The sequence below is a fragment of the Monodelphis domestica genome, chromosome 2 (genome assembly GCF_027887165.1).
Source record: "Monodelphis domestica isolate mMonDom1 chromosome 2, mMonDom1.pri, whole genome shotgun sequence".
Taxonomy (NCBI): domain Eukaryota; kingdom Metazoa; phylum Chordata; class Mammalia; order Didelphimorphia; family Didelphidae; genus Monodelphis; species Monodelphis domestica.
In genome coordinates, this window is record NC_077228.1 from 311,663,123 (window position 1) to 311,951,480 (window position 288,358).

Sequence of the window (288,358 nt, forward strand, 5' to 3'; positions counted from 1 at the left end):
ACAAAGGTTTAATTACTCAAATTTATAAAGAGCTAAATCAATTGTACAAAAAATCAAGCCATTCCCCAATTGATAAATGGGCAAGGGATATGGATAGGCAGTTTTCAGATAAAGAAATCAAAACTATTAATAAGCACATGAAGAAGTGCTCTACATCTCTTATAATCAGAGAGATGCAAATCAAAACAACTCTGAGGTATCACCTCACACCTAGCAGATTGGCTAACATGACAGCAAAGGAAAGTAATGAATGCTGGAGGGGATGTGGCAAAGGTGGGACATTAATTCATTGCTGGTGGAGTTGTGAACTGATCCAACCATTTTGGAGGGCAATTTGGAACTATGCACAAAGGGCGATAAAAGAATGTCTACCCTTTGATCCAGCCATAGCACTGCTGGGTCTGTACCCCAAAGAGATAATGGACAAAAAGACTTGTACAAAAATATTCATAGCTGCGCTCTTTGTGGTGGCCAAAAATTGGAAAACGAGGGGATGCCCATCAATTGGGGAATGGCTGAGCAAATTGTGGTATATGTTGGTGATGGAATACTATTGTGCTAAAAGGAATAATAAAGTGGAGGAGTTCCATGGAGACTGGAACAACCTCCAGGAAGTGATGCAGAGCGAGAGGAGCAGAACCAGGAGAACATTGTACACAGAGACAACCACACTGTGGTATAATCATACGTAATGGACTTCTCCATTAATGGCGGTGTAATGTCCCTGAACAATCTGCAGGGATCAAGGAGAAAAAACACTATCCATAAGCAGAGGACAAACTGAGGGAGTAGAAACACCGAGGAAAAGCAACTGCCTGACTACAATGGCTGAGGGGACATGACAGAGGAGAGACTCTAAACGAACACTCTAATGCAAATACTAACAACATGGCAATGGGTTCGAATCAAGAACACATGTGATACCCAGTGGAATCACGCGTCGGCTACGGGGGGTGGGAGGGAGGAAAAGAAAATGATCTTTGTCTTTACTGAATAATGCATGGAAATGATCAAATAAAATACTATAAAATTAAAAAAATAATAATAAAATAAAATAAAATAAAGTTTTTGAAAGATCAGAGTCAGTATTCTTTCAGCTCTTCACTACACAATATGATGATTGATAGAGCATAATATCACTAACATCTTACAAATAATATGATGAGTTAGTGATCATGTACTATTAATTTGATGGCAATTGTTAATCTAACCCTTCTTTGGATGAGATAGTTCTTAATTTAACTTATATTTATAATGATACATTAATTATTTAAATCTATTTCAAAAGAGGGACATAGTTTATGAACTGCTAACAATTTAGGTAAAGCATTCAGAATTTTAAACCTGATAATGCAAAACATATTAAAAATACTAAGAATCAAAAGTCAATTGCTCAGAACATAGAAAGGATTCTACTAATAATGATATTTAAAGATTAATATTCTCAAACTGCAGTGTAATATATATTATATCCTGACTCTTTTCTCTGGATTGTTCAACAGGTTCAGGGGCTCTATGGCTGAAATTCTCTCTCTGCTTACTTCTTCCTCTTTACCTTTTACATTGTATCCTTCATGCAAGTTCCCTCTCCTTCAACAAGTCTCCTGATTTTCTTAGGAGTTAGCCACACTACAAAAAATCTGGGTGTATTTATTTTATATATGCATTTACTCATCTGTGAACATATTGCCTCCCCCTGGTAAAATCTAAGTTGCTTTATGACAGAGATGACCACTTTTGTATTTGTATCTCAAGCACCTAGCACAGTATCTGTGACAACTATAGAGCTAGCTCCTGATACCTTCTTATTGATTGTGCACTAATAATACAAATATAATGTAAGGGGGGAAAGAGGTTATTTTTTTTAACAGGTTGGCCTAGAATATTTAAGAGTGGTCACCAGGAATTTAATTAATTCTAAAGAGATTTGTTTACAAAATATAGACAGAATGAAGAAGAAAATCAGAGAGAGGATAGGGTAAGATATCTGGCCAAGGCACTAAGTAATTTACTCCTGGCCCCTCCAGGCAGGGAGAATTAGTTTTAGCAAGCCTTGTCAAAGCTGAGGACCCAGGAAGTATCTCTCAAGAGGATAGGTCTTTCCTGAGGCCAGTCTCTTCAAAAAAAATATCCAGGAAGAGTCAGCTTTTTTCACTCACCATGTGCTAGTCCAATCAGCATATCATTCTGCCCCTCTTCACCAGCCTCAACTCAAAAGCATGAATAATTGCCTCCAGCAGAAGTAGAATCCAAGTTGAACTCTGTTCCAAGAATCCCCAAACTCTGTGTAGCACTCTCTCTTTTAAAGTCATTTTCTCTTGCATCACTTTCCCTAATTCCACGTCTACCAATCAGAGCTGACACTATGCTCTAGGACTGCCTAGAAGGCAGTTAGTCAATTCTGACTCATTACCCACTATAGCACACATGGGTCACAGACCTCACACTTCATGATTAAGTGGGATATTTGCACTTTTTGTGATTAGATCTAAATGGGCAGATCTTCATACTTAACTTTTAAGTAGGGTATTTACACTTACGGGGATTAAAATCTAAAAATAGACATGAGTTACAATTTAAATCTTCACAATCAGGGAATAGCTAAGTAACTTCATTGTTACAATCAGGGGAAAGCCAAATCCAGTCTTCACAATAAAGATATAATCCTTGCCCTCATAAGGCTTAAATTTTATGATGTATACAAATAACTGTAATGCAAAGTTGGGTATGTTATGCTAGACTGAGATACAAAGAGCTTAAAAAAATTTAGGGGGGAAGAAAAATTATAGAAGGAGGCTCATAGAAGATGTAGCAGTGAATGCAGGGAAAAGAAGGTTTTTGTCAGGCTTAAATTGAAAAGGGAGTGCATCCCAGGCTTGGGGAGGAGACCGACTACACATGTGAATGCACAGAGGCAAGAGATAGAAGATGGACTTTGGAGAAAAACTCTCCTATCTGGCTGGAACAGAATTGTATAAATCTAGTTATGCAAACAAAATGTAGTAGTAGCAATATATACTTTGAATAAAGTATAGATTGAAATAACTCCACCAAAGAAACCAAATCAAAAGCAGTAAAAATTATGTGAGGCAGTGTGGCATATTGGAAAAGTGACTTGAGAGTCTGGAAAGTTTTGGTTTCAAGTCCTGCCTTTTGACACAAACAGCCTACGTGACCCTGGGCAAGTCAAAACCTTTTAGTGCTCCTCTAGATAATCTTAGGTCTATAAATTGCTGAGGTGATGCAGGCCTGTATCAATAAAAAAGATTTCTTCACCTTGGAGTTCCCAATACAAATGAACTCATTAATGGAGTCAGTCCTTATCTTAAAAGTGATTACTCTGATTAACTTAAAAATGTTTACTGTTTTATGACCTATTGTTGATGTCTTATGTATCTTTCAAATAAGCAGCCAAAAAAAATCATGTGCCTCACTAGCTATATAAATCATATCAAATGAATAAACAAATTCTAAGATAATTATTATTTATATGTCTTCCTTGTCTGCCAAGACATACACAGGGTTGGTTGATTTATTATTATATTATTAATATAAATATTTAATAGTAATATTATTTATTATTTTTAAATAATGAAGCAAACAATCACATTCATGTAAAACATTTTAGTGATAGCATAAAGGCTCTGTATATTAATAAAATAATGTATTTTTAAGTCATTTCATCTTTTTCTTCTTTGTAAAACCTCTTACTTATGGGATTCATTATCAAAATAATATGGAGGACACTGAGAGTTTCAGTGACTTGGCCATGGTCACAAAGTGAGCATGGGTCAGGGGCCTGTCTACCCTAAGCCAAGCTGCCTCTCAAAAGCTCCTTATGTTGACCAGCAATCTGCCACTGTGCAGCTTATAGTCTATTTCTAGCCCTACCTTTTGAAGCAACAGAGAATGAAACAGTATGTTTCCAAATTCAAATTTACTATTTTTAAGTTTCAAAGATAGTAGGGTTATATAACTGGCCTGAGAGTCCCAAAGCAACTGGGGTTCACATTTTAATAATTTTTTGGTGCCTATGATGATTGGGATCTTCTAAAAGCTGGTGCACTCTAAGGTTTTGGGGTCCCTACCCTACCTGACCAAATCTAAGGATGGTATTAATTTTCCTTAATAGCTGTGAGAATTAAAATTAATATATAATAACTTCAAGTATTATATTTATAAGATTTATTAAAATAAAAACTAGAGTTAAAAGGAACTAACTTAACTCAAGCCACGACCTTGATGAGGAAGAGGGAGAGGGAGGAGCCACAGAGAATTATAAACAATAGTGTAACAACAATCATGAGGATGCAGGGAAAGGGATGCTGGGAGGTGAAAAGGAATTCTAGGGAATGTAGTTCAAAGGTAGAAATTTTCCACTTATACATTGCTCATTTATGGCTGCTATGATGACATAATATTTGCAAGGGTATGTTGGCTTTTTAGGATGCTTATAAAATGAAAGTACCATTCTTTCCTTTGTGAAAGTAGATAAATTTTTATTGTGAATATGGATGTATACATTGGGGTTTTTTTCCGATTTCACACATTTTATTGATTTTTTTTTTTAGAGCACTTTTAGGAACGTTAGGACATGGGTTGGTGATTTGCAATCACAGCAATATATTGAACATTGATGAACTAATTTCAAATTTAAATTTATTTGGTTATTAGGTTCCTAATGCCAATGTCAGGTATTCAAGAGACTATCATTTATACAGATTTCATCTTTGCTTCCTTTTTTCTCTTTTCTGCTGCTCACATTTCGATTGTTTGATTGGGTGCTAAAAAGGATGACAGTTGGAGCAGAAAGAAAAAATTTAAACTCAATTATGCAACTTTGTAGTAGTTTGGAGTTATATGCTCAGAATATGAGTAAGACCTTAAGCCTAGCACTTTCATTTTATAGAGGAGGAAATTCAGAACCTAAGAGATGGTTTGTCCAAAGCTATAATTAGATGTGTTTATTCCTAGTCCAGGATTCTCTGTACTTCATTTTGATTATAGTAGTTTCTGTTTGAGATTTGAGCAGACAAGTTTTGTTTTTTTTAATTTTAATTCTCTATTATCTTATAATCCAGAACTAGTATAATGCAGACCCATTATATATACTTTTTGGCAACCATTTGTATTTGCTTATGGATACATCACATAGATGTGAAATGCTACATGAATTATTGAATAAAAATCTCTGCTCAGTACTTTTATGGAATGCTTTAGGCTGTGAAAATTGGCAGAGGAAAAGAAAAATCAGAAATTCAGGCCATAAATAAACAAGGTTACCTTTGTTCTTTGATTTTTTTCCCTGAGACCCATTATGCTCCAGTTGTGTTGGGGATGAGTTCTTGGAAATTTAACATAAATGTTTCACTAAGTTGAGCCAAGGACATCAGGATAGGCCCAATAAATTTACAAAAGCAGATATCTAGTGATAGCTTCTCTCTTTCCACCAGCTTTTCTCCTTCATTCATCTCTTGCAATGGAAAAAAAAAATCCCAGGATCTAGGAGAAGAGATAAGAGATTCCTTATTTCTTATTGACCCAGAACCACTAGGAATAGAGAAAAACTAATTGAAAATAACTTTCATATGTTAGGTGGAACAGTTTCTGTAAAAAATTAGGAAGACATAGTTGATGCTGCTACCAATTCTTGCTCCTCACCCTCCATGAATTAATTTGATTCAGACTTTATAGCAAATATTGCCCATGTGAAATATTATATATAATGCATATATGTGTGTGTATTGTATAAGTGGAAATTTTGTATCCTTCGGACTTCATCTCCTGGAATTCTTCCCTCATCGCAAGAATCCTTTTCCCTTTCTGTTTATGTGAGTTCTTTACGTTATGGTTTTCAAGCTGTGGGTAATTCCTCCCTTGTTCTCTTTTTCACATGTGAGGCTGGTGAGTTTTCTCTGTTTCTCTAGCCTTTTATTTTCCTTTGCTTCAAGTTTTATTATTAATAAATCTTATAAATATAATGCTTAGAGTATTGGATATTAATTTTTTTAATTTACATTATACTATGTGCATACTGTGAGTCTTCTGCTGTATATCAGATGAGTAGCATGTTTCATCATTAGTCCTCTAGAATCATGGCTGCTCGTTATGCTAATCATAGTTCCTAATTCTTTAAAAATTGTCTTTAGCATAGAAATTGGTCTAGTAGTTTTGCTTGCTTTTCTCTGTGTAAGTTCATAAAAGTCTTCCCAGGTTTCTCTGAAAGTATGCCCCTTATCATTTCATATATTTCTATCACTTTTGTAATTTGTTCAACCAAATCCCAATTTATGGGTACTTCCCATTCTTTGACAACTCAAACAGTGCTATTAAAAATATTCATATATCCTTAGTGTTTGTTGTGTTGAGAACTAAGTTCTCTCTCAATCTACTTTCTCTTTCCTTTCGTCCCTCATTTCCTGTTGAGTGAAATGTATTTCTCTTCCTAACTCTGTGTGTGTGTGTGTGTATATATATATATGTATATATATATATAGAGAGAGAGAGAGAGAGAGAGAGAGAGAGAGAGAGAGAGAGAGAGATCTTCCCTCCTTTGACCAATTAAAATGAGAATGATGTTCAAGTGTTAGTCATTCTTTTCCACTCCCCTCAATCTTATTGATATATATACTTGTAAACCCTGGAAATGTGAGGTGATTTCCCCTAAATCTTCTTTTCCCTTTCCTGATTGGGTATTCCTTTTTCTTTCCTTTTTTATCCTTCTTTTAAGACCATCAGGACACAACAGAACATTCCCAGGCCTTCTGCCTAATTAGATTTCTTCTATGCCCTTTAGTGTTAACAAGGTTCAAAGAGGGATACAAGCAATTTAGTCTCTTGCTCATTATGCTTCTCTTTGTGTTTGCATTTCAAAGTTTCTTACAGATCTGGGCTTTTATAAGGAGTGTTTGAAAGTTTTCTTTAATGAGATACATTTTTTTTTCTTCTCTGCACTATACTCAATTTGTCAGAGTTAAGTAATTCTTGGTTGTAAGTGTATACACTATGCCTTCTGGAATATGGCATCTTATGCTCTCCTTTATGATAGTGGCTGCTAAATCACATGTGATCCTGAATGTGGTACCTTGGCTCTTAAGTTCCCTCTTTCGGGATGCCTGCAAAAATTTTTTTTTTAACATGGAAACTTCAGATTTGGGCTATAACATTTCTAGGAGTTTTCATTTTGAGGTTTCTTTCAGGAGGTGACTAGTAGATTCCTTCTTTTCTCCTTTACCCTCTAGTTCTAAAAGTTCTGGACCTTTTTCTTTTTCTATTTCTTGAAATATGATGTCTAGTATCTTGTTTTGACATGATACTCAGAGAGTCCAATGGTTTTTTAATTTTTTTTCTCCTTGATCTGTTTACTAGGTCTTCCCCCCCCTCCCCCTCGGTTTTTACTATGAGACACCTTACATTTTTCTCATTTTTTCAGGTTTTTTTTTACTTTGTTTTAACATTTCTTTTTATCTCATGGAATCATTGATTCCTATTTTGTCCATTATAATTATCAGGGAGTTTTGTTGTTCAGACAAGCACCAAATTATTAATTTGCTTTTTGTTATCTTTCTTCCACGGTTCTCATTTCATTTCCATTTTTTAATTCTTGCACTCTCATTTCATAGACAAACAATATTTTAACTTTTTTCCAACTCTTGCTTCATCTCTTCTAGGAATTCTAGTTGAATTTGAACCCAAGCTGTGTTTTTTGTTGAGATTATGTTTGTAAATGTTTTGGAGTCATTCTCTTCTATATTTCTGTTTTGAATGTCACTGTTAACAAAATAACATTAATGGTGGGATTCTTTTTCCTTATTTGCTCATTTTCCTAGTCTTGCTTTCTCTATGTTAGATCTGACATCAGGGATAGGCTTTGCATACTTCTGGAGGGAAAGTCTGGATTGGTTTATTGTTGCTTTCTTGGGTTATTGAATGTTATATTGTTCCAAGACCTCAGAAACAACTTAGGTTCTGGACCTACAACTCTTCAGTACTCCCAAAGTGTTCTTCTGATGGAGGGAAAAGTTTGATTGCTGTCCCCCTGGTATGAGTTACCTAAGCTTCTGATCTACATTTGGATCTGAGCACCAGCAGACCACTGCTGGACTCAGTCACTGAGCTAGCTGGGAAGCTTTGCTGGTACATAGTTACAGAACTGTGGATTCCTCTTTAGTTTGGTATTACTGACATTTATTTCTCTACAGGTTTCAGAAGGGGCTGGAGGCTGAAAATGAGATTGTGCTTGACTTCTGCAATCTTTACCATACTCCTACTGTTTGTTTCTAAACTTGTTCTTTTTTTTTTTCTAAATTTTATTTTATTTTTATTTTTTTTAAACAATATTTTATTTGGTCATTTCAAAACATTATTCATTGGAGACAAAGATCATTTTCTTCCCCCTCCCCTCATAGCCGACGCGTGATTCCACTGGGTTTCACATGTGTTCTTGATTCAAACCCATTTCCATGTTGTTGGTATTTGCATTAGAGTGTTCATTTAGAGTCTCTCCTCAGTCATATCCCCTCAACCCCTGTAGTCAAGCAGTTGCCTTTCTTTGGTGTTTTTGTTCCCACAGTTTGTCCTCTGCTTGTGGATATGTTTTTTTCTCCTAGATCACTGCAGATTGTTCAGAGACATTGCATTGTCCCTAATGGAGAAGTCCATTACATTCGATTGTACCACAGTGTGTCAGTCTCTCTGTACCATGTTCTCCTGGTTCTGCTCCTTTCGCTCTGCATCACTTCCTGGAGGTTGTTCCAGTCCCCATGGAATTCCTCCACTTTATTATTCCTTTGAGTGCAATAGTATTCCACCACCAACATATACCACAATTTGTTCAGCCATTCCCCAACTGAAGGGCATCCCCTCATTTTCCAATTTTTGGCCACCACAAAGAGCGCAGCTATGAATACTCTTCGATAATTCAGCTGGTAGAGTGGAGGACTGTAGTGGGAAGTACTTGTTATTCTTTTAATACACAGGAACATCACCTAGAGTTGAGACTGCTAGAGAATTGGGTGGCAGAAGGCAGGTCTGAGATGGATCTGTATCCTGGAGCAGGGTAGTAGGCAAAAAAGTGGCTACCTTAAATATGTCCCCATCATAGTGTCTCAATATGAGTCTGAAAATGGCCTAGTAAGGGTTTGAGCCTGCCTTCTGCCCTATACAATGCACCAGACACTTTCTCCCTGTGTCTGCAGTACACCTCTCTATCTTCCTATGCTAACGAGGGTGGGACAAATGACTCACTGTGACTTTCTCTTGGATTTCACTATCAGGATTTAGTTTGGTACATTTTCTAGATCTATTTGGAGGAGATTTGGGGTAATGCAGATTCTCTGTGTATTGCTTCCTGATACTCAGCCATATTTGACTCTATCTCTCAAGTTTCAATTTGATTCACATTTGAAATTTTACATTATACAACTGCTTATTTTGCTGTAAAGACCATCCTTCAATAAATCTCATTTGAATATAATTCTGTATGCCAGTCTATTTTTCCTTTCTTAGTGTGAATTCTAATTTAACATGTCATTTGCTTAAAGGGACATTTACAGAGGATAGGAAATCATATGTATCAGAGTTATTGATTGCCTCCCCTTTCTATTTAAAAAACTATCATAGGGATCTAGAAGACAGCACTAATTTAATCATTTCAAACAATGACACTAACTACCTTTGCCAGGATGAGATTCATAAAATTTTAAATAGGAAAGTTTTTATTGAAAGATTTTTTAAAAAACCAATAGTCTAAAATACAACCCTTAGAAATCAGAGAAGTATCCTTCAATGAAAAAAACTTTCATGAAACTCTATATAGATTCTTAGTTACTTAATTACAGTCCTAAATAAATGAGCAAGTTCTTTCCATGCTGCTCCCAGAAGGTGTTACCAAGGCATAGCTCCCAGTGGGCACCACTAAGCATTGTTGTTGTGAAGGTTAAAACACTCTACTAGGAAAGTTTCTTTGTTGGGCACACCAGAGAGGGGCAGCTCTCTGGATATTGTTTTTTTTTTCTTTTTGAGAGGAGATAATCTCACTCAGTTAATGTGGTGAACTGGGGACTTCTTATTTGAGGATTTCCTCTTTTGCCAGTATTCTAACCTCGCAAAAACTTGTCCAGAAAATAGTTGCTACCCAAGGGACTGTCTTAGAGGAGGCAGCAAAATGATAGTGAGAAGAACCAGGATTCTAGAGTCAGAGGACTTGGGTTCATATCCCACCTCTGAAATTAACTATATGATTATAAGCAAATCATTTAACCTTCAGTTTCTTCATCTATAAGGTGAGAAGTTTGGGCTACATGGTCTCTGAGGTCCTTTCTAGTTCTAAATCTGATCTCTAGGAGAGGATTCTCCTTCATTGACAATCTTCTAACAAAGGCTAGATGACCCTTTAATGGGTATGTCATAATGGATATTTTATGAATATGGATTGGATCAGATGACTTCTGAGGGTGTTTCTAATGCTAAAACTCTATTATTTTGCAAATAAGCATATGAAACAAGGATAGTCCCAATTAACTGTTTTCTGATATAGGGAGCATAGATCCAACAACTCTGTACCTCAGTTTCTTTGGTTGTAAAATATAGCTATTAATTCCAAGGTTGGTATGATGCTTAAATTAGTAGGTAAAATGTTTTTTTAAACCTTAATGTGTTAAATAAATGTTACCTATTACTAAAGAGCTTTGTTAGTACTTATAGTAAAATTATTTTAAAAGTTGTCTTTCCCTGTTTAGCAATATATGATCTTTGAAAATTTATTCTACCATATTTTAAAGAGATTTATTTATTTATATATATAATTTAGAACATATTTATAAAAGATATTATATTATTATAACCTTTATGTTATAAAAATACAACAAAATAATAGTAGGGTAGATGGAGTACTCAGAAGTCAGAAAGACCTGGATTTAAATGCTGATTGTGAGCTTTACGAACAGTGTGACTCTAAGTAAGTCATTTTCTATGTATCTCCAGTAACTCCTAGGATTAATCTCATAGCAATATACAGGCAGAGGGAATTCTACAGTGGAATTCCTTTATGCTAAAGAATTCGCAGATCCTTTTTGCATTAGTGAATATATATTATTTAAGTTAAATCTGCATTTAGACTTTTGGGACACCCTATAAATATATATAGCTGTGTGAACACCAACAAATAAAATATAATATTTATATTATATAAGATGATAGGATTACAAATTTTGAGCAGAAAGAGCCCATTAGAGGTCAATGTAATGCTCTTATTTTACCAATAAGGAACCAGAGGTCCAAAGGTATGAAATAACTTGTCCAAAGGCACAAAGGAATAAGTGGCAGAGGCAGGGTTCAATCTCAGGCTTTCTGACTTCCAAATAGAACCAAAAAAGGTCTGGCATAGTCTATTTCATCTGCCTGGTTGCCTTATAGTAGAAAACTGAACTATAGTAGTGGTAGTGAAGTAAAGCACTTTCTCCCACTAGGTGGCACAGTGGATAGAGCACCAGGAATCAGGAAGATCTAGGGTCAAATCTGGCCTCAGACACTATTAGTTGTGTGACCCTGGGCAAATTACTTAATTTTCTGTTTTCCTCAGTTTCCTTATCTGTAAAATAGGATGATATTAACACCTACCTCCTAAAATGGTTATAAGAATCAAATGAGATAATATTTGGAAAGTACCTATGTATTTATAAAGCTTACTATATAAATGTTGGCTATTATTATTGTTACTATTAAGATGATGGAAGAATTTATAATTTATTCTTTAGTACAAAGTATGGCAACTTGCTTTTCATCCCTATAGATTATTGCAAAAACCTAAAAAAGAATCACCAGCCAAGTCCTATGCTTATCCATCTATTACTTTAGTTTTGGCATGGTCATATTTGAGAACTTCCTCCTAAAAAAAAGTACCCCTTGACAAAAAATTGGAAAATAAGGGGGTGCCCCTTGATTGGGGAATGGCTGAACAAATTGTGGTATATGATGGTGATGGAATACTATCGTGCTATAAGAAATGATGAACTATTTGATTTCTATATGAACTAGAAAAACCTCCATGAATTGATGCAGAGTGAAATGAGCAGAACCAGAACATTGTACACTGAGACTGAAACATTGTGGGATGATCAAATGTAATAGACTCTGCTACTAATAGCAATACAATGATCAAGAACAGACCCTTAGAACTTATGAAAAAGAATGCTATCCACATCTAGAGCAATAACTATGGGAGGAGAAATACAGAAAAAAAAACTATATGATTTATCACTTGTTTATATGGGTATATGATTTGGGGTTGTGGTTTTTAAGATTATTATAAATATGAATATTATGGAAATAGGTTTTGAGTAATAAGACATATGTAAACCAGTGGAATTGCTTGTCAGGTCCAGAAGGAGGGAAAAAAGAGGGGAGGGAAATAACATGAATCATGTCACCATGGAAAAATATTCTAAAAAATTTAAAAATAAAAAAGTACCCCATTATTTGAACCATTATTGAGGTTTCAGAAGATAGTTACATATATAAAAAATTATCACTACCCAGGGCAGTCTCATCCTTTTATAATTATACAATGGCACTCATCATAGTTTCAAGATCATAACTTGAATAGCATCTCAACAGGATTTTAAATATAATAACAACAATAATAATGGTGGTGATGATGATGATGATAGCTAACATTCATATAGCACTTACTATGTGCCAGGCACTTTACAAATATAAACTTGATGACACCTAGCACAAAACCTACAATGAATTCCATGTAGAATTATAGGAATATAGATTTGGAATTTAAAGTAATCTTTATGGCTATTTAATTTAATCCTCATTTGAGAGATGTGGACAAGTAAAGTAAATGTCTGAGGAAAAGAGTGACTGGTTCATGGTCATACAATAATAAGTAGGAGAGCTGAGATTAGAACTCCCAATTCATTACTTTTTCTAGTACATATCTGTTAAATCAATAGTGCAAGCACTTCTCAATTTACGAATAGATTTTGTTTTAAGTTTGTCAATTGATAGTTTGAAATTCAGAATGAATTTCCTCACTGAAATAATGTTCTAAAGTGTAATTAGGTGTCTAGACCACCCCCACAAAATTTATTTAACTCACATTATACCTGAAAAACTTATAGAATCTGTCATTTTGCATAACAATGTTTCTTGGGGTAAAACTTCAGAATTCCAAAACGGAATACCAAAAACGTATTTCCCTTCACTAACAACCTGTTAGTTGGAATGGGTTTATCTTGCCTATTAGCCTCGCACTAGTCCTTTCTATACCACCCAGTTATAAGCCACTAGTGGAGGCTGGATTGGCTGGGGTTTTAGGGAGCCTTATCAAGTTAGGAGGGATAGGAAATAAAGGATAAACAAAGGATGGGGACATGAGCCTGGAAAGAGTTGGAGGAGAGGGTATCAGGCCTCTTGTGGAATAAGGGGTCAAGAAAATGGAGAAGCATAAGTAGGATAGTGAAAGGGAGGTTTTAAGGGAGGTAAGAAGCAGGAACAAGAATTCTGACAAGATGAGAAGGTAAAAAGGGATTGGGTTCTGGAGTTAGGATTTAAATTGGGAGTTCCACCCAAAAGGGCGCTAAAAGACTGTCTGCCTTTTGACCCAGCCATAGCAGTGCTGGGCTTGTACCCCAAAGAGATAATAAGGAAAAATACATGTACAAGAATATTCATAGCTGTGCTCTTTGTGGTGGCCAAAAATTGGAAAATGAGGGGATGCCCTTCAATTGGAGAATGGCTGAACAAATTGTGGTATATGTTGGTGATGAGATACTATTGTGCTAAAAGGAATAATAAAGTGGAGGAATTTCATGGAGACTGGAACAACCTCCAGGAAGTGATGCAGAGTAAAAGGAGTAGAACCAGGAAAACATTGTACACATAGACTGATACACTGTGGTACAATCGAATGTAATGGACTTCTCCATTAGTGGCAATGCAGTGATCCTGAACAACTTGTAGGGATCTACAAGAAAGAACACTATCCACATTCAGAGGAAAAACTGTGGGAGTAGAAACACCAAAGAAAAACAACTCCTTAATGACATGGGTCGAAGGGGATATGATTGGGTATGTAGACTCTAAATGAACATCCTAGTGCAATGCAAATGGGTTCTAATTAAGGACACATGCAATACCCAGTGAAATTGGGCTATGGGAGGGGTGGAGGGAGGGAAGGGAGGAATAGAAAATTATTTCTGTAACCAAGGAATAATGTTTGAAATTGACCAAATAAAAAAATAATGTAAAAAAAATTTAAATAAATAAATTAATTTTTAAAAAATTGGGAGCTCCAAGGTTAAGAAGAAAGATGAAGGACTGTGGTGAGGGTGAGAACTAGGTTTAATAGATGGAGGGAAGGGGATCAGGGATAGCTTTTTTGAGCATGGGAATTAGTTTGGGAGCTAGTTCCTAGAAAGTGGTCTTGGAAGATTGGCTTTGTCACGGGATTGAGTTGGTGACTTTGGCAGTGCAACAAAGTTGGTCGTCGTATACTCTTAGCAAAATAGAATAGTCAAGGAAATACAGGCAGCAAATCCCCAGTGGGAGCAGCAGCACCAGAGAGAGAAAGGGAATTAATTGAGCAATTGGGCTTATGTGACTTGCTCAGGGTCACACAACTAGGAAGTGCCTGAGGAAGGATTTGAACCCATGTCTTCTTGACTCTAAGCCTCCTTCCAGTTCTAAATCTATAATTCTTAAAAATCTGGAACTAATGACCCATTACCTCGTATCTGTATGGATTTTTATAATTTTTAAAATGCTTTAATTGACATTACACCATTTAATTTTTATATCAACTCTGCAAAGTCACAGGATAACTAATTTAGAGCTAAAGGTGATTTGAGATATAATTTAGTCCAACAAATGAGGAAACTGAGTTCCAGAGGGGTTAAATGATTTGCTCAAGGTCACACAGGTAGAACTTGGGCCCTCTGACTTCAAAGTTGGCCAAGGACATGCTGGTAAATGTTTAACAAGGGCTTTCTGGGGAAGAAAATTACAGAACACACTTTTAAGTTTAATCTGTATTATTAACATTTTTTATCATTTCTTAAATCCAGAGAATTAACAAAATAACAAATCAAGCCTTGACTTGTAGCTTTTGCTTATTTTTAAGGTGTAACTGCTTGCACTGAAAATCTAACAATGAGCTCTTGGGAACTATTTTGAACTGATTGGAGCACATCCCTAAATCTAACACTCTTTGAAATATAATTGTTACACTCATTCCTAGGTCAGACATTGATTATTGTAACCAATTTATGGCTGGCATCCTCTTGCAGCACTTCTCAAACTGTTCCGTGGAAGCCTGGGGTCCTATATTTCTTTTTAAGATATTTTATTTTCCCAATTACATATAACAAGAATCATACATTTTCTGAAATTATAAAACCCAAATTATATCTCTTTCTGTCTTCCTTTCCCCCACCTGGAGATGGTAAGCAATTTGATCTGCTTTATACATGTGTGATCATGCAAAACATGCTTCCATGTTGGTCATTGTTATAAAAAAATGCTCATATAAAAACACACCCTTCAAATAAAAAACATAAATAAACTAAGGTAAAAAAAGTTCTTTCTCTGGAGGTAGATAGCATTCTTTTTCATAAGTCCTTCAGAATTATCCTTGTGTTGCTGAGAGTGGCTAAGTCTTTCCCAGTTAATCATTAATACATTAATAATTGTTACTGTGTACAATATTCTACAGATTCTGCTTATTTTAATCTGCATCAGTTCATGTAGGTCTTTCTAATTTTTTTCTGAAATCATCTTACTTATCATTTCTTGTAGTGCTATAGTATTTCATCACGATCATATACTACAATTTGCTCAGCCATTCTCCAATGGACATCACTTTAATTTCCAATTCTTTGCCACCACAAAATGAGCAGCTATAAATAATTTTGGACAAGTAGGTCCTTTCTCCTTTTTTTAATAATCTTTTTGAGATACAGACCTTGTAGAAGTATTATAGGATCAAAGGGTATGCACAGTTTTATAGTTCCAAATTGCATTTCAGAATGGTTGGATCAGTTAAAAACTTCACAAACAATGCATTAGTGTCCCAATTTTGCCATATCCATTCCAACATTTATCACTTTCCTTTCTTGTCATATCAGCCAATCTGATAGGCATGAGGTGATATCTGACAGTTATTTTAATTTGCATTTCTCTAATCAAGAGTGATCTAGAACATTTTTATATAATAATTAATCATTTTGATTTCTTCATCTTAAAACTCCTTGTTCATGTCTTTTTATCATTTGTTAATTGGAGAATTACTTGTATTCTTATAAATTTGACTTAGTTCTCAACAAACTTGAGAAATTAGACCTTTATTAGAGAAATTTGCTATAAAAACTTTTCCCCAATTTGTTGTTTCCCTTTTAATCTTGGTTATTTTGGTTTTGTATGTACAAAAACCTTTTTAATATAATCAAAATTATTCATTTCACATCTTGTAAAGTTCTATTCTATGTTCCCCTAATATATTTATGGTATTACCCTTTGTATTTCAATCATATATCCATTTTGATCTTATCTTAGCATAGGGTGTGAGATATTATTAGTCTATACCCAATTTCTGACATACCATTTTCCAGTTTTCCCAGTAGTGAGTCCCCCCCCCCCACACTATTTTGTCAAATAGTGAGTTCTTATCCCCAAAGCTGGGGTCTTTCTGTTTATCAAACACTAGTTTCATAAGGTCATTTACCTCTGTATATTGTATATCTAATCTATTCCATTGATCCATCATTCTATTTTTTAGGCAATACCAGATTGTTTTGATGATTACTGCTTTATATTACGGTTTGAGATCTGGTACTGCTAGACCACCTTCATGCCCTTTTTTTCCCCCTTGATATTCTTGACTTTTTGTTCTTCCATTCTAGTTCTATAAAATAATTTTTTGGTAGTTTGATTGCTATGGCACTGAATAAGTAAATTAGTTTAGGTGGAATTATTATTTTAGCTTGGCTTACCCATGAGCAATTAATATTTTTCCGGTTATTTAGATCTGACTTTGTGTGAAAAATATTTGATAATTGTGTTCATATAATTCCTGGGTTTGTCTTAGCAAGTAGATTTCCAAGTACTTTATATTGTCTAGTTATTTTAAATGGAATTTCTCTATCTCTTGCTGCTGAACTTTGTTGATCATATATAGAAATGCTAATGATTTATGTGGGTTTCTTTTGTATACTGTGACTTTGCTAAAGTTATTATTTCAACTAATTTTTTAGTTGATTTTCTAAGATTTAAGTATGCCATCATATCATCTGCAAAGAGTGCTAATTTAGTTTCCCCGTTGCCTCCTTCAATTCCATTTCTTTTTTTCTTTTTTCTTTTATCTTATTGCTAAACCTAGCATTTCTAATACAATATTAAAAGTGGTGATAATAGGCATCCTTGCTTTAATCCTGATCTTATTGGGAAGGCTTCTAACATTCTCATTGTAGAAGATCCTTGCTGATGGTTTTAGGTAAATAACTAATTTTAAGGATTGGCTCATTTGTGTTGAGCGAAAAGAATTAATTTGTTCTTCTCAGTGTGGGATTCCATTAGAGAAGGAAAATCTGCTGAGGGTTAAAAAACAACAACTTCTCAAGGGCATTGTTATTGCTATAGGCCCAGTGAATGGAGAGATCTCTTATCTTGAAGCGAGAAAACCATTAGGCTTCCTACTTCCTTCTCTCCTCTGACCTTTAGAAGTCAGAAGAGCCACTCCTAAGGACATAGCTACCTCTTCATAACCTCCCCCTACCCACCAGCCTAATGAAACTTGTGATGAAGTCCATGCCGTGATGGGGCTCCTGCTGTGTGACATGCTATTTTCTAATTAGCTAGACTTTCATGCCTAGATTATAAATTCAGTCCCCAGATCATGGGGTATCAAACAGAGAGGGGAGAGGGCCTTGCATCAGGAATTTATAAAATGCTTGTATCTGCATTCATGGGGGAGGGGGAGAAGCAATTGTCATTAGGGCATGTCCTCTTCTCATGAGAAAGATTAAAACCAGCCTCTGCTTACCTTTAATTGTCTCATACACCACAAATTCCTTTGCCTTCTAGTGTTTTTTAATAGGAATTAGGGTTGTATTTTGTCAAAGGCCTTTTCTGCCTCTATTGAGATAATCATGTGATTTCTGTTAGCTTTCTTATTGATTTGGTCAGTTATGCAGATAGATTTACTAATATTAAACCAGCTTTGCATTCCTGGTATAAATCCCACCTAGTCATAGTGAATGATTTTTGGTATATAGTGCTGGAGTCTCCTTGTTAGTATTTTATTTAAGATTTTTGTCTTTATATTCATTAATGAAACTGGCTTATAATTACATTTCCTATTTTTGCTCTTCCTGGCTTGGGTATTAGCACCATATTTGTGCCATCAAAAGAATTTTGTAGGACTCCTTTGCCTAGTTTTCCAAATAGTTTATATAATGTTAGGATGAACTATTCTTTAAATGTTTGATAGAATTCCCTATATTTCAAGAGTTTCAAGAGGTGGTAATGGTGTGCAAGAATACAGAGGAAATCCATTCAGATTGTCATGTGTCAGTTATATACTAGTATGGTTAATTGATGAGAACTACCACAGGGAGGCTGATAGGGATCAAATGTTTGAATGTTGTTTTTTAATTTGTCTTTAATCCATTAACAGTAGTCTCCTCTAATAGAAGTTATGCTAGATTGGGAGGATTATCAGAGACCTCTCTCAGGTAGCCCAACCCATGGCTGGAATCATCCTTTTATATCCATTGTAGAGCATTAGCCTCTCCCTGATAACACCTAGCCCTGGATTCTTCATTCCCTTGTGTCCATTGTAAAGCAAATCAATCAATACTTCCCGGTCCTTTATTTCCCCAAAAGGGAATAAGACCCCCAAGTTCTATTAATATTTGGAAAATCATCTTTGGTGGTATGTTTTCCCAGAGACACTGTTCCCAGAGTCCTAGAGTTTTGGATCTGTGTGGTATGAAGCGCTTGACTCTGAGTCAAATCTTGAGTCTAGTCTCGTCCTGATTAACGATTTTTTCATTCAGACTAGTTTTTCAAGGTTGACCCTTTGTACCTCCCTTATACTGTTATGCAGTTTGATTATTTATATCTTGGTAGATTGATAATTGATGCCCACTGATTCAATTTTTATTTTTACTATAAATATTCATTGTACAGATGTGAACAGAGTACTGAACTTGGATGTAAAAAGACTTGTATTTAAATCTACTCCTGACACAAGCTGTGTGACCATTGTAAAAATAATAGCGAGAATTGTAAAGCTAATAAAAGGCAGACTGTAAAAATAATAAAGCAATGAATTGATTATGGATTATAAACTGATTCTGATAATCTGCTAGCTGGGTTTACAAAGTATCTTCAGTTTATATCAGTGAAGTGTTCTTATCAGGGCTAGGTCACTAGGATGCTAAAGTGACTCCAACTACTTTTCAGATGAGGAAACTAGGCAAACAGGGCTAAGTGAATTGCCTAGGGTCACAGAACTATTAAGTGTCTGAGGCTGGATTTGAATTTAGGAAGATTAGTCTTCCTGACTCCAGGTCCAGCCCACTAACCAGCTGACCACTTAGCTACCCTTTCAACTGCAATACTAAGATGTTAGCCACACAGTCATATAGCCAGTATGTACTGGGGCTGACTTGAATCCAATCTTCCTGATTATGCTCCCAGTTCTATCCACTACACCATCTCTATATATGGCAAGAATAATCTACAATTGGGGTTTGTTCCTGACTCCCAGTGGGTTGTATTAATGTGTCCAAAATTTTCAAAAAGTATTTCATGGTTCTGGCAAAATTAAAAAGACTTTAAAAAACATACTTTAGATTTTAGAAAATAATGTGACCTGATCTAATCCCTCCAAACAGGATATTTAAGGGTAGTACCCTTTCTGGGGCCACCTTTCCAACTCATACTCTTACAGATAGGTTGGGTCCTCATGTGTGGAGTGGGAAATTAGTGTGTTATTCTCAAGTTATTAAGAGTTACTAATATCTAAAAGCTGGTTCCCCACCCACATTCTTTTCCCGGTTCATTTGTCTAGGAACTTGACTGGGGCAGGTGTCCTAGATTGATCTGATCAAATCCTAAGTACCCCCTTCATCTTAGAAGTCTCTCTTCTTGCTTCCAAGGCTTCTTCCAGGAGGTCAAGCCCAGTGACGGGAGTGATCTTCACATCAGCCCCTCCCAGATAATCCAGTCCGGAACTCCTCTCTTTGTATAATATTCTTTTTTTTTTTTTTGGGGGGGGGGTGTTGTTCAACTCCTTTTAATTTATTTTTAAAAATTCAATTCATTAAGAATATTTTTCCATGGTTACATGATTCATATTCTTTCCTTCTCTCCCTCCCCCTTCCAGAACCCATGAGCAATTCCACTGGGTTTTACATATATTGTTCAAAACTTATTTCCATATTAATTGCCCTTTGGGTCCTTCCCTAATCCCTCACTTACCCAAAAGATGCTCAGAAGACCAAGGTTTAGGAGGCAAAATCTCTGGCTTCAAACTCTTCAACCCCTTTTGCTTTTCCCTAAGAAATTTTTTAAATTTAGTTTCCTATTTCTTCCAGGATTTGTAGGCCTGGTAATAGGTATCTCATTCAATTCAACAAGCATTGGTTAAGCTTCTAAGTACAGGATACCACTAGATACTTGGGAATATGAATACAAAGGTGAATAATAATAAATTTGCTTTTATATCTCATTTTGTTCTCACAACAACCAGGGAAATAGAAGCTATAATTTACCCATTTTACAGATGAGTGTAGATACTTGTAAGAAGGAAGGACAGATGAAATTATTAAAAGTTTTCTAATGATCCCTTATTGTACTAATTTATAGATTACTAAATACAAAGTAATACAAAACAATGTCGGGAGGGAGAATACTGGAGGTGAAGAGGATGAGGAGGGGAGGGAGCAGTGGAATCAAGGAAGGCCTGGTACTTGAGCTATGTATTTTGAGGAGGTTTGGGAACACAGTCTCAAGGCAATTTAAAGTGGCTCGATTTTATTTTCTAATCCACAGCCCTCCTCTAACCTTACCCCAATTAAGTTTGTAGAAATAGGGAAAACCAAGATGGCTATTAGAATGATAATCACAGTCACAAAACTAGAACTGGAAAGGAATTTCCACCTAGCTCCCTCATTTTAGAGAGGAGAACCCTGAAACCCAGTGAGGTTAAGTAACTTTTTCAAGGTTGGGCAGGTGGTTGTTCAGACTGAATTCTAATATAGGTCCCCTGCCTCTAAATCCAGGGCTATTTCCACTATATCCTGTTGCCAAATCACAAGATTTTTTTTCAACACTTACTTCTGTCTTAGAATCAATACTAAGTATTGGTTCCAAGTCAGAAGAGAAGAAAGGGCTAGGCAATGGGGGTTAAAGAACTTGGCCCCTCCAGCCTCCAGGTCTGGCTCTCAATCTCTCTTTCTCTAACTAGTTGGGGAGGAGTTACTTTTGGGGAGGAGTAAGGACCGCATGCTTTAGTGGAACTGGTAGGAGATCCGATCTCTTAGAAGAAACCTGCGTTCAAAACCTGTGTTTGACTCTTATTCTTCCTCTCTGGGTTGCTGTTACCTCATTTGCAAAAGGCTACAAGATCCTCCAGTACTAAATATGATTCTACAATTTAAATGACCCTAGTAATGGATCACCGGGTGAATAACCTATGAAACTTGCTTGGAGGTTGGAGCTAGGGCCAGATGTGGGCCAGATCCAGGATGGAGAGGAGTACATGGAATCAGGAAGTCCTCCGTTAAAATCCTACTTCAAACACTAGCTGTGTGTTCCTGGACAAGTCATGTAACTTTTCATCCCCAATTTCCTTATTTGTAAAAAGGGGGCATTACTTCTATCTTAGGTGGTTGAGAAGATAAAATGAGGTATTATTTGTAAACCACTTGGCAAACCTTAAAGTGTTATATAAAAAAGCTAGCTTCAATTGTCATTATTTTTAGTCCAGCACCTTTTATTGAGTCTAAAATGTTAAATACTTGTTAGAGTAGCTGAATTAATTTTTTTCTTTAAATTATCTCGGTTAGGGGAAGAAAGGGAAGAGGTCGAAGAGAGGTAGCCATTTTATAAAGGGAAAAAGAAGGAAGAAGACTTAGAGAAAAAGCCCAGTGCTGAAAAAAAAAAATTTTTTTTTGAGGTGGGGGCAGTGGCGTTACTGGCGTTGGTGGTAGTGGTGGTGGTATCAGCTCCTTAGCGCGCAGGCGCAGCCGCCCAGGCCGCTTGCCCACGGAACGGTAAACAGTGGGGTCACGTGAGGCGGCCCTACTCCCAGCCCTCGCGCCGCTTCTCGCAGATGGCTGCGGGGTCTCGCGCAGCGGCGGAGACAGCACGAGGCAAGCGACCCCTGGGCCCCGGGCCGGCGGACGGAGACGAAGACGACGACGACTAGGAGGACGTGGTCGAGGACTACCACGACCGCGGTGGGGTTGGTAGCAGCCGCATCAGCAGTTCAAGCTTCTAGAGGAAAGGAGGCAGCGCCTGCGGTAGCAGCGACGACGACGTCCTGCGCGTACCCCCTCTCGGCGGCACCCACCATTCCCTCCTCCTCCGCGGCGGCGGTGGCGGCAGCAGCGGCGGCGGCGGCGGCAGCGGCAGCAGCAGCAACAGCAGCAATAGCAACAACAACAGCAACAGTAGCAGCAGCGGCAGCGGCAGTGGCCACCATCTTCCTCCTGCTGCCAGTGGTAGCGCTCGTCGGGCGGAGCTGGGTGAGTTGCGGCCCCGGCCGCGTCCTGGGAGACAGGCTCCCGTCCCCCTCCCCCACCCTTCTCCCAAACACACCTCCTCCCGCTCTTGTTTCTCCAACCCCGCACCCTGGGCCGTGGGAGCGGCGAACGCCTCACTCTTCACTCCCAGCGTTGGCGACAGCGCCGCCCCGGCCTCCTGCGCAACGTCCTCTCGCTTGGGCCCAGCGAGACCGTTTGTAAGGCAGCGGGCTCGGTGAGGGGGGGCCTCGGCCCCCCGGGATCCCCGCTCTCTCTGCTGCCCCCTTTCTTTTCCTTCTCGGGAGGCGCGTCTGGCCCTTACTTCTTCCCCAGCCCGCGGGCCTCTTATGTGCGTGGGGCCGGAGGGGAAGGTAGGCTGGCGGGGGCTTTCCTCCTTCCCCCGGCAGCCGGGCCGATAGGGACAGCTCAGGCCTAAGCATGGCTCAGGCACAGACCTGGCAGAAAGGGCGTGGGAGCGGTCGGGCGCCTGGGATTGGTGTCGGCCTACACGGCCGCGTACTGGCGCGCCTGCAGCCGGAGGAGTTAGCAGCGTTTCATCTTCCTGCCACCTCGCGTGTGCGTGTGTCTGCCTGACACTGGCCTCTCCTTCGGCTCAGGCTGAGGCGGAAAGCCTACACATCTTGTCTGCTGAGACACCAAGTAATTTAACGAGCCACTCGTGGTTGGTAACTGATCCGCTGACCCCAGAGGGAGAGGGCCTGGGGAAGAAAATGTTGGAATACATAACCTAGACCTTCACTGGCTTTAAAATTGTGTATTACCCCAGAGAAACTAGGTATTTTATTAATATATTTAGGAAGGGCACTCGGGATTATAGGTACGTACTCCCATTTTATAAAATATTGTAGTTAGTATTAATGGCATAACAATTATAGTTTAATAGAATCGTTAATAGATTATTTAATATGGAGGGAAAAGAATGCATTTGTTGGTGAAACACGTATAACCTCACATGAAACTTTCGGCAACAAATTAAATAAACAATTCTAGTTTATGAGGACATAACAGCAAAATACTTATACATTTAATTTTCAGTTGTGTTTTAATTTAGTAAGTATTAAGTCCGCCCTCCTCCAGTTACTGTGGTAGGTACTGGGGATAAGTTAACACACCTCATTTTCCAACCTGGTATCAAAATAAATTCTTGAAAAGGTGTGAAAAAATGATACTATTCTTTGCATAATTCACCATAATTGCTTTTTAGTAATATTTATGTAGTTTTTTGAGGTTTACAAAACGTTTTTACATGATATCACAATTTGATTCGTAAGTGACATCTGACATTGACAGAATGAGGTTTAGAGTGTCGAGTGGTAGTGGAAAGGATACAAATCAAGAAATGGAAAAGTCGAATACATAATCTTCAAGTTGACATTGTTTTTCTACTACACAAAAGCTATCATAAATAGCTTACCGACTTTTCATTCTAAAAGTGTTTAGTAATTACATTTATTTAGATTTTTTTCTTTCTATGTGAGACAATGTGATGCGGTGGGAAAAGTACTCAAGAGCTGGAGAAGGATGACCTGGTTTGGAACACTGGCTTTCTTATTCATTTGACTTTGTGACAAGTCCCTGGACCACTGTAAAACAAGGGGGTTGAGAAGACCTCTTTGGTCTATTCTAGTTTTGAAAGTGGGATGCAGTAATAGTCTTTCCTCTCTTGGATTTTTTCTCACTTCTCTAATAGTTTACCCATTTTCCTCCAGTTTTATTTTGCCTATCTTCCATTCTTATTCTGATTTTTGCCTTTTTTACAATCGATTAACCCCATGATTCTCTTTTCCCCTATCATAGGACAGAACATCTTGATCTTACAAAATTTCAAATTTTTATACAAATGAGCTTTTATTCTAAATCATAACTACCAGAATTAATTACTTAAACAGCTTTTAGAATTGAATCTAGCACCCAAACCTGGAACTTCCTAAGGATAAAGAGTTATATTTTCATTCTTGGAAGATATGGTCTAGGTGCTTAAAATTTTTTTTCTTAAATAGGGATATTTTACAGATGAATAACATCTGTATAGGCTGGTGAATTGTAACTTGCACACGGTCTTAACAGCAAAATAGTGATGGAAATAAGACTGCACTCAGATCTTAAGTTTTTCAGTGTATACTTTCTACTTTGTAGGTTTGATAGAATTTTTGGAACTGGAATTTTTTTTTTGTTGAGATTTGTATTTCCTTGGTTTAGGGACATCTTTTGAGAAAACCCATCCTACTAATGAATTTTGGCAGCTGTTTTGAAATTTAGAACCATCAAGAATTGCCAGGGCACTGTGAGGTTAAATGACTTGCTCAGTCAGAGGCTTTGGCAAGGCTTGAACTCTTGTCTTCTTGACTGATAATGAAGTTAGCACTCTATCCTTTATGCTAAACTTTGCTAGAATTACAATGTTACCTATTTTTAACGTTTGCCCCCTGGAGAGAGATTAGAAAACTTTCTCTATAGGCTGTTTTAGACTGAACCCTTCTGACTCCTCATTCTTATTGGCAGGGCACTTTGCTACAGCCTGGCAGTTTGGATACTGAATTAGTAATATTTTCCAAATTGTTAGGATAAATCTCAAGGACAACTTTTCCAGATGCGTACTGGTAGTGCTTATCATTAATTTCTAAAGAGAACTTAGAATTAGGTTGGGTTTGAATCCAACCTCAGATACTTATTATTTTAATAAGGATAAGCTACTTAACTTCTTAGTCTCAGTATCTTCATTCATAAAATGAAGGTTATAGTGGTTGTATGATTCACCTTCCAAATTGTTGTAAGGAAAAAACTTAAAAACCCTATGCAGATGAGTTACTGTTCAAATAATCTGTTGACCACGTTCAGCAAAGTAGAAATTTATTGAAAGAGTTACTGGATTATAAAATGCCACGTATAGATCAACAGTTTAAAAGAATGGTATTTGTGAAATAGGAATATGCCATATTCAAGATTTTAAAAAAATTTGTGGGAAATAAAGCACATTCACTTGGTGAGACAGTATATACAAAATTGGACCTAGAATTGTACACAAAAACTGGAAAATAGTGTAATCAGCTAATTTTTCTAGCAAAGATTGATATCTTTAGGAACATTTTGTTAAAATAAATAGAACATTAGTAAGCTTCTTTTGTCTTACTTTGGGGATTAAGTATTGGAGAAAATTTGGGGAAAAATAGACTAATCGATAGTATGAGATTATAAAGTTATAGGGAGATAATCAGAATGCACCAGTAAATAGTGAATCCAAATTATGTATAAATTAAAATATTCAAATTCGGTACTAAAACAGATCAGGATTATCCATCTTGACATAGTAATAGGATATACTCCTTTTTGATGGCATTGCCTTATATTTATGTTATTTTGCCCTAAGGATGGATATATTTAGACTTAAAAAATAGCTATAGACATCCCCATTTTATTTACAAATAAGGAAGTTTATGCTAATTGAAAACTAATAATTTATCCCCTTACAAGTGAACCTTCACTTTCAGCTATAGTTAATATGTTTAGACCTTTGATTATCAAAGTGTTCCACACAACCAGATTTCATAGAAACTTCAATCAACAAACTAATTGATTGGTAAACATTTATTAAGCATCTACTGTCTGCCTGGCACTGTACTCCCTGGGGATACAAAGAAAGGTACAAGACAGTCTCTAATTTCAAGGATCTCACAGTTTAATAGAGGAGACAACATGCAAACAAGGTAAAAACAAAGCTATTTATAGGATAAATGGGAAATAACAGAGGAAAGGTACTAGAATTAAGAGGGATTAGTAATGGATTCTTGGAAAAGGTGGGATTTTGTATAGAAGGAATTGTATAAAAGGAATATTGAAGGAAGCCTCGAGATGAGGGAGATCATTCTTTGCATGGAGAATTGTCACAGAAAATGCAGTCAAGACATGGAATGTCTTGTTCAGGGAACGGCAAGGAGGCCAGTGTTTCTGGATCAGAAAGTATATGGCTGGTTTAAGGTGTAAAAAGCCAGCCTGGAGGAGAGTGTAAAGGGATGTTATGAAAAGTGTTGAAATAGAGCATTTCATATTTTAACATAAAGGTGATAAGGAAGAGAGAGATATGACCTGATCAGAACTAACACTTCAGGAAAATCACTTTAAAAGCTGAGTGGAAGATCCACTGCAGTGGAGAGGGAGGGGTAGATTTATGGTAGGTAGAGAGGCTATTGCAGGAGTCCAGATGTGAGGTGTGATAGGAGCCTACACCAGGGGGATAGTGTCAGAGGAGATAAGAGATGTTACAAAGGTAATACTGACTACAGTCTTTGGTGACAGATGGATGTACAGAAAAGTGTGCTATTAAAACTTACAGTACTGTAACTAAAATCTATGATTTCAGTCATAATTTGCACCTGTGCAGATTGTGCTCCCTCTATCTTTTTTTGACTAGTGTCTTTTGGCAAGCTGCCAGGTGGTTCTACCCAACATACTATGGGTGGCCTTTAGGATCTTCCAGATCTGGAAAAGGACAGTAGAGATAATCCAGTCCAGTCTTCCTTTTTGTTTCTTTTTCTTGCTACTAGACTAGCCAAGTTTTTTCCCTCAGTCATAACCGAGGATATGTGTTTACATTAGACACATAACTATAACAACAAAGTAAAAGATTAGTAATACATGCCAATAGTTAAAAGAGTTAGTCCTAATTCTTAGATCTTACTTATCTACAGTGAGCTGAGAATTGGTTTCTACGCGTATAATTGAGTAGTACTTTTTGGATTTGGGATAGAAGCCCTGCCATTGATAAAACTTCCCTGAGCCTCTAAAAGAGGCAGGAACCTTGTTGCACCTGAAACTCTATTGCCACTGCCTCTGGGTACTTTTTACTGTCAGTTTCTTTTACAGTTATTTCCCTTCTCAATATACTCAACATCCCAAGTTACTTTTTCTAGCTTTTTTTTAACGAGAGAAATTTTTTTTTTTTACAAATTCAGATAATTAGAAGTATATAAAAGAAATCTGCCTGATTCCAAAGTTGTCCTATAATAAGTTCCCAATGATCTAACCTGACTATCTTTATTTATCCCCAGGCCTCTTAAGAATGACTGTCATCTTATCTGGGCAAACTGAAGTCTAATTTTACCCCACCTGGTCTTTGTACCCACATGGTCTAATACTTAAACAAGTTTTGTTTGTTGGCTCATCCTTCTAATATTCTGAGCAAGTCAGGAAGCCTCTACTATACCTAGTCATCTCTAGGTACTTTGTAAACAACCACGCCAAAATACAAACAAGGAATTATGAACCAGGTGAAAATAAACTTGTTCTTGTCACCTTAAATCAGAATTTTAAATCAGATGCCCAATTACTAAAACTCATAAAAGACACTCCTTTCTTTAAGGACATAAAGTATATTATTCAGGATTCAGAGTAGGAAAAATAATCTAATTGGGTGGTGGTAATTGGTTAACAGTTGAAGAAATGTCATTTGGGCTGAGTTTTGAAAGATGTGTAGGGTTTCAACAAGTAGAAATAAAACCAAGTTTAGCAAGTAGGTCTATTTTACCTATTGTATGTTCAAGTCTGAGGAATGAATGTAAGAAAATGGGATGGTCCATATTCTTGAGGTATTTTGGATGTTATTTGATGAGCTATGGAAAGTAGCAGAACTAGAAGGTGGGAAGCCAGTTAGGCTGTTTTAATAGTACACAAAGTAATAAGAGTCTATTAAGGTGGCAGCAGTGGGTAACATAAAGGAGTCTGATGGCAAGGAGCTTATGGAGGTAGAATTGGTGACTTGGCACCTGGAAATGAATGGTGAGGGAAACAAAAAGAGCTTAAGGTAACACTTAAGTGACTGGGCAACCAGAGCCTTGAATATTTTCTTCTCTCTTCCTTTGATTTAAAGCATTAATCAGCCATAGAACACTTTGCATTCTTGGTATTTGTTCTTACCTTTTGAGAAATTATGAAGAATAATGCTTGGTAAATGGAAATGTGTAATTGAATTTTTATTAGGTGCTTCTGAGGACAAAAAATAAAACATATATGCACTTTCACTTAAACTTGTTTTCATGATGTTTTTTTGCATCATCTATATTTCCTATTGTATTTCCCCTCCCAGATAGCCATTCGAAAAAAGTTTAGCAAAATTAACCAATATGTTGAAAAAAATATCTACTGTTATACAATTTCTTTACCTATGGTCTTTCACCTGCAAATAATGTAGATGTGTTTTCCCATCTCTTCTTTGGAACACAGCTAGGTAATTATAATTTCACAGTTTTGATTGTTTTGTTGTTTCTATTTACATTGTAGCAATTTACATTGTATACTTTATTTTCCTGGTTCTGTTTGCTTTTAAAAATGAATACTTCTTCCAATTATTTTCTCTTTCTGTACCCCCCTTTCCTCCAATTGGAGAGATAAAAGACACAAAACTTGTAACATATTTATAATTTAAAAAATTCTCATTTTAGTTATGTTCAAAAATATGGCCTATTTTGTACCCTAAATTTATTACCTTTCTTTCAGGAGGGTAGGTAGAATGCTTCCTCATCTTTGTTCATTCTTCTTCATCTATCATCAGTTCATATAAATCTTTATATTTCTTAATCATATAGTCCAGTCATATTTTATTAAATTAATGTACCATAATTTGTTTAGCTATTTCTACTTTGTTTCCAGTTCTTTGGTATCATAAAAAGTTCAGCTAAAAATATTTTGACATGTATAGGGCTTTTCTTTTTATCATTGACTTGCATTTTATTTTTTCTTAAAATCCTTACCTTCTGTCTTAGAATCAGTAAGTATTGATTCTAAAGCAGAAGAGTGGTAAAAGTTAGATAGTTGGGATAAAGTGACTTGCCAAGAGTCAAACAGCTAGGAAAAGCCTGAGGCCATATTTAAACCCAGTACCACCTATCTCTAGGGTTGGCTCTTTATACACTTAGCCACCTAGCTATACCCTATCCTTGTATTTTTATTAAAGTAGAAGAGAATTGAGAGCAAATCAAATTAAGAGCTATAAAGTAAATAAGATTTTAGACTAGTTGAGGGATGTAAAGAAGTAAGAGTGATCTTTGGTCTATTATTATTATACATGTTGTTGACAGGGCAAGATATTGGAAGTTTAATTGTAGAAGAGTGAAATAATTCAAGCCTGGAAATGCCAAATGAATTAATTGGGTTATAAACATGGATTCTCAGATTTTTTTAGCCTTAGGTCATCTTAATTTTCTTAAAAATTGAGAGCTCCTAAAAGCTTTTGTTAGTTTGAATGATATTTATTAATATTTACTGCATCAGAAATGAAAATGTCTTAATCATTTTAATCCTATTTTGAAAATAGTTTTGACTTTGAGAACCCTCTGAAAGGGACCCATACTATCTATATGTGTGTATATGTAGTGTATAGACAAAAGTGTTACATGAGTTGTCTACCTCCAAATTCTGAAGGTCATAAACATAAACATATATAGTATAGTAAAATTATGCTTTTACAAAACTGAAGTTGAATGGTTAAAAATAGTGCAATAAAAATTTAAAAGCAATAGAAAATTTGTCAGACTTCCCTTAAAACTACTTTAGATAAAGCTTTGGCTATGAGTACATTTTTCAGAGATTATTGTGCAAGATAGTATTAGTTTTAAAAACCCAATAAGGCTTTATTGATGTTTTTTACATCATTCTCATTTCTCAGTGACTTCCTCCACCAAGAAAACCTTCATGTAACAACTTAAGTTTTGTAGTAGAATTCAACACATTGGCTATGACAATATAGGCCTTATTACATATTTATAATCTATCTCATCTGCCGGGAGTAGAGAGACATGCTTCAGTATCAGTCCCTCAAATCAGTACTGGTCACTGCATTGACTTGTGTAAATTGTTTTCTTGATTCTGCTTATTTAGTTTTGCACCACTTCTTAAAACATTCTCTTATTTCTTTATACTTATCAGTTTGGATTACACAGTAATTCTATTGCATTCATATACATAGTTTAAATTATTTCTGAATCAACAGGTATCCACTTTTTTTTGCTACCACAAAAAGTGATACTACATAATTTTTGCACATGAGACTTTTCACTCTTTCACCTTCCTGAGATATATACCTTGTTCACTTTTTCCAATTTTAGTGACTTTTCTATCTTTAGTGATTTTTCTTTCACAATTCCATTGTTTTTCAGAATCTTTGGGAGCTATTCATAGCTCCACCAATTATGTATTTATGTTTTTCTGCTCACCTTTTTCTCTTTGTATTCAAGGAAAACTCAAGATTAATTTTAATTCATATCTTTAATCAGCAACTTAGAGCATTCTTTAGTTAGGTTAGGTGGTTGTCAATTCGTATATCTTGAAAACTGCTTATTCGTATTCTTTAACCACTTTTCTGTTGCAAAATGGCTCATGTTTATATAAGAACTTGGAGATTTTTATGATCAACAACTTATCTTTAGGCTGTATTGATTTTGTTTGTGCAGAAGTTTTAAACTTTTAGATAATCAAAATTTTTTAAATCTTTCATGATCATTTTTATCTCTTCGATAAGACCTCTCTCCACCTAGACATAGCTGTTCTAGCTCTCTCCTTTTCTTATTTGATTTAAAGAAAAAAATAATATGACCATTTATATTTAAGTCACCTATCTATTGATGCTTATTTTATATGGTGTAAGATTTTGGTCCAATACTGTTTTAATAGTTTCATCCAGTTATAATTTCTTTGTGCATCTTGTGAAAAGTAGAAACAGCAGTGGGAGATTTTGTACATGGTAACTTGTGTATGTGCATGCATTTTTTGCATATGTTTCACTTTCGGAGGAAGTAATTTTATTTTGCATATAACTGCTTAAATACCTTTTTTGGGAAGGGCTTAAGTGAAAACAGGTATTATCTTGAATATTAAAAGATGGATGGCATGTATCTGTAAAACAAATAAGTAAATTTTCTATTGCCCCTAGTATTTAATGTAACTTTGGTATTTTCCTTTTTGATAGGCAAGTATAATTGTTGAACTTTTTAGTCAGTACTTTCAGCTTTTAAATAGTGTGATCCATCTTACTGTTATTTTTCAACACACTTGCTTTTACTTCACTATTTTTTTTCTCATTTAATTCTGATGCAGAGGAATCAGATAATAAAAAAAGGACTCCGGGTTGGGAGAAGACCCAGATTCTAGACTCTAGCTTTGCCTCTTACTGTGTTACATTAGTCAATTCACTTAATATCTCTTGGTTTCAGTTTCTCTATCAGTAAAATGTGAAGATTAAATTATATTTCTAAAGGTCTTTTCTGTTTTAAAAATTGACAAATTTTGAAGGATATAGCGCACCCAGGACTCATCCTCATTGTATAATAAGAAGAGCTCACATTTTTAAATATCATTTGGTAAGCTTTATATACATTATCTCATTTGTTTCTTACAACATCCCTGAAGATAGATGCTATGATTACTTCCATTTTACAGATGAGGAAACTCAAACTGAGAGATTTAAGTGACTTGCTCAGGGGAGGGAATACAGTAAGTATCTGTGTTTGGATTTGAAAAGAGGTCTTTCTGATTTTCAAGCTAGAGTTCTGTCCAAAGTAACACAGTGTGTAGTAACTAATGATAACTAGCTAGTTCTTTGATACCTTGCCATGGATACTTTATCTTTTTTGTAAATAACAATCATCATTTCTCTGCCTCTGTTGGACTGAATGCTTTGTGTTGAATACCACTTTAGAGTCAAACTGTAATGTGAAGGTGTTACTGTTAAAAAGTAAATCAGAATATAACATCAAGATGTGTTTAAAGGCCCTTTTGTCTTCACTGATTAGGTAGGACACTTACTATATAAACTGCTTTGTAGACTGAAATCTTATATCCTACCTTAAGTGTTAAACTGCTAAAAGATTTACTATGCTACATATCTGAATAAATTTGCAAATGCTTTGATTACTGTTAGAGTAATGGGATTCAGATTTCAATTCTCTGCCTATTTAAAAATTTCCCTTATGCTATTCCCTTCGGTGTCTGTAATTTGGATACTGGTGGCCTTGGATAAATCTCTCCAGTATATAACTTGGATTAGTATATGTGTTCCAAGGTTTATAGTTCTTCTATTATAATTGGTTTGAGGTTTTTTGTAGAAAAAATTGAATGAAGTTAACCACAAATTTTGGTATGTAACATTAGGTTTTTGATCCTGTCTTGAAAAATAACTTTGTAAAATAGTTGTAGTATAGTTGGTTATAGATCTCAGTTCTTTTTTTGCCTCTGCAGAGGAGAGTAGATGAGAGAAAATTTTCTTGATTAACTTGATTAATTAATTAGATTGGAAGTAATTTCATTAAATCTCTTTTTGTACTTAAACTTGCAAAATAACTTCAACCATCTGATATCAAGGATATATTTCACTAAAGACAATGTACCTACCATTAATTAGTCTTTTCTTAATAGTCTTTTCCCCACTTTCAATTCTTTTTTGCTTCTCCATGCTGCAGAAACCTTCACATATTTGAGAGCATGACATAGAGCTATTCTGTGATTGATTCTTAGGTATGTTTAGTTGAAAGTTATTTAAAAGAATTATTTTACTATTTAAATATATTAGCAATATTTTCTAAAGCATTTCAAGAAATTACTGATACCACCTTCCTGTTTATCTATCTGATTCTATTCTTACTGATTTGGAAATTGCGTCAGTCTCCAAATATTATATAGACCACATAGTCTATTTAAATCAGCAGTAAAAGTTGTAGTTTGAAATGATTTTTATGCAGGTATAGAACCATCTTCTTAGTTTTTTTTTTAGTATTTGGGTTCATAAGAGATTTTTATCATGTAGTTTTTTTTAAACCCTTACCTTCCATCTTGGAGTCAATACTGTGTATTGCTTCCAAGGCAGAAGAGTGGTAAGGGCTAGGCAATGGGGGTCAAGTGACTTGCTCAGGGTCACACAACTGGTATGTGGTTTTTGCAATTTATGTTGAATACTTTTTTTGGAATTGAATGCTTTTAAATAGATGTTCTACAATTTATAGACAGAACTGTCTATTGAGGAATTGACATAAAAAATCATTGAAAAGGAATTGAGAATGAAGTACATATTATTTGTCTCATGACTCTTTAATTGTCTAATGCCAGAATGATGGAGTGTGAAGTTAAAAAGAATATTCAGTGTCCAGTCTTAAGTAAGTAGGATCACTATCACTTTTATGATGAACTGAGACTTTAACATTTTTAGAGAAGGCAAGAACATTATTCTGATTTTAAGTTTGATTTTTATCCGCTTGAATTTAGAAGTAGAATCTACTTGCGCTATGAATAAAGATTTAAATCTTAATGACAAAAATATTGCATTTTAAAAAATAGTGAAGGCCAATACTTTTGGGGGTTTTCAGAAAATACAGTGAAGATAATTTAAATAAATATTAGACATTTTAAATGTATGTAGTAACTTAGAAAAGTAGGAATTTGAGTTTTTCTTTTAGCATGTTTCATTTAAGGTCAGCTTAAATTTAAAGTATTAAGAAAAATGTTCTAATACAAAATAGTTTTACTTTTGAAATGTTTTAAATATATCAACATTGGGAAGCAATCTTTTAAAATTGTGTTTGATGGAATTTGGTTGTTACTTAAACTTAAAAGAGTGCCTCTTTGTATGTTCAAATAATAAATACAGTTGTATATGCCAACATTTATTAGTTATGTCATCATAAAGCCTCTATTAACTTATCATTTCTGTATAGTGGGAAGTGTGATCAATTTAAAGCTTTAAGTTTAGCATAGTTTAAATAGTAAGGACACTGATGTAGAAATTGGGAGACTTGAGTACTAGTTTTGAGCCCACTGACTAATTCTGTGCACTTTGGAGAGTTCCTTAACCTCTCTAATACATCAGCATGTCCTCTAAAAAGTGAGTTGTATGGACTGAATGATCCCTAAGTTTTCTTTTTGACCTTTTTTTGAATAGCTTAGAAGTTCCTCCTGAAAAAATGACTTGTACTCAGCTTAGTTTTGATATTATAAGTACATTTTACTCTGGTTTTTTAATAAGTCAGAGAACCATGATTATTAGAAAGTTATGTTAACCCAAATATTCCATTTTCATACACTCAGTTCCTTCTCCTTTGTTTCATAGTTATTTATATGTATCATTAAAAACATGGTGTTATTTCTTACTCTCCTTACTATTCCACTTTATTTTTTTGATTATGAAGAGAGTGCCTTCACAAAGCACATTCAGGATCTATATTGGGATAGATAGTATTAGAAGTGACTTTGAGAGAGTAGTGTGGAATATTGGAAAAGTAGCAGTTAGTGCCACATTTATCTCTTTCCTCAATGCTAATCAGCTGGTAGGCAATTTGAGAGCAAGACCTCTGTATTTGTCTTTGTTTTTATATTACCTAACCAAGCCCTTCAAACTCAATAAATATTTAAAATGCGATTGTTGAATTAGTTATATTGGATTAGTGGACCATGCCAGAAAACTTAGTAAAGATTATACATTTGGATATAAAAGATCTTTTAGCTCTAAAGTTGAAAAGTAATTTTAAGATTATATATATTTGTGTGTCACTGGTGTTCACTTAATTTGTGCATGTGATGAAACTTAATATCATTAATATTAGTATTCCTTCTACCATCCTCCTTAGTTGGTCTTCATAAGTTTCTGTGGTATTCCCTACTCCCTCCCCCAAATGTTACTTGTTGACTAACCTGATAGTAAACCTAAATTGCTCAGTTAGGTATTGAATGACATACAGTCATTGGATCAATGCTTAGACCTAGAGATTGTGAAAATCATCTCTGTATAAGAGTAAGACATTGAAGTAGGATTTTAGTGAAATAAGACAAGTATTGAAACCATTTTAAATGTACACAGGAAATATTTTTGAAAAGTAGATCATAGAATTGGAGCTGGAAGAAACCCTTGCTGTTCACTCAGTTCAACTACTTCATTTTACAGTTGAGGAAATTGAGGACCAGGGAGATTGTGACAAGTTAGTCATGCAGATAGGAAACATCTAGTGTGAATATACTTCTTTTCAGATTTAATAAACATTTGTTAAGCACCTACCAGATCCACACTGTTCAGAGGGGGATGAAAGTAGCTAGTGTCTGAGGTCAGATTTGAACTCAGGAAAATAGGTCTTCCTGATTTCAGGCCCAGTACTCTTATTTACTGCCCTAACATAGCTCTTCTTGGGTGAAGTCTTAGGAAGGACCTAAATAAAATTTGTACAGTAAGATTCAGGAGTTCCTTTTAGATTAGTAGACCCTGCATTTCCAAAAAATAGAAAAAAAAAACCCCAACTTTGTAGTAGTTTGAGGTAGTTGAGACCAGCATTGTGTTTTTTCCACTGAATTAAATCTGGTCATATTTGTCCAATATTCACAAACATTATGTTTTAGACTGCTTTCAGTTGAATGGATTTTTAAAAAATGGCTCATTCTCTTCAATGAAATAACTGGTCTACTGAAGTAGGATGTGGAGCTCCCTTCACTGGTACAGATTATATCCTTTTAATGGGTTTTTATAGTGTTAAGAGTTGTGATCGGGGGCAGCTGGGTAGCTCAGTGTATTGAGAACCAGGCCTAGAGATGGGAGGTCCTAGGTTCAAATTTGGCCTCAGACAATTCCCAGCTGTGTGACCCTGGGCAAGTCACTTGACCCCCATTGCCTATCCCTTACCATTCTTCTGCCTTGGAGACTCCAAGACAGAAGGTAAGGGTTTAAAAAAAAAAAAAGTTGTGATAAACTTTCTAATTGTTTCTCATTTTACAAATGAAGAAAGATTCAGAGGTTGAATTCTTTTAAAATTCAATTTTATCTTCAGTTCCATATTCTCTGCCCCTTTTTTGCCCTTTGAGAAGGCAAGAAAAACAAAACTCATTACAAATATGCATATAATTATGCAAAATGTCCTTATTAACTATGATGATAAAAGAAATAGAAGAAAATATGCTAATATATATAATCTAAGCCTATCAGGCTGGATAGCATGTTTTATAAAGATAGCATATTTCATTGTAGGTCCTTTGGAATTGTTAGTTGTTCATTGTATTGAAGAGTTTGTAAGCCTTTCAAAGTTGATTATTTTTACAATATTGCTGTTTCTGTAGAAGATGTTCCATTACTGCTCACTTCACTTTGCACATCAGTTCCTACAAATTTTCCAAGCATAATAGTATTATAGCACAATAATATTCCATTGCCTTCCTACATCCTTAACTTGTTCAGCCATTCCCCAATTGAGGCATGCCTCTGTGCATGCCCCTCAGGTTCCAATTCTTTGCCCATAAAAAGAATTGCTACAAATATTTTTGTGCATTTGAGTTCTTTTCCTATTACTTTCATCTCTTTAGGGTATGGGAACAGTATATCTGATATACCTAAGGCAGTGATATCATTGTGTCAAATGGTAGACCCAGTTTAATAGCTTTTTGGGTATAGTTCCAAATTGTTCTCCACAATGGTTTGACTGAATTCAGTGTCACTGGCAGTACATTAGTTTATGTATTTCTCCACATTTCTAGTATTTGTCATTTCCGTTTTTGTTGTCTTAACCAATCTGATGGATGTGAGGTGATAGCTCAGAGTTGTTTTAATATGTCTTTCTCTATTAGTGATTTAGGTCATTTTTCCATATGGGCATTGATAACTTTTCTTTTTCAGAGAAATTGAGTTATTAAAGATCACAAGGAGGGGGCAGCTGGGTAGCTCAGTGGATTGAGAACCAGTCCTAGAGACGGGAGGTCCTAGGTTCAAATCGGGCTTCAGCCACTTCCCAGCTGTGTGACCCTGGGCAAGTCACTTGACCTCCATTGCCTAGCCCTTACCACTCTTCTGCCTTGGAGCCAATACACAGTATTGACTCCAAGATGGAAGGTAAGGGTTTAAAAAAAAAAAAGATCACAAGGAGAGAGAGGTTTTGAATGCAAGTCTTCTGAATTTAGATCTAGTGCTTTTCCTAGTATTTCTCACTGTCTTCTCATGATGAACTTTTCTGTCCATGTCTTTCTTATAGCATCTTTCCAATACCCTGGAGGCCTTAAAAAAATATGAACTATTCCTCTTCTATTCATTATTCTTGCTACATGATTTATTCAATTTTTGTACTTGGGATTGTATTCAACTTCTAGTGTGTAAATATCAGTGATATTGTTAATTATACATCCCTCCCACCCCCAAGTTTATCTTCCTGTTTGTCACCTGGAGCAGATTCTTGTGAAGTGGTGATCTTTGAAGAATTATAGTCATTTAGTACCACTGAACTGCTTTGCATAATTGACAGTTGTGATCCTGCCTTGTCCAGAATTCATTCTCTCTCTCTCTGTTGTACGCCTAATTCAGAAAACTTCATATCCAACTATATCTCTTAATTTGGATAAATATGTATACTTTTTTCCCCCAGTAGGCCAAACTCTTGAATGATTATGGGTATTTTTGAAAAGCCCTTTGAGAACTTTTACATCAGCAAAGAGTTCTTATTTTCTATTTGGACTTTACCCAGGAAGACCTTCTTGGTGAATGAATTAGATCTCACTTTTTTTTTTACATTGCCCATGATGAGGGCATTGATGAGAGCTTTGAGAATCATCAAAATAAAAATTTTTTTATTGTCGTATCTGCAATTGAGCTTCTTTGTGAGATTTTAGTATTCTCTTGGGAAACTATTTAAGGTTCTGTTGTTATAGTGAATCAATTGCTTTTAAAAATAATTCACAGGGGCAGCTGGGTGGCTTAGTGGATTGAGAGCTAGGCCCAGAGAAGGGAGGTTCTGGGTTCAAATATGGACCCAGACACTTCCTAGCTGTGTGACCCTGGGCAAGTCAATTAACCCCAATTGCCTAGCTCTTACCACTCTTCTGCCTTGGAATCAATACATAGTATTGATTCTAAGATGGAAGGTAAGGATTTAAAAAAATACTAGATACAACTGGATCTTAAACTTCCTATACCTTTTTGTCATCTAGGTGCTTTGACCTTATCAACTATAGAAAATAGTCAATGAAAATCTGCTCATTTTTATTGTGGAATAGATGAACAATCACTGGAATTGAATGGGGGTTTTCCTTATATAAAATTAGGGATTTTGTCTTTTAAGATCTCTTCCACTTCTGAGTAACATACTGTATTTTTATTAAAAATGCCCTGCATGCATATAACTTCTCTAGAGATTTTGTAGATTTTATAGAAATGATAAAAGTAGCTGTTCTATCAGAATTGATAAAATTGCCTTGAATTGCTAATTTTGGATAAAAGTACTACTATACTATCTATGATCTTTTCTATTCTATTCTTTTGAGATCCTGAAAATATTACTGAGTGTCTTTAAAATTATATTGCTACCAGTATAAGATTGTTCAGGTTTAGGAAGTCTTCTCAACTTCCCTTTTCAAGCATTATTGCTTTTTTACTTATGAAGTCAAGCCTGTATCGTGAGTTGTTAAAATCAGAGAATTACAAAATATAATACTACAATGAGAGAGTCCAGAAAGGATGCTTTCCCTAAGTTAACTGATGCAGATATATTTTGTTTCCCATTTATTTTTTTCCCCAGTTTTATCTTCAAGTACATTTTCCAAATTTTTAGATATTTACAAAAAAATTATGTTGTAAATTCTCTCCTACCCTTTGTTCTCTGGTTCCTCTTTGAGAAAGCAAACATTTTATATTGGTTTGTGTGTATGTGTGTGTATGCATATATATGTAGGCATACAAAACATGTTTCCACATTATTTATATTGTGAAAAAAAAAACAGACAAAAAATCCTAGGAAAAATAAAGTTAAAAAAATTCTTAATCTGTATTCAGACACCCATCAGTTCTTTCTCTGGAGGGTGGATAGTTTTTTTCATCATTTTTCATCATGAGTCCTTCTGAATGATCTTAGGTCATTGTTTTGTTGAGAATGTATGTCATTCACAGTTGATTATGATGCAATAAATAATGTGATTACTGTGTTCTCATAGTTCTTGATCATGTCTCTTTTCTACAAGCATTTTTTTGATGATTTGGAGGTAGTGGACTCTTCCCTTACTGGAGGCTACATCAGTATTATTTGTCAGGAATTTTGTATAGGGAAAGATTCTTATTCAGAGGGTGATTGGGTGACCTTAGAAATTCCTTCTAAGTAGGATTTATAACTCTTTGTTTCTGGCCTAGCTAGTGCATAGATTTGTTTTCCTCTCTACAGCTTTTAAAAAAAAGTTTATTTTTTTAAATTAACAAGTTTTTATTTATTCTACTCATTGAAAAAATAAAAATCCAAGCTCTTGTAGCAAATATGTTCAGTGAAGCAAAACAAATACTACATGGACTATGTCCCAAAATTTATATATCATTCTGCATCTTGGGCCCATCACCTTTTAGAAACATGCTTTCTCCTCATACTTCAGGAATCATGGTTGGTTATTGCATTGCTCAGAGTTTTAAATTGTTTCAAAGTTGTTACTGTATAAGTTACTCATCTGGTTCTGTTCATTTCTGAGCATCGATTCATACCAAGTCTTCCTAGGATTTTTTGAAATCATTTCTTTCATCATTCTTAGGGCAAATAATATTCCATAATTTCAACTGCTTTTCTTATTTCACCTTCCTTGTTGTCACTGTGTTCTATTGTTTACATTTTTCTAAGGAATGGTGAGAATCTATATCTTAGTCTTTTTTTTTTCTCCTTTTTTTCCCCCAAGGGTTGGGGAATTCAGCTTATTTAAACAGGTAGGTTGGGAACTGCTATAAGTTCAGGCAGTGTTTTGTTTTATCATCTCTTGTAAATTTGGTATTGGCTTTATTAACTTTAAAGTTGTTCGTTCTAAATTTCCAATTAATGCTAAATTGATAAATCTAATGGCATTTTTAATACTCGTCTTCCTTGATCTCTGCAGCATTTGATGTTTTTGACCATTTTCTCCTCTTTGTTCTCTTCTTCCCTGTGTGGTAGAGATATGACAGAGAGAAGATCTCTTCTCTGTCATATCTCTACCACACCTGTATTCATATACCACTTAATTGTCCTTTGGATTATCATCCATGACTTCTCATTTAATCTTCCATGCCCCAGGCAGCTCTCTGCTGAGACCTCTTCTATACCCTTTCTCTTCAATTTTCAATGAACACTTATTCAGCCTGTCTAAATTATAGAAAGTTCTAAGATGGAAAGATTTTTTAAAAGCCCAATATTTTTTTAAAAAAAAAAGGCCTGGTTTTGTTGTCAGAATCAAAAAAAAAATTAGATATTTTATTTTCCCAATTACATGTAATAACAATTTTCAACATACATCTTCCAAAATTATAAGATCCAAATTGTCTTCTTCCTTCACTTCCCTCCACTCTCACAAGATGGTAAGCAATATGATCTAAGTTTTTGTTCTTCTTGGGGAGAATTTAAATACCAATAAATAGAATTTAAACACCAATAAATAGTTTTATAATAAGGAAATATATAAGTATAATCGAATGGAGAGCAAGAATGCTAAACATTGGGGAAATATGGAATGCCCTCAAATCATCAGGAGGAGGCACTCGACCAGAGTTCCACTGAGTCTTACAGGGAGTGTGAGATTTTAAGAGATGCAAAAGAGGAGGATGACTGGAACCTGTAGTCCAGTTTGCCTAGAAAATAGTATTTGTAAAGGGGACTTGTGAAATAATCAGGCTGTAAACTTTGTCTTGCACAGTATTGTAAAACAATTTAGTGACAAACAGATTTGTTTAGTTTGATTTTTATTTTCTTGAGGGTTTCATACACTCCCATAAATTCCCATAAGTAGATATATAGATCTGGGAGTAATCTGCACATCTACCCTTAATCTCTTTCCTAGATCTCCAACTGGATGTTCTGTTGGTGTCTCAAAAAACATCTTGAAACTTCATTGTCTCTTTTTCCATTCATATTCTCAATCTCATATTCATCCTTGATTCTTCTTTCTCATTCCTTATCTAATAAGTGGCCAAATTTTGTTAATTTTACTTCTATAGTATCTCTTGCATTTTGTTTTTTTTATTTCCACAAAGCCATCTACTCTAGACCTTCATCACTTGTTGCTTAGATTATTGAGATAGTCTCTTAATTTGTGTTCATGACTTTTATTTTTACTTCCTGTAGTAATATAGTTACCAAAATAATCTTCTTAAAGTAGAAGTCTAAATGAAGTCTGAACTCTTCTGTTCAAGAACCTCTGGGATTAAATAGATGTAGATGTAGATATAGATGTAGATATAGATGTAGATATAGATGTAGATATAGATGTAGATATAGATGTAGATATAGATGTAGATATAGATGTAGATATAGATATAGATATAGATATAGATATAGATATAGATATAGATATATCTCAGCTTGGCTTTTAAAGTCTTTCCAGTCTGACTCTAACCTACAGTGTACTTTCTGTTCTTGACCTGTATTCCTTTATCTAGCCTTTGCAGAGACTGCCTAGAATATACCCCCTCTTTCACCTGTGGGTCTCAGAATCCCTGGCTTTCTGCAAAAATTTGTGTTACCTCTGCTGGGAAGCTTTTCTGGACCTTACTTGTCCACTCCTTTATCTCTAAATAATCAAGGATATATATGATCAAGGATATACATTGTTTGTGGTACTGTAGCCCTCCTACTAGAAAGCAAACTCCTTGAGGACAAAGATTGTTTTTCATGTTATCTTTTTACCTCATATATTTCTTTATTGCCTACTATATTTCAAGAAAAGTGCCATGGGCTGTCAAAAGTGAGATGATTCTTTTACTTATAGATTCCCACAGTATATTTTTCTAATGTTTTTATTTTCTTGATAAACCTCATCTCCACATTGAAGTCACTAAATATTAATATCTTGACTTAATTTGGGAGGATTTTGTTAAATTTTTCATAGAATTTCTCTGGTTCTTAATTTTCCCCAATGGTTTTTAAGATGCAAATCCCAACTACTTGGCATAGTGATGTTTTCTTTAAGTCTATTGTAAAGTAAGCTAGCCAAATGCCACATGAAATATATTTATTACTTTTAGGTACATTACATCCCCAAACACCATCCCTGAGCCACTCTTCCATTTAGCTTCCATTTCTTTTGTCTTTTGGTTATATTTTTGTTTGCTTTGCATGGGAAAAAATGTTCTGTTTTAAACCACCTATTTTTTGCAAGTCTTATCACAAAGAGACCAGACTCATATCAGTAAAACTCAAAAGGAAGAGAAATGAAGATTGAATTTCTGCTTTGTTAACTTACTGGGATATTTACTAAATTATAGTTTTACTTGAGAAAGGAAACCTATTTTATAGAATAATTATTGATTATTTCAGGTATTTCTCCTTTTTGAGTTATTTCTACTGTTTGATCTAGATATTTCATTCTTATGGAAAAAGTAATTTATATTTTTCCTTCCAGGAATTGCTGATGTAGGGACAGCAAAATTAATTAAAAAAAAAAACCAACCCTTACCTTCTGCCTTAGAATTGATGTTTTGATTGTGTTTCAAGACAGAAGAATAGTAAGGGCTAGTTAATTGGGGTTAAGTGACTTGTCCAGGGTCACACAGGTAGGAAGGTGTCTGAGGTCAGATTTGAATCTAGGATATCCCATCTCCAGCATTATTTTTTTTTCAATACTTGTCACTAGTATTATAGATGATTTGGAATATAATGGCTAATAATTATAGCCAATCTGTTTATGGCTTAGCATTTACATTAGAAACTTCTTTGAAATGCCTGGAGATTAGGTCTTCTGATTAATGAAATATTTTTGTTCAAGTGAACATTAATCAGAAATTACCTTCTTTTTGCATTGTTGAAAAATTTTCGAAAGTGTATTAATCTGATATGTGATACATTTAACTTGTTTTGAAGTAACTATTAACCTAAATTAAAAGGGCATTAATCAGAAATTTCCTTTTGTTCTGTTGAAAAATGTTCTAAATGGTATTAGTTCACTTTTATGCCCTTAGTAAGCTTGCTGAAATCAATGAATATTTGATGATTGATCTGTAAGTACTTGAGGGTCTTCATTCTGAACTTCATTTATGATTGGTATAGATGTAGAGAGTAGGAGATTGAGAGGAACTTATACCAATTTTTGGATATGTGTTTGTGTATGTGTATGTGTGTTTATAAACATACGTGTATATACATATTTATGAGGTAATTAAAAATAACATTGTTGCTTCAGTTGCTTCTTTTTCTTGAAATTAAATGCAGAGGAAATTGAATTTTTATTCTATGTGCTAAAAATCTTAGTGCAGTTTTAAGCTTTTACTTTCTTGAACACCTTGCATATGTTTTTAAAGTTCAGAGTGCATTACAGATAAAATGAGACTGTTGTATAATTTTCACAGTAATGTCATAAAATGCTTTTAAGAGTATAATTAACTTTTAAAATTTACTCTGCATATTTTAGGTTTTATTGTAGAAGATAGTATAAAACTTAATTTCTCAAACAGATTTTAAAATGGGTTACTGTATTTAGTTATGCAATTCTTTGAGATTTGACCATTTTTTCTTTCAAATATATTTAATAGCCTGTAAACAAGTAATATGCCATTCTACATGCATGATGAATCAATATTATTTAATACAAATCGGTTTTCAATTTCCAAATGCAAAGTTTATGGCAGTGAGAATTTTTGAGAAAAAAAAAAGAGAGAAACATTTCAGAAATACCTTAAGGTGTTCTTTTAGACTCAAAACAGGAAAAAGAAAATAATTTGGTTTTAGGTGATTTTACATTTGATAGCTTTATTTCTTATGATATTTTTTTTGTCTTTCTATAGGGCTGAAAGACACACAGAAGTCTTCATGGATATAGTTGATACATTTAATCATTTAATTCCTACTGAACACTTAGATGATGCCCTATTTCTAGGATCCAACCTGGAGAATGAAGTCTGTGAGGATTTTAGTACAAGTCAGAATGTCTTAGAGGACTCGCTGAAGAACATGCTCAGCGATAAGGATCCTATGCTAGGATCTGCGAGTAACCAGTTCTGTTTGCCTGTTTTGGATAGCAATGATCCCAATTTCCAGATGCCTTGTTCAACAGGTAATTCTTATAATCTTTTTTTTTTTTAAGTCTGCAATTAAAATAAAGTAATTTTTAGCAGCATCCTTTTTGATGATGAAGAAAGTGAATTTAGGACTCTACCCGTTGTAGCTTAGAGCTCAGGCATCAGAATAAGAACTTAAAATGAGCCTTCCTAGGCTATGCTCTATGGAAAGTTGTTGAATTTTTCTTCTGGGATGCTTTAAATTTTAGTTTTCTGGAGCTACAGGGGAAGGACTAAAGAAATGCTCACTGTTATTTCCAGTCCTCTTACTATCTATCCCATTTCAGAGCCAACTTGATGATGTGCTTTGTGCAGGCACTCTCCTCACAGCTAGAAAAAATGAATCAATCTGTAACATTGAAAAACCAGCATGTACTTTTGTCATACTATCTCATACCCTTGTGGTGGTCAAAGTGTTTTAAATGATAGGTTTTCTATGGTAGTAGAATGGCTACTAGTATATTCTTTCAAAGATAGAATTCTAAGTAAGAGTACTTTAATTTAGATGACAGTGTGTTTTTGGAATAGAAAAGGCAGTGTGGTATATGATCAAAGTAAAATATTTTTAAAATTATTTTAAAAATTAAAATGACCTAGCTAGTTGGACTGGTGGTAATTTGAAGGACCATTTTTTTTGTATAAATATTCTTAAAAATATTAAAGTATTTTTATGTTTGGGGGAAATCACAGGCTTTCTTTAAGAAAAGGAATAATAATTTAAAGCTGAAAGTACAAAGTTCCTGGTAATTATATGTCAATCAATTTAATAAAAGTAGAAAGAAAAAAAATCTTAATAACTTTGAAAAGTTGTATTGAAAAAAAGTTCTGTTTTTTATTTTTATCCTTTCCCTAATAGCAGTTTCTTAAATATATGTTGGACTGGTTTTCAATGACTTCTTTTTTTGCAGGACTTTTCAATGAGAGCAAAATTTTTCTGTTTAGCTCATTTTCTTTTAAATGTATAATAAATAGTAACTTAGGTGTAGATGGCTCAACCCTTCCTCTATCAAGTTGTTTAACACTTGATTGTTTAGAGCAATGTTATAGTTTGACAGTCTAGTAAATAGGATCTGTATGCAGATTTTATAGCTCTCTATAAAAGACTTTTTGATGTAACTTAATTTTACATTTAAATATTTTCATTGTTTTCTAAATGTCTTGAAGTGGTTTTTATAGTTTTAAAAAAGTTTGTTTTTTAAGATTTTTATTTTGGTACTTAATGTTAATACAATGTTTCTTAAATTTGTGCCTTGTGCTTATTATATGTACTTGTGTAACTTAATTGGACTCAGAGTAATTGGCACTTGATGTGTACCCATTTTTCTTCACTTGCAAAATTCCAAACCTCTCATTATTTTCTATTATTTTCCCTTTTTGGTGATTGTTTTGGTGAAAAATGTATGACTTGGGATTTAAAAAAATTTGTTGAAAATTTTGTTAACATCTTCAGTAAAAGTTTTAGGACAGTTGTTCATTTGCTTTGTAACTCTACCCTCTTCTTTCCCCTCAAAAAATCCTACTACTAAAATTTATGACGATATTGCTTACTGCTTGAAACTTATTTTTTAAAAATTTTATATTTTGAGTTCAGCGAATGAAGTTATATTTAGAATTTTTTTATATTAAAGTCATTTTGGGGCATATACTGTTTTAGTTCTCTGATCAACAATATAGTAATATTTTTGTACAGATTAGTTTTTCAAATGTGTAGCAGAAATTTTTATAGATATTTCAAAGTAATGATTCTTTAATTCCTATATTTCTTAGTGTAGCATGAAGATAGGGAGGAAGAGGTTATTGAATTAGGTGACCTTTCAAAGTCCTTTAAGCTTTTTGGTTATTTATATTTTCAGATGATATTGGGGAACTTTAGTTACTTGAAAAGCATCTGGAGAAGTTTCCTTGTGATTGAAAACTTGGTGTTGACCAATGTTTTAAAGTTTTAAGTGGTTCACAAGCTATTTAAATTTCTGAGTTAGAATAAAAGATAGAACTTTAAAAAGTATTTTATCTTCCTGGGCCTATCATCTCATTTCATTTGAAGTAGATGAAGATGAGACAAATGATATAAAATGATATATTTGTATACTTGATCCAATTTATTTTTTAACACTATTAGAGGGATATAACTGGTAATTCTGCTTCTCAGTTGTGCTGAACTAGGCAAGTTTGCAGTGGTTGTAAATTCTTAGGCTTTCATTGGTTTTGCTAAGGTGATTAACAACCCTTAATATATTTTTTTTTCAGTTACAGAGATTTCAATATTATAATTATAAAGCATGGGGAGGGCACTTAAAAAACCCAAGTATTATTTTTTCATTGATGTGGGTTGTAGATTGCTTTATTTCTTTTTTTAATACAGCAGATGGGGCTTTGTTCATATTTGTGAAAATAGTTTAATAGTATCTGAAAGAATGTGTGTAGTGTGGAGTTTTATATCTGTTATTTAGAATCTGAATTAGTTTTGTATTGTTAGTGAGTTGTAATTCCGTATAAAATAGACATCCTGCTGACAATTAATTTAAAAAATATCTTTACTTTGGTCTTATTTTCTTAATTTTACCATGGTTTATTTTTTAACTTGGATTAAGAATATGTTTGATTTCATTTTTGTTTTTATGCAGAATGTTTTCTTTAAATTTTTTTTAAAATTTAGGATATTTTTCCATAGTTAATTCATAATCCTACCGCTTTCTACCCCCCCACTCCCCAAAGCTGACAAGCAGTTCCACAGGGTTATACATATATCATTGTTCAAAATCTATTTCCATGTTATTCATATTTGCAATAGAGTGATCTTTTAACATCAAAACCCTAATCATATCCTTATCAAACTACGTGATTGATCATGTTTTTCTTCTATGTAGAATATTTTCTCACTGTCCTTTTGTTGCTGTAAATTCAGTACTGTAGTTGATAAATAATTTTTGGTATAATGCCACTCCATTTAAAGTAATACTAGTGCTTATTCGTTTATGTGTGAAGATTTTCTACATTTTATAAGTTTTATGATAATATATTTAAGATCATTTAATAGTAGAACAGCATAAATGAAAGTTTGGATTTTTGCTTCTTGAATATTTTTATTTAGTATTAATTGAACTTAATTTTTAATCTTTTAATTGTATTTACTGTTCTTTTGGCATATTTTTGGCAAATTAGAAAGCAAGCTCACACATTCATTAGCTATTGTTTTGTCTACTATACACAAAGATAATTAAGGCCTATTGTTTTGCCCTGGGAAATTCTGTGGTGCTTTCAGTAGTCCTAGGCTATGAATCATGGAACCACCACCATTTTCTAAGAATCTGCTTTATACTTGTTTCCTAAGGAAAATGGAAAAATAGATTGTCAGTATAGGGAAAATGTGTAGCATGATTACCAACAATTTGTTGAATTCCATAAAGATACCATCAGGGACATTATGACTGGACGAGGTGAACCTTTTCATGCTTTTGAGAGTGAAGAATGAAGATATATGAACTAGGGAAACTTCAGAATGTTCTATGGAATCATCCATGAAAGATTTTCTTGAAAGAAGTGATACATCTATTGACGGTCTAAGGAAGGAATGTTATTTTCTCCTACAAAAAAAAGCAGGATGAGTGGGGAGTAGGGACTTCTTTTATACTTGTATATAATATGATATTACCTAACATTTCTGAAAGACCCAATTTAAGTGTTCATAAATTGGATTTTAGTTACTTAAGAACCTTCTACAATAACTAACCCCATCCCAATAGAAAAAAATCACCTTGTATCATAATTTCAACTGTTATGTTTTTGTGGTACCTTTTAAGGAAGTTAAGTGGTTTATGCTTATATTAGAAAAATTGATTCTTTTCATTTGAATTAAAGAAATTTAAAACAGGTTCCAAAATCACTTATACAATATTTTTAATATATGATTACAGCACAAAGGGTATCTCCAACTGTGAAGGTCATGGCCCATTTACAACTCTCCTTTTTACTACTCTTGTCCATGTCTTCCTTTAAATCATCTGCAGTCTTTCCACTATAAGTCTTCCACTGTGAGCTTCCTTTAATTTTTGACATTGCAGTACTAGTGGAGCATGTGAGATTTCCATAGATTAGCCTTCTCTTTATATGACTGCACAACCTTTTCTTGGCACACATTTTTTCCTAATAATTCTGTCCTTTTTTATGATGCTTCTGTGGTAAAATCTGGACATTTTCGTCATCTTTTCTATAGTGCCATCTCATCTAGGATTATGATGTTAGAACATTTATTAAGTGCTTACTATGTGCCAGGTGCCCAATTAAGTTCCAAATAAGGTGGTTTCCTTCCTTCCTTCCTCCCTCCCTCCCTCCCTCCCAATCAATACTATGTATTGATTAAGGCAGAAGAGTGGTAAGGGCTTAGCAGTGGGGGTTAAGTAACTTGCCAGGGTCACACAGCTAGGAAGTGTTTGAGGTCATTTGAACCTAGGACTTTCCATCTCTAGGCCTGGCTCTCAATCCACAAAACTACCCAGCTTCCCCCTCCATTCTCTTTGGTAGAGAAAATTGTTATGATTTTTGCAAATCATCTCCATTTTTCTTTCATTTGTAGCCCTTTGATTTTGATAACTTTTAAAATACCTTTCGAGATGACTGCATGGTTGGATATTTTGCCAAACTTTATTTAAACTGGGTTTACCCTCTATTTCTTCCTTCTTTATGATCAAGCATTTATCATTCTTTGTAAGGATTTATAATAAAGTTTATACTCTAAACTGATATTGCTCCTTGGTAGCTTCTTTTTGTTTGGTAAATAATGAGTCAGATACATTTGCTGACTAAGATATTTTTTGAGCTCGTGTAGTTTAAATGATGTGACACAAAAAGGTACAAAACTAATGCACTTTCTGGCTTGGTTAAATTTCTGGATAAAACTATTACAATTAGTATTGATGTCATTTCTATTTTTCCCATTATTGATTTTCAATTTTTTTTTCTATTTCAGAGTTGCTTATGTTATATATTGTTTCTTTATTTTTATTTTTAAAAATCTGATATTCTAAGTGATAGATTCACAGAGTATGCAGCTAACTTGTACATTAATTTAATTTACATTACGTAATTTTTTTACATAATGTAATTTACATAATGTAATGTACATAATGTACATTAATTTAATATACATTAATTTTAAAAAATTTCAGTTAAAATAATCTTTTTTAGTTCTTAGTGCTGTTATTTGGTGCTTACCATGTTTAGCACCTGATTCTTTTTAAGAAAAATGTTCATGCTTTGGAGGCATGAAGATTCTTCTGTATAACCTAGGAATCTTTGACTTCTTTAGTAGCTTATCTGATAGGTAGGATCTAAGTCCTAAATTTCTTTGTCATTCTCTTCTAATTTGATAATAATTTGATCCCTGCTTAATCAAGTCAGTGTTGTGACTGTATATAGATACGTGATTTTAGAATTGACTGCCATTTTGTTAATCAGTTGTTTTCTCCCTGTTAAAATATGCAAAATTTTATTTTTTGTGAAGTTGTTCACTATGATCAGTGCCTTCTAACTTCTTGAAGAATTCTTGTTCTATAATTAGGTTTAGGTTCTATGAAGGTGAGAGATTATAATTTCTCTAAATGTAATTTTTTTACCTATCAGGTACTTAATAATAATGTTTATCATTAAAAGTCTTACATAACCTTTCTTTTTTCTTAACCCTGAATCATGTTTTCGAACACATTTTCACTGTTGTCATTCCTCATCTTTGCATTGAATTCATCACTCAGCATTAAATGTATTGTGCTTTAATTTGGAAAGTTTAATAAAATTATTCTACTTCCTCATTTTTTGCAACAGATATTGATAAATAACATAATTATTTTCATTAGCATCTTTTTTTGAAAGTGTTTTTGAGGAAAGCTTCTCATGACAAGCACTATAAGAGTTGACTAGGTATCCCTTGAAAATAGTGTTTCTTGGTTTTGGATATATAATAAAAACCAAGCTTGCCAATTCTTTTATTTGCCTGTTCATGAAATAACCATGAGTTTCCTTTTATATAGTTGCAACTTCCTTCTGACTTCTGGGTTAATTTATAAATAGAATGTCAAGGTTTATATAAATTTAGTTTCTTCGGTGAACGAGTGAATATATGTACTTAGTCACTTGAAAAAGATCTCATATTTAGAAGAATATGTTGTAGTGAAAATTTCACCTTTTAAGATTGTTATAATATTGAACTATGGCCGCCAAGGAATTTACTTATGAAATTCCTAAAATGAAACACTCAAGTCAGAATGGAGTTTATGGAGGTTTAATCACAATGGGAGTAGGGAAAAGGAGAGGGAGAGAAGGAGAGAGGAGAAAAGGGAAAGGGGTTACTCAACCTCTGACCAAGGCAGAGGGAGATTAGGCCCAAAGGGCCAAGGTGGAAAGGAATCAGTCCTTGACTCACGAGACCGATCTGAAGGGAAGCTGTCTGTGGGCCTCCTCCCTGTTCAAGCTCCTAACACAAACTGGCGTCTAGCCCTGTCCACAGGAAGTGAGCGAATTCCAGAGGCTGCTTTCTCCGTCACTTCCTGTGCCTCACAAGTGCCAATGGTGGCTCTAGCTTGGCTTAGGACAGCCCTGGTGGGCAGTTAGTTATTTCTGATTTGTCATTGACTAGCACATGCCCGTGTAGTGTGGGTGTGCACAATTTTTGGGTGCTAGACCAAGATGGAGATTTTTAAAATTCACAAATAATATATAAATTAATGTCTATAAACAGTCTAAAATTATGTGATTATTTGTAACCTCTCCCCATTTTTCTGACAGTCTATCATTGTTATGTAGAAGTAGAAGAGCGCTTTACAACATTGAGGACCATATTATATTTTCTTTGATTCATGGTTTGTTATAATCAAGGAATTAATCTTGAAGTGACTGACCTGTTGAAGATTAAACTTTCCTTTAAGCTTGTTATGGGAAAGTAGACAAAAAGTCTTGTTATAACAATAACAACTTAAAGCCTTTTCAAGAACTAGTAGTCCTGATGGTCTACTTAAAAAATCCTAGAGAATCAACTAAAAAGCTAGTGGAAATAATCAACAACTTTAGCAAAATAGCAGGATACAAAATAAACCCACATAAGTCATCAGCATTTCTATATATCTCCAACACATCACAGCAGCAGGAAATAGAAAGAGAAATCCCATTCAAAATCACCTTAGATAATATAAAATACTTAAGAAGCTATCTGCCGAGACAAACACAGGAACTATATGAACACAACTACAAAACACTCTTCACACAACTAAAACTAGATCTGAGCAATTGGAAAAACATTAACTGCTCATGGGTGGGATGAGCTAACATAATAAAAATGACCATCCTACCCAAACTTATCTATTTATTTAGTTCCATACCCATCGGACTTCCAAAAAACTTCTTTATGGAATTAGAAAAACCCATAACAAAGTTCATTTGGAAGAACAAAAGATCAAGGTTATCCAGGGAAATAATGAAAAAAAAATGCGAAGGAAGGCGGCCTTGCAATCCCAGATCTCAAAACTATACTATAAAGCAGTGGTCATCAAAACAATTTGGTACTGGCTAAGAGACGAAAGGAGGATCAGTGGAATAGACTTGGGATAAGGGACCTCAGCAAAACAGTCTGTGACAAATCTAAAGACCCCAGCTTTTGGAACAAAAATCCACTATTTGATAAAAATTGCAGGGAAAATTAGAAGATAGTTTGGGAGAGATTAGGCTTTGACCAACACCTCACACCAAGATAAACTTAGAATGGGTAAATGACCTGAATATAAAGAAGGAAACTATAAGTAAATTAGGTGAACACAGAATAGTATATATGTTAGACTTTTGGGAAGGGAATAATTTTAAAACCAAGCAAGACTTAGAAAGAGTCACAAAATGTAAAATAAATAATTTTGACATCAAATTAAAAAGTTTCTGTACAAGCAAAACCAACGTAACCAAAATCAGAAGGGAAATAAACTGGGAAACTATCTTCATAACAAAAAACTCCAACAAAGGTCTAATTACTTAAATTTATAAAGAGCTAAACCAGTTGTACAGAAAATCAAGCCATTCTCCAATTGATAAATGGGCAAGAGAAATGAATAGGTAATTTTCAGTTAAAGAAATCAAAACTATTAATAAGCACATGAAAAAGTGTTCTAAATCTCTTATAATCAGAGAGATGCGTATCACCTCACACCTAGCAGATTGGCTAACATGCCAGCTATGGAAAGTAATGAATGGTGGAGGGGATGTGGCAAAGTAGAGACATTAATTAATTGCTGGTGAAGTTGTGAATTGATCCAACCATTCTGAAGGGCATTCTGGAACTATGCCCAAAGGTTGATAAAAGACTGCCTGCCCTTTGATCCAGCCATAGCACTGCTGGGTCTGTACCCCAAAGAGATAATAAGGAAAAAGACTTGTACAAGATTCATAGCTGTGCTCTTTGTGGTGGCCAAAAATTGGAAAATGAGGGGATGCCCTTCAATTGGGGAATGGCTGAATAAATTGTGGTATATATTGGTGATGGAATACTATTGTGCTGAAATGAATAATAAAGTGGAGGAATTCCATGGGGACTGGAACAACCTCCAGGAAGTGATGCAGAGTAAGAGGAGCAGAACCATGAGAACATTGTACACAGGGAGAGACTGATACATTGTGGTACAATCGAAGGTAATGGATGACTCCTCCATTGGTTGTAATGCAATGACCCTGAACAACCTAGAGGGATACAGGATAAAAAATACTGTCCACATCCAGAGGAAAAACTGGGAGTAAAAACATTAAAGAAAAACTATTGCTTAATGACATAGATCAAAGGGGATATGAATGGGGAAATAGACTCCAAATGAACATCCTATTGCAAATACCAACAACATGGAAAGAGGCTCTGTTTAAGAACACAGGCAATACCCAGGCAAACTGCGCATTGGGTATGGGAGGGGTGGGGGAGGGGAGGGAGGGAAATAAAATGATTTTTGTAACCAAGGAATAACATTTGAAATTAAAAATAAAAAAAAAAGAACTAGTAGTCCCATCATAACACTAGTCACATCCATGACATAGAACATTAGAGTATCTTATCTTTGAAACAGATTTTCTTGCTTTTGAGGTATTGAAGCCTATTAATTTGAATAAAACTATATTAAAGTAGTAGCTTATATTTAACTTTTACTTATTTTGCTTCTCAAATAGAGGCTATACTAGATTTATTTTTGTCTGTGAGAAAGCTGGGGATAATTAACCAAAAAATAAGACAATTGTGAGGGGGTAATTTAGTGCAGTGTAATAATAATGCACAAGATTGACTTTAGAATGAGAGGATCTGGGTTCTATTCCTGTCCCAGTCACTTTTTCCCTCTGGAAAATTGACCAAGTCCCTTGAGGTTGAGATCCAGAGATACTGTATAAAATAAGATGTGGATTAGTTAACTCATAATTCCTTCCAGGTCGTTATCTTTGCTCTTATTATTTTATAGCTGTAAGGTACATTAGTGATCTTCATTTCAAGGAAACTTTGACCAGGAGACGTTAGCATTTGTTTCAAGTCACAGTAAATTATAGATTTGAGGTTGAGAACTCTGGCTTCAAGCTGAATTTAGTTGTCTATTTGATAATTTTTTTCTTAAAAAAGTATTTGATGTGTTGTTTTGAGGAAGAAGACATAGTTTTTTTTTTTTAAACCCTTACCTTCCGTCTTGGAGTCAATACTGTGTATTGGCTCCAAAGCAGAAGAGTGGTAAGGGCTAGGCAATGGGGGTCAAGTGACTTGCCCAGGGTCACACAGCTAGGAATTGGCTGAGGCCAGATTTGAACCTAGGACCTCCCATCTCTAGGCCTGGCTCTCAATCCACTGAGCTACCCAGCTGCCCCCCAAGAAGACATAGTTTTACTTTTGTATTATTTAAGAGGACAGAATTCACCAATGCATAGAAACTATAGGAATACATTTCAGCCTTTGTTAAGAATTTTTAATATTCAGATTTGTCTAGTCCATTTTGATTGTCATAATTTTTCAGTAATTAGCATTTTCTCCATTCTAATTCTTTTAGACATAGTTGCAATGTTTTAAATTTCTAGATAAATACACACAGATGTAAATAGTGTATATTAAGTTAAATACAGTGTGTGTGTACATTTATACATATACATATGTACACACAAAACGTGTTGATAACATTTTATTTGAACACAATGGACACTTTCCAACATCCCAGATAATACATCTTCTCTCTAAGTTAGTTGCCTGGAAACATTTAAGCAAAACTCTGATTGTGATGCCACTTTTCACTTTTGGAGTTTATTAATTCTTAACAGAAAAGATAATGCTCTTAATTTGATAGTGTAGTACCAACATTGACCATTTTATCTGATGTGATTTTGTATCCCCCTGTTATCTTTTTTTCCTCCAAACATTTTTAGTCATTTGTATTGTTTTTGACTGCTTTCTTCAATTTGCATGTTGATCTTTGTTTTAATTCTTTGCCTCTTACAGCTTTAGGGGTAGAATAAGGGAAAGAGTATGAAGGAGTCCCTTGCAAAATCCCTGAAACTTTAGATAGCTTGTGGGTAAGATTTGCCAAGTAAAGTTCATATTTGTTGACAGTTAAGGCATTCTACAATTTACTGCCACTCTCTACTTCAGCCAAATTAAATTATTCACTTTTCTCTTTAAGTGCTTCACACATTTCTACTTTTTTTTGTCTTTGCTTATGCAAAGCACTTTTCAGTGCTTGGAATAACCTCACCTAGTTGCCCAAAGTACCCCCCATCCTTTATCTGCTGAGGTGTTGCCTCCTCTAGAAAGTTTGCCCTGATGGCCACCCCTATCTGCCCCTAGTTAATAGTGACCCTTTATTCTTTGTACCTCACATAACATTTGGACCTCTTTTATGTTCTTTATTATTTTATATAATTTATTGCAATTTATGGTGTTTGTGCATGATTGTAATCTTATGATTACAGGAGAGTCACAGTCTATAGCTTACCTAAAAGTCAGATGCTTAATAATAAGGCTGATTGAGTAAACAGCAAATTCCTAGAATAACTCCTAATTTGACCCCCTTAAGAGACTTTCTATCCTTATAATTGTAATAAACTAAATCCCAGATGTACATCTTGAAGTATTGTTCTGCCCATACCATGATTTTGTTGTAATGAATCATTATTGTCTATTCATAGAATATATTAGCAATAACTTTGGAAACTTGGAAGTACTTTAGACATTGAAGGTGGGTTTTAGAGGTACTGTGACATCACTTATAGTCTTACTGCTGGTGTATCTAGAGTTTTGTCTTTTAAAGATATTATCTTGAATGGTTTGCTAGTTGAAGATGCTTTGTAGAGTCTATAGAAGTAATAAAAGCGTAACAATTTAAATAATTTATTGGAAAATTTATTTACTAGAAGCTCTCTTTTTCTCTTTCCCCTTCATCCTCTACTGCTCTCCCTGCTTCTCCTTTCTTTTTTTATGTTTTCACTTTCTTTCTGGTTTCTTGCACTTTTCAGAACATAATGCCTTTCCTGCAACTTGCTACTCAATTTAGTTGCTTTTTTTTCTCTTCATCTTTCTAATTGCCATTCCTTTCCATTTATTTTGCTCTTACATTCTTATTTGTACAATTTCATGGGAAGCCTCCTCACTAAATCCCACCTTTTTGGTGCTTGTCCTCCTTGACCTTGCATATGACTGTAGGGGTGATTTCCTCCTTGAAATTTTGTCCTCTTTTGTCTTTTATGATCATATCATTTCATCTCCCCTTCTTCTCTGTATCTTTGCTAGTTCTGCTTCTTGCTACTTGAGTTTTTGCCAAGGTTCTTTTCTTTGTTCCTCATTGTTTCCATTAATATTATTCTTTGCTACATTTCAATATTACCATTATGCAAACCACTACCAAATCTGTAGCTTTTACTTATTTTTACTCAATTTTGGTTTGCATTGTAGAATCATATGTAAAATCAAATTCAGAATGTGTAAAACCCATGCCATTATCTCTGCCCAGGTTTCATGGCTGACCTATTCATGACTCAAAAAACTCAGCTTTATACTTTTGTTGTTCATTTGTTTCAGTTGTGTCCATCTCTTCAGTGACCCCATTTGGGGTTCTCTTGGCAAAGGTACTACAGTAGTTTATTTTCTTCTCAAATTCACTTTACAAATGAAGAAACTGAGGCACACAGGGTTAAGGGACTTGGTCAGGGCCACAGAGTGAGCTAGTGAGGCTAGATTTGATCTCAAGTCTTCCAACTTTAGGCCTGGAGCTCTATACATGGCACACCTAAACACTTTTTCCCTTTACTCTTCCTATCTCTCCTACCTCACATTGAGATGGTTCTTAATTCCTGCCTTTCATATCCTGTTAGTCCAGGACCATAGTATATTTTCTTTCTTTTTAAAAAATCCTTACCTTTCATCTTAGAATCAATACTGTGTTTTGGTTCTAAGGCAGAAGAGTGGAAAGGGCAAAGCAATGGGGGTTAAGTGACTTGCCCAGGGTCACACAGCTAGAAAGTGTCTCAGGCCAGATTCGAACGTAGGAACTCCGGTCTGTAGGCCTGGCTCTCAATCCACTGAGCCACCTAGCTGCCCCCTATATTTTCTTTTTAAAAATATTGTTTATCAAATTTATTTTTTTTTCCCTGATGGCCTTTCTAACTTATTTTATAGCCTTCCTTCTGAGTCATGCTGCAGATCAGTTATATTAGGATTCCTAAAGTTTAAGTTTAGTATTACTCTCACTTTTTTTCTTATGATTCATTGCCTATAGGATAAAATACACACTCCTTTAATTTGACTTTCAAGAGTGAATAAGAGATATTTTTTTCATAGGGTAGAAAAGTAAATGTTCATTAGTTTCTTTTAAATTTACAACCAAAAAGAGTTAAGACCTTCTTATTTTTATGATTGGCCTATTTTGTGGAAAACAAAAATATCTAGAGACAAATGATGACCATATTTAAGGAGATTGGCCATAGGAAGTGGGGTCATTGTAATGTTTTGGTAAATTTTAGGGACTTTCTCCCCCCTCCTTTTTTTTTTTTTGGACAGTTTGTCTGGAGAAGAAATTTATTTTAGTGTTAGCCCTAGTAGTAGATTTTTTAGCTCGCTTTTTTTTTTGTTTCTCATGACAACTAATTATGTTTTAATTTAAACATCCATTCTGCAATACGGAGAAGAACTTTGAGTAACATTTTTATGAATGGTTCCCTTTTTAAAAAATTTAAATAACTCATGAATGAATTTCAAGGGAATAGTTTTAGGGTACAGTTTATATTTCGGAAAAAACAACGAATTTGTCAAGAGGTGTTCTCCTTTTCTTCATTGCATAAATTCCATGCTTTCATTTGTTATTACTGAAGGAATCAATTTAAGTTTAATATGTCTCCTACCTGTTAGAGTGAGAAATTGTTTTGTACCTTTTAAGTATTGTTATAATTTGAAGAATTATAACCTGCCTTTTTTCTTTCCAAAGGATTAAGATAGGCAGTCTAATAGGTGTATGTGGCTTTTCATCCTAATGTTTAAAGATAATGGCATCTTTGCAGATGTAGCATTAACTTTTCAGACAAGAGGCTGCTATTTGGGAAAGGTTTAATTATTAATTTAAATTGTCTGAATTGGTTTACTTTGTAGTAGCTTTAAGAAACCATTCACTTCAGGGTACAAAACCTCAACCTAATTTCTAATGTGATGTGATTTAATGTGATTTGGCAGTTCTTCATTTTCTTTACTAACTATGAGAATAGTTTGATCCAGATGGGTAAAAAGGAAGTAAGAAATTATAAATCTTTCTGAGGTAGCTGTGGGCTCAGAAGGCAGCAAAACTATTTTCCTTTCTGGAAGATGTTAGACTGATTTTTACTTTCTTGGTAAAAATTTGTTTTCCAGGAAACTCTTGGGATAAATAAAAGTACTATGTATATAGTTGATACTATACAAAGGTTTTGGGACCTAGTTAGGGAGTTTCCACATGTCTGACTTAAAAAATATTCATTTATAAAAATTTACAGATTTTCTAAAAGTATATCTGGGTGATGGTAGTGATGGGTAAGAAGAGAGAATGGGAAAAGTAATAGAGTGTGTGTGTATGATAATACTGACTGTGATCTAGATAATCCAAGAATTATTATCCCCATCTTATAGATGAAGATACTTGTTTTTAGAGAGTAAAATAATTTTGCTGGGGCAATATAACACATTAACTGCCAGTGCTAGGATGTGAACTTAGGTTTTATTTAATGCCCAATTTTGTTGCTTTTTCTAATATTGTGCTGCCTTTTAGTCCTTGAACAATTAATGGAAAATTTAAATCCATTTAAAACTTTTTGGGACAGTTATTTCTGATTTAAGATAATTCAAGCTTTCTAGAAATTTTCCATGAATTTTTATTTTATTTTTTACAAGTGGAGATGAGTATTTATTTGTGTCCTAGTTAAAGTGTATTTAATATTTTTATGAGTTTGGCTAGGACCTTTATAATCAAATTTATCCAGAGAACTGATACCAAAACTAGGAATTTTCAGATTCATGTTCTGTCTCTACTACAACTGGCTCTGTAATACTGGACAAGTCACTTTCTCTCTTTTTGCTTTTGGAAATTCTCTTAAGACTATAAGTTACAGAGAAGATGCCAACCTGCAATGGTAGAGGGGATTTTCTTACCTGGGATTTATCTATACAAATGAAATTACAGGTCTAGTTCCTATTTCTATATATGCAATACAGACAAATATATGTAGAAAAATAAAAGATAACTAGGCAGTGTATTGATTAGAGTACTAGATTTGGAGTCAGGTAGAACTAAACTAAAAATTACCAGATTCTTACTAGCTGAGAAATCTCGTGCAAGTCATTTAGCCTCTCTTAGCCTGGTTTTCCTCATCTATAAAAGAGAGATAATAAGAGTACCTCCTTCACTGGGTGGTCATAATGATCAGACAATATATAAAAACATTTTCTAAAAGGCTATATAAATGTGGCTGTAATTTTTTTCCCCAAATTTATTTGCAGTATATATTGTCTTGCATTTGCCAGTTCCTATTGCATTGAAAGCCTACAGCATTATTTAGCACTTTGAAATATCCATCTAGAAAGTTAAAAACTCAGAATTTTAGAGTTGGAAGTACTCTCAAAGGTGATTAAGTCTTCTTAAATTTGCCTGAATAAGAGTTTCCTCTTGAGGCAGATTATTCTGTTTTTGAAAGTTTTTCATTGTAACTAAAAATTTTCCTAACATCTAGTTTAAATGAGTCATTACAACTTACAGCTCTCATGTATTGTTACTACTAATTCTTTTATTCAAGACTGAATGGAAAATGTCTAATTACTCTTCCACATGATAGCCCTTTTGACCCTTAAAGGTAATTATTCCCTTCCCTTCTCATTCTTTTAACATCCTGTCCTTTTCAACATTTTCCAATTTATACATGACCACCTTAAATTATGGTACCCAGTGCTAAATACAGTATTTGGAGTATGGACTGACAAGGGTAGAGCACAGGAACACTGTAAACTCCTTTGTCCTAGACAGTATTTATCTAAATGAAAATCTTAAGATTCAGTTTAATTTTTTTGGCAGCTATAATCACACTATGAATTCATTGAGTTTGTAGCCCATTAATGTGCCCAAATCTTTTTTTTATGCGAACTGCTGTTTAACTCCTCTATTTTGAACTTTAAAAATTTAACCCACTGTATTACATTATAATTAAATTTTATTTTATTATATTTAACCAACATTCCAAATCATATGAGATCTTTTTAGATTCTAATTGTTAATTATGTTGGTTATCTATTCTAGTTTTGTATTAACTTGATTTGGTAAGCACGCTATCTTTGCCTTCAAGTTATTGGTAAAAAGGAGGATAGCAATACTTTTAAGACCTCGATGTTCACTACCCTTCCTTTAATAATATGTTCTTTACATTTATTGTTATAATTCAGGATTTGCCTATAAATTGAAGACTTAATCTTTTTTTGAAAATTTGTAGCCATATTTAAGTTACATGAATACTAGAAGTCTAAAGATGATTGAGAAAAGGCATACTCAATAGGTGACTTTTATTAATTTAATACCAATTACTTTTTCATACTGAGCATATAGTTTCAGAAGTACAGGTTTTTTTTTCTTTTTTTTTAAACCCATACCTTCCTCCTTGGAACCATACTGTGTATTGGAACAATACTGTGTATTGGTTCCAAGGCAGAAGAGTGGTAAGGGATAGGCAGTGGGAGTTAAGTGATTTGCCCAGGGTCACACAGCTAGGAAGTGTCTGAGGCTATATTTGAACCTAGGACCTCCGATCTCTAGGCTTGGCTCCCAGTTTACTGAACTACCAGCTGTCTCCAGTACAGGCATTTCTGTATGGTTTAACATTGTATAACCTGTCTTTGCTCTTTTGGCTATAATTCTATTAAGTATAATATTTAGGAAGTTGAAATGAAGGAGTCTTTCAAATGTTGATTCTAGTATTGCATGCAGAAGACATAGAAATTACTTTCTATGAGTTCTAAAACAGAATTTTAATAGAAGTTACCATTGACAGAATGCCTGTTGAAGTTAATACTAGAATTATTAAATACAATTTTTACCATGCCTTGGAACCAAAGTATTTCAAAGTTTAGAAATCAGTTTGTCATTCCATTAATTTTTTCTAGATGAAATTTTGTAGAGATTTGTCATGTAGAGGCCAGTTTATGAACAAACTATAGGTATGTTTTGTTAAACTTTATTATAACTCACTTCTCCTAATGTGTTAATTTGTATTAATCACTTTTGCTAGTAAATACCTAATTGAATTTGACTTTGAATATAGATAATTGAATGAAATAGAGAAAAATGGTTTGGGTCTAGATAGGAATTATAATTCTATTATACTACTATTCATACTGGAAGACTATAGTGGTTAACATTAGTGAATTTTCCATATGGCCTTTGGCCTATCATGTGCTCAAAACAGTTTTAGTTTACATTATAGCTTAATACCTGTGTGACTACAGGCAAGCAATTTCATCTGTCTTTGTCTCCGTTTCCCCATCAATTAAGTGAGATTGTTAGGCTAGATCATCTGTCTATGTTCTTTCTGATTATCAATATATGGGCTTATTTTAACAAACCTTTTTTTGGTAGATACTATTTGAAATATGTGTTATCAAGTCAACAAGCCATGAAAACAAGCATTTATTAAGCTACATGTCAGTCAGTATATTAAGTATTAGGGGTACAAAGAAAAGGTAAAAGACCATTCCCACTTTCAAGAAACAATCTGAATGTGGGAAGCAACATGCAAACAACTTTAATAAACAGGTTATATACAGTATAATTTCAGAGGGAAGCTGGATAAGGGAAAATGACTGGAAAAGGCTTCTTTTTTTTTTTTAAACTTTTACCTTCTGTCTTAGAACCAAACAATACTCTGTAGTGGTTCTAAGGCAGAAGAGAGGTAAGGGCCAGGAAATGAAGATTAAGTGCCTTTCCCAGGGTTACACAGCTAGGAAGTGTCTGAGGTCAGATTTGAACATAGGACCTCCTGTCTTTAGGCTTGGCTCTCAATCCATTGAACCATCCAGCTGCTCCCTCCCCTCAAAGGCTTATTTTTGAAGGTAGGATAGAGCTTGGAAGTCAGGTAGTAGAAATAATGATGAAAAGAATTCCAGGTATGAAAGACAGCTAGTGAAAACACATAGTTAGAACATCTTATCTCCTAGTAGCAGTGAGGAGACCACTGGATTAGAGAGTTTTTGAATGTATGTGGGAGTGTTAGAAGACTAGAAAGGTGTGTATATGTAGGGGAGGAGGGGCAAGAGACAGGTTGTGAGCACGAGAGGATTTTATATTTGATTGTGAAGGTGATAGGGAGCTCTTGGAGTTTATTACATTTGGAAACATTTAGGGTGACTTTTGTCCTTTAGGAAGATCACTTTGATAGGTGAGTAGAGGAAGAATTGAAGTAGAAAGAGCCTTGTGGCAGACAGACCAACCAATAGAGTATTGCAATAGAGTCTAGGCTTGAGGTAATGGGGCCCTGAACTAGGATTGTGGTAGTGTCATAGATGTCACAAAGTAGAAGCAACAGGGCTTGGCAGGTTAATGAATTTGACTGGTGTGTGAAAAGAGTATGGTTTCAAAGATGAGATCATAAGATAATAAAAAAAATCTTCTGTTGTAAAGTAGTATTTGGAAAGTTGGGGTGTCTTTGACAGTAAGGTTGAGGAAAGATAATGAGTTCAGTTTTGTGGCATATTGAGTTTAAGGTTTATACGGAACATCTAATTTTATATGTCTAGTCTTTTCATTCAATTTTGACATTTCCCTCTTTCACAATAGGCAGTTTGGAGATGTCAGCCTGAAGGTGAAATGAGAGGATAGAGCTGTAAAAATAAGTCTAAGGATTATCAGCTTAGAAGAAAAGAGGGCTCTTTGGATACCCATGGTTAGTTGTTTTTCTTCCTTTGTTTCAAAGAGAACCAATGACATCACAGGGTGATGTCTTGATTGGAGCATGAATTGGAAATAAGGGAGGCAGAGTTGCACAAAGTCATCAGCCTCACACTCTTCCAGATTTATTGAAGTTCAATAGCAAGAAAAAAACAGGATGACTGATAATAGCCTGAGACAGAATGGATGACTTTGGCATTTCTGAGGTTAGACCAAGTACTAAGCACTCCCCAGTGTCTATTTCAGCTGCTTTCAAGGCTATTGGAATAAATTGTTCTCATCCACTCATTCCACTGTGGCAAATAATGCCTTTTAGTTACCTTCAACCTGGTTTAGTCCTTCTGAGATGATTTTACTGAGCTGTGGCCATGGTGCATACTATAGCTTCTTAGAGCCACAAATGAGAGTTGGATGAAAGGCAAATACCAAAGGGAGACAAGTAGCCTTGAAGGGGCTCAGCAAGCCCTCACACCAGAAGTGCCAGTTCTCCCTAAACACCTCATGTCTATGGTTATTGGATATATTACCTGAATGAAGATTTAGTCAAGGAGACTAAGAAGGAATGGCCAGACCAGACAAGCAGGAAGTAATACCCTGAAAACATATATATATAAAAAAGAGTATCAAGAAGAGGGTGATTGACTGGTCAAAGGCTGAAGAGAGGTAAAGGTGTAGGACAATTGAAAAAAGGCCTATGGATTTGGCAATTGAGAGATCATTGATAATTTTAATGAGAGCATTTTCAGTTGAATGATGTGGGAAAGTCAGACTGTAGAAAGTTAAAAGAATTAGAAGAAAGGACATGGAGGCCCTGATGTAGAAAGATAGCTTCCTCAAGGATTTTAGCTAGGGAAGGAAAGAGTTAGAGGGATGGAGATGTGAGTATGTAGGCAATAGGGAAGTATTTGGTGAAACAAAAATTGAAGATAAGTAAGAAAGTGGAGACAACAGAAGAGAGTAGAATCGTTGGAGGAAGATAGAATGGCATGTGATCACTTGTGCATGTAGAAGATTTTGCCTTCCAAGGACCAAGGCTGTCTTTTCCTATGCGATGTGGGTGATGGAGATAGTGATGGAAGGCATCTTAGCCAAGAGAGAGGAGGCTGAAAAGGGAGCTCTTGAGAATAACCTCAGTTTATTTCAGTGAAATAAAACGTTAGGTTCTTAGCTAAGGGGTTGAGGGAGAGAGAGCCATGAGAATTGGGGAGACTTGAAAAGGTTTGGAAAAGCTGCAGTGGTGAGAGTAGATTTATTAGACAGCTATAAAAAGAATATCTTGCCTCAATGAGGGATTTAGTTGGGACTATGTAAGGTAAATTTGTAGTGGACCCAGTCTGAAATTTGGTGATTTTTCTCTAGCTTTTTTTTTTCAGTGCTTAAACAGAAGTAAAAAGTACTCAATGTTGGGAAGAATCTAAAGTGGAGTCTTGGCAGGACAAGATCTTGAATAAGATAATGGTGTTAAGGACTTGAGGGAAGAGAATAAAATAGAGTTGAACTGTTAACTAAGGGGTCAGGATGTAGAAGGGAGGGAGGAGAGTATTGACTGTGCAGGGGGTGATAGACTGAGAAAGAATTTAGGAGTGAGAGGAATTGAAGGTCATCATGAGGATGAAGAACAGGGTTAGATAGTATCATGTCTTGAATTACATGTTAAAAATATAACTTAATTTATATCAATTTATATTGTGTTATGCCTTCAGGATTATTGTGATATGCTTGTTCCTATAAATAATCCTAGATGGCTATTCTAATGCAATTATTATGTATACATTTTGTAGTCTTTTCCCTGTCAGCTAGATGGTTCAATGGTCTTACGACACTCAGTTATGTGACTCTGGGAAAACTAGTTAACCCATTTGCCTCAGTTTCCTCTTTTGTAAAATGAGTATAATAATAATAGCACCTATCTCTAATTGTTGTATCAAATGTTTAGCATAATGTCCATAATGTCTGGTATGTAGTAGGTGCTTATTCTTTTGTTACTGTTACTCCTCCCCTTCCCCTTTCCCCCCAGTAGAATGGAAACTCTTTGAATATAGAAACTAATTTGTCTGCTTAATTTACTAATCTGCTTCTGGCAAGTGCCTGCTGCTCTCTTTTTAAATTGTCTGTTTCTAATCTCTTGTGAATTGTGAAATTAAACAACTGAACCTGTTAGTAATAATCAAAATAGCTAGCTTTTATGTAGTACCACACAAATATCTCATTTGATCTTCAGAACAACCTTGGGGGGTTATTCCCATTTTACATGTGAGGAAACTGAGTCAAGCAGGTTAAATGACTTGTCAACCAAGGTCACAGAGCTAGTAAGTGTTTAAGGCCAAATTTAAAACTCATTTTTCTGATTCTAGGTTCAGGGCTAGCTCTACTTTTGATGTCTAGCTGCACTTCGGTTTTAGATCCGGAATGACTAACTGAATTAGGATTATGCTATGAATTCTCTTCTAAATAATTTCTTAACTGAATGGAGATTGAAGCTTTGAGATAGTAAATGGTTTGCCCATTGTCATGCAATTTGAATTGAACTCAAAAATCTCTTGATGCCAAAGAACAGGATACACATTATATGTGAACATTATCCTAATTGATATAGTCCCTTGTTTATGTACCCACTAGGTTGGCATTGGCAACCTGTAGTTTGGTGGAAAAGGTCTAGGAAATTATTTTCTTTTTTTCTTTTTCTTTTAATTTATTCTTTTCTTTTTTTTTGGAAAATTTTATTTAGTTAATTTAGAATATTTTCCCATGGTTACAAGATTCATGTTCTTTCCCTCCCCTCCTCCCATCCCCCTCCTATAGGTGATGTGCAATTCCACTCATTTATCAAGACCTATTTCCATATTATTGATATTTGCACTAGGGTGATTTAGAGTCTATATCCCCAATCATATCCCCATCCACCCATGTGATCAAGCAGTTGTTTTTCTTCTGTGTTTTTATTCCCATAGTTCTTCCTCTGAATGTGGATGGCATTCTCTCTCATAAGTCCCTCAGAATTGTCCTGGATTTTTGCTGCTAGTAGAGAAGTCCATTACATTCGATTGTTTCACAGTGTATCAATCTAATCTCTGTATGATGTTCTCCTGGTTCTGCACCTTTCATTGTGCATCAATTCCTGGAGGTTGTTCTAGTTCATTATTCCTTTGAGCACAGTAGTATTCCATCACCAACAGATAACACAATTTGTTCAGCCATTCCCCAATCAGAGGGCATCCCCTCATTTTCCAATTTTTTGCCGCCACAAAGAGTGCAACTATGAATATTCTTGTACAAGTCTTTAGGAAATTATTTTCTTTTTAGACCCTTAGGTAAAACTTTTTCTCACTTTCCTTTTTGTACCTTCTATAGTCCACCCAGTAAATCTCTACCCTTCTTTCTATTTGTTCAAAACCTTCATTTTCACATCCAATTCAGGCTTGCCTTCCCTGAAACGATTTTATTTCCACATTGCTCTTATTTGCTCTACCCTATAATCAAAACTCCACTTAAATCTTATCAAGTTATTAGATAATTGCTTATTATAGCAACATAACAATAAATTGTCCTCTTAAAATTTATTTGAATTTTGAAGCAGAACCTGTTCCCAGATGAATCAATTGTGAAATGTCACAGAACTCTCAGACCACTTCTTTCTTAGCAATTTCATTTGCCCTCTACAGGTTAGAGAAGTATGTTAGAATTAAGCTTTCTCTTTTTTATTTTTTATGATTTTTTTTCTATTACTAAAAACCTTTATTGACTCCTACCCCTTAGTACAGGGGTCCCCAAACTTTTTACACAGGGGGCCAGTTCACTGTCCCTCAGACTGTTGGAGGGCTGGACTATAAAAACCTAACCCTAACGGGGCAGCAGTATACACAGTGCGGAATCCCCTTCCCCAGATTGCTGCTCTCCATACTGATGCCTTCCATTGTGCAGCCACATAATCCTTTGTTCAGCACCTCGTTCTAAGGCACCACGCAAAGGATATGTCACTGGAAGTTGTACTGTACATGAGCGACGCTGCGCTTTGCAGTGCTGCCTCATACAATGCTCCTCTCACTGATCACCAGTGAAAGAGTTTCCCCTTCTGGAAATGTGGTGGGGGCTGGATAAATGGCCTCAGGGGGCCGCATGTGGCCAGTGGGTGTAGTTTGGGGACCCCTGCCGTAGTACTATGGACTAGACCTGTGATTTTATTGATGTAAAGGAACTTTTGAATAGTAAGCTACCTCTACTAGTACAGTGCTTCTTTACAGTTCGTAGCCTTAGAAAGTTGCTTAGAGCACTGAAAGCTTTGCTAACTTGCCCAGTGTCATATGGTCATCATATATCAGAGGTCAGTATTCTACAGCATGCTGTTTTCTCATTGCTTAGCATTAAAAGTCTTATTTCAGCCTAACTCAGACTAATATAAAGATCTTCTATGTTCAAAGCATTGTGCTAGACAAAAACAAAAACAAAAAAGCAAATCTAATACCATGTTTATTGCCCTCAAGGAGCTTACATTTCCATGGTATAATATAAACATTAATATTTTGAGAAGAGAATGAGCACTAACAAGAGAATCAGGAAAAGTGTCCCATAGAAGGACTGTACAGCCTTGAATGAAGCTAGCTAAGAGACAGTGAGGATGATAATGTTAGCAAGTATTCATATAATGCTTTAATTTTTGCTAAGTACTTTAGAAATACCCCATTTTATCTTCTCAGCAGCCTTGGAAGGTGAACCTGCAACAGACAGTTTAAATAATTTGCCCAGGATCACACAGTTGTCTTAGGTGATGGTATATGTAAAACTGTATGCCTATGCAAAGCCATAGGGGTAGGAGATAAGAGACCAGAGTTGGGAAAGTGGAATTTAAGGTAGTTTGGTTGAATTTTGGAGTAACCAGGGTCTTATGACTTCCTGGTCAACTATGTTCCAACCAAACAGGTTTACTGGCCCTAATCTTCTCTACTTTCTCATTCTGTTCATGGTATCCTTCTTCCTGGGAATAGAGAATATAGCTTTTTCTGTACTGTCCTTTCCCTTCAACTCTATTGCATTCACTTTCTTCAATGCTCAATTACAGTGGGAGGAAGGAAGAAGAGAGGAATATGTAGTAGTGAGGGGGTGCAGAGAAAAAGAGTGTGTTAAAATTGGGGTAGAACAGGGCCAGTGTAGTTTGTTGGCCAGTGCTAGTGGAGATTGGGATATAAAACTTTTCAGGCATAGTTGGCAGCTTGTGCAAAGGCAGAGAATGAAGCTAGAACTTCATATTTGTAGAACAATACAAGTTTGCTGAAATGTTGAGTTGAAAAGAAAGGAAATTGATAATTTGGGTAAAATTTCCAAACTCTGTGTAATTCTCTTGCTTCTTGGTGCCTCTCAAAATAATAGTCTTCTTGGTGGGGAAAATAAAATATCTTAGCAAAATTTTAGATTTTATTCTTGTAGTATTTTAATATTCTTTTTACAAAATAGTCACACTTTTGTGTTTTGTAAGATACTTACCTCATCATAGTATTTTCATTCTGTAGTTGAGCTACTAATTAAATGTTTAGTAGCAGGTATTTGCATAAATGTAGTGTCTCTAGTTAAAATTTTTAAGTTAATCCCATGAACTTAGATTTCATGTATATTCATTTCTATTAACTAAACAGCTTTAAGTTGGAATGCTTCTTGGGATAGAAAAAACAATTTACTTCCCTTCATTTTATTGTAATTTATTTCTTAAGCAAACATTCATTAAGCTCTTATTGTGCTCAGAGCACTGTTTAAAGTTAAAGTAAAGCATAATCCTAATAGACCCAGTGGAGCTAAAAACAGTCTAATATAGCAGTTCCAGAGATTATATTAGGAAGAAAGGTCTAGAATGGTGGAGGAAGAGATCCACTGTGGTATACTTCAAATAGCTAGGACATTTTTTCCAGTAAGTTTAGATATCGGTTAAGATAGATTTGCTGAGGAACCTGGTGTTTTTCTTGTAGCATGGTATTTAGATTTTTAGGTTTGTCATGTTTACTGAGAAAGTTAAAAGTTATATTTAACCTCTATTCATCTGAGTCAGGATTTTGGTCTTGAATAGAATTTATACTTTCAGATTGTTGACTTTTCCTTCTCTTCTACCAAATTTTCTTTAACTTATAATTTTTGGCCCAAAGTTTATTCATAATCAATCAATCAATCTCTCTCTCTCTCTCTCTCTCTCTCTCTCTCTCTCTCTCTCTCTCTCTCTCTCTCTCTCTCTCTCTCTCTCTCCCCCCTCCCCCCAAACTTCTACTCCAATTTCTATACTTTGTTGTTTATCTTAAAAAAATTTTATTACCTTGTTTCTGCCAAACTCTCCCAGCAATTTTTACCAAGGAATGATTGCTTCTCCCCAAAACTTGGATCTATGATTTTGTCAAATACAAGATTACTATAATCTTTTACTACTGTTTGTCTGTTCTCTTTCACAGATCTACCTTTCTATTCTTAGCCAGTACCAGATAGTATTGAGAATTACTGCTTTATAATACAACTTAAAATCTAATACTGCTAGACCCCCTTCTTTTATTTTTAGTTCCTTTGATATTCTTGATCTTTTATTTCTCCAAATTAATTTTATTATTATATTTTCTACCTCAATAGAATAATTTTTGCTCATTTTATTGGGATGGTATTTAATACATATATTAGTTTAGATAGGATTGTCATTTTAATTACATTACCTCTGCTCATCCACTAACAATGAAAATTTCTCCAGTTATTTAGATCTGACTTTTGTTTGTATAAAAAGTGTTTTGTAATTAGTTTAAATAATTATTCTGGGTTTTGTTTTGGGCAGATACTTTCAGGTATTTTATTCTGTCTGGGGTTATTTTGAATGGAGTATCTCTTCTTGCAGGACTTTGTCAGTAATTACAAATGAATTTCAAAAAATTATTGAACACCTGTTTTTGTGGTTTTAAAAAACTAACATATATTAATGTGTTAAAGTTAAAAAATACTGTTTGTCCCTGGAGATCAGTCAGTCAACAAAATATTAAATGTCTACTGTGTGGCAGGCACTATACTCCTGGGGATACAAGGATAGACAAAAAGTTAGGCCCTATTCAAGGAGTTTATATTCTAGTGAGGGAAGATAACACATAAAAGAGATGCTAGAAGTTGTGGGAGAGGGCTGGGATATGGAAAAGGGTACTCACATTGGATCTGGATGAAATACAACTACCTAGTGAGAAATAATGAGTTGACTCCTCTATGGCCTTTCCTTAAATAGAGGATCTGGAATGATCTCTTTACTGTCTACATTCACATTCTCTAATCAGAAGGAAGGAGGATCCAGAGGGTGGAGGGTACTGTGACAGTGGAGATGTCTTACTGGAGCAATCAGATGGGGAAATTAAAGGGTTGAAATGAAAATGTAGAGAATTATTGCCGAAAAGCTTACAGTGCTAAGAAAAAGTCTAGAAAAACAAGTTAATGATTATATAGATTTCTCACTTTAAAATGCATATTATTCTAAAATTTTATAAATGGTTTGAAACCTAGAATATGTACTTTAAATTAAATGTTAGAGCCCATTTATCTTATAAGGTGGTTTAAATAAGACATAAAAGTTTCCCTGAATTGAGTCCCAGAGAGGTTAAATGATTTAAACAAAGTCACAAAAGTAAGTGATAGAAATGGGCTTTTTACTCTGACTTCGAATCCAATATCCTTTTAGATGTGTAGGTGGAAAAAGTCTCAACATAAAATGATTTTGAAAAATTCTTAAATGTTTTGTCATTTTTTCCAATTATTTCGTTAGAAATCAGGATTTTCTATATCTAAATAACTTGAATTCGATATATTCTGAGTTACATAACTGCTCTTGACTTTTGTATACTATAAATAATATAACTTTTAGGTTTGTCTTTTTTACCTTTTTAGTGTATTAGAATTAGTAACTAATTCTCCTTAATTGTGAGTTACTCCTGCTATAGCAATATTTTGCTTCAGTTTTGTACTTCAGAACCTAATGTAGTTTGTATACAGAAGTATACTTAATACTTAATATATTCTTTTTGTTGAATCAAGTAATCCAAATATTTTAGGAGTAGGGGCATTAAATATGCTAAGTGATTTAGCTGAGTTAACATTGTTTAATAAGGGAAGAGCAACATCTATATACTTCTTTCTTTACTATTACCCCAAATGAAAAGGATAATTTGTTATTACATTCTTATATTGGGGAATTTTTCTACACCTTGTAAGACAAGTTCTGTTTTGCAGACTAAAAAAAGAGGACCAAAATGTAGATTTTTTTTCTTCTCAGTCCTTGAAATTCCTTTTTAGTCTAATATTATTTTAACCCAAGGGGATTGCTCATAGAGAGAAAGAATTTCAATATTGCGCAATGAAAGTATCACTTATTTCAGTAATGTAACAGGAAAGGAAAGATTTTTTCATTTATACATTTGGAAACTCAAACCTCATTTGAACCAAGAGCCATAGCAGAGATTGGAAACCTTGAAGATAAGATATATGATGACAAATTCCTGAATTGAACAGTGTTCTCTGTTTTGAAGAGGTTGTGGCAGTGGCCTGTTCTTGAAATATGATTCCTCTTTTGCCCTGTAGACTTCTTAATTAGTGATTCATAATTATTTGTCCCAGATTGTTTTCTTCTTTATTTTCTGATATTTTCATGATATTTTAGAGGAAACAAATCACCAAAAAAAGTTTGAGCATATTTAATTTGGAATATCTGTGGTAAAAGAAAGGCAGCATGATAGGAACTTATATGGACATCTCCAGTGGAGAGTGGATATGAGACTGGAGTCAAGAGAAATTATAAGATATTATACATATAAAACAAAACAGCTCTCTTGTAATAAGTCCTTTAAGTAAGTTGTCTTCTTTTTTATATATAACTCCCAGCTCTGAGAGATATATATGTATAAAGCATAATTAGACAATTAGCCTATATTAAGCACTGTTTACTATATATCCTGACCACTGTGCTAGGAATACAAAAAAATACTGTACTATATATCGGGGTTACAAAAACAAAAGTGAAACACACCCTGTCCTCAAGGAGCTTACATTTTGTTGTTGAAGACAATATGATTACATTAAGTAAATACGAAACATATACAGCACATAAAAACAAAATTAAGTTTTTGGGAGGGGCACTAATTGAGGATTCAAATAAGGCCTTATGTGAGAAATGTCATTTGAGTGTATTTTAATTTATTTTTTATTTTATTTTATTTTTGAAAATTTTATTTAGTCAACTTAGAACATTATTCCTTGGTTACAAGAACTGAGTGTAGTTTTAAAAGGAACTAAGAATACTAAGAAACAGGGTTTAGGAGAAATGAATTCCAAGAATAGGGGCGGAGTTAGCTATGAAACTTATAGGAGATGGAGTTTCTTGTGTAAGAAACAAGATGGACTGCAAGGTGGCTAAGCATATTGAGAGCCAAACCTAGAGATGGGAGGTTCTTAGTTCAAGTCTAGCCTCCAAATACTAGTTGTATAACCTTGGGCAAGTCACTTAACCCCCATTGCCTAACCCTTACTGCTTTTCTTCCTTGGAACTAATATGTAGCATTGATTATAAAATGGAAGGAAAGGATTTTTGTTTTGTTTTGTTTATTTATTTTGTTTATTTTTATTTTTTTTGGCTACTTTGTACTTGATAAAAACAATGGAATAAGATTTTTCGTGTGTATATATATGTGTATATTACATATATAACATACTCACATGAGAATTACATGTGAAATGAGTTTTCTTTGTGTGTTGTCTTCATTTAAAAAGCAAGAATAAAATAAATTAAATATTTTGGTTTCAAAGATGGCCTACTTGTCTCCCGAATTTCCTTTTCTGTACATTTTACATAAGGCTAAAATGAACCTCTTCTTTTTTAAGACATCCCTACTTTTAGCATCCATTTTAAAGTAAAGTACTCCCCCACCCCCAACTAGGTTGTTATGCCTAACAGGCAACATAGAAAGTGAAAATATATCAATTTGTTCTCAAATCTAGCAATTCTCTGACAACTGTTGGGTAATTATGTTTTATCCTCACTGGTCGCCTGGAGTAGTGGTTTGTTATTACATTGATGGGAGTTCTTAAGTCCTTCAGAGTCAATCATTGCAAATTGTACATTGTAAATGTACAAATGAAAGCCCTAAGGCCTGGAAATTATGACTTGCTTAGGTCACAGGATTAGAGTAGTATGACTTTTGTCAGTTTTAGTCAGTTTAGTATGTTAGCAGTCACCTACTGCTTTTTTAAATGTCAGAGTCAGTGCACAGTGAGATCTTGACTGAGCAGAAAGATGAAGTTTAATAAGGGTAAATATAATTTTATACTAGGTTAAAAATTGACTCACATGGCTAACTAATTGATTAAAATTAGCTGATTTTTTAAACAGCGATCAGCAGTATGACATGGTAATCAAAATAGTTAAGGGCATTGAGAGGTAAAATGTTTAGGACTACAGAGGGGAAAATATTCTGTATTCCACCCTTGCCAGACCACATCTGGACCCATCATGTTCAGTTTTGAGTTTTAGGAAGAGATTGTTAATTAGTAAGTATGAAATTAATGACTGGGGTGATTAAAGGCCTTGATATCTTACAAGATTTTGGTTGAAGAAACTGCATATATGTTTTTAGCCTGGAGAAGATAAATCTTAGGAATCCTATTATAAGTATTTTAAGATCTGTTACGTGGAAGATGGATTAGATGGGTTCTGTAAGATGTCTCCCTATTTTAGTCTTCACTAAACATTTATAAGATGTTTGTTGAATATATCTGTAATTATATATTTATGGGTCTATTTTATGATTTTGACATATGCACAGGAGACTTTGAGGGAAAACTTCAAGGTTGTATTTTGCTCTTCTGAATCATGTGCCTTTTGAAATAAACAATAAGCATAGTAAAGTTCTTGGTTTCTCTGAAACTTTCAGTGAATTGTATGATCTGCTATAGAATATGGTTTATGAAAGACTTCTTGTTTACATTTCTCGTATCTTTATCAAGAGTTTTTTCAGTCAGTGTATTTGCATATTACAATTTGTAAAAATTTGAGAATAGGCATTTAAATTGCTATTTTCTTAGTTCCTCTTTTGGGGGAGGGAAGGAAGTAGAAAGGAAACAGTCGTTTATATAGTATTTGTATGCCAGGGAGTGTGCAAAATGCTTTACAAATAATATCTTATTTGACTTTTAGAACAACACTGAAGTAAGTAGGTGCTGTTTTTATTTTCCATTTTTAAATTGAGGAAACTGAGGCAAACAAAAGACTGTGACTTGCCCAGAATCACACAGCTATTAAGTGTTAGAGGTCAAATTTGAACTCAGGTCTTCCTGACTCTAGACCCAGCACTATATCGACTCAATCTCAATAGTATGTATTTTTGGTAATGAGGTTTATTAATTTTTCATACTTAAGATGATCTGGTTATCTTAGCAGGTTTTCTGTAAACTTGTTTCTGTTCATTACTTTTTTCTTGTAGAATTTTTGAGTAAAATTTCATTTATTCCAGCCCATGCCTGACCAAGAATATTTTGACTACAACAGCACAAGCTGTCATACATTCTCATTAGTCCTTAGAGCCCAGGTATTTTTGAGTTGACCACGTAAAGAGACTGCCTGGACTCATATCTTCTTTTCTATATATATCTAACCCATGTCTCTTCTGAGTTCAAGCTCTGAATCACTAACAAAGGAATATTTCTCACTCTATGTTCCATAGGTATCTTTAATTCAACATGTCCAAAGCATAAATGGCATCTTTTCCCCTAAACTTATCTCTTTTTAATATCTCATTATTATTGGTGAAGTAAGAAAGAACCAACGGCCCAGTCTCAGGTCTACAAACTTGGTGTCATCCTTGACTTCTTAGTTTCACTCCACATACTTTGCCTTTGTCAAATTTTGTCAGTTTCTATCTCTACAATATGTCTTGAGTATATCAAATTCTTTCTTCTCACATAGCTACTATCCTAGTTTACTCCCTTATTCCCCTCTCCATGAATTTTGTGGTCTAGCTATAAGTGGCATACATGCATTTCCTTATACATAATATTTGGTCTTCTAGCATGCCTTTAAAGGCACTGGCAGTCCTTCCTCCCCTTTGGGAGTCAGTTTTTCTTCAGAACTCTGCTCATACACAACTTTTTAAATGAAGCCTTTCTTGATTCCTTTCTTTCCTTGTCCTCCGTTGCTACCTTTTTCTTTTCCAAAGCTAACTTAAAAAAAAAAAAAAGTAGTTTGCATATACTTTTTATTGTTAATTATTCTCTCCCCCCACCCCATCTTTTTTTTTTTTTAAGAATGTAAGCTATTTGAGAGCAGGAACTTTTTTTGTATTTCTGGCATTGACCAGGGTTAGCACAGTACCTAGAACATAGTAAGTTGGTGCTTAATAATTGATTGATACTCTGTTAGCTTTACCCCCTAACAAGGGTTCAAGGATAACAAGTAAGGGTAAAGGGGATAAGTATGCCACAAAGCTATTTTTAACTAACTTTAACATATGGACTCGTTCTACCAACTTTTATATATGAACTCTAGGACTGAATGAGATATTTGCTTAAAATTGCATCCAAATCTATCACCCCCCCCCAAAAAAAAAAACCCCACATTACCCAAAAAAATTATTTAGAATATTTTTTTTCCTGGTTACATGATTTGTGACCCCCCCCCCCCTTCCCATTCCCCTCCTGGAGCTGATAAGCAATTCCATTAGGTTATACATGTGTCATTGTTCAAAACCTAGTTCCATGTTATTCATATTTGCAACAGAGTGATTAACTTCAAAATTCCACTCATATCCCCATTGAACCATGTGATCAATTGCATGTTTTTCTTCTGTTAAAAAAACAGTACTTTTAATTTAAAACACCAAAACATAAGTTTGCTAATTTTCTATTCACCTCCACTTCAATTTGACTCTGCAATTCCACCTATTATTTCTAGTTTTGCCTCCTCTGGAATCAAGATGGAGTTTCTTACATATATTGGGCTTTTATTGACATATTTTAGTTTTATATCAACTGATAAATCGGCAAGTATTTATTAAGCACCTACTATGTCCCAGATACTGCTGAAAGCTGGGGATACAAATTCAAAGAATTCTAATGAGATGCCACACATAGAAATAAGTAGAAAATGCATATGAAGAAGTTTTAAAAAGTAATTTAGGAGGGGGAGGAAAAAGGAAAGACTATTTAGAAAGTGGTGCTTGAATTCTGTTTTGAAGGAATGGAAGAAACATTTGTTTTCAAATATCCTTTTCTTTCTCCCCTACCAGAGAGCCATCTTTTGTAGCAAAGTATTGAAAAAAAGGGGTATGTGTGGTTCAGCTAAAACAACTAATATGTCAACCAAATTTGACAATATAATTGTAATACTCCATGACCATAATCTCTTTAAAGAAGAAAGATAAAAGGGACAGCTTTTCATTTCTTCTACTGATCCAAGCTTCTTGCTCATGATAATTACAAGATGCAGCTACACTGTTGTCATTGTGTAATTGTTTTCTTTGTTCGGTTTTAATTCATTCTCAGTTCATGTAATCTGTGACCATGCATGTTACTTTTGTAACAAAGATTGATAGAAGAGCAAAACAAATTATGCATTGGCCATATCCAAAAAATTTGTCAAATATAGTTCTGAGCCTGAACTGACTCATCTTCTGAAGTTCAAGTCTTGACTCAGATAATTACTAGCTGCAGGACCCTTGGGCAAGTTACTTAAACCTTTTAGCCTGAGTTCTTCATCTCTAAAATAAGTTGGAGAAGGAAATGGTAAACACTTAAGCATCTTTGCCAAGAAAACCCATGCTGGCCATGACTTAACAACAACCAGGAAAAGGGCTCATTTTGTACCCTGAAGCCATAACCTTTCTTTAGGGAGATGGAATGTTTAGTCTAGTACAAAGAGCTCTGGACTTGGAGTCAAGAAAGACTTAGATTGTAATTCCACCTCCAATACTTATTAAGCACCCAGATGTTGGTTAGAGTGATGGACCTGGAGTTAGGAAGCCTGAATTTAGTTGACATCCAAGACACTTAGACTAGCTATGTGACCCTAGGCAAGTCACTTAACTTGTTTCCCTCAATTTCCTCAACTGTAAAATGAGGATAGTGATAGCACATGCTTTACAGCATTGTTGTGAGGATCAAATAGGATAATATTTTCAAAAAGTGCTTAGTATAGTAGCCAACACATACATAGTAGGTACTTAATCAATGCTGATTCCCCTTCCCTAGCTGTGTGACTGGGCAGGTCACTTAATATTTTTGGCCCATATTTATCTCATCTGCAAAATGGGAATTAATAACTGTAAAATTACCTCATAATATTATTGTCAGAGTTAAATAAGATAATCTATATAAAGGCCTTCATTTATTTTAAAACTTTTTTTTTAAACCCTTCAGTCTTGGAATCAATACTGGGTATTGGTTCCAAGGCAGAAGAGTGGTAAGGACTAGGCAGTGGGGGTTAAATGACTTGCCCAGCGTCGTACAGCTGGGAAGTGTCTGAGGCCAGATTTGAACCTAGGATGTCCTGTCTCTAGGCCTGGCTCTCAATCCACTGAGATTGAGAGCTCTCAACCCAGCTGCCCCCTTAAAACTGTATTAATGTCAATTGATCATTATGAGAAAACTTGTGCAAAAGATGATATAAATTGTCCATCAGACTAACTTATTGGAGGGTTGAAAATGCAAATATACTGATGTACAAAAATACTTTATTGAATTAAGATTAAGATAAGATTATGTGCTTTTTATTTTGTGGTTGATGCTTAATTTAGGAAATTCATTTCTGAAATTATAAAAGAAAAGTTGGTAAAATAGGATTCATCATATATTTACTTATAGCTGTTAAGTAGCAAATCTTATTGATTAAATGGGAAATCAAGTAGTATTGCATAATGAGTTTAAAGAGATCTCCATATCTTTAAAAAATTTACTAACTTAACTATCAACTGCTTTGCCTATTATTTTTGTGTGCCAAGGTCAACACTGAATGTCTGTTGAGGCCCCCTTCTAACCTTAGGATGTATACATTTTAAAAACAAATTAAGTTGCATCCCTTAAGTACTGGCCAGTTTTCAAAAAGGTGGTTTTTAAAAAAAAATTACTTGATATTGATATCTCACTCATCCAGCAAGCTCCTTTTTCCCAATATTTTTTCCTTTTTCTCCTCTTTTCCATTTAACAGCTTTTCTGCTACTACCCACATCTTGTAGAATAGTTGGTGATGAAAATTTAAACAAAATTTTAAGTCTTCCACATTCTTTGCTTTATCAGGCAGAACCAGTTGTGTTTTTTTCAGTTAGATCCTATGAAACACCAGCTAATTCATATTTGACTCGTTCCTGGAGATGATCCTGTTTCTGTTATTTTTAATTCAGTTTATCTGATCTAATCAAATTATTGCTTGATATCCATGCCCTACAGTACTTTTAGTTCCTTATTGTATTCTATTCCTGATCATTCTTGCCTTTTTGAAAGAATGCTTTTCTCTGATTTCTATACCAATTCTCTTTCCTCTTGCTCAAATATGACACAATTCTAGCATTTTATGCTATATTTAATCACAAAGCCAAATGATATATAATCATTAACAGTTCAATGTTACTAGTTAAAACTGATCTCAGTCTAAGCAAGTTTTATTCTGAGTCCCATCAGAAATTTGGGTCTAGGTTCTATGATGCAGTATTACTAACCTTGACCATCCTGCTGTATCTCTCATCAAAGGGTCTTTGACACTATTTGTTGTCCTGGGAAGAAACAAACTCCTACCTTTCCCATCAATTTTTCCTACATGTAAAATTCTCCCAGGAGTGGTTTTAGATGTGATATTACTTGCCCAAGGATCTTGTGGAGGTCTAGGTTCCATGTGTATCTTTTCAGAGGCAGACACTTGATCCCACTCCTTTAACAAATTTGACTTACTGACTTGCCTGGAGCATCTCTGGGGTTTCTAGTAGACTATAGATGAACTTCCTCAATCCACCAATACTTAAATTTGTGCCCTTGGATCTAATAATTCTGGCTTTCAGAAGATTAGCTAGTTGGTGACGATTGATTAACCAGAATATCTCTGCCTTAATTTTTAAAATTCCATTTATCCTTTAATATAGGAAGGAATAGAGTTCCTTGGAACTCTCAGGGAAATGCTGTTTTGAAATAAATTTTGGGAATGGATTTAGACTTTTTCATGAAGTGATGTTTTTAATTTAAACTTTCTCACATGCCTTTTCAGTACAATTTTGATTCCTTATTTCTTTTTAGGGAATCCTTTTAGATTTATTTTATTTGCATGTTGAGATCTTTTGTTTTGTTTTGTTTTTGTTTTTTCAGTTGTTGGTCTTGATGATATTATGGATGAAGGAGTTGTTAAAGAAAGTGGTAATGATACCATTGATGAAGAAGAACTTATTTTGCCTAACAGAAATTTGAGGGACAAAGTGGAAGAAACTTCAGTCAGATCACCAAGAAAATCGCCTCGTTTAATGGCACAAGGTAATTTTCAGAGAGAGAGAGAGTGAGAGAGAGTATGCATGTGCTAGAGAGAGCGAAACTCTGACTTAGTGAATGGGTATTATTTTTAAGAGAGAAGTTTGTTAGCTTGTAAACTTTGAGGATCTCTTTACCCAATGTCTTGTAATCCACAATTAATAAGTTATTTTAATAATATGCTTTGTTTTATGATTTTAATTTCACTTAGTAATATTTATAATTTTTAGTGATAAATTTGCTTATAGTTGTATTAGCAGGAAAACATGCTCTTTTTATTGCTATATGTGATTTTGAGAAAAGAATGAAATAATTTCACAGTTATAATGTTCTTTAATCTAGGTTTGTAATGTTATACAAAATATATTTAGAGTTTAAAATAGTTGTACTATTCACCCTTCCTTAATAGATGATCAGCATAAACAGTGAAAATAATTTTTATTTAATCTCTATAAATAATTTAGTGTGATAAATAACTTACTATAATACTAATACTTTAGTTATTTCATTTATGGTTAAATTTGTAAAATCAGGTCTACTAAATATTAGAAATTTATTTTCATATTAGTGAAAATCTATAGTATGTGTAATAACTAGATTATGTATTTTTCTGAGTTTTAGTTAAAAATCTTTAGAAATTTACTTTTTATTGAAATACAAGTATTTTATTGAAGTTGAAATCAAATATTGATAGATATATTAATTGAAATTCTGAAATTTGGGGCATAATTTACTAGGTAAAAGATAAAGAAAGCAAGAGTTTCATAGTTTCTATTTTGATTCATGTAAGTAAAGTATTAGTTATTACGGAAGTTAAATATTTGGTTTGAGAATTACCTCTTTCAAGCTTTTCTATTTCTGATTCTTGGATCTTTTTCATCACCTGTTTAGATCTACTAGTGGGACAGTACAAATGTGGAGTAAGAGGAAAATATGGTTTTCTTCTTTCTAGTCATTCTGATATAGGAAGAATATTGAAACTTACAGCTAAAATTGGGTTTGGGGATCATCTTTGAATCATTTAGTGTATTTTCCCCAATTCTAATTATAGCTCATGAAGCACTGACATAATTCTTTTGACTAAATTAATTCCCCCATCTTATGGTCCCTGGAGGTTCCAACCTAGTTATTGATATATTCCTTTCTAAACTTCTGGTATATACTTTTGAGAGAAATGGCATGTGTTAATGTAATAATTAACATTAAAAAGCATTAACTAACTTATTTGAGATTCAGTAAGGATGGGTTGTAGAGATTGGCTCAGTCCTTTTGTAATGGGTTATTTTAATTTTAAAAAACATACACTGAAGTGATGTTTAAAAAAAACCATGTTTTAAAATATCGCTGATTTTTTTTATTCATGTCAAGTAATGGGCAAATAGTATAGAGTATCCATTTTATTTTTCATCATACCTCTTAAAGAGTTAGAAGGCTGAAAAAAGCATTCTTTGTAATCATTTTCAGTTGTCCAAACTAGATTTTTGTACAATTGTGAATCAGAGAACTTTGAAAATAGAATGTTTCTTATAGTACAGGCATGCCACAATCACAAAAAAATTTTCTATAAAAGTATAATTTGTTTTGAAAATTAGTAAATGATTACATATTCACATATTTAGAAATGTTTTACCACATATAGTGCAGGTTTGTGTTGAAATTATATTAAACTTTAAAATAGCTAAGTTATTCTTATTTTGTTTTTTCCTGTGATAGAACAAGTACGAAGTTTGCGACAAAGCACTATAGCCAAGCGTTCAAATACAACACCTTTAACTAATTCAAAGAAAGCAGCAGTCAAGAATGCATCTGTACAAAAAACAGTCAGACAACTGGACAGGTGTCAAAATAAGGAAGAAAGTATTTGTACACCACCTAAACCAGAAGTTAGAAGGAGTAGTCGACATACTGGGGTAACAGAAGAGATACCTGAAGTGTCAACAGTTTCTTCAAGTCATTCAGCAGCATCACCTTGTCATGAACTTAAGGATGAAGCCAAATTAGATATTAAAAACAAATGTCACAATCATGGAGAAACAGCTGTGCCATCTCATCCATTAACTACTCCTCAGATATCAGAGACTTGTGGTAGTACTGAAGAAAAGGAAAATGAAGCTCTGAGAGAAAGTAAAATCAAGAGTGACAGTCAAGTATTTTTTAAGCTTGTAGATAAAGAAGAACATGAACATAATGATCCTATTACCAATAAAACAGGTGAAATTAATCTTGAAGAAAGGGATTCTAAAGGAAGTATTGACCATAGATCAAAGGAATCCTTAAAATTTTCTAGAGAGGTTGACCAAATAGAGGTAGCAGAGGCTGTTGCTACCTCATCTGATGTTGCTGCTTATTCAAATCCAAATAGTACGGAAAAGAACAATGTGGTTCTATCCAATTCTGTGGATAAGATTGCTGAATGTAATACAGAATTGCAAGATGTGGTAGAATCTGCTGTTAAAACTGTATCCTCACTACAAGAAGCTACAAGCCTTTTGGGTAATCTTAAAGGAACAGATACTAAAATGTCTGATGAACACTCTGATACCACAGAATTTAATGAAACTGATTTAAAGAATATAGATACTACTACTAATGAATCAGAAAGCAATGTTTTAGAAAAAAGTGTCTGTGGTCCTCTTGACCAAAGTCCACAAAAGCAGGTTGAAAATGTTAACATGGAATCTCATGAAATAGCAGAAATTCAGCATGACAGAAACAACCAAAACAGTAATATTTCTTCATTAGATTGTAAGAATGTCAAATCCAAGAACACTAAATCTCTGATTCAGTCTAAACAAAACATAGCTCCTGGTACTCAGAAAAAAGTTGTTTCAGCAAAACAAGAAATTCATAGTAAAACTAGAGTTGGAGTTAAAAGTATGAAAAGGAATGCTGATGAATCTCAGCATAATTTTCATAAACCAGTTAAAGTAAGAAAAAAACAAGTTGATAAAAATGTGAAGTCACAAAATAGTGGTCCAGGGATCAAATCTGTAAAAAATCAAACCCATTCAACATTGAAAAAAGGGTCACAGGCTCAAAATTTATTACAAACCCCTAAATTACTGACTCACTCTTTGAGTGACAAAATGCAGGGTCACCCAGGTTGCTCTAAAGAATCTTACCCTACAGCTTCAACCCATACTAGACATTCGCAACATTCCAACCAGAAACATATCCATAAGCAACAGCAGGTGTCAACGACAATGAAAACCAATAGTAATGTAACGGAAGATACAGAATATTTAGGTTTAGAACATATCAAGGAGGAGGATAAACTGAAAGTGAAAAAGGCTGAGAAGAACCTTCAACCCCGCCAAAGAAGAAGTAGCAAAAGTTTTTCTCTGGATGAACCTCCATTATTCATTCCAGATAACATAGCTACTGTAAAACGAGAAGGTTCAGAACCCATCTCTTCATCTGAAAACAAATATATGTGGGCTCCCAGCAAGCAGTGTGGTTTTTGCAAAAAACCGCATGGCAACAGGTGTGTGTGTGTGTATGTGTGGTGTGTGCATTTAAGAAAAAAAATGTTTTGGGTTGGGAATTGTGTGATAATTTATTCCTTTATGTACAAAGGAATGCTTTTGAAGTTTTTGGCAAATCAAAGAATTTAATTTGAGTATGTTAATAAAAAGACTGAGTTATGGATTGTATAAGTTCCACATAGTTTTTCCACTTGGAGAATTTTCTGAAAAGGTAATATAAACCAATTTATGTGTAAAAGTTTTGTTATAAAATAGGAAATGTATCTTTTAATGCTGAGGTATCTGCAAATTTAAAATTAAGACGCATCAGTATGAATGCTATACAGTGTTTGGCATCTAACATACATTTTTGTTTTGTTTGGCTCAAAAATCACTAGTCAAGAAAGTATGTAATGGAAATTCTAAATATTATGTATTGTTTAAAAAAAGTCTGTGTAAAGGGAAATATAATCATTCCCTAAGACAACAATCACTTTTGATAAATACCAAACTTGAATTTTGTAATAAAATTTGTTAACACCATGGCAGCTTAAAAACTGTTTTTGATAACCTTTACATTCTCAGCTTAATTTTCTTTGTAACATGGAGTAGGGTGAATGTGTACTTTTTATTGAATAATATATTTTAAGTGTTTTTAAGAATTCTCTGATCGTTTAAAAGAATGTTGATACTGCTTTATCCTTAGTAGTTTTATAGAATTTGTACCTTTAATAATGGTAACAGTACTATTAATATTTTTTAAAATGAAAAAAAGAGATGAGATGAAGTTAATATAAGTATTCATATGCATCATTTCAGATTGCTATCTGAACATCTATCAACAACAGTAATAGCACATTATACAAAAATTCTATGTATTTGGCTACTTGACTTGGAAACTACTTGACAAGCTGGTCTTTTATATTTTTTTGTTCTTTGAAATTAAACTGATGTAGTTAGATTTTCCATTATTCAAAAATGACATTTTGTAAATCTTTTTGACAGTAAAGATTCAGTGATATACTTATTAACACCATAATATTTTTACTTTTCACTATACATGAAATGCCATGTTAAAGAGACCCTTCTTTTGTGATTCAGTAATGTTGGAAATATATTCACTTTTCCCAAGCCATTTTGGTCATTTTTTTTATTGTCAGGCTTGCTTTTGAACAGTAGATGACATCCAACATATTTTATTCACCCAGAAACTTAGTACAAAATGAAACCCTTGTTAGAATATGGCAAACTTGATTCCTATAAAGATTAAATATGCATCTAATTTATTGTTTCCATGTTAAAATTTTATTATGTAAACAAGTTAAAATGAGCTCCAGTGTTTCAGTTTATCATTATAGAACTTTAGATTTGGAAAAGTCTTTATAGAAATCATCCTATTCAGTATCTCATATGATGGAAAGAAAAAAACTTGTTCATAATACTCCTCAAAAGTGCTGAGGGAGAATGGAATGTTAGGAATGTTACACTATTTGAGATTCCTAAATAAAACCTTACTACAGGATTGGTAGGTATAAGCATTTGTGCATTTCTTTTATAGGTCCTCATTTCCATTACCTTAGCTTTATTTATATTCCTCTTGGAATTTTGTGTTTAAGCTTTATTATAATTTTTACTTCTGAAAGGCCTGTGATCATGACATCTAAAATGAACTTCTCTATCCTTTAGCTGTGTTGCTGAGCTGATGCAAACTGAATACCATTTATGGGGTGACCAAAATCCCATTTTATCCATGTTAAATTGATTTAAAGTAGGTGAAAAAACCCTTAACTTCTGTCTTAGAATTAATCCTCAGTATTGATTCTAAGGTAAAGGAGTAGTAAGTGCTAGGGAGTTGGGATTAAGTGACTTGCCTAGGCTCACACAGCTAGGAAGTATCTGAGGACATATTTGAATCCAGGAACACTCGACTTCAAACCTGACCTTGAATACCCCTATGTAACAGATGTATATAGAAATTTAAGAATCTGCTTATTTTGGAAGCACATTTCAAACATTTAGTTTTTATTAAAAGTAAATGATTAAATTTTTGTGGTTACATAAGAAATCAGCTCTCCTGGTGTATTCCTTTGGCTTGTAATCAATTTACCTATCAAAATGCAGTTGTAGTACAACATAAAGATTGCCCTCTAGATATTGATATTTAAAAAGCCATTGAACTCATTTGGGCAAATCTAGAATTAATTTTTGTCTGTCTTTTCTAATGCATTTTTCTCTTCCTTTATTACCATTCCTTTTTGCATTGAATGGTTCATATTAAACATTTACATTAAGTGCAAGTGGACAACTACTTTCCAAAGATAAATTTTATCTAATTATACTTAATGGGATTGTGATAGAAATTTGTGTGAATTCAAAAGGGCTAACTAATGTTTTTTGAAAATACTGTAAAGCAGAGATTCTTTTTAAAATTAGATTCAAAACATTTTTATGAGTTTTCAGGTATGAGTAGCTTGTCTGTCATTTATGTTAATAATTTGACATAGTAAAATATGTCATAATTTATACACCATGATATAGATGGCTGTTTTGAAATTTTTTTTGTTGACCTTTTCTAGCTTTTTTATATGAACTCATTTTTCATCATATAAAATTAGATAATTTTGTAATCAAACTTGTTCAGAGTAATCCATGAATCCATAAAACAAATTTGTGCCTATTTGGGAAGGAAAAAAAAACTCATTGCATTCAATTTTCCTATTCTTCCTTTTATTTCTCAGGAAGAGTTTTGTATCTATTGCCTGCCTCCAGTTTTTAGGCCCTTATGTAGAAGATAAACATAGATAAAATCCAGAAAATGCTTTTCTAGAAAGTAAATTTGTAATATAATTAGTAGGAAAACCAATTCTTCAAATTGAGACCCATTGATGCCTAAGGACAAACTCTCAGTATTAGTTGGTTCTGGTTTCTTCCAGGATTCATTTTTAGAGTAATAATTATAATTTTTATTTACAGAATTGTTCTTATTAAATAACTTTACAAAAACAATGAAGTTGTCTTTCTATAAACTGAAGCATACATTAAAAGTTTGTATATTATAAATATGAATTCAAATGGTTCAGAATATATTGACTACACTGAAATATAAAATTTGGCATAAAAGTCCCAACTTGATATATGTCATTAGAAGCACCAAATATATGTAATGTCATAAAATACTGTACCATTATTAGAATGACAAAGCTAGGTGCTTTTCTTTACCTCCTTAGTACCCTTCCCACAAAAAACAATTGGAACATGAAAGAACTAATACTCAAACACAACAAGGGTTATTTTACCTCTCAAATCCAAGACTTTGAAGAAACTTGAATACTCTTCTATTTTTGATTCTTTGCAATATAGGAAGCTATACATCTTAAAAACGCAAAACACAGATTCCAGATCTTAATTTGATTTGAAATGGCCTCATGTGCTGCTATTGCTCTGTCTTCTGTATGCACATTTAATTAGTGAAAAGTGGTGACATGTTTAAACCAGACCTCTAAAATAACTTGGAGATAAAATCTCACTTTGTAGTATAATTATTAAGAATAACTTCTACATTGTGGATTTTGTTCTCTTTTACTGTCTCCTTGCTCTCTTTTCAAACAATTTAATTGCTTCATGGTAAGGGTAAATATGAGGAATGATTAAAACTTTTTGGGATAAGATAAGGCAGGGTTGGAAGTGAGGGAAGGAGGGCCCTTACCTAAGTTCATAATAGAAAGAAACATGAAAACAACTGAAGAAATTTAGGATGTAAGGTACTTTTCCCCCCCTGCCAGTCCATTCTTTATCTCAATTATAGAATTTGTATTAAATTTTAATTGTTAGTTTGTACCTGCATCCATCCTTAATTTGGAGTCCAGTTTGCCATCATTTTAGTTATAGGGTTAGTAAATAATGCATTTCATTTCTAACTCACTGGTCTTAGTATTACACAATCTGAAGTGTTCAAAGTTAACTAGGTACACCCATAGATGGCACTAGATCCTTGTTTCATTTAAATAGAAGTTTATAGTGTTTTAAAAATAAACTAGAACCTAAGTGACATGGAAGATAATTTTATAAATTACCTAGTCATGAAGGCTTTCTCCAGTCCTTTTCATGGTATGGGGATCACTGGCTTCTCAAAGGGTATGGCAGCAGAGAATAACCTGTGGTAGATCTTGAGGAGGAGGAAAGGCTTTTTTAAGTACAGGCCCAATGATGGATGTGGTTATTCAAAGTTCTCCTTAGCCAACACAGTCTTGACCAAGAAGCAAAGATTTTCATCCATAACTGTTAAGGCAACTGTTCACTAACTGGAAGAGTTGTGACCTGAATAACAGAGGATACAATGAAGTCATGGGATTCTTGATGAAGAGAATCATAAGATTTTTAGTTTAAAAGGACCAGAGGTAGTCTAGTTTACACCTTTCATGATACAGATATAGAAATAAGGTACTAGAAAGTAAAGTTATTTGCTTAAAATAACAGGTAGTTACATGAAGATCTACCAAGACCTTTTCTGAAACAATGTTCATTTAGATTTCATTTCCATAATCTGCATTGGACACAATTTTGAAAACAAACTTGATGAATTAGAACTATAACGTCATTTGGAAAATAAAATCATCTTTGTGTACCCATCTCAATTTGTTTTTTTAAGTAATTTTAAGAAGTTAATCTAAAAGATGGTACTTTTCGCACTGTGAATCAAAAGGAAAACCTAAAATAACTCCCAAACTGCATTAGTTGGCTTTTTGTTTTCATAGGACCAGCCAAAAAGTCCTTGACAATGATTAGAATAACAATTCATGCCTTGGGTGTTTTTTTTTTTTTTTGAGAAGCCAGGGCTTTGGATTATATACCCTGAAATTTATAGGGGATATTTTTAGTTCCTAATTTATTTTTATTTGATATGCATCCCAAACATTCTCAAGTTACATATTCATTTCACAACATGCTTTGTTTAAAAATAATTTTTTTTGAGAATACAAGGCTCAAATATTGTGACAAATTATAAGACAAGTCCTTAATATATGAAAATCATTTGACATGAGAATTCAGCTATTCACTTTTTTTTTCTAAGATACTGCTGAATTTTAAAATTAAAATTTATGTGGTTACCTTGTCTTTTTAGTATTGGGGATGATGCTGGTAACACAAGTGGGGCTTGCAGAGAATTTATAGCAGAAAAAAGGGAATTATCAACTGAGTACATATTGAATTCAGCCCAAATATTTTAAAAAGTAAACTAAGGCTGAGGAGTCTACTGTGGTTTACTAGAGGCAGGAGGAGGGCTGTAGGACCTCATGCATCACTTTTATATATGTGTGTGTATGTGTGTGTGTTTAAAATGCCATAATAGTTCTTGGAAACAGTACAAGTTTACTCTTATGTTTTAAAAGAAATATTGATGGAGTAAGCAGTGATACAGTAACTTCCCTAGCCGAAGTAGTCCATGGTGAAAATTAAGATGATATCTTCCCTTGTTAACCAATATTAATCCTGGGAGAAAAATTATTTTTATAAATTTCCTACATTGCTTAAAAAATGGAACCCAAATCATTAGTAATTTGTGTTTATATCCCAATTTGTCTCCATTGCATTCTCATTATTAAATAATCCTTTAGTTTCTTTAGTTAATGGGATTTAGGATTATTTCTGAGATAGAATTCATTAAGTGCATAAACTGATTGTAGTTTCATTGAGTGACTAAACTTTTGAAAGTAGGTCTTGATAAAGGTGACGATTTCTTGTTTTCAAAAATGGGAGAAAAAGGACAGTTTTAAAAAACTAAGATTTCTGTTACAAAGAATTAACGATAAATAACATTAGAAACTAGTAGAAACTAGTGACCACTTTGAAAACATTTAAAAGTGATTAAGTTGAAACAATACTTTCCATCACTTGTTAAGTTTCTCCCAAATTCCCTATATTTAAAGTGTTTTGGGTACAATAATTGTGAATCAATTAAGTTCAGGTCCATATGATTTTGTGAACAAATCATATTGTGAACCAGAATTTTTGGATGTGTTTACATGAGTTCATGTCAACAAATGCCAATTGCCATCAACATAGGGACAGGGTTAATGTCTTAACAATGTTGCAAATTCAGTTTTAAAGTTTTATGTTTCTATAAAATGAGTCAGAAAAGAATTCTGTGTGTAGTTACTCCAATAATAAAACATGATAGAAATTGAGAACTTAGCTTTAATTTTGCATGTAAGGAGTTTTGGGATATTATGTAAAATGCAGTGGAAGCAATTATTTTGAGTAACATTATTTTGAACTCGTAAGTAAATAAAAAAAACCTTATTAATTGAAAGGTTTTTCTTTTCAGGTTTATGGTTGGCTGTGGGAGATGTGATGACTGGTTTCATGGAGATTGTGTAGGTTTAAGCCTTTCTCAAGCACAACAAATGGGAGAAGAGGACAAAGAATATGTATGTGTGAAATGTTGTGCTGAAGAAGATAAAAAGAGTGAAACTTTGGATTCAGAAATTTTGGAAAACCAAGCTAAAATTGAAGTTCACAGAGAAGATAAAACAATGGATTGTGAAAAACTTGGTTTATCAAAGCAAGCACCTACAAATGAAAAAAACAAGTCTGTAGATGAATCGACAAAGCACAAGGTCAAAATTTTAAGACGGGTGAGATTTTTTAAAGTATTATTCTTTTAAAAAAACAGCAAATATTTTTCTCTCCTGTTTCTCCCATCCCATACTCCTATCCCCATTGCCTGTTAATAAAAGAAAATAATAAAACTCTTGTATCAAATGTTAAACAATCAGTCCGTGACAGGTGGAAACTGAACCCAGGTCTTCTTCCTTAGTCAGCTTTTTAAGTTACTCCTGGCATTCTTTGATGTATAATTTTGATTCCTTGGAATTACAAAAGACTTTTGTCATTTTCAAAACATACAATTATTACTTTTCAAATTCTTTATTGTTTTTGGATATTTTAATTAAAAAAATTTTTTTCTGCATGAATTGCTAGATATTTAATTGCAATAGCTTGGTGTGTAAACTATGTTTGCTAATAATGTTAAGAAAGAATATGTAGTTTTATAACCATTTAGGCATAGTTTCAATTACATTAGCTTTCCAATTTTCCCATATCCCCTCCAACATTTGTCATCTTCCTTTTCTATCATATGGGCCAGTCTGATAGGTTTGCAATGGTACTTCAGACTTATTTTAATTATAATTTCTTTAATCAATTTTCATTTAGAGCATTTTTATATGACTATAGATAGCTTTGATTTCTTCAACTGAAAACTGCCTATTCATATCCTCCAATCATTTTATCAATTGGGGAATGACTCAATTCTTAAAAATTTGACACAGTTCTCTATTTGAGAAATGAGACCTTTATTAGAGAGATTTATTAGAGAAATTTGCTATAGAAAGTTTCTGCAAAATTTCTGCTTTTTAAAAAACTCTTGATTATATTGGTTTTGTTTGTGGAAACCTTTTTAAATTTAATTTATTAATGAATAAATAAATAAATAAAATAAATAAATAAAGTTTAATCAGAATTATCAATTTTTTATCCTGTAATGATTTCATGTCTCCTTTTTCATACATTCTTCTCTTATCCATTGATCTGACAGGTAAACTACTCCATGGGGTCATTCTTTATGTCTAAATCATGCATCCATTTTTACCTTATTTTGATGTATGGTGTGACATGTTGGTCTATACCTAGTTTCAACCAAACTGCTCTCTGGTTGTGACATGTTGTTGTTTTTTTTTGTCAGATAGTGATTTCTTATTCTAAAATTTGGAATCTTTGGGTTTATTTCATTCCATATTTCTGTGGTTATTACCTACTATGTATTGCGTACCTTATCTAGTCTCCTGATTTACCACTCTTATCTTTTAATCAATACCAGAGTGTTTTGATGATTGCTGGTCTGTAATTCAATTTGAGATATATAGTATGTCCAGGCCACTTAACTTCAATTTTTTTTTCATAATTTCTTTGTTCTTTCAAGTGAATTAAAAAAATTTTTTTTCTAGTATTGTAAAATATTTTTGGTAGCTTATTGTTGTTTGAAACTAAATAAGGTAATTTAGGGAGAATTGTTCCTTTTTAATAAATGTTGGCTTGGCCTACTCATAGAAATTAAAATTTTTCTACTTGAGATTGGAGTTTGTGTGAAAAGGGATTTGAAATTGTGTTCATGTAGTTCCTGTGTTGTTTTGGCAGGTAGACTCTCAAGTATTTTATGTTGTCTAAGGTCATTTTAAATGGAATTTCTCTATCTTCTTGTTGGACATTATTGGCATCATATAGAAATGCTAATGATTTATTTATTTATTTATTTTTATGCTGCAATTTTGCTAAGGTTAATCATTTCAAATAGTTTTTTAGTTGACTCTAGGATTCTCTAAGTATATGATGATTTGGTTTCCTCATTGTCTATTCTAATTCCTTCAATTTATTTTTCTTCTTTAATTGCTATATAGCTAGTATTTTTAGTACAATGTTGAATAATAATAGTGATAATGAACATCTTTGCTTCATCCTTGTTTTTATTAGGAAGGATTCTAGCTTATCCTCATAGATAATGCTTGCTAATGGTTTTGAATAAATACTACTTAAAATTTTAAGGAAGCTGTTTTATTCCTATGCTTCCTAATTTTTTTTCTAAACCCTTACCTTCCTTTTTAGAATCAATACTGTCTTGCTTCCAAGGCAGAAGAGTGGTAAGGGCTAGGTAGTGGCAGTTAAGTATCTTGTCCAGGATTACACAGCTGGGAAGTGTCTGAGGGCATATTTGAACCTGGGACCTCTAGTCTCTGGGCCTGGCTCTCAATCCACTGAGCCAACTAGCTGGCCTTTTCTCATGTTTTTAATAGGAATGAGTATTGTATTTTTTTCAAAAGCTTTTTTGTTATTTATTGAGATAATTATATAGCTTCTGTTGGTTTTATTATTGATATGGACAATATCCTGATAGTTTTCCTAGTATTAAACTAGCCCTACATTCCTAGTATAAATTCCACTTGGTCATAATATGTGATCTTTGTGATATATTGCTGCAATCTGCTCGCTAATATTTTATTTTAAAAATTTTTGTTAGGGAAATTAAATTAATCTAGTTTTCTTTCTCTGTTTTCATTCTTCCAGGTTTAGGTATCTGGACCATATCTGTGTTGTGAAAGAATTTGGGAAGAACTTCTCCTTTGTCTTTATATTGTGTTGGAACTTATTGTTGTTTAAACATTTGGTAGAATTTACTTGTAAATCCATTTGGTCCTGGAAATTTTTTCTTAGGGAACTCAATGTTCAATTTCTTTTTTTTTTAAAGATAGGGTTGTTTTAAGTATTCTATTCTGTTAGTCTGGGCAATGTGTATTTTGTAAATATTAATCTATTTCACTTAGATTATTAGATTTATTGACATAAAATTGGGCAAAAACCCTCCAAATAATTGCTTTAATTTCCTCTTTATTGGTGGTAGATCCACCCTTTTCATTTTTGATACTGGTGCTTTGGTTTTCTTTTTTTTTTTTTTAAATAACATTAACCAGTGGTTTATCTTTTGAGGTTTTTTTCCCCTACCATAAGACCAGCACCAAGTTTTGTTTATTAGTTCATTAGTTTTCCAACTTTAAATTTTGTTATTTCTCTGACTTTGAAGATTTCCAATTTGATGTTCAATTGGGGATTTTTAATTTGTACTTTTCCTAGTGTTTTTAGTTATATGCCCAGTTCATTCATCTCTTCTTTCTATATTTTATTGATGTAATCATTTAGAGCAGTGGTTCTCAACCTCTCAATTTGTAGCAATGAGAATACATAATGCATATCAGGTATTTACATTCAGAATCATAACTGTAGCAAAATTACAGTTTTGAAGTAGCCACCAAAATAATTTCTTGGTTTGGGGTCACTGCAACATGAGGAACTATATTGCAGGGTCATGGCATTAGAAAGATTGAGAACCATTGATTTAGAGGGACAATTTTTCCAAAGCTAAATACTGCTTTGACTGCATCCGATAAATTTTGTTTTGTTGTCATTGCCATGATTCTCTTCTTTCTTTTTAAATCTTAAAATAATCGTGCTGTTTTAACATTTACTTTCTAAAATTCGAGTTCCTAATTCCTGCTACCCTAACTTCCCCCAATTATTGAGAAAACAAGCAATATGGTATCAATTATACATGTGAATTCATGCAAAACATTTCTGTATTAGCCGTCTTGTGAAAAAATAATTAAGTGAAAAAATGTACTTCTTTCTCTTCTTAGTGTTCATCAGTTCATTCACTGGAGGTGGATAGCATTTTTATTTTCTATCTTTTTTTAATTTTTTGTTTAGAATATTTTCCCATGGTTACATGATTTATGATTTTTCCTACCCCTTTTCCCTCGCCCTTCTGGAGTTGACAAGCAATTTCACAGGGTTATACATGTATCATTGTTCAAAACCTAGTTTCATGTTATTCATATTTGCAGTAGAGTGATCTTTTAATGCCAAACCCCCAATCACATCCCCGATCCATGTGATTGCTCATATTTTTTTCTTCTGCATTTCTGTTCCCACAGTTCTTTCTTTGGATGTGGATAGTATTCTTTCTCATAAGTTCCTCTGGATTGTCCTGAGTCATTGCATTGCTACGGTAGAAAAGTATATATATTACATTCAATTGTGCCGTAATGTATCACTCTGTGTACAATGTTCTTTTGGTTCTGCTTCTTTCACTGTACATCAGTTCCTTCCAGTTCACATAGAAATCCTCCAGTTCATCATTCCTTTCAGCACAATAGTATTCCATCACCATCAGATCCCACAGTTTGTTCAACCATTCCATGGACAACCCCCCCTCACTTTCCAATTTTTTGCCACCACAAAGAGCATAGCTATGAATATTTTTGTGCCAAGTCTTTTTCCTTATTATCTTTTTGGGGTACAAACCCAGCAATGGTATGGCTGGGCATGACCTTTTTTCTTCTAGATAAATATGTTGTTATTTTTTCTAGTTCCAGGAAATAATTTTTGGTTAGTTTGGTTGATATGATTCTAGGTTGGCTTGGCCTGTGTAAAAATTAAAATTAATCTCGATAATGTAGAATGTTATATTTTAGGAGATTTATTAATGATTTATTTATTTTATTTATTAAGAAATAAAAGGGATACAAAATAAAAAAAACCAACCATGTACCCATTGTTAATCAGTCTATTCAAAATTCCCGTGCTTACCACCATCTTCCTTGTCAGGAAGCCAAACAGGCCAGAGCCCAAACACCCACTGAATTTGTCCCCTGTCTATAGGAAGTACATAATGACAGGAAGACAGTGGGCTCCTGGGAAATGTAGCAATTAATATTTTTCCAATTTTTAAAATTTGATTTTATATGATTATCATTTTCTTTAACCAAATTGTTGATTGTTTCTATGATTTGTCCTTTGACCCAATCATTATTTTTGATTATTTTGTTTCCAATTAATTTGTAATCTGTTTCTACACCATTTTGTTAATTGTAATTTTTATTGCATTATCATCTGAAAAGGATGCATTTGGTATTTTTGATTTTCTGCATTTGTGTGATTTTTATGCCCTAATATGTTGTCAATTTTTGTAAGTGCCATATACTGCTGAGAAAAAGGCATATTCCTTTTTTTCTCTTTCAGCTTTCTCTAAAAGCCATCATATCTAAATTTTCTGAAATTCTTTTTATCTCTTTAACTTCTTATTGTTTATTTTTTATTTTTTTGTTAGATTTATCTAGTTTTGAGAAGGGAATGTTAAATTCCTTCTCCAGTGTTATTTTATCATTTCCTCCTGTAACTCATTTAATTTTTCCTTTAAAAATTTAGCTGCAATGCCATTTGGTACACATATGTTTAGAACTGATAATTTCATTGTTTCTGGTACCTTTTAGTAAGATATAGTCCCCCTGCTTGTCTCTTAATTAGGTCTATTTTTGGTTTTGCTTTGAGATCATTATTTCTAACTCTGCTTTTTTTTTTTAATACTTCTGCTGAAGCACAGTAGATTTTGCTTCAACACCTAACCATTTCTCTGTATGTACTTTTACACTCTGCTTTGAGTATTTTCTTGAAAACAACATATTGTAGGATTTGGGTTTTTAATCCACTCAGTCATCTGCTTTTATTAGTTCTTCCCATTCACATCCACAGTTATAATTATTATTGGTGTATTTCCCTCCATCTTACCCCTTCCCCCTAATTTATCCTTCTCTGTCTCCTTCTTAAAACTATTTTGCCTCTTACCTTCCCCAATCTTCCCTTTCTTTTTTGCCAGTCCCCCTTCCTTTCTCTTTTCCTCTCATCTCTTGGGTAAGATTGATTTCTATACCCAACTGAGTGTGTTTATTATTCCCTCTTTCAGCCTGTTCCAGTGAGAGGAAGAACCAAGTATTGTTCACCTCCATACCCATCTTCTTGTCTATAAAAGTTCTTTTATATGAAATAATTCAGTCCATTCTGCCTTTCTTTTCTACCTTATCCCAGTGTATTCTTCTTTTCTTAACCTTGATTTTCTTTTTTCTGGATGTCATTTCATTATAGTCAACTTCCATGCATATTCTTTATCTATGACTAAGAGTTTCTGTAGTCTCCTTAGTCTTTTATAATTGCCCTAATATTGATAAAATTCTTAGGAATTACAGTTATTTTATCAGGTAAGATTGCACAGAGTTTAACCTCATTGAATCCTTTATGATTGGTTTTTCTCTGCCCGTTCATACTTCTCTTGAGTCTTGTATTTGAAAAATAGATTTTTCCAATCAGATCTGGTTTTTTCATCAGGAATTCTTGAATGTCCTCTATTTCAATTCATTTTCCCATTTTTTTCCCCTGAAGGATTATACCCAGTTTTGCTGGGTAGGTGATTCTTGGTAGTAATCCTAGCTCCTTATCTTCCTTAATATCATTCTTAGCCCTTTGATCCTTTAATGTAAGTTGCTAAATCTTGTGCTTTTCTGACTATGGTTCAGCATTGTTTGAATTGTTTCTTTCTTGCTTCTTTCAGTATTTCCTCTTTGAGTTGGGAGTTCTGAAATTTGGCTGTAATATTCCTGCTAGTTTTAATTTCATTTTGGGATCTCTGCCAGGAAATGACCAAGGGTCCATTGTATTTTACCTTCAGGTTCTAGAATATCAGGGCAATTTTCTTTAATACTTTTTTTGAAATATGATATCTATGCTCTTTTTTTGGATTATGGTTTTCTAGTAGTCCAAGAATTCTGAAATAATCACTCCCTAATCTGTTTTTCAAGTCAGTTGTTTTTTCCAATATTTCATATTTTCTTGTTCTTTTTTTCCTTTTGATTTTGTTTATGGCTTCTTGATGTCTCATGGAGTCATTAGCTTCTATTTATCCAATTCTAATTTTTAAGGGATTATTTTAATCAGTGAGCTTTGGTACTTCCTCTTTCATTTAGCTAAACCTATTTTTAAAGACTTATTTTCCGTTAATTTTTGTACCTTCATTTTTTTTGTGTTTCCTACCTGTTGACTCTTTTTTTTTAATGATTCTCTTGCATCCTTCCTGTTTCTTTTTCTAATTTTTTCTCTAACAAAAATCTCTTAATCTCTTTTAAGAATTCTTTTTGGGTCTGACAGCAATTCATATTTTTCTCTGAGACTTTATGTGTGGCCATTTTGACAATGTTACCATGATCTAATTTGTGTTTTAATCTTCCTGTTACCAATTTTTTTTTTTGGCAGACTTTTTCTTGTCTTTTAACTTCATTTTAAAGTTGGATTCTGTTTCTGGGGGAGAAAGAGCACTGCCTAAAGAGTCAGATTTTTTTATGTGCTGTTTTTGGAGCTAATACTGGGGGCCTGGAGGTTTTCAGTTCTTTCAAGGCGGCATGATCTTAGGAGAGTGGTGGTCACTACATTCCTGGCCTGTTAGCCACCAGAAATATTCTTTTCTGCTCTGAAACTGTGCCCAACATCCCTGCTCTGCTGTGATAGTTAGGTCTAGCATGCTAATGCCCCTCCTATCCATGGCCTGATCTCAGCATCCCCTTAGAGGCAGTTCAACAGAGTTCTATGTTCTGTGCCTACAAAGAATCTTAAGAAATCTCCATCTAACCAATCATCCCTCATCTCTGATATGAGAGCTTAGGAAGCAGCTCATTAATTGCCACCAAGGCATGTGTTGGACTATACTGTTATGTGGTTTTTTTCATTGACCTTTTAAGACCTTGGACTAGCCAATTGTTTCACTTTGTCCTTTTATTGCTTCTGTTACTCCAGAATTAATTTTGAAAGCATTATTTTAAAGTTTACAGTGAAGATTTTGGGAGAGCTTGAGCATTACTCTTGTCACCTTTTCCCTCCTCTTTACCAAGATTATTCTTAAGACTGTTTTTTCTCTTTCACATCTACCCTGCTGGGAATTTATCTTTTATGATTATTTTCCCTTCAAAATTTCCTTTGATGTTCAATTTTCTCAATAATTCATTGATTTCTTTTGTCCTTAAATCATAGTTATTTTTGAAATATTCCCCTCAGCTCCAAAACTTTTAATTGAGAAAATTAATTAAACAAAAATGAAGAAAAATGACACTAGTGATAACATGCACAACATTTTGGCCTAATCATTCAGTCAGTAAGCATTTAAGTGCTTACTGTGTACCATGTACTATACTAGTAGTTTCTTGCTTGTCTTCCCGAAAAAAAGAACCTGCTTTTTAATATTCTTTTGAACCATTATTAGTTTTTCAGTTAAGAGCTTAGCTTCCTTCTAGTTTTCTCTTAATTTATATTTTTGTAGTCATTGCATCTCTCTCTCTCTCTCTCTCTCTCTCTCTCTCTATATATATATATATATATATATATATATTATATATATATATTAAACCCTTACCTAATTATATCTTAAATATTGGACTTTTTGATGGTAGCATTGGAAAGAAAAATTTCTGCAGTCTGTATTTTCTTAGTCTAGCTTCATTTGTTTGATTCATGCATAAGTTTTATAATTGGTATTGCCTTTATCCTCTGTTCTTTGATCAATTTTCCTTCTGTCCATAGTTATATACATTTTCTAATTTAAAAAAATCTTGTTGGGTATAATTTTGAGCTTATTGTCTTTTATTGTTTAGGATCACAAAAAATAGGTGTAGTTTTTGTGAAAGGAACTTCAGAATAGCCGTTCTAATTTAGAATTTTCCTAGAAAAAGGCTTCTCTCTGAAGCCATCCCTTTCATCATTTCTTATCGCTCAAGAATATTCTATTACATTCTTATATATAAAAGGAACAACCATTCCCCACTTTATGGGCATTTTATTTCTTGTTCCTTGCCACTACAAACAATTGTTTTGTTGTTATTGAGTTGTTTTTCAGTGCCGTCTCATTGTTTTATTTGGGATTTTCTTGGCAAAGATACTGCCATTTCCTTCTCTGGCTCATATTACAGATGAGGAAACTGAGGCAAACAAGGTTAAATGACTTGCATATGCTCATATAAACTTTCTCCTCTCTCCTCTCCTCTCTCCTCTCTCCTCTCTCCCTCTCATAGAGATCTAGTTAGCAGTATTGCTGATTGAAAGTTTATGCACAGTTTGAGTTTGATTTTTGGAGACCTAGTCTCAAATTGCTTTTCAGGATTGCTGGCCTAATTCACAGTTCTCTGCATTGTTGTTATTATTCCTTTAATTAAAATCTGATAGCTGATTTTGGGTGAGGTGGACAAGAAGTGAGGTGTTGCAAAATCTTTCTTATGGACCAAAGAAAGTTGACTAAGTTATATGAACTTTTATTTTTTAATAGAAAACTTGATACCTTATAATAGTGTATTGTACTTTTAATTTTTTTTTTTCACAATTTTTAAACCGTTTTTACCATGCTCAACTTTGGGGTGTTTATTTTTTATTTTTTTACTGAATCTGTGATTTTATCTGTATAGGAACTCTTGTTAAGGAAAATTCCTCTTAACAGTGAAGATCTTCCTCCTCTACATGCTTTATATATATATATAGAGAGAGAGTCTTACTTGTTTAAGGTTATAGTCTAAAAATGTCAGAGGCTGGACTTAAACCCAAGATTTCCTGATTCTTATACCTTTTTTTCATTCCATTATGCTCTGAAGCCCTCAGTTTGTTTTTTATCACATGGAATTAATCAATTTATATATTTTTTTTCAGGAATCTGGTGATGGTAAAAATTCATCAGAATTTAGAGATTCTGAGATAAAAAAATGGCAACTGGCTCCTCTTCGAAAGATGGGACAAGCAATTTTACCCCGGAGATCCTCAGAAGAGAAAAATGAAAAAATTACAAAAGAATCCACAACTGTTTTTTGCACAGGTGAAAAGACCACAAAATCAGGTATGGCATATGACACAAATTATTTCACTGTTGTATTTATATTTCATGGCATGTGCTACTGCCTAGAACATTGGGAGAAGTTCTAGAATTTTTAAAATGTCTAATAAGTTTAAATATATTTCGATTGCAAGAAATTTCTATAGCAATTAGAGTAGAAATCTTTTTATATAAGATATTCTGAAACTAACTTATGGTTTCCTTATCTTTATTAATTTAATATAGTGAAATAATGGGCACAGTTTAGGAAATTTGATACTCCTTTAAGTGCTTTATTTCAAGGTTTGTTCTGCTCCAGTCAATCAACAAGCAGTTATAAATTACTTCCTCTGTGCTAGGTGCTTGGATACATAGGTGAAAATAAGTCATTCCCTGAAAAGAGTCTATATTTTATTAGGCTACACATATATATGTTAGAGGAATTTTTAACCTTTTTCCTGTCACAGACTTTTTTGACAAGTCTAGTAAAATGTTCTTTGCCTAGACCCTTTCTCAAAATAATGCTTTTTCATACTTAAAACACATAAGATTGCAAAAGAAACTAATTGTAGTGAAATATAATTACCAAAATATTAAAAAGGAAGTAGATTATGGTCTTCAAGTTCAGAACTCCTGATATAGGGAGGTAGATACAGAGTGATGTGGATAGGGTGTTTGATTATGGGATTGAATGGGGCAAGGAGAGGAAAGCTTCAGTGTAGAAGAGAAGTCTTGAATTCTGTTGGGGGAGGTATAAGAGGGAAATGAATTCTAGGAACAATGAGATAGTCAAGAGCAAAGGGACAGAGATGGGAATTGTAATGCTACTGTTGAAAACTAGAAAGAATATCAGATTTATTAAAACATAGAATTCCTAGAAAGGTATGTTGTGAAGAATTTTTAAAATGCCATACAGTTTATACTTATATTTATAAAATGCCATACAGAGATAATAGGGAGCCATTGGAATTTATTGAGTGGAGGAATGACATGGTCAGATCTCTGCTTTAGGAAAGCAGCTATCTTAAGGAGAGATTGGAGTTGGGTGAGACTTTAAGCAGAAACACCAATTAGATAGCTATTGTAATAGTTTAGTCAAGAAGTAATGGTGACTTGGACTGTAGTACTTGATTTGTGATTGGGTAGAAGGGAATAGATATAATAGATGTGGTAGAAATAGAAATGACAAGTATTTCCAGTGGGTAATTAAAGAGACATTAAGACTCAATACTTAGGTTTGGAGGTTATTTGTGATGATGTTTAAACTTACTGCCAACCCTAAGAAAGAGATTGGAGATAGATGTTGTGAAAGTGATATGGATGATAATCCAGCAAAGGAGACTCAAATTTCGCTCAGACAGGAGAACCAAGAAGACAAGTGTTGTAAAGATGTAGAGAAGAGGGTAGTTACCAGTGTTAAGTATTGTTTTAAGAAGATGAAAGATTTAGTGAAAAAAATGCAAGTGTTTATTTCCTGTTTTGGATTTATATTGTGATCTAGAATTTATATAAAACTTTTTAGCACAAAATGGAATTATTTCTTTAATATAGTGAAAATATTCTCATTTTGGTTTGCTGCATTTAATAATTCTCAAAGTAGAAAACATCATTTGATAGCAATTTATTATTTATGTCATGAAGCTAGTTAGTGTCAGAGTCAGTTCAAGAGCAAAGCTGCTCCTTTTTTTTTTTAAGTTGTCTTTCTACCTGATTAAACTATTGTTTGTGGGACACAAGAAAATTTAGCAAATTCATCATGGCTTCTACTTATATTTGTATATAAGGGCATGATGTTAGACCATAATGACAGCTCCTAAGGTTTTCTAAGGGATGCCTCAGTCTAGGAAACTTTTGTGAAATACAAACATACTGTTAGAAATATTTATGGTATTTTATCAATATAAATATTTTTCAGTCAAATTATAACATCCTGCTTAAATTATTGAATCCTAATAATAGATGAGTAAACAATAAATAAAAGCCTGATCAAACAATTTGCTAGTTATCTTTCCCCTTGGGGTCTTTATTTTCTATTGTGTATATTCTTCATTAGTATTCCTTCCAGTGATCTTCTTGTCATAATGACAATTTTCTTTTTTGTCGTCTTGTAAGTCTTTCTGTAGGGGGAGGTAGTTAAGTGTTCTACCCTTTATGTTGGAGGCTTTATTATAGATCTCTTGACATTGAGTGGATACTTATCAATGGAACACATGAACTCTCATATCATTATGTTTCATTTATTGTGCATGATTGGCCTCTCTTTTTTATTGGTATCTCTGATACCAATTATCTTTTGAGGTCTTTGTTGCTAATGTTTTGCAGCCTATCCAGAAATGTCATATGCCTCTCCATTGTCCTTTGATCAGCTGTCAGTTTTAATTCTCTGGGGACTACTATTCCATGATTCTTAGCTCTACCACAATCTAATGATGTTAAGAATGTGGCCCTTTAGGGGGCAGCTGGGTAGCTCAGTGGATTGAGAGTCAGGCCTAGAGATGGGAGGTCCTAGGTTCAAATCTGACTTCAGACACTTCTCAACTCTGTGACCCCGGGCAAGTCACTTGACCCCCATTGCCTAGCCCTTACCACTCTTCTGCCTTGGAGCCAATACACAGTATTGACTCCAAGACAGAAGGTAAGGGTTTTTAAAAGAAAAAAAATGTGGCCCTTTGTTTTTCAGGGAGAGGCTTGGGATATTTAACAATACTTGACCATTTCCCCAAAAGCAGTTCAGCATGCTTTCCTTTCTGTTCAGTTCTGTTTACTGGGGATATGTAATATATATGCTGATGGATTAACTCTTTACATTGACTGCTTAATTGTTTACCATAATCTGGACAATAGCATTTTTGATCCACTTGCCATTATTTTGTGGATAGTTAGAATGGATTCTCTGTACTCTCCCTATGCCTGGAATGCTTTTTTTTTTTTTCTGTACCTATACCTCCTGGATTCTCTAGTTTACTTCAAGCCTCATCTCTCACCCCACCTAGTAGAGGAGTGGTTCTCCTAGATGCTTTATTGGTACTGTTTAATTCTTATCTTTATGTTACCCCTTACTTAGTACAGTGATTAGCATATAAAATGTTTATTAGATGATTGATTTTGAGTGATTGTGAGTCCTCTGTAGAAGACTTTGCAATTTTGAAGATAGGTGTATTTAAGCACAATGAATGTTGTATAAATAGGTGCTTCTGGAAGACCTCACCATATACAGGGAAGCCTTCCATTTTATATACGTATTGGTGTGTATACACATATACACATTTGTTTATTGGTAATTGGAGATGAAGTTAATTCTCTTATATTTGTAAAGATTTGATAATTGAACCTATGGGAGCTGATGAGTCACCAAATAAAATATATAGTATAGATCAAAAAGAGGAGGTGATCCAGGAGAGCCTCAGAGCCTTGGTGGACACTCATTGTCAGTGGATATGACGTGGGTGGAAAACTAGCAAGGAAGACTTAGAAAGAGATAGTAGACAAATAGCAGGAGAATACAGTATCACAAAAACCCAGAGAGAATATAGTATCCAGAAGGAGGTATATCTCAGGTAGTAAGCCTTTATTAAATGCCTATCATGTGCCAAGCTAAACAGTTTAAAGGGGGAGACATTAGAACAACTATGTACAATGAACCAAGCTTTATTCAAGATAAATCAAAACTAATCAACAGAGGGAAAGCACTAGAATTAGAAAGTCTTTGGAAAGGCTTCCTGTAGAAGGTGAGATTTGAGTTGAAAGTTGAAGAAAGCCAGGAAATGGCAATGAGATAAAGAATTCCATGCAATAGAGATAGCTTCAGTGTCTTGTTTGAGGATGGGACAAGATCTAAGACTGAAAAGGTGTGTGTGTGTGTGTGTGTGTGTGTGTGTGTGTGTGTGTGTGTGTGTGTGTGTGTGGTGTGTGTATTTATAATGAAGTTTGCATGCCAGAGGATTTTATATTTAATTGTCTTGGGGTGATGTGGAGGGAGTGGGGTAGCTTGGTCAAACCTTGTACTATAAAGAGGATCACTATGACAATTGACTGGAATATGGGAGAAATATGTGGCAGGAAGACCAAATGAGTAAGCCATTGCCTTACTGTAGTTATGTGGTGATAAGGGCCTATATCAAGGTGATACTTGTGTCAGAGGAGGGAAAAGGGCCTATTTGAGAGATGTTATGAAGGTAAAGTCATTAGGCCTTGGCAACAAATTGTATTCAGGGCAAAGGGGAGAGAGCAGTAGGGAGAAGGGGAAAAAAGGAATATCAAGGATCACACCTAGTAATAGAGTTTGTGTGCCTGGGGAGATAGTGATTGAGGATAGGAGAATTTTAGTACATACTATGGGCTTTTTTAAGCAATTCGGCACAAACAAATGGCTGCTGTGCTTCCCAAAAACTTATATATCTATATCTGGAATTCCTTTTTTAGAATCAAGGGGAGGAAAACTCCTTTGATTTCTTTACTTAAACATAGTAGAAACAACCTGTAAACAGAAAAGAGAATTCTTTACTGCCAATTGCTAGAGATAGTGAATTTTTATAAGCAAAATTTTCATCCAGATAAGAGAATTCTAGCAAGTAACATTGCATATCAACTCAGTTCTCTCAGTAAAGTAAGAGGCAAGGTCCTCAGATGATAGGGTAGAGAAGGTGTAGGAGGCTAAGAGAGGAGTAGCTTCTGTTGGGTAGTAAAAGTCTTTTTGGGAAGGAATTGCAGCTGCGATGGCCAGGGGAGATCAGATAAGAAATTGTAGGGTATAGATAACTTGCTTGTGTACTTTGATATGAGGGGTTACATAAGGATGAAGGTGGCACGTTGTTAGAGTTGTCCAGGGGTGTTATTTGACAAGAGGTGAGCAGTGTTAGCTTAAGAAGGCAAAGGATGTGAAAGAAGAGAAAGATGAATGAAGTTGAATTAGTTAAGTTTAGGAAGATTAGAATGGGAAGAACATTAATAACAAAGGTAATGATCTGAGAAAGCACTGAAGATGAGGAATTTGAGGTTTTAATAGATTTAGGAGAGGTAAAGTATTGGGAGAAATGTATTATATATTATCTTATATCCTTGGTTTTTCCCCTCATTTACATTAAAAAAGAATTTTTAACCTTTTTTAAAAAACATTTGAGTCAAATTCTCATCTTCCCTCCCTTCTATCTGTCCCAGAGATAGCAAGCAATCTGATAGAGATTTTACATGCGTAATAGTGTAAAAACATCTTTATATATTAGTCATTTAGTGAAAGATAACTTGAACAAACAAAAGAAAAGTGAAGAAATAAAATGAAATATAGTATCTTGGTCTGCATTCAGATTCTATCAGTTCTTTTTTGGAAGTGGATAGCATTTTTCTCCATGAGTCCTTGAGGATTGTCTTGGATCACTGTAGAGCTAAGAATAGCTAAATTATTCATAATGTTCATTATTTAATATTGTTGTTCCTGTGTACAATGTTCTCCTGGTCCTTCTTACTTCACTTTGCATCAGTTCATGTAGGTTTATCCAGGTTTTTTCTTAGGCTATCCTAATCGTTTCTTATAGCATACTATTATTTCATTACAATCATTTACCACAACTTGTTCAGCCATTACTCAGTTGATGGACATGCCGTCAGTTTCCAATTCTTTTCTACCATAAAAAGAACTGGTATAAATATTTTTGTATGAACAGGTTTTTTTCCCTTTTTAAGAATCTCTTTGGGATACAGACCTAGTAGAGGTATTGCTGAATCAAAGGCTAGTAGTTCCAAATAGCTCTCTTTTCCCACATCTCCTCCAGCATTTATTATTTTCCTTTTCTGTTATAATAGCCAATCTGGTAGCTGAGAGGTGGTACTTCAGATTTGTTTTCATTTGCACTTCTCTAGTCAAGAGCAATTTAGATAATTTTTTCATCTGATTATATATAGCCTTGATGTCTTCATCTGAAAACTGACCATTCATATCCTTTGACCATTTCTCAATTAGGAGATGATTTGTATACTTGTAAATTTGCCTTAGTTGTCTATATATTTGAGAAATAAGGACTTTATTAGAGATGCTTGCTCTATGTGCCCCCCCCCCAGCTTTTTCCTTTTCTGTTTTAGTTTTAGTTTAGTCTAATCACTTATCATTTTGCAATCTTTAAGTGCTTGCTTTCTCTTGTTTGATCATGATAATTGGCTAATAATGGAAGTACTCTTAATGTGTAAAATCATGTATCCATTTATACCTTAAGTTGTAAATTATAATAATAATTGTTATTATTATAGCTACGATCTATATATCATTTTGCAATATAATTTCATTTTATCTTCACAATATTCCTGAGAGGTAAGTGCTATTATTAGGCCCATTTTATAGATGAGGAAAACAAGGTAGCCAGCAGATAAGTGAACTTGCTCAGGCCCACACAGGCCCAGTGCTTCATCACTGTACTGTCTAGCTGCCAAATTATTCTTGGATGGAGATTCACAAGAGAGTTTCCCCCAGATGATTTTTTTTTTTAATGAAATACTTTAAGTCATTAGCATTATGTTTAATGACATTGTAGCTTATTCGCCAAGCCTTTTTAGATTGTTATACTGAATATAGGTTATTGCTTTTTATTTCTAACCTTGAATATAGTACATTTTTGTTAAATTGATATTAGATAGTTCATTCATAAATATCTATAAAAATGATTTTTCAGGGAAAACAAATGCCTCTTAAGTGGCAGCTGGTGGCATATAAGTCAGAGCTTTGGACCTAGTCAGCTGTCCCCTGACACTTAATAGCCCCAAGCAAATCATTAACCTGCTGTTTGCCTCAGTTTCCTTAATTCTAAAATTGGGATATTAGCACCTACTTTGCAGGTTGTGAGGATTAAATGAACTAATATTTCTAAAAAAGCACATAGCACAGTGGCTGATATGTAGTAGATGCTGTATAATAATTGCTCATTTCCTAACAGGGTTGAAAGCATAGCATAGTTTTAAATTTTGAAGGAAGTTACAATCTGTAATGATTTTGCTTTGATTTATCATGATATATGTGATTGTTCGTATATTCATTCATTTATTCATTTAATAGTCACTTGTGGGCAAGGAGGAATGAGGGAGAATGGGCAATTTGTGAATCTCATCTGAACTGGTTAAAAGAGAGAAGAGTACACATAAACACAGTTGGGTACAGCAACATATCTTATCCAATAGGGAGAAAAGGATTAAGGAAAAGAATGTGGTTGGAAGAAGAAGGTGAGCTGATAAGGGAGGCATTTGGTAAAATGGGGTGGGAAGAAAAGAAGAGGACAATAGAATGGAGTACAAAGTGGAATCCATCCAGTGCTATTTACAAGAAACATACTACAAAGAGAAAGCTACACAGTTAAAATAAAGGGCTCAGGAATGATTTATTATGCATTAACTGAAGTAAGAAAAGTCAGAGGTAGGAATTGTGATCTTAGACAAAACAGAAATAGAACTAATTAAAAGAAATAAACAGGGGAACTACATTTTACCTAAAGATAACATAGACGATAAAGTGATATCAAAATAAGCACAAAATGGAATGGTATCTATCTAAATTCTTTTTTTTAAAAGAGACTTATATACAGCTGAACAAAGAATATTCTAACAAGAAAGAAGCTGAATAAAATTTTAGAAAAGTTAGATATGATAAACTTGAAAAAGGTTGAATGGGAGTTTAGGATGCAATATAGCTAATCCTCAGCTCTGAATGACATCATAAAAACTGTCCATTATTAAAGGGGAGGGGAAGCTTTACAAATAAACATAGAAAAGTAGAAATATCAAATACTTATTACTCATAAATATTACATTCATAAAAGGTTTTTGAAGAAAAGATTAAAAATTAATTAGAATCCTTGATGAATGGGTACATTAAAGAACAATTTAGGAAAACAATCAGTTTCTTTACAGATAATGACAGGCAACACAACAAAGTTTGTGGGATACAACTAAAGTGATAAGGAGAATTTTATGCCTTTGTAACCCTTTCATCTTTAAAAGTGAGAGTAGGTCAACAAATTGAGTGTGGAACTAAAATTATCTAGAAAACCAACAAATTAAGAGCCAAAATGGAAACCCTGAAAGTCAAAAGAGAGATTAACAAAATTGAAAGTTTTTTTTAAATTAACAAAATTAGGAGCTTTTTTTTTTTAAAAGAAAACCAACAATAAAATAGATGAACCATTAACTAATCTGATTAAAAGAAAGAAACCATTTTTTCAGTATCAAAACTGAAAAAAGTAGATTCAGAACAAATGAAGATATAAAATCCATTATTATGCTAGTTCACCCAACTAGGCTTAAATAAAACTGATCATCTAGGTGAAACGTTATATATTTACTAATATATGAATTTCCCAAATTGATAGGAAATAGAATACTTGAGTAGTCTTATCTTAGTAAAAAAACAAAAAACAAAAAACTGAACAAGCCATAAATGAACTCCTGTAAAAGGGAAGAAACCAGGATTTTCAGACAAGTTCTGCTGAACATTTAAAGAGTTAATAAGCTAAAGAAGAGATACTATTAAAATTTCTTCCTTATAATGTAAATAGTTTTGATCCTGAAAGTAAGCAGAATCAAAACAGAAAATTTAGATCAGTTTTCCTAATTTCCTATTGATGCAAAATTAAAAAAAAATTAATGAAAATTATGACTATAGTATTATATCAAAAAGTTTATGTTCTATGACCAGACTGGATTTATATCAGGAATTAAAAAATAGCTCAGTAATATATATTTGACTATATTAATAATAAAAATCAAACGATTATTTCAATATATGAAGAAAAAAACTTGACAATATACAACACTGGAAAAGTTTTTATTTTCTTGTCTTCTTAGTGGATGGAAAGGGGGAGAAGGGTGGAAGAAAATTCAAAAATAGAATTTTTAAAAAAATCCCCTGTTAATGCCTACTGGATATTCATTTGGAATTAACCCTCAGGAAAAGCTTGGCTCTCAGCTAGCACTAATCATTTTTATTACTGTAAACAACTACTCAAGTTCTAGGCTTCAGTTTACTCATTTGTAAAATCAGGTTATACTTGGCTTTTTCTAGTTTCTCTTTGAGTTCTATTGTGACATTAATAATATCAACATAAATAATTTCGACTACATCAAATTAAAAAGCTTTTGTACAAACAAAACCAGTGTAACTAAAATCAGAAGGGAAACAACAAATTGGGAAAAAATCTTCATAGAAACCTCTGACAAAGGTTAAACTCAAATTTACAAAGAGCTACATCAATTGTACAAAAAATCAAGCCATTCTCCAATTGATAAATGGGCAAGGAACATGGATAGGCAGTTTTCGGATAAAGAAATCAAAACTATTAACAAGCACATGAAGAAGTGTTCTAAATCTCTTATAATCAGAGAGATGTAAATCAAAACAACTCTGAGATATCACCTCACACCTAGCAGATTGGCTAACATGACAACAAAGGAAAGTAATGAATGCTGGAGGGGATGTGGCAAAGTAGGGACATTAATTTATTGCTGGTGGAGTTGTGAACTGATCCAACCATTCTGGAGGGCAATTTGGAACTATGCCCAAAGGGCGCTAAAAGATTGTCTACCCTTTGATCCAGCCATAGCACTGCTGGGTCTGTACCCCAAAGAGATAATTACAAAAAGACTTGTACAAGAATATTCATAGCTGCCCTCTTTGTGGTGGCCAAAAATTGGATAACGAGGGGATGCCCTTCAATTGGGGAATGGCTGAACAAATTGTGGTATATGTTGGTGATGGAATACTATTGTGCTCAAAGGAATAATAAAGTGGAGGAATTCCATGGAGGCTGCAACGACCTCCAGGAAGTGATGCAGAGCGAGAGGAGCAGAACCAGGAGAACATTGTACACAGAGACTAATACACTGTGGTATAATCGAATGTAATGGACTTCTCCATTAGTGGCAGTGTAATGTCCCTGAACAATCTGCAGGGATCCAGGAGAAAAACACTATCCATAAGCAGAGGACAAACTGTGGGAGTAGAAACACCGAGGAAGAACAACTGCTTGACTACAGCGGTTGAGGGGACATGACAGAGGAGAGACTCTAAACGAACACTCTAATGCAAATACTAACAACATGGCAATGGGTTTGAATCAAGAACACATGTGATACCCAGTGGAATCACACGTCGGCTATGGGGGGTGGGGGGGAGAGGAAAAGAAAATGATCTTTGTCTTTAATGAATAATGCTTGGAAATGATCAAATAAAATATTATTTTAAAATATGGTAAAAAAATAATATCAATAGTTGAAAAATAAGTAACTTTTTCACTATTAGATCTTTTATTATTCTGGTCCAGCAGATAAAGATAAATGGAAAAGCTTTTAAAACCAGTTCTTTGTTTACCCTGTCTTCAAGAATACATTTTCTATATAACTTCTATTTGATTCATTTATATTTATGAAGTTTTGAAAATGATTATCTGAAAGGGAGAATAAATGTACAAAGTTTTTGGATGTATAGAGATGACTTCACATTTTTTATTTTAAATAGTTTAATAGTTTTTTAAAAAATGAGCACATGGACAGTTAATTTTCTTTAAGCAAGTTTTCATGGACTTTATTTTTAAGTAAAATTTTCACTTTATTTTAATTAAGGTATACATGAAAAGCAAGAGTTAAAAAAGAAGAAAATGGAGAAAGCAGGATTGCCTAATGTGCACACACACCCTGCTCCTACTTCTAAACCTTCTGCAGACCAGATCAGGCAAAGTGTCAAACACTCTCTCAAAGACATTCTCATGAAAAGGTAACATAGTCATAGTGGCATTGTAAAAAGATAGACTTATCTGTGGTTAATTTAAAAAATTATTGTTGTTTTAAGACTTACAGATTCAAATTTGAAGATTCCAGAGGAACGGGCAGCCAAAGTTGCAACAAAAATTGAAAAAGAACTTTTTTCCTTTTTTCGGGATACTGATGCCAAATATAAGAACAAATATAGAAGTTTGATGTTCAATTTGAAAGATCCTAAAAACAATGTAAGTAAGTTCAATTAACTTAATTCAAAAGTGAACTTTTTGCCAATTCAGAATCTATAATGTGTTTCAAGTTGAAATTTTAAAAAGTAGGAATTTCTTTGTAATATTGTATCATCCATGTTGTGGAATGTTATAAAATCCGTTCACCTTTTAATGAAGTCTTCATTAGTTCGAAGTCTAAGGACAGACCTATCATATATGAATTTTCCATTGTTGCATAGATATGACTGAAATTTATTTCTTTTTCTTATTCTCTTTAAAAAAATTAAAAACCCTTGAAAATATGAACTTTTAAATCATCTTTAAACAAATACTAATTTTTTAGACAAATTCTTTTTCTAAAGATATTTTATTTTCCCAGTTACTTGTAATAACAATTTTCTACATATGATTTCTTAAATTATAAGATCCAAGTTGTATCCTTCTCTTTCTTCCTTCTCCCTCCCTTGGACATGGTAAGCAATTTGATCCACTTACTATTTTATTAAGTTTCAAATATTCTTTGAATTTGAATTGAATTACAAAGTGAAAATGCTAGGATCTGGCCATAGAAAATATTAATTTTCCACCTACAAAGCACTGAGTTTTGCATATTATTTATATGGTTTTTTTTGGACAAGCATTATTTCCTTTAGCAGGTGATTACTTAATTACCCTTAACATTATAATCCTACATTCAGATTGAGATAGTTTTGTTTAAAATTTTTATCTCAAAAAAATATAATAACCCATACCTTCTGTCTTAGAATCAGTTCTAAGTATTGGTTCCAATACAGAAAAGTGGTAACACCAGGCAATTGGGGTTAAATGACTTGCTCAGGGTCACGTAGCTAGGAAGTATCAGGTCAGATTTTAACCCAGGACCTCCTGTCTCCAGGCCTGGCTCTCTATCCCCTCTATTGTTACATGTTATCATGTTCATTCTGAGCTTTAAAAAATGTTCAAGTTTGAATATTTATTAGACATATATTTTAAAAGATATTCTCTGTTTTTAAGCATCTACCTCTTATCTTTTCCTTTGTCTGAATGATGTTTTGTATAGAGGAAGAAGCATTACATTAGAAAGCTTAAAATCCAAATCCCGCTTGTGTGTCCTTTGACAAGGGTAAGGACATAGTGACATAGTGTTAAGGACATAGTTACCTTAAATGCAGAAGTTGGGAGAACTTTAATAACTACATTTATGCCTAAGTTGACACAAGAATCTTTTTGCTTATTCAGTTTGATAAATATTATATACCTTCTGTGTGCAAAGAATTGAAATATAAAGATAGATTAGGCATAGGTACTGCTTTTTGAGGAAATTAAAGTAGAAAGTTGAAAGGAAGGTTGGTATTTGTACCTTTAAGGGAAGGGAGAGGCACAAGTCTATTGGCTAGGGACCTCATACCAGAAACTCATCAAGGAAGACCAGATCCTGGGATGGTGATATCTCAAGATGAGCTGGGAGTATAAATCAAAATACTACCTTTTGTAGTGATTGATTTTCCTCGCCCCCCTATGAATCTATGAGGAATGTGATAGTTTTATCCCCTAAAACTAACTTTATAATAAACATTTGCAATATGTGCTTCTGTAATAGTTCTTCAAGTCCCCTTAGGACAAAACTTGTTTTCTTTGCAGTGCCAAGCATATTGAACTATTTGTTACAAATTTCTTCTTGGAGTTGCTATTTCTTTTTGAATTATTTTCCTCTATTCTTAATACTTCTAGATTTTATTTAAAAAAGTACTGAAAGGGGAGGTAACACCTGATCATCTTATAAGAATGAGTCCTGAAGAACTAGCTTCTAAAGAATTAGCTGCCTGGAGACGAAGAGAAAACAGACATGTAAGATTATGTGTATAGACGTATATGCGTGCACGTACCCATACTTTTAAACTATTACAAACATGTACAAAATTTTTTCATCCTTGAAATGGTAATAAAGGTTACCATTATAGACCTTTTGATATATTTAAGATCATAAATCAGTCTCACACTCAAAAGTAGGCAGAGAATAATTTCCATGTAAAGATAGCTTTCACTTCCCTTATAGCTTAACTGGGTGCTTCTTACCAATTTTTGCTTTTAGTTGAATATGTTATACTTGTTAAAGTAAAATGCATTAAATAACACAAGAAGGAAACAGGTCTTGTTTGATCCTTGGCTACTTAACATTAATGTAGTCAAAGGGAAGAGAGGGCAAAGTTAACATTCACTTTTCTACTTTATCTTCTAATATCTTTAATATCTTGGCGAAGGCAGGAGTAGTTAGGATAGGGGGTACTCAGTGAGCTCCCTCTCCTTTCTAAGCTTTTATCTTCTCACCTCTCATCAACAAATTTTGACCTGTAGTTAATTTTAACTTATACTTAGTAGTCTTATGTAGGGCAAAATGCATAGTAGCTATTTTGGATTTTTGAGAATTTGATGAGTTGCTAACTCTGCTGGGAGACACTGAAACAATTAGCTGAAATTGTATCAGCTTTGTCTTTTAACTTTATATTTGAAACTTGAAAACATTTTAAATATAAACACTTTTGGATGAATTCTCAATTTGAATATAATTTTATAGTATGCCTTATTCCATGTCAATTCACAACTCACATTTGAGTTTCTTCTTTGTTCTAAGAATTATGAATGATGGGTAACAATTAGGAAAAATTACTTGGGGAAAGAAATCATTTCCATGACTTGTCCTCTTTCCTCTAATTATTTAGTCGAAATTGATAAAATTCAATATTTTTATATATAAAAACATAATGCTTATGTTTTTGATTTTACAATTGTAGTATTGACATAGAAAAAATATTTAATTTCAGACCATTGAGATGATTGAAAAAGAACAGAGGGAAGTTGAAAGACGTCCTATCACAAAAATTACTCACAAAGGAGAAATAGAAATTGAAAGTGATGCTCCAATGAAAGAACAAGAAGAAACCATGGAAATGCAGGTAATAACGAAAAACTCATGCTTTCTAACATCCAAGACATAGTAGTTAACTTTGGAATAGACAGAATGTGATTATATTTTGAATAGAAAGAAAACTTCTTACACTCCAGAAATGTGTGCCATTTTGAGTAGCCTTAAGTATTTAAAATTTTATTTTTGTTACGTAGAGGCTTTTTTATTTCCTTTGTCACGTTTAGTTGTGGAGAAGTTTAAATTTGTACTATTTTGCTGGATCTGTTTTACTCTGAAAACTAACCTTTCTATAGTTAAGAAAATTCTTATAATGGCATCTCTATTTCTATAAATTTTTAGGCAGCATGGACAAGGCTAGAGGAAAATTTCATCTAGGAAAAAATCCTCAGTTAAAAGAAAATGATCTTTGTTTCCAGTGAATAATGTTTGGAAATGACCAAATAAAATAATGTTAAAAAAAAAAAGAAATTCTGCACAATTTCAGTTCCTAGACACATCTGTAATAAAGCTGGTTTTACTGTCCTTTTTCTTAGGAATCTACTACCACTAAGTCTGTGGAGAAAGTAGAAGATTTAGAAAAAGAAGAGACTGATTCTTTGTCTAAAGATACCACAAGCCAACATAAAAATCATCTTTTTGATCTTAACTGCAAGATATGCATAGGTAACTTAAAAAATATAAAATACTCTCTGTGTATGCAGTTTATGATAATGAATCACCATTAATAGAATAATATTAGAATGTTTGCTGTACTGATATTGCATTGCTCTAAGCCATACAAAATAATGTTAACAGCTAATATCTATATACAATTTACAATGTGCTTTATATTCATTTTCTTTTGAAACTTACAACTTAATGTCTTCCTCTTCCTTCAAAACACAACTCAAGTACCACAGTCTATATAAAACCTTTCTCGGGACCTTAATGGCTAATTTCACTGCTTTGCATTAATTTATGTTTACACTTTTTCTTTTTATTCCATGTATACTTAGGAATGCACTTGTTTTTCCACTATAGAATGGAAGCTTTTTGCTAGCAGGAATTTCATTCTTTTTGTCCCCAGTACTTAGCATAGTGTCTGGCTTAATAGATACTTAATAAATGCCTGTGGATTAATACTAAGCAGCATTATTCCTCATTTTACAAATGAGGAAATGGAGCCTTACAGAAGTTGAATGACTTTTTCATAGTCAAATATATAGTAAGTGGCAGATTCTGAATTCAGACTCAAATATTTTACTATGTATCCATTATTTTTCCATTTTGGGGCCAATAGAAAATGCTTATGTCCCTGGACTTTTTCTTTCTGCAGCTATTTATTCAAATGAGAATTGATGGTAAGACCTTGGTTTTGGTGTCATACACTGAGAGAACTAATAGTAATAGGCAATATGAATAGCAAATCATGACTGAATAGAGGGTTAGAATGAGATACTTGGTTCCATTTCTTTATTATTCCTATGTTTGGTACCTCAGACAAGTTGGAAATTGTGATTTGTCTGCTAGCCTTATCTATGCTAAATTTATTTGTTGTTAGTTATTTTGTATTTTTTTTTTTAGGGAATGCATAAAAATGATTATAGGTTGATAACTCCATTAGAGAGTATACACAATTAAAAAGGAAACCCATCTTTTTGTTAGTGCTTCAGCAGTGAGTAGACTATAAGAGAGTCATAAGGGAGAAGGGCTTGGCTAGGATTTTGTATGTTTAGAAAGATTCTTAAACTACAATATTTATATCCAATATGGTTAATATAGTATTCTAAAGTGCTTTGTTTATAATCACATAGGAGGAATATAGTTTTGCTTTGGGAAAATATTGGAAAAAAATTTAGTGCTATTTTAGAATGTTCTTGGTATTTCAGGAAGGTAAATGGGAGTAGATAAGATAAGGAAATATATATATCAATTATGACCGCTGAAATATGTTTTCTACTGTGTCTTGGTTTTATATAAATATAAGATGGTCGCCAGGGAATATATTCCCAATTTATGAATATGCCCAAGCCAACTGGGTTTTATAGAGGAATTTAATTTATAATACACTGATTAATCAATAGAAAAAGAGAGAAAGTAAGAAAGGAATAAGAATGAATAAATCAGTCAGTTGGTTTTATCACTCACCCAAGATCTCTCTAGGTAAGGCTTCTCATGCCAACCTCAGGCTCCACCGTCAAGAGAGCCTCCTTTCAAGAAATGTTTCCAGAGAATTCTCCTCCTTCAGAGCCAGCCTTCTCTCCTGGTCCTCCCACAGAGCAACCTCCTCAGTCCTCCTTCAGAGCCACACCGCCTCCTCTCAGAGCAAAAAAAAACTCCTCCTCTCCTCAGACCCCGCTATCTTTAAGGAAACCATCTAAGTCCCCTCCCCTCAGTTCTCACATCTACCAATCACTGTCGATGTCTCCCCTGTGCCAATGGTGGCTCTAGTTTAACCCAGGACCGCCCAGAGGTCTGTGGCTTTGCACATGTCTGTTGAAGGTCATATTCTCAAATAATTAAATTTTGATCTTTGCTGTAGCCCTTCCTAAATCCTGTTACTCTAAGTAGGGTGGAGATTGTATTTTCCAAGACCTGGTTCTGTCATTTCAAGTATCTCTATTGTATCAATTCTAAAATCAATCATGACTCAAAGAACTTCCTGTTCTCTGCTTAAGCATAGGTCAAAGCCCTTTCCATTGTTTAGCAAAAGGTTTCTGTCCTAAAGTAGTCTTAAGTAGGGAGGAGAAGGACCCTCCCATGCCAAGGGTTTTCACATTCCAATAAAGTTCTTACTATCAGTAGGAAATTTTTTCCAGTATGAAATTTCCCAATGGTGAAATTTCCAACATTCATAAGTCTAAAAAATTTTAAGGTTTACAATACTAAAATGATCAAATGGCTCTTATTTTCAAGTTTGACTTTAACATTTAATAGCTTAGCAATGAAGCATAAATTAATATAATTTTCATAGCTTTTTGAATTTTGAGGGGGTATCTTTGAACAGACTGGTTCAATAGAAATGGAAAGGTTTTAATGGAATGGATTTGGAGTCAGAGGGTATAAGTTGAATCCTAACTCAACTACCTACTACTTTTTTTTTTTTTTGACAAATCTCTAAACCTCCCTGGGGCTCAGTTTCCTCATGTAAAATAAAGGAATTGGATTAGGTGATCTTTAAGACCTCTCATAGCTCTGAACATTTCATTCATCTTAAACACATTCCTCCTAAGTTGTAATTAGAATGAATGTGTATTCATAATAAATTGCAGCTCTTTGTGATCCTAGGAATAAAATGGATTTATTTTAATGAGGCCTTAAAATTTCTTATCAAGATCCTATTTTGTTAAACAGTTCTATAGTTCCAGCATGAGTAAAATTCATTGTTTAATGTCTTTTAATTTTCTGCATCTATAAAATATGATATGAAAATGGTTATTATTGTGAAGGTATTCTATAATAGAGCCAGTTCACTAATGTGCAATATAATGAGGCCACAGGATCTTTGATTTCTTTCTTAAAAGTTTTCAGTATAGCCTTCACAAAACAGCTGTAGTGAGGAACTCTGTAGTTCATAGTCCATATTCTAGTACTTGAGGCTTTCTCACAGCTATCTCACTGCCCACCCCATTGAGGAAGCTGATGTTAAACCTTTATTATCTGTTTTTTTCCCAGAATTATTAGGGTAAAAAATATGGCAGTTGAGGATTGTCACAAGTACTGTGACTAAAACTAGACCCAAATGAGAATAAATTATAAAAGTTGTTTCTGAAATAAATTTTATTTCCTTTTATGGTTCTCTAGGTCGAATGGCACCACCTGCTGATGACCTTTCTCCCAAAAAAGTGAAGGTGGCTGTTGGTGTAGCTCGGAAACATTCAGACAATGAAGCAGAAAATATAGCTGATGCATTGTCTTCAACATCAAACATTTTATCTTCAGAATTCTTTGAAGAAGAGAAGCAAGAATCTCCAAAGTCAACATTTTCTCCTGCCCCTCGGTAAATTTCCCCTTTGGAATAGTAGATCATGAAATTTAACTCATTTTGAAGAAAAGAAAACTAAGAATGAAATTTTTTTTCCTGCAAGTCACACTAATGACCAACAACAAAAAATCAACCTTAATATAAAAAAAAAGATTTCTTCCATCAACTTACCTTTGGGATCTTTACAAATTTCTTAAGATCATTAAATTGAAACACACACAAAAAAAATGCAAAATTTTTTCTTTCTGTCATCATCTAATTATGTATTTGATAGTTATAGATTCAAAGGTTATAAATATGATTGGAAGAAAATACTCTTTGGGAGGGTAGTTGAGTATATGAGTGAACTGAACCACAAATGTTAAAAAATGACTAAATGTGACGGTTCAAAAATGATAGGTCACAAAAAAAAAGGTGCTTGCTATATGGGATCTTATTAAAAGGAAAGTAACTGAAGTATTATCAATATGAGTTAGTAAAATGAATACTTATTGCTATGTTCAAATGATAACTACAGATGAACAAATAGAGACTTTAATATTACAATATCTAAATCCTGTTCTTTGATTTTTTTTTTCCTAGTCCTGAAATGCCTGGTGCTGTTGAAGTTGAATCTACATTCCTAGCTCGATTGAACTTCATTTGGAAAGGTTTTATCAATATGCCTTCTGTAGCAAAGTTTGTTATCAAAGCTTATCCTGTGTCTGGATCACCTGAATATTTAACAGAGGTATAGTAAATTTCTGGTTATATTATTGTTCAGAGTCCATTTTTTAAGAGAAGCAAAATTAACTTAAAAAATTTTATTATAGTACAAAATTGAAATGAGGCTGTCCTAATATTACTTAAAAAATGAAGAATTACAATAAATATTTTAAATGTCATATATATCAATCATTGTGAAGTACATTTTCCCATTTCAGTTATCCAAAGAAGAATCACTTAAACTTGAACAAACTGGTTCTTACTTTTAGTTCCTTTTATAATGTATCTCATTAAAGGGATTTTAGAGATCATCTAGGTTAATCTCCTTATTTTACATATGAGGAAACTATATATAACATACCTTCAAATATATTTGGGTGTGTATTAAGTCATCATTATTGTTGTTTTAGATTTGAGGCCCACAAAGTGTATATTAGTAGTGAATATTAAAAAAAAAAAATATATATATATATATATATATATATATATATTTCCCGTTACTGGTAGAACAAATTCATTTCAAAAAGCATTATATAAGACTTCAAGGAGATAAAGAAGGAAGAATCATACAGATCTGGCCCTCAAGGAACTTACTGTCTGATAGAATATAAATGAAATATATAATGTAATTAAAAATGAAGAAGTTTAGATATAGTGATATAAGAACATTGAGGAAGGGGAAAGATCTATTTCAGTCCAGGTGCAGAGGTAGGGGAAAGCTTCTGGAAGGAGATAGCATCTTAGTTGGATTTTGAAAGAAGAAAAGAATTTCAGCAGGTGGCAATATGGAGATGAGAAATGGTGTGAAATAAGACTTGGAAATATATCTTGTTAACAAAATTGGGAAAAAAACCTTAAACCCTAGGCTAGTGATTGCAAACTTTTTAGAGATAGAGGGCCAGGTGAGCCCCTCTCCTATCCCAACCCCCCCCCCCCCCAGAGACCTCATGCAGTATGGCTGGGGCCCCCCACCCCACACGGGGAGAGAGAAAACCCTCCCATTGGGTTGTTGGGCAGAGGGATGGGTAAAGTGAGGAATGTCCTCAGTGCAGATGAAGAGGGAGAGGGGAATGGCCCCAGGGCTCTGCCCCCCTCCAGCTTTGCTGCCTGTGAGCCACCCAGCCATGTGTTCCCATAGGGCTGCTGGGCGGAGGGGTGGGGGGGATGTGAAAATACGTCATCTGGAGAGGAGGAGGGGAGCAGTTCTGCCCAAATCCCTCTGTCTCTAGTAATGAACTTGGGGCGTGTGTGTGTGTGTGTGTGTGTGTGTGTGTGTGTGTGTGACACCTAGTGCCCATAGATGGCTCTGTGTGCCATCTTTGGCACCATGCCATAGGTTCACCATCACTGCCCTAGGCTATCAAAACTTTATTTTATCCTATATACAATAGTAACCAGAAAAATTTAATTAATAGAATAACATGGTCAGACCTATGTATTTATTTTAACAACGTTAAGGAATGATTGGAAAGAGATACTTACAGACTATGAAATGTTGGTGAGAGTGAGTCAAGATAAATAAATTTGTTAGTCATTTGGCCAGAGATGATAATCAAATCTGGGAAGTAAGAGAGTCGAAACAGAAGCCAGATTTCAAGAGGTTGTGAGGAAGTGAAATGGATCAATTATATGTAACTCTTGATAAAGGTTTAGTAGTGAAGTGAGGAGAAGATATAAAACAATAGTTGAAAGAGTTATCAGCAGGGCAAAGGTACTTTTTTTTTTTTTTAAGGCTATGGGAAGACTTGAGCTTAGATGTAGGAAGAAGACAATGCCAGTGTAGGGAAAAGGTAAGATATAAGTTGAGTGCTTTGGATTTTGGAAGTAGAAAAAATTCCCCAGCTCTTAAAAGAATGGTACCACAAAAGTTTTAAAGGCATTTAGATTTTGTTTCGGAACGTGTTGGAACCTTGCTGTAAGGTGCTTTTCTGTAGCATAGATTTAGGAAAAAAAAAAAGAATTGGCATCATATCTCCAACTTAAAAATTCTTCCAATTTAAATAAAAATTGTGTGCCAACAAGCCACAGTTTTCCTTGCTCCTCAAATGCCATAAGTGTCAGATGGATTTTTATGTATCTATAGAGTTCGGGGGGGCTGGCTTTCATAGATTTAGATGATAATGAGCAGGAGCAAAGTGGGACATGAAAAGAATTCTAGTTAAAAAGATATGCACAAAACTTTTAAGGTGTATTTAAAATTGTGAAAGGACTTTAAATCAAGATTTGGTAGAATTGACCAAAATGGGAGAAGAGTTGGAAGCTCTCCTTTTCAAATAATAAAAAGAGAGTAAGAATATGTGAGAGAGAAAGTGACTACATTCAGTAGGTTCACAGAAAGAACATGTAGTGTCATTTAAAAGATACCGAATTGAAAGTGGGATTTGTCAGATTTCATTTTCATCTTTATTATGAAGTTTTATGAGATTATATTACTACTTAATTCCTCAAATCTACAGTTTACCCATATTTTTAAAAATTCAATTAATTAGCCTAGTTATGCATTAATCTAGAGTATTCTTAAGTTTATGCCTGCTGGTGTGGGCTATGTTTACCCTACTTAACAAGGCGAGAACTTGGAGTTGAAGGTATGCAGTCTAAGGGTAGTCACACAATACACAATGTAAACAAAACACAGTTGCTATGGCAGTTAGCTTAATATTTGTTATTGCCTTCATTCCCATGGTTTCTTCTTGTTGGCTTAATAAATGAAGGAGGTAACAGGGCACTACACACACACGCACATACACACACATATATTAGGTTATGGGAAGACTTGAGCTTAGATCAAGGAAATGATTAGGAAGGAATGTTACATAGTGTGAAAAATGTATGGTTTTAGACTTTCTGTGAGTAAAGGGAAATAAAGATTGAGAGAGTAAATGTATAAATAAGGCTAAATGTACTAATATTTTTATAACGATTCCATGCATTAATACCAGGAAAATTGTTCGTAAAAAGTTAACCTTTGATAAAGAGCCTATTAAATAGGTCTCCTTTCCAGATCAATTTGTGAGATTCCTTTGATTTTGGATAGATTTACTTCTTTTTTTTTTCTGTTCCTTGAGATATTATTTCCATGAAGTTGCTTTAAATTACTCCACTTTTCAACCTAAGTGTACACTTTATTTTACTTAAGTCTTCAGAAAAACCAATTCATTAACTAGATTTATCAGTACACTAACCACAAAAATTAATGTATAATTTATTGTACATGTAACCACTTGTTTCATAAATTATTTTGTTTATATTAGCCTCATTGAAAGAAGATTTGCTCATTACTATTATCTGGTTCCTTACCAATAGGATCTACCAGATAGTATTCAAGTAGGTGGCAGGATATCACCTCAGACTGTATGGGATTATGTTGAGAAAATAAAAGCTTCAGGAACTAAGGTAAGGTACATTTTAAAGTTGTAAACCATGGAAATAAAATTTGAAATTGTACCTCACATCTATGTGAGTATGTGTTTAAATTCCCTATGGGAAAGACACTAACAAAAAAAGTAAACTCTGCATTTGTGCAGCAGAAAGATGGATGCTAGCAATTGCACTCTTTTTTTAGGGCCAAATTATTCCATTCTGATGAAAAGCTGAGTAAGGAATGCCAGTGTAAAGATACCATCAGACTTAGTCTATTTCAGGAGTTAAATTGGGGTGTGGAACCAGACTAGATTTCATCCTAAACTTGTGATTGTACAGTATAGAATAAAAATAGTAAGCAACCAGTCCTTCCTACCAATGTATCTTATATGTGCTCAATATAATATTCTGTTTCTCTCTACATAATAAAAGCATAAGTTTATGATCTTTTTTATTTGGTAAAATGTTTTTTCTGGCTTGTGTGAGTTGACCCAGGAAGCTCAGAGAAACAGAATTATAAGGGACCTTATAGTGACCATCTAGTCTAACCCATATCTCAAACTATACTTAGTGGTAACCCCGTGCTTTTTTTGCTACATGATCTATTTCAGGAAAATGGACTGGTCACATAGTGAGACTGAGGGATAACTTGATGAATAGGTCATGTATTCCATTGGTACTCTGATTTCAATGTCAAGAGAATTCAAGGAAGCCTTTCAGCATGTGAACTTACAGTAGAATACGAGTGAGAGTCTCAGATGCAGGTGGGAATGGATGGATTACACTCTGCATTGTTAGAGGAGATAACCCTACCTATGAGGTCACAGATCCATTGGAGTAAAATCTGCTACTCTGCTCTAAAACAAACAAAACCATTGCCTGCCCCTCTCTTTCTCTCCCTCTTTCCCCCTCTCTCCCTCTCTCTGTTTCCATTTTAGAATCTGCCTTGGTTAAAAAGAAGAAAAGTGGTAAGGGCTAGGCAATGGGAATTAAGTGATTTGCTCTGGGCTATTAAGTGATTTGCCAGGGCCTAGCCCATGTCTAGAAAGTGCTCGAGGTCAGATTTAAACCAGACACTCATTTCTAGGCCTGGCTCTCAATCCACTGACTCACTTAGCTACCCCCTATATTTTCAAAATGTTAACTGTATAAAGAATATCTAACATTGTTCAATATACAGATAAAGGTATTTGATAGATGTCATATAGATATATGGTACATAGAATTCTTATAAAAAAATGGCATCAACTACACTGCTAATTAGGGACTTGTGAACAAATAAGTCATACACAGTTTCTGGTTCCAAAGAATTGTGTCTCTCAGCAAAGCACAGGATGCTTTCTGGAAAGACATAGAAATAGTAAGATGATGATTAATGATTAAATTAATGATTGAAGAGTAATGATATTGTAAAAGTTATTTTGCTTTTTCTACATTATAAAACATGAAAACATTAACGAAATAGATTTATAAGATCATGTTGTCTTTAAACATTAACTTAGCTGTTTGTAATCTAATGATGGAATGTATCCATTGAGTTTACATACTACTGGAATAGCAAAATAACATAAATCTTGACATTTTTATTGTAAATGACAAAACAGAAGGAACTAAAGAGTTCTGAGATTAGCTTTGTTGTTCTGTCAAAAGACATTTCATTAGACACTTGGTTGGTTGCCTTAGAGTGAATGAAAAGCATTTGCAAAGACTACTATGAAGTGATTGTTGATCATATGCCAACATTTTGTACTGAGATATATGACAGAGTTAGGAAGCAGAAAAATTCTGTGAAGAACTGGTTAATACCCTCTAGATTTAGTCAAGTTTTTTTTTTAAATATTCTGTGACTAATGAATAGGGAAGGATATATTTTGGAAAGCATGATTCCAGGAAGAATAAAAGGAATTAAGACTGTACAGATACCTTACAGCTATCAATCATAAATATTTATTCCAAGATAAGAATAAGGAAAGCTTAGACATTTTGAGCCCCAAATAGCTTGTTAATACCTTCTTTCTGTTACACACAAATACACACACACACACACACACACACACACACACACTCACACTCACACTCACACTCACACTCACACTCACACATATACATAAAGAAAGAGGGTCAAAACCAAATTAAAAGAAAGAACAATTGTGAGAAGGTATGGAGCTCAGTTGACTTGTTTAAAAGAAGCTGTCGACATCAAAAAATTGGAAGGGAATTGTCACCATTTCCTAGAAAAAGATTAATTGGTAATATATCAATTATCACAATGAGGAGACTAAAAGCAGCTAAAAATCACAGCAAACATGCTGTCTCCTTGCCAGGTGAAAAGATAAGGCAGTCAACACACCTCAAATTTAAAATATAAATTTGCTTGTAGAGTCTTAACAGAAAAGGGCAGTGGAAAATTATGAGCAGAATGCTTCATAAAACAGTGATTAAGCTGTAAAAGGAAAAACAAATTTACTGAATCTGGCAAGATACTCATTGAAACCAAATTATTTTTTGGGTATTTACAGACAAATTCAGGAGAGATCTGTCACAACACCTGTAGTAAATTCTTCATCATTTCATTAAGTGATAAATACCTTTAGGTCCTTAATATCACACTCCATTGGGTGGCTACATTAAGAAATATAAATAGAACTAATGAAAACTAGGCAAGAGAATATTTTAAAAAAACATTTGATTTAATAAATCAAAATGGTTCCTTAAAAACTTAATCATCAAGGTTATTTTTTTCCATGCATATGTCAGAAAATCATCTGTGGTTCTAGAAAAGTCAGCAATATCTTTGACTCTTAGGTTGCAAGGACATAAAAAATGGGAATTATATGTTTACCAAATGTGTGTTCACCAATGTCATGGAGAATTTTTAGCATAGAATCCCAAATCAGAGAGATCTTAGGGGATCTTTGAATTGAATTTTTATTAACCTCAGTGAAATTTAGTATCCTTCAATTATGAATATAAATAACCCTCAACTGTATTCTGTGGAGGTCATAGAGACCAAACTGCCAAAAAGGTCCCTGAAATACAAAAAAAATGTAAGAACTTTTGCTATAAATGGAAGAACATTTACTTATAGATATTGAGGACTTCCAAATATTCCTGATAGTATGTGATATGCTTATTTATCACAAAATGCCAGCCTGTTAATTGAGATTCATAATTATTCAAAGGCGTGTAGTCTCACTGTATACTCAGGAAAATCCACATGAATGAAGAATACTATCTGGATTATATTTAGTTGAATGATAAAACTGTGAATTCATAAAGTTGAACAAATACTGCAAATGGGTAAAGAGCTGGGCCCAGAGTTGACTAGGAGAAATAGAACGAGGATGGATTGCTTTGAGGATTTTTTTTTATTTTTACAAACTATCAAAAAATCTTCAAGCAACAGACTTGTATTTTTGAGCTTTCGTAGTCTTCCAAAAATGGCTGCAATGCCTAAAATGCCATTGTCTCTAAAGACATAAAACTGTGGGCTTAAGGTAAAAGCATGAATAAGTTTCAAAATATTGCTGAGAAGCAGAGTTGTTTTCTAGTTTTGTGCTCCGTCCCTAGCTAGATAGGAATGCCATTATCTCTTGGTGGGTTTGCCCATATATATAAACAGTCGACCTAGATGATGGATATGGTCTCTTTCAATGTATAATTCCTTGGTGAGATAGAGGAAACTTGTCTGTGACTTGAGACCAGTCAGTCCAATGAAGTCTAATGCTTAGTACTTCTGTGCCCTTCAGCACCTCACTTACTCTCTCTGGGCCTCAGTTACTCATCTGTAAAGTGAGAGTGTTGTATTGGAACTCAAAGTCCCTTTTATTTCTATGATTCTGGAACTGGATGATGATCTAAAAAAAGTACCTTCTATCATTGAATCGGTGATTTATGGTGATGGCTTCGAGTCTTCAAGAATAGGTAAAGTTAATGCTTCCCTGGTGGGTCGAAGGGATCTGTGATTTAGTAGGTGTTTGGGGACTGGTAAGGCAGCTTCCTCTACCTACATAGAAGCTCACATGTGGCAGAGGTAGAACTCACATCATAGATTCAGAGCTGGAAAGGCCTCAACAAGCCATCGAAACCAACTCACCTTTTACAGATGAGGAAACTGAGACCCAGAGAGGTGAAGTGACTTGCCCAATGTTTTTCTGATTCTGAAGCCAGCATTCTCTCCACTATATCATATAAAAAGTTAGGAAATATATATATATTTTTTATATTTATTTATTTTAGCAGTCTCTACCCAAGATAGTTAAAGATAGTTAAAATGTTTTAAAGCTTTCTAAGTATTTGAGGTACATAACTTTAAATTACCTAGAAAATTTATTTTTATGTAACATCTAATTCTTTGACTGTGTTTGATAAATTAGGTGTTAATATAATTTTTTAAAAATCCATTCTTTATGCCTTAGAATCAACACTGTATGTTGGTTCCAAGGCAGAAGAGTACTAAGGGCTAGGCAATGGGGATTAAGTGACTTGCCCAGGGTCATACAGCTAGAAAGTATCTGGCTCTCCATCCACTGAGCCACCTAATTATCCCCATATAATTCTTAAATATTACATCTCCACGGGAATAAAGAAAGAAATATGTTTTAGTTAAAATGTATGTTTAAAGGATAAATCAGATGTACAAAAATTTTTATGAAATGGAATTGTTTGAAGTACTGTTTTTATTTAGACTAAACATGTTATTTTTTTTACCAGGAAATTTGTGTGGTTCGTTTTACACCAGTGACTGAAGAAGATCAAATTTCTTATACTTTATTGTTTGCATACTTCAGTAGCAGAAAGCGCTATGGTGTAGCTGCTAATAACATGAAGCAGGTTAAAGATATGTACCTTATTCCTTTGGGTGCCTCTGATAAAATTCCACACCCTCTTGTGCCTTTTGATGGACCGGGTAGGTATACAGATTGATAAGTAGTTATGATTAAAATTAAGGTTATCCTTTGGCCGGTCTCCTCTTCTTTGTAGTACCTTTTCCTTCTGTAAAACTTTCTAAAGCTAACTTAGATACCTTTCGTAAAGGATTAAATTGCAAAGACAAAAAAGGTAAAGATGGGTTTTTTAAAATCTGAAATGAATTAGTTAAAAAGTGTTTATGTTAATTTGTGTTTTAATTTTTTACAGGGCTTGAACTCCATAGACCTAATCTGTTGTTGGGCTTGATTATCCGTCAGAAAATGAAGAGGCAATTTACAGCTAGTAGTAGCACTAGTCACGTAGATGAGACTCCAGAAAATATCCCAATGACCTTGCCCCCTGATAAAAAACTTAAAATAGAGGTTTCTAATGAGGAAGAGCCAGAGGAAGAAAATGATTTTTTTAATTCTTTTACAACTGTATTGCATAAACAGAGAAACAAGCCTCAGCAAGCTTCTCAGGAAGATATTCCAGCTGTAATGGAACCTATAGTAGAGTTACTCAAACAAGAGCCTCCCAAACCACTAAGGTTTCTTCCTGGTGTGTTGATAGGCTGGGAAAATCAACCTTCCACTCTTGACTTAGCAAATAAACCACTGCCAGTAGATGACATACTTCAAAGCCTCTTAGGTACCACTGGTCAGGTACATGAACAGACTAAGCTAGCGGTGGAGCAGAGTGCTACTGAAGAGATACCTTTAATAAATGAACAGATGAGTTCGAAAGAAGAAAAAATAGATGGTTTGGATATGGCTGTTAGTGAAGCAGATGATATGAAGATAAAAGTGAATGACCAACCCAAATCTGCAGAAAATTCAGAAGTGGTAGAAGATCTACCAGTGGTGGGACCTTCCTTGCAGTTACCAGGAACGTTGCCGGGTCTTACTCTGAAAGGAAAACCACCAGATGTTTCTACTGAAGCATTTTTAACTAATTTGTCTATTCAGTCACAAAATGAAGAAACTGAAGAGAGTAAAGAGCGTGTATCAAAACGACTAGATCAAGAAAATGTTTCACAAGAAAACAAGACTTTAAATACTAGTTCTCCTACGACATCTAATGGAGGAAAAGGCAATGGAGATAACATTGGCACAAATCCTGAAAACATGACTGCCAATACGTCAAGGTCCCCAAAGTTCATTAATCTTAAGAGGGATCCACGGCAGGCAGCGGGACGAAATCAGATGAATTTGGATAGCAAAGAGGGGGATAATGGCCGAAGTGAAGAAAAGAAAAATATACTGAGTCAATCACAGGATAAAGAACACACTGGAATGCTATTAATCCAGACCCCAGAATTAGAGGATAAACAGACTTCTGTAGAAAAAGACCCACATTTTCAGCAGAATGATTCCAAGTGTGAGGATCAGCAAATAGCAACTTCAATAGAAAATGCACACACCTCTCAGGTAGAGGAGACAAAACATTTACAGGATGAGTCCTCGATGCAAAATATTGAAACCGTACACACATTTCGAAGGGGACTAGCAGCAACAACATCATCTCATTTTGAAGCAGGAAACACATCTCAACCTGAATTTAATTCTAAAACCACCAACTTCACTTCAAAAAGCACGAGTCCTGGATCAGGTGGAAACTTTTCACCTGTTAGGCTACAGCAGCACAACTTTCAGCATCCTAAATCTAGTTCCCCTGGCTTTCCATTTCCAGGGCCCCCTGGCTTCCCCCCACAAAGCATGTTTGGATATCCACCACATTTACCACCTCCATTACTTCCTCCTCCAGGCTTTGGTTTTGCTCAGAATCCTATGATGCCTTGGCCCCCTGTTGTTCATTTACCAGGTCAACCTCAGCATTTCATGGGCCCTCATGCACAAGCATCAAGATTTTCAGGTCCACAAAACTTTTACCCTGCTAAAGATAATCGGAGGCCAGAGAGGCGTCATAGTGACCCCTGGGGCAGACAAGATCAACAGCAGTTGGATAGATCGTTTAGCAGGGGAAAAGGTGACCGGCAGAGATTTTACAGTGACTCACACCACCTAAAGAGAGAGAGACATGAAAAAGAATGGGAGCAAGAATCTGAAAGGCACAGACGTAGAGACAGAAATCAAGAAAAAGAAAGAGACAGGAAAAGTAGGGAAGAAGGGCACAAAGACCAAGAGAGGCCACGGTTATCACACAGTGATCGAGGATCAGATGGAAAGTCAAATAGAGATAATAGGAATGTAGAGAAGAAACCAGATAAACCTAAAAATGAAGACCATGAAAAGGACAAAGAACGGGAGAAAAGTAGGCATAATGAAAAGGACAGGGACAGACACCACAAAGATAGGGACCACACTGACAGAGCTAAAAGCAAAAGGTAGAAGATGCAGGCTATTTCAAAATTGCATTTAAATAACTGGTATATGTTTCATCATACATTTTGTAAGAATGCCTGCTAGGATTGTGCCATCTTTTTAAAATTCAGTGTTGCTGTTTTGCTGAAATGTCCGTGTTCTGGTACAAAGCTCTACGTACCAACGCTTGTCATCCTTTACATCATACCAACTATTCCTAGGTGTAGGAGTTTAATATTTTTCAAAAGTTTTACATTGCTGTATATTCAAAGATTTCTTTTATTAATATGCAATAAAGGCTTAGAAATTTTAGTTTTCTTCCTTAATTGGTAAATTTGGTTAAATATGGAATATACTGCCTCATTATAAATGTCCTTCAAGATGATTAATTCTTCAGGGCAAAGTTCACTGTAAGTTTGTTTTAAAATTGCACTGTTTTTAAAGGAAGATTGTAGAGGAGTTTAAAAATCCAAACGGAATTTTATTAATCAGATACTAATAATTTAGCTTGAGCATTTTTTGTCAAGCCTTTGGAAGCCCAAGCAGTACATTTATTGCTTTAAACTGCACTTGTTTAATAAGACTTTTTAATGCCATAAACTACAGCTTTGTAGTAGACCATTATTTTCCCTTTTGGCTCTTCAGAAACTTGAATACTTAAGCTTGTACATGATCTTGTGTTTTGCTATCCTTTTTACTGTAAAATGTAAATATTTTAAGGGATATTTTGATTCTTAATCTGATAAAATTTTCTCACCTATCTTGTGTGTTTGATTTCAAAACAGTAAAAGGATGCTTTTCTAGGTTTTAATTACACTTAAAACATACTTGTAACAGATAACATAGAGCTGATTAGCCATCACCCATTGGTTGAGGAGGAAAATCAGGAATAGTTTTTTTTTCCCTTCTTTCATACCCAGCTGACATTTTAAAAAGCAGCATTTCTCTGAATGAATGTCAGAGTTGTATATTACCAGAGTGTACAGATAAACTCCACTTTTACATAATACTTGTATTCCTGAAAAGTTGTGTGTAAATCAAATTTGTGTAAATTAAATAATTTTAAATCACAACAGTAGCTTTCTCTTTAAAGGAATCATTGTGACTCCTTTCAGTGAATAATTGCCCCTAATTCATCTTTAGCATAAATCTGAATTTTAATATGTAATGACTTAATTAGGTGCACAGAAATACTATATTAACTGTGACACTATTCAATATTGTTGATATAAATAGAGACTCTAAAATATGGTCGGAGTTCTATAGTTTCTTCCTGATACAAAGTAATGCAGAATTTCAAGCCAAGAGAACTCATTTTTCATGATAATAATATAAATTAAAAATGCTTTACATAGAGGAGCATAGATCTGGAGACATCTTCATTTTACAGTTGAGGAAATAAGAATTAAGAAGATAAAGCTTATCTGTCAACGTTACTGTTCATTTCCACTAGTAATGATTGCCCGGTGAAAGCAGAAACTTTTTGAATTTCATTGTTTCCTCTTTTTGGTGGGTGGTGGTTGCTTGCCTATTCCACATGAACCTCTACAACACTGTTTACTCTTAGAAAATTACATGAAATAAAACAGTTCTCATTCACTTGTCAAACCTCGTTTAACTTAACTTTACCTTTTTTCTTTGAAAAATATCAATTAAAAATTAATCTTCAAAAAGTCATTTAAATTGCATATTTTAACTAAGAGGATTGATTTGTCACATCCTTTATCATTATGAAAAAACTGGTTCCCAGTTAAGAGCAAGTAGTTCTGTTTAAAAAAAAACAACCTTTAGCAACATTACCATTTCAAATGGAGTCTTAAAAAGTCATAAAAAATTTGACAGCCTGGTTCTGACAATGCAGGCAATAGATACATTATTTGCAGACAAGATTTCTTGTTTACTTGGCCTTTACAGATACAGGTAAATAAAAGCAAATGACGTAATGGAGGATAGCCAGATTGCTAACCATTTCTTAAATGGGGAAGGTGGCTTATAATTGGAAGGAGTGAAAGTGGCAACTTCTTGACGGGTCCCAAAACCCATAGAAGCAGGAGACATAAGTAGTATGGCTTTTTAAAAATCTATCTCCTGAAACATAAGGAATAAGTTATAAATAAACTCTTTACTCTTAGAGCTGTTACGTGCTCTGAAACCTGTTCTCAGCGATTCCATTCTTCCACCAACCTCTTCTAATTTTGAAACTTCCTTTCTTCTTCAGCTGCTTTCAACTCCAACCCTCTATGCCAGGGATCCTCCAAGGACTGTCTCCTCCCCATTGGCGCTCCATGTGACTCCTTTCCCACAGCCAAAATTACCCAATATGCACAGTCCTAGCATCATTTTGTTCAGCAAAGTGCTAGAATATTATTGGTGGGTAAGCTCTGCCAAATTTATTTTGTCTTGCAGATTTAAAAATGTTTTTAAATGTAGATTAAAAAGAACAATGAAAGAAGAAAGTACAAAGTACCAGGAAAAAAATGGTATTAGTTTCACTTAATGTTTTACACTGTTTATTTGGGCATGAGTACTTAAGGAGGTCATTTATTCTAGGACTTGGTCAATAAGAGTATTGCTAGTAAATACAAGTTCACTAGGAGAGTTTGCCCTTTAAAGGAATCCTATAGTAAGTCTTAAAAAAAAAAAAGTGACTATTTGGCTCCCAATTTTTGTAATTTTCTTATGCTGCTAAATTGAATTCTTATGCTTTATATGTTGAAGTGTAAGTATTTAAGTAAAATAATAGAATATCGTACATTTAAGGGCGCTGAACTTGGAGGTAGAGGACAAACTTTTGGGTCCCAACTTCACTACTTAATAGTATGTACTTTTTATTGGACAAGTCACAGTATATACTACATTGTGTACTTGTTGTCCTCTAACCCCTACTAAGAGGAAGGAAGTGTGCTTTATCTTCTTGTGTCTTTGTAGTTCTTCATACTTCTCATCTACAAAATGAAATGATTGTATCAGATGATTTCTAAGGTCCCTTCCAAGTATATATTTGAAAGGCATTTTACAAATAATTTAAGGTTTGAAGAACACTTTACAAATACCTCACTTTTGTCCTCACAACTCTGTGAGGTAGGTGCTAATAAGGAAACTGAGGCAAAAAAGTGACTTTTTAGAGTCATCATTACTGTCTGAGTGAATTTGAACTCAGGTCTTCACGACTCTAGGTCCAGTGCTTTCACCCACTTTTCTCCCAACCCTGTGAGATAGGGAATGAATATGTTATTCTCACTTATGCATTTGAGAAAGAGGAAACTCAGGATTCAAGTTACCTACAATGATAGAACTGCAAATGTGACCCGTTTTTTCCTGCACTGTGACTTAAATCTTCCTTTCTCCAGAGGACTATTTCCTTCCTTTTTGGCCCCTTGTCATTTCCTGTTATAATGAGTAATTGCCAGTACACCATATGCCACTTTTCTTATTGGCACTTGACAAACATTTCATGAGTGAAGAAACATCTTTCCAGAAGATGACAACAAAGCCCTGTTAAGATAGCTGAGTAAAGCATATTTGGTGTTTTTCTATAGGGGTGGTGGTCACCGATCTCCCTTCTCCACCCCCAAATTCTCCCCAGCCTTCCCTGTAGCCTTAATCCATGCTAATGAGATGGATCAGGTGTGTCTTCGTAGGCTGTGAAACATCAATGATCAATTGATGACCAAACATTATTTGTGGACCTACTGGGCATCGACACTTGGGCAAAACAAAAGGATATTACAGGATAGTAGATTTAGGGGTTTTAGAGGCTCCTAAGAATACAATTTACACATAAAACAGGTTCATGCAAGTGAATTTAGTTGGTCAAGATCATTGATTAATCATCAGTGGTGAAATTTGTACCCAGGTCCTCCAGAGCCCTTGAGCTTTTCACTGCACCCCAGGCACTGCAGAGGCAAGTGAACCCCGTAAGTCCATATGTTTAGAGCTAAAGGGGGAACATAAAGACCATTTAACTGGTCCTCTCATGTTACAGGCTTGTAAAAAGATAGGTGAAGTAACTTGCTCAAGGTAACAAGTGGTAGAAGCCACATTTGAACTCTGGTCTTCAGAGTAACATCTGAATACTGTGGTAGCTAACAGCAGAACTGAAGAGCACTAGGGATTGGGGATGGGGCAGACCAATCTTTAGTGTCATCCTACTTTTGCTTCCCTGACTCTTGGCAATTTCTTGCCTATTCCATATGCAAAGCCTTTGTGGCTCTCCGAAGCTCCAAAACCTCAACACAAAGTTCTCCATCTACCTTTCCCACAAAACAAAACTACCCACATTGCAGGGTAGTGCTGGGGAGAGAGGGTCGGACTAGGAGACCTTGTGTTGAATCCCACCTTTGTCATCTAACTCCTTGTGTAGGCTTGGGCCGATCACCTGTCTGAGTCTCTGTTTTCTTATTTTTAGGAAGACTAGACTTGAAGGTCACTTAGATCTTTTCTGGTTCTGAAGTCTATGAGTGTTTCCTTTTTATGATCATTATAATTTAAAAGGGCTTTCAAAAGCCCATTTTCAAAGTAGTGCAGAGGGATGAGGGAAGAGATATTTCTGAGTACGTGGTTCACTTTTCAGTAATTGTACACCCTAACTTTTCTTGTATATGTTCTAGACCCCTTTTTAGAATAAGTTTTTTTAATTGATAATTTAAGAAAATGCTGTTTCAGTAAATTTTCTACACATTCATGGACCCACATATATATTCTCACACATACACACACACACATACAAGTCCCTAGTTAATACCTCCTGTAATTGTAATTTCCCAACATCCTCTTCTTCCTTGTAAGAAACACAAACAAAACTAACCAGTTCAACAGTTCAGTATCTAGAACTTGGATCTAGAGCCAGAAGTCACCTCAACTGCAATTTGAATAATGCTCTTATTTAAAGGCGAGTATAACTGAACCAAATAGACTTACATTTGCACAGGGGTCAGTCATATAGGCAGCAAACGTCAGAGGCAGAATTTGACACTGCCCCTCTTGACAAAAGGGAGTGCTTTCCCTACTGCCCTCATCTGAAAGCATACTCGAGTTAAAATGCATTCATCCCTCATCTCTATTAAGGAAGCTGAATTTCATCATCTGTCTTCCTACTTGCATTTCATTTTGTACTTAAAATGATTAAATATAACCTTAAGTCAGTTTTCATATGGCTGAAAATAGACACTTAAGCATACTCGTGTATAAAGGCACAGTCTTGGGGAGGTAAGTGGGTTAGGAATTAGATTTACGGTGGCATGGCTTCATAGGAGAGGCTTTGGTACTTTGTATCCCAAATTTTAAGATCTGAATGGGGCAAAAATGTATTTCTACCAAAAAGTCACCTTTTCCTTACCATTCCTGAAATTTTTGCTTTCATTACTGGCTACAACCTTTTCAAAATAGTTGCTTGGAAATTCTTCTAATGCCTATGTCTTTACAGTTAGATCTTTCTAAATAGATATGGTTATAGGTGAAGGAAGCAGCCACTAAAGTCAACTTTGGGATCGTCAAGTGTATTAAAATGATTTAAACCACTTTAATAGACAATCAGAACTTCAAATGGAGTTTATATCATAGTGGGGACAAGGCCATGTGCGCCATGGAAAAGATTTTTAAATTGTTTATTAACTGGGAATCTGAGCTTTCACTGTAATAATACTTGCATGTATAGTTTTACGATTTGCAAATTGCTTTCTACATTTTATTACAGAAATAGAAACTTTCTCATTTTTTAAAATAGATAAATAGCACTAGAGAACCGCATTAACTTGCCCATAATAATACTGCTATCGTGTCATAATTGGCATTCAGATTCCTGTCTCCTGAAGCGAAATCCAGTTTTATCAGCTATATTAGCAGACCCTTTGTAATGTACATGTTACATACATGAATATTCAAGTAGAGCTGTGTTCTCATTGATTCGAGAGGCCCTTCCAGTGATGCAGGTTGCAAGCCATCTGCTTGCCCATGCCATCCGTGTTACACATGTAACATAATTAAAAAAATTGCAGCCCAGCATGGAGAACAAAATGTACATTATAGATGTGGTTTCTAAGGCCCCCTCCCCACCCTGTGTCAAATCCTAGGTGTGCTTACAGAAAATGGCCTTTGTAGCCCTTCCCCTGGATCTACTTACCTTAATGTGTCTGTCCAATGGTCATTTGCCAAGCGTTATTAGCGATACTTGCAAACAAGCTTTCACTTACTTGGAATTCAATCCTGCTGTATTTTTGAAGAGCCAATATAAAAAAGTCTTGCCCTTTTGCTTAAATAACTACCCAACCGTGGCTTTCCAAATCGGCTTCTTAGTGTTAACAAAGGCACGGGAGGCATCTATACATTCGCCATCATAAGGCAATAGAAAAATTGAAAGCATTTTGACCAAGGTTCAGTCTCTTGTTTCCTGAATGGGGCAAAGAAACCACCCAAGTTATCTGAAAAATATGGGGGGAAATGGCCAAAATCTGAGAAAAGGAAATGTTCCCTGAACTTATGGAGAGGTAATTCCTAGTTTTTAGGTCAACATGTGACATCCCGTTTTTGATAGTATAACCTCTATATTGGTTCATGTTAAAGCTCCCCAGACTAATGTTTTACTTGGACTGTTAATAGTTTTGAGTGATGTCTTTTTTTCAATGAACATTGTGAAATAGCCAAAAGGCTAAGGAGACAGTGGGAAGGAAGCGAAGGGGCACAGAAAATAGGAAGCAGTCGTTTTATACTAAGTGAGCTGGAAAACATTTTTGTCAGCAAGCAAATTAATTCCACACAATTATGGTAAACATCTCAAAAACATTGATGTGGTGATTTAGCTAGTGGGCCTTAGTCTTAAAAATTACTTGATGATCAAAATCTGTTTCCACATTTTCCTTTTCAGATTTTGGGGTCTCAATTTCATATTGATACCTTTCTCAATGGCAAAAGGAACAACTCATGATGGCTGTGAAAATAATAAGCAAGCTGGTTTAAAAATGAAGTTAATACTCATACTCCTGATTTTACAGTCAAAACACAGAAATGAATTCAGTTAAGCCAACTTCAATAAATATTTATTAAGTGCCTAAGCTAAGTACTGTATGAATCTGGGAACATAAAGGCAAAACAATAAGAAAAAAATTCTGACTTCAGAGAACTCACATTCTAAAATGTAATACAACTTCACGGTACAATAGCATAGCTGGGTGTTTTGGTAAAATCAATATTTAGAAAATCAAGATCTGAAAATCAACATCTTTTGCGCCAATACTACCGTTAAGCCTTACGTTTGAAGAACAATGTTAAAAGTTAATTTTTTAAGGTAAAGTGACTTCTGATAGTAAAGAAGGTAGCTTAACAAATTAATTGAATTTACTTAGCAAACGACAGCATAAATACTGACATTGAATTCTAAATAGAGTAAAACATTTAAGACAATATTGCCTCTAAATTTTAAATGCAGTAATGATTTTAAATAGTTCTCAATATTTTCCCAAGAAAGTATTGCTAAAATAAAATTAAACTATTTCATAGCCACTATAATTTAAGTAGCTTAGGCAACATGAAGATAACTAACGATTCTAATCTTTAGGTCTATTTTGCCTATCAAAGCATCCTTGGTTAACAATTACTTTTATTCATCTCCATTATAAATATTATATCCTTCTGATTTAATTAGCTCGATTTTTTTTTGATCTTGAAAAAATACCACATCTTTAATTTTGCCAATAAAATCTCGGTTAAAAAGTCCTTGAGTAACCATGTTTACTCCCCGACCAAATTCAAAACCACCTAAATAGCTAACACCACCGTAATTCAAAGCAATGTAGTTTTTGGTTGGATCAATATCTTCAAAGAGAATTAGATCACCATCCAGGTAGACTTTGAAATAAGTCTGGTTTTGCACTACCTTTACATGATGCCATTGTTTGTAATATAAGAAAGCACTACTATTCAGCAAGGGCACGGATATTCTTTCTCCCAAGTTAACCATCACTTTTAGGGTTCGGTTATGGACCCCAATGGCCAGAAAGTCATTTTCTTCATGTTCAGCTTTTCCCATCCATAAAATTAATCCTTCGGTGATAGTTGTGCTGAAATTTAAAGATACAGCGGTGAACCGAAGGTCCCTCTTTTCGTAATTTGGATCAGTGTACTTAATATAAGAGTTACCAACAAATTTTGCTGTAATAAATGAGGTTTTGTTCTCACAGTATCTACCCACCCAACCCAGTGGACACAAACAAATGTAAGCAGCAGGCTGAACAGGTATACAACGAGAATGGTGTAGACACAAATTATTCCGACAGTTTGCTGACTCTTCGCACCTCTTTCCTATCCAGGGTTGTAAGCATTTACAAGAGAACTTTGAACCTTGTGCTCTACACTGTCCTTTATTCTCACACACCTTATACCCACAGGGAGTTCCATCACAGTCACCTACGTTGGAACCACGTTTAGCTCCTGCTTCGGTTAATTTTAATTCCCTACCATTTATGAGAATTTCTCGAACACAACCATTAAATCCAACAGGTTCATTCTCTATGGCCATAGGGTTAACAAGGCTTAAGGACGACACTCCTCCAATGTAAAAGTCCGTACTTGTGTCCAGGGCTCTCATGCCAGCAGTGGCTCCTTTAGTGACATTGATGCCATCCAGCTCCAGGTAGCCTTCATTGCCAACTCTTCCTGCCTTAATCGTGTGCCAGAAACCCCTGCCAGTGTGGATTTTTTGTAAGGATTGTAAAATGACTGTTCTGTCCCCAAGGTTGTAGCGCAGCTGAACAGAACCTCTAGTTAGTGATAGACATAAAAAATCACCTGTCGAGAAAAAGAGAATATTTATTGCCATAATTTAGTGGAATTACAATGATTAAAAATAATTGGACTGCATCATTTCCCTCTGTTTTATGCTTTGTTTTAGATGAGAAATTGGAAGAGGCAAGAGTAGTGAAGGGGAAAAAACCCACTGTGGTTATTATGTATACATAATATGTATATTATTATGTATACATGACCTGAAGCAAGCCACTTAAAATCATAAGGCCATGGATTTAAAGCTGAAAGAGACTTTCTAATTTATATCGGATGAAACAGAAGCCCCATAGCATTGAGGAGACTTACCCAAGGTCACAGAAGTATTAAGTATGGGATATGATTTGAACCATAGTTCCTTTGGCTCTAAATCCAAAACTATTTATAAAAAAACCATTACATTATTATAGAATGTCTGTTTTTTATTTAAAAAAACATTTTAAAACACTTACCTTTCGTCTTGGAGTCAATACTGTGTATTGGCTCCAAGGTAGTTTTGCCCTTCAATTCACCTCTTTCCCTCCTCTCGCCTCCATTGCTATTTGACTTGCTTGTACTAAGAACCCTTGGGTGTTGGCACCAGCTTGAGAGCTCATATGTTGTCACTTCTAACTAGAATTTAGCTTCATAATAGTAGGGGATTGTCTCTTTTATTTCTATCCTACATGAAGAGCTTTTCATTCGTTTAGTGAGGGGAAAGGGGAAATGGGGGGTCAAGTGACTTGCCCAGGGTCACACAGCTGGGAAGTGTCTGAGGCCAGATTTGAACCCAGGACCTCCCGTCTCTAGACCTGACTCAATCCACTGAGCCATCTAGCTGCCTCCATTATAGAATATTTTTTAGACTATTAATTCTAATGCAGAAGATCAGTAACAGCTAGGCCAATTGCGGTTAAGTAACTTGCCCAGGGCCACACAAGTAGTGTCTGAAGTGAGACTAATGCCTTAAAATAAAAAAAAATAATAATTTTTTTTTACTGCATTATAGGGCTGTCCTTAAACTGGTCCTTAGTGTTCTTATCTTTAAAATAAAGGGGACATATGGACTAGATGATTTCTGAGGTTCATTTGAATATGTGATAGCTCTTACTAGGTTTAATTACATGAGGGAGCTAGGAGCAATTTGTTCTCCTTTTTTTGTGAATCAGTCTCCTGAGCCTACCATGTTGTGTAATTAAAATTTTTTCCTACTAAATATATTTAACTACCCATAGAACCTTGATTCTTAGGTGATTAACTCAATGTTTTTCCTTAACTAAGCAAGGATTGAGGTGGAGAAAAAAAATGGTAGTCCTCAACTCATCCAGCTGGCCCACACAGTGGGTTCCCTCACTCAGCCAGCTTGCTCATCAGCCCCAGATCCTATCTTCTGGACTCAGCAAAAGCAGGAATGGGGAACCCTTCCAAACAGCCCTCTCGTACACTCTTCTGCCAGAGTGCTGCTGTCTACTTTCCCCTTTCTGCCTCTTGGCTGAAGGATGACCACTATCTACATTCCTACTTCTGCAGGAGGGAACCCATAGTTTTCACTCTACTCCAACCTATTCTACCTCTTTCCAACTTCAGAGGGCCAGAATCATCCCCCCTCCCCCCTGCCCTGGAAGACATGATGGGTAGCATTTCTTGGATGAGTAATCAACTGCAGTCTTTCCAGTCAGATGAAGGACCACCTTTAGCCACCAAGACTTTGCCCTGCAGTTTTGCCCTTCAATTCACCTCTTTCCCTCCTCTCGCCTCCATTGCTATTTGACTTGCTAGTACATACTAAGAACCCTTGGATGTTGGCACCAGCTTGAGAGCTCATATGTTGTCACTTCTAACTAGAATTTAGCTTCTTAATAGTAGGGGATTGTCTCTTCTATTTCTATCCCATATGGAGGGCTTTTCATTCATTTAGTGAGGGGAAAGGGTAAATAAAATGCTCCAGTAGAGAATTCTGGGCTTGGAATCAAGACCATGGTTCAAATCCCAGCTCTCTTTCAAGTTACTTATCATTCTGAGCTTTAGTTTCCCCATCTGTTTGATAAGGAGCTGATTTAAATGACTTCTGAGGGACTATCCAGCTCTAAATCTATGATCCCAGAAAGATATTAGAAAGACTAAATAGAATGGCGGTAAGTCCTTGTGCAACTGTTTACAAATGAGGGATCAAAGCTTCTGGAAAGCAAAATGCCCATGTTCCCCCTGTTTTATATATTGTTGGTGACAAAGAGTCTTAAATTCTTTTTTACTGTTGTTAGAATATGAAAATTCCATATATATGTATATATATATTTAGCATTTCTTGGATAGCAAGTCATTCTGATCATATCCAAGACATCTGAATTTGGGGTAAAATGGTGGCTGTATATAGAGAAAGAACATTTTTATTTAGCCAACTTAATTTCTAACAAAAAGAGTCATCTCAAGGATTAAAAAAAAAAGATAAATGGAAGTTTTGAGGCTCTATAATGACAATACAAGGTGTAGCTTGGATCATGTTAAATTAAATTATATCAGTAAGGAATCACAGTCTCGTAAGAAATAGGAGCCCTGAAGATCTGAGGGTACTGATTGAGGAGAGCATGGTGTATAGACAGCATGGGGTAGTGGCAAGAATGTTGGATGTGGAGCTGAGACCAAAGGTTGAATCCTAATTCAAATTCCTTTGTGTGATCTTGGGCAAAATACTTAAGAGCCTCAGTTTCCTCATTTGTTATATGAGAAGGGATAGAACTGGTTGATATCAAGGTCTATGCTGGTCTTTGATTATAATCTTAAATTCATAAACATTTGGCATCACTCAAAAGCAATCTTTGGAGAGCACAATAAAACAAACCAGGGATATTACAAAGAACTCTGCATTCACTTTTCTTCTTATGAAAGGTCTTCAGTTGTTGCACCCTTTTAATGGCTGTCCTGGAATTAAGAAATTTCTTTCTTTTTTTGTTTTTTAAAACCGTTACCTTCCATCTTGGAATCAATACCGTGTATTGGTTCCAAGGCAGAAGAGTGTTAAGGGCTAGACAATGGGGGTTAAGTGACTTGCCCAGGGTCACACAGCTGGGAAGTGTCTGAGGTCAGATTTGAACCTAGGATCTCCCGTCTCTAGGCCTGGCTCTCAATCCATTGAGCTACCCAGCTGCCCCTGAGTAAGAATTTTCTATGGGAGAATGGGATTAGAGTAAAAGATAATATCTAATGAATTGGGAAATAAAGGTATAATGTATACTAGAGCCAGTTCAACTCTGAATTTGACATCAGAAGCCAGGATACATATTATCAGCAGGGAAATATGACAAATTGAAAAGAGTCAATAGAGTAATTATTTATACAATAGAGAAAAATATATGTATATATCAGCAAGCCCAGGGTGGAACCCAAGAGAAATAACCCTTGCTTGCTACTTCCAGCTACCCCAGAGGAGGAGTACATGCAACAGCAGGTCATGACAAGAATCATCTTAGTACCATCTAAACCGTCTTGATTCAACTACTCCCTTCTACCCATATGACTTCTTTTGTTTCTGTATCATTGTACTAATTTCCAGCCATATTAGTAATTCATCCCTACCTAAAAAGAGGTAGGGATTGGGCTGCCTCTTGTTCTTTCATCCCCATCCTCCTAAACCCTGCTTCATCCATGTCACAGTCCAATATCCATCCTCCTCAATCCTATCATGCTCTATTCCAAACTTGCTTATTCTTTTCCCCAAGCCCCCTGGAATTTTCAACTCAAAATTAGCAATATTTTCTTTATCCTAGACCTCTGCCCCACATTAATAAATCTAACTGAGATCTGGCTCTCCACTTATGACATTGCATCCCTGTCTATCCTTTCTGGTCTTGCTTATTCCCTGGTCTTGGAAGGGAATTGGGATACTCCTTGCTTCCTAATGCTGCTTCTAGACTTTCCCTTTACTTCCGTTACTTAGCAACCTCTCCTTTGAAGTCTAATCAATTTAAATTTCCTTCCCAGTCCAAATCATGGTGGCTTTTTATAAAAAAAAAAATCTCATTTTAAAGTCTTGATTGTTGAGAGCATATCAAATTTGTGCTAGAAACGATTAGAGTTTCTTCAAGTAATTTCAAAAGGAATTCAGGTAGATTTGATTCATTTGTGTTTCAAAAAATATTGTTTTCCAAATGATCATTTGCAATTCAATAACCTGCATTTAGGAAGTATGTTATTTCTTTCTTGTTAAAATAAGGAGTCAAGTTTAGTCAGTTCTGTAGAGTCTCTTTTTAGGGTAAGAACTTGTGTTACCAGCTTGAAATTTTCCAAACTTCCATTTTACCCCAAATTTCAGATGTCTTGGATGTGAACAGAATGACTTGCTATCCAAGAAATGCTAAAATAACACCTTATTCAAAACACTTAAAAATATGAAATTTAAATGAATATACAAGAAAATCCTAAATGAGGTCATAATATATATATATATATATATATATAGCTAATTAGATTCTAATTTTTATTTGCTTTCTTATATTACATACACCCAAGAAAGTCTATTGCCTTTTGAGAAATCCTATATGGTATATTTATTACATATATTTAGTGTTTTTTTAAATTTATTATTCACCTTAGTAAAACACAAAATATGAAGGCATGTTAGCCAATGTTCTAAAAGGATTCACTGAGTAATGAATAGACTAAATCTTATAAAAAGAACAAGACTCATATACACTGTAAGAAAAACTATCCCTTAATTTATCAACAATAACTGTTGTTAGATTTATTTTGCTTTCTATGCAAGTATTTTAAAGCTTTCATTATTCCCTTTTAGGTCCTTAGAAATTTCAAATACATCATAAATCATAGTGTAAACGTTATATATCATTACTACCCTATGTAGGTTGTACCTTGTGACAAAGAGAAACCATGCTATGAACTAAATTACTCGCCTGTGCATAGAGTATTCAGCAACATGTTTGAGTATATATGCATGCACTTGGTGTTTATGTCTAACATGAGCACTGAGGGCAAAACTAGAATTACAATAATATTAACTTGTCACAGTCCTGGTTGTCTCTGTTCTGCTTCTGATCCAAGAAAGGTTGCAACGTGGTGTAAGATCTTTTTCTTTCTATGGTTCAGGTGAGATTTTCACAGATGTCTTTTGATGCAGAACAAGAAATGAAAAACTATTTAGCATCATTTATGAGGCTTAAACTAGTCATGAATTCAAAGCCAAATATCCAGTCTCGATGAATGGTTCTTTTCTGAAGGGATGTGTGTTAAATTCAGTCAGGATGGTACATAGGAAAGGAAGCTGGATTTGGAATCAAAGACTCTGACTCCGCTATGTAAAATGAATTAGACATTGGGCAAGTCATCTGTTAAGTGAGAGAATGGATTAGATAACTTGGTTCCTTCCGACTAAAAATTTGTGATGTTTTTTTGACTTTGGGTAATTTCCTTTAGCAAGACAACCTTTCATCGGTATCATCTTATATTCTCAACAGTCTCATTTCTCACATTATGCATTCTCTCTAAGGAATATGGACATTGAGATTACAGATATTTGCTGAACCATGCAGCTTTCATTGAGTTTGGGACAATATGCTTATCTAAAATGAATAGAACTTCAATGAACACCTGATGGAATTTTTTTTTCTGGTACCAAAATTCCATTTCTTTTTGAGGATTGGATCACTGCGAATGAGTGAAAAATAGAACATTTTAGAATTCTTTGTGGTGTATAAACTATACACTAATAGCACACATTGATAAGACATAAAAGTGTAATATTTGGCAAACCTGGAGAAAAGAGATGTGCAAATGAAAATAAAGATAAATTTGATTCACACTAAACCACAAAAAGTTGAAATTTGTCATTTAAATATTTTAATTTGATTATATTTTAAGATATATAAGGGACTTATGTATATATATGCATATCTACAAATATATGCATATAAGTGTGGGTGTGTGCACAGGTGTGCTTGTGGTGTGTGTGTGTGTGTGTGTGATCTCTAGAATTGTGTTACAGCCTACAATGGTATTGGGAACTCCCTGTCGGAAAACTCTTCTGAATCACATCAAGTTATGGCAAGTTAACAGTCATTTATTAATAATCACTTGAATAAGATGTAATATGTATGCAAAGTGCTGGGATACAAAAAAAGGTCCAAAGAGGGGGCAGCTGGGTGGCTCAGTGAATTGCAAGCCAAGCCCAGAGATGGCAGGTCCTGGGTTCAAATCTGGCCTCAGATTCTTCCTAGCTGTATAACCCTGGGCAAGTCACTTGACCCCAATTGCCTAGCCCTTACCTCTCTTCTGCCTTGGAGCCAATACACAGTTTTGACTCCAAGACGGAAGGTAAGGGTTTAAAAAAAAAGGCCCAAAGAACCAAAGCAACAGTCCCTCCTCTGAAGGAGTTCCTTAGACCATTCTGATTTGTAATTTTTGTTTTTAGAGAGTTGCCTGGGGGAAGGGAGTCCTGAGAGTTCAAGTATTTGCTTGATGACCCTTAGCTCCTTCATGGTCATGGGCAGGACCAGAACTCAGGTCTTCCTGACTCCGAGATGAGCTGTCTGTGCTGCCTTTCTACCAGGTTTACATACTCATTTACACAGCTTCCTCATTACTCAAAGACTTTAAAAACTACAGATAATATGAAAGATAACTAATGAAAGATAATGATTATTAATAAATGACTGTTAACTTGTCATAACTTGATGTGATACAGAAGAGTTTTCCCACAGGGAATTCCCAATAGCACTGTACCCTGTGACACAATTCTAGAATGGAAATGAATTTTTGGAGGCCAAGAACTTGGGTACAGATTCCAGTTCTGCCACTTTCCCCCATGTGGCCTTGTCTCTCCCCCACCTCCTCTCTCTCTTCCTTTCCCTAAATTTCCTCCCCTAATTCCCCCCCCCCCCCCCCTTGGACTTACAGACCAGAAGTCAGCAAAGGGAGAGGGAGAGACCTTTTTTCTCTTTACAGAGCAGAAAATGGCAATTTGTAAGTGGCAATTTCAGCCTCTGACAAGACCATTATTTTTCAAGAATGTCTTTAGCTTAGCTTTAGACCTGGCAAACCTCATACCTTTCACTACTGTTTAGAAACTTTAATGGCAACAATGGTTATAGGATCAAATGAGGCAACATATAAAGAGTCAGGTAAACCTTAAACCACTAAATGCTATTCTCATTACTGTTGTTTTATGGTTACATCCAGCAATACCAAAGAATACAAAAGCTTTGTCGTGTTTCCTTGAAAAGACGTTAACATTTCAGAGAACTTCATTGGAACAAAATGCTTATAAATAGTACCTTTGATGGTCTTACCTGACCGACTGTGGAGGTGCTGTGCAGTATAAAACAAGATGCCATCTGTAGAGAGAGCTTGAAATTGTAACTGAATGTGCATCTTTTGTCGGATATAAAAGGGAGCAAATGACATCCACGATGAGTCATGACTTCTGAAAGATGGATCACTTATAGACAAGGCTACAAAGGGAAAAAAAGATCAATAGGATTCTCTGTGAGTCATTTGCTGCCACAGAAATTGATATCACTTGTGAATTGCCCACTGATTTTGACATTTTCAAAAGCTTTATTATGAGACAAAATGGCCAGGTGATGAATTTCCTTTTTAAATAGTGTAGTCCCTTCTTTGATTCAGTCATTTGGGGCGTCATTTATCCACCTGCCCACATGACCAGGGAGGCTCTACTGTAATCAATACAGTCCTTCTAACATTTCTGACTGCTGTGCCTTTTGGCTAAATGGATATCAGGGCACCTCCCATCTTCTAGTTGGTTGCATGTGAATGGCCAACACTCCTTTACAGCATCTAAGAAGTCATAGTCTGTCTTTCCTGAGTGCTTTCTTCAAAACAAGCCTCCTTTGTTTTCATCACAGCTTTTGTGGAGACCCTTTAAAACGTCATTACTCCAATTCAAAGATAGGGAAACCATTATACTGTATTTGGTCCCTTCATAAGTCAAGAGTGAGGCTGAAACTCTAAGTCAAAACATTTTTATCATAATCGAAGGCTTGGTACATTGATCTAAAGGAAATGCAGAAATCTTTCATCTATCCCTCAGTCCCTCAAGCCCTTGGAGCAAAAGAAAAACAAGACAAAAAAGAGCAAGAGTTCCTATGAAAAACCTTTAAGGTTTGCTTCCTAATCACTTTGAGGTTCGATCCATGCTCCACACATGCTTATAAGCAGAATTTGTTTAAAGGGTCTTATTTATAGCCCTTGCAAATGTCAAGATGTATCATTTTTTAGAAAGCCTCCTAAACTGCACATTTGAAAACTGTGACAAAAGGACAGAAAGACATGGGGATTTTTAAAGCAAAGATTTTTCTTTTCTTTATATGCAGGTCAATCATTATTTCCTGGATGAAAGAAGAAAACAGACAGGAAAAAGTATAATATCACAGAGGGAGAAAAGAAGCATGTGAGAGCCAGTTTTGAAACCTGATAGTCCTTTATTCTAATCCTGCCTCTACCATATATTGTCTGTATGGGCAAATCACTTAACCTCTCCATCCCTTAGCCAATTTCATTAAAACTATATCTTTCACAGAAGAGCTGATCTTCATTGGTAGAGGGAATTTCCTCCCATGGGATATCCCTATTCTAATGAAATTTTAAGGCTAGCCACTATGCTTATGCCACAGCTAAGAGGAAGAGAAGGAGACTAGCTATATACTAGCTTATTAAGGACTTCACCAGGGCTAGTGGTGTAGCTAGATGGTGCAGCAGATAGAGTTTTGGACCCAGTGTCAGGAAAATCTGAGTCAAATTTTGCCTCAGATATACTGTGTGATCCTGGGCAAGTCAGTCAACCTCTATTTGCCTCAATTCCTCATCTGTAAAATGGAGATATACTGGAAAAAGAAAAGGCCAATCATTCCAGTGTCTTTTCCACAAAAAGACCCTGGAAAGTCATAAAGAGTTGGGCACAACTGAAAAACAACAAAAGCTTCTTTATGTTCCAGGTGGTGTGTTAATATAATATGAGAATTATTTTCTCATACCTATATTCCTTCAGACTGAATTCTTCCTGTGGCAAAAATAAAAACTCCTGATACAGTAACCCTGTAAAACATTCTATCCCAGTAGCCTCCCACATTTCTGCTCTGAGGAAAGAGATTTTCTTTTGAGGAAACTTTATGATTTCCTACTATTCAGTCAATAAATATTTACTAAACACCTATTATGTGCCAGAGATTGGGGATATAAGCACAAGTTTAAAAAAAGTTCCTGCCTCAAGGAACTTACAATCTAATTGGGAGAGACAGTACCCAAAAAGAAGCTAAAAGGGAAGAAAAATGATACATTGCCAGGAAGCAAGATGAAGTCCAAAAGTAGGGAAGTAGGTGGGGAATGAGGAAAAGACTGTGCTGAGTTCCCCTCTAAAGTGGAGATCCTGGTGCCCATGGTTCTGCCCTCTAGGCATAGGGTCCTGTCAGAGATATAGGTAGAGGGCACTGAGAAGATATGAGTACCAGGCAAATCCAAACTTTCAGAGTAATGAAATTTCCTAGTAGTTAATTTCTTGAGGAAAGAAGGAATGATGGAGAGATCCAGAAGAGTCAAAAAAAGTGTATCTAGTGGGAAATGGAACAAAAAACTGCCAAGCCCTCTCTTTAAGAAGTCTTGTGGGGGGCAGATGGGTAGCTCAGTGGATTGAGAGCCAGGCCTAGAGATGGGAGGTCCTAGGTTCAAATCTGGTCTCAGTCAGTTCCTAGCCGTGTGACCCTGGACAAGTCATTTGACCCCCATTGCCTAGCCCTTACCACTCTTCTGCCTTGGAGCCAATACACAGTATTGACTCCAAGACAGAAGGTAAGGGTTTAAAAAAAAAAAAGTCTTGTGCCTAGGGTTCAACTTTCAGTGATCTTTTCATTCATAATGATTTCAGGTTTTCGCTTATATTTTTGTGATATGTATTTTTATTTATTTATTTAAAAATAAAACCATTACTGTCCAGCTTGGACGTCAATACTATGTATTGGCTCCAAGGCAGAAGAGTGGTAAGGGCTAGGCAATGGGAGATAAATGACTTGCCCAGGGTCACACAGCTGGGAAGTGTATGAGGTTATATTTGAACCCAGGACCTCCTATCTCTAGGCCTGGCTCTCAATCTACTGAGCTACCCAGCTGCCCCTGTGATGTGTATTTTAACAAGTTTAATTTCAATAAATTAAAGCACATGATTATAGGAAATATAAATATGAATAAAACATTTACAAATTGGGAATGAAATTGTATCTGTAATTCACTCATGTTAAGTACTATCAAATTTCATGAGAATAAGCCCAGTTGTAGGCTATCAGATTTGGAAAGGTTGCTGAGAAAGGCAAACAAAAACAACAAAGGGAATGAAGATCAAATTTATGAGTAAAAAATCTGTTTTCTCTCTTACTCACTTTCATGCTTGATTAATAATGCTGGCAGCGGGGTGGCATAATTGTTTTAGAGTGCTAGCCCAGAATCAGGAAGATCAGTTCAAATTTGGCCTCAGATACTAGCTGTGGGATTTTGAGCAAGTCACTTAACTTCTGCCTGTCTGTTTCCTCAATTGTAAAATGGGGATAATAATAGCATCTAACTGGGTTGTTATGAAGATCAAAGGAGAAATATGTGTAAATCACTTAGCACAGTGCCTGTCACATAGCAGGTATTATATATAGTACATATATAATAATAGAGAAATATATATATATTATATATAAATATAATAATATAGAGAAAGGAAGAAGCATTTATATATAAATTATATATGTGATTATATTGAAATATATATAAATAAATATAATCACATATATATATATATAATTTATATATAAATGCTTCTTCCTTTTTCTACCATAATAGAGTTAGACTCAATTTAACTGTGAGGAATGCCATTATATGGCAGAGAGAGCACTAGATTGTATATTAGGAAATATGAGTCCATCCATCTATTCCTAGTGTTGTCACCAATCTGTGTGCCCCAGTGTAATTTACTTACTACTAGGCCTCGCTTTCATTCACCTGTAAAATCACATGATGTCCGAGGTGTCTCCTAGCTCTAAAATTTCACAAGTCTTCCAGGTGGATGAAGAGGTTTCATGCTATAGTGGATATAAAAGTCAACCCTGAGGTCAAGAAGACCTCAATTTAAATCCTGCCTCTGACACACACCAGCTTTGTTAGCTTGGGCAAGTTACATGCTGTCAATGCCTCAGCCATTTTGTTAAATTAATGTTACAGAATTGAAGATTTTACAAGCTGGTGAAATTACAGGACACCGCTCCCCATAGAATCATAGATTGAGAGATGGAAGGGACTTGCCAGTATTATCTCTCCATTTTACAAATGAATAAACTGAGGCCCATGGAATTTAAGTGAATTGTGTAGGACCATATAACCAGTTAGCATCTGAGGTAGGATCTAAACTTATGTTTACCTGACTCCAAGTCCAGTTCCTTGTTCCTTATAACAAAAGCAAAAAACAAAGAAAAAAACCTGAACGCATAAAGGGATTCTTGTAGCCTTTTAAATCTATAGAGATTATTGCACAAATTTGAGCAGTTCTATTTCTACTTAGAATATCAATCAATAAGCATTTACTAAATGTCTACTGTGTGCTAGGCACACTGTGATAAGCACTATAGATTTTTAAAAAAGCAGTCAGTCTTTGCCTTCAATGAGGAGAAAACAAGGAAACAAATACGTAGAAACAAGCTATATATAAGATAAGTAGGAAATAATTAAAAGAAGGCACATTCAGAGGGGTTGAGAATGGCTTCTTGTAGAAGATGAGATTTTAGTTGGGATTGCTGGAAGCAAGAGAAAATAGTAAGCAGAGGTGAGAAAAGAGAACATTTTAGACATGAGGGACAGCCAGCTAAAATATTTGGAGCTGAGATGGAATGTCCTGTTTGTGGAACAGCTGGGAAGCCAATGTCACTGGATTTAAGAATACCTGCCATTAAATAAGGTATAAGAAGATGGGAAAGGGGGAAGGAGGATTGGTTATAAAGGGCTTTGAATGCCAAAAAGAGAATTTTGTATTTGATACTAGAGGAAATAGAGAGCCACCAGAATTCACTGAGGAGCGTTGTGGTATGATCAGACCTGCACTTTAGGAAAATTGATTTGGTGGTTGAATGGAAGATAGATTGGAGTGGCAGTGAGAATGGAGTGAGGCAGACAGACCCATTAGCAGGCTCTTACAATAGTACAAGCCTAGTGTGATGAGGGAGTAAATCAAGCTGATAGTAATATCAGAGGAGAGAAAAAGCACATTCAAAAGATGTTGTGGAAATAAAATCAATAGACCTTGGCAACAGATTGGAATTGAGGGAGTGAATGGTAAGCTTGTGTGACGAGGAGGATTATTGTGCCTTTGATACAGTAACAGGGAAGTTTAGGGGAAGGAGGAGGGAAGGTTTAGAGACAAAAAAACGAGTTCAGCTTTGACCATGTTAAGTTTAAGATGTCTATTGGACATCAAACCCGAGATGGCTGGCAGGGAGTTAGATATGAGACACTGGAAATCCTCACAGAGGTTAGAGCAAATAGATTTGAGAATGATTATCATGGGAATGATCATTAAAACCATGGAAATTGTGAGATGAGAAAGAAGGAAAAAGCGGTAGTTCACTGCGAATGGCCTTGATGGCATATAAGATATGAGGCATGTTTCTCAACAGAAAGGAAGTAGGGTATGACAATAAAAATTCTGAGAGACTGGCTTCTGGGTAAGAATATAAATTTATTGATTAAGCTAGCATTAACCATTAAATTAATGGACAGTGATCTCTCTTTGTGATCAAAGACCAGGAAAGCCCCTTGTGTAGGTTCATAAATATAATTTGGGAACATACCAAGACATCTCTACTTGGTGAATAGTCAGAGAGGAGGTAGTCCATTGTAAGAGTTAAATTACTATCCAATACTTCAAGTATTATATTTTTAAAGTTTATTATCTGACAAAATAGAACCATGTGACTAAGTTTTCTACCTGCTCAACATGCCCACTCCATCAAAGCTGCCAACGGGAAGGAAAAGAGAGCTAGACATGGAACTCCATCCAATTTAAATCCTGTCTACATCAGCACATAATGACAGGAAGTGAGTGGGGTTCTGGGAATTGTAGTTTTTGCTGGGGATCATAGTTTTGAGGGTAACAGATTCTAGTTTCACAACATCAAGACACTCAACCCCTCCCCACCTCCTGGGTGATGGTGTTCAGTCACATAGACATCTTCATTATCTCCCTTATCTATCAAATAGGTTTTATGGGGGAGGAATATTCCTTGGCACTCTTAAGAACAAAGGAAATGTATACAAAGGTCAAAGAAATCACTGGAGTCTCTAAAGCCGAGATATAAAAATAATTCAGTATATATCAAAAAATAAATCCTCTCAGGGGAAAGGAGAATCATAGGAAATTTTAGGAGAGATGAAAGGGTTTGGAAGAGCTATGAAAAATAGGATGGTTAGCTGCTAAGGCAAGTATACTAGGGTTGCCTACTATAAAATATTATATTTTTATGAGGCTTATTAAAGATTATTAGAAATAAAGGAAATAAGAAAATACAAAATAAGAAAAGCACATGCCTAGGGCTAATTAGTCCATTCACAATTCACTTACTACATCTTGCATGCTGAGTAGAGAGACGAGTGTGCTTAGAAGTGGAAGAAGAAAGAGCTTGGGAGGCAGAGAGCCCTTTAAACACTAAATTGTTTTCTCGTACTCAGGTGAGGACTCAGGTGAGATTATGGGGAATTCTGGGAAGTACCAAGGACTTCTGGGGATTGAAGTCCAGGGTTCAAAATCTCCATTTTACACAACCAATAGTGATTGCCCAGTTGAGGTTACATGACAAATTTTTAGTGGACCTAGTCAGAACAGTTGTGTGATTTTCTCTATGTTTGCTGAGCTGCGCATGCAGGAATGATGGTAGCAAATTGTAGAAATGATCCAATGTTGAGCTGTGGTACGATACAGTCAATGAAATAAGGAGTCTAGGGACTTGAGGGAGGAGGATAGTGTAGAGTTGAATTAGTTTACTGAAAAAGTGGAGAGAATGCCTAGTGCAGGGGACATGGACTGGAAGATAATTTAGAGGTCAAGGCATTGGAAGTTATGGTGAATATGAAGAGTAGACCTTGATAAGGGAAAGCAGAAAGAGAAGCAAGAAGCCAATAAATTATATTCAGATAAAAAAGATTTGGGATTCTTTAATATGAAGGTTTGCATTTATGAAGGTATGCATTTTTTTAAAAAACCCTTACATTCTATTGTGCTAAAAGGAATAATAAAGTGGAGGAATTCCATGGAGACTGGAACAACCTCCAGGAAGTGATGCAGAGCGAAAGGAGCAGAACCAGGAAAACATTGTTCACAGAGACTGATACACTGTGGTACAATCGAAGGTAATGGACTTCTCCATTAGTGGCAATGCAATGTCCCTGAACAATCTGCAGGGATCTAAAAAACACTATCCACAAGCAGAAGATAAACTGTGGGAGTAAAAACACCGAGGAAAAGCAACTGCTTGACTACAGGGGTGGAGGGGATATGACTGAGGAGAGACTCTAAATGAACACTCTAATGCAAATACCAACAACAGGGAAATGGGTTCGAGTCAAGAACACATGTGATACCCAGTGGAATCGCGTGTGGGCTATGGGAGAGGTGGTGGGAGGGGGGGAGGGAAGAAAAGAAAATGATCTTTGTTTCCAATGAATAATGTTTGGAAATGACCAAATAAAATTAAAAATAAAAATAAAAAAAAATAAAAAAACTCTTACCTTCCGTCTTGGAGTCAATACTGTGTATTGGCTCCAAGGCAGAAGAGTGGTAAGGGCTAGGCAATGGGGGTCAAGTGACTTGTCCAGGGTCACACAGCTAGGAAGTGTCTGAGGCCAGATTTGAACCTAGGACTTCCCATCTCTAGGCCTGGCTCTCAATCCACTGAGCTACCCAGCTGCCCCCTGTTTCAACTATTCTTGAGAACAATTTTGAACTATATCCAAAGGTCTGAAAAGGTTCATTACCTTTTGACTCATGATTAAAAAAGAAGGAACTGTTGGAGTTTGGGTGCAGATCAAAGCACAACATTTTCACTTTTTTCCTTCATGATTTTTTAAAAATTTTATGTGTGATATGTGTTTTTGGTCATGGCATGAGAAACATGGAAATATACATTCCATGAAAGCACTGGAATAACCTATATCCGACCACTTACCTCTCAGGGAGGGGAAGGGAGAAGAAGGGAAGGAGAAAATGTGAATTACAAAATGGCAGAAAATAATTGTCAAAAATTGTCTCTACATGTAATTGGAAAAAATTAAGTAAAAAAAAAGCTGAATACCCTTCACCCAACAATATTATTAGAAAGTCTGTATCACAAAGAGATTTTTTTTAAGTTAACAAGAACTATACATAAAAAAAAATATAGCAACTTTTTTTTTTGTGGTGATCAAGACCTGAAAACTGAGGAGATGCCAATCAATTAGGGAATGGCTTGATAAGTTGTGGTATATGATTGCAATGGAATACTATCGTGCTTTAAGAAATTACAAGAGGAATGGCTTCAGGAAAACCTAGGAAGACATATATAAATTGATGTAGAATAAAGAGAGAAGAATCTGGAGATAACTGTACATGGAAACAGCAATATTATACTGACAATCAACTGTGAAAGACTACTCTGATCAATGCATGATCCATGACAATTCCAAAGCAAAAATATGCTTCAGTCTGTCCTCAGAGTTTGTAAATTTTCTCTGGAGGTAGATTACAGAGAGGAGAGTTTGTGAACTCTAAGGACAGATTGAAGCATATTTTTTTCACTTTCCTTATATTACTTGCTTTTTTCCCAATATGGCTAAACATGGAAATATGCTTTTCATGACTTCACATATATAAATGATATATTGCCTGCCTGACTCTAAATGAGTGATCGTTTAGAGTCTACATCCCTAATCATATCCCCATCGACCCTTGTGATCAAGCAGTTGTTTTTATTCTGTGTTTCTATTCCCACAGTCCTTCCTCTGAATGTGGATAGCATTCTTTCTCGTAAATCCCTCAGAATTGTCCTGGATCATTGTATTGCCACTAATGGATAAGTCCATTACATTCAATTGTACCACAGTGTATCAGTCTCTCCCTGTGTACAATGTTCTCCTGGTTCTGCTCCTCTCACTCTGCATCACTTCCTGGAGGTTGTTCCAGTCTCCATGGAATTCCTCCACTTTATTATTCCTTTGAGCACAATAGTATTCCATCACCAACAGATACCACAATGTGTTCAGCCATTCCCCAACTGAACGGCATCCACTCATTTTCCAATTTTTGGCCACCACAAAGAGTGTGGCTATGAGTATTCTTGTACATGTCTTTTAGGGATTTTTCTTACATAGGAGTTTCTCTGTGCTAATGAAATTACAGGTCTCTTCTCAATATATTTCCTTATTCCTAATGATTAATGGGGAGGATGAAGACTAGAAAGCAACTGGTTCCAGTGATGCCCTGATTTACAATAGTTTTCTTGTTGGTTTGGGAATGTCAGGTTCTTAAATTTGACTTAATGAATAGCACATGTTTTTTTTCTCCCATAAAACATATATACAGGGGGCAGTTGGGTAGCTCAGTGGATGGAGAGCCAGGCCTAGAGATGGGAGGTCCTAGGTTCAAATCTGGCCTCAGACACTTCCCAGCTGTGTGACCCTGGGCAAGTCACTTGACCCCCATTGCCTAGCCCTTACCACTCTTCTGCCTTGGAGCCAATACACAGTATTGACTCCAAGATGGAAGGTAAGGATTTAAAAAAAAACAAAAAAACATATATACAGATTTTACAGAAAAATGACAAATAGAAGTATATATTTTTTTAAAGTACAAATGGAGATTTCTAGTCCTTTTAAACCACAGTTGTCAAAGCAACAAGAATCTACACATCTATTCAAAAGAAAGAAAGATTGGCCCTGATAATGAATTTTAAGTTTGCCTGTAACCCCAAAGAACATCGTCATCCACCTAGCTACTTTCTTCTTCCTCTTTCTTCTTCTTCTTCTTCTTCTTCTTCTTCTTCTTCTTCTTCTTCTTCTTCTTCTTCTTCTTCTTCTTCTTCTTCTTCTTCTTCTTCTTCTTCTTCTTCTTCTTCTTCTTCTTCTTCTTCTTCTCTTCTTCTTCTTCTTCTTCTTCTTCTTCCTTCTTCCTTCTTCTTCTTCTTCTTCTTCTTCTTCTTCTTCTTCTTCTTCTTCTTCTTCTTCTTCTTCTTCTTCTTCTTCTTCTTCTTCTTCTTCTTCTTCTTCTTCTTCTTCTTCTTCTTCTTCTTCTTCTTCTTCTTCTTCTTCTTCTTCTTCTTCTTCTTCTTCTTCTTCTTCTTCTTCTTCTTCTTCTTCTTCTTCTTCTTCTTCTTCTTCTTCTTCTTCTTCTTCTTCTTCTTCTTCTTCTTCTTCTTCTTCTTCTTCTTCTTCTTCTTCTTCTTCTTCTTCTTCTTCTTCTTCTTCTTCTTGTTCTTGTTCTTGTTCTTGTTCTTCTTGTTCTTCTTGTTCTTCTTGTTCTTCTTGTTCTTGTTCTTGTTCTTGTTCTTGTTCTTGTTCTTGTTCTTGTTCTTGTTCTTGTTCTTGTTCTTGTTCTTGTTCTTGTTCTTGTTCTTCTTCTTTCTTCTTCTTCTTCTTCTTCTTCTTCTTCTTCTTCTTCTTCTTCTTCTTCTTCTTCTTCTTCTTCTTCTTCTTCTTCTTCTTCTTCTTCTTCTTCTTCTTCTTCTTTCTTCTTCTTCTTCTTTCTTCTTCTTCTTCTTCTTCTTCTTCTTCCTTCTTCTTCTTCTTCTTCTTCTTCTTCTTCTTCTTCTTCTTCTTCTTCTTCTTCTTCTTCTTCTTCTTTCTTCTTCTTCTTCTTCTTCTTCTTCTTCTTCTTCTTCTTCTTCTTCTTCTTGTTCTTGTTCTTCTTCTTCTTCTTCTTCTTCTTGTTTTCTTGTTCTTGTTCTTGTTCTTCTTGTTCTTCTTGTTCTTCTTGTTCTTCTTGTTCTTCTTGTTCTTGTTCTTGTTCTTGTTCTTGTTCTTGTTCTTGTTCTTGTTCTTGTTCTTGTTCTTCTTCTTTCTTCTTCTTCTTCTTCTTCTTCTTCTTCTTCTTCTTCTTCTTCTTCTTCTTCTTCTTCTTCTTCTTCTTCTTCTTCTTCTTCTTCTTCTTCTTCTTCTTCTTCTTCTTCTTCTTCTTCTTCTTCTTCTTCTTCTTCTTCTTCTTTCTTCTTCTTCTTCTTCTTCTTCTGACTTGCCGGAGTGAATCATCAAAACATCACCCTGGCTTTGAGTCATTTTTGGTAATTTTACTGTCTAAAACAGGCTAGGTGAGAAGATAACACACACACACACACACACACACACACACACACACACACATACACAGCGAATTTATATTGAGTGTGGTGATCTCAACTTGCAGATATCACCTGGGCTTTAGTCTAAGCTTTACTATATACTTAAGAAAGGCTGCTTAGGAGAGAATGTCTTCTTTTGAGGACCACAGAACTGTCACCAATCACGGCAACTAGTTTGCAAAGGGGAACTGAATTACCCCCCAAGGACCCTTGGTCTAGGGACTTTGTAGTCAGATAGACCCTGATAAATGTATCCAACTGGATTTTCTGTTTTAGTACTATAGTATTATAGATCTCTAGAATCTCAGAACCAAGTGGAGTCTAGTTTCAGGGAGCCAAAGGACATCAGAGGGAAGAATGGAGAATCATAACATCTTAGAGGATATTTTGTGCAGCTTTCACCTGAAACACTAATCTCTCCCATCTCATATCTTTAAGGCAGACAGCTGGTGCAGTGGATAGAACATTAGGCTGGGAGTCAGGAAGACCTGAGTTCTAATCCAGTCTCAAACGTTTACTAGCTGAGTGATGCTGGGCAGTTACAGTTTTCTCAACTGTATATTGAGTATTTTGATACTACCTAACTTCAGAGAGTTGTGAGGATCAAATGAGAGAAAATCTGCAAAGCATTTAGCACAGGGTTTGGTGCATAGAAGGTGCTTAATAATGATTCTTTCTATCCCTCTTTCTCATCCTTTATAAGTGGCCATCTAATCTAATGTTGAATACCTCTAGAGATGGAAACCCACTGCCTCCCAAAGACGCTTGTTCCATTTTTGCATAGTGTGAAATGCTTCTCCTTTTATTAAGTAAAAATCTGATTCCTTGTTACTGTTAGTGATTCTGATTCCGTCCTTTGAGGTCAAGTAGAACATTTCTAATCTTTCTTGTTTATTAAGTCAAGCCAACAAGAATTCATTATGTGCTACTATGAGCCAGTCATTTTACTGTGCACTGGGGCTATGACAAAAGGCAAAAAGTAAAACAAAACAAACAAAAAAACCCCAAACCAATCCCAAAGCAACCTAGTCCCTGCTTTCAAGGAGATCAGAGTGTAATGTAGAGGATAACATGGAAACAACTATGTACAAACACAATATACACAAGATAATTTGGAGCTAATGTCTGTGATAGAGGCTGGCACTTTTTCTCTAGTGTACCAGAAGATGAATGTGTATAAATGTATTTAAATGACATGTGACATATGTAAATGTGTAAGAATAGTAGATGTGTATATATAGCATAATAATGATCTCATCAACAAATGTAGATAAAGAGGAAATAGTTAATACGCTAACTGTTAATAGACAGGGACAGAGTAGTTTAGGGTAGAAAAGGGAATATTGTAACTAGAGAGGTAACATAGGGACAGAATAAATCAGATTTCATTAGATACAAGTTAATATATATATATAGATAAATGTTATGAATTGTTACATTGGAATTAGCATTATATAAGGCATAGTATAGTTCAATTTTACTTAAGATTTAAATTTTATATTGATTGCAATAGGAATGACTTTTGTATGAAGAAATTGTTATATTGTACAAATTTTGTTGGTACCGTAATCCTAACCTTCTTTCCACAACTCAGTCTTAGCATAAAATAGGAATTTAGATTAGCAAATAGACAGATTAGGATAAGATTTATTGTTTTGGGAGGGGGGGGGGTTAGATTGGGAACAATAAGTAGCATAGATAGATTAGAATAGACATAGAAGATAAGTAACTGGCGTGGGCCAAGGTGGCACCACACGAACAACAGGAAATGGAGGGTCTGTGATAGAGGCTGGCACTAGAGAAGAAGTGCCAGGCTGAAGAGTTTATGAAATTGATCACCTCGATGGGAGAGGGGCCCCAGGTGTGAATTTCCTTAGGAGAGAAGACTCTGGCTAGAGAGCAGTGAGGGTCTCTCTGTCTTCAGAAATTGAAGAGAGAAGGTGGATAAAGACTTTCTCCTGAGGGTTACCCATTTTTCCTGCTGGTGACTGGAAATCTCTCCCCCCAACACTTCCCAATTGAAGGAACTTTCTGAAGAGAAACCTGAGCAGACTTTAACTCAGCTCCTGTTGCCCAGGGGTGAGTCAACCTGACTTTCTTTCAGGGGGCTCAGGTTGCCAAGGCCTGAGTTCCCCCCAAACTTGAGGAGGGAGGAAAAGGGTTTAGATAGAGACAGGGACCCCCTTTTCCCACTTTCCTTTCCCATTCTTCATGCCCATTATTCCTTTTGTATTACCTGATTGAGTTAACATTAAAGTTATCTATTCCCCAAGCTGAGTGTGAGTGAATGGAATCAAGGGGAGACCCTTCAGTCTCGAGTCGCGGAGGGGAGACAAGAGGGACAAGAGCAAATTGGGGAGAGGAGCTTTAGCTAAGGAGGGAAGGCAGAAGGGGGAAGATCTTCAAACGCCCTCTCCTCTCTCTGAACCAACCCATTGCATCTGCTGTCCCCCCTGAACCCCGTTTTTTGAGGGGGTTCTCCTCTCTTTCCCTTTCCCCATCTCCATACCTTGGGGTCCAAGCATCCCCTCTGGACTACATCCCTTCCCCTTTTTATTTTTTCTAAAACAGGTCAGAGGGAAGGCAATAAGATTTAAAGAGGACTGTGAATGATGACCCTTTGTATTTGAAGTATTTGAAGACAGTTGTTATGCTCCCACCTATAATTTTTCTTTTCTAGGTTCAGTATCCCTAGTTCCTTCAACTATTTTTCAGTTCAAAAGGTTTTGAATCCTCTCAGGATCTTCATTGTCTTGTTCTAGGTTGGTTCCAGTGTATCATTGTCCCATGAAACATTTAGTGAACAGAATTCTAGGTCAGAGTTGTAAAATATTTGCTTGCAACACTACTAAATGCTGTGGGAACTAGATTAAAAGTTACTGGGAAATATTTAAGATAACAAAAATATAATTTAAAAATTCCCTTTAAAATTGATAAAGCATAGATAATCTTATGTTGTTTTTACATCATTATGCATATACCCTTATGCATGGTTTAGCAGATCTTTTTCTTTCTTTTAAAAAAATCATTTATTCATTTTTAAACTTTTACTTTCTGTCTTAGTAATTACTCTAAGACAGAAGGGCAAGGGCTAGGCAAATGGGCTTAAGTGACTTACTGAGGATCACTCAGCTAGAAAGTATCTACAGTCACATTTGAACCCAGGTCCTCATGATTCCAGACCTGGTGTTTTATCCATTATGTCATCTATCTCTCTCTGGACCCTCTTTCTATTTGAGTTAGACACCACTACTTAGGTCTGGTTGAACAGCAGTAAATTAGGGCTATAACTTCTCTCATTAAATTAGACCAACTAATGTAGCCTAAAAGAACATTAGTTCTTTGTCTGCCATAGTGTAGTGTTGATGCATATTGAGGTTATAGTTCCTAAACCCACAATCCTTTTTTTTTATATCAATATTGGATAGCTGTGTTGCAGCAGAAAGAGATCTTATGTTGGAGTCAAAGGATCAGAGATTGAATTCTGGCTTTTACTATCCATGAGACAGTGAACAAGCATTTATCCATTCGGGGCCCCTGTTTCCAAGTCTATAAAATGAAGAAACTGGACGTAGTGATGTCTAAGATTCCCTTCAACTCTACATTTATGTTCCTTTGACCTAGCATCTTATGGTTGATAAACGTCTGCCTCACTGTATATGTTTATTGTTGAATTCTGAAAGCAAATGTAGGAATGTACAAGAAATAGAAGGGATATATAATTAGGTGAGTTAGGCTAGATGAGTTCTAGGATCTATGCTATCTTTGAGTTTCTTTGAAATCTTTGAAATCCTTCAGATTTGACTTCTATTAAAACATTTATCTTTACTATACTTTGTTTTAGTCCCATTAATTCCATTTTTTTAATTTGGAAAATTTTATTTAATTAATTTAGAATATTTTTTCATGATTACAAATTTCATGTTCTTTCCCTCTTCTTTTCCCAACACCCTCCCATAGCTGATGCACAATTCCACTGGGTTTTACATGTGCCATTGATCAAAATCTATTTCCATATTATTGATATTTGCACTAGAGTGATCGTTTAGAGTCTACATTCCTAATCATATCCCCATCAACCCATGTGATCAAACAGTTGTTTTTCTTCTGTGTTTCTGCTCCCACAGTTCTTTCTCTGGATGTGGATAGTGCTCTTTCTAAGTCCCTCAGAATTGTCCTGGATCATTACATTGCTACTACTAGAGAAGTCTATTACATTCAATTGTGCCACAGTGTTTGTGGATAATGTTCTCCTGGTTCTGCTCCTTTCACTCTGCATCACTTCCTGGAGGTTGTTCCAGTCCCCATGGAATTCTTCCACTTTGTTATTCCTTTGAGCACAATAGTATTCCATCACCAACATATACCACAATTTGTTCAGCCATTCCCCAATTGAAGGGCATCCCCTCATTTTCCAATTTTTTGCCACCACAAAGAGCGCTGCTATGAATATTCTTGTACAAGTCTTTTTCCTTATGATCTCTTTGGGGTACAAACCCAGCAGTGCTATGGCTGGATCAAAGGGCAGACAGTCATTTAGTGCTCTTTGAGTTCCATTAATTCTAATCAGTTGATATGATTGTGGAGACTAATTCTGGAACTTAATACACAATCTAGTATTCTAATTTTTGTGCCATTTGCAGATTCATAAAGTATACTTTAGATAAAAAATTGTTAAACAGGGCCAAGGACCACACCCTTATAGCATTCTCTGTCTTTCTGAGTCAATGCCATCCAGTTAATGAATTTGGGCAGAGTAATTCAGTCTGTCCTGAATACATCTAATTGAAATGTCATCCAGCCCATTTTTCACCATGTTGTCCTTGATGGTAGTCAAAGAAATCTCTTGAGTCTCTGAGCAACAATTGTGCTTTAGGCAATAACTTCCTTCCTGGAGTGTGGTGAGAATCCAGTGGAATTATGTATGTGAAACACTTTGTAAATTCCAGAGCACAATACAAATGACATCTATGACCATCATCCTGAACCTTTTGTTACAGCATTTAAAACTCTCCAAGTTTTGACAAGCTGACCTTGACAGAGTGTGCTGAACAGCTTCACCACTTTATTTAACTCCCCAATCAATCATATTATTGGTTCTGCATAAACACAAAGAGAGGAAACATGGCATAGAAGACCCATCCTGGAGTTAGGAAGGCCTAGATTAAGTTCTGCCTCCAACAAATATTGTGTGATTCTGGGAAAGTCACAACTTCTCAGTCCCCCAGGAAACTAGGACCATAAATTATCTATCTGCATTAATGGAAGGAGTTTACATACTTGAAGTGCTCCATATAAATGAAATGATGGGTCAAGACCATCATCATACCATCAATTTGTTTGATAAGTATCAAAATCAACACCAAATTAGAATTAAAAAAAAAAACAAGAAGAAAATTTGGCAAAAAGTTACAATAGCTTTGATTTTGCCCATTCCAAGAAAACTTTAGGCCAAAGAAAGGGGAAATGGCTAAATGAATAAATGGATAAATGAAAAGTAAATTATATGGACCTTGACTAATGTAAGCAACTGTGAGATGGCAAAAAAAATTTCAGGAACCATTTTTGTCAGAAAGCATTTGAGGGGGCAGCTGGGTGGCTTAGTGGATTGAGAGTCAGGCCTAGAGATGAGAGGTCTTAGGTTCAAATCTGGCCTCAGACACTTCTCAGCTGTGTGACCCTGGACAAGTCACTTAACCCCATAGCCTAGCCCTTACTGCTCTTCTGCCTTGGAACCAATACACAGTATTGATTCCAAGATGGAAGGTAAGGGTTAAAATAAAAAAAAGAAAGCATTTGATCTTCTTTTCAAAGAGAACTATGTTATCCAAAAATGATACTTGTTTAGAATATAAAATAATTTATAAAACTTTATAGAGAATGGTTGAAGAAAAAACAAAGTTTCCTGAAAGCTTGGTATGAAACTGAATCAATACAATTCTTACAAAGAGCTTATGAAGGTAAAAGTATAAGGAGGATCTAGAAACACAGGAGAAAAATGGAAAGATATCAATATTTCTTCAATGAATTTTTTTTCCCAGGGAGCATCAATGATAATGCAGACAGCACAGCTGGACAATAATACCATGGAAGGAAGTAGAAAAGGGCTTAAAGAACAAAAGACAAGAAGGAGAGTTGCATTTTACAAAGTGTACAGAGTGGAAATATGTTCTGGAGGTGACAGTTCTTTTTTGATTTTTGAAAGAGGTAAAGATAATAAAGAGGGAAAAAAAGAAAATAAAAAGGGAAAAATGATGTCTGCTATACCTACTGAAAAAGGGACATAGATTAATAAGTTCTAAACTATATCAATCAATCAATCAACAAGCTTGGGTTAAATACTCTTCCAATTACTGACTGCTATATGCCTAATTTCTCATTTCTATATGTGAAAAAGATCTAGATGTGTATCGAAAGATCTTTGATGAAAGTATAAGAAAGGAAAAGAGAGGCTTTCATAGATAATATTATATAGGATATCCTACCTTTACTGTCAAACAGTTGACTTAAGGTATTTGTGTGTGTGTGTGTGTGTATCTGTATATTTGCTGATTCTATGTCTGTATAAATATGTGTATATTATGTATGCATTTTCATTGTGAGCATTTTCACCTGATCTTCCAACTACAAATGCTCACACTGAAAATTTAAAGATTGGCTCTTGGAATCTGACTGATGATGGCTCCGGCACTTTCTCTACTAGAGGAAAACCAATAACATGTTAGATTTCCAATGAAGGTTTTATATAAAGTCAAGGACAAGAGTCATGCTAGAAGAGTGGTGGATGTGTAAGATTAAAGGATATATTGCTTATTTATGCTCTGGGCAGTATGGAGTACAAGCGTCCCCTCCACCCCCTCTCCCAGGTCTTGCTTTCCCAGATTTAGCTACTCGAGGCTTCTGTTATCTGTGGTCCAGGTATATGAAGTGGGGCCAAAATCTCCCCTCTTTGTACAGGAGATCCCCCCCTTGCCCATGGCAGTGGTCTGCACTTGGGGAATATTGTCATTTGGAGGGATTTAAATAAAAGGTTTTTAAAAATGGGGTGGTGGGAGGCCATTGAGCACTGAACCAGTGGGAGCAATGGAGAGAGAAGGCAAAGTACTATTCAGTAAGGTTAAAAGTTAAAACAATAATGCCTGGGGACAGTGGGGGGAGAGAGTGAGAGAAAAACTTGCAGCTCAAAATTTTTAATAAATGAATGTTAAAAATTGTTTTTATATGAAAATGGGGAAAATAAAATATTACTTAAAATGAAAAAAAAGACATGAAAAAAGTTGAAGCAAGAAATGTCTCTAATAGATTCAGTATTATCTGAACACCATATACCTGTGGAAAACCATACCACCTGTGGAAGGCAGAGGACAGTGGGACTATCACTGCCTTTATACTTGTGTAAGCTACTGTGCTTAGAGGGAAGTAGCCTGCCCAGTGGTTAGAGCAGGAATTCAGGAAGACCTGAGTTCATATTTTGTTTCACATTGTAACCATGAAAATATGGTTTGCCAAGACTGTGAATTGCCAAAACTGTAAAGGTTTTGGCCAAACTGTAAAGATAATTTTTAGTGTCTTCATTTAAATCAAAAATAAGTGGTTGCCACAGGAAAATTCCCAAATATGAAAATACCCAAGTCATCTGGGTTTTATGGAGATTTTAATTAATACAAATGAAGGAATTAAAGAGAAGAGAGAGAGAGAGAGAGAGAGAGAGAGAGAGAGAGAGAGAGAGAGAGAGAGAGAGAGAGAGAGAGGGAGAGAGAGAAAGAAAGAGAAAATAGTAGAAAGGGCCTAGGCCAAATGGCCTAAGCCTGAGCCTTAAGGAAGAGAGAGTCAGTCTTTATCACTCACCACAAGATCATCTCAAACAAGCTCCAGTCCTTCACTGAAATTCTCAACTCCTGAACTGAGCTCAGAGACCCTCCTCTCAACTCCTGAACCCCTGAACTGAGTTCAGAGAGCTCCTTTAAAAGAGAATTTTCTCTTATGTCACCTCCCCTAAATTTTCACATCTACCAATCATAGTAGACGCTTTTTCCCAGGACTGCCCATTCTTAGTTCTCATCACTCTTTAGTTCTCACCTACTCGGGGTATATTATATCTTCTGAGTATTTCACATCTCTTTGCTAAGCTTGCCTTTTGTAAGTTGCTTGACCTTTTAGTGATTAATTTAACCTTTATAGGTACTTAGCACCTTTTTGTATTAGATCTAAAAATAGACCGCCCAGCTTAAGGTTTTGGCTTCACTATAAGTATGAGTTGGGGACTTTTCATTGTTCAATCAGGAGTTTGCAACTTTATCTTCCCCTAAGGTGCTGTCTGAGCAGGGTGGAGCAATTTTAAAGTTCTCAATACATTCCTGACCAAGTACCTCCATTGTTAAAAATGGGTAATAGCTTAATCAAATCTTCTGAAGTAGAGTCTGAGCAGTTTTAAGATTCACAACACACTACTTACTGGATGTGTGATCCTGGGTAAGTCATTTAACCTCTATTTGCCTTATCTGTACAGTGAAGATGATGATAATGATAATGATACTTTCCAGAGTTGTCATAAGAATTAAATTAGAAAAATGTAAAGAGCTTAGCACAGTACCTGGCACATAGTGCGCACTTCATAAATGTTAATTATTATTAATATCTATTGATCTCTATGGAGAAGTTTGGTGCTAAAATGGGCAAAAAAATTACTGTTAAGCCAAATGGTTGCTGAGGTTTTGTCTAATTCTGAAATCCTATGATTCAGGGATGTTATTATTACTCTTTTTTTCTTATAGAATTGTGATATTTTCCTTTATTAAACTTTCAGATTATTTGGTGCAAGAGTTAGGTTGGCATCAGTGTTGAGAGACCTGGCTTTGTAGTCATGGAAACTTGAGTTGGAGTCTGATCTCTGGCACATACAAGCTGTGTGACCTTCATCGAGTCATAACTTCTTGTTCTTTTTTTTTTTTAAACCCTTACCTTCTGTCTTGGAATCAATACTGTGTATTGAATTGAAGGCAGAAGAGCAGTAAGGGCTAGGCAATGGGGGTTAAGTGACTTGCCCAGGGTCACACAGCTAGGAAGTGTCCAAGTCCAGATTTGAACCCAGGACCTCCCATCTATTGAACCACCCAGCTTCCCCCTACAGTATCTTTAAGTATGACAATTTTCTTATAAATCTCTAAATATTTCTGACTTCAATTCACCTTTGTTATCTTTCATGCTGGCAGCCTCAGGCTTTATTGAGTTGGTTGTTGCATAGTAAAAGTGGCTCCCTGGTAACTCAGCCCCAATCCCCCCTCCCTGAGAGGGACATCATACTAAGATATTTTGTTGTTTTTTGTCCTTTGTTTTCAAAGAGGACCACTGACGTCACAGGGTAATGTTTTGACTTGAGCAGAAATTGGATTTAAGTGAGGCAGAGTTGCTCAAAGTCATCAGGCTCCTTCTCTCCCCCAGAGTCACGGAAGGCCAGTGTCAGGACACAAGTCAGGATGATTGGCCATGGCCTGGGATGGAATGGATGACTTTGGCATCTTCTGCTTCTGAAGCACCTCACAGCCCCTGCTTCAGCCACCTTTGTGGCCTTCATGGGAACAAATTATTGCCAATCACCCATTCAGCCAGGGGAAGCATCCCTGACACTCCCCAACAGTCTGCAGTTGGTTATTTTCAACCTTGTAGAGCCAGTTTCACTGGGATGTGGCCATTGCCTATGTGACAGCTTCTTGGAGCTACAGGTGAGAATTAGGTGAAAGGCACGTGTCAAAAGTGGATGAGCAGCCCTGGAAAGGGCTAGGCAGACAGGCCTAGAGATGGGAGGTCCTGGGTTCAAATATTCCCTCAGACACTTCCCAGCTGCGTGACCCTGGGCAAGTCACTTGACCCCCATTGCCTTTGACCACTCCTGCCTTGGAACCAATACACAGTATTGATTCTAAGATGGAAGGTAAGGGTTTATTTAAAAAAAGAAAGAAAGGGCTGGGCAGATCCTCACCTCAGAGGTGATAGTCCCCCTCATTAAGAATCTAGAGGAAGAGAGCTAGATAAGACAATTTCTTTGTGCTAAGTATGATGGCTTGAGAGGAGAGGCAGAGATCTGTAGTAGAATGAAAAAGAGGGATTTTCCCCCTCTAGTGTGGAGGGATTTCTGAGTAGTTGTGAGGGCCTAGAAGGGGCTATCCACCCTAAATTTGTGAAAAATGAAACTTCTTAGAATTCTCCAGTGATAAATAACCAGAGAGAAAGAACAGAGAATATAAATGGTGGGGTCAGGTTATGAGGAACAGAATTTCCAAGGGCTAACAAATTCTGGGGTAGTAGTTAATGAATCTTTAAAATGTCAGACCAAGAATCTCAGGAGTTTTAAGGGACTTCAGAGATTCCATGTTATCTCTGAGTAATAACCTACAACAATTTAGAGAAGTTTTTGCTTCAAGGCCTCCCTCTAGTGAAGAGATGAGAAAATAGGCCATTGAACTTTGTGATCTCTCCAATTGTTTTAAAGCCCCCCCCCCCCCCCCTTTCAGGTCACTTGTTATCTACACTTTGTACACATGATTATAGTCATCTGAAGCTCTGAGTGGTGTCTTTCTTGGAGTTTTCCCTCTTGTGAGTTACTGGATGCTTCTGATGCTCCTCTTCCAGCTCTCCAGCTACTTTCTTGGCTAGGTGTAATTCCTTTCTATCCTTCTTGCTTTTCAGTTAAAAGTTCCTTCAATCACAGATTTGCTAATTCCATGCAAACATGTATTTACCATCTCTTGTGTGGTGCCTCCTACCCTCAGCCAACAGCACATCTTTCTTATATTTTAAGATGTAAACATTTATGAAATGCCTGCTGTGTGCTAGGCACTATGTCAAGGGCTGGAGATATAAAAAAGAGGTAAAAAGACAGTCCTTGCCTTCAAGGATGTCACAGTCTACAGGGGGAGACAACAGCCAAATATACAAACAAAAAAGACTCTATATATAAATCCCAAATCCATGCTTGTGTAACCAGCTGTTCTCTTTAGTCTGTCTCTTTTGAAGACTGCCTGATGAAAAACACTGTGTGCCTCTGAGGTATTCAGCCAGAAAAAAATTCTCAAGGCTTTCTAAACCTTGGGAAATTCTCTGTCAATTCCAAGGGAACATGACCCCAGAAAGACTGGAGCAGGCTGTTGTTAACGTCAGGACTTTTGTGGTCAGTATCAGATCTAAAAGCAAATGCCAAAACAACAGCAAGACACACACACACACACACACACACACACACACACACACACACACGCACACGCACACACGCACACGCACACACACACACACACACACACACACACACACACACACACACACACACACCACAAAGGTTAGCAAGAAATCTGTTTAAATGCATGTCAACAGTCAGTTTTGTCCTGTGTCATTTCTATTAATCTCAGATTTCCAAAGCATAATACTTCTATCATGAGTGAGTGTTGGGATGGCGAGGAGGAAGAGTATAATTTTTTATTTTGATGTAGCACTTGGCAAGCTTTGAAATAAAATTTTAAAAGAAAGTGTGAGTTTATATAGGGCCCTAGATCTATTTGAAATAAGCCAATAGGACAAAAAGACTGGACCTGCCATTTCTTTGATAAACGAAATTGTTCATAAGGAGATTCCCACTACCAATGCAGTACCTTTTTTACTACTCAGAGGGCTGTCTAGGGCTGTAAACTGCTAAATAACTTTTTTTCAGGGTTACACACAGTCAATATATTTGAGGTACTAATTGAACCCAGGCTTTCCGGTTCTGAAGATGGACATCTTCAGAACATATACACATCTATATAGATATATAAAGCACCTATACATATAAACAACACATGTGTCTGTCTCTCCCTCTTTTTCTCTCTCTCCCTTTTCCTTCCCTCCCTTCCTCCCTCTCTCCCTCTCTCTTTCCCTCTCTTCCTCTCTCTTTTTTCTCTCTCCCTCTCTTCCTCTTTCCTTCCCTCCCTTCCCCTCTCTCCCTTTCTCTTTCCCTCTCTCCCTCTCTCTCTACCTTTCTCCTTCTCCCTCTTTCTCCCTCTTTCTCCCTCTTTCTCCCTCTTCTCCCCCTCCTCCCCATCTCTCTCTCTCTCATTCTCTCTCTCTCTCTCCCCCTCTCTGTCTCTGTCTCTGTCTCTGTCCCTCTTGACTCTTTGTGACCAAGACACTAGAGTGGTTTGCCATTTTCTTCTCCAACTTAATTTATTATATAGATGAGAAACTGAGGTAAACAGGGTTAAGTGACTTGTTCAGGGTCACAGAGCTAGTAAGTATCTGGGGCCAGATTTAAACTCAGGAAAATAAGTCTTAGCCTGATTTCAGGTCAGGCACTAACTCTATCCTCTGTGTCATCTAACTGCCCCACCTACTATGTACTGGGGAAATAAAGAAAAAAATCTCTGACCTTGAGAAGGTTCCAGTCTACTAGAATGTAATATAAACTAACAATTAAAATTTTTATTTCTGTACTGTATCTCAGTGCAGGACTAAGTATATGTGGCCAAAATGAAAATCAGTCCTCTCACTCAAAGAACTTATATACATACTCCTAGGGAAAGAGCAATAGGGAAAATGGGAAGAATATAAGATTGTTTTAAGAGAGTCATATTATGGACGTCTTTTTCCTAGCAGTTCTCCTGCTATATAATCCTAGCAATGGGACTAAACAGAAAGTTGTTGGGAAGAGGTTTGCTTCCAAGAGTAGAAATAGAAAGTCAAGGAGTAAAAGTCACATAACATATAGAATTCTTCCCAATCAAGAGAATGGCATTAGCATATATGCCTTCTAATTCTAGTGAAGTGACTGCTCCTGGAAGAGTTGGCTAGTAGTGAAGGAAGTATTCCTTAGGGGTAGGATGAATTTATTTCTTCAGAATACCTATTCTTTGTTGCCCAAATTCAATGCTTGGGGGTCTTATTGGTTCTTTAACTTCTTTATTATAATAGGAAGGTGAATCTATGATTCTTTAACCAACAGCAAGATTATATCACATCCTCATTGATGTACCGTAGGATCTCGTTTTATGTGATGCTTATGTTCCAAGACCATTTGTATAAGTTGAAAATTATGCATGAGTGAACTCCATTATCTAATAACAATTTCTTATAAGCATATCTAGGCATTTTATGATTTTTCTTAGGTTTTACTCTTGTACTTTGGGACTATTATTAATAACAAAATAGTAGTAATGAAACAAAGAGAAGCACTGCTCTGATGAGAGGTGTGTAATTGGAAATCTTTGTGCCTTTGAACTACATTTTCCAGGAGCCCACTTACTTTCTGTCATCTTGTGCTGACTTAGAGAGAAGATAAAAAGGGTAGTCTTCCATGGCTAGCTCTTTTTCCTTCCTGAGCCGGGATAATGGTGGAGCGGGATGTTTGAACAGGTAGATTATCCATGGGCATGTGGTTTTATTTTGTTATCTTTTTATTTTGTTACTTCTTGTGATTATTAATAAATCAATAAATAAAATAAAATTAATAAACTATACATGAATTATTAATAAACCAATAAATAAAATGAAGGACAAATAATAAGTTATATATGAAGTATTAATAAATCAATAAACAATACATTATATGTGAATTATTAATAAAATAAATGAATAAAAGAAATAAGAAATTATATATGAATTAGTAATAATCACTAGAAGTAACAAAATCAAAAGATAACAAAATAAAACCACGTGCCCATGGCTAGTCTCAAACAGCTCAAACAGCCCGCTCCACCAGTATCCTGACCCAGGAAGGAAAGAGAGCTAGCCATGGAAGACCACCCTATTTATCTTCTAAGTCAGCATGAGATAACAGGAAGTGAACCATCTCCTGGGAAATGTAGTTCAAAGGCACAAGATTTCCATTTACATAGAAGACATGTCTCCTTACAAGCAAGAACTCTGAACAAAGACTGATGTGGGTGGGAGCTAACAATATAATGACTCACACTAACACATCTCAGAGTGAGAATGAGTGTGATTGGCCAAATTTCTGTGAGACTACACTGCTTAGGGAAATGGTACAGATTTAGCTTGTAATTTTAAAAAAGTTCATTTTACATCTTTTTCTGCCTTTATTTTTTCCATTTGCCAATTGCATAGAATTTATCTGTGTTGAATTTGAGTAAAATGAGGTCCTACTGTTCTTAGTACCTGAAATGGATAAAATGCTTTATAGTCTGCTAAGGACTTTCCACATAGTGCTCAGGATATCATTTGATCCTCAAAAGAAGCCAGAGTGGTAGTTACTACAATTATTATCTCTTTTTTAAAGATGAAGAAATGGACGTTCAGAGTGTCTTAATGAATCAGAGTCCTGGTCTTCTGATTATAAGACTAGTAGTGTACTATATTGACTTCTTGCTATTTCTTTTTTTATTTCTTCATTTATTAATTACCATTTCTTATAAATGGCTAAAGAAAGCTCAAAACTTGAAACTGATGCATACTAGGCACTGTGCTATATACATTGGAATAAAAAAGGGTAAGAGACCTTGTACTCAAGAAGCTTGCATTCCATTGAAGGAAATGTTTACATTAAAGTTCATATATGTAATAAATAAAAGGGAATCCTTAGGGTTTATCAAGCAAGGGAATGAGTTGATAAGCCTTATATTTTAGGAAATCATTTTGGTAACTGTGTGGATGATGGATTGTAGATATTATAAAAATAGACCTATGGGTTGTTATAATAAAAGGTCTAGTTCCATGGATAAGGTGGTATACCAGTAAAGTAAGGAGAAGCCTTTGGGTATAGGAACAGGGTATGAGGGAGTGAGCCCAAGCTATAAAGGGTGAAGCAACCATCTCCCTCTCTTTCCCTGTGATACAGACTGTCATTTATCACTCAGTGCCCCTTGAAGGGATTTGATGTCATTCTCTCCAGTCAGCCCAGGATATGGATGGTTTCAATGCCTCTTCCTCAAGAGGATTTAGAGGCAGGTCTTAATCAGAGGCCCTACCACAGAGGGAATGGTCTCAAGTGCTCTTTGTGAGACCTGTCCCTAGTTTCTTGAAATATTGAGAGGTCAATACAAATATCTGACTGCTACAGAGGGGTTTATTATTGGGGTTTAGGTGAACTGGTTGAAGGGAGAGGGAATAGGTGGCCCTGTCAAGATCCTACAGGGTCTGTGATCTGATGGGCCTATAATAATGCCCAACAGATGTTTCCATCCCTTCCCAGCTAAATAACCCTTTCTTTTAACTTAATTACTAGTCTGTCCTAAGAGAAATATGTGGAAATAAGTTCAGGGAGTCAGGGAAGGTCAAGGAAGCTGTGCTCTCCTTTGAGAATGCAACAGTTCCCCCTTAGGAGTCTGAGATGTCTTTCTTTGAGTTGAGGGAAGTGGTAGATATATATTGGAGACCGGTCAGCTATCAGTTTGGAGAAAGAAACAGGATCTTCTCAGGTAGCTTCGGTAAATTCTCAGCCCCCCAGAACTGGTCCTAACAGCGTCAGGTCCCAGGTCACAAGGCCCAGAGGTTCCTCAGAACCGTTTTTCATCCCAGAAGTCTTTGCTCCTCAACTGCCACTCAACTTCTTGCAGTCCTCATCTCAGAATTACAAATCTCCCTAGCCCCCATCCTTACAATATGTAGATAGGAGAACTTTAATAGAGACCAGCTGGGAAGCTATTAAAACAGTCTACAGACTCTAAAATAGAGTTGAAAAGGGCCTGAACAAGGGTAGTAATCATGTGAGGGTAGAAAAAGAGATAAAAACAAGAGATTCAATGGAGGTAGAAATGTCTAATATTGGCAACTAACTGGACATGTGAAAGAAGGAAGCATGAGGAATAGAGGATGACTCCAACATATGAACCCAAATGACTAAAAGGATGGTGGGAACATCTACAGATGGCCTCTAGGTCCTTATTAGCTCTAAATCTCTGACCCTATGATACAGAATTCTTTGATAATTATATTTGGCCAAGGTATAGAAGTAAATGCCACTGAGTAAAGTAGGAAGGGGTAGAGTAATATCCTTAAATATCAGTAGGACCAATACCTTTCAAACCTTGAGGAAGTAACTTAGCCTCTCAAGCCCTCATTGTTCTCTTCTGTCAAATGGCTGGGTTAGAATAGATATACTGTACGATCCCTTCTGACCAAATTTATGATTCCATGACCCAATTAAAGAGATTGAAAAATTATGGGTCTGATTATTATCATTCTTTAACATTTGCTATGACATTTAAGAATTGCCTAATTCTTTCCAAAGCTGAATGAATATGGCATATAAAAGGAAAAGAAATGTTTCATAGCCAAATGAGCAGAACAACTGGTTTGCTATCTAATGAAAGTTAGTAGTCTGCTAAACATATACTAAGGAGGAAGCGACTAATAAGTATATATCTGGTGGCTAATATGTTTGGTGGTAAATTGATACCATATTCTTATTTACTATAAAGAAAACAAATTTTTATATGGATCCTTCTAAACAGATGGTACTATTGATATGAAATCTGGGCTAAGCAACTTTAAACTTTGCACCTTTGTGATTTTTAAAAAAGGTTTTACTCCTCTTTTTTCCCTTTTCTTATTCTTCTGCCTTTTAATGTCTCAGATTAGGGCCTTTTCATGGAGACACACCTCTAACTTGTGATGTGACTCAAAAATATCTTTGTCAAGTATGAACTCAACAATCTTCATATAATGCCCCCATTGGTCCACAAATTATTTGCTTTATATTTTATTAACTATATTTTTCAAAACTATGAAAACAGTCCCATGAAATGAGCTGATGGACCATAATGTTCTGTAGCCATTGTCATTATATCCAGTTTTGTCTTTTCTCTGAGAAGATTTATCTGAGGAGCAATTCTCTTTCAGTTGCTGTATTATAAAGGGGAGGTTAATTTGTAGCCAAGGGTTTAAGACTTTCAGTATAGAGAAGGGGAAAGAGTGGAGACCCCCCTTCTCAAAATGGGGCACAGGGGAGACAGCTGATGTTTAAGGTTGGCTCAGAGAGAGGAGAGGGGGTTTGATGATTTCCCCCTTCTGCATTCCTCTCCTTAGCTAAAGCTGATCTCCTCACTTTGCTCTTGTCCCTCTTGTCTCACCTCCACTACTCAAGACCAAAGGGTCTTCCCTTGATCTGTTCACCCACACTCAGCTTGGGGAATAGACAACTTTTAATGTCAACTCAATCAGGTAATACAAAAAGAATAACTAGCATGGAAAGAATGGTAAAGGGAAGTGGGAAAAAGGGGTCCCTGTCTCTATCTAAAACCCCTTTCCTTCCTTGAGTTTGGGGGAAACTCAGGCCTTGGCAGTCTCAGCCCCCTGAGAGAAAGTCAGGTTGACTCACCCCTGGGCAACAGGAGCTGAGGTAAAGTCTGCTCAGGTTTCTCTTCAGCAAGTCCCTTCAATCGGGAAGTGTTAGGGGGAAGAATTTTCAGTCACCAGCAGGAAAAGTGGGTAATCCTCAGGAGAAAGTCTTTTCCCACTTTCTGTCTTTGGCTTCTCAAGACTGAGAGAGAGCAACACCTCTCCCAGCCAGAATCTTCTCCTCCTCCAGATTCCAAACTCTTGGGCCCCTCCCCAGTCGTGGTAATCAGTTTCACACACTCTTCAGCCTGGTACTTTTTCTTTAGTGTCAGCCTCTGTCACAGTTATTTAGGACAGTCTCTGTCTCTCTGGGACTTTTTAATCTGAGAAGAGGTATTTCTTTTTGAGCTGATTTCATACTTACACAAATGTTCCTTATCCTCTCCTTTTAGCAACTAAAATTTCTACATATAAAGGGGAGTATCAAACATATGGAATAAATACAAAATAATTATGAAGAAGTTAAATATAAGATTGATAAATATAAGGAAAAGAAGGCAATAGTGGTTGGGGGAACAAAAATATTTTGTGCAAAATATGACAGTTCTTGAGTCAGGAGAGTAAGGAAAGGGGACTTTTTTTTAGCAGATGAAGATAAAGTTCATTGTAGGCATAGGGGATGGTTAGCACAAAGTCACAGGCACAAGCCAAGAGGAGCCATGAGTGACAAACAAAGAAATGGTGAGTTTGGTTGAACCATAGAGTATAAGGAGATTCATGTATTAGGTTAAAAAGAAGTTTGGATTCAGGTTGTGAAGAGTTTTAAATGTCAAAGACAGGTACTTATAGTTAACATAAGAGTTAAATGGGAGCCACTAACTACTCAAGTTTACTGAACAGAGTAGTGAAATAGACCACTTTAGAAACCATTTTAGTATAAGGGATAGATTGGAGTAGGGATATTCTTCAGGCAGAAACCAAAGAGGTTATTATTATAATAGCTTGGCAAGAAGTGATCAGGGTTTGAACTAGGCTTTACTAATTGTGGTTGTGTGACTGGAGAAAAGAAGAATGATAAAAGAGATGGTATAGCCATAGAAAGAACAAACTTTGGCATCCCAGTTTTGACCCTTTACTTAACCAGTTTTCACACCAGTCTTTACTATTAAATCACTTGTACTATTGTCTTTTTGCTACTTATACCTCATCAAAGCTCCTATTCTGATTTATCCCCAACATCTTCCTTTTCCACTCATCCTAAGTATTAGGATTTGATTCTGTCATTCCTTTGTTCAAAAATCTTCAAAAGTTACCTATGGCTTAGACTAGTATTCAAATTATTTTCCAGATTTATTTCTGATTTAACAGATGAGGAAACTGAGGTCCAGAAAGGTTAAATGACTTAACCAAGAGCATATAAATGGTCAGTATCAGAGATGGGATTTCATCCCAGGTACTCTGTCTCTAAATCTAATACTCTTTCCATTATACTATCTTTAAGATTTTATTATTAAACAACTTGCCACATCCTTAGAAATGCTCCTATGGGGATAGAAATAGGTGGAGGAATCTAGACTACAGTCTCTGCATTGTTTTATGTGAAGAAAGTGTGCCAAGTACTTGTAATTCTGGGGCAATAGCCAAATATATTGGAAGGGAAAACTGATCTCTTTAAGTCAGGAGTATATTGTAATGATTTCAACACTGCCAGCTACTGAGCTCTAGAACCCATGATTCCATTACTATTACGTTAATGACCCTAGTAAAAAACCAGGCTAGTTGTCAAAGGAACTGGGAAATTCAATTTTTTCCCATTTGCTATAATTAACTTGTAAGAAAGTTGAGTTCTATCCAGAAGCCTTCCACTCAGAAAGATCACCATGTTTTTCATTTTTTTCACATTTTAAAAGGCATTGTGGCATATGTAGTACTTCCAGTCCTGCCTTTCACACTAGTTGTGTGACTGTGGAAGAGTCTCTTAAAATTTCTGAGCCTTAGTTTTTTAATGAGTAAAACAGGGATTATAATAGATATGGTTCCTACCATAGAAGCTTGTACCAAGAGTCAAAAGAGAAAATGCATGGAAAATGACTTGCAAACTATCAAGTGCTATATAATTGTCAATGGCTATTATTATTACTATTACATAAATATTGAGATAATAAATATTGAAATAATAAATATTGAGAACTTGTAGAATTGAAATTAGTTTCATCAACCAGGGCCCTTAGTTAAGGTGAAGGAAGCTGAGGGTTGAGGACCCCAAAAGCAACTTCCCAGAGGAACTTTCTACTTTGTTTAACTCTATCTCCTATCCCCTTGCAATATTAGGCTTTTTCCTCTAGGTGATTATAATTTAGTAGGTAGAAATCTTGGGATGTCCCTAAGGCCCTTGCTTCCTAATTTAGTCTGTCTCCATTGCACATTTTCTCTTTCTTTCTTTCTTTCTTTCTTTCTTTCTTTCTTTCTTTCTTTCTTTCTTTCTTTCTTTCTTTCTTTCTTTCTTTCTTTCTTTCTTTCTTTTCTTTCTTTCTTTTCTTTCTTTCTTTCTTTCTTTCTTTCTTTCTTTCTTTCTTTCTTTCTTTCTTTCTTTCTTTCTTTCTTCCTTCCTTCCTTCCTTCCTTCCTTCCTTCCTTCCTTCTTCCTTCCTTCCTTCCTTCCTTCCTTCCTTCCTTCTTCTTCCTTTCTTTCTTTCTTTCTTTTCTTTCTTTCTTTCTTTTCTTTCTTTCTTTCTTTCTTTCTTTCTTTCTTTCTTTCTTTCTTCTTCTTTCTTTCTTTCTTTCTTTCTTTCTTCCTTCCTTCCTTCCTTCCTTCCTTCTTCCTTCCTTCCTTCCTTCCTTCCTTCCTTCCTTCTTTCTTTCTTTCTTTCTTTCTTTCTTTCTTTCTTTCTTTCTTTCTTTCTTTCTTTCTTTCTTTCTTTCTTTCTTTCTTTCTTTCTTTCTTTCTTTCTTTCTTCCTTCCTTCCTTCCTTCCTTCCTTCCTTCCTTCCTTCCTTCCTTCCTTCCTTCCTTCCTTCCTTCCTTCCTTCCTTCCTTCCTTCCTTCCTTCCTTCCTTCCTTCCTTCCTTCCTTCCTTTCTTTTCTTTCTTTCTTTCTTTCTTTCTTTCTTTCTTTCTTTCTTTCTTTCTTTCTTTCTTTCTTTCTTTCTTTCTTTCTTTCTTTCTTTCTTCTTTCTTTCTTCTTTCTTTCTTTCTTTCTTTCTTTCTTTCCTCTCTTTCTTTCCTCTCTTTCTTTCCTCTCTTTCTTTCTTCTTTATCTTCTGTCTTAGAATTGATGCTAAGTGTTGGTTCCAAGACAGGAGAACAATAAGGGGGTAGGCATTTGGGGTTAAGTGACTTAGCCAGGGTTGCCCAGCTAGGGAGTGTCTGAGATCACATTTGAACCCAGGAACTTCCATCACCAAGACTGGCTCTCTATTCACTGAGCCACTTAGCTGCCCCATTATACCTTTTCAATATAAGATACAAAGGGTTAAAGTAAATTGGCAAGAGTTATCCAGTTAGGAAGTTCTAGAGGAAAGTCTAAGTAAGCTCAGCTCTCTATGCCATGGTGCTTTTATATTATTATATCAATAGTAGTGCCAGCATCAGCAAGGGGTTCATCATTTAAATTGAAAATAGACTTTTAAAGATCCCTGAAGAATAATAATGGAAATAGTTGAAGATAAATAACAATGTTTAAATACATGTTGTGCTCCAAACTGAAAGTCAAGGAAGTGCAGTGGTCATTTATTTAGCAGCATTAAATGCAGACAATCTTTGAATTTGAATCAGAATAATAATAATAATGGCTAACATTCATATAGTGCTTACTATGTGCCAGACACTCTACTAATCTCTTTACAAATATTATCTCATGGGATTCTCACAAAAACCCCAGGAGGCAAATGCTTTATTATCCCAATTTTACAGCTGAAGAAATTGAGGCAAAACAGGGGTTAAGTGACTTGCTCAGGGTCACACAGCTAGTTTGTCTCTGAATCATGATATGAACTCAGGTCTTCTTGTCTCTAGGGCCATGACCCTATCCCCACACCATCTAACTCCTGAATACCAAGGTAAGCTTTTCTGGGGCTAGCAGCAAAAGGCCAGGAAGCAAAAAAGCACAATCAATAAACACTGTATACCAGAAGTAAGTATCCTTAATTAATCAGTATGCTTCCTGAAGTGAATGAATCCCTATGAACCAAACACTTGGGAGGTGATGGATTAGCATAAGGGTCTCCCTTGTGCCAAAAGCTGTTCCAGAGAACTGTTCACTGCTTCTCCTTTATTCAAGTTGGAGAGTTCATTTTATTACTGCTATTAGTACTCTTTCTAAGCCCCCAGGACACTCTTAACTGATTTTAAAAGGTCTTGAGTGTTTTTTCCATTGCTCAATTTATTCTTCCCACATTGCTCAGTGACCCAGACTTATGGTTCAGTGACTAGCTAGAGTGACTAGAATTGATTAAATAGAATGAATAATACTTGATTTTCTTTTGTATCCTCAAATCAGGGATGTCATGCAGTGTGCAATTTATGAAAACAACTTTTAAAAAAAGGTAAGTAATTCAGGATTTTAGTCAATAAACAACAGAGCTAGGAGTCTGTCTAAACAAGGTCTGAAGCCTGGCCACCTAAAATTTTGGAGTTCTTGTTTTAACACATGAGACTTAGAAAGACAAAAAAATAAAATATTTTTTATTTCTAAAGAAAATATGTTTTATTTATTTTTTTATAATAAATTATTAAAAAATTAAATTAAATTAAATTATTTATTCATTATGCTCTTACTATGAACCAGACACATATTATAATAGGAATTATAACTGGGAGGGACCTAGATATCATTTAGTCTAATCCCCTCTTTATAGTTGAGGGAATCTGACCAGAAAATTAAAAACATTTGCTTTGGAAAACACAGTTTGTAAGAGAAATAGAGCTGAGATTGAACTCAGGTCCTCTCACTTCAATTCAATGCCTTTTCTACTACGTTGCAGCTTGTTGGCCTTAGCAACATATATTTCCATATATATTTCTTGGCATTAAAACTATGTGTATTTATGAAAATAATAAGAAAATGCTTTTATTATGCCCTAGGTAGCTGCCTACCTTCTGTCTCTAGGCAGCAGTGAGGTACAATGGACAGAATATTTGACTGAGAATCTGTGGTCCCAGGTTTTAGTACTACTTCTGTCACTAGTTTATCTATCTATCTATCTATCTATCTATCTATCTATCTATCTATCTATCTATCTATCGCCTTGGAATTGTTACTTTAATCTCTCTGGGCTTCAGTTTCTTCATCTTTTAATGGAGAAGTTTACTCTAGATTATTTCTAAATTTTTCTCCTGTTTTTAATAATCTATGATTCTAAACCATTGACTTTGAGAGAGGAGGCCTACTTGTTACCTGGGCAGGGAAAAATGGGACATTCCAAAACAAGCCTGCCTATGGGTAAAAAACAATTTTTCTTCAATCTTGGCAGGTTCCATTTGACCATAAGTAGACAAATGTACTTTTAAAAACCAAACTTTTAACAGGGAAAAAAGGTATCACTTTACATCCCTTACAAGATGACATTTAGTTATTTATTTATTCATTTTCAGATAAAAATCAGAATTTTATTTAAGAATATTCAGGAGCATAATGATTCTCCTCCATCTTTTTCTCCCCTTCCTTCTACACTTGAAAATGCAAACTAGAAACATGCCATCAGATGACTTATATTTATGACCACAGTTAAATTTTTTTTTAGACACTTTGAAATTCAATGGGAAATTAAAAAAAAATAGATGTTTTAATTGGTTTTATCAAAGTCTTTTCCTACTGTTTTCAGGCACCAAACTGTTCTGTGAAAAAACATAGGTTTGGCCTGTCTCAATATCAAACATAATAAGAATGATAATATAAGCTTTGCTACTTTTTGACTCCTAAAATACCAAAAGAGCATCCAAAGCCTGCTTTGTGTTTAAATTTTTAAAGAAAGGAAATAGGCAAAAAAGAAGTAAGTTAAATGTTTAGTTAGCAAAATGAAAGAAGCTGGTACCATACCTTGTTCACAGTGAACTCCTGTCATTCCTAGAGGGCAGCGACAGGCATAGCCTTCAGGCAGTGGGACACAGGTAGCTCCTTGACTACACTGGTGAGGTGGCTCATGTTCAGGGTCACAGATAGAAACTGTCTCTGTGCAAAATGCTCCTTTCCATCCAGTGAGGCAGTCACAGCTGCAGGTTGAAAAGGAAGACAATGTAGTACAAGTTGAGCACTTAAATAGAAGGGAACTTCTTTTTGGATTCTATGCATCCATCCATTAACTTATCAAGAACATGTGATTGTAAATGTTTGCTATATGCCAATCATTGTGCTATGGGCCTAGGTATAACATGCGAATTAATTGTCCATAGATCTTATACAAACCGACAAACAGGTTTCCCATCTGGACCTGGTTTAGGCTTTTTTATTGGGAGAACTGGCAAATTATATTCAGACTCACATGAAATTAGTATCCTTTGCTCAATTAATGAATCAATTATCAGTGAAATCCTTTCAACAGCTTCCTTGGTTAAAAGATAATGAAGAATGGAAGGTGGGGGGCAACTTTTGGTGCTTAATCTGAACAGGAATAGCTGACTTTAGTAGGCCTGCATCAGAAGAAGATGAAGCCCACGAGATTCAGGGATGCCTGCTGGCATTTCAAAGGAGGGGGCTATCATCTCCTGAAGGAGTGGGAACAAAGTTAGAGGGTCCTGAGGCAACCATAGGGACAAAGAACCAATTGGAGAGCTCTATAGTGGTCCTTAGTTTGCATAAGAGATTTCTTCCTAACAGATTTGTAATAGGCATTAAGAGGAATGAATATTCTATTGACAGTGCTCACAATGTGAAGAGAAAGCTTACTAACACTTTGAGGCTTCACTGACATTCCTAACATCTTTAAAGAACCAACAAAATTACATTCAGAATCATATTTGCTCATTAAGCATAAGTATCTGGAAGCTCCACTATCTAGGAAGCAATCTTAATAAGTGTTCCCAACCTTAGGGGTCATATGAAGCATTTTAGTAGGGGGAAGGGAGCAGACCAAAATAACTGGCATCAAAACTTCAGGGTCTGGAGAGGAGTAGACCTCACCCTCAGGCTCCTAGGTCCCTTCTTTTCCCTTGCACCATCACAAATCATGATTCCTCTGGCCATTTCTCTGTTGTACTCCACACTGACTACAGTTCCTATGAGGGATGTTATGTTTTGGTTCATGAAAACTATGAGCCCTGTTAGAGCCTATATTATTTTTCCAGTTTTTATTTCTAAATCCTTGATTTTTCCTTTTATAATGCCACAGAAATAACATTGTATTGAACCTTTGTCTGTTAGTCTTTGTAACTTCTTTCAAAGGGGCCATGATTTTTTCAATTGCAATTGTTAAAATGGGAGCCAAAAAATTCTCCCCAATTTCTCTTTTTCAGCTTTTTCCTTTCTTCCTCTTTCATACTCTTCAAAAACATACGTAGCTACCCTTATTAACTGTTCTATGTTCATACTAGCCCAGTATGGACAATGCTTTTCAAATATTCTTTTATTTTTTGGGAAAAAATAGTTTACAACATGGTGCTATATAATGCACGCACCAGTAAGTTTTAATCAAGTCAAGGCCTGCATGTCTCATTCCTGTATTGCAGATGTGATTGTAAAATTAATTTGGATACTCATTTTCTTCCTGATTAACATATTCAAATTTTTGCCAGTTTTCTGGGCAAGTAGAGCAGTCCCTCTTATCTTTCAATAGTGCCTTCCTGGCCTCATCTAGCCTCATATTGTCCTCAGGATTATTGAGGTTTCATTGTGTGTTCTATACTGGTCAATGTTTCACTTTCTCATTTTGAAAATTATTAGTGACTTCAAAAATGGCCTTTCTCCCGCAGTGAGTAAGGCATGCATGAGGTCAATTATGTCAACCCAGGTCACATTAAATCTCTGAAAAATGCTTTTGAACTTCCTGATTACAAGCAGGGGCTTAGTATCAACGTATGGAGCACCCTTTATCCATGTGGTTATATATGATGGATAAAAGGTTAGATATGATGGAGATGTGATATGATGATTTCTTAATGTTATCAGGTTTCCTCTATGATCATGTGTGGTAAGTTCCCTCAGAAGAAACATGCCCTTAGGGGAGACATCATTTTCCACTATTGAGTCTGAAGTCTGGGTGGAGACTGAGTAGAAAAGACTATGATGATGAGAAGGAACAGGAGAAAAAGGCAGAGGAGAAGGAAGAGAAGGACAAGGAGCCTATGAGTGAGATAGGGTGCAGAAAATTGGTGAAGGAATAGAGACGGGGAAAGAGAATGAGGTAGTGGGGTCAGAGAGGGAGGAGGAGAAGGAGGAGGATGAAGAGGAAGATTATAATGGAAGGATGTGATCTCAGAGGGCAGAGTTGAAAGGTAGAACCCCAGGGTGAGAATGGGTCTGGGTATGAACAAACATCTTTAAAATTGACATGGTTAGATATAAGAACAGTTAATATTGGACAGACTCTGGAAAGACAAGTATGCTAAGGAACTGTCAATAAGGCTATAACTTCTTTTAACTATGTGGAATTATGCTAAAAAGTTTGATAAACTGATCATACTCTGACCCAGAGATCTCAGTACTAGGAGATGAAAGACAAGAAAGAAAGGTGTTATATTTATGAAAATATTTATTGAACCAGTACTATAGTACTAAAGAACTGGAAATATAGTACTAAAGAAATGGAAAGGTAGATAGATGCCAAATGAATGGGGAAGGACTAAACCAACTGTAGTACATGAATCTGATGAAACATTACCATAAGAAACAATGAATATTAAGATTACAAAGAAGCATAGGAAAACTAACATGAACTGATGCAGAGTGATGTAAGCAGAATCAGCAGAACAATATATACATTGACTAAAGCATTGTATATGGAAACAATGATAATGATAATAAAAATGGAACTGATCATGTATAACTTGATTTTGCTTAAAATAAAATTCATGATCTCTCATGGATGCTCTGTATTACATATCTTTATTTTAATTCCATATTGGAGAATGCAGATGGGAGATGTCGGTGATTAGCCTGGCAGTCACAGGATTTAAATAGGATGGAGGTTTATATTTCAGTAAAAAAAGTAGTCAGGACTTTGTCATACTTTGGGCTTTAGAGATATTATGATCTTATATATATATATATGTACATATATATATATATTGTCTATTTGCAACCTCCATAAAATAACAAAGAAAAAGATCTATGTGGATTGGAGGACTATTTTATGTGTAAGATATAGCCATAAGATATTTTTTGTTGAAATGAAATCAATTTGAACATGGGTGCTCCTTACCTTGGAAGCTGAAAATTTGGCTTAAGGCACCCATGTTCAAATTGATTTCATTTCAACAAAAATGTCTTATGCCTATATCCTACAAATATGTTACGGAAAGAGAAGGCTAAAACTTGGAGTACAATGATGGTGAAGCACATGTGTAGACTATATATGTGGCAAAGGATAACTTAACTCTTGATGTTTTATGACTAGGACATCTTTTATCAAGTCCTTACTTAGGTCTTTCCTCTGTTGTAAGGAGTCATATTCCTTGAAACTGCTTCTAAGCTTGGGTAATCATCTGCATCTGCTTGTTCTCAAGGTGTCATTCTCCTATCCAAATAAATGCATTATCTTCTATTGGTCCATTTTATCTGATCCCAGCCAGAAGTGTTTGTTCCCTACAACTAGTAGGGAATGACATGGTCAATTGGAATGGAGAAGGAAGCAAGGGAATCTTTTTTTTTCTTTAAAAGTGATACTTTATCAAGACTCTGGCTCTAATTCTAGAGCCCCCAATTCATGAATTTGGAGTCTTTTATTATTGGAATAATAAATCACTGAAATTCCTCCAGCTATTTACAAGCCCCCCAGAAGCATCACTGGTTAGCCAATTAACTGTTCCCTTCTTGTCCTGTAGTCTCATAAAGAGGGTAGAGAGTCAAAATCATCTTGTTTACGCAATATAATTCTGTAATTGTATTAATTGTATTTGGGAGTATAGAGTCATATCTCTTTTTCCTTACATAAGAAAAATAAGGAAAATAGGCAAATTAAGAATACAGTAATTTAAACTATGTATATAATGGTCAGTGAAAAAACAAGAGTAATGTATGTTTGATGGGGTTATTAAGGCAAGTCATCTTAAAGGAAATATGTCTTAAACTAAAAGAAACTATGGAAAATGATTGGTGAAGAGGATATTCAAGGTATAAGCAGACACAGGAATGAATAGGCCATCTAAATTTAAGATCTTATGTATAGGTGCTTAACATTTGTTGAATAAATGATGATAATAGTTTCTGTTACCTGCCCAATCTAGATGTCAAAGTAAAGAATACTCATTTTTCCATTACTACATTCTAATTATATTTAATATACTCATTTGTTAGTGTTACTCTCCTACCCAAATTACTTTGTATTTATTTGGGTATAGTACATGTTTTTCCTTCTTTCTGATTCCCAGAAAAGTAAATGTTCTTTGAGGACAGGAACTAATTCATTTTTCCTTTGTATATACATAGTCTAGTGCAGTGCCTGACTTAATAAATGTCCTTAATAGTGTTAACTTAATAAATGCCTGTTTAATGGAATTTAACTCAATATGTTGTTATTCTAAAATGGGATTCTCCCATTTTCATCTGATAAGCCTTCATGGAATATTATTATTAATGTATAGATCTTTGCAATATTTAGCATTATACATTTCTATGTGTAAGTCAGTATGCAACCATGTTAAGGAACCTTCAATGGTGACCTTCATTTTATCATTTGCACAATTAGAATGGGATATATCATTTTGAACTGGGCAATGGCCCAGGATAAGGGATTCTGTGCTCAGAAGATCCCTGGTGAGGGAGAGGCTGGTGCATGTCCAGAATTCTGAGATGAAGTAGGCTAAAGCCAATTAGGTGTGCACACTTATGTCTGGCAGCATTGGAACGAACCTCAAGAGTGGCAGGGTCCTCAGGCTGACCAAGGTTGGGAAAACTGATTCATGTTGGAAATTGAACATGTCAGAGTTTCGGTGCTGATCTGTGAGCCAGTTGGGCTTGTGAAGGGTCCCTGCACTTCTAGACTGGGCAACACAGGGAGGCCAGGATTTCATTACTTCATCACTATCCAAAAGAAAAAGAAAGTCTTCCCTGACTTATATATATGTGACAATTTCATAATCATTTTCTAATCAAATGAGTTAATATATGTATCTTACCCTTAAAATTCTATATAAATTAATTTATATTAAAGTGCTATTTTATTCACTTTTTTTGAGCTGAGGATGTGCATAATTTGCAAAGAATCATAGGTAGACAGTTGTTTGAAGGGGCCTGGAATTTCCTTTTTTAGTCATCTTTGTTTTTGGCTATCACTTGCTACATCTTTCTCAAAGCATTTGCATTTTTGAAATGAGCTATAATATTCCTTAAAAATTTTTTTAAATGGATTAATTCCTTAGTGGACCAAGATCTGGTTACTTTATAAGCCCTTTTTTTAGTTCCAGTAAACTTGGGGTCAAGTAGATCTAGTTGAAATGATGATTTTAATCTATTACTGTTTGGACTGAGAGTCTCATTTAATTTCATTAAATGTGCACACCCAATGCTTCAGGTCCTCAGGAAGTCATCCTTCTTTATAAGCTAGCAAGAATGACATGAAAATCCATGAAGCCTTCCTCATTTGTCTCACTTTTCTGGGAACTTCTAGGTCCATGCTGTACTTATTATTGATTTAAGAATATACATATTTTTTTTTGCCAATCTGGATTTTTCAATGTCATGTTTTATTAAAGTAGGACACCTATAGTGTAGTTAACACAGACACAATATAAATCATTAAGGAACATGGAGGGCAAAAATAGAGTAATATAAAAACCATAGAATAAACATTTTGTACCAGTCTCACATGGGTTCTGTGTGTCAGGTCCTATGTATAGATTCAAAGTAAAGTCAAAGAAGTTATTTTTTTTTCCAAACCAAACATCTAACTGCAACAAGGAGTCTGTGCTTTTTAATTTATATCACAGTTAATTTCAAGAGGCATGAAATGTTTTTTGAACTATGCCTTCTTTTCATTTTATTTGAGAAATCACATTTGAACCCAAAAAGAATTCTTAACACTCTGCTGTTTTTAGAAAGACAACTCCAACAGTTTCTTAGTGGCATGTATAAGGATTATAGGTTTAGAGTCAGAAGAAGTCTAAGAATCCATCAATTCTAGTTCAGCCTCTTTATCTGAGATTCAGAGAGGTCACATCACTTGTTCATGGTCACAGAGTAAGTGTCAGAGGCAGGATCTGAATCCAGGTTTTTCTGAATACAAGGAACATGCAGCCTATTCTCATTCACATCTTGTAACATATCATAACTTTTGCATACAGATAAAAATAATATTTCTCCTTCTAGACTTGAAGAATGATAACTGAAGATAGCTCTTTGGAATATATTTTGTATAGTTGTACACTGACTTGTGTGGAGTGTTTAATAATTGTTGATGCTATATTTAAGGAGATGTAGATTAATTATGATAACTGATCTTTATATTTAAAGTTATATGTTATCTACTTGAGCTTTACACCAACCTTGAGGGAGTTATTGTAGGTATTAACACATAAATTTTACATAAGGAAACTGAGGCTTATAATAATTTTGGATTTGAACCCAAATCTTCCATGATGCTAATTTAGCACATTTATTGTAACACTGTTGTTAAGATATCTGGCCAACATAAGGGAAATGAAACTTTTCATTTCTACTTTAATCTTGCTTCCAAACTTCATCTTGCATATATTTCTCTGTTACCTTACTTATTTAGCATTTTAAAGACAATTCCATAATTCATTGTCTACATGCATAAACAGGACACTATTCAACTTTTTATCTCCCCAAAACTTTAGCCAGGATTTCATCTCAATGTCAAACTATGTCAGATGAAGAATTATTTATGAGGAACATGCAAAGCTCAGACCAGGGGGACAGCAAATAAATAGCTCCTATTAGACTTCTTTGGGAGCACCAAAAGCTTGCAGGTCCTTAGCCTGATCCTGAAATCCTGAAATAACACAATTCTCAATATCGCTTAAAAAATAGCAAGAGGACCAACCTAGATCTTCCCTCTAAAAATGTGGCAGAGTTCAGGGACATTAATATCAAGTCTGAAGTAGGAAAGTAAATGGAAGAAGGGACAAACAGACATTAAAAATACCACCACCACCACCACCATAATGAAATATTATAGTGGTGGACGTGCTCAAGATACAAACACAGAAGATAATAATTCCAAAAATATCTATAAGCTATGTCTCAGATAAGAACACAGTTTTGGTACAAACTCAATTAGAATACCTAGAAGAGATGAAGTAAGAGTTTAATAAAAGAGAAAAATGTTTTTATAAATGGAATGGGAATACTCAAGGAAGAAAATTGGAATATAAGTGAGACCTATAGAAAAAAGAATTGAAAATGAAATTAACAGCTGGACACAAGAGATACAAAACCTCTACCAAGCAACAAATTCCCTGAAATTTTGAATGGGTCAGAGAAAAGCCAATGGCTCCACAAGGCAACAGGAAATATTAAAACAAAATTAGTAGGATGAAAAAAAAATAGAAGAAACTTAAGATATCTCAGAGCAAACACAAATGACAGGAAAAACATTAAGAAGAAAAAAAGTTGAGTCAAAGGGCAGCTAGACATGGGTGGCCCTGAGTTCAAATCTGACCACAGACATTCCTAGTTCTGTGATCCTGGACAAATCATTTTATCCTTATTGCCTAGCCCTTAACACTCATCTGCCTTGGAACTGTAAGGATTAAAATTTAGGGGGGAAACTGAGGCAGGTAAAAATTAGTTTCTCTCTGCAAGGAGTATTATATTTTTAGAGGTTTATTGAAGATTAAAATATAAAGAAAACACAAGTAAGAAAAGCACGTGTCTAGGCCCAGAGAGCCTATTCACGACCACTCACATCTTGCCTGCTAGGTGGAGAGCAGGCCCAGGTAAGATTACAAGGCATTTTGGGGAAGTAGAACAAGGACTTCTGGGGATTGAAGTCCTGGATTCAAGTCCATTTTTATAGAACTAATACACAGTATTGATTCCAAGACAGAATGTGAGGTTTTTAAAAAATAAAAATTAAGATAATTGGATATGCCGAATACCAATGACCAAAAAGAGTGTAGATATCATATTTCAATGAATTTTAATAGAAAACTGCCCAGATTTTTTTTTGAACCAGAGGACAAAATAAAATTAGAAAGAATGAAAACTCCAAGACAGTCTAGCTAAAATTTAGCACTTCTGGGTCAAAGTAAGTAGACTACAAGCAGTCCAAAAAAAAAGAATTCAAGTACTGAGGATCATGGTCAGGATCACACATGATTTTCCAGCAACCACTATAAAGGAGTAGAGATCTTAGAATATAATGTTCCAGAAAGGCAAACGATATGGTTTGAGATACAAGAATAATTTAGGGGGCAGCTGTGAAGTTCAGTGGATTGAGAGCCAGGCCTAGAGATGAGAGGTCCTAGGTTCAAATCTAGCCTCAGACACTTCCCAGCTGTGTGATCCTGGGCAAGTCACTTATCCCTCATTGCCTAGCCCTTACCACTCTTCTGCCTTGGAACCAATACACAGTATTGATTCCAAGACAAAAAGTAAGAGTTTATTAAAAAAAAAAAAGAATAATTAACAAGTAGACCTGAGTATCATTTTACCAGGGAGAAATGGATTTTTAATGAAATAGAAAATTTTCAAGAATTCCTAATGAAAAGATCAGTTGAACAGAAAATGTGAGATTCAAATACAACAGTGAAAATAACTGTAAGAATATAAATATGAATGAATGATAAAGGACTAAATAAAGATAAGCTACTTGTATTCAAATATGTCCTCTCTTATCCCAATTCATCATCAAATTTCCTAGAGGGAGTCCAATTAGACAAGCCCTATGAGTGATTCTGATATGTCCTGATGATATTAAAAATTGAAAGAGAAAGAAAAAAGAATATGATGGAGGGTGGAAAGGGAAAGTAAGATCAGGGGAAATTATTTCATATTATAAGAATCCACAAATTTGTATAAATGTCTAGCTGTACAAACAAGGAGGAGGAGTGGCTGACACTAGAACATCACTTTCATCTGAACTTGTCAAAAGAAGAAAGTATCCACATTTAAAGAAATACATTTCCCTCAACAGAGAAATAGAATGGAAAGAGGAAAGGGGGAGAAAAGAAATTATAGAGAGGACAGATTAAAGGAGTGATCAGTTTTAAGTAAAACAAACCTAAGGATGTACAAAAATATTTAAAGCTTTTTTGGGGTGAAAATGAATGGAAATCCAAAGGGGTGCTTATTAACTGGGGAGTGGATGAATAAGTTAGGGTGTGTGGGTGTGATGGAATACTATTACACTGAACTGTTATCAACTAATAATGAAAAATGTTATTCATTTCCTGATAAGAATCCAAGTGAAGAATGAGATAAAACTTTTAAAGGAAATGCCTGAGATAGAACCTCATTTTGGTTTACTATATGTGTTTGTAATGGGTTTTATTCTTCTTATTGGTGATAGTGGTAGGTTCAGTTTGGGCAGTGATGAGAGGGCATATCATGGTTGATCAAAGCAAAAGCACACACACATATACATATATATGAAATATTGACAACTCTGATCAACATGATAACTGACAGTTCCTGAGGACTCAAGATGAACATATTATCTACCCCTGAAAATGAAGTGATAGAATCAAGAGAACAGAATGAAATATTTTTTTAATACATAGCCAATGTGAAAATTTGTCTTGCTTGACTATGCATGTATGTATCAAAGATTCTGTTCTTGTTTTCTCAAGAGGGATTGGGAAGTAAAAGGGAGAAAAGGATCATCTTTGTTTGAAAATAAAATTAACTTAAAAAGGAATGAGTTTTAAAGAATAAATAAGACCTTAGAATCACATTTAAAATTATGTAGCTTATGAGTTAGGAGCATTAAGATGAAAGGAATTCTCTCAAATACTTAAAAAATAAATATTATGCTTTTTCCTTTTAGAAAATTATTAAGAATTTTGTTACAATAAAAGTGACAGAATGATAAAGAAAACTAACAAAGAATAAAATTTCATTTTATCTACTAGTGATAGCAGAGTAACAGTGAAAAATGAGTCCTAATTTTAACAGATCACATTAGTTGTCATAAGAATTGATTCTGTAAATGATTCAGTAAAAAACTGGTCTCTGTACAATCAACATTATTTCAATAAATCAGTCTGCTAATGAGTTTATTGTATCTGGAATAAGAGAAAGCTCCACACTGATTGTAGTTTTGGTAAGAAAGAATTTAGAATCCACTTTGAAACAATGTGAAATGCATTCTCTTTTAGGCGACTTTCTTACTAATGAAATGCAAGCTTTTGTGTAAGTTCTGAGTATACTTTCTTTCCTCACTTTGTCCTATTAGAATTACTGGTTTCCTATTGGTCTGGATCAATGACACACATAAAACCCAGTGGAATTGCTCATTGGCTACAGGATGGGGGGAGTAGGGGAGGCAAAGAACATGAATCATGTAACCATGGGAAAATATTCTAAATTAATTAATTAAATAAACTTAAAAAAAAAAAGAATTACTGGTTTCCTTCAAGACTTAGTGCCATCTTCTGCAGGAGGCCTTTCTGAGACTCACTACTGTCAGCCTCTAAGGCTGTCTGTTCTATATCATGCATCATGAATCTTTTATACTCCTATTTGCGAATGTTGTCATCTCCATTACAATATGTATGGAGCCAATGATCCTTGTCCTTATGAACGTGCACAGAATGTCTCTGCTATAATTACTTGTATGGAAGAAGCTGGGGAGAATGCTTTCAGGAGAGGTGAGATGATATATAATGGAATTATCAAACTGATATATTGGATAGATTTTAAATGATGCTTGGGCATTCTATAACTGGTCAAAGTCTACAGTGCTAGGAGGACATTCAAAATGTCTAGCTGAATGAAGACTTATCCTCTTCTCTCGGTTTGATTTCTGTTTGACTAATTTATTTCTGCTGTATGGTACCCAGGGACAGAAAGTGCCAAAGAGAAGAGGTTTTTCCCCCATTAGAGACTGACACATGATCTTATGAAAATGGACCTTGTTTGTTCTTTCCTTTTAGTTGAAGGATATTAATTCAGGAGAGTAAATGTAAGGCGAGTAAAAGGATGCCCTGAAGCATCTAGGGCTCAAGTCCAAGCCAGAATACCCAGGGGAGCAATGAATCACTTTAGGGATCCAGACCTGTGATCCAGGAACAATGCCACACTTAGATATGAACCAATAATAATAAGACCAATAATAATGCTGGTATAATAATATATATAATAATAATCTAAATATGAACCAAAAATAAGACCAATGACCACAGAAAATATAACTCTGAGCCTGTTTTCCCTGAAGTCCAAGGTATCATAGGGGATGGTATGCTCCCGAGGTGTTTGGAGGAAATAAAAAACAACAAAGAAAAAACTAGACCCAAAACAATACTCTTGAATGCCATTGAGTAGATGGGAATAGGATTAGGATCTGGATGTTTTTTATTACATTGGCATAGGAATTCCTGTATAAGTAAACTATCAAAGTAAGTCAGCTCCTCATCAATGACTTACAGAGACTGAGTTACCTAGAGCACCAAGATTTCCTAGCTCTGTAAAAAGAAAAGTTAATGGAAATGAATAGACAAAGAAACCTTATGGAGACTAAAAAGCAAGGATTGAAAAGTGATGGTGCTTTATTGATTAGATTTTATCTATTTAAAGGTAAAGAGTTGCAAAGCAAATTTAATGGAGTATAATAAAGTTTAATATTTTTTAAATAAATCATCAAATGATAGGAGAATAAAAAGATATTTAAAATGTTAAGAACTGTATTTTACTATTTTTCTATTATTCAGATGATCAGCTATTTTTATTTCTATATAAATATAAAAGTAATATGGGACCAAGACTTAGGGGACATATACTCAAAGCTCTGCCACTGGAATTAGTGGCTCTGAGACTTTTGGCATGTCATTCATTTTTTTTTTAAGTATCAGTTTTTTCATATGAAATATGGGGATAATAGAATCCTGTTTATTTTCAGGATTACTATGAAGGTCGAAGGAGATGAGTGAGAGATAGAATTTAGATGTTGCTTTAAATTTTAAAAAGCACTTTACAAATATAATCTCATTTTATCCTCATGATAATGCATAATAGGAAAGAAAAGCCCCTGGGTGCCTTTACACAGAAATGGAAAGAACAGGAGAAGTTAGAAAGAAGAGCCCTGGGGAGTCTGAAAAGGGCTATCTGGATAGGGACAAGAAGAAACACAAGCTAGTGACAATATATGGAGGCAGAAACTATCATGCAAGCAATGAGGAGGGACTGAGCCAACTTGGAGCCGATGGGATGGTGACAATCTGATGGGATCATAAAAGAGTGCTGACGAGCTATGGAACAAAGACTTCAGAAACTAGATGTAGACTGGGTGATAAGATGCTCAGAAGAGGGAATGCTCTGTGACCCTAGAAGGAAGGAAGTGTGCAGAGACATTCATGATGATACACATCAAAATGAAACTAAACTACAGTGGGGTCACCAGCTCTACTTCTGCTAATGGAACTTGCCTTATTAGTATTATGAGGATTATTAATAATAATACGAGGCATATAAGTATTACTAGGGATTGTATCTGATCCTAGAGGAGAGGGAGGGATGAAACTCCTGGGAAGGCAGAATAGATCTCTTCCTTCACAAAAGTAGCTAGGATCTTCCGCTTATTTACATTTCTTTAAAATAAAGCAAGTTCTATGTTCTATGTCTTATTAATATGATGTTTATAGAACCATACACTCCTATTGAAGGAGCTAAAAGTGAGCTAAATTTAGGTGTGCCCAGGGAGACTTCTGTGTGGGAGAATGAGCCACAGATTTATTATTGATAAACCTTGAAGACAGAGAATCTATGTATTGTGAGCTCAAATCTTATGTAATGAGTCATATTTTATATCTATATTAAACTTAGAGTTGTAGAATGTGTGGATTAGAAGGAATTTAGAGATCATTTAGTCTAATCCCTCATTTTATAGGTAAAGATGAAGATCCAAAGAAGTTAGATAAATTACCCATCACATAATTATTTAATGGTAGAACTCAGACCAGAATCTATGTCTGCTGACTCTTACCTTCACTGAGGTTTCATGTGCTTCTCTGTCCGTATTTTTCTTGGCTCAAATATTGTGAAGATTCTCTCTTTAAGGTACCAGTCTCCCAACACTTACAACTTGGGCTAATTTAATTGCTCTTTTAATACTGGATTTCTTACCTTTCTGACACCTGGTAGGAAAGGGAGAGTTTCCTATCTTTCCACCCCCAATTCTGATGACTCTCCTGCTCCCTATTTTCTTTTCCCAATGAATTTTAATAAAACACATTGGGTTACCTATTTGAAGGGGAATGGCATCTCTTTGTAAAGAAGGCGATTAGTGGCTGAGTGGGTGAGAGTGGTAATTCAAATGAGATGCCATTTACATCTAAGATTTTTTTTAACTTGCATAATTTTTAAGAAAAGCATAAAAACTAGGCTAAAGTCTGAAAATGGTCCTTAAGTACTGATCAGGAAGGATTGGATATGATATTCATTTTACATTCTATTCCTTTTATCCATTTGGTACTCTCCCACAACACTTCTTCATGAGTTGGTCTGACCATAAAAACAGGAAAAATTTTTTCCTCTCCTGTTAGGCACATTGAAATCCTTGGGCAAAACTTTCTCTGCAACTTATGTTATTAGAAAACTCTTTAGGGGATGAAGAGGTTAAATGACTTGTCTAGAGTCACACAGCTAAATAATCTATCAGAGGTCTTCTAAGCTACTAGTCTAGCTCTCTGTCCCATCCTGGATCTATACTATGCTTTAGATATTTGAAATATAAAGATGAACAAGGAAGGGAGCTTATCATTTAAATAGTGCATGAATTCATCTTTGGCCTGTCTTTAGATCTTTTTATGAGCTGTGCAAAGCTCAGCATTGCATGTGGCATGTGACTTTCTGAAGCACATATGCTAAAAAAGATACCACTATCCTGTGAAAATTTATTTTTCATATCTGTATTAATCACTGTAATTTAGGGGGAATTACTCTGTATTCTAGTGCCTGGGATCTGGGTCAGAGATATCATATAGTCTGCTACTTTTTGTATTTTCTTTGTCCTTGGGCATCCTAAGGAATGTCTTCCTTTTTTTTTAAAACGGAATTTGACTAATAAAAGAAGGGGGCAAGAGTTCTTACCCTGTGTATGTGACTTGTCCACCTATGGGGACTGGGAAGGGTAGATAGGGTAATAGACCACCTCTTAATTAGCTAACACCACTTAAAGATGTCTTAGGATGGATTGAACAATGAGCTCCTAGAAATCTATTTCTTAAATAATTGCCTGCCCCAGCTCAGGTCCTCCCTGCTCCTAAGAGAACCTTATAGATCTATATTACTTTCTTGGTTATTATGCTGGCCTAACCAATAAACCTTAAACCTAATATAGCCAACAAAACTATATTCTTACCCCAAAATCAATCTCTTGAGATAATTTAAATTTAATAATTAATAATAAAGATAAATTTAAATTAACACTTTCTAATAGACTTTAAAGTGATAACATCAACTTCACATATATCCAAGGGGGAACTAAATCAGAGAAATAATAAGCATGATAGTATTATAAAAGTGTGGACAGGGGCATCTAGGTAGCACAGTGGGTAGAGCACAAGTCATGAAGTTGGGATGATCCTGGTTCAAATCTGACTTCAGAAAATGGCTAATTGTGATATCTGGGGCAAGTTGCTTAGCCCCATTTGCCCAGCCCTTAGCTTTCTGTCTTTTTTTTTCTTTTTTTTTTTCATTTTTTTTTTAATTTTAATATTATTTTATTTGGTCGTTTTCATACATTATTCACTGGAAACAAAGATCGTTTTCTTTTCCTCCCCTCCCCCCCCCCCCCCCCCCCCCTTTCCCTCTCCCATAGCCGACGCATGATTCCACTGGTTATCACATGTGTTCTTGACTCGAACCCATTTCCCTGTTGTTGGAGTTTGCATTATAGTGTTCATTTAGAGTCTCTCCTCAGTCTTATCTCCTCCAACCCTGTGGTCGAGCAGTTGCTTTTCAGCGGTGTTTTTACTCCCACAGTTTATCCTCTGCTTGTGGGTAGTATTTTTTTTTAGATCCCTGCAGATTGTTCAGGGAAATTGCATTGATACTTATGGAGAAGTCCATCACCTTCGATTGTACCACAATGTATCAGTCTCTGTGTATAATGTTTTCCTGGTTCTGCTCCTTTCGCTCTGCATCACTTCCTGGAGGTTGTTCCAGTTCACATGGAATTCCTCCACTTTATTATTCCTTTTAGCACAATAATATTCCATCACCAACATATACCACAATTTGTTTAGCCATTCCCCAATTGAGGGGCATCCCCTCATTTTCCAATTTTTGGCCACCACAAAGAGCTCAGCTATGAATATTTTTGTACAAGTCTTTTTGTCCATTATCTCTTTGGGGTACAAGCCCAGCAGTGCTATGGCTGGATCAAAGGGCAGACAGTCTTTTATCGCCCTTTGGGCATAGTTCCAAATTGCCCTCCAGAATGGTTGGATCAATTCACAACTCCACCAGCAATGAATTAATGTCCCCACTTTGCCACATCCCCTCCAGCATTCATTACTTTGCATAGCTGTCATGTTAGCCAATCTGCTAGGTGTGAGATGATACCTCAGAGTTGTTTTGATTTGCATCTCTCTGATTATAAGAGATGTAGAGCACTTTTTCATGTGCTTATTAATAGTTTTGATTTCTTTGGCTGAGAATTGCCTGTTCATGTCCCTTGCCCATTTGTCAATTGGAGAATGGCTTGATTTTTTGTACAATTGATTTAGTTCTTTATAAATTTTAGTAATTAAACCCTTGTCAGAGGTTTTTATGAAGATTGTTTCCCAATTTGTTGCTACCCTTCTGATTTTGGTTACATTGGTTTTGTTTGTACAAAAACTTTTTAATTTGATGTAATCCAGATTATTTATTTTGCATTTTGTAATTCTTTCTAATTCTTGCTTGGTTTTAAAGTATTTCCCTTCCCAAAGGTCTGACATGTATACTATTCTATGTTCGCCTAATTTTCTTATAGTTTCCTTCTTTATGTTCATGTCAGTCACCCATTTTGAATTTATCTTGGTGTAGGGTGTGAGGTGTTGATCTAAGCCTAATCTTTCCCACACTGTCCTCCAATTTTCCCAACAGTTTTTATGAAATAGTGGATTTTTGTCCCAAAAGCTGGGATCTTTGGGTTTGTCATATACTGTCTTGCTGAGGTTGCTTGCCCCCAGTCTATTCCACTGGTCCTCCTTTCTGTCTCTTAGCCAGTACCAAATTGTTTTGATGACCGCTGCTTTATAAGCTTTCTGTCTTAAGAATTGTTACTAAGACAGAAAGTAAGGGTTAAAAAAATGAGGTCAGTAAAAAAAAAAAAAGTTGAATGTTGAGAGGAGTAGGCTAAGGAGAATTATTTCTAATTTCTCAGAAGCAGCTTCCCGATGGGAAGTTGGGGTGCACAGTTTGGAGGCTTTGTTTCATTTGAACTTGGATCAACGGGAGAATGAGGAGGTAGGGTTGGAGAGGGAGAGGAGCAGGCCAGGGAGGCAGCCAGCACTCAGCTGGGGGCAGTAGAGACATGATTAGGCTCATTATTTCCAATTTTGTTATTTGATATTTATTCTGTGTTTTTCAGCTCCAAGAGGTCTATAATGTTTTGGAAATTGAATCTCTCTACCCTTGAGCAAGTTAGCAAAGAGATCATTATAGGCTTCAGAGCTGGGAACAGGAATTTGTAAGAATAATAACTCACATTTTATGTAACATTTTATGTAAGTTTTTCCTTCTATTGAACTGAAATTGACCTTTCAAGTTCCACTCAATGATTCTCATTTTTCCACCAGGTCTAATCCCTCTCCTCTGTGATAATCAAATATTTGAAAACTTGAGTTCAAATTCCACCTCTCATGGTTACTATGTATTTGACCTGGGGTAAGTTGACTTACTTTCATAGGTCTCAGTATCCTTATCTGTAAAATGAGGGAGGATTGAACTTTTTAAAAAGCCTTTGAGATCCTCCCCAGCTCTAATGCTATGATCCTCTGACTCCAAGATTGGACTGTTTCTTCCCACAAAACTTCTCTTTGCTAGGCTAAATATTAACTGGTAATTAGACCATATGGCATATTCACCTCCTAGTCATTCTCCTTAATGAATTCCAATTTGTCCTAAAATGGAGTTTCTTGAAGGGGTCTGACCAGGGTGGAGAATAGCAGGATTATCTTCTCCTTACCATTCTTGGGAATTAATGCTTCTAATATTGCAGCCCAAAATAATCTGTATTAATGCAGTCTCAAATTGTGCTCTTATTTTATCTGTTTTGTGACAGTATTGACTTGTATTGATCTTTAGGCTACTAATGCCCTTAGTAGATATTTTCAAATATAAACTGGTTTCTAAACTGTTTCTGATCCCTTCTCTCCACTTACCTAGCCTTCTCTTCATCACCTCTTCCCTAGTCTGTTACAATGGACTATTAATTGATCTCTTGGCCTCAAGAGTATCCAAACTCCAATTTATTCTCCACAAAGCTGCCAAAAAGATATTTCTTAAGGGCAGATTTGATTATGCTACTCCCCTACTCAGTAAATTCCAATGGCTCCCAATTGGTTTCTAAAATAAAAAATAAATTCCTTTGTTTGGCTTTTAAAGCTCTTCACAAATTGGGCACATACTATCTTTTAGTCTCATTATACATTACTCCCTTCCAACATCCCAAACACATGCGCATTCCATGGTGTGGCCAACTTGGTTTCACTCTGTACCACACATCTGACCTTTCACCTTCCATCTCCATGCCTTTGCACCCATAATGAATTCTCTACTCATTGAATCCTTCTTTTCCTCCAAGATAAAGCTAAGACACCACCACCTTCTATTCAAAGTTCTTCCATGCTCTTCTAGTGCCCTCTCTTCCTCCCTAACTCTCTAGTCTTTATTTTGTATTTTTTCTGTGTACACTTACATGTACACACCTCTTTCAATAGAATACAAGCCCCTTTGGCAATATTGTGGTTTTCCAGTTGTATCTAATTCTTTGTGACCCCATTTTGAGGTTTTCTTGGCAGAGACACTGGAGTGGTTTGCCATTTCCTTCTTTGCCTCATTTTACAGATGAGGGAACTGAGGCAAACAAGATTAAGAACCTGAGGCCAGATTTGAACTCAAGAAAAGGCATATTCTTGATTGTAAACCTAGCACTCTATCTATTGCACCACCTAGCTAGAGAGTGGTGATTGTTTAATTTTTTTGTCTTTGTAGTCCCTGTAATTAGCATAGTGCTTAGGATATGGAAGAGCTCTTCTAAATATGTCACCCATTTTCTATATTCCTATAGTCAATTATTTGGAATAAAAGAGTTTATACATGGTGTCTCAAAAACCTTAGTTGCAGTTTTAAGCCTAACTTAAACTTAAAGGAGCTTAAGCATCTTTTATTTACTAAAATTAGTCAATAAATATTAATTAAATCTTTTTATGTACAAGTCACTGTGCTAAGTGCTAGGGATACAAAAAGAGGCAAAAGACAATCCTTGCCCTCAAGGAGCTCACAGTCTAATGAAGGAGACAATATATAAACAGACATATACAAAACAAGCTATATGAAGGATAAATAGGAACATTAAAAGAAGGAAAGAAAGAGAATGAAGAAGGGTCAAGGAAGTCTTCCTGTAGAAAGGTAGGATTTTAGTTGGGACTTTAAGGAGGCTGGAGAGTTTAATAGTTGGAGTAGAGAAAAGGAAAGTATTGCAGGCATAGGACACAGTTAGAGAAAATGCCTGGAGCCAAGAGATGGAATTCCTTTTTGTGGAATAGCCAGGAGGCCAGAGTTAGGGGAACAAAGAGTACAATGGGGTGCAAGAAGATTAGAAAGGTAAAAGAGAAATAAGAAGGACTTTGAATGGCAAATAGAGAATGTTGTATTTGCTCCTGGAGGTAATAGGGATCCAATGAAGTTTATTGAGGGAAGAGGTAGGGTTGACATGATTAGACCAAAATTTTAGAAAAATCAGTTTAGGTGAAAATCACAGGTTCTGAGCAAAAATAATTAATATGTGTAGACATACACATAGAGTAGCTAGGTAGCACAGTGAATAGAAAGCTGGGGCTGAAGTTAGGAAGACCTAAGTTCAAATATGACCCCAGATACTTACTAGTTATGTCACAAGATGATTAACCTTGTTTGTCTTCATTTCCTCATCTGTAAAATAAGTTGCAGAAGGAAATGGCAAACGACTCTATTATCTTTGCCAAGAAGACCCCAAGAAGGCACCATGAAGAATAAGTTAGAATTGAAAAAAAAAGGTTAAACAATGACTAATATACATCGATGTGTCAATCAATCAGCATTTATTAAGTGTCCTTTTTTTATGGCCAATTAAATAATGGCTCTTTCACCTTAAAAATTTAATAATTACCCAAGAAAACATATGATTAATTATAACTGCATGACCATTAACTATAATATAATACATTTCCACACTAGCCAAAACAAACCGAGCTCCTTTTGACTTAACAGAAGGAGAATCAGAATTAGTCTCAGGTTTTAACGTTGAATATGCTGCAGGACCATTTGCCATATTTTTTCTAGCAGAGTATACAAACATCATTGTAATAAATGCTATAACAACAATCCTTTTCTTCGGCCCACCATTAAACCACAATTTTCCACATATTAGCACCATCAATTTTATAGTAAAAACAATATTATTAACATCAGCCTTCTTATGAGTATGAGCATCATATCCCCGATTTCGGTACGATCAATTAATATACTTACTATGAAAAAATTTTCTACCAATTACTCTAGCATTATGTTTATTATTTATTTCTATTCCAATTGCATTATCAAGTATTCCTCCACAAATATAGGAAATATATCTGACAAAAGAATTATCTTGATAGGATAAATTATAGGGGTTTACATCCCCTTATTTCTAGAACAATAGGAATTGAAACTACATCTAAGAACTCAAAATTCTATGTGTTTCCTTTACACCACATTCTAGTAAGGTCAGCTAAATAAGCTATCGGGCCCATACCCTGAAAATGTTGGTTTACATCCTTCCCATACTAATGTCTCCATATGTACTAACCATTGTTTCGCTCAGCTTATTGATAGGAACTTCAGTAACTCTAGCTAGTAACCACTGGCTAACTGCCTGAATAGGACTAGAAATTAATACACTAGCTATTATTCCATTAATAACTTATCCCCACCATACACAAAACACAGAATTAGCTATTAAATAGTTTATAACTCAAACTACAGCTTCAATGATCTTAATATTTTCTATTATTTGTAATGCATCATCAACTAATCAATGAACAATTACTCAAATATCTAATCAATGAGCTTCATTACTAATAACTCTAGCCCTAGCAATTAAATTAGGATTAGCTCCCTTTCACTTTTGAGTGCCAAGGAATTCCACTCTTACCTGGCATAATACTTCTTACATGACAAAAAATTGCTCCTATCTCAATTATATATCAAATTTCATCCTCACTAAACATACATGTACTAATAATTTTAAGTATATTATCAACACTATTAGGAGGTTGAGGGGGATTAAATCAAACACACTTATGAAAAATCTTAGCCTATTCATCAATCGCTCATATAGGATGAATGACCATTATTATTATAATTTATCCTTCACTTACTATACTCAAATTATTAATTTATTTCACTACAACTATTACTATATTTATTATACTTAATTACTCATCAGCAACTAAAATTAATTCATTATCAACCCTATGAAATAAATCCAAACCCCTATAATTATTATTATTATATTAACCCTTTTATCTTTAGGAGGGCTACCACCATTAACAGGCTTTATACCTAAATGATTAATTTTACAAGAACTAATCTCATATAATAACATCTTTCTAGCAACTATTTTAGCCCTATCCGCATTACTAAATCTATTCTTCTACATACGAATTATTTATTCATCAACACTAACTATATTCCCATCAATTAATAACTCAAAACTACATTGAACCTTATTATCATCAAAAACAATATTTCCCATTCCAACACTAAATATAATTTCATTACTATTTTTACCACTAACCCCCATGTTTATTATACTTACATAAGAATTACAAGCATTTATCTTGCATACTTCGAACGCAAATCGAATGCTTTAATTAAACTAAACTCTTCGACTATATAATAGATCTTGGGCCAGGCCCTGTGTTAAGAACTGGAATACAAAGAAAGGAGAGAAAAATAAAAAAAAATCAAAACATTTTTTGATATCAAGGAGCTCACTGTCTAATGGGGGAAATAACATGCAAATAGCTATATATAAACTAGAGAAAGATAGTATAAATTGGAGATAATTAACAGGGAGAAGATATTAGTATTAAGGCAAATTGGGAAAGACTTCTCATGAGAGGTGAGATTTTATCTGGCAGTTGAAGAAAGACAGGGAAGACAAGGAAAGAATTATAAGTATGGGGAACAACTAGTGAAAATTCCCATGGTCAAGAGATGGAGTTTCCTATGAGAAGAACAATAAGGAGATTAGTGTCATTGGATCACAGAGAACTTAGGGATGAGTAAGGTGTAAGAAGACTAGCTAGGGCAGGATTTAAAATAAATCAACACAGATCATCAGCATTATTATATATTACTAACAATGTTCTACAAGAAGAATTAGAAAGAGATACCTCATTAAAAAATAAGCACAGATAGAATAAAATACCTGGGAATATACCTACCAAAATAAATCCAGAAACTACATAAACATAATTATAAAGCACTTTTTATACAAAGAAGGTCAATTCTAAATCATTGGAGGAAATATTGTTCGTGGATTGGCAGAGCCAATATAATTAAAATGACAATCCTAGCTAAACTAATCTACTTATTCAAAGCCATCCCAATCAAATTACAAAAAAAAAAAATCTTACTGAGCTAGAAACAATAATAACAAAAGTCATTTGGAAGAACAAAAGTCCAAGAATAGTAAAAAAAAAATAATGAATAAAAATATAAAGGAAGGAAGTTTAGCAGACTATAAAATGTATGATAAAGCATTAATCATCAAATCTATCTGGCAGTGGGTAAGAAATAGAGAAGTAGATATTTGGAACAGAATAGATCTACAAAAAAGAGCAGTAAAAGATTATAGTTAATCTTTCATTTGACAAAAATATAGATTGAGGATATAGGGATAAGAAATCAGTATTTGGTAAAAATTGCTGAGACAATTGGAAAGTAGTTTGACAGAAACTAGATATAGATCAATATCTTACACCATTCACTAAGATAAAAACGGATACATGATCTAGACATAAAAGGAGATATCATCAGAAAATTAGAAGAGGGAACATATTCCTTATCAGATTTGTGGGTAGGAGAAAAAATTTTTAGTAAACAAAAGATGGATACTTTTGAGTATATTAAGTTGAAAAGTTTTTGTACAAATAAAACAAATGTTGGCAAGATTAGGAGGAAAGCTGAAAATTGGGGGAAATGTTCATAGTTGCTCAGATAAGAGGTCTGATATCGAAAATATAGAGAACTTTGTCAAATTTATGGGAATAAGAGCTATTTCCCAAATAACAAATGAACAAAAGATACGAACAAATAATTTTCAGATGAGGAAATGAAAGCCATATATAGATATATGGAAAAATGTTCTAAATCATTACTGATTAAGGAAATATAAAACAAAACAATTCTGAAATATCATCTCACACTGATCAGATTCACAAAAATGACAAGATACTAATATACTGCAGGTGGAACTGTAAACTGATCCAACCATGACAGCAATTTGGAATTATGTCCAAAGGGCTAAAAAAAAGAGTATATCCAAAGGAGCTCAGGAAAAAGGAAAAGAATCTGTATGTTCCAAAATATTTATAGCAGCTCTCTTTGTTGTGGCAAAGAACTGGAAATTGAGAGGATGCCCATTCATTGGGGAATGGCTAAACAAATTGTGGTATATTATTATGATGGAATACTCTTGTGTGTAAGAAATTATAAACATATTAATTTTTTAAAACCTTGGAAAGAACAACATTGGATAATGAAGAGTGAAATGAGTAGAACATAGAAACATTGCATACAGCTCTAGATTTATTATTTGAAGAATAACTTGTTCACTTCCCGAGAATGAATTGAGAAGTGGAAGCATGAAAGATATAAGCTATATATTTTGGCAAATGATTCCTTCTATGATATAGGGAGGGAAGAAAGGTAATGAATAAAAAAAGTAATTTAATTTAAAAAATAACAGGAAGATAAAGTATATTCAGACTGAGACTCAGACAAGCAGAAGAGCTAAGAAATGATTTTATTATATGCTTTAAAAAGTTGGATATAATAGAGATGTCCAGTTTCATATGTTATCTCATTGTTATGTTCTGGGTATAGAAATATTCATGTTTGTCTGTGTCTATTAAGTTCAGAATAATGAAAATAAAAATTAATTTAAAAGAAGACTGGAGAGATAGTAAGGGTCCAGGTTATGAAGGATTCTGAACATTAAATAGAGGACTATGAGAAGAGACTTTAGACAGGGAGACCAACCAGAAGGCTCTTGGAATAGTAGGAGCATAATGAGGATCTGTACCAGGTTAGCAAGAGTGTCAGAGGGGGAAAGTGGGAGTATAGGAGAGATACTGTGCAGGTAGAATTACCAGCACTTGGCAACAGATTAGATATAAAGTGGAGTGAGACTTGGGATTTAAGGATAATATCGAGGTTGCAAGCCTGGGTAAATAAGGATAGTGGTGCCTTCATCAATAATAGGAAAGTTAGGAAGAGGGAAACACTTGAGAGCAAAGATAATATCTTCAGTTTTGGACTTGCTGATTTTAAGTTGTTTATGGGATATCCAGTTCGATAGTCTAATAGACAACTAGAGCTGTGTCAGGAGAGTTTGAGAATTATCTGCATAGATAAAATAATTGTATCCACAGAAGCTTGTAGGAACATCAAAGGAATAGTATAGATGGAGAAAAGAAGAAAGTATAGAACAAAGTCTTGGGGGACACATCACCACAATTAGTGGATATGATGGATGAGTGAATATGATAGATAAATGAATATATGGATGAATATCTAGCAAAAAAGACTGAGAATGATTGGTCTGACAGGTAGAAAAACAGGAGAAAAAATATCTTGAAAACTTAGAGAAAATTAACTGGCAAGAGGAAGAGGGTTATTGGGTCTAAAAAGGCATAAAGAATATAAAAGGCTGCAGAAAACTCAAGATTAAGGATTAAGGAAAAGTCTTTGGATTTGACAATTAAGAGATCATTGGTGGAGCATCTAGGTGGCTCAGTGGATAAAGAACCAGGCTTAGAAAGGGGAGGTAGTGGGTTCAAATTTGACCTCAGATACTTCTTAGCTGTGTGATCCTAGGCAACTCATTTAACCCGTGTTACCTATCCCTTATTGCTCTTTTGCCTTGGAACCAGTATATAGTATTGATTCTAAGACAGAAGGAAACTTCCATTTTTTTTTAAAGGAAAGAGATCATTGGTGATTTTGGAGAAGGTAGTTTCCATTGAATGATGATGTATTATTTGTATTTTTATCTAATATCTCTATTTTCCTTTACATCTACATATCTATACCTACACCTATATCAATATCCTATACCTACAACAAATACAGTAATATAACCATAATAATAACCAACATTGAACTTCAAAGTTTTCAAAGTGTGTTATTTCTTCATTTGTGCCTTACAACTATTCCATGAGGTATCCATATACCTTGCTAGTTAATATAAAACTAGAGTGGAGGCAGCATGGGCTTATGGAAAAAAGTACTAAATTAAGTATTAGGAGACCCTGGATCTAGTCCAGTTCTGCTCTTAACAATGTATGACTTTAGGAAAATTACTTTAGTTTTCTAGGAGTTAGTTCCTCATCTCCAACATGGGGGTGGGTAATCTAGACAATCCCTGGGATCCTTTCCAGTTGTAATATTTAACAATTTTTTGAAAAAAAAAATATGATGATGTTTCCTGATTATTTCCTGACATTTCAGAATTGTCCTTAGGCATCTGGGTGGTCAATGTTTCTGACACATTCAGCAAATGATGAAACAAATGACAAACTGATAAATTAGCAAGTATACCACAACAGAAAAATTACTACTCCAATTCTTTACATTGATACTATCTTCTTCTAAAGTACATTGAAATGAAACATGTAAAACCCAATGGAATTGCTTGTTGGCCATGGGAGGAGGGTAGAAGGAGGGGAGGGAAAGAATATGAATTGTGTAACCATGGAAAAATATTCAAAATTAATTAATTAAATAAATTTTCAAATAAAAATTAAAGTGCATTGAGGTAGTAATATTATGACTATAAGGTAGTGAGATGTCATATTTTCCTTTTTTTCTGGTATATATAGGCTAGGGACCATGCCTTACTAATTTTTATAGGAAACTAAGGCAAAAAGGGTTAAATAACTTGCTCGGTGTTACACAGCTAGTAAATATCTGAGGCTGGATTTGAACTCAGATCTGCCAGCCCTGGCACTCTATCCACAGAACCCTCTAGCTATCCTGATTAAAGCTACATAGTCAATTAATAACAGTGATGGCAATATAACTCAGTCCTCCTGAGTCCCATTCTTATCCTCTTTCCACTGCCTTATTGTGAATTGAATAAAATGAAAGTTAACATCCACCTTTAAGTAAAAAAAAAACAAAACACCAAAATATGAGGATATGCAGTCCTGGGGACTCTTGGAATAGGTATGGAATGAACAGATCACTTGTGAATTAGAGCAGTAGATGGTGCTCTCCAAAGTCAAGAGTACAGTAACTACAATTTGGGGGGACTTAGTCACCATAGTTTCCCACTATAACTCAGCCTCTGTATTTTTGTGTCATTCAACAGAGCCTTGTGACTGTTACTCTGCTTCAGTTTCTTAAAAACAAAATACTAATGGGGCCAGAAACAAAATATATTCTCCATCCCCAATATAACCCAGCATTGTATCTAGGCATATTTTCTTTTTTCTTTTTTTTTACCTTTTCTCCTTTAAAAAAAGTTAATTTAATATTTTCAATGAAGAAAAATTGACCTCCCCCTTCAACCTCTTTCCACTACTGAAAAAGAAAAATAACTATGCAAGATCAAGCAAAATAAATTCCTGCATTAGCTGTGTCAATAATGACAAATTCTTCACCTGAGGCAAATATATTTTCCAGAAGTACATAGATTTAAAGTAGGACCTTGAAGGTCATTTAATCTAGTGGTATTAGTCTGAAAGAGAAATAGAGCCACTAACCATGCATAAGTATCCTTGTTGCCTCTATAGTGACCTAGTATAAAGTGCAATGTTATGTAATGTTTTATTTTATTTTTACTTATTTTGTTAAATAGAGATTCACTCAGATCACAGCAGCATGTCTGACATCTCTGATCTAGTCCAAATCCTTTATTTTATTGATGAGGAAGCCAAGATCTGGGAAGGGTGAATGATTTGTCTAAGGCCACACATCAAGTAAGTGGAAGAGCTGGGATTTGAATCAAGTTCATCTGTCTATATAGCCAGTGATTTTTTTCCATAATACCACATTCTTTATTTGATGTAGAAAACCAGATTTTGGGAGGTAAAATGACTTACCAGAGTCACATAATTAGTGGCAAAGTCAAGATATTAGCTGTCTTTATACATTTGAAAGGCTGGCTCATAGACAAGAGATAGTATGTTTCTGCTTAGAAGTCAGAACTGAGAGCAATGAGCAGAAACTTCAGAGAGGAAGATTTATAAGGAAAAGTTTAATACTAATGAAAAGAGAACCTAAAATAGAGTTCCTCACCTGAAGGTATTGGGTAGAGCTTTGGACAACCACTTGCAAGATATGTTGTAGAAGAGATAATTGTTTAGGTATAGCTCAAACTTTTGAGATTCTTTCCAACTCTAAGATTGGGTGGTAACCCCCAAACTACAATTAGACATCAAAGGATCACTTTAATGGAGAAAAGTGGGTGGGAATTTTCAGAAGGGACAGAAGAGAAATGAACCCAGGAACCAGATATCTATAATGGGAGTTGGGAATGTGTGTGTGGGACAGTCACCAGGAGATGCACAGGTTTGACTATCATATCTTTAAGGGGATGATAGAAAGGAGAGAGATGGTGATAGGACATGGGGGAGTGGGGACTTTGGTAGCTATGGCTATGGTGACTCTCATGGAGGAAACTTGAGAGTATTGCTCTTCTCTACCTGGACATGTATCTACTTTGGGGAAAACCCTTTCTAGCCCACTGCTAGCTAGGCAAGACTTCCCTTCACTTTTCCTTTTTTTTGTTCCTTTCCAATGGGGGCAGTACTTTTATCTTCAATTTAGGAACTTTGCATCCTCATGCTCCCTTCTCCCCTTACCTCTATCCAACCTTCCTCTCAGGCAAGGATCTGAGACTTATTCATTTAAAGATTCAAATGACTAAAAGTCTTTTTTTTTCTTCTCTTTAAAAAAAATTAGAATATTCTTCCATGGTTACAGGATTCATGATCATCCCCTTCTTTCCTCCCCCCTTCCAAATCCCACAAGCGGTTCTACTGGGTTTTACATGTATCATTGTTCAAAACCTATTTCCACATTATTCATATTTGTAGTAGCGCGATCCTTTAACATCAAAACCCCAATCATGGGGGCAGCTGGGTAGGATTGAGAGCCAGGCCTAGAGACAGGAGGTCCTAGGTTCAAATCTGGCCTCAGACACTTCCAAGCTGTATGACCCTGGGCAAGTCACTTAACCTTCATTGCCTAGCCCTTACCACTCTTCTGCCTTGGAACCAATACACTGCATTGACTCCAAGACAGAAGGTAAGGGTTTTAATAAAAAAAAAAAACAATCATATCACCATCACACTATGTGATCAATCACATATTTTTCTAATGCATTTCCATTTCCACAGTTCTTTCTCTGGATGTAGATAGCATTCTTTCTCACAAATTCCTCTGACTTGTCCTGCCTGGGTCATTGCATTGCCTAGTAGAAAAAGTCCATTACGTTCGATTATACCACAGTGTATCAGTCTCTGTGTACAATGTTTTCCTGGTTCTGCTCCTCTCACTCTGCATCACTTCCTGGAGGTTGTTCCAGTCTCCATGGAACTCCTCCACTTTATTATTCCTTTTAGCACAATAGTATTCCATCACCAACATATACCACAATTTGCTCAGCCATTCTCTAATTGTGCACACTCATCTATCATAGATGAAAACGCACAAAGACAATCGTCATCCTCGGTTACCGAGAGACTACTACTACTACTACTAATTGATGGACACATCCTCATTTTCCAATTTTTTGCCACCACAAAGAGCAGGGCTATAAATATTTTTATATGAGTTTACTGTAAAGTCTTAAGAATATATCTCTTTTGAGGTAAGTGCATTTCAACAGGCTACAAAATCTTACACCATAGGAACAAATCTCTAATGATGGAATTTCAAGGATTAATAGATATTATTCTCCCTTGGGGGGATGAGGGTATGGAAGAGATATCAGAACCCTTGAAATCACATCACTTGTGAAGCTGTTTATTCCACCTACTTATAAATGCAGCCTCTGGGGACCCCTAATTTGTCATCAAACTTCTTATTTAGGAGGGGAAAAGGAAAAAGGATTTGGGAGAATGTTTTGATTCATTTGATTTAAAAGTTGCACAGTACTTTTGGCTCTGGAGAAGGAAGGCTGTATAAAGACATAAAATACATCTGTAATAGTTAACTCCCCATTTATGAACTAGTGCCACTATTCAATAATACATACTATAAAATGCTGCAGGTAAAAAGAAAGCAGTGTAAAAATAATCCACAAACTCAGTCCAAGCAAAACAAAGAGATGCTTGCATTTCATTGTCTCTTAAAAGCTGATGCTCTAGGACAAGTGAAAGCATTATTTTCTTCCACCATCTGTCTGAGAACCATCTTGACTGTTTAAATCTATTTTCCTGTCACATGGACAAATGGTAAGGATAATAGGTTCTTTCTGGTTACTGATGATGGTTAGTCACAAGGGTCCATTTTGACTGGAAGAATCTGAAAGTGTGGGATTTAATCATAAAGAATGACACATTTGCTCTCTGGAAGTCATCAAAATAAAAAGTATGGAATAAGAAGAATTACATATTCTTACCATTGCTGAGTTGCTTTCCAATTATAAAACTTTAAAAACAAACAAACTACACACTCAAAAACATTTACATAAAAAAAAGCCTTCGGAGTAGCTTTTAAAAATTTTTTTGTAATTTGCTTAAATAAAAAAAAGGATTAACTAACTCTTCAAAGATCAGATGAATAAAAATGTGATTGCCTTCTCCTTCTGGTTTTATCCTGTAGCACAGTTTTTATAGTTGAATTGTAAACCCTTGGAAAAGAAGGTTTATGGGAGTGTTGCCACCACTTTCTGTGTAAGCACATGGCTATAAGGCTGTTTTAATGAGGAGCAAACAGCCAAGCAAGTGTGTTTATACCCTTTCTGTTTCATGACTTTGACTTGCTGCCAGCATCTCTCTTTTTAATATTAGTTGGTACTCTGGCTACCATCTCAAATTCCTTTACCAAGAAACAGGATGTGCCACTTTGTTGCTCATATTTCAACCTATCTGCAGGCATCGTTATTTGCATTCTTCTACTTCAACTTTGCTTTGAACTATTAGTTCAATTTATTAGATTTTAGTTCTTCCTTTGTGCATGGTACCCAGAAATGGCAATGAGAGGTGAGAGAAAGCAGGGCAACAAAAACAATTTTGTCTTTGCCTTTGTGCAGGAACCGCTTCCTAACTTTTCCAGTGCTGTCCAAAAAAACATCATTTCTTCTGTCAAGGCATGTGAGTTTTGAGTTCTTTCTTATTTCCTTTTGCTTTCTATGTGCATTCAGCCAATGGATTCTTTTAATGTAATGTCCCTTAGATTAATCTTTCTTTTTGATTTCTCTGGCCACTCTTCTAGTTAGCCCATTCAAAGATTTATATTACTTAAAAGTCACTAAGTACGGTCTATTTTCTTTCTTTCAGATGGCTGATATAGTTTCTTTAATATTGTGATGGCTCCATAATCTCATCAGTGTGGAGATTTCTTCCAGGGCAGAACATCACAAGTTATCTATTATGCCTTTTCTGGGTTGTTGTCTATTGTTCCCCTGTAGACTCTTTACAGATGATTTAGCCTCTGCATTCAATGCCTTCCTCTGGCTCTTTTTTTTGGGGGGGGGGAGGGAGAATACCAATGCAGTACTCTGGCCACTCATTGGTTAATTGCTTGCTCTTATCTTGTGAACTGCTTGCCTCCCTTTCCAGTCGCACATGTCCATGATGATGTTCTTTTGTATTAATCACTGTGCCCAAATCCTTATTAGTAACATTCTATGTTACTAACTTCCATGTGTCTATTGCCCTTTGGGTCAGCTGCTGTTGGCAACATTCCATGATCTGCAGCAATGCATTTAGTGGTGTTAAAAAGATAAGTTTTTCCCAGTGGAATTGCTTGTCAGCTCTGGGAGGGGGGAATGGAAAAGGGGAGGCAAAGAAAATGCATCATGGAAAAATATTTTAAAAATAAAAATAAAAGATAAGTTTTTGCTGCTGGGGTCAGATTGGGATTCATGAAGTTCGATTTTCAGTCATATCTGACTGTGAACCCTTTTGAGATTTTCTTGGCAGAAATACTGGAATAGTTTGCCTTTTCCTTCTCTAGCCCATTATATAGATGATGAACTGAGGCAAATAGGGCTAAGTGGCTTTCCTAGGGTGACACAGCTAGTAAGACTCCAGGCCTGGCACTCTATCCATTGCACCATCCCAATTTAAGAAAAAAATCATTAAAGTTGGCATAATTTGGCCTGAAGGCAATGGCTAATGCCTCCACAATTATATATTCTACCCACTCCAACCCTGCCCTCAATTATCACCCTCCCCTCCATAAATCTGTGCTCACTGACTGATATCCATGTTTGCAATGAAAGCTGACATATAGCTTATCACTTGTTTATATGGGTACATGATTTGGGGTTTTGGTTTCAAAAGATTGCTCTATTGCAAAAATGAATAATATGGAAATAGGTATCAGGTGATAACATTTGTTTAGCCCAGTGGAAGTGATTATCGGCTCTGGGAAGAGGGAGAGAAAGAAAATGTATCATGTAAACATGGTAAAATTTTTTTAAAAAAGATCAAAGCTGGTTTGTGGTTTTGGCATTAAGGAAATAATATTATAGTGAACACATAATACAGTGCTATGTTTTTGTCATGGCAATAAATGATTTCACACTTACTAAACTGTTGATCCACCATTGATGCATGTGCCACCATTTTGACACTTTATTAAACTGCATGGGAAGACTTCACATTGTCCCACACTGCGACCAGCATTAGGATGGCCTTCAGGATCCCCCAGAGATCTAAAGTGATGATCCTTCCTTGTTCGGACTTGCACATCAAAAATACAACCTTGGGAAAAGAGAAAATAAAATTTAATGTTTTGAGAGAAAAAAGAGAGTTGTTATTTAAGACTTCTTACCATATCTTAGGATCATGGATTTAGAATTAGAAAGAATCTCAGAGATGATGTAGTCTAAACTCCTCATTTCATAGAGGAGTGAACCAAGGTCCAGTGAGGTTAAGTGATTTGTCCATTTATCTGGTGTTTTCTGGGAAAGATTCAGAGACATTGCATTTTTTTAAATATCTGAAGTTAATATTACTATCATTATTAGCTAATTTGTCAAAAATCTTAGCAACAGATCTGCTATAGTTTAGAAGAAAAATAGAATCATTTAATTAATTTCTTTTTTTCATCTTGCTGGATGTCAAATTTAAGAACCTGAACTCTGACATCCTCCTAGATGTCTTGAACTTATCAGAGGACCAATTAAAAAAAATCTTTGACATAACTGTGGGATATGAGGTTTTGCCCAATTCCTGTTGTAAAACTTTCTGAATTTTTGAGGCAATAGGTTTTTGGTGCAATTGCTTCACTTTTTGTTTGTACTGATTAAAATCTGGTTTTGAAAAATGTGGAAATTAGCTCAAAGGATCAATCTAAGTATCTGAAACCTTAAACATATGATTGTGTTTTATAGTACACTATGCAATTACTGTTTATTTTGCCATAAGCTCCATTTTAATAGAATTCACTAAAAGACATTTCTTCATAGAAATACTAGAAGGTGCAGAGATGACAGATAACAGATGTTTCTTTGTTTGAATATGTGAAAGGATGTCAAATTTTCTGAGTCAATTTCTCAGTATTGTAAGGGATACAAAAATCTCATGTGTAGATAGACAATTTGTTTAAAAATTCATATGCCCTTTTCAAAGCTTTGGTAAAAGTTCATTATGAAATTAAAATGTAAGCTTATAATTAAATGATACAATGCAAAAATGACAAAGAAATGGGAAAATATTCTAAAAATTAAGAGCTTCCCAGTAAATTTAGGAATCGACAGAAATGGAGTATAATCCTACTTCTTCCATTAACTGATTCTGAACTTCAGATAAATCATTTAAACCTATGGACCTAACCTTCTTCATCTTAAAAAAAGAAAGGAGATTTGGTGAGATAATCTCTCAATTTCCTTTCTATGTCTAACATTGCATTTAGGATTATCATAACAGAAAGTTGCAGTTTTCCTAGAATAATGACCATCATCATGAAATCACCCCTTAATGAGTGACTTGACAAATAACAATCTTCTATCCTGTGTATTTGCTGTTTAAAAATGGACTCTCTGGGTGGAAATGTACCCATGATAATTTTTAAGTTTAATCTGTATTATTAACATTTTCTCCATCATTTTCTTAAGTCTAGACAGTCAACAGGTAGGAGGAGAACAAGGAAAGAGTGGTGGGTGCTCTGAAATACTAAAGAGAAGAGAGTATTAAGGAAGAGGGTGATCAATAGTGTCAAAAGCTACTAAGAGGTCAAGGAGAATGAACATTGATAAAAGGTCATTAGATATGGTAACTAAGGTATCATTGGTAACTTTGTAGGGAGCACTTTTATTGAAATGATAAAATAAGAAGCCAGATTTTAAAGAGTTAAGAAAAGAGTGAGAATGAAGAAACTGGAGGAAACTATTATAGACAATTTTTTTCAGAGTTTAGCTACAAAAGGCATAAAATATATTAGATGATAGTTTGGAGGATGGAAAGATCAAGAAGGTTTTTCAGGATGGTGGAGACATGGGCATATTTGCAAGCAGTAGAAAATGAATCACTACAGGGAGAGACTGAAAAGAATTCAAAGTGGAGAGGATAAAGGGGCAATCTGTTGAAGGAGATGAGATAGAATGGATTAGTTGAACAAGTAGAGAGGTTGGCCTTGGTAAGTAGTCATCACCTCACCCTGTGAGATGGGTGTAGTAGGAGATAATTGCAGATGGCATATGAGTGACAGGAGATGAGGAAGAGGGGAGAAGAAGGAGCTCACAGAGAATGGCTTCAATTGCTTTTTTTCTGTAAAATATTTTCTCAGATGAAAGTGTGGGAGGTGGGAGACTCATGGGAGGCTTGAGGAGAGATGAAAAAGTTTGGAAGAGATGCTTTGAAGAGTGAGTGGATAAGGGAGGTATAAATAATATTGTCTAGAAGTAGTGAGGGTCCAGTTGAGATTATGTAAGATATATTAGTAGTGGACCAGTCAGAATGGGTACATGCTTTTCTCCATCTTCATCTAGAAGGACTTGTTCAGCAGTGTGGTAGGAAAACAACTTCTAATATAGCTTTTCTTACCCTGACACAACTTTCTCTCTACTCATAATCCTTGCACAATTTCCTTTGACTCTAAGCTTCCTTAGCAATTTTCTTTTTCTCCTCAAGAAACCTGATTTACTCTGATTTCCCTAATATAGTTTCTGGACCTAGGGACAACAGAAAGCCCAAGCCATGTAGTCTCTTGGCCTCTTAGACTTATGGGTGCCTGAAATTACACAAGTTATTATATCCTGATGACTGACTGACTAAATGCACTTCCAGAGATGAGGGGGAGTTGTGACTGGAGAATCCTTGCTACATGTGGGTAAATTAAATCTCCTCCTTTGTTAAATATTCATAGCTTCATGAGTGCTTCATTTCATCCTAATTTCAAACCTGAACTAAGAAGATATTGGCTGCTGGAGAGTCATCTATACAACAAGGAGCACAGGCAGTAAGTGATCCAAGGCTAAGGTTGAGCAGGGCACAATCAGGGAAAAGACAGAGAGACTATGGACTCAATAGAGAACAACTGTGAAGAGATGAGCTGGTTCACCCAGGGGGATCAAGATGGGGAAAAGAGGAGAGAGAAACTAGTGCAAGGAAGGTGGTCTGGTAGAGAATGGAAGGGTCAAGAGATTACATCTTACTGAGCAGATAGAGAATAGCCATTAGTAAAGGAAGGCAGAAGAAGAAGTGAAAAGCCAACAGATGAGAGTTCAATAAGAGGATTTCAGAATTCTTGAACATAATGGTGGTTCATTTGTGGGTGATGGCAAGATCAAAGGTACGACCAACCATTTTTATGTGTTGCTGAGGTAGGACTAGGTATTAAATTATGGAAAATGAATAAGTTAAGGAAATGAGTGACTAAGTTGTTTGAGGGAGAATCAATAGGTATTTTTGAAGTCCCCTTCTATGAGAGTAGGTGTTGGGGAAGAGAGGAATATTGCAAGCTACATGCAGAATTCAAAGAGGAAGGACAGGGAATGACTGGGGATGTGTAAACAACAGATGCTGTGATTTTGATTGAATAGTAGTTATGAATAGCAATAAACTTCAAAGGAGGAGAGGTTATGGAGAGAGGGAGGGAGAGGGAGAGACAAGGAGAGAACAACCCAGAATTTGCTCTGGGGAGGAAGGAGCAATCTAACTCTCTTGCTTCAGCTAGTGAGTCAAGAGGAATGCATAAAGGTGCAGCTGGGTGATTAGGGTGATTAGGGAGACTGTGCTATCATGGGGAGTCAGGTTTCAGGAATAGCTAGTAGAGGGAAGGAGTAGAAGAGAAAAGACTGAATGAAATGAAGTTTAACTAAGGAATTCCCAATGGAAAGGGTAGGCAGTATTGGTTAGAATTTTGGGATGGGAATAAGGAACCAACTGGTGAAGGGCAAGGACTAGCTTTTGGATGATTTGGTGTTCAGAATCACTGGGACATGTAGGGTGTGACCATGTGTGAGAATTTTCATCACTGAATGAAAGACATCCCTCCTCTTCCTAATGAAGGTTGGAGTTTGGGCTGGAGAGAAATGCAGTATGAGTGGGAGGTTCTGCTTAATACTCCTCTTTCCTCCAAAGACAAGGGTTTAGGCAGCAAAGGGCACACAGCAGGAGATGCAACTCAAATCTACACAGCAGAAGGAGGAAGTCCCCTTTCCTACTGAATTTCCTCTTTTTCTTCCCTCAAGGTACAGGTACAGCATGAAATAGAAGACCTGAGGTCAAAAGGAAAGCTTCTTTTCTTTGCATCAGATTTTTTCCTCATCTTGTTTGAGAAATCTAGCTTGGCAGTTAGAGGTAAAGGTTGCCTTGTGCTTGCAAAGTTTTCAGTCCTTGTTTTGGGGCATATGGAAGTCATCAGACCTGGCTCTCTGCTACTAACCCTCTGGAGATCTACTGGGCATTAAGGTGTGGTCAGAAGAAAGTTTGTGAGGCATCCCATTCTATTTGAGAGTACTCACACTGATGAAAGGAATGCCGGATGTGAAGTCAGGAAGAGTCATGTTCAAATATTTCCTCTCATAATGGGTGATCCTTTGCAAATTATTTAATCTCTATGAACCTGTCAATGTGAAATCTAGAAGTACCCAAACTTGTAGCCTAGAAAGATTTAGCGATTCCCCAGTTTTATTTAGTTTAGAGGTGAAAGCCTCAGCTTTGAGTCTATTCCTGTGAGAATCCACAATCCACTTCATATGGGGGCTAAGTCCAAGCCGAAGTCCAGTGACTGGTGCAGTAGGCAGCCCATCAGTCTCACAAGCTGAAGGTCCCTAGTTCCATCCTTGGAAGGAGGGTGTGATATACTGGGAGAGGCTTCTGGAGACTAGAAGAGTCACTAGACTTGGTCTTGGGTTTAGCCTCCATATGAAGTGGATTGTGGATTCTCACAGGAAGTAAAACTGGGGAATTACTAAATCTTTCTAGGCTACAAGTTTGGGGAATTCTAGATTCCACGTTGACAAACCCCAATTCCTTCATCTGTAAAGTAGGAATATTAATATCTCCAGTTCTTACTTCATAGGGTTGTGGTTAGGGTCAAATGAAATACCACGTATAAAGCACCTAGCAAATCTCAGACCACTATAGATAAGCTCATTTATACAGGCAGTTATTTTTTTATATTGAATCAAAATCTGCCTCCATTTAACTCCTGCCTGTTGGTTCTAGTCTTGTCTTTGTGAGCAACAGACAGTAAGTTTAATCCTTCTTGCCCATTACCAAATTTGCCACTTACCAAATCATCTCAAAGTCTTTTTTCTCTTTTTCCACAGGTGAAACACAACTAGTTCTTGTAAATGATTCTGAGGCAATATAATTTCAAGTCTCATGATCTTTTTCCTGCTCTTCTGTCTTCTGAATCTGCTTCCCCTTGTTCATGTCCTACAATATGGTACTCAGAGTTGAGCAGGGCAGAATACAGTGGGGCTGCCACTTCCCTTTTTTACCACTGCAACCTACTGGCCTTCAAATGCTCAAGTTAAAGGGTGTTTGGGGACCCCATTTCTGTCCTAAATTCTCCTCAAATAGGATTATATAGAACAATCGGTACCAGATTCTCTCATTATTTTCAGTACATTCAGTAATGACTGGTAGCCAGCAAATACTTCACAAGAGAGTACAAGCCATTCTGACCTGGAATGCTACCTTTTGGAAAATGTCAATTAAAGATAAAATGCTAAAAAGGGACAGAGATAAGCAGGGCAAATCTTAGCCATGTTAATGGCCTTGCTTAGGTCAGGTTTAATCTGTCAGGAAGAGATTGTCCTTTAACTTTTTCTTTTCTTGTCTACAGCAAGGAAGAAAACAGTACTAAAATGCTGTTTATATAGATGATTTTGTACTTGCAACCTAAAGTTGCAATGAAATTAAATTCTTCTTTGGTTCTCAATGTGGTATTCTTCCTTTTGTGCCTCTTCATTTTCTCTACCTGCTTTTTGTTAGTGTATGAACAACAGGACATGTAAGGACATAGATGGTTTCATGCCCAGACATACAAAGTTCTAATCCTTTTCATTGGCATTTGGTTGCCTCAGTGGTACAGGCCAAATCTGACTCAAAGTCCTGGAGACACCCTTCATTTCTGCAAACATCAGACATTAAAAATACTTTGTTACACTCATGTTACGTTCACAGAAACAAACCACATAAGAAATGGAAAATGGATTTCACCATCTTCACTATGTAAATTATTATCTTCTCTATGGGCAACTGGATGATGCAGTGATAGAGCACTGGGCCTGGAGTCAACAAGACCTGAGATCAAATCTGGTCTTGGACACTTACTAGCTGTATACCCCTTGGCAAATTTCTTAACACTGTTTGCCTCAGTTTCCTCATCTGTAAAATGAGTAGGAGAAGGAAATGGCAAATCATTCCAGTATCTTTGTCGAGAAAACCCCAAAATAGGGTCATGAAGAGTCTAACATGACTGAAACAACTCAATAACAATATCTCTACATTCTATTTTCTATATTTCATAAGGTTATTGATCTAGAGCTTAAAGGGATACCAGGCAATATCTAATTCTATCCCCACATTTTCACAGATAAGTAAACTGAGGCCCAAAGAGGTTAATTGGTTTGCTTTTAGTCACAAGGATAGTAAGCCTCCAAGGTAGGTCTTGATCCCAGATCTGAGACAGTGTTCTTTCCAGCATACCACCCTTGAAAAGCACTGTGCCATGGTGATTAAAATGCTGGTCTTAGAGTCAGAAAAATTGGAGTCTAAGTCATACACGTGACACTTACTAGTTGTGTGACTATGGGCACAAGAACTTTAACTTCTACATGCCTCCAAACAACTACTGAGGACAACATTTCATAGCAATGTTGTTAATGTCCACAATGGAAGTTCCTTTCATCAATGAAATCACCCTGGATCAAAATTTCTCAAAGTATTATTATTGCAGAAGATGAAAGTAGACCAAGTGTTATCTTTATATTTCCTCAAAGTGGTGCTTGCTTGTAAATATATACTAAATGATGACTGGATGAATGAATGAATGACTAACACTCTCATCCTAGATTAGCTTTATTTGGCAACAAGCATTTGCTAAGTGCCAGGCATTGTGCTAACTGTTGTCATATGTCTTTTGCATTTAAGACCAAAATTTGATTTGGATGATTTATGATTAATTCACTCTTAATTAGAATGAGAAGCAATAACTCATTTTTTCTTTTAATAATTTTTAAATTTTTTACTGGCATGCAAAACACATTTCTGTATTGGCCATTGTTGGAAGAGCACACTCATACATAACCAAGACCCTAAAATAAGACCACCTATACACTGATGTGAAAGACGACTTCAACAGTTCTTTCTCTGGAGGTGGAGAGCATTGCCTATCAAAAGTCTTTCAGGATTGCCCTAGATTAGTGCTTTGCTGAGAGTAGCCAAGTTTTCATAGATGAGCATCATCCAGTATTGCTGTTATGGTGTACAATGTTCTCCCAGTTCTGCTTATTTTGCTCTGTATCAGTTCCTGTAGGTCTTTCCAGCTTTTTCTGAAATCATCTTACTTACCATTTCTTATAGCAAATAATACATTTCCATGAGTAAAAATTGCTCCTGCCTTTCTTGATTTTTTTTTTTGGTAGCAAAATTTATTATTATTTGTCTAACTTCCAGAAAGGGTTATGATTTTGTTCGTTCTCCTATGTAAATGATTATGAAAAGAATGCAAATCATTAACTCTTTCTAGGACAAGAAGAAATGAGCTTAATTAAGCAAAGGAGAAATTTGTACTTGACTTGGAGAGTTCCTAGTTTGGAGGTTATGATTATCTCTCAGGATGAACTAGGCAGTCCTTTTTAGGGTACTATTTATGCGGTTGTCTAGTGGTAAACGTGATCTACACTCCAGTTAGGACCATCAGTGCTGTAATCCACAACTCTTTAAAATTCTTTATTCTGCTGAGCAGAACCAGGAGAACATTTCCAGTAACAGCAGGACAGTACAATGAACAACAGTGAAGGATTTAGTGATGCTCAGGATTATGATGATCCAAGACAGTCCCAAAGGACTTATAATGAAAAATGCTATCCTCCTCCAGAGAAAGAACTGAGTCTGAATGCAGATAGAAGCAGATCAGTCTTTATTTTCTTTTCTTTATGTCTTCTTCCATAACATGACGAATATGGAAATACATTTTGTGTGATAGCACATGTATAACCAATAGCCAATTACTTGCCATCTCAGGGAAGGGAGGGAGGGATGGAGCGAATGTAGATCTCAAAATGTTGGAAGCTGAATGCCAAAGATGGTTTTTACAGGTGAGTGAGAAAAAAATAAAACATTATTAAAAAAATTCTTTATTCTGATTCTGATTCCCTGTGGGTGGCTGTTCAGTGATTCAGAGCACATTATAATAAGGCTAAGGCCACAGGTTTAACTCCTAGTTGCTTTGGGTAAACTTTGTTTCGCTGCAGGCTTCATAAATAACAAGGACTTTCAAGGTCCGATTACCTCATTTTCTACATTGGGACCAGAGAATACATCTTTTCCCCAGTCAGCTTTCTCACAAATATGAGGAAAAGGTATGCCATTGATTACAAAGGAGGCTCAGCCTATGATAATATCATCATAGACGAAAAAAAAAAAAACACCTCAATACTCTTTGTAGATAGATTTGTGTAAAAAAAGAAGAGTAAATTGTGAATAATTATGTAAGACCTCTGCTGAATAAAGTTTTCCCTAATTGGACTTTAAATGAATTTGTCTTAGCTTGCACCTAACATATGTACTTATTTATATATTTATTCGTTGGTATGTCCTTAATAAGGGCAGCTAGGTGGCTTGATGGATAGAGTGCCAAGACTAAAATCAGGAAAGCTCATCTTGTTAGTTCCTATCTGGCCTCAGATACTTCCTTTCTGTGTGACCTTGGAGCCATTCATTGACCTTATTTGCCTCAGTTTCCTCATCTGAAAAATGAGCCGAAGAAGGAAATAGTAAACTACTCCAAGATCTTTGCCAAGAAGACTCCAAATTTGATCATAAAGAGTAGGATTTGAGTGAAACAACGAAACAACAACCATGTTCTTAATGTCTTTCTATTTCTGATGTTTCTTTCAGTTAAGTGACATGGTGGATTGAAAGCTAGAATAGGAGGCAACATAACTTGAATTCAAATCCAGCCTCAACTATCTGGTCTCACCTGACCCATGTCAAGTCACTTCATCTCTCATAGACTCAATTTCTTCATCTGTAAAATGAAGATAATAAGAGTATCTATCTCACAGGGTTGCTTTAATGTCTGTGAAATGTTTTTTAAACCTTAAATTGCTATGTAAATATTAATTTTCTATCTATAACATAGGAGAACTGTGGCTCAACAAGCTTGTGAGGTTGGTGGGATCACTATAATCCCCTCATTTCACTTCTAATAATTTCATTTAGGTCTTTCCAAGTTCAAACCATATTTCTGTGATCACTTCTGTTATATCAAGTTCATCCATTTGGGTATCCACTAGAATTCAGAAAGGAAGGAGAAAGAGTGGAGGGGGTGAATCAAGACACTAATGGGAAGACTCTGCACAGACCATAGCCCTAAAATAATTAATAAGATAAAGTTATGTATTAGGAGGATAATTCTGGAAGTTGTCCAAAATATTTATTAAGTACATTGGGCACCGGCATTGTAAAAAATAGACTCGAATAAAGGACTACAATCCCCACGAGCCTTTGCTCCACTTCCCCAGAATGCCTTGAAATCTCACCTGGGCTGAGATCGAGAAGGTATTTAAGCTGATTCAAAGGCTTTTGTCGGGCTCTTGGACTTCTGTTTTGGGGCAGGCATGGCTTTTTTCATAATGTAGGTGAGGTTGTGTCTAGGCCTCTCTATGGCCTGGACATGTGTCTCTTATCCTGTATTTCTTTAATCCTTAATCTTCAATAAACCTCTAAAAAATATAATACTCCTTGCAGAGAGAAACAAATTTCTATCTGCCGCAGTCTCCCCATATTCCTGAATTTTAAACTTTACAGCATTTGTACCCCCAGAAACTCAGGGAAACGATTATCAGGGAAATTCCTTTGCTTCCTTACTCCCATGTGACCCCCAACCCAAAACATCTGACCTGGAGGATTACCCTCCTTTGATAGTCCCATTGATTTGAAGACCACCCCACCCCCACGCCTTCGGCCAAACCTCCTCCCCCAACCCCTAGCTCCAGAGTCTTGTCCTCACGGTTGTAAAGAGTACAAAATCCTGAGAATTGATGTCCTCTGGGGCACAGCTTTTCGATCCATGCTGTCCTCCCAAGGAACAGCAGCTTTCCACCAGTGCAGTTCCACCGAGGAAGCTGGCTTCCACCTATACTGTCTTCCTGGCCAGATTCAACATTACTTTCCAAATGAATAAATCTCTCTCTTTACTTTTAAGCTAATTTTCTGAGTCTTGCATTCTTGCAAAGGGCACCCTTCCCCAGGGGTGCACCTCTGCACCCCACAACATTCTACTTATGGTACATTTGGCCAGGTCTTTCAGGGTGGTACTAGAGAGCTGAGGTTAATGTAAGAATTGAGGCTGGTGTAAGAAGGGCGCTGCTGGGATGCAGGAAGGGATAAGAGAGATGGGGAAGCATAATGAGAGTCAGATTGACTGGATGCAGAATGGGACAATTCTTTGACCCGGAGCCTTTGGGAATTTTGTGAAGATTTGGGAAAACTAGCTTTTCTGTCTGTCACCCGGAGAGCAGCTGTTAAAGGATTGTAAAGAATTTGGAGTCTTTTTCCAAGTGCTTTCTGCTTGGGAGCAGTAGCCAGCCTGTGGTCGTCTCCAAAGGATCTTGTTTGTGGCCAGCAGTGCCCCCTGGTGGCTAGAATGATGTATAGATGAAGGAGGAATCTCAAGTTTTGAAGAATTAGATGTTCACTCCAGGTCATAATAGCTGATAAAGTGGCACAGAAAGGTGAGACTCTGAATTCAGTATGTTCTCCAGTGCACCGCATGTCTTCTGAGGAACATGGACACCACATCTTACCGAGCTTTTCATTGCATCTAGCATGACATTACTCCACCTGGAGAAGATGAGGAGCTTGCTTCTAAGATAGTTGTGGTGATGGGTAAGGGGAGTGCCTTGGAAAGGCCGCGGATCATGCATAGATCATCTATAACCCGGGCCAGCCTGCTAACTGGTTGGCTCTTTGATTGGCTTCAGAGGCACTCAAAGCCTTTAGTTAGCCTCCAACAGAGCTCTCTGATCTTGGTCCTTTCAGCAGCTTAGTTCATTGTTACACTTTGCATCTGATGAGAGACCAAGCTGTAAAGGGAGAGTCCCTGAGAAATGCACCTCACACTTTGGCCTCTGCCTTTGTTCTTTCTCCATTCTAGGTGAAGGGAGTAGAGGGTCTGATCTCATGATTTTAAAAGGTCCAAAAAATCAAGTCATTCCCCAATTGATACATGGGCAAGGGACATGAATAGGCAATTTTCAGGTGAAGAAATTAAAACTATCAATAAGCACATGAAAAAGTGTTTTAAATCTCCTATAATTAGAGAGATGCAAATGAAAACTACTCACTACTCTGAGGTATCCCCTCACACCCAGCAGGTTGACTAACAAGATTGTAAAGGAAAGTAATGAATGCTGGAGGGGATGAAGCAAAGTCTGGACATTAATGCATTGCTGGTGGAGTTGTGAATTGATCCAACCATTCTGGAGGGCAATTTGGAACTATGCCCAAAGGGCACTAAAAGACTGTCTGCCCTTTGATCCAGCCATAGCACTGCTGGATTTGTACCCCAAAGAGATAATAAGGAAAAAAGACTTGTAGAAGAATATTCATAGCTGCGCTCTTTGTGGTGGCCAAAAATTGGAAAATGAGTGGTTGCCCTTCAGTTAGGGAATGGCTGAGCAAATTGTGGTATATGTTGGTGATGGAATACTATTGTGCTAAAAGGAATAATAAAGTGGAGGAGTTCCATGGAGACTGGAACAACCTCCAGGAAGCGATGCAGAGGGAAAGAAGCAGAACCCGAACATTGTTTATGGAGATGTATAGACTGTAGCACAATGGAACGTAATGGATTTCTCTACTAGTAGCAATGCCATGACCCAGGACAATTCTGAGGGATTCATGAGAAAGAACTGTCAAAACGGAATCTAGAGAGGGGGCAGCTGGGTAGCTCAGTGGATTGAGAACTAGCCCTAGAGACCGGAGGTCCTAGGTTCAAATCTGGCCTCAGACACTTCCTAGCTGTGTGACCCTGGGCAAGTCACTTGACCCCCATTGCCTAGCCCTTACCACTCTTCTGCCTTGGAGCCAACACACAGTATTGACTCCAAGATGGAAGGTAAGGGTTTAAAAAAAAAACAGAATCTAGAAGCCCCCAAACTTGTAGCCTAGAAAGATTAAATGAACCCTAGTTTACTTAGCTTAAGGGTGAAGACTCCTAGTTTGATCTTGTCACCTGAGAGTTCCTCCTTGAGGGAAAGTCCTACTTCACTGATCTCAGACTAACAATAGACTTTAAGATGTCAAATGACTCTCCTAGTCTCCAGAAGCCTCTCCCAGTATAGCACACTCTCATAAGGAGGATCAAACTGGGGACCTTCAGCTTTCAAGAGACTGACATCAACTACTACCTACTGAGGCAAATCTTAAAGTCTATTGTTAGTCTGAGATCTGTGAAGTAGGATTTTCCCTCAGGAAGGTACTCTCATGTGAGAAGGTCAAACTAGGAGCCTTCACCCTTAAGCTAAGTAAACTGGGGTTCATTTAATCTTTCTAGGCTACAAGTTTGGGGACTTCTAGATTCCATGTTGACAGAATGCTATCCACACCCAGAGAGAGAACTGTGGGGTTAGAAATGACATGGGCATTGTACCCCCAGAAACTCAAGCAAACTATTATCAGGGAAATTCCTTTGCTCCCTTTCACCCTCAGATTCCCAGCCCAATAGATCTGACCCTGAGAGGATTATCCTCCTTGGATTGTCCCATTGATCCAAATCATGAGAACCACCCCCTTGCCTTCAGGGAAAACTCCCCAACCCCTTGACCCAGAATCAAGTCTTCATGGAATATAAAAACCTCAGGTCTTCCTTCATCAATGACACATATAAAACCCAGTGGAAATGCACATCAGCTACCTACGGGAGGGAGGTTAGGGGGAGAGGAGGGAAAGAACATGAATCATGTAACCATGGAAAAATCTTCTAAATTAATTAATTTAAAAAAATAAAAGTTCCAAAGGATGCCTCAGCATTTGGGTTTCTAGTTAAGCTAGCACAGATTCTCTAAGGATCAAGAAATGACTTTCTGGACCTGTGCCAGGGGAGGCTGTCATGATGTATCTAGACAAAAACTTGACATTTAACTAAAAACATGTCACTGAGCAGTCATGATGCACGTGGTGTGACCAAATTCCTTGTTGGAACTGAGCTAATTTTTGTAAATTGCTCCCCATCAGGACTGAGGTGGCGGTGATGCTGTGTCTGTGGGAAAATGTTTGTAGATTTGTTCTTGCCATATACTTAACATAAATATTCCTTTGAAAAAGCTAATTGATGTTAAGTGGCTAAATAGAGTGGGAGTAGTTTTCTCTGGCACCTAATGGATAAAAGAAAACACAGCAGGTGGGACTTCAACCAATGACTGAAGGGGAAAGAGAAATCACCATCCCTCCAGGAAGGATTTCAGTAATGACAAATCAGGAAGGTATTAAAGATGTATTCCAAAGCTGATGCCAATGAACAAAGTGTTCATGGATCAGATTTATCTGGCTATATTATTAATACTTCACATGATTGACTTTACTTCATCCTTCGAATTTATTTAGAAAAATCAGCTTGGGCTCATACTTAAAATTTCTATTAGCAGCTGGGGTTGGGAAAGGCTCAAGCAGACTAAAAGAAGACCACAATAGTTCAACTTTAACATCTGAATAAGTTTTAACCAGGGTTTGGGGAAGACAAAGGTCTGACAAGTCTGGAAGGACTTTCAAATAAGGTTCTTTCTTTCCCCAGGGCTAAACAATTGTGTTACCACCAGTTTCATTATCTTTGTAATTGGACTTGTAATATCAGGTAAAAGTTTCTGGAATTTTCTTTGTTTGAAGGATGCCCAGAAACCCCCAAAGATGTGAAAGGTATAGAAACCAGTCTGAGACAAACTCACACTCCCTCAGACTTGTCTCTCTGACACCCCACTGCAACTTTCTTTGTGTCTCTGGTGTCTTACATTCTATATGCATTTCCTTCCCCAGTCTTAAACCCCCCTCCCAATTGTTTTCCCAGTCTTTGGCTTCCCTCTAGGGTGATTAGAATCCACAAGGGGATTTTTGGAGAGGATGGACCTTTACACTCAGGGAGCCCCAAACCCTGATGTAGCAGTCCTGGCTCTGGGAAAGTAGGCTAGAGCATATTTGCTATGCTTAAAAGCATAGTAGAGACTAATTAGAGCTTTAGAAATTTAGGGTTAGAAATCAGCACAAAAATCCTAACCCTAAATTCGCCAATGTCTAAATTCATGCCAATTTCTAACCCTAATCCTAATTTTACAAATGAGGAAACTGAGATTGAGAAAACTTTTTTAGGTAAGCCCTCTTGAGAATTTGGTTTGCTTACTTTAAATAGAAGTTATCCTGTTAATGGTAGGAAAAAGGTGTCATCAAAATGAAGTTTATTAATTTATTTTAAGAAATTTACAAGTATTTTATTGGTGATCTTTATTGTAGGGTGCAAAGGTGAACCCTGGGGTTTGGGAAGGGTACCCTTTGCAAGAATGCAAGACTCTGAAACTTAGCTTAAAATAAAAAAGAGAAATGCATTAATTAATTTGGAAGGTAATGTTGAATCTGGCCAGGAGGGCAGCACAGCTTTGATGCAGAGGTAGAGCATCAGAAGGAGGATGTGATATACCGGGAAAGGATTCTGGAGACAAAAGAGCTACTTGACTTTGGATGGGGTCTACCTCCCACCTGAAGTGGATGTCTATTGTCTGGTGAAGTGGGACCTTCCCTCAGGGGGAAACCTCTCCTGTGACAAGGTCAAAACTTGGGGTTTCTACCCTCAAACTAAATAAAATGGGGACTTCTAGATTCCACGTTGACACCTCAAACTGGGCATTTCTAGATTTCCATGTTGACAATTGGATGATTTCTTTTAATTTCAATGGAGTAAAATACGTGCTGCAATTATGTGTAGTTAGGACATCAGAGTCGGGAGGTGGTATTCAATATACACATATCATTGTTCCACAGCCAGTTGTTCTTGGCTAGTAGGTAATCTATGCCAAATAGGCACATAGGATAGTGTTGCTAATTTCTCAGCCGTTTATGGAGGTGGTTTGTCATAGTAAAAGTGTCTGTGATCACCTTGACCAGCTGCCTCATGACCAATGCTCCTTAGAGAGCTTACTTTAAAAAAAAATGAATTATTCTGTAGCATGATTATTTTATATCTACAAGGTGAGTCATTATAATAGGGAAGAATTCTTTTTAACATATTATGACATGGGCACTGTACCCCCAGAGACTCAGGCGAACTATTATCAGAAAACTCCCTGGCTCCTTACATTCTCGTGACTCTGAGCCTAAAAACACCCAATGACCCCTCTAGGGTCCCTAGATGATTGTCCTCCTTTGATCATCCTCTAGATTTAAGATGGACAGAAAGATGCACCTTGAGCCATACGTGGATCCTATCAGACATCTGTTCCCTAAAACTAAGGAATCTTTATGTCCCCAGGCAGATGATTACCCCACCTCGCCAAATGCCTGGGTGACTAACACTCTGTTGTAAAAAGTATAAAATCTCCAGAACTGATGTCCTCTGGGGGAACAGCTTTTCCATTCATTCTGTCCTCCCAAGGAACTGCTCCCCATCTTGCTGTTCCACTTTGCTATCCTCCTGGCCATTCTCAATATAACCTCCTAAATTAATAAATTTCTCTTTTTGTTTTTAAGCTAAGTTTTGGAGTCTTGCATTCTTGCAGAAGGTATCCTTCCCGAACCCCAGGGGTACACATCTGTACCCCCATAACAGTTACAGGTCTGAAATACATTGATCTACCTAAATTCACTTGGCATTTGGTTGTCTCTGCTCTACCTCATAATAAGGTTCAGGTTGATTGTAGTCTGTTTTCAGCATCTCATACCAAACAGGCTCTGACTGTGTCTGTTGGCATATTAGGCAGGTTCTGAAAATCGTACTATAATTCTCCACATAAAAATCTAACACACAGATGGCAATAAACACTGATGGTGCTAGATTCAAGTTTCTAGGTAATCCAGATGGCAAATTCTTGCCCACTGAATAAGCTGCTAGAAGTGTTATATAAATGTATTTAACAATAAAACAAAACAGTAGAATTAGTGAAATAGAAAACCTTTCAAATCTTACCTTGGAAACCATTTTGGAACTTCGATTCATTAGGTAAGAGCTCTGGAGTATATTCATTATAGCCTCCTACATAAAACTGACTGAAGACATTGAGTCCAACTAGTTTCCCTGGGGAAGTGATAGATTTATTCTTCTGATCATCCACCTTTAAAAGGAAAAATTTAATCACTTATTAAAAGAGAAAGGATTTCCTAAGGGGGATAATTAAGACACTATTTTCTATCCAGTGAACTTGGCTTGAAAATTTTATGAATGATTGAATTTTCTTTTTTCTTTTACATCTCTGATTATCTAATAACATCCAAGTGATGACTTATATTTGTTAATGATCAGGGTACCACAGACTATCAATAGATTTCAGGTCTATGGACTTGGATGGGAAAAAAATGTATACTTATTTTTACTAACCTTTGATTCTCTTTGTAATCCTGGGTATTTTATTCCTTTAAAACATTATTTTGAGAAGGAATTTATGTTTCACCAGATTGCCAAAGGGGTTCATAACACACAAAAAGGCTAAGAGATCCTCATATAGATGTATTAAAGGAACATCTACAATTCTCTTTTCCAACTCAAATTACAATTTTCCATTGATTGCAAACTGATCCCTTACCTTCATCCAACCAGTTTGGAAGGACCTTCCTAGGTGGACCACGTGTACTCTAAGACTCAGATTAAGTGGGTCACTGTGAAGATTTGCTGTGCCAGAGCCCAGATTATAACTGTATACCAAGCACCCATTGCGCAAGCCAACAGCGAGGAAGTCATCTCCATTCAGCCCTGAAATGATAGGAAGCAGAGGGACAACTCCCTGAAGGAAGAGCCATTCAGAATTCTTGCCAGCTTGGTTACTGTATAGCTCTGGGCTGTTTGCCAACACAATATGCTATTGCATGTAAACAACCACTCATCAGGACCCTGGTGTGTATGTACCCCATATTTATCTCACCATGGAGTTTTGTAAACACATCACTGGAAACTGCCTCAAAACTCAAGAGTAGGTGTAAAGGATTTGGTAAGCCATCAAAAACTTTCAAACATAAGAGACATCAAGGCTCCATGGAAAGAGCTCTGGTATTGGAGTTAACTGGACTTAACAGTTATATGATTCAATTGTACTAAATTTATAGTCTTATGAAGAAGGTTAGCCTCAGAATTTGGGGATGGATCTGAAACTACAAGTTGGGTTCAAGTGGTCCCAACTAGAAAGATCAGAGGATGTAGGAGAATGAATAACTCATTTATTAAAGGTTTTCTATATGCAAAGCACCATGCCAAACACTGGGGATATAAGTAGAAAAGAAAGACAGTCTCTGCTCTCAAGGAATTCCCATTGCAGCAGGGGAGACAACATATTGGAAAGGTTTCAGAGGCAAATCAAATGGGAGAAATCTCAATCTTTAGAGTATAGAGCAAAGCAAATAGCAATGCCTCTTCTTAAATTATATTTCTCTTTATAAAATATCAGTTTCTGATGTTAAACCATTTGACAGTGCCAGAGACTTTAGTCACAAGAACTTTCTTCTGGGTCTTCAGTAATGCTCATAGTATTATTACTAATTAGTATTAATAATACTAATCATAAGTAACCTAATAGGACTGTTGCAAGGGTCACAAAGTTGCCAAAGTGATCTCCAAAAATGGTACCAGGTAATAATAAAAAAATGTCACTTATGTAAAATTGAGATTTGAACTCTGGACTTCAATCCCCACAAGTCTTTGCTCCACTTCCCCAAAATGCTTTGTAATCTCACGGAATTCTGAGGTGGGCAAGATGGAGAAGGTACTCAAGCTGATTGCAAAGGCTTTTGAGCTCTCTCTCTTTTTGGACTTCCGTTTTGGGGCAGACGTGGCTCTTTCCAGAATGTAGGTGAGGTCTTGTCTAGGTCTCCCTGGCCAAGGCACGTTTTCCTTATCCTTTAGTTTCTTTAATCCTTAATCTTCAATAAACCTCTAAAAATATAATACTCCTTGCAGAGAGAAACTAATTTCTACCTGCCTCAGTCTCCCCTAAATTTTAATCTTTACACTTACCTATCCAGTAAACTGTAGTGGCTCTTTATTACTTCTGGAATGAAATATAAACTAGAAGCTAGGTATTACAGTAGACAGATATGTCAGGAAAATCTGAGTTCAAATATGACTTCAGACACTTACTGTGTGATTTTGGGCAAGTCTTTGTATATTGATGGTACAGGGAAATATAGAGAACTTATACAGTGCTTTTTGTTTTATAAAATATTTTGCATATGCTATTTCATTTGATCCTTACAACAACTAGTGTGGGAGATGCTATTAATGAATTAATGAATTTAATTAATTAATTAATTAATATTAATGAATGTTAAGGAGGTTAAATTGGTTGCCCAAGGCCACATAGTCAAGGAAGGATTTGAATAAACTGGGGAAATAGACCCTACATGCCATCTACTGGGGTCCTAAATCCAAAGACCAGGTTATATTGGGCACTTTTATTTCACTTTGCTTGAGAATTCTGATGAGTTCACTGTGGATATATATATATATATATATATATATATATATATGCACAAATCAGAGTCATGCTAGAGTTGTGCATGGAGGAGAGCATTGCTTCCAGAGGACTGTAAAGTGGAGATTTGAGCCCTCGACTTCAATCCCAGAAGTCCTAGGTACTTCCCAGAATTCCCTATAATCTCACCTGAGTCCCCACCTGGGCAAGATCAAAATTAGTATTTAAACTGGCTGTAATGCCTACCTTGACCTCTTCCTCTGCTCTGTCTCTCTACTCAGCCATTGCAATATGTAGTAAATAAGCTGTGGATGGGCTAATCAGCCCTAGGCACATGGTTTTTCTATTTTGTATTTTCTAGATTCCTTAATTTCTAATAATCTTTAATAAACCTCTTAAAATATAATATTTCTATTACTAGAGACTAAATTTAATTTTTTACAGGACCTGGGTTCAAATCTTGTTCCTAATACTTGCTGTTACTGTGACCTTGGGCAAACCGTCTATCCTTTCTAGGTCTTAGTTTCTTTATCTCTAAAATGGGTGGTAGAGGGGAGCTGAACAGATGGTCTCTGAGCTTTCTTCTAGCTCTAGATCTATGATCCTTTATACCAAAACTGGGCCATCATTGTGGCCTTTATTAATGACACAGACCTAAGTGCTTTGAGGGAGTGCTCAGGCAGTAGGACTCCTGTCTTGATCGTTGTAGCCATTCCTTGAACTCTGCTAACTTGCATTTTGTCACTATTTCTTCTCTTGACTAATAAATGCTGTGCCAGTGAAGAGTTACCACTGACCGCTTTCCTGGAGAAGAGATCTGGCTTCCAGTCATTTTGAGGGTCAGGGAATGTTTCCATCAAGTTTCACCACACCCTGGTTCTTCCTCTCTCTCACTGATTGTTGCATTATTCCTATATCTTTTTTCAAGTTTAACACAAATGTTGCATCCTCCATGCAGTCTTCCCAGACCCCTCCATTCTATATAGATCTAATTTAACCTCTTATGCTTTACGGATTGTTTTGTTTTGCTGCTCTTTTTAACTCATGCCATTCTCTCCATCCCCACTGTGAACCCACTAGATTGAACATATAACAATGATGGGAATTTTATCTTCTTAGAAGAGAATAGTGCAAGACTTCAAGTCAGAGCGCCTGGGTTTGATTCCTGCTTCTTCAACTTACAATCTTTTTTGCTTTGGGAAAAATCAGTTAACCACTACTCTTTGCTTCAATTTTCAGTTTTCTCATATATACATATACATATATATATATATATATGTATATATATATATATATAAAAGGATCGAAATAGATGATCTCAAAAATGTATCTGTCTGTCTTTTCCATTTTACCCTGCCCTATCACCCAAATTTTCTATCTCTTACATAATACTACTCTGGCTAGAGGTAGCATGCTTAATAAACCTTTAATAAAAATGGAAACCAATAAGGCTTCTAGGGACCAATACCCTGAGCTAAAGAGAAGGCTAGAAATCAAGATTAGTGAGCATCTTATGAGTGTCACAACAGTTTTCTGTCATTTCTTAGTGCTTTGGATTAAGCAAAAATTTTTCAGTGCATTTATTCATGAGGAAAAAGTCATATCATTTCATTTAATGCTCCTTGACACAGGCACATTTTAATTTCTCCACACCAGGGTTCCATTAACTCTATTATAACATAGCTGTTTTGAGGGTATGTACCAGTCATTTGAATTAAAAAAATAATTGATTGAATAATTCAAAAGAGGATAATCTAAAGCAGTTACTTAATATTTATGCTGATTATAAATGTATATGGAGTTTTATAGCAACCAGAATAAAGAAAGTTCCTTAGGAGAGGAATTATGTTGATGGCACACAGGGGCAATGTGCATAGTGGGCAGCCCTGGTTACGACATTCTTCTGTAGACCCTCTGAATAAGTCATTTAGCCTCTCAGTGCCTCCAGCAATTCTTTAGGATAAGTCACAGAAGAGTTGTCCATCTTCTTGAGGGAAAGAGTTTCTTTCTCCTAAATTTGTGATAGCTATGAAATCATAATTTTGAATAAATATATTAAAAATGGAGAATAGCCAGGGTTGTACTGAAGCTAATTTTCAATAGGAATGTTTAAAGCTCAGAAATCAGCAACTTCTACCAAACAGAGCTTGATTTATTATTTTGTGGATTGTTTGGACTTAAGAAACTGATAGAGAAAATAATAATAAAACAGATTAAGTGTAAAAATATGTCAAGATTACAGAGAACAGTTTTAAATACTTACCAGCATATTTCTTGGTATACCTGCTCTACAAATAATACACCCTATCTTATTTGAGCCTTGCAATTATCCTTAAATGTTTTAGGTAGCATTTCCTCCATATAGACAAAGAACTGAAAACGTTTAGAGGTTGACTGATTTGCTCATAGCCAACAATTAGTAGGTGTCAGAATGTTGTTGTGAACTCCAGTCAATCAAGCAAGCAAGAAAGCATTTCTTTCAATCACTGTGAAAGGTTCTTGGGATAAAAATACTGTATAAATGCAGATTTTGAGCCTTTGGACTTCATCCCTCAGAAGGCTCTAAGTATTTCCCAAAATTCCCTTTTCCTGCATCCTCATGTTTTGCGTGATTGTATCTAAGTGGCTGTAACTTCTCCCTCTTCCTCTCTTGGACCTGCAACCAGGCTGAAGTCAGGCAGTTGTTTTGTTTTAGTTATTATTAATTTAAAAATCCACGATACAAAGACTGAATCTCTGCACTCAAAGAACTTACTTTCTATCTGTCTCCAACTTTAATTGTACCTATCTGCAGGGAGTATATTGACCTAAAGAAAAGTCACAGTGATTTTCAATGAAGCTATGTTTATTAAGTTGGTTACAGGTAGGGAAGAACATACTTGGTGGTGGATATTTCCCCAAAACCAGTTCTAAATCTGAGAGATTTATAAATATATAGGCTGCCTGGTAATAGAAGGAGAAGGAAAGAAAAAGAATTGATTGGATGGGTTTTAGATGTGAGGAAGCTGAGTTAGGTCAGAATAAATATGTGAACAGAAATCTCTGAATATGAGGAAAAGAAACTTTGTCTTTATTTGAACTCTAAAATTAATTCTTGTAAAATGCAGTATGGTGGTGTGAACAGAGGACCAGACTTGGAGTTATGAAGACCAGCTTGCATACTAAATGTTGTATGTGCCTGGGCAAGTCACTTAACCTTTCTGAGTCTTAGTTATCTCATCTGAAAAAGGGTTTAAATTGAACATGAAAATCCCTTTCCACTCTAAATCAATGATCCTATGATTCTGATATAAAATATTAAAGTAATTAATTATTTAAAATTAAAATATGAATATATAATAGGGGAATCCAGGGTAGTGTGACAATGGTCAGTGAAAAATTAACTTTTCCTACATAGAAAAAACCTAGTGAAAAGGTGAGAGAAGGAAAAAAATTTTCAGTAAATGAGTAATGAGGCAGTCAGAATTTAGCAGTGGGGAAACATAGGAATCAATCAACAAACATTTAAGAGCTTACTATGTACCAAGTCCATAGATAAGAAGAAAAAAATGAAATGGTGCCTAATTTAAAGCTAATAAAAAACATCTTTTTTTTAAATCAATAGCAACAAATATTTTTTTATACAAAGAAGAAAAGGGAACTGCATACAAAACCATGAATCTCTACTTTGTAGTTTTAAAAAAGTATATCTTAAATTTAATATGATAATTCTAACTTTCTTTTGGTAACGTGTCCCCTTATGATTTTCTTTTTGTTCTTTTCTACTTATTAAAAATTGTTCCGTTAGTGACCTTCTTTTTCTTTTCTACTCATATTTATTTGAACTATAATACAGGGAAATAGGCAGTATGGTATAATGGATAGAGAGCTGACCTTGGAGACAGAGCTGGGTTCAAGTCTGAGTTTTGACACATATTTGATATGTGACCCAAGATAATCATTTCACCACTCAGTTCCCCAACTAACTTTTTAAGGCTAAAAGTTGCATTTCCTATACTGATACTACCATCTTCTCTTCTTCCTTTTCCTGGCACTTAGCACCATGTCTGGTACATAGTAGGCAGTTAATAAATATTTATTGACTGACTTTTATTAGCTCTGTGATCTTTGAGCCAGTTTGTATTGACTCCTTATAGCCCTAAAATTTCAATGAGTCTTTATTGCATAGAAACTGACAAACCCTACAAATCAGGGTTTGATATTTTGTTCTGTTTAACGTCAGTACTTAAAAAATGACACAGAAAATGTTAACATGTGGCTTAAATTAACCTCAGCAAGACAGTATATGACAAACCCAAAGATCCCAGCTTTTGGGACAAAAATCCACTATTCGATAAAAACTGCTGGGAAAATTGGAAGACAGTGTGGGAGAGATTAGGTTTGGATCAACACTTCACACCCTACCAAGATAAATTCAAAATGGTTGAATGACTTGAACATAAAGAAGGAAACTATAAGTAAATTGGGCAAACACAGAATAGTATACATGTCAGACCTTTGGGAAGGGAAAGATTTTAAAACCAAGCAAGACATAGAAAGAGTCACAAAATGTAGAATAAATAATTTTGACTACATCAAATTAAAAAGTTTTTGTACAAACAAAACCAATGTAACTAAAATCAGAAGGGAAGCAACAAATTGGGAAACAATCTTCATAAAAACCTCTGACAAAGGTTTAATTACTCAAATTTACAAAGAGCTAAACCAGTTGTACAAAAAATCAAGCCATTCTCCAACTGAAAAAATGGGCAAGGGACATGAATAGGCAGTTTTCAGCCAAAGAAATAAAAACTATCAATAAGCACATGAAAAAGTGTTCTAAATCTCTTATAATCAGAGAGATGCAAATCAAAACAATTCCATGGTATGACTTCACACCTAGCAGATTGGCCAACATGACAGCAAAGGAAAGTAATGCATGCTGGAGGGGATGTGGCAATGTAGGGACACTAATTCATTGTTGGTGGAGTTGTGAATTGATCCAACCATTCTGGAGGGCAATTTGGAACTATGCCCAAAGGGCGATAAAAGACTGTCTGCCCTTTGATCCAGTCATAGCACTGCTGGGTCTGTACCCCAAAGAGATAATAAGAAAAAAGACTTGTACAAGAATATTCATAGCTGCATTCTTTCTGGTGGCAAAAAAATGGAAAATGAGGGTATGTCCCTCAATTGGGGAATGGCTGAACAAATTGTGGTATATGTTGGTGATGGAATATTATTGTGCTAAAAGGAATAATAAAGTGGAGGAATTCCATGGAGACTGGAACAACCTCCAGAAAGTGATGCAGAGCGAGAGGAGCAGAACCAGGAAAACATTGTACACAGAGACTAATACACTGTGGTACAATCGAACGTAATGAACTTCTCCATTAATGGCAATGTAATGTCCCTGAACAGTCTGCAAGGATCTAGGAGAAAGAACACTATCCACAAGCAGAGGACAAACTGGGAGTAAAAACACCGAGGAAAAGCAACTGCTAGACTACAGGGGTTGAGGGAACATGTCTGAGGAGAGACTCTAAATGAACACTCTAATGCAAATACCAACAACATGGACATGGGTTCGAATCAAGAACACATGTGAAACCCAATGGAATAGTGTGTTGGCTATGGGGGGGGGAGGGGAGGAAAAGAAAATGATCTTTGTCTCCAATGAATAATGTTTTGAAATGACCAAATAAAATGTTGTTTAAAAAAAATTAAAAGGTATATTATGGGCATCTCTCTCCCACCAAGAACCAGTTGTTAAATATTTATTACCACTTTCCTGTGTTAACTTCTCTAGATCTTAGTGGCCTAGTTAAAAAAGAAAAGCTGAATTGCTAATCTCTAAAGTCCCTCCAAGGGGTATTTATAGAGACATTCAAATTATTAAGAAATCAACATTTAGTCTGGCATCTTCTAACAATTTTCCAGTTAATATTGCACTTTTTATATTACAGAAACAGCATGATTATTCTCACTTTGCTAATCCACTGAACCTGCAATTTGCACATAAAATTAGGTATTCTGGAGTACCTCATTCTGAAGGAAAGATTTAATAGCAGAGATGAGGCAAAAATCTCCTATTACTAATATGTTATTATTTCTTCAAACTGTTCTCCCATAGATGAGTTAGTATTATAGCATATTAACTATAATTTGTGCATGTGAAAATGGTAATGGTCCTCAAGGTAAAGAAGTTAAACAAAGTCCTGAGCACTTTGGGGACTGGGTTTTTAATCTTGACTCCACTGCTGATCTCATCTTTGGCAACTTCCTTTTTCTCAGCTGGATCATTTGTAAAGTGCCAATGATAACTGGGAATCCCTTACTAGGACAGCTGAAAAGTAATCTGCCATTGATTTTAAAGGTCTCTACTCTTTTGGTGGAGTCAGGAATGGGAAAAAAAAAGAGATGTTTGTGATGAAGTACATGATTTCTTGGTGTTTCCAAACTAGTGTAAGAATGGTAATTGGCAAATTTGGAAATTGACATCATTGCACAATTAGGGAAAGGAATTTACTTATTTACTTCCTATTCAACAATTTAAAATTCATGCAAAATAGGTTCTGATCAAGGACACAAGTAATACCCAATGTGAAATTGTGTGTTGGCTGGGGGTGGGAGTGAGTGGAGGGAGGGAAAGAATATGATTATTGCAACCAAGGAATAATGTTCTAAATTGACTAAATAAACTGATTCAAATGGAAAAAAAATAAAATTCATGCAGTAATTCTCATTATTCCCTTATTTGAAGCCATCATCTTCCATTCTCTGAATACCAAGACTGGTTAGTTTGTATTAATCTCAAAGAGATCCTTTTTGCTTGATTTCTGTTTATGTGGACATATCTACAGAAGAAAATAATGAATATTTTTGTCAGTTGTTTGGAAAGTTGAACATGAATCTGTAAAGGGGACAGTGGAATCCAGAGAAATGCTGTATTAATAAATTGGCTCTCTCATTAATGAGGCATCTGCCTTGTGGCTGATTTGTACTAGAATTCAAGGGAGAACTGGCAAATCTGGTAGGCACACCTGTGATGATATCTCTTTCCTTTCCCTCTCTTCTCACTTTAGTTGATCTTTCCTGCATTCCAATTATTTTCCCCAGTGGGAAAACTCATGCCATATTCAAGCTCTCAGTCCTATTATAGTTAATGATTCAATACTTAAAGGAAAGAAATAATTATTTGACAGGGAATGTTTGCCAAGATTTGAGGGTAACTCATTTAGTTAAGATGCTTGATATGTCAATGATTGGCACTGTGATATACAGTATCGTCAGGTGGAGCAGATTTTCAGGAAAATGATTTTCTTCACCTGGAAAGAATCTCTTTCTTTCTATTATTGGTTGGGTACAGTTTAATTGTTAATTCAAGCATTTTGACAGTAGAAGGGCAAAGGGATTTATATTCCCTATTGCTTATTGGGCAGGTGGGTTATGCCCCATATTGTTAGTTATCTTCTTGAGTTTATATGTTTGGTCTCCTGAGATTTTGTATTCCTTAAAAAACTAGACTGACTTTGTGTCCCACACAATTCAATTCAATAAATATTTATTAGGTCCATACTATATGTGGGCTAAGCATTGGGGATACAAATAAGAGATACAGTCCCTGCCCTCAAGAAACTTGCAATCTAATGGGGGAAAAGAACACATCCACTAAAGAGACAGTAAAAGGTGAGAGGCAGACGAGGGAGGGGATATCTTAGGTAGGGGGCATCTTGTTCTGTAGATTTGAAACCAGGCAGAGAAGCAGATGCAAAGTAGAGTGAGTTGAAAGTCTAATTTCTGCCTTCTATAATGGAAGACTAGGGGAGAAGTTTGGTGTTCCATCCTTTATTCCTCTGCCCAGAGGGGAGAGGAAGTTAAGGGAGATGGTGTCCTGTTTTAAATTAGCAGCACTCCATAGACTATAAGCGATAAGCTGTGTGTGTGTGTGGGTGTCTTGTTCTGTGGAGTTGAAAGCAGGAAGAATTGCAGATGAAAGTGGAAAGCCTAGCAAATTGTTGGATATTAGTAAATACTCATTGATTGATGTTCATTTTCTGTAGGAAAGTGTGCAGAGAGAGAAGATCCAGAAATGAGGCTTGGGAGCAATCCCACTCAAAGTGAAATACTCAGTTTTCCCCACCACAACATGTTAAGGAGTGCAGCCACAAGGAGAAAGAAGTCAGAAAAAAAAGGAAAGGAAAAGAATTAGAGGAAGATAACCTGGATGTTAAAATGGCATAAAAACAAAGGAAAAAAAGAAATTAAAGAAGAGAGACCAAGAAAAATAAGAACAATGGAAAAGCCAATGTTTTGGCTTCTGGAGAACAAATCCAGGGTACAGGAATCCATAAGCATAGGAAGGAGGAAGAGTCCTAATGCTCATTTCCAGGAAGGCCTATCAGAGGCCTCAGACTAATTTATATAGATATTCAAATGACAAGGGCAGCTTGGTGGCACAATGGATACAATGTCTCTCCTAGAGTAAGGAAGATCTGAATTTAAATATGGCCTTAGATGCTAAGCTGTGTGACCCTGGGCAAGTCACTCAAATTTATTTGCCCCAGTTCCTTATTTGTAAAATAAGCTGGAGAAGGAAATGGCAAACCACTCCAGTATTTTTGCCAAGAAAACAAAAAAGGATCATGAGAAGCTGGGCAAGACTGAATAACAATGATTCAAATTACAGCATAATCTCTGACTATTTGATCAGGTTATTGGGGAAAATAGAAAGGTTAAGGAGGAATAGTTCATTTGGAAAATGTTAATAATGAAAATAAGGATGCATCTCAAAGAGTGAGATGATGGTCACAGTATTAAGTAATATCAATAATGTACAGAGGATGCCACTCAAAGTATCTTCTAAATATCTTCAAAAAGCTGGGTATAGAACATCAACTGAGGTAGGTTAGATGGCCTAGTAGGTAGAATTTGGGCACCAAGTTAGGAAAACATCCAAATTCTGCTTCAGCACTTAATAGCTTTAGGATCCTGAGTAAGTAACTTAGCTTCTTTCAGCCTTAGTTTCTTCATCCCTAAACTGAGATGCCAGCTTTAAATCTATGATTCTATCACCATGAGATTCATAGTTATTTCCATGTTCTATTTTTTTGCCCAGTGACTTTATATTATACAAGTTGGTGGTTCCTCCTTCTTTATGATACTGTAAACAAAGAAGAAAGACTGCAGATTCATTCAGTACCTTCTTTGGTATAACTGAAGAAACTTTCTTCCAGTTACTTGTTTGTGATGAGCCTTTCTTTTTTTTAGCTGGTATTCGTCTACCCTCTGGTGGAATAATGTAAAACTGCAACTCAAAATGCTCATTCACACTAGCAGGAAAATTAGATCTCCATAATTTGTTTATTTATTTATTTTTGGTATGCTTTTGTTTCTTGCTTTTTCAACATTGGGCCTTAAAAATAGTGTGCCAGTTTTGGAGCCATTTTGGCACATGATGGTATTTTTATAATGGAATGATCCTATGTGAAAATTTAGTGACTTATTTCCCACAAGTCTAATGAGATTTTTTTTTTTAAAAAGGAATTTATCAATGATAGTAAATGTTGATATACAGTATATTTGAAATCATACTAGAAGAAACATTTAAATTGTGTTTCTCTGAAACTTTCCAGTACTCTGATATTTATATGCCTTTCAAGTAGGGATTGTTTCATTCTTTGTACTTTGTTTCTTGGTGTTTTCCAAATAATCTAAAGATGGCAATTTGGACTCATATCTCCATTGCCTACCACTTTTCCTGGAATACAGGTGGAAATTAAAACATGCTCATTGATTAATGTTTTATTTGTGATCTTATTGATGTGGATCCTCTCACTGTTACAGGTCAAACTTTATCTGAACCTTCTTGTAGGATTTTTGTCCCTGCCTTTCCATGAATCCTCATAGAAAATCTCTCTGATAAGGTGGAAGCCTCCCTCAGGGTCTTTCTTCATTGTTTAGAAACCAGTTCAGCACATGGGGTGTCCATCATCCCCCTTTCTGATTTCCAGATTGACAAAGCCATAATCCTTCCTTCCTTCCTTCCTTCCTTCCTTCCTTCCTTCCTTCCTTCCTTCCTTCCTTCCTTCCTTCCTTCCTTCCTTCCTTCCTTCCTTCCTTCCTTCCTTCCTTCCTTCCTTCCTTCCTTCCTTCCTTCCTTCCTTCCTTCCTTCCTTCCTTCCCTCCTTCCTTCCCTCCTTCCCTCCTTCCCTCCTTCCTTCCTTCCTTCCTTCCTTCCTTCCTTCCTTCCTTCCTTCCTTCCTTCCTTCCTTCCTTCCTTCCTTCCTTCCTTCCTTCCTTCCTTCCTTCCTTCCTTCCTTCCTTCCTTCCTTCCTTCCTTCCTCCCTTCCTTCCTTCCTTCCTTCCTTCCTTCCTTCCTTCCTTCCTCCCTTCCTCCCTTCCTCCCTTCCTTCCTCCCTCCCTCCCTTCCTCCCTCCCTTCCTTCCTCCCTCCCTCCCTTCCTCCCTCCCTTCCTTCCTTCCTTCCTTCCTTCCTTCCTTCCTTCCTTCCTTCCTTCCTTCCTTCCTCCCTTCCTTCCTCCCTTCCTTCCTCCCTTCCTCCCTTCCTCCCTCCCTCCCTTCCTCCCTCCCTCCCTCCCTCCCTCCCTCCCTCCCTTCCTTCCTTCCTTCCTTCCTTCCTCCCTTCCTTCCTCCCTCCCTCCCTCCCTTCCTCCCTCCCTCCCTTCCTCCCTCCCTCCCTCCCTTCCTCCCTCCCTCCCTCCCTCCCTTCCTTCCTTCCTTCCTTCCTTCCTTCCTTCCTTCCTTCCTTCCTTCCTTCCTTCCTTCCTTCCTTCCTTCCTTCCTTCCTTCCTTCCTTCCTTCCTTCCTTCCTTCCTTCCTCCCTCCCTTCCTTCCTCCCTTCCTTCCTCCCTTCCTTCCTTCCTTCCTTCCTTCCTTCCTTCCTTCCTTCCTTCCTTCCTTCCTTCCTTCCTTCCTTCCTTCCTTCCTTCCTTCCTTCCTTCCTTCCTTCCTTCCTTCCTTCCTTCCTTCCTTCCTTCCTTCCTTCCTTCCTTCTCCTCCCTCCCTCCCTTCCTTTCTCTCTCTCTCTCTCTCTCTCTCTCTCTCTCTCTCTCTCTCTCTCTCTCTCTCTCAATTAATACTAAATATTGGTTCCAAGGCAGAAGAGTAGTAAGGACCAGGCAATTGGGTTTAAGTGACTTGAGTAGGTTCTCACAGCCAAGAGATATCTGAGTTCAGATTGGAATCCAGGACCTCCTGGCTTCAGGATTGGCTATCTAGTTGTCCCTAGATTAGTACTTCTTAAATTAGGTACTAAAATTTATGATATATTTAAATAATGAATCTGTGAAGCTCTGAAAATTATGGGTGGCAGTGGAGTCAGTGAAGTAAAGGCTATCTCATCAAAGGAAACAACTTTACTCCTAGGTATTTCTATACTTCTTTTAGGGTTTCTCAGTACCTGCAGAGGTCAGAATAGTCTATTGGGCAGTGTCAAGAAGTTATTAGATTTTTTCCTTTATAGATGAAGAGGTAAAAGCAAGGAAAAGGTATGATGAAGGGCAAGGCATGTGGGGGAAGAATGGACCCTACAAGAACTCTTAGGAATGGTGTTAGTATGAGGATACTTACTCTAGAAGACAGACTGGAGTCTCCATGGTGCTGAGCTATTGTATATCATTGAACTAGAGATGGATATAGGGACTGAACTTGGGATTTTCCTGATAAATGGGAACTCCTAGGTGAGTCCCTCAACCAACATAGTTTGGCTTTTTCTCTGCAACATATAATCTTAGAGATTTGTCTAGGTGAGGAAGTTCAAGTTAAAAAATTTGGCCAGTGTCAAACACCACCAAGTGACAGAAGAGGGACTTAAACCCAGATCTTCTTGTAATGCCAATCACTCTGCCTCTCATCATTTAATTAATTTTCTCTAATTTGGTTGAACAGAAATAATATTGACCTTGAACCAGAAAGATTATTTGTATAAACTATGTAACATCACTCAAGGCTTTTGAGATTCTTAGAAACAAACATAGGACAAATATTTTAATTATAAAACCTCCACTATGGTAGCTCCAGTAAAAGTGGATGGAAATAAATCTCAGTATTCATTGCACTCAACAAACATTTCTGAGAATTTTTTACACCTTAAAAGAGTAGGGGTACACAAGATCATCTAGTCTAAGGAATTTTGACCCCATTTTTTAGGTTATGGATTCTTCTGGCTATCTGGTGAAGCCTATGAATCTTTTTTCAGAATTGTTGTTCAGTAGTTCAGCCAGGCCTGACTCTTTGTGACCTCATGCACCTTTATAGCTATCCATAGGGTTTTCTTTTTCTTGTTTTTAAACCCTTACCTTCTGTCTTAGAATCAGTATTGGGTATTGGTTCTAAGGCAGAAGAGTGGTAAGGGCTAGGCAATGAGGGTTAAGTGACTTGCCCAGGGTCACACAGCTGGGAAGTGTCTGAGACCAGATTTGATGATGAAGAGTTCTTTCTCTACAGAAAAGTTAGAGTTCCCCTAGAGAAACGGAATGTAAGCCCTCTAAAATATATTTCAGGAAATAAAATTTAAAAAAGGAATGGACTAAAAAGGGAAGCTAGTCTTACCTTGACCCTTCTGTCCAGTGAAAAATATTAGATTATCTTGCAATGCAGAATTGTTGTTTGCCAGCTGGAATTTCAGATGGAATTCAAAGTAGAAACTAATATCTGGAATCCTTGAATAGGCCAGGAATGAGGTGAATCCAAAGGAATCTGTGCCACTGAAACTGGGCTTAGTAATATTAATAGCTGTGGGAAAAAAATCCCAAACCAATGAGTTGAAATATATTTGTTATTTATTGACTTATAAACAAAAATCTAGAACAGGAAGATATCTCAAAGGCCATCTAGTCTAACTCCTTCCATTAAAAAAAATTAATTTATTTAGTCAATTTAGAACATTATTCCTTGGTTACAATAATCACATTATTTCCCTCCCTCCCCTCCCCCTTCCCTTCCTATAGCCAGTGCTCAATTTCATTGGGTATTACATGTGTCCTTGATCGGAACCTATTTCCATGTTGTTGATGGTTGCACTAGGATGTTCATTTAGAGTCTACATCCCCAACTACATCCCTTCCACTTATGTGTTCAAGCAGTTGTTTTTCTTCTGTGTTTCTACTCCCACATTTTTTCCTCTGAATGTGGATAATTTTTTTTTTTTTTGTAGATTTAACTCCTTCCTTTTGTAGATGAAGAAACTGAGGACCAGGGAAGTTATATACCGCTAGTTATGGTAGTGGATGGAGTGCTGGAGCTGCACTCAGAAAGTTCAAAGTTCAAATTTGTCATCAAATACTTTCTAGCTTTGTGTCTGTATAAATTTGTTTGCTTCAGGTTTCTCAACAGTAAAATGGGGAAAACAATTTTTCAGGGTTGTTAATATAAAGTGAGATAATATTTCTAAAGTTACTAGCACACTGCCTGACAGAGTAGGTCTGAGAGAAATGGTCTTTATTATTATTATTATTATTATTATTTTGACTCGATTAATGTCATACAGTTAGAAAAACTCAGATATAGGTTTTGGACAGGATATCCAAGTATCCTAGGATATTTGGGATAGGATAAGATAGGATATAGGACTGTAGAGCAAAATGGGGTGCGTGAAGTTTTTTCATATACTGAAAACTGAATTTCAATAATGTTGCTTTCCTTTATAATATTATGGATTTTATTTCATATACTTAAAGCCAGTATTCTGAGAAAGAGTTGTGTAAGATTAAAATGAATATCCAATAACTACAAGTATTACATTTTATAAATTTTATTAATAATCACTTGAAGTAGAGGAAAAGTATAGCCTGAGTAAAGACAAGTTTAGTGGACCTCAAAAGCAGGAGAAGAGAGCAAGAGGATGGGGCTAACAGAAACTTATCTTCAAAGGATGTAACATGAGGATGAAAGTTGGATGCTGGAAAACATAGTCCTGGGGTACAAAATCCTAATTACACACTCCCTAAACTTCAATAAATTTCCAAAGTGGTCCATTACACCAAAAAGGTTAAGAATCTTTGCTTTATAGCCAAGACCCTTCCTAGAGAGCCATAAAGTCCATTTTAAGGTTTGAGCCCCTTTAAATGCCATTTGGCCCTCAAGTGACAGAATTTTTTAAAATCAGAAGGAAAATACAATTTTGTATCATTAGATCTGACAGAACTTTCTAAAGAGTATTAAAAAAATCCCTTCCTCTGGCATGCATATTTTAGGATTTTTGCTTTGCTTTTTTTTTTTAAGAACAGATTGCTGGCATTAAAAAAAACTTTTTTTTTTTGTGGGTTTATAAAACATGTCTTGGAATCTTGATGCTCTCAACAAATTTAAAGATGATCACACAACTTGGAGCTAATTATATTTTCTCAATTCTGTGTCTTTATGTGAACCAAAACCATAGCTGAAAAGTCAGGGCCATGGTCTTAGTGATCAATTAGTCAGTCAATCAATATTTATAAAATGTGTACTCAGTGCCAAGGACTGTGCTAAGCTCAGGGAATACAAAGAAATGGGAAAGATAGCTTCTACCTTCAAGGAACTCACAGTCTAATGGTGGAATTGGAAAGACAATATAGAAGAAGTTAAAAATCTGGGTAAGGGAGAAACTGATGTGAGGGCATGAAGAAGCTCTGTATTTTGGTTGGAAATGATGACATGGCTGTTCCAAACACTCTTCTTAAGTGGAGGATCTAGAAGGAGCTCTCCAGTTGTCTACCCTTTTTAATCAGAGGAAAGCAGAGAAATAGGAAGGAAATTTTGATCAGTTTTTATTTTCCATAGTTTGTGGTGCCTAAATTGTTTCTTTAAATAAAAGCCTTCTCTTAGAAAGAACCATCAACAGTATATTGAAACAATGGGTTTCAATATTTAACATGTAACCTCTGTTTGCCTCAATTTCCTCTCTATAAAATGGGGCTAACAAAAGAGCCTACCTCTCAGGATTGTTGTGAGGATCAAAATAGACAATAATTATAAAGTGCTTAGCACAGTACCTGACACATAGTAAGCAGTATGTAAATTAAGAAGTATTTAGAAGATCACCAGATCAAGCATTAGATAAAAAAAAGAAATAAAAGAAATATTCCCTAACCTCAAGGGCCAGTAGTATAAAACTTATACTTATGGCCAATGGGAATAAGACAGTTGTCTAAAAAGCCATTAAATTCTATATTAAGAACGTAATTTCCATGTGGCTTCTCATCTTTTCCCTCCTCTCTAATCATCTTGTTTATTACAACTCCTTTCCTTTTCTTCCCTGCTTTGCCTATCTTTTTTTTTTTAACTGCCTTCATGATAGTACCAGCTGGTTTTTATTCATTCACTCTAAGGAGCCATTAAAAATAAAGAAAGAGGATTTGTTCACCCAGCCTCCTCTAGCATTTTCTTTGACTGGAGGACATTTTTAGAAATTCTTTCTGTTGGATGAGTACAATTTAATTATTATTATTATTGATTTTTGGGTTGGATCCTGGAATGGTACCTCCCTACACCAATGCAGATGGGCATCTCATCCACTAATATGTAGTCAATCAGTTAAGTATTTAATAAGTACGTTCCAGTCATTGTGCTAAGCACTGGAATGTATAATCTTAGAGAGTTGTCAGGGATACTGAGAGCTGGTTGGTAGTTTCATAGTTAGCATGTGCTAGAGGAATGATTTAAAGATTTTCTAATGAAAAAGAGGTTCTTTATCCATTATTCTATTACTCTACATTACCTTTCAACTTGAGACATATTTTTCTTACCTTGGTTATTCCTATAATACTATTGCTTACTTCTTAGACAAACAATAACCCATATAGAATCAATAAGACTAAAAATGTCATAGGATTAAAAAATATTTCTTTTCTTTGCATTCAAGGCTCATGCATGAATTGGGCATGCTTATAATAACTTATTCAGCAAATGTTGCCTTGGGACTTAGGAAAGATAATTTATGTTATTAGGGAATTTTATAGCCATTTGTCTATTAATCTTGATCTATCTAATAGGATCTCTTTGCACAAAAAGCTGACTATTCCACTTTGGTTTTTCACTTGAGAATTGCAAGTTTCAGTTTTGGTAAAGGTGTCATAGGAAGAGGTACAGGGCTCTTAACAACTTTTCAGAGTTTAAAGTGGAGCATCATGACACAGCACTGCCTTTTTATTGCTTTGAAAAAATCTACAGGAAAAAATTATGGTTTATGAACAGGAGGTAATAAAACTTTCTAAGCCAGGTACTTTATAGGCAGTAGTATAGTGGATGGAGTTTCTGAAGGAAATAAAAGGTTACTGGAATTGATATAGAAAAAGATTATGGAAGGTTTGTTCACCTTGGCAGAGAAAATAACAAAAGTGAAATTTAATTATATATTAAAGTATGATAAAAACATTTGATTCTCATTATCTATTAATGCCCAATTTTCCTACTGTGCTGCTCTGGCTTTGTTACTTCTCTACTCAAAAAAACTAGCCATTTTCTTTTTCCTTTTTAAATTCTTTTCCTTTTTTTCTTTTTCTTTTTGAAACATTATTTTATTTGGTAATTTTCATACATTATTCATTAGAAACAGAGATCATTTTCTTTTCCTTCCCCCCTCCCGCCACCCTTCCCTAGCCGATGTGCGATTCCACTGGGCATCACATGTGTCCTTGTTCTGAACCCATTTCCTTGTTGTTGGTATTTGAATTAGGGAGCTCATTTAGCATCTCTCCTCAATCATATCCCCTCAACCCCTGTGGTCAAGCAGTTGCCTTTCCTCAGTGTTTTTACTCCCACAGTTTGTCCTCTGCTTAAGGATAGTGTTTTTTCTCATAGATCCCTGCAGATTGTTCAGGGACAATGCATTTCCATTAATGGAGAAATCCATTACATTGGATTGTACCACAATGTATCAGTCTCTGTGTACAATGTTTTCCTGGTTCTGCTCCTTTCGCTCTGCATCACTTCCTGGAGGTTATTCCAGTTCCCATGGAATTTCTCCACTTTATTATTCCTTTGAGCACAATAGTATTCCATCATCAACATATACCATAATTTGTTCAGCCATTCCCCATTTGAAGGGCATCCCCTCATTTTCCAATTTTTGGCCACCATAAAGAGTGCAGCTATGAATATTCTTGTACAAGTCTTTTCCCTTATTTTCTCTTTGGGGTACAAACCCAGCAGTGCTATGACTGGATCAAAGGGCAGACAGTCTTTTATCACCCTTTGGGCATAGTTCCAAATTGCCCTCCAGAATGGTTGGATCAATTCACAACTCCACCAACAATGAATTAGTGTCCCTACTTTGCCACATCCCCTCCAGCATTCATTACTTTCCATAGCTGTTATGTTGGCCAATCTGCTAGGTGTGAAGTGATACCATGGAATTGTTTTGATTTGCATCTCTCTGATTATAAGAGATTTAGAACACTTTTTCATGTACTTATTGATAGTTTTTATTTCTTTGGCTGAAAACTGCCTATTCATGTCCCTTGCCCATTTTTCAGTTGGAGAATGGCTTGATTTTTTTGTACAACTGGTTTAGCTCTTTATAAATTTGAGTAATTAGACCTTTGTCAGAGGTTTTTGTTATGAAGATTGTTTCCCAATTTGTTGCTACCCTTCTGATTTTAGTTACATTGGTTTTGTTTGTACAAAACCTTTTTAATTTGATGTAGTCAAAATTATTTATTCTACATTTTGTGACTCTTTCTAAGTCTTGCTTGGTTTTAAAATCTTTCCCTTTCCAAAGATCTGTCATGTATATTATTCTGTGTTTGCCTAATTTACTTAGTTTCCTTCTTTATATTCAAGTCATTCGCCCCATTCTGAGTTTATCTTGGTGTAGGGTGTGAGGTGTTGATCCAAACCTAATCTCTTCCACACTGTCTTCCAATTTTCCCAGCAGTTTTTATCAAATAGTGGATTTTTGTCCCAAAAGCTGGGGTCTTTGGGTTTGTCATAGACTGTCTTGCTGAGGTCATTTACCCCAAGTCTGTTCCACTGATCCTCCTTTCTGTCTCTTAGCCAGTACCAACTTGTTTTGATGACCACTGCTTTGTAATATAGTTTGAGATCTGGGACTGCAAGGCCACCTTCCTTTGTATTTTTTTTTTCATTATTTCCCTGGATATCCTTGATCTTTTGTTCTTCCAAATGAACTTTGTTATGGTTTTCTCTTATTCAGTAAAAATGTTTTTTGGAATTTAAATGGGTATGGCACTAAATAGATAAGTTTGGGTAGGATGGTCATTTTTATTATGTTATTTTATCCCACCCATGAGCAATCAATGTTTTTCCAATTGTTTAGGTCTAGTTTTAATTGGGTGGAGAGTGTTTTGTAGTTGTATTCATATTAGTTCTTGTGTTTGTCTCGGCAGATAGATTCCTAAGTATTTTATATTGTCTCAGGTGACTTTAAATGGAATTTCTCTTTCTAATTCTTGCTGCTGAACTGGGTTGGTGATATATAGAAATGCTGATGACATGTGGGTTTATTTTGTGTCCTGCAACTTTGCTAAAGTCGTTGATTATTTCGACTAGCTTTTTGGTTGATTCTCTAGGATTCTTTAAGTAAATCATATCATCTGCAAAGAGTGACAGCTTGGTCTCCTCATTGCCAATTTTAATACCTTCAATTTCTTTTTTTTCTCTAATTGCTACTGCTAGTGTTTCTAGTATAATATTAAATAATAAAGTTGATAATGGGCATCCTTGTTTTACTCCTGATCTTATTGGGAAGGCTTCAAGTTTATCCCCATTGCAGATGATGTTTGCTGATGGTTTTAGGTATATACTGTTTATTATTTTTAGGAAAGGCCCTTCTACTCCTATACTTTTTAGTGTTTTCAATAGGAATAGGTGTTGTATTTTATCAAAGGCTTTTTCTGTATCTATTGAGATAATCATGTGATTTTTGTCGGTTTGCTTGTTATTTGCTTGTCAGTCAATTAGGTGGATGGTTTTCCTAATATTGAACTATCCTTGCATTCCTGCATGAATCCTACCTGATCATAGTGGATAACCCTGGTGATGACTTGCTGGCTTCTTTTTGCTAGTATCCTGTTTAAGATTTTTGCATCTATATTCATTAGGGAGATTGGTCTATAGTTTTCTTTCTCTTTTTTGAACCTGCCTGGCTTTGGGATCAGTACCATGTTTGTGTCTTAAAAAGAATTTGGTAGAACCCCTTCTTGGCTTATTCTGTCAAATAGTTTGTATAATATTGGGATTAGTTGCTCTTTGAATGTTTGATAGAATTCATTTGTGAATCCATCTGGACCTGGGGATTTTTTCTTAGGGAGTTCTTTGATGGCTTGTTCAATTTCTTTTTCTGATATGGGGTTGTTTAGGTAATTTATTTCTTCTTCTTTTAGTCTAGGCAATTTATATTTTTTGTAAGTATTCATCCATATCACCTAGATTGCCATATTTGTTGCCATATATGGGCATAGTAGTTTTTAATGATTGCCTTAATTTGCTCTTCATTAGAGGTGAGGTCTCCCTCTTCATCTTGGATACTGTCAATTTGGTTTATTTCTTTCCTTTTTTTAATTAGACTGACTAGTACTTTACCTATTTTATTTGTTTTTTCAACATACCAGCTTCTAGTCTTATTTATTAAATCAATAGTTCTTTGACTTTCAATTTTATTGATTTATCCTTTGAGTTTTAGGATCTCTAATTTAGTCTTCATCTGAGGATTTTTAATTTGTTCACTGTCTAGTTTTTTAATTTGCATGCCCAATTCATGGACCTCTGCCCTTCTTAATTTATTTATATATGAAAACTAGCCATTTTCTACTGCTTAGCAGGGTCAAGGATTAAGTTGAAGATCTTGTCATTCAAGGCCCTCCCCTTTCAATTTACTACTTTCCAACCTCATATTACATGACTCCTAGTTTCATATTCTGCATAGGTTCTTTGAATTAGGACTAAAAAGCCATTAGAGTCAGATCATGTTCTAATCCTTCTCTTTTATAGATTGCCAATTTGAAGCTAAGTTAAACAATTTGTCCATGGTCATCAAGATTTGAATTCATGTTAAAAAAAAGACTCTAATTGATTAATCAACAAGCACTTTGAAGTACATAAAATATATCAACTACTGAAGATTAAAAAAAAAATTTCCCTGATCTCAGGGAGTTTATATTCAATTGGGCTGGTACTCTTATTGCAGTAGTAGTATAAATAGCTAAAATATATTACAAAAAAAGGTAATTTTTGAGGGTTTTTCACAAGCATTTGGGGTGATTGGTTTGAAAGGTCCATCTCTTTTCTAGTCTAAACAGCTTTGGTTTCTCCAACTGATTACATAGCACAATCATGGAGAACTAGTTTAGCTCAATTAGTGGAGACTCCTGATAGGGTAAAATTCAGGATGATGAATTTTTCAGCTCTAGTGGTAGTTCCAAAAGGTAATTTTGTAAGGTAGAAAGGGGTTGTAATCTGGAGTTGTGAGTAAAAATGATAACCACACTAACAAATTAGAGATTTTTGAAGTATGTAAATATGGTAGTATCAAAGAGTATTATTGATGCTTTTTTCTGATTTATTTTTACTTTGTTTTTAATTTGAAATGTTATTTTTTCTGTTACATATAATAATCTTTTACATACCTTTCCCAAAATTATAATACCCAAATTGTCTCTGTGCTTTGCTTCCCTCCTCCCTCATTCCCGCCCCCCCCAGATGATAAGCAATTTGATCTGGGTTATACATGTATGATCTTGCAAAATATATTTCCATATTGATCACATTGAGAGAGAACACCCAGATAAAACCATGATCCAAAAATAAAAAGTGAAAGCAATGATTATTATTTTTTAAAACCTTACCTTCTATCTCAGAATTGATACTAAGTATTACTTCCAAGGCAGAAGAGCTCTAAGGGTTAGGCAGTTGAAGTTCAGGAACTTGCCCAGGATCACACAGCTAGGAAAGGTCTGGACCCAGAATTGAACCCATGACCTTCCATTTTCAGATTGGGTTCTCTATCTACTAAGTCACTTAGTTGCCTTGAAAATAGAATAATTACTGCTGTACCTTACTGATTCTCTTTCTTCCCTTAACTTCCTTCTTAGAATTAATACTGTGTATTGGTTCCAAGGCAGAAGGGCAGTAAGGGCTAGGCAATGGGAGTTAAGTGACTTGTCCAGGATCACACTGCTAAGGAAGTTTCTGAGACCAGTTTTGAACCTATGACCTCCTGTCTCTAGACCTGGCTTTCAATCCACTAAGCTACCCAGCTGCCCCAAGGGGTGTTTCTTTCTTTATAAATTCTTAGGTAACAATAGATTAGATGCATTGTGGGTAGTGGGGACTCCCAAGTGCTGACAAATTGAAAAAAGGGAGTAAGAGAGAAGCAAGAAAAATTATCTGTAACATTGTAGAGTCACTTAGTATGGAATCAAATGGTCTGATATTTATAGTAATCACTGAAGAAAAGGTGGAATTATGGACAATTTATTCTCTAATATGAGTCAAGAGAATTATCAATAAATATAATTAATATTTACACAAAATAGTTAAGCTAAAAAAAGTTGTCACTATATAATAAGATAAATTTCAGTTATCTGGATTATTAATTTCTGTGAAACTTTACAATAATAAGAGACAGCATTTATGTAGTGCCTTAAGGTTTTTACATTGTAGCAAGGGAATTGTGCAAGGCTGACTGACAGCCTTCAAAACAAGATTGCACAGAGCTGGCTGGGTCAGCATTCCAAGGTAGCTGGGAATGGACAACTGCCTTTCTCAAGCTGGGTGGCAGACAGAGAGGTTGTGTGTCAAAGTGTCTCCCTGAAGAAACCAACTATGGAGCTGCCAAGGACTTGGATTATCTTTTCAAAGGTTGAGTGAGTGTTTCCCAACTCACTGGTGGACTGTGTGCATGAGTGTGAACCTCCTTTCTTCCTGGACCTTGTGAGGACCCCTACATCTTGATTCTGCAGTTTGACCTAAACCAGGACTCTGGAGTTGTAAGAATCTGGCCCTGTGGACATTACTAACCCCTTTTATCTTTTATTAGTTTATTTAATTAGATTACGGTTTATTTAGAAAATCCAAGAATTAATATCTGGGTGGGTTAATAGTAGTAAGTAATCTCTCTTCCCCTTTCATTCCCTCATATTTTTAGATAATAAACCTGTTTATATGATTGGTTAGTGTGATCCCATCTGTTAACCTTCCCTTCCCTAAAATCTCCATATTACAACATATACATATAACTCATTTGATCCCCTTAACAAACCTATTTTACCATTCCCATTTTACAGATGAGGAAACTGAAGCTCATAGAGGTTAAACTTGTGGTCACATAGCAAATAGTAAATAGTAAATAAGTGAGGAAGAATTTGAATTCTAATATTTCACACTTCTAGTATGGCACTGGGCTGGTCACCTAGTTTTAGGAAATTTGTAAGTTCGCTGACAATGCCAAAAAAATGATCTTATAATGAAATGTAATATCACATTTCTTTTAAAATTAATCTATGATTTAGGTAACACTTCCCCCTCCAATTTTGGGTATTAATAAGGTTTTACTCTATTGGATTTATGAGCAGAGTTCAAGATGAAAGGCAAAAAGTTTTCAAGAGCACAGTGCCAAGTAGGGGCAAAAAGCCAAGATTCTTCCCATTCAACTTTGTCATCATTAACTTCTCCTGGTACACTGGATGGTATAAATAGCCATCTGACTTGGCATCTTAACTGTCATGAATTCTATATGATTAAAAGAGCAAATATAGGCTAATATTTGAAGCTAGTAAGAGGAAAGTGTAATGAGTGAATATAATTATGGTTCTTTTTGTATTTCTTTTTTTGAATTAAATTTGTTTTTCAATGAATAAGCATTTACTTTCTCTTCCTTCTGTGTCCCTCTCCCCTTCATTACCCCAAATGAGAAAAATCAAAACCCTTGTGACAAATACCCATAGATAGTAATGGGAGCATGCCCACACATGCCCACATTGCCTAACATGGGGGCAACCCAGTTCTCTGTTACCACATCATGTGAGTGGGAATAGTTTCCTTTCATTGACTGGGACAGTCTTGCTCTTATTTCCTCCTTTTCTGTTCAGTGTTGAGAGGGAATAAAGGTTAACTTTTCAGTGTGGGCAGGATGAACTGAACTGATAAGGTGAAAGGGGAGAAGCTGTCCCTTTCTCTCTCCTGTAGGTACTGTGGCGATGAGAAATAGACAAGGGGTATCTGTCTGGATCGGTTTTATTTGTCCTCTTTGGCTTTTAGATATACAGTGGGTAATATCTATCAGACCTGGGTGTTCCTGCCATGGTCCATAAGAGCCCAGATTCCGAGTTGGATATTGTAGCCAGCCAGCCTGGAGGAGAAGCTCAGAGAAGATGGGGTGCCTAGAACTATGCCTCAAGGGCAGCTTTGGATTTGGAACCTGGAATTATACTATAGTGGTTTGTCTATTTGTTAGTATACCTTTGAAGTAAATCTTTTTTTGGGAAAACTAATCTGATGGTTAAATGATTAAATAGACCTGATTACAGATGACTCCATTTTGCTTGGGAGGGATACTTTTGGGGAGTTAGAGCCAATGAGAAAGAACCTAGACTCCTCAAACTTCTTTAGGGGTACCGGAGACCTCAGAGGGAGGGGTGAAATGTGAAATAACTGACATTTAGGCAGTGAGGGTCAGGGTAGCAAGTGTTACATAAGCAAAACAAATTTTCATATTGACTGTGTCAAAACATGTGTATCATTTTAGTCCATAACTTCTCTGTCAGGAGGTGATTAATATTCCCTGTTCCCCCCCATGACCCTCTGAAATCTTGGCTGATCATTATACTGATCAGAAGTCATGTTTTATTTTATTTTAAACAATAATTTTATTTAAAAATTTTTATTATTTTATTTTATTTTAAAATTATTTTTATTTTACTTAAAATATTTTATTTCAAAACTTATTTTAAAAATAATTTTTATTTTATTTTATTTTAAATAGGATTATTTATTTTACTTTAAAATATTATTTATTAATTTTTTTGCAGCACCTACACTTCCCAGTGCTTAATACAGTGCCTGGCTGTAGTAGGTGCCTAATAAATGTTTAATGATTGATTATATCCTTCCTTCACTTTTCACCTATGCACAGAGACCCCTTCCTTCTAATAAAGAATATATAATATACAATTACATATAGCAAAGAATATATACAATAAAGGTAAAAAAAAAACCTTAGCAAAATGAACCAACACACTGAAAAACTGTAACATTCTACGCAGTATTCCACACTTGTAGTTTTTTCCCGTAGACGCAAATAATGGAATGGGAAAGGGCAAACTTCTATTGTAAGCTTACTATTTTGTTTGTCTGAATCTAGTGCCTTCTTATTTCCTTATTGCCTTTCAGGGATGGAGTCTGTATTTGCAACTTTAAAAATGTGGTTCTCTTTTCAAGGGTTTTATGATTTGTTGATGTGAGTATATACTTTCTACTTTATTAGATAGTTATTGGAATTATTACATCCAAAAATGTCACACTGCATTCAATAGTGATGAGTCTATAAATTTAGCTAAGCTGTTCCTTAATATATATATATATTCCATCACTGTGCTCATGCTATGAGGCACTTCAGCTTGATAGGACCTTGCCAGAGCTTGGTACCTGCTGATACAACCTTTAAGAACCTAGGATCAAGATCAAATTGTATTTAATGAGGCATGGAGAAAGATTTTGGCTACTAGAAGTTAAGATGTTTTTGTGCTTTTAGCAGGGATCCAGGTTCAGTCAATGCTTTTGCATGCTGATGATGTCTATGATCATGAAATAGGAACCCACTTAAATTTACAAATGGTTATTCTTCTTGCCTGGGCAGCTAGACGGGTATAGTGACCAGAGTGCCAAGGCTGGAGTCAAGATGACTCATCTTCCTGACTTCAAATCTGTCCTCAGAGACTCAATAGCTGTGTGACTCCTGGGCAAGACGCTTAGTCCTGTTTGCCTCAGTTTCCTCATCTTTAAAATAATCTGGAAGGATTATGAAGGAAGAAGGAAATGGCAAATCACTCCAATATCTTTGTCACAAAAACTTCAAATAGGGTCATGAAGAAATGGACACAATTGAATAGTAATAACATCAATCTTGCAGAACTACTGAATAAATAATATTGTAAGTCATGAATATGAGAATACTTTTTTCTCCTGCTATAGCTCTTAGCCTCTGCTCAATCAACAACCATAATTTATATTTTGTAAAGTACTATACTACAAATATTCAGTATTGTACTTAATTAAAACTGATGGCAAGATGATTCTCTTACATATGAAAGATTAAGAGTATCTGCATGCATTTTCCCTTAATATCTCACAAAAGTTATAATAATACATAGTTTAAGTAATTCTTAGTTTTAAAAATACTTAAAAAACAAAATGCTTTCCTCCATGTGTATTTCAATTCTTCCTTCTCCCACCCAGAAACATATAAGACAGATAATAATGGAATAGTTTGACTTTATTCTCTTCTGTTTTCTACAGAGCCTGCTAGATACAAATTCTATGGAATGGATACAACAGAGAGAGCAGAACCACTTAAGGTATACTTTGGAAACCTCATTTCCTTTTTTGACAGATCAGGGAGATGACATGGCTATGATTTGCCCAGATTTTACAAAGTAACTGATTTATGGTTTACTTGTGGATGAAACATAGAGATGTGTACAATTAAGTGGATTTTCCCACTATGTTCTCAGCAGCCACTTTGATGGTCAGACCAGACTGTCTCCAGCAGATCTTAACTCATTGAGTTTCAGAATTCCTAGCTAGGGCTTCTGCTGGCCCAAAATTTCACATAGTTTTAGTTAAAAAAAAAATAAGGTCTTTGAGGGCAGAGACTCTACTTTTATATTGTCATTTCTACCACTTATCAATCAAGAGATACTTAATAAGTACTTCTTTCATTCATTAAATTATTCATTCATTGTCAGACGCAAAGAGGAGTCATTAATGGTTTGATGCCAACTTGGAAGGTCTCTAATAGCGTGTTGTAAGCATCTGTCCTTGGCAATAGTGTTTTCCTTTTTGTCAATGACTTGAATTAAGTCATACTTGGCAGTCTTATAAAATTTGCTTGTCATTCAAAGCTGAGTAGGATAACAAACACACTGAGTGAGAGATCCAAAAGGATCTCAATGGCCTGGAACATTAGGCCAAAGAAAATGATGTGAAATTTCATAGAGATGAATATAATATCAGCATTTAGGTAGTGCATGGATAGAGCATTGGCCCTGAAGTCAGGAAGACTTGAATTCATAAACTCACTAGCTTTGTGACCTTGGACAAGTCACTTAAACACTATTTGCCTCAGTTTCTTCAACTGTAAAGTGGGTATGATAATAGCACCTACCTCCCAGAGTTGTAAGGACCAAATGAGATATTTGTGAAGCTCTCAGCACATTGCCTGGCACATAGTAGGCATTATATAAAAGTTAGCTATTAACAATATCTTATGCTATAGTTCCACTCCAAATATAAGACTGAGGAGCCATTGCTAGGAAGGAGTCCATGTGAAAAAGGTGTTTGAGGTTAGTGTGCTATGATCTCTATCCTAGACTCTTTTCTTCTCTTATTTTTCTATCTTCTCTTGACATTCTTATAACCTTCTGTGCATTCAAGTACCATTGTTCTTCAGACAACTTAGAGATTGATTCAGATCTATTTGGCCCTAATTTTCCACTAAATTCCTGACCTACCTCACTCATTGCCTACACTCCTTTTAAACCTGATTTCCTGTAGACATTTCAATCTCAGTGCCTTAAAACAGAAATGAATCCCTTCTCTCCCTACCTGCCCCACATCCTTCCAACTGTCTTATTTCTTTTGAGGCTACTGTTATGTTCCCAGTCACCAAGTATAATCTTAGAGTCATTTTTGACTTTTCATTCTCTATAAATATACAAATCCAAATCACTTGCCAAATCTTGTAAATTATAACCCCTCAGCCTCTCTCATGTCTATCTTCTTCTCTCTATTCACATGGGTGGCAATGCTAGCTTTATCTGTTAGCACCTCTCAAATGCAGATTTGTGATCGCTTTCTGATGATCTCTTCTACCTCCTGTCTAGTCTACTCTCCACAGAGCTCCTAAAATGATATTATTAAAGCATAAGTCTCACCATGCCAATACTGTGCCCAAGAATCTCCAGTGACTCCCAAATGTCAGTAGCCTAGAATACAAACTCTTCTTGGCATTTAAAATCCTCCATAATTAGACTCCTGAGTTATTGTACATTATTCTCTTGCACAAACTCTACATTCCAGGCAAACTTTCCTCCTTTCTACTCTTATTATATAACACTTCATTTCCTGTCTCCTTTCCATAGCCCTTATACCTGAAGTCTTCTTTCTCCTCACTTCTTCCAGAAAGGATCTTAACTTCCTTTAAGGCTTAGATGAAGTGCTACTGCCTTCATGAAGTCCTAAATTTTCATGCCCTTCCCCATAGAAATTACTTTTCATTTGTTATATATTTATGTGTACATCTTATCTCTTTCTATCTTTACATTCATCTATCTAACCACCCATATATCCATCCATCCATCCATCCATCTATCCATCCATCCATCCATCCATCCATCCATCCATCCATCCATCCATCCATCCATCCGTCTGTCCGTCTGTCTATCTATCTGTCTGTCTGTCTGATCGATTTATGTCTGTATCTGTATTGTATAGTAGAGTATATCTGTTGAGTAAATGTTCCAAGATCTATCATGGGTGGTTGAAACCCTGGAGATAAGCAAACACATGCTGACTCCATAGATATTTGTCCTCTCTCCCTTTTGTTGATCCAGGTTCTTAAGCCCTCACAAAAAGATCCTAAAAAAAGGCAAAAGTGAAAAAAGTGAAAGTAGAAGAAATGTGGGGGGACCCTGGAAGACATCTTGTGCTTTGTAGAAAGACCTCTGCCCCTTCAGGTTGACCAGGATAACTAAAACCATGGAAAATGAAACTTCGGATAAGGGGGCCCTACAATATTTATAATTGTTTTTACAAAAATTCATAATTTTTCTCCAAAAAGAATCTAACTCTTTGAGGGCAAGAACTATTTCCAGCACTTAGCAGCATGCCTGTAAAATAATAAGAACTTAATAAATGTTTGTTGACCGACTAAATAGCAATAAACAAAACTTTGTGGTGTTTTACAAAACTTTCTTCATAACAATCCCTTGAGGCAAGTGGTTCTTATATTAACTGAAACTCAGAGGATTTAAGTGACTTATCTTTGGTCATACAGCTTAATCATTGTCAGAGTAAGGCCATTAATGGAGGTTTTCTGATACTGTCTAATGCTATTCTTTAAAAATACTGTTTCTGGAAAAAAGACTGACTTAGCAAGATCTATCAGGTCAAAAATCTTGGTTGACTTGAAGGGCTCAAAGCTTTGTTTTACCTTTGATGAAACATCACCATAGAAGTTGTTGACATCTTCAATGAAGTGTCCCAGACCTAAATGGTAGCTTAAGTTTAAGACTTAAATGAAATGAGATATGCATAGAACATCTTACAGTTAAAAGAAGGGTTGTTTTTTAACTTTAGCAGAGGAAGAATATTCATCAAAGATACGGCATATGAGTCAGCTCCGGATAGCTTTTTTGTGCTAGTGTGGTCAAAGATGGTTCAGGGTCATTTGTAAGAAAGCTATCAGGAAGATACATCAGTGCCTCAAACTTTTAATCTCCGAAAGAAATGAAGTACTGAGGATGATTTCTAAAACTTTCTTTTTACTTTTCATTTTTTCTAAATCTTTCTTAAAAAAAAAAACAAACCTTTAACTTTCTGTCTTAGAATTTATACAAAGTATTGGTTCCAAAGCAGAAGCGCTATAAGGATTACGCAATTGGGGTTCAAGGGACTAGGATCATACAGCTAGAGAGGATCTGAGACCAATTTTGAACCCCAGAGCTCATCTCCAGACCTGGCTCTCTGTTTCCTGAGCACTCAGCTGCCCTTATAGTTTTCAATGAAAAACTAGATTAGCCTGTGCTGTACAAGCCTTAAGATCTTTCTCCTATACTACTGAGACCAGATTGAATTTAAATTTGAACTTGACTAGATATTAGTTCAGCAAGTCTTTTGGCCTCTAGGTGCCAGTTTGCTCTTCTGTAAAATAAAGAGGTTGGATTAGATTAGTGATGTCAAATTCAAACTGAAATGGAGTCTCCTAGATCATACATAAGGAACCTTTTGTGAGCAACATATTCACTTAGAAAACTGTGTGCTATATAAGAGACAGAAAGGAGGATCAGTGGAATAGACTGGGGGCAAGCAACCTCAGCAAGACAGTATATGACAAACCCAAAGATCCCAGCTTTTGGGACAAAAATCCACTATTTCATAAAAACTGCTGGGAAAATTAGAGGACAGTGTGGGAAAGATTAGGCTTAGATCAAAACCTCACACCCTACACCAAGAAAAATTCAAAATGGGTGAATGACTTGAACATAAACAAGGAAACTATAAGAAAATTAGGCGAACACAGAATAGTATACATGTCAGACCTTTGGGAAGGGAAATACTTCAAAACCAAGCAAGAATTAGAAAGAGTTACAAAATGCAAAATAAATAATCTGGATTACATCAAATTAAAAAGTTTTTGTACAAACAAAACCAATGTAACCAAAATCAGAAGGGTAGCAACAAATTGGGAAACAATCTTCATAAAAACCTCTGACAAAGGTTTAATTACTCAAATTTACCAAGAACTAAATCAATTGTACAAAAAATCAAGCCATTCTCCAATTGACAAATGGGCAAGGGACATGAACAGGCAGTTCGCAGCCAAAGAAATCAAAACTATTAATAAGCACATGAAGAAGTGCTCTAAATCTCTTATAATCAGAGAGATGCAAATCAAAACAACTCTGAGGTATCACCTCACACCTAGCAGATTGGCTAACATGACAGCAAAGGAAAGTAATGAATGCTGGAGGGGATGTGGCAAAGTGGGGACATTAATTCATTGCTGGTGGAGTTGTGAATTGATCCAACCATTCTGGAGGGCAATTTGGAACTATGCCCAAAGGGCAAAAAGACTGTCTGCCCTTTGATCCAGCCATAGCACTGCTGGGTTTGTACCCCAAAGAGATAATAAGGAAAAAGACTTGTACAAAAATATTCATAGCTGCACTCTTTGTGGTGGCCAAAAATTGGAAAATGAGGGGATGCCCATCAATTGGAGAATGGCTGAACAAATTGTGGTATATGTTGGTGATGGAATACTATTGTGCTAAAAGGATTAATAAAGTGGAGGAGTTCCATGGAGACTGGAACAACCTCCAGGAAGTGATGCAGAGCGAGAGGAGCAGAACCAGGAAAACATTGTACACAGAGACTGATACATTGTGGTACAATCGAAGGTAATGGACTTCTCCATTAGTGTCAATGCAATGACCCTGAACAATCTGCAGGGATCTAAAAAATACTACCCACAAGCAGAGGATAAACTGTGGGAGTAAAAACACCGATGAAAAGCAACTGCTTGACTACAGGGTTGGAGGAGATAAGACTGAAGAGAGACTCTAAATGAACACTCTAATGAAAATTCCAACAACAGGGAAATGGGTTCGAGTCAAGAACACATGTGATAACCAGTGGAATCATGCGTCGGCTATGGGAGAGGGAAAGGCGGGGGGGGGGGGGGGGGGGGAAGGGGGGAGGGGAGGAAAAGAAAATGATCTTTGTTTCCAGTGAATAATGTATGAAAACAACCAAATAAAATAATGTTTAAAAATTAAAAAAAAAGAAAACTGTGTGCTATTATTATCTATAGCCTATATATTTTAATTTATTTTGTTAATATTCCCTAATTACATTTAATCAGGTTTGTGCAGCACATGGGAGTGTTGTGCAGACAGTGCTTTGGACACCTCTGGATTATTAGATGACCTCTAAGGTCCCTTCCAGTTCTACAGGTACTATTCAATGATCTTACCAAGGAAGACTTATCAGGCCATGGTTATTTCATATATTTAAAATAAAAATAGCAAACATCTTAGAAGGAGAGGCAAGTCGACCTTTCAGCGGATGCACACATCTTTAAAAATAGGATTTTTTCTCTTCTGCTTCCCTTTCTCTTTATGATTCCAGAGTAAACACTTTTCCTGCATTCTTTGTGATTAGGCATGCTCCACATGCTAGGATAGTCTAAGACAGCTTTGGCTCCAACAAAAATGTAACTGGGCTATAAAACTGTGCTTTTTATGATCATTTTTATTTGCTGAGGGACTACTGTATGTGGACTCTTCTCATTTAGAAAGGAGAAAGTGACAGCACATTGAAATGTTCAGACTTTAAAAGAGACAGAAAATAGCCACCTCTGAGATAATGCTAAGAAACAGTAATAATAGATGGAGGATAGAGAAGGAAAGGGCAGAAAACATGCACTTTTCTGTTCCTCCTGATTCAGGATGAAGATGTTCAATAAATAAATAAAATAAAGATCTCTTGTCAAATGAAAGTACAGTATTAAATTCACCCAGAGGTGAAAACATGAAATAAATATGAGTAGCTGGCTGCCAAATCTTGCCCATATTGAATCACTCAAAGATTTTCTATAGAGATGATCTAATTCCTGTCAGTCACACTTCATCGGCTCACCTAACTTTTCTCTAATAATGAGCTGGGTAAAGAGCAAACAGAATTTTCATTTGCATTGAGATGGAAAAACCCAGGAGGAAAAATGGTTGTATTTTCAAATTGCTAGCATGCCCACCCATGAAAAGGGTAAATGACCACAGTATTAGAGACTGTGCTAAAATGTGTAATTCTTAGAAATTAGTGCCATCTCCTGGATTTCAGAGGAATTGCTTTAACTTTGAAGCTAGTAGACATTTTTCTTTTAAAAGAAATACCCAGTATTTTTGTAACATTTAAAATTTGCAAATCATTTGTATATATTATCTTATATGAGCCTCACATCAACTCTGTGAGGTGAGTGCTACAAGAATTATCAATAGCACCCATATACATGTCAAAATGTGCCCAAAAGGAAAGTAGATCATCTATGTCGAATTAAATAAATATTTGATCCCAAAGTCTGTGGAATTTCTATTCTAATATCTGAACTAAATGAGAACAGTAATATTAATAAATATGTATTTTCAAGTCATTCATCAACTTTATGAGGCTTCATGGCTTCATATATCTTTATGATGAGTTTATTTGAAGGTTAACTACTTTGATTCTCAAAGAGAGGTCTTAGAAGTACAAAATGATAGGCTTTGGAAAAACAATTTTCATGAATAGATGAGCTTTCAACTCTATGATGAAAAAGGAAATATGGTACATCAGAATGCTGTATCTGGAGTGATTTGGTTTTGAATACTGTTTCTGCTCATTACCCTTGTGATCTTGGACAAAATAGTCAATCTCTCTGGACCTCCATATCCACCAATCTAATGAGTGGGCTGGAATTCTGAGGTCCTTTCCAGTTCTAAATCTATGCAGTTATGGTTCTTAACACTTGAATTGTTCCTTACCAGCAGGTTTGTTGGAATCAACTCTCAGATGTACAGATACTGTGATGAAAAGGGATTCCGTAATCCAGTTTTTCAGATAGACTTCCTTAAATTTATTAGTGCACATTTTTTTTTAAGCTGCAAGAAATGTAAAATGCTCCCTAGCTACTTATAGATTTTGTTGCTGTTGTTAGGTTTCCTTGGCAATGAAACTGGAGTGGTTTGTCATTTCTTTCTCCAGCTCACTTTACAGATGAGGAAACTGGGGCAAATAGGATTATATGACTTGCCCAGGGTCACACAGTTAGTAAATGTCTAAGGTCAGATTTAAATTTATGATGAATCTTCCTGGTTTCAAGCCCAAAGCATTATCCACTGTGCCATCTGGCTGCCTAATTATATATTTATCTGTCTCACAAACTTGATATTTCTAGTGTCAGTGAGCATCAATGTATGAAAAGTATGTTGCATCAAAAAAGGTAGAGTACCTAGAATGAGTGAAATTATAGTTCTCTTATCTTTGGTCCTGGTCACAACACAGTTAGAATATTAACTTTAGTTTTATCTCTAATATTTTAGGAAAGACATCTATAAACTGGAATGATGGATTGGGAACTAAGGTACTTGTGTTCAAATCCCACCCTTGTCACTTAATTCCTTTCTGACCTTCTATTTTTTTTAGGTCTTGGTTTTCTCAACTGTAAAATGAAGGGCTTGGACTAGATGTACTTGGAGTTCCCATTCCAGCTGTATTTCAATAATCTATGATTTATGAACTCTTATTTCATTTGAAAAGTTCTTATATAGGAGTAGAATTAGATATATTATTTGGTTCTAGTAGGTAGAACAAGGAACAATGATCGGAAATTATAGAGAAATCATATTTCAGATTGAGGTAAGGAAAACTTTCTAATAATTAAAGCTATCCCAGAGGGGAAATATATTCTTTCTGGAGGTAGAGATTTTCTTCTTCTTAGAAGTTATGAAGATAGGATTAACTCTCCTGTTGCCTATTTTTAAATTAATCAACAAAAACTGAAAACACCCCTACTTAATACTAAGTAGGGGAGGTCCACAAGTCACTTACTAAAGTGGGTAACAATTCTAGAAGGGACTGGCCACCCCCTGGGCAGTGCTAAGCAAATTTAAAGACTGCAGTTGGTTCCTGTAAAGTGGAGGAAGTGTCATGGAAAAAGCATTATAAAAGTCCTGGACTTCCTGTCCAAGGGAGGTCTTTGGTCTGAATTTTTGACTTGGAGGATCTTAGACTGGGACTGCAGCTTGTAGCTACAATTTGGGACTCAGGCTCTTGGATTGCTTCTGGTAAGACTGCTCCTGGATCTTCTCCTTTGGAGCTTTGGCTTGGGTGAGTGAGAAGCTGACCCTCCTTTCCTGGCTTCTGGAGAGATTAGTTCCAGAGAGGCCTCCCCTTCTTGGAGGAGGCCACATGAATTGAACCCTTGTTTAATTCACCACCGAGTCCTCTGACTGAGGGGTTAACAAGCCCTGACTGGGTTGAGCTGGGGACTGGAGCAATATTTAGGGTGATAGGCAAGACTTCTTACTCTACTCTCTTTTGCATTTTTCTACTTTAACTCTTTCCATTCTTTGTAAATAAAGCTACTGAAAATCAATTTGACTTGAGCTATAATATTTTTAAATTGGTGACCACAGTACTATCTTAGAATTCTCATATATTTAGTCAAACCTTTAATTTTAATTCCTTACAAAGTTGCCAAGTGATGGATGGATAATCACTGGCCTTGAATATTGCAGAGGAGATTCCCTTTTAGAAATGGGTTGCATTGGATGGATTTTGAGGTTCCTAACAATTTAGATTCAATCAGCATAGTAGTAAACACTGTGGACTTTTTTCAAACTGTAACTAAAACCTTTTCTCACATGCATTTCATGCAAATCCAACTTGATTTCTTATCATGTCCTATGCCATCAACACGTTCACAATTCATTTAATAATTCAACAAGAAACATCCATTAAGGAACTCATATATCAGGCATGGGAGATACACACAGACAAGAATGGGATGACCCATGCCTTTGAACAGCTTACATATTTTGTAGCTTTGATATAATCTAGTTTCACAGACTACAATCAAAATGCATATACATCACAAGGACTTCTGAACTCACCAGAAAACATGTTTATGGATAAGCTTAATAAGAAATAAGTGAGAGATGAAATATGCTGCTCATTTCACAGCTAGGTGACAAAAGTGATTAGAATAATATATTTGGAGTTAGCAATTCCTGAATTCAAATTGCCTCAGACATTTACTAGCTGTGTGACTCTTGGGAAGTCACTTAACATCTCTATCTCAGTTTCCTCATCTGCAAAATGGAGATCATTAGAATATCTACCTCCCAGGGATGATCAAATGAAATCATATTTTCAGGTATATGGAATGACCCCCTCACATGCAGCAGTTAGAGACAGGATTATAGTAGTGTGTGTGTGTGTGTGTGTGTGTGTGTGTGTGTGTGTGTGTGTGTGTGTGAGAGAGAGAGAGAGAGAGAGAGAGAGAGAGAGAGAGAGAGAGAGAGAGAGAGAGAGAGAGAGAGAGAGAGAGATTGAGAGAAAACGAGCTAAACATATTCAGATGAAACCAGTGCTGGAGCAGATAGGATTTAAAAAGCACTCAGGAATCAATTCTCAAGTATTACAAAGAGTAAAAGATTATAAAAAGAAAAGAAAAGAGAATATGATTGGTGCTTTCATTTAAGAAAGGGAAGAGATGAGAATATATTGACAATTATGGAATCATATGACCACTTTTATATCTCTACAAATTCTTTATGAGAATGATTTGTGTATATATCAAAAAATGTCTCTAACATAAAAATATAAAATGAGTATAGGTAAGGCTATATTTAAGATTTTCAATAGCAGAATACATTTTTTTGTAGTCACACAGTTGATAGAGAACTATAGAAGCTACAAGATTGTACTCTGCCTATTTGTTAATTTTAAGAAACCATTTTCCTTCATATTACAGAATTGTCAGTGAAATAAGTGCTGATATCAAGCTAGGTGTCAAATGGAAAAGCAACATGGTGCAGTGGAAGGAATACTAGATTCAGAGTCACAGAAACAGTTGGAATCTTGGCTCTATCTTTGTGAATATGCACAAGCCATTCAATCTTCCATCCTCAGTTTTCTCATCTGTAAAATGGAGGGTTAAGCTATTTGACTTCCAAGGTTTTTTGTAACTCTAAAATGATGATACTGGATGTTCAGCAAATGAGGTTGCTTGTGCCACTTAAGACAGCCTATGTATGGTCTACATGAAAAAAAAAAACACCACCATCTTTAGGTTTCTTCAGATTTTCTTATTTGTATATGTTTCCATATTAACTGCATGAAGTCCCAGAATGCTAAAAAAATTTATTTTCAGGGAAATCCATAGTTAATAGCACGGTTGTGGAGAGCAATCAGCATCATATGTAGGGCTAGTAATTCTTGTGTACAGCACTATGTCTCAGGGGGAAATCAGGTGTTGCTGCAATTAGATTGCATTGTGCCATGGTAGTGTGAGCAGGAAAAAGTGAGGACAGTATCACCATGAGACATTAAATAGGGACAATGGGCTGTTACTAGTGCCACTAGATTTGATTGAAGTGATCCACTTTGGTGACTTTAGATGGTTTGGATTTTCATGGAGTAAGAGTGTGGTCTAAGTGAGTCTTCTGGCTTACTCAGAGCCCAATTATGTTTTCTTGGTTTCCTAGGAGAATATTCCCTGACATGAATATGTCTCTGTTTTTCTTCCACAGTAAGATAATTCCTAGGGAAGCAACTAAAAGTGGTGGCAAGGCAGTAGTATTTTGGTTTGAATGTATGTGACTCTATGTTCCCCACGGTATCTTGTGGCTGAGCTTGGTGTTATCCCCTCTCAACAAGGAGGCAGTGTTTTAATAATGGCTAGTACCATGATAAGAGGGCTTTTCAGAGACACTTTTGGCTGTTTTATCACTAAAGGTGTGTTCTGAGAGCCCAGAAATGTCAATAAGAGTGTGAAAAGTTGTTCTACTAGAATATGAGCTCTAACTATTCATACTAACAGAACAAAGGGGATATAAAACATATTACTCCAGTTGGGAGTATGTCAAATTAGTCCATTAATATATGCCTCTTGGACAAGTATGACCATTAAATAATAAATGAATCCTGGAATGGAGTAGGAGTGGATATGGCTTGATTGCATTGGGGAAATAGCACAGTGCTTTCAAATGATCCCAAATTGTTACCGCAAAAGCCCTTCTCCTTAACATCAATAATCTCCCAGTAATGCCAAATGGTTAAGTCTTGGAAGACTATGATTTCAGATGAATTAAAATTACAATGTCTCTAAAGAGCAATAAATAGATGAATGGTGGATATAAGCAGGCTACAAAATATTTTCAACAATTTCCATTCAAGTGACATAAAAGGTACATATTTTCATGCATTTATGATATTATTGTGAGTGCTGTTTCAAATGATGAATATTGCAATTTATCCATGCTCACCCATACTCTACAGCTCTTATCCAAGTTCTCTGATAAATCTGTCATGGGCTGTTCAACCAACAGGGTTTTCTCTAGATCTTCTCTTGATATTGTATAGATATTAATTTGTGATCTCTTGCCCTTAGTTCATGAATAGCCCATCTTTTTTCTGGTATACCTTTTCACAGAAATGAGTGAAAGAAAAGGCACTTATTAGGTACTTACTTTGTGCTAAGCACTGGGTGAGTCACTATGAATTCAAACAGAGCAAGACAATTCCTGATCTGAGGGAGTTCATACTCTTTTGGAGAAGACAACATTATATTCAGCTTCAGGGCAGATGGAAAGACCCAGAAATTATAATGGTCTAGTTTTAGAGAACAAGGTAAGATCCAGGAATTTTTAGGAATCAGAAAAAGACACTTAGTAAACACTAAATAGATATTTGTGGAATGAATATGGAGGACCAAATAAAAAGGGGTGCAGATGGGCACATAGTGAGAAGGAGCTAGAGTAGGTGGGCAATCCAGTGAGAGATTGGTATCCTAAGATACAAAAAAATGAAACCTTGAGATAAAGACCTGCAAAGCTCTTAGTGGCCTCTCTATGGAAGATAAATGGTAATTAATGGACCAGAATCTTATAGAATGAAAAGGTGCAAATGTATTTTGATCTGTCAGAAGGTATAATATCCATATTGATGAAAACAGATTTTTCAAAAGAAAAAAAGAGAATCTGAGGATTTTATAGATGAAATAATTTTGCGCTGGACAACTAGGTGGATAGAGTGTTGACCTGAAGTCAAGAAGACTCATCTTTGCTAGTTCAAATCTGGCTTCAGACATTTATTAGTTGTGTGACCTTGGACAAGTCATTTAATCCTGTTTGCCTAAGGTCCTTCCCTGTAAAATGAGCTGGAGAAGGAAATGGCAAATAATTCCTGGTCTTTGCTAGGAAAACCCCAAATGAAGTCATGATGAGTCAGAAATGATTGGACAGCAACAATAATTTTGCTCTAACCACTTCCTCCTCCATTAATTTTACAAATAGGGAAATGAAGGTCTGGAGATATAAAAGGATTTGGTTAAAGCCACACAACTTGTTTAGTGGGAGAGTCAGGATTAGAACACTCATCTCTCCTTTCTAGGATCAATGGTATTTGCTAATATGTGAAACTGGTACATGATGATTACTTTTGTGACATTGGGCAAATTATTTACACCCTTCATATCTTTCTTTAATATCCACATGAAAATAGAAAGATTTACTAATCAACTAATTGTTACCAGTGATATTTTTCTCATTGTAGTAATTCAGTGACATGTACATCAAACATCAGATGCCCAGTTAAGGTAATGTAGGATGTCCATTGATTGCCTCTAATTTTACTACTTTTTTAAGGTGAAATGGGGGTTAGAGAATTATATCTGTCCATGAGACTACATCAGGAAATAGTTGAGAAAGAAAGCAGAAGGAAGTGGCTATGGGAAAGGGAGTGATTTTGTTTTCTTCTGAAAAGACCAAAGAGACAAGTTAGAAGTATAGAACACACTTCTCCAGAGTGATATATAGCATTGAACAGCAGATAAAGATTTTGGAATGATTAAGCATAGGTTCAGTCCCCACAGACTTAAACCTCTATAATCTATCCTTCCTCAGCCTCAATTAGTTGAAAGAATAAAAGCACCTACCTCAAAAGATTATTGTAAGATTCAGGTTAATAAGTATATGTAAAATTCCTTGAAAAATTTAAAGCACTATGTAAAAGTAAACTATTCAGCTATTCCTTCAATGCTGTCCTGTCATTCTGGCCCTTGGGCAATTTCATTTCAAAATATTAAATACTTTGTAGAGTTTGAAAGGGAAAGTCTTCTCTGATTAGGAAGGGAATCTCATATTTTATTTTTTCTTTGCCATTAAAATGCTGACACAATCAAAGTATATTTATTAGGTAAGAATCTGCCATGTTACAGGAGCATTACTTATAATTAAACAAGTCACTTTAAAGAGTATAATTTGGGTCACTGGGTATAAAACTTGTAAATTAAAAAAAAAAACTCTGAGTCAAATGTTATCTTAATTTTCTAACCCAGAAAATACTTCTCTATGTTCCCTATTTATACTTAGGGAATAATTTATTTCCTTGGCAAGTACCTTATCCTGCTGATTCATGCTTTCCAGTTGCTATTCATCTATCAGAATCAAAGTATTTTCTTTAAAAAAGGACAATTTGCCAAACTTATTTTAGTCAATTTTTTAGGATTTTTTTTGGCACAAAGATGAGATATAAAGGGGGGGGGGAAGAGTTATGCACTTTGAGTCCACAGAAGAAACATGCCAATTCTCTGCTTTGTTCTGCTCATCTTTCTGGACCTTGTCCAGTTATTTACTTCTGTCTTCTTCAGTTTCATCATCAAAAGTCCTTCTCTGATGGGTAAAGCTTACTCTGGCTTACCCTGGTATGCCCCTACCAAGATGAAAAGGCTTTGAGTTTTGGTGTAGAGGTTTTCCATTCAAGGATCTAAGAGTATGGAGCATCTTCACCAAAAGGGGAGACAGTGATTTTTTTTGGGGGGAGTGAGAGGTCACAACTCATGTAGCCATTCTGCTAAATTGCGGATGAGATGCATCCTACAGAGGAGGAAAGAACCAACAAAATCATGGATCTTTTGATTATTGAGTATTGTAAAATTATCATTACTGACTCCAGAGGCACATAGATCTAGACCTCTAAAGGACTTCAGAGGCCATATGACATGATCCTTTCATCTTACACATGAGGAAAACGAGGCCCAAGGAAGTTAAATGACTTGTCCAAGGTCACATATGCAGTATCAGGAACAGGATTTGAGTTCAGATCTTTTGACTCTAAAGTCAGTTCTCTTTCCTCTGAATCATGATAATTAACTTTCCGATGTTTACATAACTAGTAAATGTCAGAAGTAGAATTTGAATCAATTCCTGCCTAATTCTTAGTCCCTTTCCCTATCCATTCTATCACATTAGTTTTTAATTGCTGCTGTTATTTCATCTGTTATTCTAAGCATATGTTTTCCTGTTTTGTTAGTCATTGCTTTAAAATGCTACCTATTGGATGCATACTCATTGAATAATTAATATAATAAGCTGATAAAGAAAAAAACATTTATTAAACATCTACTATGTGTCAGGCACTGTGCCAAGTGCTAGGGATACAAAGGCAATAAGTGAAATAGTCCTTGTCCTTAAGGCGGTTACATTCTAATATGCTCTAATAGAGGAGACAACACAAAGATATATAAGTACATACAGCTTATAGGCAAAATGAATGGAAGATTATTTTGAAAGGGTGGGCACTAGCAGCTGGGGTGGGGTAGGATCAAGAAAGATATCATAAAGAAGGTTAAATCAGTCAATTAACAAGCATTTATTAAGTACCCACATTCTACCAGGTACTGTGCTAAGTACCTGGGGGGAAAAAAGATGAAGAAGGGAGCTAAAAACTGAGTTTTGAGGAAACCAGGGATTCCAAGAAATGGAAATGAGAAGGAAAAGGATGCCAGGCATTGAGAGCAACCGGTGCAAAGGCACAAACATGAGATATAAAGAGAGGTAGGAAAAGAGATACACACTTTGAGTCCACAGAAGAAACATACCAATTCTCTGCTTTGTTCTGCCCAATCTTTCTGGACCTTGTTCAGTTATTTACTTCTGTCTACTTCAGTTTCATCAGCTAAAAAATGGGGAATATTAATTCTTATTTTCCTTCCATAATGTGAGGTCGTAAACCAGCCATTGTTTGAGTTTGCATAAAAGATATTCATTAATTCACTGAATGCAGATGTTAAGGGAACAAAGAGTTGACTCAGCTGTAGCATCATCTTCATATCACACACCAGAGTATGGAGAGGTGAATAAAAAGAGCAGTTTGTTATTCTGCCTTCTATATCTAAGAATGCTTTGTGTAACATTTCTTACAATTTTTAATAAGTTGTATATCTTGGGGATATAATTGTTTCTAAGTTTGATTTTAGAACTGCTGCTCTACTGGAAATAGATTTAATCTGGGAGATTTCTTTTATCAGCTTATATTTAGACTTTGCTTAATATATACCCATAAATTAAAAGGCTTTTGTGCATTGCACAGGTGTTCTGAAGTCCTTCCATTTCAACAGAGCAGTCACCAGGTAACCCAAAAAGACTTTCAATACTAGAAGTAATATTTAGGGCCATCAGTTTGCAGGCTGAGAAAATGTGTCACTTTTCTACCCAGTAATGGGAAGATGGTTGTCCAGACTTTTTCCTCTTCTACTCCAGTGACTTCTGTTTGAGTTCAGTATCTTAAATTTTAGGCTCATTTAAAAAATAATCACACCCACTCCTCTTGAGCAGTCCTACATTCAAATACCCATTCATGACCCAATGATGGAGTACTTTGCAGTGAAAAGAGGGCTGGACTTGCAGTCAGAAAGACTGGATTAGACTAGGGAACCTATCAGTCACATGACTGAAAATTGATTAGGGCTTTCTGAGTCTCAGTTTCTACATCTGTTGTGTAATTGGAAATCTTGTGCCTTTGAACTACATTTCCCAGGAGACCACTGACTTCCTGTCATTACATGCTGCCATAGACAGGGGATAAATAGGTTGGTCTTCTGTGACTAGCTCTTTCCTTCTTGGGTCAGGACATTGGTGAAGCAAGCTGTTTAAATAGGAAGATTAGCCATGGGTGTGTGGTTTTATTTTGTTAACCTTTTTATTTTGTTACTTCTAGTGATTATTAATAAATCTTAAAAAGTATAATATTCAAAGTTATTGTATATTAATTTTAATTTTTACATTGTTTAATGGAGAAAGGAATATTTGTACTACAATCTTCCCCATATTGTGGTAAAAGTAAACTTTAAAGATATTGAGTTTGCTAATATTAAAATAATATGTAAAACATAAGATATAAAATGGAGGGAAGACAGAAAATTATATGAATTAAAATATTTAAATTCTTAATATGTATAAGACATAAAATTATATAAAATAAATATGTATTTATAAACATATGAAATTATAATTCAGAGGTTTTATTTTTAAGAAACTAAAAATTATGCTTTTAAATAGTTGATCCAGTTGGGCAGATGTCAAAATGGTATTAATATGGATGATTGAGAGGAAACCAAAATTATCAAGGGTCAAGAAATGGAAGTCTGAACACTATTTAAGAAGAACTATTTAAGAAGTTCTCTTTTTGCTAATCACATTTCTACTTAGTGTCTTTGGATGCTTGTATTTGGCTGCTTAAAGAAATGCCCCTTTGGAATTTGTTGTCAACAAAGTGCTCAACCTGAACTGGGAAGGTGACACAGTCTCAGAACCACAACTGAGCAATGCTGACCCCAATTATAGGTCTTCTTCCCATATGGTTGGATATGCAGTGATCTGTAGCTGTGCTGGCAACCAAGAATCCCATGGAAGTATAAGGTGCAGTCACAGACAGCTAGTTAAAAATAGGCATCAGACTTCTTGTTAACTATGACTTGTTGGCTCAGCAGGGCTCCACTTTAAGCTTGACTGAATTCTGACCTAAATCCCAAAGATTTCTTCTGTTAGGATTTAGTATACCTCATAGTATACTTTATATACCTCACAAGATTCTAGACTTTATAGTTGGAAGAGGCCTTGGAGATATTCTAGTCTACATTTCTCATTTTTAGAGAAGGAAATTGAAGCCCAGAGAGTTTAATTAATTTATTTAAATTTACACAGGTAGGAAGTAAGAGAGCAGGGATTTTCAACCCAGGTCCTTTCTAAATCTGGTGCTCCATTAAGCTAGGCTATCAATCCTGGTTTTTGGATTAACTCCCAGCCAGTACCACTTTGATTTTGATCCCAGATCACCTGCCACCTTCTCCTTAATAACAAAGGAATCCCTTGTGATATTTGCTTACAACTTTTATTCAAAGCCAGGGACTATAAAATTAACAACTAGAAGCTGTTAGTTTCTTTGCTCAAAATTGTATGCAGTCGGTTTAATATATAAGGAGGAAGATTTCTATTTACTTAATTACTGAAATTATCAGTGGGAATACTTCCATTCATGCTGATAGAAATTCCTTTTTTGTTCCATATGATTATTATTCATGCCTTTCCACAAATGCTGCAAAGAATCACCTACAGGGAGAAGCCTTTCTCTAGTAATCTTAATGACACGAGGGTAGAACTATAATTTAGTTTTTAAATTTTTTATTATATGACATTCTTACTCTTTGACCCAATCACCTCATTTTCTTGTCATAGAGGGCCTGGATGTTACTCTTCACATGCAAGCCATCTTTGGTAATATACTACAGTCCATTTTTTCAAATTTTCCATGTTTTTTTGTAACAGGAAATTAGAACTATTCTTTTCATATCCACATATAATAATTGGGAGAATATTAATTTAATTTTATTGTTGTACTCAGTGTGAGATCAAGAAAAAATTGGGGAATATTCCAAAAGACAATTCAAACATATTTTCTTCTCTTCAACTCTGGGTCCAGCTCATTGTCCAGTGAAATGCTTATTCAATATATCTATTCGTTTATCTCTCTCTCCATTCATCCATCCATCTATGCCCCCATCTTTATGTACATAAAGTTACAATATGTCCATCAAAATGCATTTTTCAGTGATGTAATTTTACCAAAGTGGGCAAAAGGTCAATTTAAAAAAATTACTTAGTTTCATTGAAGTGACTATGTAGTGCTTCCTGGCACAATTCAGTTAGCAAAATATCATTAACAATTTGGGAAACATTTGGGTAACTTTAGCATTTTTATCCTTTTTCTTTGGATTTCAATGCCTTTTGTGACAATAGCAAATGTGAACTCCCCCCCACCCCCGTTTTATGCTTTATATGGTGTCAAAACACAGAAAATGATAGAATGTAGCTATATATATAGTGTCACAGTCAAAGTCTCTTGTAATTTGTGTGTGTGCACAAAGGTGTGTAAGATACATTGAGAGAGGTCTAAGGAGACCATATTGTTCTATCAAATCAGATGGTTTTTGCAAAATCAATAAACATTAGATTAGGATTTTATATTTTTAATATTTCTTAGTCTACAGAAAGATATGGTCTCTCATAGAAAATATCTGCAAATGCTTGCATATTTTCATATTTTAATTGAGGATATGTTAAATGCATGTGTTTATAATATGTATATGTGTTTAATGTTTGCCTCAGTTTCTCATCTATAAAACAAGCTGGAGAAGGAAGTGGCAAACCAATTCAATATCATTGCCAAGAAAAACCCAAATGAGGTAACAAAGACTTGGACATGATGGAAATGACTGAACAAACAATTAAATATATACATATTCAATACCCATAAAATTTAATAGAGATGGTTAAGCAGGAATGATGCCAATATTTTCCCAGATTTTGCTCACTTCTTTTAGTGCTAGAATACTCTCATCTTTTCCATTGTTTTAGAAAATTCCTCTTTTGGGGAAATATTGAGAATCACCTCTCTTGTCCCCAGGGCCTTGAACATGATTTCCTAAAACAATATATAGTGTTTGGTCAAATTCAGCTGCTCTTTTTGACTTAAAATGCCATCACCACTTCCACAGATTTAGTATTGAGACAGCAGAGTCCAAGTGTTGGGGTTTCATTATCATAGCTGTTAAAAGAGATCACTATAAAGTGATCAGCGCATATGATCCATTTCTTTGATTTCTTTCTTTGTATTCTTTCTGCAGATTCTCTTGGGATGATTTGTCTTAGCTGGTAAATACTCTGAGCTCTCTGCACACTTGCTTTTCCTCAGCTGATTTTTGCCACTTCTATTATTTGAGATGAAATTCTTCATAATCTTCCCTCTTTTCCTTTGCAATGCTTTGGGAATGAGCTCATATTATGAACTGGTATTGCCTTTGGCTTTTGTATGTCTCACTTGGGAAGAGAATCACATGTTTATCACCCGGGGTTGTTTCCAAATTCTCTTGGCTTCCTTAATTTGATTATTTTGTATTCTTTAAACTTCTTTGAGAAATGATGATAGTCAGATTCTATGTTCTTTGGGTCATTACACAATTTTTTTTTGCCATGGACTGTCTTGTTTAAATAGGTTGGAAATATTGCTATCAAACAGACTGCTTTTGTTTTTCATTTTCTTCTAAGTGGATGTTTACTTTGACCTTTTCTTTAATCTGTTGTGGACGTACTTATAGACAGATAGGCTATTCTAGAATGACTGCTACATTAGTAACAAGTTATTTCATGTCAGAAGAATAATTAAAAATGTGCTATGTTTCTCAGTGTTCATCTAATCCAACACCTTTGACTCTGATCATGAACATATTCAAAACATATGGGAAATAGGCTTTTGAGCAGTCTATATAAAACATTGGCTTTTTAATTTCTTGATCTTCAGTTATATTTTCTAAAATAGTGTTTGCTCTAGTTCCCTGTGATCACATCCACATTGAAATGACTAAGCATGAAAGTATATATTGACTTAATTGGGGGTATCTGATTAAATTATTTTAAAAGAGATCTTTTGTTTTGTTTTATCTCTGTCCATTTATTTCTTCCCCTTCTATAAAAGAGCCATTCCTTACAATAAAAATAATTTTTAAAAAGAAAAAAGAAAAGAAAAAAATTCAGCAAAATCAATCAACATGTAGAAACAATCTGACATTATATGAAATATTTTATACCCGTTAACATGGTAAAGGAGCAGAGGGAGATATTTTTGGAGCTGAGCTTGGTCATTATAATTTTTCAACATTCAGTTTAAATTGTTTTGTTGTTACTGGTTCCACTCACCTTGTTGTAGATTCTCTCTCTATTTCTCTCTCTCTGTTGTATTTCCTCTACTTTGCATCAGCTCATGTAAGTTTTCCATGCTTCTCAACATTTATTATATTCATTATTTCTCATATTAACAGTAATATTATTATTCATTCCTGCCCCATAATTTTCTCAACTACTTCACTAACATCTATTTTTCCCCCTCTTATTCTTTGCTACCACAAAAAGTGATGCTATAAATATTTTGCTGTGTATGGACCCTTTCTTTTTATTGGTGACCTCCTCTGGGTTTTTATTTCTTGATCGTGAACTACATTTTCTAACATAATATTTTTTCTATGCCACTGTAATCACTTTCTCATTGAAGTGACCAAGGACCGAGGGATATGTTGTTTTATTTTGAAGTATCTCATTAAATTCTTCATACAATTTCTCTATTTTCTATACTGGATGTTGGCATTTATCTTCATGGCTCCTGGTTTCCTTATATTTATAATGAACATTGCAAGACAAGACAATCAAGTGTCCCATGTAATGATATTTCATCTTGTATTTGGGTATAAGATGAAACCAATATATCACATTTACTCACTTCTTTGAGGAGAGAAACTTCAATTCAACCTTTTAGTTAGCTGTAACTTCATGTTTTGTAGTTCATTTATAGAGATAATGTCAATAAAGATTTTATTCAATCCCTCTAATAGTGAATTAATTCTGGGGTTACTGACATAGATTTAGAATTGAAAGAGAACTTAGATTTCAATCAAACTCTCATTTTTTTCAGATGCAGAAATCAAGGCCTAGAGAAGGGAAATGAATTAATTGAGGTAACATGGTAGTGGGCAGCAGAGTTGGGATTAAAACTCAAATTAGCCAAAGATTACACATTAAGAGTGTTGGTAGTTCAATTAATACTTAAAAATGTTATAAGAACTTTGTGATTCTTATTGCCTACTAATATTTTTTCTAATTAGTGTCCCTGCAGAATCAGCCTGGCTGCATAAGAATGTTGGGCCATTTGGTGCGCCATTTTGACCCATACAATTCATGATCTCATAGTCAATCTTCTAGTAGTAATCCTTAGCTAGGATAGTCCTGGTAAAGCAGACCTTGACTGTCATTGAATGCTGACCCAAAGTCTTGACATACTGGTAGAAACTGCCAAAGTTCATGCTACATTGACAAAGTCTTTGAGAATTATAAGAAGGCATCAAAATGAATAATTGAAATGACTGGTCAAAATAGTAGAGCTGATGCAAAACAATTTCCAGGTCCCTATTTCAAGTAATTGCCAAAAAGAGTTAGAAGACATGATTCTTTAAAATTAATTGTCCACCCAACTGATTGAGTTGTTCTCCTTCTTCTATATGTGTTATAATAATAATAATATTGTTGTTATCTTTCATAAAGGTCTAGGAAATTGGCACTGGAATCAAATAGTCAGATTTAGAATGTTATGGAATCTTAGAAAGCACTGAATCCTACCTCTCATTATACCAGTAAGAAAACTGAGACCTAGAGAAGCTAAGTGATTTGCTTCAGTCCACACAAGGCAAGTTGAAGAGTAAATTTTGAACACAGGACTCAGATTATATCTAACAATTTAAACCACCATCACTTTAATTGTACATCCAGTCAATTTGGTCAAGTTATTGCTTTGGCTGACTTCTTGAACTGAGTTGAATGTTTATTTGAGCTGACGGAAGAGAATTGAATTGTGGTCCAATAATAAGACAATAATGAATGCTATTTGTATAGTGCTTTAAAGTTTACAAAGTGATTTACATATATGATCTCATTTGATATTTAGAACAACTTTGTGAAGTATGTACTATAGGTATTTCCCAATTTACAGATAAGGCAATAGACCTGGAGAAACTGAGTTAATTTCCTATGGTTATTGAACTATGGTGAGCGATGAGATTTAAACACAAATTTTCTTTCCTTGAATTCCAACACTAATGGCAGAGGGTAATATAACATGTTTTTCTTGGGTTCTGTCTATTCAGTGCAATAAACAGACTAGTACCCTCCTTGAAGAAGGCTGGATAGACTGGATATCCACTCAAAGACATCAGATCTCAGATAATAAAATGCTCATTTCAAAGAAATGGATTCATGATAGCCATTAAAGTTCACTTCATACATTGGAGTGATTATTTACTCAATGAGATCTATCTGGTGGGAGAGATTCAGATCTATGATATCTTTGGTGCAAGGAGTTCCCAAGGAAGAAACTTATTCCAACTACAAAGACCAGCAACTATTCTGCAGTGGATGGTCTTAGATGTTATCTAAAGGCACTTAGAGATTAAATGACTTGCCTAGAGTCACATTAGCCACTTTGCATCTGATGTGAGACTTGAACCTAGACCTTCTAGACTCTAGGACCTGCTCTCTATCTACTATGTTACATGGCCTCTCAGCTTAGCAGAAGGAACTGGGTTAAATGATTTCTACCATAGTCATGAGAGACTCAAGAATAATATGCATAAAGTTAATTCTAAAGTATTGAAATATGCCTTTACTCACCAATCTCTTTATAGCCTAGAGAAAACAAATACTGATACTTAGACTGTCGTCTATGGATATTTTTGCATGCTTACACAATTTAAGCTTCTTTTCAGATATTTGAGTACATCATTTACTTTCTAAACCTTTAATAGCAGGAATGAATGGAAAACCATATTTACTGGAAAAGTTCACAGTGAGGATACTAATCCTTCTACCCACTCCACTTAGTATTATAAACCCAAGGACTCTCAACTCCATTCTCTCAGGAATTCTTGTTCATGTCTCACATTTGGCATTTTGAATCAATGAACCTATAATTCTATAATAGGGTATTTCTTTTAAACTTCCTTTTTCTGTAAGAGTTTTATGTTTATGATTTAAAATGACAAAGTTCTCTGATGAAGCTAGAATTTATGACTTTTATTTGTGCTTTTGACTTATAATCTATTGTTCACAGTTTTGAACACATAGTAGGTAGTTACTAAGTGTGTTTGGTTGATCTATCTTAAAGAATCTTCTCTCTTTTTATGGCTTGCAGATGAAACTGGGGGCTAGAAACTTGCTTTAATCTGATCTATTATTCTGGTAAATCAGTTCACTAGAGGGAGTGGTCAACTCCAGAATACTGAGTTCAGGAGGCTAATCACAAATGAGGCATAAAGCCATGATACAGAAGTGATGAAGAACTTCAATTTTCTGAAAAAGGGTTGGAATTCTTTTTCTGCCAAAAGTAGAACTGGAAAATAAATTCTTAGCTTACTATAACAATAATTTCTTTTATTAAAAGAATGAAGAAATAAGGGAAATTGTTCTTCTGGGTCTGATTTCTGATGAATAATAAAGAACAGGTTCCTGAATAGAAATAATGGGAATCTTGGGGGAAATGATCATTCCATAATCAAATTCATAATGGAAGAGAGTATAGCAGGGCATAGGACATGCCCTTTAATTTTTGAGACCATATTTCAAAGGATTCAGAGGAAGGATTGGGAGGAATTGCTCATGGCCTAAAAGAGGAATTTGGTGTAAGAGGGATGAATGAAATTCTGAGGATACAAACAGAAAAAATTCTGATGAGAGAAAAAATAGAGAGCTATCTAAAGAGACTGACATGGATGTACTGGGGACTCACTGACCAGTCTAGATTTAAAAGTAATGTGTAAAAAAATAGAGATAAGGACTGGTAATAGAGGATTAATACAAAAGAATCACAATCTTATAAGAATAGCTATGGCTGACAAGGAACATGAATGAAAACAAAGAAGGGCTTTAAAAGAACACTCCAGGCATGAGGAAGATAAAGGAAAGAATAGGACTATTGCTCAGGCTAGATAGGATGATAACACTTGACAGAGAGAAACTACTTAACTCTTATTTTGACTCTGTTTTCTTTGTTAAAAAGAATAACCTTTGGACTGAGAGGGAAAGAACAAAATTGGTTATTTAGAGTTGAAATCCAAGACAAAGGAAGAGATCTTATGAGAACATTTAGCTTCCCTCCCTAAAAACTCATTCCCTCAGAGCAAAAGGAGGGCAAGATGACCAGGGTTCATCTGTAAGATGGGAGAAATTTAAAGAGGAGAACAATTTTTAAACACTTCAACCATGTACAATTTTTTAAAAATCGGTTACAATTTTTATTTTGACAGCATTTTCACTCTTTCAGCAACATAAAAAATTAGTCAGCAGGACTAATTTTGGGGAAAAGTTAAACTAGAAAGCTACTAGATGGAATGCATATTCCTCCATCCTGGCAAGGGGGCTCCACTCCAGGTCAGATCAATCCCAACCTGACCCTTCACTGCTCTTCTTTGAATGGTAAAATCACCAACACTGGCCTCAAGGTGTCCCACGAAGGCTGGTGTCTAGATCTCCCTCCCCTATGACGGCTTTTAGGACATGTTGGTGCTGTTTGCCTCAGGGGGTAAAATGACTAGTTATGGCTTTGCTTCAAATCACCTGGTCCTCAGGCATTACTTCCTAGAGTACTGAATGCCAGGGCGGTAATGATTGCTGAGCCACTGTTGGTGCTTTATAAGATATTTTGGATAATAGGGAAGGTTGTGAGGTAATGGGGAAGGGCATCTTCAACTGTTCTGAGTTCAACTATGATTTGGGTTAAAATTCTCATATTTTAATGACCTAGACTTTTAAACATAGAAAGGGAAGCAATGATCAGCACAGTTTTATCAAGAATAGGTAATATCAGGCTATCTTAATTTCCCTTTTTGATGGGGTTATATCAGAGAAATGCCATAGACAAAACATGCCTAGATTTCAGGAAAATATTTGAAAGTCAAATCCTTGTGGACAAAATGGCGAGACCTGGACTATATGATAATATTGCCTGGATAATGGAATTCAGAGAGTAGTTATTGAAAGGTCAATTAAATTTGGAGGGAGTGGGGGCAGTTAGGTGGTTCAGTGGATAGAGAGTCAGGCCCAGAGATGGGAGGTCCTGGGTTCAAATGTGGCCTCAGATATTTCCTAGCTGTGATCCTGGGCAAGTCACCTAACCCCCATTACCTAGCCCTTCTCAATCAATACACAATATTGATTCTAAGATGGAAGGAAAGGGTTTAAAGAAATTTGGGAGGGCTCTAGTAGAGTGCCCCAAGGGATGTACTGCAGGCACAGGTTGGACCAGAGAATCTCTGGGCTCCTTTCTGACTGAGATTCTTTGATTCTATTAGTTTGGTGTTGAATTATCACTTTCAATTCTCTGTTGCTGAGTTGACCATTGTTTTTGGTGGCTTGAAGACGTGCTTTGATAGAGGGGCTTCATTAATTCATTATATATCAATTTTTAAAACTACTTCTATTTAAAACAGACTTTTAAATCTATTAGCATTTTCAGTTATAATTTTAAGGCTCATAGGGAATCTGGATGTATAATTTTATAATGCAGAGAATTTCCCAAGGAAACTTTACAATGTAGAGAGTTTCCTGTGGAAACTCCCTCTATTATTGGATCCTGGTAGCTTTCTGTAACTTCCATTTCTTGAGAGCTGCCTGGATCTTTTGAGAGGATCTCTGACATATCCAAGGTCACACAGCCAGTATGTGACAGAGGCAGGACTCAAACCTAGTTCTTCCTGATTTCTCTATCTTCTCTTCTACACATCTTTAGCTAAAATTATAGACATTTACATCACTATGACTAGGAAATATATTTTTTTCTATCATCCTAAACCTATATAAATATAAATGTCTTTTAAGGGCTAAATGAACAAGCTTTTCCACTTAAAAAAAACCCAGACTAAGCTTTCATAAAAATTTAGGTGAATTTGAAATCAGCTAAGATCATGATATACTTTAAAGGAGGGCTAATAGTAACAGAAATGTCAAAATGACCAACTTCTTAAAAAGTGGGAAGAATAGAATGATGAATGCATTTAACAGCTATTTGCTCAGGCCTTAATAATTTGGCTTTTATGATACTGAAAAAGAGAATAAGAGCAGCATAACTAGACTCCACTGGCATAGAGCTTTGTTCCTTTCAGAAGCACTATGGCACAAAGGAAATAACACTGGCTTTAGAATTGGGTTACATGGATTTAAATACCACCTCTGTCACTACCAATATGACTATGAGCTTCTCATTTATCTTCTCTGGGCCTCGGTTTCTTCCATATAAAAAATATCAGACTTTGTGGCCTCCAAGTTCTCATCCAGCTCTAAAGTCATGACCTTATGATACATAATATTTGGAACATGGTAAAGTGGCTAGAGCGTGGAAATTGGAGTCAAGGAGATCTGGGTTAGAGTACTACAATTTTTACTAGCATATCATGATTACTTTGAGTCCTAGCTTTCTCATCTCAAAAATGGAGATAATACTTATTGTCTCATAAGTTTATTGTGAGTATCAAATAAAATAATGTTTATGACATGCCTTGCAAGTTTCAGAGTGAAATATAGAGTATTAATATTGTTATCAAAATTGTTAGCATTATTATGAGCTAAAGCTAATAAATAACCTTTTGAGACAAATCTGTAAGAATATAAGTCATTCTCCAGTTGATAAATGGTTAGATGATATGAATAGACTATTTTTAGATGAAGAAATCAAAACTATATGAAAAATGTGCTTGAAAGTATATGAAAAATGCTTGAAATCATTGTTAATTAGAGAAATGCAAATCAAAACAATGCTAAGATATCATCTCACACCTCTCAAATTGATGAAGATGATAAAAAGAAAAAAATAACATGTTGGAGGGGATGTTGAAAAATGTGGACACTGTTAGTAGAACTCTGAACTGACTCAAATATTTTGGAGAGCAATCTGGAACCATGCTCAAAGAATAAGCGATAGCAGCATTAGCTTTTATTCCTAAAGTTATCAGGAAAAAAGGAAAAGAACTTCTATGTTCCAAAATATTTACAGCAGTTCTTTCTGTGGCAGCAAAAAAAACTGGAATTTGCAGAGATGCCCATTAGTTGGAGAATGGCTAAACCATGTGTGGTGTATAATTGTTAGGAAATACTATTGTGCTGTAAGATATGACAAGCAGGTTAATTTTGGAAAAAATGTGGAAAGACTTACATGAAATTATGAAGAATGAAAAGAACAGAACCAGGAGACTATTATACACAGAAACAGAAATATTGTTTGAAGAATGGCTTCTATAGGTCTAGTTAGAGAAAACTGATAAATAGAAATAAGTAAGACATAGTTTTTTATATGTAAATATATCTTTTTGTCAAATGATGTATTCTTTAATGGGGGAGAAGAGAGAAGGAGGGAATTAACTGAGTATTTTAATGTGATGAACAACCTTCCCCATTCCCCCAAGCTTGAGCTGAGGTTATAATAATCATGGGTCTAATGCTCACTACCTATGTGACCTTGGACAGATTACTTCAACTCTGTGGACACCAGTTATATTATCTGTAATACAAAGGGGTTCATTTTTTCATTTATAGCCTCTATGGACCTCAGTTTTCTAATTTGTAAAATGAATGGGTTGAACTAGAGGGATGTTAGGGTCTTTTCCATCTCTAAATCTTCGATCTGTTAGGCTTGATTTATACTTGAGGTAGGTAAATGACTAAAGGGGAACCAGCAAAACATTTTATTACCTATTGACATTATTCATCCTTATCCTTTATCTGATTATCTATCACCATCATAAAACATGGAAGCTAGGTGGAAGAATGGATAGAATACTGGACCGAGAGTCAGGAAGACATGAATTCAAAACCTCAGACTTTTATTAGCTATGTGACTCTGGTAAGTCACTTAACCTCTTTCTGTCTGCTTCAGGTTCCTAATCTGTAAAATGGGACTAATAAGAGCATCTACCTTCCAGAGTCATTGTGAGGCTAAAAGCAGATTGTATTGGTACAGTGTTTTACAAACCTTAAAGCACTAGTTTTATTATTATTATTATTAGTTATTATTGTTCATTATTGTTATTATTAGTAGTATCGTTAAAGAATTCTTGGTATTTTTATGTTATGCCTAGAGTCCAAATTCTTGTATTGCCTGTGACAAGTAGTCTCTAGACATCCTATAAAATGTTTGAACTTTACATTTGGCTTGTCACACATATTTACCCAGGCACTAATCAATTTTCTATTCCTGTGGAGAGCTATTTATATATGGCAAGTTTGTTTGTACCCACATTGCTTGGAAAACCGTGAATAAATCACATTAATGTAGCTCTCAAATTGACCAAGCATAACCTGATGGATATGGTAGGACCTGACAGTATTCATTTCTAGAAGAGTATATTTACTGTTGGTGAAAGGTCTAGATTGACAGGCTGACACAAAGAAATTCTCTGGTGAGTCTTAGGGTGAATGCAATGGCTGGGCAGGCTGTAGTGCATGGCTGGCAAAATCAAAATGCCACAGTTATCTTCTGGAAAGAGAATTTCATATTCAGGAATAATCTATCCCCTTTGCTTGAAACTCTTAATCAGCAGCAGCTATAATGCTGGGAAATAGTAGAGCCACCTGAGAGATCACTATGCTAAGGTGAAAGGATGCTTTGAAACTCTGAGCCTAGATTAGCCTGGGAGTCTAGTCTCATCATGTAGAAGGTCTAGTATTGGCGAATTAGTTTCCAGGATTCACAGGAATTGGCTGCATGATAAAATGGATAGAATGATGACTGTGGGGACAGGAAGATATGGGTTTGAATCCTGTCCTAACATTTAGTAGTTGTGTGCTCTTGGTCAAGATCTTTAACCTTAATGCCTCAGCTTCCTCTTTTGTAAAACAAAAAGAGTTAGACTTGCAGCACTTACTTCATAAGGTTGTTGTGAGGTTTAAATGAGATTATATTCATATACATACGAATGAGATTCATCTCATTTGTAGTAAATTCCAAAGTGCTTATTTTTATTTTATTTTTAATTTTTATGTGATCAGTGTATTCCAGGTTAATCTGAATTTCAGAAATTGTCTTAAAGTTATTTTAAAATTTAATTATTTTCAATGATCAATGATTTATTTTTTTTCTCCCTCCCACCCAACCATTCTCCAAAGGAACCATTCCCTGTTTTTTCCATTAATAAAAAGACATAACAAAACAAATTCCTCCATTGGCTATACCCTTAAAATGTGACTCATTCTGCATATTTTGTTTATTACTTCTGTCAGGAGCAGGTAGCATTCTTTATCAATGGACCACTGGAAGCATGGTTGATCAGAATTCTTAAATCTTTAAAAATTAGTAATATTTAAGATGCTTTCATTATAGTATAAGTTGTCCTCCTGGTTCCACTTGCATTTCTCTGCATTATTTCATATAAGTTTTACAAGGTTTCTCTGAAACTGTCTCTTTTTATAATTTCTTAATATTTCATTATGCTAATGTATCAAAATTTGTTCCAATGTTTCTCAATGGATGGACACTTCTTTATATTCTAATTCTTCTACAGATCCAAAACTATTGTGATGTCTCAAGATGGTTTTGAGCTTATTAGAGAATATTGCTCCTCTTCATCCAAATCCCTTGGACTGAAACACCAAGAATTGGCTCTCATCGTCAAATTGATTTTTATTTAAAGCTTTAAGGTTTGCCAAAGACTTTACAAGTATTATTTAATTTGATTTTCATAACAATCCTGAGAGGTAGCATTAAGATATTATAGTATCCACTTTACATATAAGGAGACAGCCCCAGAAAGGTTATGTAACTTACACTGGACACATAGCTAGTAAGCTGTGGAAATGAATTCTATACCCATCTTTCCTGATTCCAAGTCCAGTCCTCTTTCCCAATGGTTTCCATCCCTCTCCACCATTTTGCCTTAGGTTTTTTTCTAATAATACCAGTAACAAAAACAATAGCTGCATTTATATAGCATCTTAAGTTTTACAAAGTTTTTTTGTGAATGGGACTTGCCTGGGGTCACATAGTTATTAAGATCTGAAATTGTATTTGAATTCTGGAGAAAATGGATAAAACCTAGATTCTGTGGGTTTGTAGAGAATATCTCTCCCCAAAAGTAACTTCAGTGGTCAAAGAAATAGCTATGGAGTTGTATTAGAGACCTTTAGGTTGTCAAGGACAGGATGAGCTTTAGTCTCTTGAAGGAGGTCTCTACTATCTTTCCTGCCTACCTGGATATTGTGATAAGACTAATGTTAAATAAGTTAATTATCTCTCAGAAAAAACATGATCTTGGCAATTACAGAGGTTCCAAAGTTAACATTATAATCTTAAGGTTAACATATTCTCCACCAAATCATCTGATATCCTGTCCCTCTTCCTCAACCTCTCAAATGAGGAAAGTGGCCGAACAGTCTGACAGGCTTCTTTTTGGCACTGGTGATATTTCCTAAAGGCTCCCCATCAACTTTATTTTCTGGACATGCCTCTTAATTTGTTGACCTCTAGTTAAGTGGACCAAGGGAGGAACTACTCTCTGGAAGGTTCTTGAGATGTCTTAGGTCAATGAGTTCCACCAGGGAACTCAAGTCTTCTTGTCTCCAGGTTCAGAGCTCAATACTCTGTACCACCTAACAATAATACCAATATCTTCCATTTAGATATTATTTTATATTTTCAGAGTGCTTCCCCGTGCAGCCCATGTGATTCTGCTAACAGTCCTCTGAGTCCAACTGACTGGGAGGTTGTTATTATACCTAAAAAACTAGTTCAGAGGAGTTAAAAGTCAACTTTCTTAGCATCATAGTTATTTGGCTAATAAGAACATGGGAGTGACTACACAATTTGTCTTTGATAGACAAATTTTGATCACAATTCACAACAGGTCAATGATTAATATGGGAACATCAATATGATTAGGCTATCTAGAGCTATCTATTTATTTATATCTATCTATATATCCATCTGTTTTAAAACCCTTCTGTCTTAGACTCAATACTACATATCAGTTCCAAGGCAGAAGAGCAGGAAGAATTGGGTGATTGGATTTAAGTGATCTAGCCCAGGGTCCCAGAGCTAGGAAGTGTCTGAAGTCAGATTGGAACCCAAGTCTTCTTGTTTCCAGCCCTGGCTCTCTCTCCACTGATCTACCCAGCTGTTCCCTAGCAGGCTATTTTTGATTTGGTACTTCTTTCTTCCTTTTTATCCTTCCTGTAGGCAAAATTCTAAGAGGGAAAAAAAGTGATGTCCTTTTCTATAATTATTCTGTTATTTTAGAAAAAAAACATATTTCCTCTTTTGATGCTCATCAGGATACTTGTTTTAACATTCACATGATCTGATCTTTGATTTCTTCAGTATATGAAATTTCCATTTTGGGCAATCCCTTCCTCATTGCAGAGTGCAATCCTGTCCTAGTGAGCAGGATAATATGCATATAGGTTAAGAGACTTTCTCAGAGTTATAATACTCCCATTAAATGACAGAGGCAGAATTTTAACCTCTGTCTTCCTGACTTTAAGTCCAATACTTTGTCTATAGCAGGTTACCTCTATACTTGTTTTTAAACATGGAAATAATGCCTTATGCTCCTGTAACACTTTTCTTTTGACATCCCCAAAGCACTTTGATACCTTATCCCCATTCCATCCATCCATCCATCCATCCATCCATCCATCCATCCATCCATCCGTCCATCCATCAACAACAATTTATTAAGGCCCAGTAAGTTCCAGTAATTCACTAACAAGGCCCTGGGGATTAAAAAAATGAAAATACCTCTGATCCTACCTTTAAGTCTCCGATTTATAAATAATTAAGTTTGTCAGAACATAGTGATATAAACACAGATTATTTTTTTTCTGCCCTTGAAGTAGGCAGTTTTGAGCTTACTTCAAAGCCAAGATTGGGGGTTTCTCTGATGATAAACAGAAATTAACACATTACAATCAGAATAGATGGTTAAAGGAATTCTATTCAATGATACAATTCATGTAGGCAAAAGTTTTCCTTTTTTGATGCTTACCTATTTAACTAGCTACCATCTATCTATTGCATAACCAAAGGTATCCCCTTCTACTGGTAGTAAAGATTCCTCTGCAAAGGAAAGCTACATCATTAACCAATGAACATGTATGCATTTATAAGCCTAATTAAGGACTGATCAATAGATATTTCAAATATGCTTTTCCCCAGTAAATAGTTTCAAGAATTGTCTTTCCATCTCTACACAAAAGAAATAGGTATGAATTATTAACTAAACAAATCATCCTGGCCTTGCTTTCTGGGTACTGTCACTTTGCAGAGATTAGGAATAAAGGAAATTAATTCAGTATTTCAGTGAATAAGGAAATCAGGAGCTTCAAGGCTGTATTGAAAGAACGTTTCAGTGTTCACTTGAATACATTTTTTTCAAGTATAGCTTTTCCCTACATGTTAGTCATATATTTTCACACATTGTAGCTGATATTGAAAAAAAATGATAAGACAAGCAGTTGGTGCCTGCTTTTTCACTGGGTACAAGGAAAGGCAACTCACTCTGCACTTCAGTGAATAGAAAAAGCAGGCAAGTCCAAAATCTCCCTTTCGCTGCCAAGCAGGAGAAACCACTACCCTAGATTTCTTTTCTTGACACAGTATCCCTTATATCCTTTCTCCCCTCTTGGATTTGGGCCTAATCTTTCAATACTTTGTTACCAGTGATTTGAAAATGTAGGATTTAGGAGATCAGGGACACTGAGGATAAAAGAAAAGCCAGTAGATGTAACAGCTGGTGAATTAAGGAGAGAAAGCTGGATAATAACAGAACAGAATAATATCAAAAGAGTTATGAGCTTACATGACAGAAAATTCCATGTACTTGAAGTTTGCCATTACAAAATGCCAGCATGACATTAAGCTGCTTTAAACATGCTGGTGATTATCCATCTTTCTTGAGCATCAATTCCTGACCCTGTTTCTACAGTCCTCTAGAATGTCTCTAATCATTTTGAGAAGTGTCATAAAATTAAAAAAAATTATTTAGCAATTATGGGGCATGGAGCACTTTTACAAGGGATAATGGCAAAGTTCTTCCAATTTCTTTCCTCTTCACTAACCTCTTTCCTCTTCACTAACCAACCCCCTCGATAGAACTAATTGATGATTTATTCTAGTTCTTGAAAAGTTTAGGAAACTCAGCATTAAAGAGAACCTAATTATGAGCATGAGATAAACTGATGATAAGATTTTCATGGAAAGGTAATAAAAATAGGGAATTTTTTGGATTTCTTCTGCTTCCTCCAGCATTTTAGCTACCAGATACTCTAATCACTCAAATCTGGCTTATTCTCTCATGATAACAGCTCAGTTATCTGTTTACTCTATTTTCACTATCATCTTTTTAGTTTTTTTTTTTTAGTGAGTATTTTTAGTGAGTATTCCTTAAACTATTGCTTCTGAGTCTTACCTGTTCCCTTTCTCTCTTAACTCCTATCTATCTTATACTTCCTGATCCATATTCCTTATGCATAAATCTGATTATGTTATAACTCCACTCAAAAATCTTTAGTGGCTCTCCATTGCTTATTGAATCAATTCTAAATCCCTTAACCTGTTATTCAAGGTCTTCCAC

General features: G+C 35.5%; 2 protein-coding genes across 4 annotated transcripts; one reads left to right on the forward strand and one right to left on the reverse strand.

Annotated features, from left to right (window-relative positions):
• Nucleotides 1-22,643: 22,643 nt before the first annotated feature.
• On the forward strand, nucleotides 22,644-130,172 carry PHF3 (PHD finger protein 3). 3 transcript variants are annotated; one of them, XM_001372388.5, is made up of 16 exons: nucleotides 23,361-23,595; nucleotides 44,494-44,762; nucleotides 79,518-79,679; nucleotides 81,387-83,157; nucleotides 89,463-89,772; nucleotides 99,257-99,440; nucleotides 110,010-110,160; nucleotides 110,236-110,392; nucleotides 112,106-112,222; nucleotides 113,197-113,328; nucleotides 113,834-113,963; nucleotides 117,084-117,279; nucleotides 117,847-117,994; nucleotides 121,273-121,362; nucleotides 126,043-126,238; nucleotides 126,469-130,172. In XM_001372388.5, exons 2-16 carry the CDS (start codon nucleotides 44,519-44,521, stop codon nucleotides 128,589-128,591), a joined length of 6,111 nt encoding a protein of 2,036 aa, XP_001372425.3. In that variant the 5' UTR covers nucleotides 23,361-23,595; nucleotides 44,494-44,518; the 3' UTR covers nucleotides 128,592-130,172. The 3 variants fall into 3 exon arrangements, with proteins under 3 accessions (XP_007484222.2, XP_001372425.3, XP_056674416.1); XM_007484160.3 differs by lacking the exons at nucleotides 23,361-23,595; nucleotides 44,494-44,762 and adding an exon at nucleotides 22,644-22,760; XM_056818438.1 differs by lacking the exons at nucleotides 23,361-23,595; nucleotides 79,518-79,679; nucleotides 81,387-83,157 and having other exon boundaries at nucleotides 44,629-44,762.
• Nucleotides 130,173-135,579: 5,407 nt separating this feature from the next.
• LOC103101620 (protein eyes shut homolog) lies at nucleotides 135,580-144,767 on the reverse strand. Its single transcript, XM_007484162.3, has 2 exons — nucleotides 144,617-144,767; nucleotides 135,580-137,345 (listed from the first exon to the last, which is right to left on the reverse strand). Exons 1-2 carry the CDS (start codon nucleotides 144,729-144,731, stop codon nucleotides 136,159-136,161), a joined length of 1,302 nt encoding a protein of 433 aa, XP_007484224.2. The 5' UTR covers nucleotides 144,732-144,767; the 3' UTR covers nucleotides 135,580-136,158.
• Nucleotides 144,768-288,358: the final 143,591 nt, after the last annotated feature.

Excerpts from the sequence above, each read along its gene's own strand:
- PHF3 (XM_001372388.5), top strand. The coding sequence starts at position 44,519 with ATGGATATAGTTGATACATTTAATCATTTAATTCCTACTGAACACTTA. Across the intron at positions 83,158-89,462 it reads AAAAAACCGCATGGCAACAG|GTTTATGGTTGGCTGTGGGA; the intron begins GTGTGTGTGTGT and ends TTTTCTTTTCAG. Across the intron at positions 89,773-99,256 it reads AGGTCAAAATTTTAAGACGG|GAATCTGGTGATGGTAAAAA; the intron begins GTGAGATTTTTT and ends ATTTTTTTTCAG.
- LOC103101620 (XM_007484162.3), bottom strand. The coding sequence starts at position 144,731 with ATGTCATTTGCTCCCTTTTATATCCGACAAAAGATGCACATTCAGTTA. Across the intron at positions 137,346-144,616 it reads GCACCTCCACAGTCGGTCAG|GTGATTTTTTATGTCTATCA; the intron begins GTAAGACCATCA and ends TTTTCTCGACAG.